We start from the raw sequence: 288,358 nt of genomic DNA, 5'->3' as shown, positions 1-288,358 counted from the left end.
CGTCCTCTCATAATATGTATTTCATAAGCATGATATTTTTCTACGTTTTATTACTTCGAAAAGCTCATGACCTTCTATTTGCGCTCTTCGATGAACGCAAATCAAACTTGTATGAAATAGAGCTCTTCGTTTGAAGTTTAAATTTTAATGAGGAATTATTGTGGGGAAGTTTTTGAGTTTAAGGAAGGACATCGACTCGACCATCAGGTATCACAAATATTATCAGACATTCTTGAATCAAAGACCGAAAGCTTTATTAGTAGGACATAAATGGTAAAATCATGACTAAAGCATCAATAAGAGGCTTTGGGTGTCAGTCTTCCGTCCTTTACTTTAAAATAGTTTAAAAGCTTTACTTTTTAATCATTTTTGCCAATCTTTATGTCCAGGGGTATTAATATCAATCGTAATACCACATTTACGCTCAGCCAAGTTGGTCCACTACCCAGACACATTTGATGAAACCCTTACATATTTTCTGGGATTCATTCTCGAACTTCTCAATAATTATCAACATCACCACATTTGGAGATGTCCAGTGTTGGTAGATTTCCCAGAATCGACGTGACCAATGACGATGATGATAATATAAACCTTTTATTTGCCCATGTTGACTGATTGGAATTAAATGAATGCAACAGTTAAATAAATTTGAAATTCAAATAGAAACTTGTAACTCAATAACTTAATAAGATGGCAACCGCACCAGGTGACGTGCCATTCAAAAAAAATTATCAACCATAAACTCCGACTTTGACCAAGGAAGGTTTTAGTGGCGCAAAATATTGATCATTTTGTGTTTAATTTAATTATATAATATGATATCATATAAATATCTAAATTGCAAGTCCTAAAAAAACATTCTTGAAGCTAACAAGTAACATGCTGTATCATTATAAAAATATTTATCATCAAGATTAAGTAAATAAAAAATTCACGAATCATCGGTTTTAGTTATATTTAGACAATTTAAAACATCTTTTGTATATATCAAGTCAAGACCTTGGAGAGGTTAGTAATTTAATTATATCAGAATAATAGTTCAGCAGCATCAATATATTTGTTTATGTGTTTTGATATAATATTACTTTGGTTATAGTTCGTATTGCTATTACACATTAAATATTTTAGTATTCCATCACTGTGCCTTATCAGCTGATATGAGAAAAAAAGTGAATCTAAGATATAGGGAAGTTGCGTTTTATCTAGTCTGTTATGCTTCTTCGTCACTACTAAAACTTTCAAAGATAAATGCATTATCTTTCCGCTGCAATTATCAATTTTATTACTTACAATTTTTCAATTAAGAATAAGTTAATTTTAAAATGAAAAGTTCATATTTTTCTACATTAAAATCACTTTTTTCTATATCATATTCCTGTTTAAGGAACTAAGGATTTAAGACATAGAAATTCTTCGTCTTCTATTCAAGACTATCATTTTTAACCTCCTATACATATATAAAAAGTCTCAATTAGTTTTAATGTTATGCAGACTTTCATATGTAAATGTTTCTCTTGGTACCCTCATGCTAAAAATGGAGGTGCCCGAAGTCAAACAGATACCCGACAAAATCGCCTGTAATTACGGCTTTATCTTTTATGGAGATTTTGCTACCACCGGTCAAACTTCGAAATACTTATCGGAGATATGGATGTAAGCTACTGGCTGTGTAAGCTTCATACCCATTCTTTATATCTAAGCATAGTATAGGCAGTATAGAACATTGGCAGATAAAGAAATTTTTTATACCAGGGAATTATCTTCTTTAGATAATATATAAGTATAAGTAAAAACTATTTCTTTTATTCTATGAACTCCATTCATAGCCATAACATTATTTTTCACACTTTAAAGGTATATCTAGAAACTAAAATCATATCTCTAAATTTGCCGGTCTATAAAAGTACTTAAGGAGTATAAAAAACGTATATCATTTGCATACGTACTACCGATAACGTAGATTATAAAAGAGTTAATGGTAGTAAATCTAAATGGCAAGCGGGAAATATGGCAGGTGCCTTAAGGAAAATCTGATATGGCGAATGGAATTCCGTATTATGATTGAGGCGATTTTTTTTATGTATTTGATGGCCATTATATTAAGCAAAAATGAGAAATTTTGAATTGGAAGTTAATAAATCTTCAAGAATGAAACATTTTTAGTATCAGATCTACTGGCCTCTACTGCCTGGAAGAAACAGAATTACTTCAAATAGAAAATAATGGTTTGAAGTACGAAGCCTCGGAGGTCTCAAATGTCTCCAAAATAGATATATTTTCCATGAACTATGAAGTTATTGAATACACTTTTTACTTTCTTATTTTTTAGTATAAATAAAATCAAGAAGTCTCCGAGGTCTCAAATGTTTGAAAACTAGATTTATTGACCAGGAGCTATTAACACTCGAGAACCAGATATTTAAAGTTATTACCTTTTTTCTTCCGAACATCTAATATACTAGCCTCAACTTCCTAAAAGATATTCAAAATTATGCTAATTGGAAACATAACTCTAAGGACTGTCAGATCTTTAAGCCATGGAAACTAGATATATTTTGCCAGAGCTATTAAGTCATATTATATCTCCATACTCAGACACAAAGATATTCGGTCACGTGATTCGGAAGGATCAGAAAGAGAAAAATGTGAAAGGGTAAGTGGACGGCAAAAAACGAGAGGCAGATATTCTGTAAGATTGATAAACAAAATCAAGAACCTTACAAATATGCCAATAGCAGAATTAATAAGAACCGTAGAGGATAGAGAGGCTTGTACCATAAATAACTTTTAAGGTCTGTACTATAAATAGTATAAACGTGGTTATATTCCATGTTTTTTCAAATGCAATGTGTTGTATGATAGTCAGGGACATGATCTGGTTTTTTAGATAATTAGAAACGCAGCTGGACCACCTCTGTTAAGACGTGAATTTTTTAATGTTTTTAATTTAAAAATTTCTAATTTAACTTTTATTGATGTGCCATTTGATATTAATAAGTTAATAAAGCAATATTCTAACGTTTTTTCTCCTGGAATTGGAACTTTTACTAGGGGTGTTATATCAATCAAATTAAGGAATCAAGATGTATCCCCCAAGTTTTTTAGAGCTCGCCCCTTACCGTTTGTAATGAAAGAGAAAGTAGAACAGGAACTTAATTGTTTGGAATCGTTGGGGGTTATATCTAAGGTAGATTATAGTGAATGGGGAACACCAATTGTACCGGTGCTTAAAAGAGATGGATCGGTGAGACTTTGTGGTGATTTTAAAGTGACAATTAATCCAGTAATCTAGCACGAATCAATGAACTTTTTGTGAAATTGATTTGACAAGGGGGGGTGGAATTCACTAAGTTGGATTTATCTAGCGCATATCAGCAAATTTGCTTAGATAGCAGTTCATAAAATCTAACCACGATTTGGACACATAAAGGGCTGTACCAATTTAATAGAGCACCATTTGGTATAGCAAATATTCCCTCAAAATTTTAGAAAATCATGGAATCTCTTTTTGAAGGCGTAGAGGGGGTAGTTGTGTTTATCGATGACATTTTAATTACGGGAAAAGATCGTTTGCAACATTTGAAACGTTTAGATACTGTTTTAAAAATATTGGATAGGGCAGGTCTAAAAATTTGCTTGGAAAAATGTAAGTTTTATATCTAGGATTTAATATTAATAAAGATGGTCTTACGACGTGTAAAGAAAAGATTGATGCTATTATAAATGCACCCATTCCAACAAATGTAACCCAATTAAAATCATTTTTGGGATTAATGAATTAGGCCTAGTTTACCTCTAAAGTTAGTAACAGATGCCAGCGATTATGGGTTGGGCGCGGTTATATTCCATGTTTTTTCAGACAATATTGAAAGACCTATTGCTTTTGCGTCGTGGACGTTATCCGCGACAGAAAAAATATATAGTCAGGTGGAAAAGAGGGTTTAGCCATAATTTTTGCCTTATGCAAATTTAATCAATACTTATATGGCCGTAAATTTACTCTTATGACTGATTCAAAAGCGCTTACTACAATCTTTCATCCGAAAAAAAATATACCCCAATTTTCAGCAAATCGCTTACGGAGGTGGGCTGTTATTTTAGCAAATTATCAGTATGACATTCAATTTGTAAAGTCAGATGATAATTTAGCAGATAGCCATCACGTTTACCTGTCGAAAACATTGAAAAGTGGGAGGATGTGGATATTCATTTTATTATTTATTTTTCAAATAATCCAGAATTTCCATTAAATTTCGAAATAATTAAAAGCGCATCGCGAACAGATCCCCAATTTTTAGAAATAAAAAATTGTGTAAAGAATAATAAATGGCCATCTAAGATAATAAACAGTTTAAGATCTTATTATCGCATAAGAAATGAAATAAGTGTAGAGGATGATTGTCTTTTGTGGAACAACCGCATAATCATTCCAACCGAAATCCGCGAGCATATTTTAAATCAACTACATATGTCACATCAAGGGGTGGTGTAAATGAAAAGCTTAGCACGGTCGTATTTTTGGTGGCCTGGACTTACTACAGATATTTTGACAGAGAGGTTGGCAGGCAATTGTGAAAATTGTTCTTTGTATAAAGAAAAATCCTAACAAGGCTGAAATTCACCACTGGCCATGGCCATCTCGGGTATGGGAGCGTGTATACATTGATTTCATGGGGCCATTTATGAATAAATATTTTTTTGTAATTGTAGATTTCTATTCGAAATGGTTAGAAGTTTTTCCTGTTAATAATTTAACAGCAAAATCAACTATCGAAATTCTACGTTCAGTCTTTTCACGATTTGGATTACCTGAATTTGTGGTGTCAGATAATGGCAAATCATTTTGTTCTAAAGAATTTATTGACTTTTTAAATAAGAATAATGTTCAACACTTAACATCTCCACCATATCATCCCTCCTCAAATGGAGCAGCTGAAAATGCTGTGAAAACGGTAAAGGCATCTCTAAAAAACTCATTGGGGAATAAGTTAGGTATAGATATAAATAAATCATTATGTAATTTTTTATTTGATTTTCGTAACCCTCCACATTGCACGACCGGAGTGACTCCTTCTTTTCTCATGTTTAACAGGAAGATCAGAACAAGATTTGATGCTTTACTTCCTAATAACTTAACAAATAATACTAAAAGTAGCAAAAACCAAAATATTACTGAAGTCAGAAACAAAGTATTAAGTAATCAAGCTAAACAAAAAAGTTATCATGGAGGAGAGCGTTCTGTTGAATTTTTAATCAATGAACAAGTTTTTGTTAGGGATTTTCGTTATGTAACAAAGCCCACCTGGATAAAAAGTTGTATTATATAACAAGTGAGAAAGAATATATATATTGTAAACATTAAGTGGAAACGTCATTTAAACGAAATTAAAAAGGTGCAATTTAGAGAATCCCAAATTTCCAAAGATATAGGTAAAGATAGTGAAGGTGTTGGTGAGGATTTTTGTGTGGAAAATTCAGAGGATACACCTCTGGACCCTAATAGTGATCAAAAAGTTAATATTAGTGGGGATAGTGAAATTATGGTGCGTCCCAAGAGAATAATTAAACCTATAGAAAGATTTGGATTTTAATGAAAAGGGTGAATTATATCTATAGATACAGAGTTATAATTATATTATAAATTTAAGGTTAGATGAATATGTATTTTTTTTATAGGGGAGAAGAATGTAGTATCTTTCAGTTTAAATAAAATAAGTAATGCGTCCAGCTAGCGTATTTACTACGACATACCGCACATTGTAGCGAAAAATGCGGTAGATTCTTACTAACGAGATCAGTTGTACTTGGGTCATGAGTTCAACAAAACATTTGTGGTAAAAAGGAATTTATTAAGTTATTAAATAAATAAGCAGTTAGTGTTATTACCGGTGTTTTATTATAGTTAAATAATAACCGGAACATTACAGTCACGACGCTCTAAATCGAGCAACGACTGGAGAGTGAATTAGGTTATTTCATTGAACAATACAAAATCAAAAAAAAAATCTCAGTTAGACATAATAGTTTAGACTCAATTATCAAGACTTTAATAAAATTATGTTTGTCCGATATCAATTATATGAGTAGTTTATAATAGAAAAATTATTTGCAGCAAAAAATCAGTAGTTCTAAAGTCAATTAGTTTATAATTTTGAGACATAATAACTCATCTAAGATCCTAAAGTGAAGAACTTTCTCAGGAATCAAAAATAAATCTCGTAACTTAATACTAGTCTTACCTTTTCCTTCCAAAGTTAACGCATTACTTTTTTTCATAGCCCAAGAGCACATATCACAAGTAGTCACCCCATCAGGACTAATATCTTCAAGAAACATTGGTCTAGGAGGCGGAGGAACGAAACTAAGGAAACCGGTTTCGGAAAAATCGAAAGACTCTTCATGGTCGTATGGCCAGTACTCTAGGTCTTCGCTGTAGGTTGAGCTTGAAGGTAGGTCGGCCTAAAACAGAAATATTTACGTAATATTGAATAGTTCAAAACATTTACTAAATTAATGCTGCAGCTACCAATAAAATACTGTTTCTTCTCAAAAGATGAACATCTGTCACTGTCCTTAAAAATAACCTAAAAAATGTAAAAACTGATGTTTTATGGTTAAAGCCGGGTAACAAATGAAGACTCTCTGGTACACAATGCGGACGTTTGTTGTCAGTTTATGTCAACAAAAGGACATAATAACAAACGATACGACCTCTAGGTCCCAAGCAGATATTCTTCCATTTCAGCTAATTGAAAAACAGTATGGAAATTCTTCGGATTTGCATATACATACCCAGTTGAGTTATGGCGTTTGTGATTCGGTTCTTTAATAGCGGTTTTCAGGATAAGCAAATACGTGTTCTTAACAAACGATGGCAAGTTTGTAAGTTATTTAAATATATACATAAATAATAAACATATTATTCATACTTTTAGAAAGATTTGTATGTTGTGAAACAAAATAAAATCTAAAATTGCCATTTACAATGAACATGAGAATACTACTGTTGTTAATACACTAAAAGTGGTTGACATTTTTTACAAATGTTGGGTACCTTGGAAAAATCGAATGATGCTGTTACAAAAATTTACATTATTTACAAGTGAGTTCCTGACAAAGTTTGAAAGCGATATTAAGCGAGCATGTTTAAATATTTCAAAAACTAGTGTTATCTATTTTAAATGCAATTTAAATAATGTGTTTTTGGAGAATCACATTCTAAACAACTTAGACGAAAATAAATTTTTCGGTTTATTTATTAATAATAAACTAAAATTTGAGGGCCATATCACGCAATTGTGTAGAAAAGTATCAGCAAATTGTTATGCTCTTAAAGTGGTCGCAGGAGAGGTTGATTTTGACATGGCTAGAAATGTTTATTTTTCTTTAATTGAGTCCCATTTAAGGTATAGTTTGTGTTTCTGGGGTGCATGCACACATTACTTATTTAATAGGGTTTTTGTTTTCAAAAGAGAGCGATCCGACGTCTGTGTAATGTGAGTATGAGAGAGTCTTGCAAACAGCTATTTATCACTCATAAAATCCTAACCCTTCCTGCCTTATTTATATTGGAATCTGTTTGCCTTGTTCATAAGAAATTTAGAAATGTGAACACAACTAATAGGCATGAATATAGCAGTCGACGAGCTAATGATGCTCTTGCCTATGTCTACAAGTTCACTGATCAAAAGAAATTTTATATTTGGTGGTAAAAAACTCTTTAATCATCTTCCTGCAGATTTGAAAGGTATAGGTAGCTGGAAACTTTTTAGAAAACGTGTTAAAAAACTCTTAGTTGCAAAGGGCTATTATAAAATAACTGAATTTTTGTCGGATAGATTTTAGTCATTTTTACCTTTTTCTTGCAGGACTTTAGGTATATTCTTTATATTTTTTACACCATATCATTTCGCCTAATTTATTTTTGTGATTCATTTTTTTTTGACTATTAATAAAATTGTATATTTCGGGAGTGAATAATATCTGTTTGTGTTATACATATTGATACTCTTGACATTAAATTAGCTTTGTATGTTTTGGTTCAAGAGTCTTGGAGAAGTATTTCTGAAGAATGGGGATGTTGTTGGTTTTACCGGTATAGGTAAACCATATTCATGGAAGCAGAATGCCTTTAGGATGATGGACCATAGCATGCTAAATAACCTTTTTACATGTTTGTGTAGAAAAACATATTCTTTTTTACAGCGCTGTCAACAAATTTACTTTTATGACAATAAAACATATATTGATTGATTGATAATATTAGCGGGGTTGGCAACCTGAGACAGTTAGATGTTACTGTATAGGTATGTGTTTTTAACAAACTATGGCAAAATGTATGGCAACATTTCAATATTTTTATGGAAAAAATTAAATTGCTGTCATAAGAGATTATGTCAAGATGTACATCAAACATTTAAATATATAAGTAAATAATATTGGGCATGTTTTAAAAAATGTTTTTTTTTGCTATAAAACCAAGTAAAAAGAAATATTAGGTACGTTGGCAGTAGTAGAATTTATGACAATATTTGGGCACTGCTAATAGTTTTTAAGTCTTTTGACATTGCTTTATGTCAATAAGATTATCAGGACATCAAGTAACTTTACCACAATTATTAGAAGTGTGTACAAATACTCAAAATAATTGTTTTCTGCAACTTATGCAAATCTCTTTAGTGTCTCAAATACATCGAAGGATATCCGAAGAATATACCAAGACGTCGATAACATGGTTGTTTCAGAGACCTCTCGAAATAATTCTGAAATTATCTATCAAAAATAATATTAAATGTCTCCTTCTTATTCACTTAAAACTGAAAACCTAATTTCAAATAAAAATACTTAATTTTTACATGTAATTTAAGTATGTAAGTAACGATTAAAACGCTATGCAACTGATATCAAATTAATATTATGTTGTCAAAATGTTGCCAAGAAACTAGTACTCTATCCTTGAAACTAGGAACCTTATAAAGATAATTAGTAAATTAAATTGAATAATAGAACTAACACTAAGATAATCAATAAAGACGCAATATAACAAATCTTTTTTCCGATAGAAATTAATGATCTCCCTTGCTTGGAAAATGATACTGATTCGCCGCTAATTTAAACATCAAACACGCCGTGGTACCGATCGTACTGCAGGAAACATTTTTTTTAACTGTTAATCTATCGCGCGGAATTTAAGAATTGACTTCGTCGAGAGAGATCAATCAATCATACGAATCTTTGGCCTTTTTTTTATAAATAAATGTTCTAGTTTTAAGTCAACCAATGAAATAAATGAATTTAACTAACCCGTCATTCACAATTATATGGTTTTTGTGACCATCCTATGCAATACCAAAAGATGGTCTCTAGGACACAAAGTTTATAAATGTAATTTCTGTAATTTGTGTCAGAAATCTGAGTCTTTCGTCGGTAAGATGCTATATTTAACCACAAATGTTACATTAATGATCTAGTTTCGATGTTTTAATTGTTAACTATGTAAGCTAGTAATTTCTAGTTAATTAAGGCTCCAGTAGCTATAAAAAGTTGACAAAAATATATCTGAGGAAACTTAAATTTTAATAGAAATATACGGAGAAACTGCAGAGAAATTTCCATTAGCCAAAAAATATAGTTTTCACAACTGTAGCTTGATCTATATGAATATTTTTTTTATTTTTTACAATTTGATTATATTATGAAAGGGATAATTAGTAGTAGAAATATAATAATAAAAAATTAAAGTTTTAAAAATTATAATATTGTTACCACTTTTTTCTCAAGTTTGACAGCACTCAATTCATTAGTATCTCAGGATAACATTAAAAAAATTAAATTTATATTTATTGAATTCGTCAGCTGCTTTACTATAAAAATCAATTTTCTACCAACAGAATTTAAAACACTTAATAATAAACAAGTAACTTCAAAGTTTAAATATGAAGATATTAGTCTATATTTATAAAAAAAAGTTTTGCCTTTTGCTTTCAAAAAATAAAAGCAATTCATTCAAAGTATATGCATAAAAAAGTGAAGGAAAAGGTCTCGCTTCTGCAAAGTAAAAGGTGTTAACTTTTTCTTATTTATAAAAAGAAGCATTTGCTTAAAAGCTAAAGGATTTGCTTCTAAAAAAGGAATTTAGGTTACAGCAACTTTTCTCATTTTATCATTAGTTGTCCCGGCATCTTAGAGCCTGCATCTTAAAATTTGTGTATTTCATTTAATAAAATCTATTTGTAAGGGCTTGTTTAAGTGATCTTTGGTTGATTAGTCGCAGTATTGTGTTAGTTATGGCTAATGTGGTGAATTTACGTACAAGAAAATACTACAAACGAAGACGTACACCTCGTGAGTCAGATTTTAAGACGTTGTTTAGATTTGAGGAGGAAAATGTGGTGTGGTTGGCAAATTACTTTCTTGGCATGGATTTCGAATCTCGTGGAGCAGCCCAGTCACCTATGCAGAAAATGAAAATATTTCTGCGGTATTGTGCGAACCCTGGATTTCAGAGCGGAATAGCTGAAGAATTGGGATGTTCGCAACCCACAGTGTCCAGAATATTTCATGACGTGCTAGAGCGAATTGTACAACAAGCCGGCAAATTTATCAGGTTCCCAAATACAGAAAAAATTATGCAGGCCAGAGAGAAATGGTTGACCAGGTTCCGTTTTTCCACAGCTATTGGAGTTATTGACTGCACTCATATTCGTCTTAATGGAAAACCAGCCCAATTTGGAGACGAATATGTAAATCGAAAAGGTTTTGCCAGTATTAATGTACAGGTTACATGCGACCAGAATTCTGTTATAACTAGTATAGATGCAAGTTGGCGTGGATCAGTCCATGATGCTCGTATATGGAAAAATTCGGCAGTGTATGAAATCATGAAAAAGACAAGAAACACCATTCTTCTAGGAGAAGTCATGTCTTATGACTCCTTACACCGACCCCCACGAGGAATATCAGAGAGTCTTTAACAGGCTGCTTACATCAGAGCGAGTTGTGATTGAGCATACATTTGGGCAAGTAAAGCGGCGATTTCCTATCCTGAAGTATGGATGCAGATTAAAACTGACCAGTATTCCAAAAGTTATAATTGCGTGTGCTGTGTTGCACAATATAGCTAAGCAATTAAGACATGAAGATTTTCAAGAAAATGACGAAAAAGAAGAACAGGATTTGCCATTTATAGAGAATGAAAATGTAGATGCTATTCGCGCACAAGGACAAAGGCGGCGAGAGTTAGCTCGTCTTATTACCAATAACAATATAGTTGTATAATTAGGATTAAAACTTTCATGTAATGCTATGTATATGTCGTTTACTTCAAACGTACAAAAATGTATTTACTTAAACTAAAAATAAACTTACACGCTTGAACTGGAAAAAAACGTTTAATTATTTTTTTTGTTATAAATGATACATATTACATTTACTTCTATTTTTACAAGTTTTGGTAAATATTATCTCCAACAACAACATACTCTTGCGGTGCTTTTTCGTTTGATGCCTCGTTTAAATTTTTTAGCTTGGCAGAGTAATATTGTTGTTGGAGACGAGCAACTTTCAGTTGTTCAACTAAAACTAATCGTCGAAGCTGGGTTGTCGTTAACTACCTCGTCTCGTCAGACTCTTGTTTGCCCGAAGCAAAGGTAGGCTTCGGAGGAATTTGTTTTGCAGCAACCTCTTCAACCGATGTGTAGGATCGCTTTTTGTTAGCTACTACTTGAGGCATAATCATCTGATGAGCATCGTTTTCCACCATAATGTCATCCTTTGAAATAGGTAAAGAAGGTTGACTTGCCACGCCAATTGCAAGAGCCCCTAATAAAAATATACATGCATGATAAGTACCTTCAAGGTAATAATAAAGACCTGAATCTATTTCTCACCTGGTACCCGACTTAGTACAGGATTTATGTCCGCATCCATAGCATTTAACATAACTTTCTCCCAGGACAAAAGACGAATGGGCTTGTTCCCTGTTTTATTTTTGTCAGTTTTATTTTTCAGTCGCGTTTTCATATTGTTCACTTTTTTCATAAAAGCTTTAATATCCATCTCCTTGCCAAATAAGGTAACGTAAGGAATACGTCATCAGTTAATGCAGCAGTTTTCTTTTTTTTTCATCGCTGGAACTTGAGATTTCTCGAGAATCTCCGGAAATGCTTGGACTTTTTCAGCGATAAACATCATCTCGAATAATGTTAATAACACATTAATTTTGGGTTTTGCATTTAGGGCAGATTTACGCGAACTAGTTGTTCTTCTAACGTGGCCAGTTTTCCAAAACTGATTCTCACTTTTCCTTACAGTACCTGGCCATATCGGTGGTAAATCAGGGTACATGTTTCTGAATAAGTTCATAACCTCCTTTTAGATTCTTGTTCTATTTTCCTATCCAATCATCATTAAGATTTTAATTTTGGGCGTTTCAGTTAAATAGGGCGTTGCGTCTAAATTTAAAATTAAAGTACTTAAATCTAATTATTTGACTTTTATTGATCAACTAAAAAATAATTTTAAATTTTAAGTTTAAATTTAAAGTTTTTTAATAATGTTAAAATTTACTTCTTTTACTGTTTGAATTTCAAATTTTTTCCAAATTTATGAAATTCCTTACGAATAAAAGAGTTTACAAAAAAGTTTATTAATTATATAATTAATATACTTAACTAATATAATTACTTAAAATTTATATTAACTTATTGTTCTTTCACAATAATATATAATTTTACAGTATTATGCAGCGAAACTAAGTGGTTTAAGATTTTTAAATAAAGACTAATAAATTATATATCTTGAAAACTACAGGTAACAAAAAACTGAAAATAGAAATAAGCAATAAAATCCATTAAAAAAAACATCGATAATATTACTATGTATTTAAATTTTTATCGTTAAAAACGACAGTACGTTTAGGATAATATTAAATAGTAAATGGACTACATTTTAAACATTAGTTAAAAAACTTTTTGATTATAACAGATTTTATAATTTATATTAATTTTTTTCTTAATTTTAATTATTTTGAAAAAGGTTAATCACATAAACTTTATTAGAAATCAACGATAAAATTTAAAAATTAGAATTAAAATTAAATCGGAACATTCAAATATACAACAGAAAATTTAAAAGTTTTCGTTAGGTCAAACAGGTCTAAACAACCTTCAATTACATGTCTCATAAGTCTTACATATTCGTTGACTCTGACTTCAATTTTCCTTCCGCTTTGGCGGACATAACAGATCTCACATAAGGGGTGGGAACAAGTTAACTTATAAACTCCAGATCGGTGCGTTATCGGTATTTTATATTTAGTGTTTACTAAATGTTGTGCAAAATTATTTTTGGTTTTAAAACAAATATTAGTTTTAGTGACAAATTCATTGGACTTAAAACACTGTGCAACACTTAAAGAGACGTTGCCAAAGTAAGTAATAGATGTGACGTTGCCAAAGTACTATGTAGTAGTACATTTTACTATGTTTTTTTTTTTATTTGTAGGGTCTTAAATATTGGTTTATATTTATTTTTGGGAGCCTTACAACTAACAACCGTCAATTGTCTATGCCAATGTCTGATATGACATCAATAGGCAATTTCAAAGTATACCCTGGTTGTATACCTGATACCGAAGAAGACTTAATATAGGCCGAAACATTGGCATTAAAGGAAAACAGTTTTAGACAGCTTGGATTTTAATTGACCCTCACATCCAACTTAACCCTTTAAAGTTAACAAAAAGTATATGAACTATTGAATTTGTTCCAAGTTACAGATGGGTACAAGGGTACTTTTGCGGAGTATCTCCGTTATTTTAACAATATTAATTTTATATTATTAACGTTAACAGAATGCGCTTTGCGCGACGGTGTGCTACTTTTTCCCCTTAAATAAATAAATGTAAAATATTATTTTAAAATTCCTTATATTTTTAAAAAGTGAGAAAATATCAAAACATAAAAACGGCATTTACATATTACATGTTTGTTCAATCATTACATTTACATAAAACATTAAATAATCACCGTATTTCCTTGGGCAAAAGACGGTTAACACGAAACCCGTTGCATAATCAAAGGTTCAGAATAACGAAAAAATGTTTCAGTTCGGAAAAAAGGCGGCCAAACCCTCCTGATTAAAAAGAACGCGGTCCGAAATGATCAAGAAACGAAAACCTATTATTATTTTAGTTAAAGTCGTTCGTGGCTAGAAGGCGGCCACGGCGACGACCTTCAGCTGCCAGCGAAAAGAAGATGTCTTCATCATCTTTGGGTTGTTAATATCTTTTGCCCCGATGGAGAAAAAGAAATAAGATGAGAACGCAGAACAACCTTTGAGCGCTGTCGAACGGTTGTCGAGGATGTTCGAAGGCTCTTGTTTTGATTTAATAATATTTGCGTTAGTGTTATGATCTTCATATCATGATTATGCTCTTTGTGTTTGATTTTACTTATACAATTTTAGAAGCATAATAGGAATTATATTCCAAGTCATTTTATTGAAATTTTCCAATAAAAAAATCGTGCCATCAAATTAGACGTTCCTTGAATTTCATTTATTCCTTTCTAAAAAACCAATCTTTGATAATAGCTAACTGAATTAGGTTACTTTGCCTTAAAATATTAAACAGGAAAACAAGAATTGATAACTTTACTCATTAATTTTTAAAAATATGCACAATTAATATAAGTTAATTTAAATTTAACCTTATTTTAAAGTTATTATGTTAATATTCATATGCTACACCTAATTATTTATTAAATACACATTTCAAACCCAGGAAATAGAAATATAATTTAGCTATGAAATTATACCTAATGATATTCTATTTTAGCTTATAAGGATTAATTAAGAATTTAAACAAATGTCACTCTCTTTAGCGGCCCTCACACGATCAGTAATACTGACAGTACTTGATATTGTCAGTATTTCATCAATATTTTGAAATTCACCTCACACTATCAATATTTCTATCAGTAACCTATACATATTTAGTTTTGTTGTGATCGTTCTTTCTCGTATTCCTCTTCTTCAAAAAAATGAGCAATAAACAAAAAGCTTGTGTTGCCATTATATTGTACTGTACAAGTTTTAAACGCAAGAAGCAAAAGAGACGTTGGATGAATCAATGGATAGGTCAGCGTCAAAAATACACTCATTTAAATTTGTTAAATTTTATAAATAACACGGACCCAGAGGATTATCGAAACTATTTTCGAATAAGTAGTGATGTGTACAATGAACTCCTCAATTTCCTAAGGCTTTTTATTACCAAACATGACACAAACATGCGGCAAGCAATGGCAAACGAAAGGCTAGCGTTGACGCTACGATTAGCTAAAAATCGTGGGAGATCGTTTGAGGATCTAAAATTTTCCACTATCATTTCTCCTACAACCATAAGTGAATTTGTGATGGAGGTTTGCAACGCCATGATTGAATTATTGGCAGTTGAAGTGTAACTATAGTTGCAACTTGCGGATGATAAACTTTGAACTGATGGTACTCTTGAATATACATCAACAAAATTTGCTTCGTCACAATTTATTTTGACGGAGCTTTTGGTTAAGGTGCCCTGTTCCGCCTCGAAAAGAATATCATTTATGTATTTCTCCGCCAACCTTCGTTGTTGTGGGTCAATAAGACTTTTCAACTTTGCTTCCCAAATTTTTCCAATGGGATATTCATCATCTTCTTCAGCTTTTCTTTTTGTTGCTTTCTCAGTTCTATCAGTGCCTTATTTTTGTTGCATGTCTTCAGAACGCTGAAACAATAGGAAACAGATCAATGAATTAAATGCTTTGTTTTTTTAGATACCATTAACCGGAGACGAATGGGAGAAAATAGCAAAGGACTTTGGGGCAAAGTGACAATTTTGGAACTGCCTTGGGGCAATAGACGGAAAACACGTTCACATTATTAAACCAGCGAATTCCGGATTAAGGTACTATAATTACAAGGGCACCCACAGCATCGTTTTGATGGCGATTGTAGATGCTAATTATAATTTTATAATGGTTGATGTTGGCACTAACGGACGGGTATCGGATGGAGGAGTTCTTTACAATACCGATTTTTGGGAAATGTTCCAAAACAATCGGTTAAATATTCCTGATGCCTCAAAACCGACGAAAAATTTCCTTACGTTTTTATAGGGGATGATGCCTTTGCGCTGAGCGAACATTTATTGAAGCCATTTAGCCAAGAGGATTTATCAGGGACAAACCGGATTTTTAATTACCGATTGTCACGGGCTCGCCGAGTAGTTGAAAACGCATTTGGCATACTTGTTACTCGATTTGGTGTATTTCAAAAAGCTATAAATTTATCACTTGAAAAGCCCACCGTTATTGTTTTAGCCTGCTGTTATCTACACAATTTTTTAATGAAAACAGCAAATACAAATAATTATTATAATAACATATTAACTTTCCTGTTCCAATAAAACACTATTTACTTACCTCATTTTGTTTTATTGAGCTTCTTCCTTTCTCCGGAATTTCAACATCTGCTAAAAACTGAAGTTCATAAAATATCCACGAACTGGGTTCATACACACTTTCAGCACTACTACCAGCGCGCTTAGAGTCTTTTATTTTTTTCAATTCCTTCCTGTTATTACTACGTAGTGTATTAATTTTGCTTTTTCACATCTTCAATAGTGGCTTGTGCCTTTAAAAGTATATAAATTTGAAGCAAAGCTTCGTAGCCGCGTCTTTTTTTGTCTCGATCGGAATACTCTCTCAATGTGATATTCCACAACTCTAGCATTGACTTATAAGCTGCAATAAACCTCTTTCTTCTTCTTCAGAAGATATGCTGGATGAAGGTGACCCTACTGGAAACTGCATCGATTCCATGATGCCTCGATGACTTCACTTGAAATACTGAATTACTTTACTTAACTGCGCTCGGACGATCAATATTTTCATCAGTATTTTGGCTCAGCCTAAATACTTAGGACCCCGAAAGTATTATCAGTATACTGAAAGTCCATCAGTATTTGCCCTCACACGATCAGTACTATTGTCAGTATTTCGAAATACTGTCAGTAATACTGATCGTGTGAGGGCCACTTTTGACCTGCACTTGTGAAGATAGCCAAATGCCGGTTAGTGGGTTTGCGCCACTGGTTTACAACGACGGTATAAACCAGAAACCTATTTGTCCGTAAGGTCAAACAAATAAACTCACCATATCAAATATCGAGTTTAATCGGTTTTACTATTAATTAACACCAATTTACAAGAATCTAATACTAAGACCTTTGAAACATTCCTAAGCTATTTCATGTTGTACATTGCCCATATTTTTTGTATGTATAAAGTATATTGAGAAAAATAATAGTTTAAAAAAACTAAAAGAAAAGGTTTTTACGGTTAACTGAACTAAAAAGTAAAAAATAATTTTTAAATAACTAGTTACTAACAGAATAATTCAAATCAAAGTGAAAAGCGTGCATTTTACTTTATTTTCATTCTCTCATAGATAGTTGGCAATAGAATAATTGTCATATTTAATATATCGAGCACCTCGCGCTTTTTACTTTGATTTGAATTATTCTGTTAATAACTTAAATTTTATTATGATTTACTATAATAAAAACTCTTTCTAATTAAAAATTATTTTCGACTTTTTAGTTCGATTAGCAATAAAAGCGTGATCTTTTAGTTTTTTTAAACTATTATTAAAATTTATTATCTTGTTGAAAGCAGCTCATATTACCTGGATACTTTCAGTGGCGGCGGCATGTTCAAACTTTTCATACTCTTATTAGTAAAATCGATAAATGGTTTTTTAATTTTGTTAGGAAAAATACAAAGAAATGGGAAATCGAAATGGCTTCCCATTATCCCACGTTCGATGGCTTGGTCTGTAATTAACCACATTCACGTAGATCTAAAACATCTAGGCTGGGAAAAACTTTGGACAAACTGTATGAGTTTTATTGGTTTCCAAATATGTCAAAGAATGTCAAAAAATTTGTTGACAATTGTCTAATATGCAAAGCATCTAAAAATAAAAGTGAAAAATCACAAGTTCAGCTTCATCCAACACCAAAAGTTTCAAAACCCTGGCATACAGTTCATATTGATATCTCCGGAAAGTTAAGTGGGAAAAGCGATAAGAAAGAATATGTTATGGTCATTATAGATGGTTTTACTAAATTTGCTCTTCTGTATCACATTTCTTCACTAACCGGTAAGCAGGCTGTTGAGTCATTTCAAAATTTTACTTATCTTTTTGGTGCTCTGAGTCTGGTTATATCTGATCAAGGAAAGTGTTTCACCAGTTCCGAGTTTAAAAGATTTTCTTCCGATAATAATATTGAGCTTCACTTCATAGCACATAGTGCTAGTAAACCTAATGGTCAGGTTGAGCGGGTGATGCAGGTGCTTAAGAACACTTTAACAGTTATTGAGGCTGAGGACTCAAAAACCTGGCAAGATAGTTTAGGGGAGGTTCAGTTGGCTTTAAATAGTACTAAGCATAAAACCACAGGTTTTAGCCCAGCAGAATTACTTTTTGGTACAAAAATTCATTCGTTAGAGCTAAATAGATTAGTTTATCAATTTTTAAATGAAGATAATATTTCCTTATCGGAAATAAGAGAAGAGGCAAGTCGAAACATAAACAACTGTGCAAGAGTCGATATGGAACGTTTCAATGCTAACAAAAGTATTATTAAATCTTTTGTTGTTGGTGATTTTGTATCTGCTAAATGCAACGAACGAATGCTGTCAAAATTAGATCGTAAGTTTAGGGGACCATATAGGGTCAAAACAGTATTACCTAATGATAGATAGGAAGTTGAAAAAACTAGTGGTAAAGGAGGTATAAGTAAATTTGTCCATGATCAGCTGCATCTAGTGCCGGCTGGTCAAGAACACGAGATGTTTGATTTTAAGGTAGGTTAGGTTGAAGACGATATGGATGAGCCAGTGTCGGCTGATGAATTTAAAAAAAATGGAAATTTGGAGCGGTGGTTATCTGTGACAGTGATAGCTGTGACAGTGATTGCTTTTAGTAGCTAGGTCATATTTAAAGCTGTGTGATAAAAATAGCTGCGGTTATCTTTTGTTTGAGAGGGCTGCTGCGGTAGCTAGAGTTTTGTTGTAACAATAGCTGCGGTTATTGGTTACCTAGTAATAAAGTTTTGTAACGGTAATTGTGGTTATCGGTTACTTGAAGGCTGACAGATATATGAAGGACGAAGTTTTTTTTTTTGGTATCACTATTTTTGAGATGGTGTTGCGTTTTCTGACGGTATATCATAGTAAAATATTTGCTATAAAATTTTAGTTTATTTAGATTTTTTTATTATCTGTCAGGATGGCCAAGTGGTCTTAAGTGAATCACATTTGTTTTTTTTTTGGTTCCAGATGGAACTGTGGAGTAGCGCCCGAGGTCGTGCGACTTGTCAGAATGGTCGTGTCGGCTTCAGATACTTTTATATAATTTTAAGTTAAAATAGGGTACATATCTGTTTACATTAGTTGTTAAGAACCAGGCGACAGCGGTATTGCCACAAAGGTGATAAAGTTTAGTTTATGAGTCTGGCTTAAAAAAATTATAAGTGCTGAATATTCGACTTTTGAACGGGTATGTAACATGATCCGATATTTAGAAAAATTAATATTGGAGAGAGTGAAACGTAGCCGGGAATGAATAGAGCATTGAAGGGATTTTGGATTATAAAGAAAGGCAGTTTTTAGATAGAACTGGGCGAGAGCGGAAACCGGCTACAGATCGCTAGTTCTTACCTTTTCGGGTCGATATTTAATTGTTTTCTTTATTTTATTTTTTTTCTTGTGTAAGATAAGTTTTATTTGTGTATAGTCTACCTGATAAGTTGTTTTGACGCAATATAGTCCGAGTGTTTTATAAGTGATAAACTTATTGCATTATTTATACACAAAATGGCGTCTGAAAGAATTATTGAGGAGTTTCCGACATATAGTAACAATAAACTAAAAATTCAATCAAAAATTTGTCCAAATTCTTGTGTTTTCCTTCGTAAAATGATTTTTTTTTTGGAAAAGCTTATTGATGTCATAATTAATAATTGTTTTTCGATGTCATTTTATCAATATTTATTAAGTTAAAGTAACTTTATTTGACAAATTAAAAAATTAATATTCTTCTTACATTATTATTCTAGCCCCGAAAATAATATATTTTTCTCGAATATATTATCTTCTCGAATATGTCATTGAAATATTGAAAATGTTAATATTTATACAGATAAAACTTCTATCATCTAACTTCTCGCTTGCCTAACCTTGTCCAATATATTTTATTTTTTTGGATAAAAACTTGATATAATTTACTTGCTTACCAACTGACACATAACATATCAAATTTCTCTTAAATCCCATTAAAATCAAAAAGAAAATGTGTCATCAGGTAATCGTAATTCGAACCTTCTATTGTTTAAAGTTACCGAAAAAACAATCGAAATTTGAGCTGGTTGTTAAAAACCAGTCACCGCGTTCCGATAAAGCGGTTTCACACTTGAATTCTTTGGGTTTTAATGTTGAACGTCTTCTTAAATTTCCATTAAGCACTTTTAAATATCTGGTATATGGTTGCATTGTAAATATTTTAAGATTTTTAAGTTTCTCTTAATAAGAAAAATAAAAAAATCAAATTCTCTTCTTGAGAAAATCCATTTCCAATTTATAATATATTAGCACTAATAGCATATAAAGTACCGTTTAATGTCTTTGAATTTTTTTTAAATCTAGTATTATATATAAGGATATATCAATAAATATTAAAGAAGCATCTGTCACGCGAAGAAGCCATTATAAATTATAATCCTATTTCCAAAAAAAAAATCCTGACAGTAAATAAGATGTTAGTTTTAGTGCTGTGGTGAAGATAAAAGATATGAAACCGTAATGTATCGTATATTATCCTACACAGGTAGACAATTACTTCTTATTTAAAGGTTTTAGAATATTTTTCTCGTAAATTATCTTGCATTTACATTTTGTGGCGGCGGCACTTGGTATCTCATACATTTAAAGTTGTGTTTTAAGCAAATCTCTTATTTTAAATTAGACAACTTTTATAACTACGGAAGGAATGTTTATTCTTAAATTAAATTGAGTATTACCCGAATGGACTTTTACTGCTAATACGTTATAATAAATGTTTATTAAATGCGTTGTAAACCTTTTGAAGTAGAAACTACGACCATAATATGATATTGAGCTTCAACACTGAAAATTACTCAGGGGAACTATACGTGATATGAATTCAATTGATCATAATTCACTAGATTATAGTTCTAATATGATGTCTGGTATGATGACATTATGCATCGCGTCTGCTGTTTTCAAAGATTATATATATTTTTTATTATATATTTTATGAGACCAATACTTCATTTTGAAGCTAACGATGGTCCATTTTTCTATACATGTATAGTCAAAAATGCTTGGTTTTCAAAATACAGGATGTTAAAGATACCAAATTTCTTTCCGAAATCGGATTATTTATAAAATTATTCAGAAAAAAAACAAAAATAAATCTTTTACACTCTGTATCCTAAAAACCAAGCATTAAATTTACTTCAAAACGCACCATGTGAAATATCGAACATTTATTAAATAATATCCTGTATCTCAGGAATCATTTAAGTAGGGTAAAAGGATGAGAAATGGACCAGGAGGGTAGACGGTCCACTCAAAATATCCCGCAAGGTTTGGCAACAGGGCAAGACTAACCTGTCCCGTTCTTAGTTTATTCCAGAGACAACCAAAGAGACGCGCAACTGTGCGCTAATAAAATATCCGATTATTTTCCATCTTTGTCTCTCTTCGTGAAAGGTAAACGTAGATGGCGCAGATAGCGTTTGCCGCCATAATTCAAACCTCGGCTATTAAGCATTTAATTATTTATTTTAATTAAAATCAGCCGTTATGTCTCAGAAGTCAGAACATCATAATTATGTTCTGAGACAGAACGCCTGATTTTAATTAAAACAATGCAATCAAAATTTAAATTGGGGAACTAAATAAACTAAATATAATTCTGAAACATTTTACATTGTATTTTCAGTATATGGTATAACTATAATATGTGCATGCATTTTCTTAATTATTTTCATAATTTATAATTTAAGATGGTAACAGTAACATGCATATACATAAATGCAATTAAAATATAGAAACATTTTAATTATCACAGTACTATAATAATATTCCAAAAAATATATCCTTTGGTGTAACAATTTTTAATTTTTTTTTATGTTTTTTTTTGCAAATCTCTTAATTTTTCCTTTTGAACCTCCATGGAATACCTATTTTAACTACAGCCTTGACAATTACCTTAATGAACATATTTCTGTTCCTAACACAAATCAAAACACTAAAATCTGTATCCTACAAAAAACTACAACTACTAACTACTATAACCAAGTTCAACTAAATCCGGTAGGTAATAAAATACGTAAAGTTTAAGCACTCGTCCAAAATCTCAACTAATGATGTAAAACAAAACAAAATTAATCAGCAACAACAACTATTCAGCCATATTGAAATTCACGGGTTCATGTTGAGCAAGGATTGCACTGTTGCCGTACTTAATTATAATTTTAGAAATACTAGAGAATTGGACACAAGCTATCCCGTATTTTTGCATTCATTTAGACGGAGATGGAAGAATGTTTTCTCTTGACTGCTCTGATAACTAAATACATTTAGCATTGCGAAAGATTAGTATTGTGGCGCCACCTTAGCTCACCTTTTATAAGGTAAGAGAGAGACAACGAAATACAATATATACAGTTTAAAGAGAGCAACAACAATAGGATAAAAATTTCTATTTAGTTGCACGTCTCTTTGGTTGTCTCTGTTTATTCTTAACGTCAGTTGCCTTTGAGACGGCGACTGGAACGTATTATGCCGGGTTTCCACCAAGCGGACAGGACAAAAACAAAACACGAACTGTTCGTTTGAACAGAAAATTCGAACAGTTTTGTTTTGAAATTGTTTCAAAACTGTTCTGTCCCTAACGGACTTTCTGTTTACACCAGCAACGAACTGAAATCAATAAAAACTGTTTAAGTTTTATTCAGTTTACATCGAGACACCGGACACGGCATTTGTGAAAATGTGGCGCGCTGCAATAAGACAAGATGACGAGGATTTATTTTTGCTAGGAGCTGCATATTTTATTATAAATAAAAAGAACAAAAATAAACGTCGATTTTGGGCTAGACCATCTTTAAGGCAAAAAGGAGAAAATGTGACTTCTAAGCTATTGCAAGATCTAAGAGAAGATTGTATAAATATAGAAGGTGAACTGCGATCAGGTTCTCTCTTCTGTAGTTCTTGGTTTATGTTTGTCTCGGAGGAAAGCCATCAAATTATAACCAAACCATTTAGAACGAAAAGAAGAAGCCGCTCCAGACTTTTTATATTTTTTATAATTACGCCTCTCTTTACGATACTGCGAATAAATGTTGGCCAACTTTCGCTCAACTTCGGCTGTGGACACGTTACACATTTTTCCTAGTTCCATCAAGGCATCTTTTTTTTTTAATTCTGTTTTTATAGTCTGCGTGTTTAGCATCCCATAAGCTTCTAAAATTTTTGTAGCCCTTAATTAAATTGGCGGTTTCCTCCACTGTCCACACTTTTTTAGAAGTATCCTAAAAGTGCATATACCGGTTTGTACGTGTCAATATTTTGATATAAATAAATTAAAATACTTACAATAGACATTGCGACGTTTTCTCTTTACGCATTAAAATTAGACTAAACCACAACAACGAAATTAGAAACAAAGTGTCTCAAGACGTCTACACCAAAAGACAAACATTTCTAGAACACCCGGACCCTTTGAAGTTACCGACACTCGTCGGGACGCTGTTTGTGTTCGTAAAAACTCTATTCGCAGACTAAAAAGTTCTGAAAACATCAAAAATGTTCCAGAACAGTTCGCAAACTGCCACAAACGGACTGAGTCTGTGTTTTGTTTTTGTACTGTCCGCTTGGTGGAAAACCGGCATTATAACGCACCTTCGCGAATGTTACTTACGATAGTTGAAATCACCACGTGCAAAAATTTTATATCAGTTTTGAGAATCTTATTTTTTTTTTAAATCAGGTTAGTTTAACCGATTTTTGTCGGATTAGTGTTTAGATACCATATATAAGATGTACTAGAGAGCACCAATCGTAGCTCTACACTATCTATCCATCTATCCTCCTATTTGAGGATAGATGGCCCACTTAAGTGGAGGAGAGTTGGACTAGCCTATTTTGTTTTAGGATTATGCCCAATAAATATATCCGAAAACGAAACGCACCTAAAAGAGGTTCTTGGACGGCTAGAGCATTAGGTGATGCAGTTGATGCTGTGAAGAATGGCGGTATGGGCTTTAACATAGCCGCGAAAGCATTTGGGATCCCAAAAACAACTTTTAAGCGCAGATTAAAAGCAAATAACATCGATAGCTGTAATCCTCTGGGGCCAGATTGTTCTTTGGGCTCGAACGTCGAAACAAAAATAGTCAGTCACATAAAAAAACTGAAAAAGGCTGGCTTTGCACCCACCAGAACAGAAGTAAGAATCATGGCGTTTAATTTAGCTGAACGACTGGGAATTCCAAATAAATTTAATAAAAAAGAAGGTATATTAAAAAAAAAATAAAAACCACATTGCTAATTTATTATCGTCTTTTTTAGGTAAAGCTGGCCAAAAATGGTTAGAACTGTTTTTAAAGCGAAGACCTGAAATTTCATTCAGAAAATCCGAGAACACCTCAATTGCGCGAGCTTTGGGAATGTCAAGAGAAACCGTTAATAATTACTTTTCGGATCTACAGAGAATTATGACTGAACACAATTTTTATGATAAACCCGGGCATATATTCAATACAGACGCAACAGGATTACAGCTAAACACTACGGCTGGTCAGGTACTAGCCGAAAAAGGATCAAAATGTGTTCCAAGCGTACGCCCTGGGGAAAAGAGTGAGACAATTAGTGTCATAGTATGTTGTAGCGCAGAAGGCGCTTTTATGCCCCCATATTGTATTTTCAAAGGAAAAAATTAAAAAGAAGACTGGCATGAAGGTATGCCACCGGGTTCTAAAATTAGAATATTGGAAAAATCTGCTTAGGTTAATAGCGAGATTTTTTTAGAATGATTACGAACACATTTTCTACCAAGAAAGCCCTCGGGTAAAACTTTACTAATAGTAGATGGCTACATGTCCCATACGACCAACCTGGACCTACTAGAATTTGCAAAATGATATAATTTTGTTTTGTTTACCATCGCATACCACTCACTACCTGCAGCCTTTTGATCGCGCCTTCTTTAAATCTCTTAAAAGCAACTTCTACGCTGAATGCCGTTTTATGGTTCAAAATAACCCAAACAGGGTCCTTAATCGTCTTCAATTTGGTAAACTGTTAGGTCGAGCATAGGGAAACTCAGCAACTGTTCAAAAAGCGACCTCTACATTTAAATCTACTGGGATTTATCCATTTAATTTGTTAATTATCCCGGAATATGCTTTTTTAATACAGACACCCCTTGAAAATCCTGAAACAGAAACATTACAGACGGTCCAGACGGATAACTTATCAGTTAGAGCTGAGTCTCCTCAACCAGGCCCCTCCGGAATTCAAAATCTCAGTCAACAAGTCATCAGTATCTGATGAAGATATAACTCCCGGAAAGGCCCTTATTGAAGTAACGCCTGTACCTGTTTTATCTGCAGCAGTGAAAAGAGTTCGTAAAAAAATATCCGGAGAGATAACTGCTAAGGAATTTATAAAAATAAGAAAGATGCACAACTCAAAAAGAACGTAAAACCTGTAAGAAAATTAAAAAGTAAGAGAAAGGTGAGTGAATCTTTAGTGTCTGAAGATGACGTTACCCTTGATGACAGTTCCAGTGGTGAAGAAAACTTTAGTGATTTAGAAAATGAATGTGTCGGTTGCCAGGAGGACTATAACCCAACGTCTAAAAAAGACGAATGGCTGCAATGTATCATTTGTAAACGTTGCAACGTTTAGTAAAAAAATTTTTTATAAATTATAAAATTTAATATATAATTATAAATTTTATTTTAAAATATTTTTTTTTTAAATTAAGTAAAATGCAAATAACGGATAGAATTTTATTATTATTTTTCCCAATACTTGAACATGGACTGGTTCAAACTCCGCCCTTTTTCGTCTGTACCACATTTCATTTGTCAGCTTCAACTATAAGAATCGCTTTTTCTTATGAAATTAACTTAGCAAAGGAAGAAAATCATTATTTTATTAAAAATCATTCCAGTTATTTAAATTAAACTAAGCGTATTAGCTATATATAACTAAAAATTTCAACAAATTAGTAATTGTATTAGGATTCGATTGGAAAAAATCCAAATGCATTATACCAAAATTTCATTGAATTTCTTCATTTTTCCAATCAATTTGACAAATTCCAGGTTACGGTTGTGTGATTTAAATATAGCAAGAACCCGGTAGAGTACCATAAGCCCGCATAAAATAAAACAAAAACGACACGCAAGCCAAGTAAATGCATTTATCCGATTCGAAGAATAAAACGCATCAGTACCCACCGAACGCGATGGACGGATATCTGATTCTTTGATCGACGGCATCGACATATCTATTTTGAATAGTCAGTTTAGGAATCGCGAGTACAGCTAACTCGAACGCTATCTGTGTCCGTAATGTCGGTAATTTAATTCTCTCGGTTCTCTAGGAACTATTCGTGCTGATGCTGGCTAAATGTTTAGATTATCTTGACTTGATTGTCGCCTTTTTTCATTTCGCTATCTTGTGGTACCGCTAGGTACCGTCGTCTAGTTTGTAGTATCAGACGTGGCTGTATAACGATTCAATTATTGTAGAAATGACTGAATCTCCTTTAATTTTATACGGTATCTCTTGAAATACCGTGTTTTAACGAGAAAAAAGTAATTGAGACCTACTTACAATCAATTTGAACAACGTCACATAGTAGTCTTTCAAGCCTACAAATAGCCAAACTGATTTTACACCGTCTTTATTTATTAAAAACGGTCATCCGCAATTTCTAGATCTGATCCGTCTTGGCCTATGAAGCTGGTCAGCCATTTATAGTATCTGCGCAGTCGCTTGACTTCTGTACTATTAATTATTAATTTTTCAGATTTTAGAAGCGCTCAAAGCATAAGCGATTTACTTTTTATTTAGTATACTCTAACACTCTGACCCTTTTCATTTAAATATAGATCTCTACCATTTAACTTGTTCAATGGCCTATTGGACGATAGATGTACCACAATAAGTTTTTATATTTCATTTGTAGTAATTTCAATAGTAGACATGAGATATTCTATAATACTGTATATCACATCATCTACATCCTTTAACAGAGGATGTCCTATTTCTCGCTTAAGGAACGAGATGTGGACTATGGGTCTCACCGATGGTTTTGGTCAAATAGAAAGAAGGTTTAACTATACTCAAGATCTTGATGGAATCGCATATATTCTCTATATTAGATTTTAAAAGTGGATACTTACTACAAGTTTTTACCAAACTTCTTTCAGCTACTTCTTTTATCGCGGAAAGCTCTGCCTAACTTTCTCCTTCCTAAGTTCTTTGCCGTGTTCTTTTCTTCTAAATTTGAAGACAAATGAACTGTAGATGAGCCTTTAATAGTAGAAAGGATCGCCTCAATTAAACTAATGTAGCTCATTCTAGCAAAGTCTTCGCATCATTTCTTATTTCAGAAAGCAATTTTTGGATTTCAAAGTTAATAAAATACAAAATAAATTGTCAAATCTTCTTCTTGTTAGGGCTATAATTGCTCATCTTGGGAATGGTTACCATTACTTCCTTCACTATTATGGAATCTGATATTAGCAGAGCAGAGGCAAGTTGTAACTTGTTATAATATGACGAGATTTTATTCGAGACCGTCGTCTGATATTATTTGGAATTAATTTTTGGTATTTGTCTAAAATAATAAAAAAATACTTTCCAATAAATTTTATAGGTATTGAGTTTTAAAATCACGTAACAAACTTGTTCGTTGTTTCGATTTAATTGAAAGTTGTTCTCCAAATTTTGTTTCCAATTTTAATTTAATAAAAGATTTTAGTCAAAAATGTCGTATTTCCTAAATTATTATCATAGATACAGGGACTGATGAAGGGATATTTTTTCGCTTACGCGCAAATAAAAATAGTCTGCAGCCAAACCACTTCGCTTTGATATCGGTATATTTGGTACATTTTTATCCGAGACAAAACAGTCCACTCTGGTTTGAGAAAATACAATTATTGTTCAAAATATCTGAGCATATACACTATGTATCATTTCGGGCGTTATTAACTGACATTCGTTAACAATTCCATTTTGAAGATCCTTAAGAGAGTCAGGCTTTTTGGCAAGACTTCCAAAAAACCTTGACCAAAGAAATCCAAATACCCCTTGGATTCCTTTGGTCAAGATCGGGAGATCGCAGACCATTCTACAGTACCTCACTGGCCAATGCACCATCCAGGAAATAGATCGTTCAAAAAATGATGAACGGCAGCGGCATAATGTTGTGGTACCCCATCTTGTTGAATCATCAGTTCATTTTCTAGAGGGTTATTACCTTGTTCAAGTAATTAACTTATTCTGGAATTGATTGCAGAAGTTTTTTTAGCATTAAGATTTGTATTTAAAAAGGATCAGGGATATAGGATATCAGTCCATACACAAGTTTTTGAGTTCGCTGTGGATGTTTTTCTGGAAATAACTGAGAATTAGTGTCGTTCCAGTATTGATAGTTTCATTTTGATAGTTGTGTCTATTGACTTACCATATAAATAAAAGGAGCATGCGTATGAGAAACATTTAGCTCATATTTGTAGCCATGACATTTGTCTAATATCAAAATTCTGTGAACCGTACTTTTAGACATGAAGGCGGATTCTCAATCATCTTCTCGAGACGTGACGTCTCGAGTTGCTACGAAATGCGATTCCCGATCCATTTCGTTCTCGCTAGCGAGTCGGGATCTATCGAGTTCATCTGTCATTTTCGCTCGGGACCTAAGAAGCTGCCGAGAATGGTAAACGAAGCGATCTATTGGTCGAAAAATCTCTTATTTATTTTTTTCGTTATGTGTGTCTATCTCTATCGGATCGGACATCGACAACGACAATCCGTTGCATAGAGAAATGAATATTGAATACATTTTTAATTACTCTATGATCCGTTGTTGGTTCATGTTCTTGAGCTTCAGTTTGAATTTTTTATATTTTGATTTTTTGTTTGGGAGTACAAGTACAGATTATTTCCAAATATTTTTTAAAGTTTTAAATCGATCCGCACCTTAGGCAGCGTGCAGTTGGAGAATCCGGTAAGTTGTTTGTTTATTTATGCATATTATTATAGGTTTGTTTTTTTTTAATTACCGTACTTTAATTTTACTTTAAATTTACTAATTTAAAGTAAATTTTATTTACTTTAAATTAGGAGCCTGCCATATAATAATCTTTATTAAACAGGTACCTAGGAAGAATGCAAATACAGCATGTGGAAGTTTATGGAAGACAACCGTGAATTTGCAAGGGGTAGACTTTCTGCCTCGAATGCTAGGGAGAAGTTCAAGGCACCGTGGGGAAATTTAACCACCAGGTTAAATCCCTTAGAAGGTAAAATCCTTTAGACTTGGTGTTAGAGATGTGAAAAAGTGGCAAAAAGTAAGCAAAATATAGAATATAATGCCAGATTTATACATTTGTTTAGTCACAATCACAAAAGTTAAACACATGCTGCTATAAGTGCCATTTACTGAATTATACAACAAACAAATTATCATTATAAAACAAATTTTTGATTGAAATGCGACTTTTATTAAAGTTTGCTTTGTGAGTGTCTGATATACAAATATAAAATCTGAGTTAGAATCAATAAAATATTTTATGTAAAAATTTTGTTTTAATTAGTAGGTATATATTTTTAGACATGGTCTGATTACAAAAGTAATTAAAAAAAAAAGCTGCCGAAATAAAAAGGTATCAAGAAGGCACAGGTGTTGGTCCAGCAACCCGTAAGGCTTTGTCAGATTTAGAACAGAGAATCCTTAACATTCTGGGCACTATGTTTTATGCAGGGATTGGTGTGGAGGAAAGAGGTGTAAGTATTTTAATTGATTAGGTATTTCTTTCCCTGCAAAATAGACCAATCATAAACAAGCAAATGGTTTTTGTTAAATTACTGTGTTTCACTTTTGTTTAAATAAAATTCTTGTTAATTAATTAACTGTTTTATATTGCGATTTTCAGATAAATGTTAGCATATCAGGACCTTCAACCTCAACAGCTTGTACCACAACCTTAAAGAAATCTATTACTGAAATAGAGAATAATAATAATTATGATGCTCAACAGCAGCATTCGACTTCTGCTGCTAAAAGGGGTAAGGAAAGTGAAGGTCCATGTGAGCAAGTATGCCCTAGGCAAGACCAAGACCATGATTACTTATTCTTTAGGAATCATAGTGAACCTCCTCCCAAAAAAAAGAAAAAAAGTAAGGACCCAATGGAAGCATATGAAGAAACCATAGAATGCTTAAAAAGCATTGAAAACACTTTCAAATGTGGTCTTTCAGAAATAAATTTGACTTTGAAGGAAGGCTTTCAATCTTTAAGTAAAAGGAATAATGACTTACCATAAAAAATAAACACAACCATTATTTGGTAATATATTAGATATACAAAATTTGTTAATTTAGTATAAGTTTTGTGACCAGAGTGAAATTTTTTTGTGATTTTTGTTCTATTCCTATTTTGTATTTATTTTTTAAGAGTTTAGTTATTAATTGTTTGAGTTGCTATCTTGGTTTGTATTTATTTATGTTATTTAAGTTTATGTCTCAATTATCTTTTTGTTAACTACTTTATTAAATTGTTTTTTTATATTTTTATTGTTTTAATTAATTAATATTATTGCTCTCTTAAAAAAAAATGCCATTTTAAATTGGCACTTTCTGTGGCTACCTATAATTTTTAGTTACTTCTTAGAACTTTTAATCTCCACCCACACTTCTCTGGTAGCCACCAGTTGCATAAAACCTTAGGGCTACTAAGAATTTCTGTTCCACCGATACCTTATCCCTGTGTATATGAGGTCTCAAAACTTCGCACAGATGCTGGAAGAGTGCTTTATTCACACGAAAGAGTTCTTTAAAGCGATTATCACTGATACCATTAAAATCAAAACTCTCTTTGCATTCTCTCCTTCTACGTCTAAAATCAAGATTGGCTTGTTGCCTTAACAAATGATAAAAAACTGGCAACATTTTTAGATCATTACTAACAATAAAAACACAAGAAAATGTATTATTAAATAATAGGTATTAGTCCTTTGCTACAAACCACAAACAAAAATAATAATAAAAATATCATATCAGAATAATTTAACAATATGTCAACGTCAAGTCTGTCAAATTACGAGTTTAAATTCAATGCTACCAATATAATTTTGACTTTTGCTACGACTACGACTCGAGACGTGTTGAGAATCACCCATTCGCTAGGTATCGAAATCTACTTCGAGTAGTCGTGACTTTCCGAGTCGTCACCTATCGAGAAGTTGAGAATCCTACTCCAGATATAGTTGCAATATTTCGAGCAGATGTATTAGGTTCCATCTCAAAAAGTCCCAACACTGCAAATTGTACAAATTCATTCCTCACACTGAGTGAACTGATGCTGAACTGGTGCTGAACTTATTTTTTCTGTTTTGTACTAACTCTGTTTCTTGAAACCTATTCATCAAATCCATTACATAAGGATGACTTATTATTTTATCCGGATAACTACCATAAAAACACGTGCTGCTACTCTAGCAGACTTTTTTTGTTGGCAATAAAGATACACCAACTCAGTTCTTTCTTGCAGCATATAAACCATTATTATCAATACTATCAACATCGCCAGGACTAGATTAAAGATTAAGCAAATACTTCTGCTACTGTTGTTATTGCTCACTTCAACAAAACACTGATACCAAAAAAAAATGTATGCAGACAACAAAATTACAGGATTGCAAGTTTTGAAGAATGTCAACCACATTTATTCATATTTCTTGAAAACGAATTAATAAAATAAAAAAATCAAATAGGGTTATATAGAGAATAAAATTACCTTTAATTCAAGGTATCACTCAACCTGTATTTCCATCTAAAAATTGACATGAAGGCTCTGGGAGGTAAGGGTATGACATCAGAGAAACCCAATTTCTGTCAATAAATGTCCCCCTAAATATTAAATTTGACGAGTTCGGCTGTTTCTGGCTAAAAAATTTATTTTTCAAGATTTTCAGGGTGGGCTGTTTTGTCTCGGACACCTTCTTTTGTAAATGTTACACATTTAAATGAAAGACCTTCTTTTTAAGAAGTTTAAGTAATGTTTTTATTCAAGGTAGTAATACATTATATTGGTTAACTTTAAAAAATAATAATTTCTGCTTGCCTAAGCATTCTGTGGAATAATGCCATCCTTCTTGGTTAACCTCACAATGCAATCATCAGATTCACCCATTCTTCGGATAGCACCACACAAAATATAGTTTTTCACCTTATCTGCCATTCTACCGGTGATCGGATCAACTTCAGCAATGGTAAGTTGGATGGATGCATGATCCTTGGCCTTTATGATCCTGCTCGAGGCGGAGCACTTCATTGGAACATACAGGTCAACGCAATCACCAGCTTCGTTTTCCATTTTCAGCGATTTTGATAAAAATATTAATAACGCCTTGCTTTACTTCACGAGGAGATATCTTCTATATCTGTAATCGTTATGGACAGATCTGTCAAAGTGATTAAAGAATTGTCATTAGTCAAATTTGACTAGTCATCTTCTTGCCTTCTAAGACCCTTTATAAGTTTAAATAACCAGGGTCTATTCAACCAATTGGCAACTTGTCAATACTTAACTGTCAGGTGTCATAGTAAATTAAATATATCCGTCAAATTCATTTTGCATATTAAGTCTATGACGTATTTTTAGTTTTTGAACCTTAATACGGGGTGAGTCTTAAGCGCCCCTCACACGATCAGTATTACTGACAATCTTGAAGACTGACAGTATTTCGTCAGTATTTCTCACGCGACCAGTCATCAGTCTGCTCGAATCGTCTCCTTAAGTGTGTTCGGTCACCAGTCTGCTGATTTGCTCCAATCCTCTGCTGCTTGAAGCAGTTAAACCGTGTTCGTTCACGTCATTTATCTGTTAGTTATTTTGCTATGGATTATAAAAAGGAAGCTTGCGCTGCTATTATAATTTTACATTTAACAAGTGCTAAACGTAATAAGCAAAAGAGACGCTGGATTAAGCAATGAATTAGTCAACGTGAAAAATATACCCATCTGAATTTATTAAATTTTATTAAAGACACAGATCCGAGGATTACAAAAATTATTTCCGAATGACATTTCCGAGATTTCTTAGCGTATTGATTTGTTTTTTTACATCGTCAATGGTCGCATTCGGTTTGTACTGCACAAAAATTTTAAGCAGAGCTTCATATCCTCTTCTTTTCTTATATCTGCCACAATATTCAGATATAATTGAATTCCACAATTCTGGCATAGAACCTAGGTCTATAAATTGCGTTAAAATTATAGACGTGTCAGGTGAAGCTATCGAGCTCAGAGCGGTCGTTTCCTGAGTTTCTTCCGTTGTGCACGGTACTCAACTTATCTCTGCCTCTGTCTCTGCACGGTGCACGACGCTATTCAGATTGACGACTGTTGGAATGATTGACACGGTCAGTATTTTCATTAATCTTTTAGCTCCGCCCCTCAATGACTGACGTGATTTTCAGGATCCCAAAAATCACATCAGTCATTCATTCACGACTGACAGTCTATCAGTATTTGCCCTCACACGATCAGTATTACTGACAGTATTTTGAAATACTGACAGTATTCAATATAAAAAACGAGCTCAGAAGCTTATTAATATTTTTTAAGACTGCAAAAATAAATAGATGAGCAGTTTGGTATTTGTATGGTTCTTTTGAATGTATAAGTTAAGATAACCAACCGCAGGCTACCTGTTCAAAACATACATGACTCTACATCATACTTTTTTAAAAAGAACAAGCAGGTAGGTCGGCATGGTATCACCCACCATGGCAAAAGGTTCCAAGAATGTCGCCGGACCAGCGAAATACAAACCATAAAATGTAACTTATGACGGTGTAGAACACCATGCACTCGCGGCGCTTTCGGTTTAGCCGGTCTGGGTACGAAATCATCATACAATGAGAAACGCCGACATAAGTGGATTTTTAACAGATAACCACTGGTCGTTTGTGCGCCATTCTTTCTTTTCAGAGCATGTTATTGTTGGATTTATTGAATGTTGAAAATCAGCAGCGTTGAAAATGTTATTAAGTGCCTCAGAATTTATTATGCAGAGCGAAAAAAAGATACGCATTAAGCACAACTCAGAAATACGAAGTTTAATTCTTATAACTGCTATAATTTAGCATTTGCTAATTATATACTTGCTTTCGGGTACCAGACTTTTCAGGTAAAGATTCCACGCAGTTGTTGAGGATATCTTGTAAGATTACCTAAGCTGCTTTGGGCAGTGCTAAATTGCTTAAAATCAATAGAATTAAAATGTTATTGCAATATGTAAATAAATAGAAGGTTTTCAATTAAGACTTGATTGGTTGTTGCAGCAGATGTCATATGCACAAACCTCCAATATTGTTAGTAGATTGCACACTTAGAACATTGTAAAATTATAATACGTAAACAATCACTTTACTTGAGTTCAATATGCGCTCAGGGGCAAGGGAGTGTTTTGTTTACAAAAATACCACTTAGAACATTGAAAGGCTAGAATTAGTAAACAACAACTTTGTTTGAGTTCAACATGTGCACAGGGGCAAGAGGAGTGTTTTGTTTACAAAAATATTCATCGATTCTCTGTTGTCAAGTTTACACGCACTTTCAAAATAGGAAATTTTTAGCTATATATCAACACATTCAATAATGTTAATTTAACTTATTGATGTTAGATTTTGGATTAAAAATTAAAAGTAGAAATAGATACATGTTATCATTCATAAAACATGTAATCTTATTCATTAAAAAACTTTGGATGATGACTTCTTTATAGAGTATCTTATTATATTTTATTAAAGAGGATTAGTATTGTTTTGCGCCTGTCAAAATAAGTATAACTGTAAAAGTTTTATAATATTATAGAGGGCGTTTTTTTACTATTTCTACATAAGCATTTGGCATCATTGCATCAGATGTTGCCAGCAAACAAACTGCCCATAGTTCTACGGCAAAGTATTCACCGTTTTTCTGTTGCCAAATTTACATACATTTTCAAAAGGGAATATTTTAATATTATTAATATTTGTGGTGGATTTCGGATTTAAAAAAAAAAGTAGAAATAGATATAACCTACTCTAAGAGCAAAAATAACATCTTCAAACAAAAAAAAAATTATTTACATTTTTATTCCTAAAACCGCTTTTAAAAAAATTGGAATGGCAACATCACAAGCGAAAGCTCAGTGATGCGCGAAATATCATCTTGTCAAACGGCTTTGTGTTTACACTTGTCATTTGTGAAGTTCTATATTTTTTCTTTAGTTTTTGAGTTCAAAAGGATAAAGGTCTCATTTGAGTGTTTTTATCAAGTGTTACAATGGTAATAACTTTTGCACTTTGTGCCACCGCATGGAAAAAAAGGCGATTTAAATTTAAGGCAATCTTTCCACCACTAAATACTGATACTATCATAGCATCACATGAAGGGAGAACCGTCATCATGAACGTAGAATAGTAGTAGAATTCTTCCAGCGTTGCTATGGAAATTTGGCAATTTAAAGAAGCCAAATTATAAATAATTATTATTATTAGTGAAGAGCATAATTTAGTACAAATATATTTGTACTAAATTATGCTCGTTGAATACTATGCATGTTTATTAAATATACCCTCTGCCCCCTGTATAAATTGTACGCTCAATCCAAAACAGCCTGTATTTATTCTAGTGTAATCAGTATTCTAAGTTAACCTCTAAAGTAAAACTTGCAATACTCTTTAATAGTTCCGTCGAATATTACAATCTGCTTTTCTTGAATTTTTTTCTATAGCAAATAATACGAACAAAGAAGATTGTCAAAACCATTTAAACCATAAAAAAACACAAAGCCCTATTTTTACGTGGCTTAGTTAAACCATTTATACCCAAATCAGTATTTTAATGACTCAATTTAATCTCTACCTGTTTCCTGTTTTTTTATTTAAAGACCCGCAATTTATTTATTTTTTTATTTCTCTTATCCTCGATCGAAAGTCATGTAAATTTGTGGTTTAACTACCAACTGCCACTTTTAAAATCCCATTAGGCATCTCATAAATTATAGTAAACAGAACTAGAATAAGAACTTAATAATTCGGCGGTTCCGACATATTCTTTGTGAGCTTTTAATTAAGTTAGATATGTATCTACCGCTGATCGTAATATGATATTAATTGTAAATTATTTTATAGCTTGGATATTATGGTATAATTAGAATATACCAAAAGTTTTTGCTTGCGCATTAAACTAATATAAGGTTTTTTGCCGGATCTTTAACTAATCGAGTCATCTTCTTTTTTTATATATCTTGCTTGATTTCACCATTGCTTTTTTAATTTGGAAAACTGCTCCATTGAATATAACTTACTATTCTCTCAAGTTTCTGAGCCAATATATTCTGTATTTATATTAGGTAACCAAAGTATTCTCAATTATTAGAAGTTACAATAATTAATTAATTAGAATAATTAGATATTAGAAATATACTCTCGCGTCAGGAAGGCGTACACTATTTAAATCCAGCTCTGAAAACCATTATAGACGTCATACATTCGTTAGCTTAAATAGGTCTTCATTTTGATTCTTTAATTCTTTATCAGGTTTTTTTGTTTTCTGTTTCTATTCTCTTGGTTCCTACTCTCCACACTTGTTCGATAGTTGCTCCATTAGTTCGACCTTTTTACTGCTTTTATATGATATCCAAATTACGTGCCAAGCTTCTTATTAAAATTAGTTTTGAAGTACTGCAGAGGTTTTAATTAAAAGCACCTGTAATTTATGGTTAGTAAAACGCTCTCTTCAATAGTCTTAAATATCTCAAAAGCCTTTACAAATGAACATTTTTAATTGTAGTGATTTAACTGGAATTAAGGTATTTAATGGCCGCAATAAATATCTTAACATCATCAAAAAACGTAGAGCAATTTGTCTTTATTTCCGCACCTTTACAGAAAGTTAACGCAGTAAAGTAAGTGCTCTTGCAAAAGTATTGCAGCTGCAAATTTGTTATTGCTTTATTTGATCTTAATGGATACGAATCTTGCAGAGTGATCAACCAGTATGAGAATCTACTACTAAAGTCTACTATATAAAGACACGTTTATATAAACTGCTTGGTATCTAACATAAGATAAAGAATATTTATCTCAGTGACAATAGATCATGATGACGATCAGCACTCCAATGACTCTAAAAAAAAGGAATTTATTTCTATTGTCTTCAGATGTATAAATATTTCTTCACGGTACCAAAGCGACCAGTACCCCTTTTGTTTTTATTCTTATAGTAGACAGTAGATTTTCAAGATAAAAACTTTCGAGTTATGTGGGTGTCCGTAACAAATGTAACTTTTAAGGTGGTTTTTTAAAGGATCATTCTGGGGTATTCAGTAGTTAATATTTGTCATTTATCTTGTTCAGGGACCAAGTAAAAAAAATAATCTTGTAGATATTTATATCTTTTAGGTATCTGAAGTAATAAGACTCGAAAGTTAAAGAGTAAAATTAGTAAAAAGTTTAGAGATTTACCCTTATTGTTATTTTTTAATTAACCCTTCGTCTTCCCGGGTGGGGTACAAATGTACCCCATACATCTCTTTTCTTGCATATTTGCCCAAAAAAAGCTTAATTTTTGTGAAAAAATTATTTTCTGTTAATAAAAGCTTTGTAAATATTTACTGCCTTTTAAACCACATTTTTTTCTCGGTTTTTCAAAAATAAAGTTGTTTGAATAGCCTGGGGTACATTTATACCCCACGTGGGAATGCACGCCTACTGGTACCCTGCTATGGTAAAAGGATGTACTCGCAAAAATATAGTTTTGAGAAAAACGCGTTTTAAGTTAAAAGTTGGTTTTTTTTTCTTGTAATCCAAAACGCTTCAAATTTTTACAGAAGATTTAATATTATATTACATTAGAGGTAAGTATCTAATTTTTATTAAATTGTTACTAGTTTTTGAAAAAAAGTCAATACATTGTTTTACCAAAGTATTTCTAAATTTTTATTAAGCCTCAAACTTTGACAAAATAATGTAATAACCAATACATCTTTTTGCTAAAGTAAAAGCGTTTGATTTCATTCATAAAAACTTACCTATTTGAGCTATTGTATAATACATTATTTGGCAAATCGCTAAATATATATTAATGCTGATTTGGTATATGAAATATAAATACAGGGTGTTTCCTAACTACGGTACGAAACTATACAGGATGAATCGTTAGGTCGTTTTATGAAAAAAAGTTCCTATGAACGTATGTCGGGAGTTGCTTTGTTTCTGAGATACAGGGCGATGAAGGTTCAAAAAAATAACGATATTTTAAAAATACTATAACTATCCTTAAACCGATTTGGTTGAAATTTGGTGCAGTTATTTGAAGTTATAAGACGCTTATTTAGCTGTAACTAGATTGAAATTATTAGGTCCTATTGAAATTATTAGGTAACTTATACACCTAGCAAAGGCAAAGCAGTTATTTTATTGTCTACGGAACATCATGATGATACTATTGCAGATGAAAAATATAAGACCTCATAATAAACCTCATATTATAATCCTCATACTATACTACTATAATCCTCGATATAATAAACCTCATATTATACTTCATTATAATGATAAAAAGGATGCTGTAGACACCACAGATAAAATGGTAAAGCAATACTCTGCTCGTAGAATTTGCAATCGATGGCCAATGATGAGAATCGAGCCAATGAATGTTGCAGATGAAAAATATAAGACCTCATAATAAACCTCATATTATAATCCTCATACTATACTACTATAATCCTCGATATAATAAACCTCATATTATACTTCATTATAATGATAAAAAGGATGCTGTAGACACCACAGATAAAATGGTAAAGCAATACTCTGCTCGTAGAATTTGCAATCGATGGCCAATGGCAATTTTTTGCCAATTATTAGATATTGCGGCACTAAACTCTTTTATTTTATGGGACATCAAGTATCCAAAAATCAAAAAATCTAAGGACGACCGACGGTATTTTTTGCTTCAGTTAGGAGAATCTTTGGTAAAAGAATATATTGTACGAAGATATAATAACTCAGGACGCTTGAGCAAGACGCTAAGGCAGTATATGCGGGATGTTGTTCCAGACTTGGCGTCTCCTCCAGTTGAAAACCAAAATGAAAGACTTAAAAGTGGACGTTGTTATCTCTGTGATCGAAATAGAGATCGCAAATCTAGACAACTTTGAAAGGAGTGTCAAAATTTCGTATGCGCGGAACACCATGTAAAAGAAGTGAAGTGTGTTAAGTGCAAAGAAAATTAACTATGATTTTTTATCATTTGATTAGTTACAAGTTTATTTTATGTATTTGTATAATTAAAAACATGTAAATGTATCAGTAGTATCATTTTCATGATGGGGTACAAATGTACCCCACTTGAGACTTTACGTAACTTTTCTAACATAGGAAGACGAAGGTTAATTAAATCCTTATTGATTTTATAGTATATTAAGCAGTTTGGTCTTTTTCATTTTTAAGTATTCTGTCATCTCCTCGTCCTTTCATATCTCAGATATTTTAGATAATTTTGACCTTTTGAAGCTTGATAAGACATTTTTTTTGAGAATAGATGTACGGCAGTACTGTGTGTTAGAAAAAATATTATTTGACGAAAGAGGTTTTATAGGAAATTTCTATAAGTTTATCCTGAAGTCTTTTATTTATCCAAGACTCCTAAATATTCCGGAATGCAGAATCTATATTGTCTCTTCGACTTCATTTAAATTATTTTTTACGACAAAATAAATAACTGCAGCAGTCTTATTCCAAAGCTAAAACTGGTTCCAACATAATTGACATTGATTTCGCATCATAATTAAGTTGGATGACACTAACAACTTAGCAGATTCCTTGGTCAAACGTTCAACTTTAAGTAATAAAATAATCCTTTAAGGTATCCTCAAATTTGCGAAGAAATTAAAATTACAATCTATCCCTAAGAAATTATTGCAGTTTGTCCATAATCAGCAGTATTCTGTTTCTGTATAAGTTTATCGAGTTAAACTTATTTGTGAGCCTTATCATTCTTTTGATCTTAGCAGCTAAGTTCTAAAAGTCAAAAAGTGTAAACCCCAGTATAACTCCGTCGTCACAGCTGATCGTTCTTTATAACTCTACGTAAGTGGAGACACCCCTTATAGAGGAAAGCTTCGATAAGAAGAGCTTTCTAATCCAGATTATTGATTTTGAGATCCCATGATGTAGATATCCATTTTTTTCTCTATCTAACGCATTACCATTATAAATTTGTGAGAGGTCTCCTCGGCCATGCTTCAGCTAGGACACAGCGAGCTGGCAGCCATACCTAAGAGATGCCTATGCCAGTTGAGAACAGTTAGGTTGCACTTACGTGCAACAGTAGTTCTTGCAAGTTGTTGCAAGTAAGTGCACTATTGCAAGTAAGTGCTCCCCCTGTGGGGGAGAAAGGGTGTCTTACTTAGCCTGTAGACATCTGCTGTTCCTGATCCAGTTTTCTCTAGATTTTCCAGCTTATGAATAGTTATCCAGGAAATGAAACATTTGCCTATCATAATACTAGCTTAACTAGATTTCTAGGTTTCATAACCACATATCTTTCAAAACATCTTAGAAGATTAAACGGCTAGAATTAGCATTGCCGCGGAACAATAGGAAGTTTGTTTGCTTGCAACAACTCTGATGCAATGATGGCAAATGCTTATGTAGAAATGGTAAAAAAACAATTTATAAGATCATAAAAATTTGTCACTTATCTAATAAAAAGTATTTTTATGGAAAATAAATATTTTGAAATTATTATAAATTTCTTAATAATTTATGTCTTAAGACACAAATGTTTAACATTTTAATATGCCATTTTCTGCCAAGATAACAAAAAACAGAAAATTAGTCCTGTTAATAAAACCATTGACAAAACTCGAGTTTTTTAGTCTTTATAGCCTATTAATAGATAAGTATTTCAAAAAAAAATATTTGAATTTTAAAATAAAAAGATTCATTTATATCACATACACATCACATTCAAGTTTTTATTTAGGTTTATTTCTATGATCCCATAATAAAAGAATTCGGTTCTAGTCGACTTTAGGTATCTCCGAATTTAACATTTTCTTTAATAAAACAATAAAAACAAAAAAAAAATCATGACAATGTGTACCTATGTTCGATATAAACACGTTTTCGAATATTCGCCGCAAACACTTCATAGTTTAACAATAATGAGAGTAAACTATGAGCCGACGAACCCAGGCCGACGCCTGGGTCCAGATTTCAACAGTGCTAATTTTACTTTTTTTCTTTTTTTTTCTCTTTATTTTCGTGTAAAAAACATACCGAAGAGACCCATAATGTATTATTTATTGTTTTGGTACTTTTTAGATTTCGATCCGAATTAAAAATAATATAAAACATAAAGCATATTTTATTCCATTTATTTAATCCACGGACCTGGCCCTACGCCACCTTGTGAGGAAGGTGCTCTGGCTAGTGGCAAGGCCTGTCTGGGTGCGTTTCTAGACATTGAAGGGGGGTTTGACAACACCCCTTTCGCATTAATCTGCCAAGCACTCGAGAGCCGCAGCTCGAACCCTGTTTGGTTAGCTGGATAGAGGCCATGCTCTCGAAACGTCATGTATCTGCCCAGCTCAACAACGAGATTGTCGAAACGTTGGCGGGTAGGGGCTGCCCGCAGGGAGGAGTATTGTCCCCTACCTTGTGGTGCCTTGTGGTCGACAGCCTGATAAATCTTTTAAACAATGCTGGCCTATACACACAGGCCTACGCTGATGATCTGGTAATCCTTTGCCCGGGGAAAGACGCCGTCTCAATGCGGGGCCCTGTGATGAGAGCCCTGCGTATGGTGGCCATATGGTACCTCTCGGGGGTCTCAGGATTAACCCCAAAAAAGCAGAGCTCCTGCTGTTCACGAGGAGACGTACCTAACTTTGGCACGCCCCCTGTTATATCTCTAGGTGGCGTGCAGCTGCATTACTCTAGGACAGTTCGGTTTCTGGGAATCAAGTTAGATTCCAAACTCTGTACGATCATGCAGACACGAGAATTAAGAAGGCCACCTGCGCGCTATGGGCCTACAGGCGGGCTTTCGGCAATACCTGGGGTCTGTCTCCTAAGATCCTCCACTGGATCTACTCGCGCATTGTGAGACCTCTTTTCACATACGGAGCTATCGTTTGGTGGCTATGTACGGAGAAAGCGAAAATTCGTGCTCAACTGGATAGAGTCCAACGTCTTGCATGTCTCAGCATAACGGGTTCCATGCGGACGGCGCCAACTAGAGCGCTCGAGGCTCTGCTGAGTCTTCCGCCTCTGGACCTCGTTGTGCAACTTGAGGCAACGAGGACTGCGTACATGCTATACGTTCTCGGCGAACTACGTGCTGGCGAGACCGGTCACGCAAAAATTTGGTCACGGGCCATACAGGAATGTCCTCTTCTTCTGATGGGCAGTGACTGCATGGCTCCAGTGACTGTGGACTGCGAGGGATTCGTGACGCACATTGCAGGTAGAGAGGAGTGGCAGCATTCCAACAGACCTACATTGCTAATGCGTTGCGGTCGCGTCAATGAAGGGTCTGCTGGACAAGTGGACCCACCGACGATGGACTGAGTCCCCTGGTATGAGACAGACCAAAGCGCATATAGGTGAGCCCTCTGCCTGTCTCACCAAAAATCTACTACACCTAAAAAGACGCAAAATTCGGCTAGTGACAGGTCTTTTAACCGGTCACTGGCACTTAAGAAGCCATATCCATACTATCGAGTGACTTTAAGTCCTCGGTACACTGAAAGGGCCTTATCGGTTTCTCTAAGGCCGTTGGGCTCTGGTAACCCCCGGTGGGGCATGACGGGTCCATTAGGAGACCTATATGCATAACTGCCTTGGCAGCTCACTGTTTCGACAATTCAATTCATATTTTATTTAAAATTAAGTCTAAAGAATATTAATTTTTCATATAAATAACAAAAACAAAATGCCCTTCCACTTTCCTTCATTATTCTTTTTTATTGACGTTTGACATAACGCCGCGAGGTGACAGGGTTGCCATACATGTTCTTTGATTAAAGAATTTTTTATTTTTTCCACATGAATGTTTTTAGTATTTTGGGCTCGGTTGAATTGCCTTGGGTTAATTTTGGGTTGCGTTAGCACACCTGTGTGTCGGGTTGGGATGGGTTATGTTGGGTTGGGTTGGGTTGTGTTGGGTTGGGTTGGGTTGGGTTCGGAGCTGATAAAGCATCTTGTTAAACACAATACTGAATACTACAGGGAACTATTTAATCAACTACTGCGCTCTGGTACATTCCCAAAGAGAATGGAAGCAAGCAAAACTTATACTTATAGAAAAGCCAAAGAAAACTCTAACAGAATCCCTAAAATACAGACCAATATGTCTCATTAATACTGTGGCAAAAGTAATGGAACATCTAATAAAATCACGACTACTAAGAGAAATAGAAGAAATAAAAGGTTTTAGTGAGACACAGTATGGGTTTGTTAAAGGCAAATGTACAGTCCATGCAATAGAAAAAATACAACGATGCGCAATGCAGCCAAACACGTATCAGGCCCTTATACTATTGGACATTAAAAACGCCTTTAACACTGCTTCCTGGGAAATTATTATACAAAAATTGAGAGAACTAGATATTAGTGATTATCTAATTAAAATAATAGAATCTTATCTAAGCGACAGGACAATAGTTATAGACAAAAACTGTGAAGAAGAAGTCAGAGGAGGAGTACCACAGGGATCGGTCCTTGGTCCCACACTGTGGAATGTCCTTTATGATGGCATAATGAGAACTGCTGTGCCCGAAAATGTGCAGCTTATCTGTTATGCCGACGATATTGCAGTGATGATCTCGTCCAAAAATAAAAATGAACTAATGTGGAAAGCAAATGAAGCTCTCCACACAATAGAGATGTGGATGATGGCAAACAAGCTTCAAATTGCGCCTGAAAAAACAGAAGCTATTCTTCTGGGACATAAATGGCAAAATGATATATACTTCAGACTAGGAAGAGAGAATGTCACACCACAAAAGCAGGTAAAGTACCTAGGAAAAATCGTCGATAGACGACTGCAATTCGGCAAGCACATTGAGGTCACATGCAACAAGGCCAAAAAAGTAATAACATAATGCTGTTCTCCCTAATATTGGAGGGCCGACAGACCAAAAAAGAAAAATATTGGCAATGGCTGTACAGTCCGTGATCTTGTACGGGGCACCAATATGGCGCGCATCATTAGCAAGTCAAAGAATACTCAGGGCAACAAAAACTATATAAAGGCCTATGGCTCTCAGAGTATGCAGCGCCTATTACACCTTTTCAACAGATTCTATTTTGGTACTGGCAGGATTACCCCCACTCCATCTCTTGGCTGAAGAGAGAGCCAGACTTTTCCGATATGGAAGAACAACCACAGCTGCCGAAAAGGCAACTGAAAGAAATGTCACGATACGATTATGGCAACAAGAATGGGACATTTCGACAAATGGCCAATGTTCACGAAGACTTATAAGAAATATTATGACATGGATCCATAGAAAATGGGGGAAATTAAACTACCACTTGGCACAATGCTTCACGGGTCATGGCACCTTCGCTAATTATCTAAAAAAAAGAAAAAAGAAACAAGATGCACTGTGTTTATTTGGGAACAAGAAGACAGCGCAGAGCACGCGATATTCACAAGCACAAAGTTTACACAAATGAGGACTACTTTGATAAATAACATTGGGACAATTAACCCAGAAAATCTAATTGAAAAAATGTTAAGCTCCAAGAAAAAATGGACACTTGTCGAAGACTTCCTGACCAAAATCACGCAAACTAAGATAGAGTACGAACTACAGATTGAAAGAAACAACAAAGGATAAAAGGCAAAGCTAGATATTATCAGATGTTTAGTCAACTCCATGACAGTTCCTGGTAATATTGTATCAGCTAGAGAGGATAGGGTTTTTAGTGGGTCTGAGTGAGCTCCAACCCCACACTCCTCTGGGCGATAGAACAGGGTTGGGTTGGGTTGGGTTGGGTTGGGTTGGGATGGAGTGGATTGGGTTGGGATAAATTGTTTTAAGTTAGGATGTTGAGCACATGAATTATTTAATTGTACACAAGCAAAAAATTGGTATAAATTTTTTGCTTGTGTACAAGTTTGTTTTGCTTGTAACATATTCACTAGTATAATGTAAAAACACTGCTATCTTTTTGGCAGATAGATTTAGATGTCTTTCATGTTTTCTCTTATATAAGATATGCTTTTTAAATGTGCTTGTTTCTTATTACTTGCATTGAGCTTTAGAGAAATAATTTTGTTTATTATAGAAAATATACACAATTTGGCAATATCATATGTCAAAAGTTTGACAATGTAATTATCAATAGCAACGAGTTTAGATCATCAAATAGAGTAGAGTAGACCTCATTTTTTGACCTAATTTAAAGGAATTTAATATTATTTTTTAGCGTCCTATGTGAATAATCCGCAATTTTTTTTCTCTTAATGTATTCTTTTCAAAGTACTCTTTATGCTCAAATTTTAAAATATTGCAAAATCGGAGATACTTAAAGTCGACAAGACCCTAAGGATTATCTCTAGGATCAAAATGTTAGTTGAGGTGAATTTAGACGAAGAATTATAGGACATAACCTCTAAATCTTTAAAAGTGTTATTGTTTAAAGATAATAAAAGTAAACTAATAATTTATTTTTCAAGGCTTAAGCTTGGCCTCTGAATTTTCTTCTTTATTTTTGTGTACAAAATTGATCCAAGTCATTTGATCCAAGTATTAAATATTTGGTACCCACGTTGTAAACGTAGCTATTGTCATGAAAGACAAGTGACAACGACGGTTTTCTTAAATTGTAAAGATATCAGGATAAAGATATTCTACGTTGCCAAGTTGTTTTTTTTTCATTAGCTTTTTCGTTAAGAATATTTTTTATTCTGAAAAGTTTGTTGATTCGTCTCAAAGTGTGTATTAGATAGCAAATAAAATAAAATTTAAAGGAATAAATTTTTTAGATTTTAGCTTTTAAAAAGCCAACATATTAAAAAATGTTCAGTGGATTAAGAAAAATATATATTGTATAAACAATCGAAAAATCGATTTAACTTGACAGCTTTCATAATGTACCATTCGGATAGCCTAATGTGGAATAAAAAAACACCAAAACCACAGGCTGTAGATACCCACCACTTCCCAGTTTTTTTAGTTATCGATCTTTGCTGTTTCCAGTATTGAAAGAATGAATTTCAATACTGGACTTCTGTGTTTTCCAGTATTGAAAGGATAAAGTTTTTGATGATATTTTATATAAAATCCAAAGATCTAACTGAGAACTTTTGAGAGTGAGATACCACCTGTAATAATTCAAGCGTCAACTTGTCTTATATTATTTTAGACTTTGAATCTGACTTAGTAGAAAGAAATTACATGATCATAAGAATACTCATTAAATTCTGAAGGAATTTTGATGAATGTAATTATTGGAGACACCTTGTACAAAACGACATTCTATCAGGTTTAATAACAATATTTATTGATTATGATGAATAACTGTAATTATATTCTTCTCAAAACCCACTTAAAATATTATGTGCTTTTAATAACAATTAAAATGCCTCTCCCAGAAAAGGATTTCTGAAATAATACGTGGCGAAAAAGTTGCCGCATGGTTTTTGCCGTAGTCATTACCTCTCGAAGAATTTAAACCAACATCTTTAGCGGAAAATAAGGAATAAACAAAAAGGGGCCATAAACAACAAATGACAAAAACGACAATGAGAGCGAGGGCCAAAAAGTGGCCTCTTCGGGCCATTTAAAATTCCCCTCTGCGTGATCTTGAACAAGTTTTTCTTTTGTGAATTATCGACGGTATACATGAAGACGTGGAACATGGTTATATGTCCAATACTTTAAATGAACATTATTATTTACCGTTTTAATTTATATGGAAAAAAATTGTCCTTAGTATGTCAAAATTGGCGAAAACAAATAAAACACACAATTACGATCTCACAACATATATCTTCTTTGTTTTCGTAAATTTTTTATCTTGATCTCTTTATGACAAATGGATCAGATTCTTGTACTTGGAATGTCAATTTGACTTTAATACTTTCACTCAGCCCATGATCATCTTTAGACAACAGACATTCATTTTGCAAGATATCGTTGATCATCTTGAGAAATCTTAAGAGAGGACTGAGGACATAGTGGTAGTTGATAGCAAACAAAAAGTAACCCAGTTCTGTTGATGATGAAGACAGATATAATGCTAATGCTCAGAGTTTTGATGCTGAAAAAAACCTATAGGTTGTTTGTGTTGAACCTTATTTTCATAATCAATAAAAGTTTAAGAGCTTTGCAGCACCCTAAGAAAACAGCAATTAAAAATAACTAAAAATTGTTCATATTAAATATACTCATACCCAATCTAACACAATAAATAAAAAACTGCTCAACTCTATCTAACTATATATTCTTATAAGCTTTCAAACCTTTAATAGTCAATTCTCTTCTTAGACTACAAATTAATAAAAAACAAATTCTTCATTAGATTTAATTTATTTTAAATTAATTCATCTAAAAGAGAACTGTCATCCATACCCTCATCTGGATCCTCAAACCAGGACAGATCAATATCTGTTCTCCCTGTTAAATTTTTCATTTCCCTCAAGCATGTGTTCAATGCAATATCCTGGATTTTTCTGCGCCTCGTCCAAATTTTAATATTTTTCCGTAAGTCGTGTAGTTTGGCCTTAAGCCTTACGTACTCCATAACATCCGGCACTGTATATTTGCTCTTTAAATTTTTACAATTTTCAAATTTCTCAATTTCAGCTTCTAATTCTTGCTTCCCGACATCGACTTCTTTCTCGGTCTCTTCGATTTGTCTATTTTTTTCTGAAATCTCACTTTGAAGCTTATTGCAATCATCTTGTTGTCTTTGAAGGAACTTTTTATGGATGCTAAGAACCAAGTTTGCTCCACCGTTCATCTTTTTAAGTTCGATAAGATGTATATTTTTTTGTTCAATTTTTTGTATAAAATGCTTATTTTCAATTTCCAACTGATCGAAATCCACAGCATGTACGTTCTCTCCTAGCTCTTGTCGCTGAATTAGCTGCTGAGAGACTTTTTTGTATTGCACTTTTAGAGTTGCGATTCTCAGCCTTAACTTTTCGATTTGCAACTGAGCACTTTTAAGCCATTCCTCCATGTATCTTATAAATTTTTCTGCTGGTATTCGCTGCGTTAACTTATCCAGTCCTTGAGTTACTACATTGAATTCAAAAATATCAGTTGCTTCCTTGATTTCAGCTTCTCTGATACTAAACTCCTCTAATTCAGCCTTTAAGTTTCTTTTTATAATATGGCATTTCTTCATAAAGGCTTCTAAGCGACTTTGGTTTTCTTCCATGGCTCTCATTACCATATCAGTTTTCTGGGATAAATTAATCTTTGGACCTTTTCCCTCGGCTATGGATGTTATACTAGTATAAGAGTCTAATCTGTATTTGGCTCGATCACTAGCTAGCATACTTGATCTACTTGGAATTCCACCTGATTCTAGAGACTGCTTCTTACCTAAGGATTAAATATTATTAGTTTTATTTGCAATTGCTATCTCTAAGTGCAAGTATTTTATTACCCAAAGAAAACTTTATATTCCCTCATTTTTTCTAAGCCTTACCTAGCAGTAGATTCATTATATCATCAATACCCTCCATAAGCGAAGGATCGTTATCATTTATAAAAGTTTCAAAGAGAATATTTTCCAATTGGAGGTGCCTGTTTTCAGTTTCTAATTCTTGAACTAAATCAATAACTTGTTGATCAGTAAGCTCATCCAGAGGGTGTGTTTCTTGTTCCACCTCTTCACCCGTTGTAGATTCTATATCGAATCGATTAGAAAAGTTGCTTACATCTGAATTATGTTCCTCTTGAACAGGAGGTTTGATATAATCATCATCAGGATCAGATACTTGGCCTTTAGATTCTATCTCACCTTCAGGTGGCACTGATTCTGCAGCCTCCGGAGGTTCAACTGCATTTTCATCACTTGGAGGACCTTCTACGTTATGTTCTTCACGTTTCTGATCCAATTCCTTTAAAATTTAATAATTTTACACCTCAATAATAATAGCAAAATCAAAATCAATACAAATGTATTACTCAAAGAAGGTGCCAACACCGATGAATTTAATCTTACTAACTTGAGACTTGTAGATGATCATAGTTTTGGATGATTAGGCTTATTTTATAAGAGTTAATATCAAATGATAATATTATTATTAAAAGCTGTTATCACCAACGAGCGAAGAGAACCATAAAGATTAATGATTAAGTTAAGTCTAATTTGGGACTTTAAAATGAGAAAAATTATGAAAGGTTGCAGATTTAAAAGGACTAAGATGTGAAGAAAATTCACTATAGCTGAAAGCTACAAACAATAGATATTAGTATAGCAGAATAAAAAGAAATGACCAAGAGACCAGCAAAATCTAGATTAGGAAAATTGACCAAACCTCTTTATTTAAAGTTCGACGCGCCTAAGTGAATAATAATTCATTAATAATTCATATCAATTTTCACATAATTCAGAAATGACTACTGAGATTTATTCCAATATGGGTGCCTTATTAATTTCGAAAAAACGTTGGGCAATAAGCTAATAAATCGTAAGAAAAATACTTTAAATACCTTATTAGAATTTTTCTCTATCTGTTCAGCATTTTCATTTAAATCTTGAATTTCAGGTGTTTCACTAGTATCTTCATCTACAGCCTTTTGAATTTCAGTTTCTCTTCCACCTTCTTCATTTATTGCTGCTGGTGGAGAATTTTCTTGATCCGTTTCTTCAGCATTGGTATCAGATTCTACTTGTTTATTTTCAGAAGGAATTTGCTCTTCTTCTTGAGGAGCTACATTTTCGCTTATAGGTTTTTCAAGAGGCACATTTTCGATAGAGGTTTTTTCGTTCTCCTCAGACATTTGTATAAAATATTACTATGAAGGTCTAAAATTATTGTATTGTAAAGAGCAAACTAAAATATGTACACTATCGACAATGACAGGTTCGCCACGCGGGCAAGTTCGCGACGGGATTAGTTTGATCGATAACTGAATTCACCCAAATCACTTGTCACCTCAGTAAAAACTGAATTTATTTCTACATGAACGTATATAATTATTATAGTACAGAGGAAAGTTATAATTATTAAAAGACAAGTTGATCACAGGAAAACAAAACCCCTGTGGTAATCACGTTCTATTAAAAAATAAAAATAGAACAGGTACGTATAATTATTATGCAGTCAAGGATGGCCTAAAGCTTCACTATTTAAAACCCACTTGAAAGGCGGTTGGAATCCAAGGATCGCATAATTAATAGTAAGCCAATTTGTAGGAACTTAATAATGAATACATCACTGTCTACAATACCATACCATACCAGACAAAAGCATTTAAATTTCAAATTTTCACCGTGGTGCCAGGAAACGGACATACCTTCGGTTTTAACTAACTAAATTAAGTCGTTTCGGCTTATTTTTATAAAGTCATCAGCTCGGATAGGATTAATGGTGGTGGTTGTTGCAAGTTTAAGTTGTTTGTAGCTGGTATTGTTGTGGTAATCAGATCTTATGTTAAAATATGTGAGAACAGAACTAATTAGGAAAGTTTTCCTAAAAATAATTTGTTCTACGTCAGTTTGCATGTTACAGTCAAGTTTGAGACTCTAGAAATGATTTTATTCCATATTTTAATATACAGGGTGTCCTGAAATTACATCGCAATATTTAACCATATAATTAAAAAATAAGACAAAAACTTCATATATAGGAATCTTGAAAAGGGAATCGTTTTCATGTTACAGGATGTTTTATAATTCCTATTGAAGATGGTTTTTTGTTAATATTTTCAAAACGCCTGGTCTTTATTTTTTGAAATTTTGATAGAATACTACTGTTACTGTTACTAACTGATTTTATAACATTTTATGCTAAAATGTATATACAGGTTCGATTAAAATTAGTGGTCAGCAAGGTTAAAAATATCAAAACTTTTTTTCTAGCTACTTTATAATAATTTTGGTAATAAAATCGAAAAAATCAATATTTTTAAATAAAAAAGGTGCGCCTTTCTTATTTAGATAAAAGCGACCGTTTTTAAAATAAACGGACATACGAGGGTGGTCCCAGAAGTACCCGACCCAAGAAAGAAAACACGAAAATTTTGGAAAAAAATGTATTTATTTTTCAACATAATCTCCTTTCAGCTCTATACGCTTTTCCCAGCGATGTTTTATAAGTTCGATACCCTTTTTATAATAAGAACTGTCTTGCGCCTCGAAATAGCCATTAACTGCAGACATCATTTCTTCATCGTTGGAAAATCTTTGACCACTGAGCCAGTTTTTTAAGTTTGGAAACAGAAAATAATCTGAGGGGGCTAAATCTGGCGAATAGGGTGCATGAGGTAGCAATTCAAACTTTAATTCGTTAATTTTGGCCATTGCAATAACGGATTTGTGAACTAATTCGATTTAATCCTCAGTGTAGACCTTGTGGGTCCCCTGCCTCGGTCTCGTTCTGGATATTCCTTCGTATTGTCAGTATATGATTTGTTCAGTAAGTATCCTCTCTTCTTTCCTTTACGATCGGCTACCGCCAGCAGTAGATTAAAATGGCTTGAGTATGTCACTTTTGGTTTACGGAATCCCTGATAGAATCATTGCCGACAATGGACCTCAGTTTCGTAGTGGGGCTTTCCAAAATAAAATGCAAGAGTATGGTATCCAAATAAGTTATACTGCTAATTACCACCCGCAGGCTTACCCTGTAGAGCGTGTCCACCGTGTTCTAAAAACCATCATCTCAAGCTATGTTGATGAGGATTATAGGACGTGGGTTCAAATTTTGGCTAAGGCAGGCTGTGCAATCCGATTAGCAAGACACGAAGTTACGGGTCTAACTCCAAACTTTATAGTTTCTGGTAGAGAACTTCGATTTCTGTGTCCCACCCCGACTTTAGTTTCTCCATCTAACCCTAATGATTCCGATCCAACTTTGCGATCGAAAACATTGGAAAAGGTATTTGTCGATGTTCAGAAAAGACTGAAAAGGGCTTGCGAGCAACGTAGTAGGCGTTATAACTTACGGCATCGCGATGAGCGTTTTCAACTTGGTCAGGAGGTATGGCAGAGAAATTATGTTATCTCTAATGCTGCCAAAAACTTTACTTCAAAGTTCGCGCCTAAATATCTTGGGCCCTACAATATCAGCAAAATTCTCTGTCCGTGGTCCTACGAAGTTTCGGACTTGACACGCCGCTGTCGTGGAGTTTGGCATGCTAAAGATTTAAAGGTACACCTACCTGATAATAACGTTCAAGATCAAATCTAATGTTAGTATCTACATTATAAGTCAGCGTAAATTAATTATTATAATAGATTCGTATATATACTAATTATTATATTCTAATTATTATATTAGTTTTTCTTTATTAGGGATTGAATTTCCATTGCAAGTTTCAGGTAAACTTCCTTTTCAGGAAGAAGGGGTGTGTTACAGGTTTAATCTCCAACAGATATATTAACTGATGTATTAATTTTTTTGCCAAGATAAAGTAAATCTCAACCATAGTTTCATAAAATAATTTATTTAAAAATCATATATAAATATACATACTACACAGATATGATACACCGTTAAGATGGTCCCTCCTAACATACCCTATCTGAAACGCAAGGAAAACCATTATTGGATGAGGAAAGTAAATAATAATATGGGATATTGTTTCATTGTTTTGTTGATTGAATAGAATTAAGAACTGCCATTGATTTTGCATTGATTTTACCTTGCAGGTCAATTTGGCCTATTTTAGATTTTATTGAATACTGAGCACATATTAATTGTTTGTTTATTTTGTTCAAGTCATAAGGATCAATAGTGATAAGAATGTTAATGTCAATCTGGTCTGCCAGATCCACTTTTTTTTTTGTAATTCATTGTTGCTAAACCATGGCCTCAAGTTATAGGTTGCTCCATAGTTGCAAATTACTTAAACCAATGTTGGTACCAGATAGTACCCAGTAGTTAAACCCAGCATGTCAACACCTAGGTACTTGACAGATAAGTGCATTCCTTAAAATCTGGGGGAAACTGACAATCCTATTTTAATAGATTCATTCTTTATCTGGTTCTAGAGCAGGACAGATAGTTTCGCTTAATGTGGATGTGAAAAGGTAGACCCTTTCTTAGTCTAATTTTTTTGTAGTTACTAGTATGTGCTAGGATAGCTTAATTGCTGATTTTCTAAGTAGGTCTTAGAGTTTATAGGGCTCCTTGTTTTTGTTGTGTTAAATAAACCCCAGAAAAGGCCACATTCCATCTTCGGTAAGTTAGCACATGTTACATGCCTAAGTCATTTTCCTATTTTCTTTCATTTAATTAATTTCTTATTTGCATGCTTTTCGGTTTAACTCAAAAAAACACCAATGCATCCAACTTTTCAGAGAGTAATTTTATAAAATTTAACTACCCACTCAAAAATGCCATAAAATTGACAGCCATGTCGAACCTCATGTGTGGTCCCCATTTTTAGGCCTTCCTGTACTTTCTGCTTATCCTCTGCTTGTGCTTTTGCTGCATTTTAATTGTTACTGCTTCCACCTCACTTGCTATTCCACGTGTTATCACATCAAGTCGCTTGGATCATCACCTCCGGAACCTGCATTCCTTCCAATCGGCTACACCTAATACCGATTGCCTTTCACTACCTGCTAGACATTCTGGAAGCATCCTAACTGGTCGATCTGCTGCTGCCTCTTTTGGCCCAAACGTATAGCTGCCAACAACGGAGCCCCATTCAGACCAGGTGGGCCGTGCTGCCAGTCGGAGAGACTCAGAATTCAGGTACCCCTTTTTTTGGCTTGGTTTCTTCAGGTATTGATTTATCGGCTCGTCGCAATTTATAGATTTTTTTTTTTGGAATTAATATGTAGAAATGATCACATATTTTAAATTCAATTTAGCAAAATTGTTTATATAGCCACCATCACTGATTTGATTTGAAATTGGGAACTGAGTATATGCGAGGTATTATCAGATGTACAATTAAATAACTATTAAGTGCCAAATTTTACTTTATTTTCTTTCTCATAATTTTAAATTTCATAATTATAAATTAAGGATTACTGTATTTTTTTTTTTTGAATTGAGGTTATAGATTAAATTAGTTGTCAATTATGACATTGATTTATCTTTCAATACTAAAGCTGGGTTTAACGATATAAAGCTGCGTTTTCTTTGCGTGCCCTAATAAAGGCTAATAATCATAACCCTGCAACCCACATTTAGGCATTGTGCGAGAAACAGTGCAATATGGTGCATTGTCTTGATGAAACAACACTTTCTTCTTAACCAAATGCGGCCGTTTTTGCTTGATTTCTTCGCTTAAACGTTGCAATAAGTTAGCATAATACTCGCTGTTGATAGTTTTACCTTTTTCAAGATAGTCAATGAAAATTACCCTCGCGCATGCCAAAAAACCGACGCCGATACAGATGAAACGGTTTTCTTTGGAGCCGGTTCTCCCTTTTGAGTCCATTGTTTTGATTGTTCTTTTGTCTCAGGTGTGAAGTGATGGACCCATGTTTCATCCATGGTTATGAAACAATGCAAAATTTCTGTTTTGTTGCTCTTAAGTTTCGCTAGACACTCAATTGAAACATCTTCACGACACTGTTTTTGCTCGAGTGTGAGCAAACGCGGCACCCATCTTGCACACAGCTTTCTCATGTCAAAATTTTCAGTTAATATGCGATGTACCGCACTTTTTGAAGCCTACTATGTCCGCTAGCTCGCGAACTTTCAGTCGGCGATCATCCATTACCACTTTGTGAATTTTCTTTAAAATTTCTTGAGTCGTCAGCTCATTTGGTCGACCACTGCGATGCTCGTCTTGGCAGCTTGTATGGCCTCGTTTAAACTCTGCTACACAATATTTTACTGTTGTTAACGAAGGAGCAGACTCACCCAGAGTAGAATCCAGTTCAGCTTTTATATTGGTTGGGCTGAGGCCTTTCAAATAAAAGTATTGTATCACATAACGATGACCAATTTTCTTCATTTTCACAAATTCACTGAAAACACTATTGATGGCTGCCAAACAAATACTAAACAACGTGGCGTCTTCAAACTTGAAACATATGGTTTATAGATTGTATACTTTCTAATACATTCTTATTTTTCAAACTACTACCGACATTTCTAGGTCAGACCGGGTAATTCTGGGACCACCCTCGTAAATTTTTTGCAACCTACACTCATAAAGTATTTTTGATCATGTTTAATAAAATTAAAGGTTTCTTACAAATCATCAGCTACAAATATGACATAAGACTACTACAAATACTTAATTTTAAGATCAAAAACTGTTTTCTTTGTTTAAAATTTTATTTCAGAATTGTAACTAAGGTGTAAATAATTGAGACAAATTAAAACAATTAACTTAGTAACTAAGAAAAAAAAACTGAGAATATCAAACAAAACAAATTATAGCAAATTTTGAAGTGGTTGCCATTTTGCTGGAGATATAATCTTGCCCTACGCCTTATTGCGCGAGTAGCCCTTAAAATAGAAAATGGATTTCCCTTATTAATCCTCTAAATTAATTCTTCACGGGGTATTAATTTCTACAGCATATACCAATTCGTTTAAATGATCCCATAAATAGTAATCTACCTAAATAGTAATCTAGGACCACTTAGACCAATTTAACTTTCAGCAAAATGGATATCCAACCACTGACGAACATTACGTCCAAAATGAGCAGGCGCTGCGCCGTCCTGAAGTATTAAAAAAAGGACTAAGTTTGGGTTGCTAATTATCCATTTACAAAATTGGATCCTCAGCGCAAAATCGTCTGGTACCAACTTTTGTACTCTCTGGTAATGATAGTTATGTAAGCCTTGGATTCTTACCATTGTTCCTATCTAAAAAAATATTTTTTAATTTTTATTATTATTGAGCGGGGGATATGTGTGGTTCGTGACACTGTTTTGATGTTTGTTCCAGGATTTTCTTCTAAATAGTTTAAGACGTTTTTCAAGTTATGATTTGCTTTTGACTTTAGGTATAGGATATGATGCATGAAACATACGTAGAATTCCACGCGAAATTCAAAAATGAAATAAAAAAAAGGTGCTTTCATTTGAAAAAATTAAATTAATGGTCGTAGTTTATTTTTCAGCAACCCTGTATATACCTTTACGTACAAAAATGCGCAACTTCAAATAAAAATCGACGGGTCCGAGCGTTTTTTTTTCGAACACACTCCTGAATTTTAAATGAATTTAGCCATAACTTTTGGGATGCACTGTATAAGGATAGTTTTGCTTTTACTTATATATCAGCAATATAAGAGATATTCAAATGTTGTTTAAGTATAATAAGAAATTTCCCAATAATTTTTTCTCCAAAGACCATGTGCTTTTAAAAATCACCTGTAATATAAATGTTAATTAAGTTTTCTCAAGCAATAATAGCTTTTGTATCTGTATTATATGACCATACACTTACAAAAAGCGATTAATCATAAGTAGGCAGCATTGGTCCAAACCCACAATATAACCAACTCTTCTTAAAAAGATCATTATCTGTTTCTTTGAAGTAAATATTTACCCACATACATATACGGCCAAGTTTCCCTTGATAATTATGTGTCGTGAAAACCAACAACTTTATGGTTGCAGAGAGAAAATTTATGTTGTCATAATTATTTTACCGGGCATTCTCAGGATTTTTTCATAATTAAATTATACCTTATGTATAGGCCAGACCAGAAGTCACCTTAAGATTATTGTTGTTTTATAACTTCTTCAACTTTGTTACTCAAAATAATTACTAAGTATAAACCATCTTGTAAGCATTTTTAAGGATTCTTCTGAGAATAAAAGATAAAAAAACGTTGTAATAAACAGACTTGTAATTTAGACTTTAATTTAAATATCCATGTTACGCAATAGTGTTTAAAAAATCATATATTACTCCAAATATATTCACTTAATATGACACAAATATAAATAATAACCATCTGATAAAAACTAACGGTAATAAAAACTCTCATGTCACATTACTGTCTACAATATGGACTTTTAAATCATATTTTATCAAACAAGTCATCTTAGATAAAGATTTAGATTTTGTTGGTTGCATATGTGCGTTTAGTTTAGGTTGAAATTAATTTTAAAAGACTAGAAAGTACGTACGTAATTGTAATTAGAAGTACGCGAGGAAAAAACAATTTTGTAGTATGAAAATGTAATGATAAGATAATGATTGAGATATGTTTCTAGAATATTGTTTATTATTTTTTAAGGATGCAACAAAATTGTCATTCGCTTATGTTTTAGCATTTTTAATTATACTGGTCAGCAAAATTAACACTGTACTGAAAATTTACATTTGTGAGGTACAGTGAAGTATACTGTTTATTATGGAACGTCAATCAAGAAATTTAACGTCCGAAGAATGTGCGCAGGCAGTCATTTTACAGGAAGAGGGATGGAGCTTTCGAAGAATTGGAGAGAGATTTAGTGTATCGCATACATCCGTTTTCTGTATGATTGAGTATTATAGAGAGACAGGTCTGCACTTAAGAAGACCTGCTCAAGGCAGACATCTTGTGACATTTTGTGATAGGAAGATTGCTGCAGACACAGCTACAGGAAGCAGATGGACTCAATTTTAACTGATACTATTCGTCGACGATGGACTAGCTGAATCTAATCTGAGATCAAAAATCCCAGCTCGAGGACCAGCTTTGACTCCAGAGCATCGTAGAGCACGGTTAACTTTTGCTAGGAAAACATCAATTGAGCTAATGAAGACTGGGAAAGAGTTCTCTGGTCAGATGAAACCAGAATTTGTCTCTCCAACTCAGATAGATGTATAAAAGTTTATCAAAGACCAAATGAAAGATATGCCCAATGTAACTTTCAGAACATCAGATTATTTGGTGGATGATTTAGTTATGTTTTGGGGAAGAATCTCTTTAACTGCTCGTACTGACTTGGTGTCTATTAATAATGGCAGTTTAACAGCTGATGGGTACATAAGGGAGATCCTGCAAAAACATTTGATACCATTTGGCTCATATATTGGTGAGAATTTGTGAGAGAAACGGCATGTTAGTCAGTTGTTCAAAATTATTTTAATGATGTTGGCATTAAAACTATCGATTGACCAGCAAATAGTCCTAATTCTAATCCAACTGAAAATGTTTGGGACATGATCGACCGTCGTTTTTAAGAACTTCCTCACCCTCCTAACATTTATGGACTTACTGCCAATATTGTTGTAATATGGAATAATTTGGATCAAAACGAGATAAGGCCCACAATTTTAAGCATGAGTTATCGCTGCCGTGCTATTATTCAAATAGTGGTAATTATTTTTAATAATGTTAATGTTCTTTTTAATTTTTAGAATTTTTGTTTTTTTTTATATATTTTTTTACATTCTTTTGACATTTTCCCTGTTGTTAATATTTTTATTACGTTAGATTAAGAATATACTTAATTTTGACACAAAAATATTTGATCAATATTATACATTTTTTTTTTCAAAATGTAGTAGTGGTGCCTTAATTTTGCTGCCCAGTGTACCTTATTGCACATTTTGAAAAAACATTCTGTTATCTAAAATATGGGTTTTGTAAATTTTTCTAAGAAAAAGTAAATCATCTCTCATTTTGCATAGATTATCAATAAACCAACTCATTCCGAGTGGTTAATCAGCTTTTGAATGATGACGTTTCACGGAATGACCGCAAATATGAAATTCTACTTTTTCTTATATTGCTATAATATAAGTATACATAATCCCTTTATCAATGTAAAATTTATTTATTATGAATATCCCAAGCTGCAATAGACCATCAACGTTAATAAGTTTTAAAAGCGAAGTTCACACCTAAATCCTTATTAAATGTAATATAGAGTAAACACTTTTAACTATGTTAGTTCGGTTTAATCAAAAGTAATCAGAAACTACTCAGAAAGCAGTTAAAAAATAATTACTCCTCGAATAAGTTTCTAGATGTTCTCATCAACGTTATTATTATCCCGTTATTGTTGCGCACAACAAGGCGTTTCGAGAAAATCACATTCCACGTACAAAAGCGTTTTTTTTCCGATACTGAAATAAGATAATCTCAGCATCAATAAAAACCGATAATTATTATCCATTTTAACAACAACTTAATATCCTACCTTTATTAATTCCTGTTGTTGCATCGGTAATCGATCATTCGGCTTTCAGAAAGTACCGCAAACGAGAAAGTGTTCTATAAAGTATACTTAAATTGATCTTTGATCGATAGGTAAAGATGTTGGAATAAAAATTATTGGGTACGTTAGTTTTCCGATTGGTTCGAATTTATTATCAGGTACTAGGATCGATCTTAAAAGTAAAATCAAATTAATCAAGGATTTACTCAACTCGCTTATTACTTCAGTAGTTTCAACTCGAGTAAAAATGTATGTTTTAGTCTGCCTTAAAGAGTTCCAAGAGAGTCAAAACCCGTTATTATTTGGTACCGTTTTGCTTCTCAACTCGTTAAATAACTGTTTTACGGAGCTTTTGGATAAGTTTTTTCTGGAGGTGTCTATGGTTAGCAATTATAGAAAGTAAAACAGAATAAATAGAAAGGCAAACTTCCAGGAAAGAAGAAGGCGCTACCAGAATCATCTTCTATTTTTAATAGGGACTGTGGAGATAACATCTAGAAAAGGCTTCCAAAACATCTTATCTGAAACAGCTATCTAATTAACAATTTTATTCCAAAAAGGATTTAATTTATCTTCGTAGTTTTTTAACACTACTTCTAGTTTTCAGAGGTCAGAATTCATTCTAACGATCCAACGTAATTACTTTTTAAAGTTATGCGACCAAATAGGGCTTAATATAAAAAGTTAAAGGAAAAAGGTAATAAAATGGTTTGTACTTTCTTTTTATGGTAGTGTGAATTAAACTTGACAAAGACAAGTGATCATTCAGTAGCTCTATTTCTTAGAACTCAGGAATAAGGGTCGTGGAATGAATGTATCTACGTCTAGGATGATGATGGTAGAAACTTTCAATATTATTTGAGAAAGTTGTTTATGTGTTATATTTTTTAGTAGAGCTTATGACATTAATGAAAATATTTTTGATGAAAACGATGAAGATAAGTTGACTCCTTAATGTTATGTGCAGTAACTGTTCTATGATAGGGAAGACCGGGGCAGGTTGTAACAATTTATGGTTTATTTTTATTGTAGCAGAAACTTTTTGTCTTACAAATTTCGTACCATAATCTACAAACCTTTATAAATGTTATAAGATACTTAATTTTTTATTTACTATAGTATTATTTTAAAAGCATCAAAAATAAAGCAGGCATGATTTTGGTGCAATTTACCCCGCCCTTGGGGTAAGTTGTACCATTTTGGGGGTAAGATGTAACATCGTTTTCTACTTTAGAAAACTAGCTTAAATTATAGTTAAAGCAATGAGTATGAACATTTTGCTTAACGGGAAAAAAATAAAATAAAAATAGTTACAAAATAAACATTTATTTTTATTAAAAAAACATGTAATAGTCAAAAGAAAACAAAAATAAAATTCTAACAAAATTGCAATAATATAATCTTCTTATATCAATAGCTTTTTAACGTAATAAAAAAAACATAACTCAAATAAAGATAAAGTGCAAAATATGCATTTGTAGAACCAACAAACATTTTATTCGTCGTCTGAGTCACAGTGATGACATATATAGAATCCGAGATCACCGTGAGTGCACTCATCGTGTGCCGACTACACGTTTTGCATTGAATCCATCCTTCTCCTGGGTTGCTATTAGAAAATTTCTCGCAGCAAACAATGCAAATTGTATCGTCTTCATCAGATTCATCGTCAGAAGACTGAAGATCCTTTCTTTTGGCTGCTTTAACCTTTGGCGCCAATGCTTTCCCTTTTTTTACAAGCTTTGCTTTAGTTTTTGACTTTAAAGCCTCCAGTTCGGGCGTATCAGTTAAAACAGCAGACTTTCGTTTTTTCCGGCCTCTAGTTGTTTGTTTTTTGGCGCAGACTTTGGAAATGGTCTCACTGCTGCTGGAGAAAAACTCAGCCTCGAAGTAATTTCACAGGAAACGTGATTAGATGGCATAGCATGAGAGGTAGAAGGCAAGTCTTCAATTGCAGGTGTTAAACCAGCCAGATGAAGGGCTTCATTCGGAGGATTAGTGGGTAAAGAACTTTGATTTTCTAAGGCATAACCATCATCAGGTACGGGCGGGACATCAGGTGGTACTTCTTCATATTGACGGTCTTCTTATACGTACGGTCGATCAGTTATACTGGATGGCAAAAAATCATCTTCCCCATAAATGTTCCTGTTAAATGGTTCAATTCCAGTACATTGAAAGCCTTTGGTAATGTTATTTTGTAAAAGTGCTAAAGGAAGTGCTTCACTAGCAAGTCCTGGAATATCATATATTGTCATAGATCTTCCAGGATGATTACGCGTCCAGGAGTCTTGTTGGGACGTCATATATTTTTTTAGGGAACCATAAACTGACCGGTCAAGAGGCTGGAGGCGATGGAAAAAATGAGGTGGAAATGATAATAACACAACTCCATTTTCTCTGACAAATTTAACAGTTTTATATGCCAGGTGAGATTCATGGTTATCCAGTAGTAGTAGGATGGGTTTTTCGGTAGAAGGCCGAACATGTGAAATAAAGTATTGAATAAATATAAAAAAGTCATCCAACCTGATCCATTGCCAGCTCCAATGCACCCTGGCGGACCATCTCGAATAAAGTGATCCTGAAAGCGCTTTTGAGGACATAGAAACATCGGCGGGACGTGATTACCAATAGCGCTTGCTGCAATGCATAGAGTTACTAGAACCCCTCTTTCCCGGGATTTGTGCTTTGTGCCTTTTTCGGCTATAACTTTTCCTAGCCTTTGAACTGTAGTCAGCCCAGTTTCATCCAGATTCCATATGTCAGATGGAGTAAATTGAAATCTGTCCCGGACATTAGCAAGTTTGTCATAAAACAAATCAACATTTGCCTTATTAAAGTTTGTCACACGTCCAATACTGGTTGGCTTGGGAACTCGAGTGGATAAATTAGGATGTTTTTTAAGAAAATTCGTAAGCCAATCTTCGCCCGCTGTCTTATTTTTAGACCATGACTCAGGCACTTTAACTTTAAATGCCATAGCATAATCATAAGCTAATTTTCTTACCTCTTTTGGAGAGAGACCAAAATACATTTTTGCACACCGCTTAATATAAAGCTCAAGTTCATTCATTTGGGTATCTGTAAATATTTGTTTGTGTTTACTATGCCCAAACTTTTCTAATGAGACATGTGTAATATTATTATTATCGTTTTTCTCTTTAATTTTCTTAACATATCTGCTGTGTGTATGTTTACATGACAAAGTGTTACATGACAAATTTTAAGATCTTTTGCTACTGATCGAATGGATTCATTATTTAAAACTCTGGTTATAGCTTCCTCTATATCTTCTTTGGATGTCTCGCCCCTACTTGTTTTCTTCTTATAGTTTCTCATGCTAAAATTAAATAATAAAAAACTATTATCTTAACCGTTGCAATTTTTGGGGTAAGTTGTAACACGTTACAATTTGCCCCGAGCTAAGTGTTTTAACTTACCCTAGCAGACATGTGTGCACTATTTTATTTCAAAAAACTAAAAGCTGTAATAATCGGCAACACTTTAAAAGTTCAACTATATACCCTAATAAACAGCACCCCGACTTAAGTTGAACAAATGGGAATACATGCAAAAAGATATTCAAATTATATTCCTACCTTCAAATTTTACTTTGACGTCACAATTTTTCGAAACTGCACTTAAATTTCAAGCCGAACGGACGCACTCTTCGAAAGTTGGTAGTTGACTGAGAGGCCCCAAGGCCTGCTTGTATACGTAATACGAGATTTGCCGAGTAGCGTCGACTTAAAATTCGGCTACTGTTTTAACTTACCCCGTGTTGCAACGTACCCCGGTCTCCCCTATGTATACTGTTTGATATATATATGTTATGATATGTATATGTATACTGTTCAAGTGTGTTTATTTGTTTTTAAGAATCTAAATTTATTTGTGACAAATGGTTTTTTTCATAATTACCCAACTAAACTAGGAAATGATTTATCTTTGTTGCGTACTAGATTAACTCTTTCAAAAAATTTTACCCTGAAAATATGTCCAAAAGTATTTAATAAACTGCCAAATGACATAAAAAATTGTAATAGTTTGTCAACATTTAAAAAAACAATTGAAAGCTTTTTAGTTTTGAAGTGTTACTATGATATTAAGACCTACCTTTCGGAATAATAACTAGCTGTAACGTATGTATTTATTTCTGTTACTGTTTTATATGGTTAATAATTTCTTTGCGTATGTAAACTAGGTTTAGTGATAGTGTAGATTCAAGTATATAATGATTGAAATTTTAGCTTCTTTAAACATGGACGAATTCCATACACTGTATTGCGTCAATTTTGGATAATAAAGATTTGAATTTGAATTTATGATTCAGTGATGAGTAAATTGGATCTAAAGTCAACTAATGAGTGAGAATGTTCTTCTTTAAATAAATTTATACTGATATCTGTGCTAAAAGTCTTGAAAATTGAAAATCTTGAAAAAGTTTTCGGATTTTCTTTTGTTGAAGAAGCCAATAAGCAGAAAGACGGGTAAACCTCATAGAGAAATGAATATTAAATATACTTTTAATTACTCTAGGGTCAACCCTTACTTTCTCTCCTTTTCTTCTACTTACGGAGTGTCCCGAAGAATCTTAAATTTTTTTTGTAATAAAATATATAATACATTAATAATTAATAAGGGTCTTAAATGTCTGATTCTCTACAGTCTTTTTCATCTTAATGTGAAGTAGCCGTAATGATATTCAGTCTTCTTAAATTTCTATGTAACCCATTATTTGTTCTTTAATCTTATAACCTTTCATTTCATTTTATTCATCTTATCCGTAAACCTTATTTACATCTTGATCAACAACAATTTATTTGTTTGTAGACATTCATATTCGTTGGTTACTGTTTTATCTTTTCTTCTGTACTGTTTCTAGTTTGTGCTAAAAGAGCAGACCAAGATATACAGGGTGATTTTCAACTTATGTGCATAAACTTGGGAAATGGTAGATGAAGATCAATAATGAGTAATAATGAGAAAAAAATTTAGTAAAATATTTTTGGTTTCCGAAATAAAGTTAAACAAATGTCAACAGAACGTGTATCAGACGAACTTATTTTGTTTATTAATAACTGATAGTAAACAAGTCATAATGTTTGAATGCACATTTTTACAAACGAAGAACTTGTCGACATGGTTTTGGTTTACGAAGAAACGCATCAGAATGCAGTGGCAGCAGCTGATCTGTATGCCCAAAGATTTCCCCGAAGATCACCCGGAGATTTCTTACGTATTCGGTGGGGTAGAGAAACTGACAATTTGCGGCCGCGGCCTGGACAAGATGGAGGAGCTATTAGACCTATAGGCACATTCTAAATCTAAAGGAGGATATTTTAGAAGTTATCGAAGAACAGCCTGGAATTAGCACTTGGACAATTGCAGCGCGATTTGGAATATCGCAATCTACAAGTTGACAAATTTTAAGGCACGAGTTGCTGTACCCGTTTCATGTGCAGAGGGTACAAGCTCTACTTCCAAGAGATTTGCCGCTTCGAGTACACTTTTGTAAGTGGTTGTTACATCACCAGCAGTTAAGCCCAAACTTTACCATGAACATTTTAGTTACGGATGAGGCAAATTTTACGCGCAATGGAATTTTCAACTCTCATAACACTTATTACTGGGCTTTGGAAAATCCGCATATTACACAGAGAACATACTTTTAACAACGTTTTTCTGTAAATGTATGGGCTGGAATGCTGAACGGGATGCTCATCGGACCTTTTATTCTGAAAAATCGTTTGACTGGTGCTCGGTATTTAGAATTTTTGCGCAACAATTTACCAGTGCTCCTTGAAAATGTGAATCTCAACGTTAGGCAGAACGTGTGGTTTCTTCATGATGGTGCTCCACCACATTTTTCACGACCAGTGCGACGATGGATAGGCCGTGATGGTCCAGTTGGGTGGCCCCCTCGCTCGCCTGACCTTAATCCATTAGACTCTAATTTTTTGGGTCATATGAAAACAATGGTGTATGTAAACGAAGTTGATACTGAGCAAGAGCTACGACATCGCATAAACGCTGCCAGTGACGCAATTTGCCTACAGCCTGGTTTGGCCCGTGCATGTACATACGTCTTCAATACACGTTTTTTATTTAAAAAAAATATGGATATCTCCAAAACTAAAAATATTTTACTACATTTTCTTTTTCATTATTACTCATTATTACTCATCAGCTATCATTTCCCAAGTTTATGCGCATAGGTTGAAAATCACCCTGTTTATGTATGATGAGAACTGATAAAAATAATCCACTCACCACTTTTCATCTGTTATTCATCATTTGCCGATTTCAACGCCAAAATACCAACTACGATTCACCGATTAGTTTCCCATTTATGATCTTCATCACAACTGTAACCAGTGATTAATATAAAGACCTCTCATCTATCTCAACCTTCTAGCTTTTAATTAATATATACATTTGCTTACTCATCGCTTTTAAATCATAGTATTTGCTCGTTGCTGATCAAAGGTGTAGGTTACAAGTAATTCTATTTGATTGCTGAATACATCTGATACATGAAGATAAGTTGGTTTTACACTGAAACTTATAAGCGCAATAATTAGAGAATATGTATTTATTTCATATAACTAATTAAGTTTCATATTATTTAAAACTAATATCAAATTAGTTTTGCTGAAACTAATGATTCAAGAGATTATAAAAAGCCCTAATTTTAATAATTTTAAAGTAATAATGATCACAATAGATACAATCAATGGTATCTAATAGGGATTTTGCCTATTATATGCATATAACATTTATATTATATCATATTAACTATTATATCATGTATTTAACGTCAACAATTCACTATTTACATCATTTTATCCATTCATATCCTTAACCGTAACATATTCACTAATTCTCGTATATATTCTTCATACTGAACAATTTACTTTATTTCTCTAATGATAATAGATTCGATACGCCATGTCAGATCAAACGAATGATAAATATTATTCCCCATAATAAAAAAAGTAAAACTCCGAAGCTGTCAACTACAGTGAATAACGGGATTTACCAATAAATCCTAATAACATAATGACAAGTACTATAATAGCGGCCAAAGACGATGCAGAGTACTGCCTTCCCACGCAAAATCTCTAGTAAATATATTTATTCATATCTTCATAGAATGTTAAAGATTAATAATTGGATGTTTGAGTGTACTTTAATAATTGATAAAAGACATCAATGACGTAGGTCCAGTGAAATACGATAAATTAATTTGAAAAATGTGTATTCATGATTATGACAAGTTAGATGTTAATATAGAAAAAAATCAATTGTACCTTTGGCTTAGTCAGAAGAGAATGGTGTTTCAAATATCTAAGAATAAGCTCTACCATAGGCATTAAAAAAATTGTTTAGGCCCTTTTTTGGAAGTTAGATACAATGAGAATACAATGTTATAACACCCAATAGTACAATTGTTTAAATACTATATTAGCAACCTGTTTTGGTATGAATGTGTTCCTATATTGAAACAAGTGGCTAAATATGCCAAGCACGTTCAATTTAATATTGAGGGGGACATTTATTGACAGAAATTACGTTTCTCTGACGTCATATCCTCACCCCCAGTGCCTCCATGTCTATTTTTCTAAATGGGAATAGGGATCGAGTAATACCTTGAATTAAAGGTAATTCTATTTGGTGTTATTTCGAAGGTCTTCAAGGGAAACCGGCTTTGTGGCAAATAGTTTAGTTTTTAGATAGTCATCTAAATATGGAGTCCCATAAAAAATCTAAAGGAGTAAGATTAGGAGATTTGGCAGGCCATTCTACAGTACCTCTCCGACCAATCCATCGTCTAGGAAATATCCATCTTGTTAAAACATCAGTTAATTTTCTAGAAGGTTACCATCTTATTCAAGAAACTCAGTTATTCTGGGTCGAATTATTATTAATGGTGTGCTGCTGCATTTCAGCATTAAGATTTGTGGTAATATAAAAAGGTCCAACAATATGATTTCATACCCATACATTAAGTTTTTGACGTCGCTGCGTATGTGTTTCTCAAAATAAATGAGGATCAGTGTCGCTCCAGTATCGATAGTGGTGTCTTTTGACTTTACCATGTAAATAAAAGGAGCATTCATCCGAGAAATAGACTTGCATAGCTCTCACGATTTAACCTATCACTAAAGTACTCATAAACTTGTACACGGTTATCAAAATTATCTTCATTTAGCTCATGTACTAATTTGATTTTATAGGCATGCTATTTGTGTAATTTTAAAATTTCGTGAACGGTACTTTCAAATACGCCAGATGCGGTAGCAATTTTTCGAGCAGATGTGTTAGGTTCGATCTCAACATGACCAAACACTGTAATTTCGACCACTTTATTTCTCACTGGATGCTGAACTTAATTTTTTCTGTTTTGTACTGACTCTGCTTCTTGAAATTTCTTCATCAAATCTATTACATAAGGATGAGTTAGATAGTTAGTTAGAAAAAAGAGGATTATCATCATTAAAAGCACGTGTTGCTGCTCTAGCAGACTTATTTTGTTGACAATAAAGACATATTAACTCAATTCTTTCTTGCAACGTATAAACTATTGTTATCACTGCTATCAATATCACCAGTACTAGATTCAACAAACACTTCGTGCTACTGTTGTTATTGCTCACTTCAACAAAACACGGATACCAAAATAAAAATAACTAATAACTAAATATTAATAAACCAACAAAAGCGGAATTTATTTTTGTCTTGATTAGAGATAATACCTGAATGATTAAAAAAAAGAAAATGTAAACAGGCAACAAAATTGCAATATTTCAATTTTTTAAGAATGTCAGCCACGTTTCTTCATATTTCTTGAAAACGCACATTGCATTTTCATGCATTTTCATGCACAACGATGCATTTTCTGTCAATAAATGTCCAATTTATTTTAACAATTTATTTTTCAAGATTTTCAGGGTGATTTGTAGTGTCTCGGACACCCTGTATATAAGGTATTATCTTTAGTATAAGTTCTTTGATAAAAATAAAGTAGAGGACTTATGTGCGATTTTAGTATCACCCTATAATATATTAGCTTATAAAATGGAGTATAATACTGATTTCGGGTAAAACCTTTTTTTTTTTTTTTAAATTTAAATACACAGAGTGTTTTCAAAGTCGAGTCATTTATTATAACTGCTTGTAGGACTCGACAAAAGGACTTTATATACAAAAAATTATGTAACTTTTTTGTTCTAGATAAACATTTTTTTTTATATTCTCGACGAATGCTTACTGCTCTTACCGTTTATCAAAATATGTGTTATTGTATGATTTTCAGTACAAGTCTTTGGTTCGATCAGTTGTATCAGTCTTTTAATACTGCGTATTTCATTTGTCTGATTATTTTGTCCGGAAAAAATGGCTCATGCCTACAAAAACAATGAACTAGTGAACGTAATAGTTACTTATAAACTGCTAACAAAATGCAGCCGCAGTACGTAGGTTCTATGCGGAAAGGTTTCCTTTAGGAAATCATCTCGCCCCACGTACATTTGTAAATTTAGTATTTCAAAGAACAACGAGGAGGCAACGTTGGAAAAGCTGCTCAACCTGAAATGTTACAAATTATCGAAGACATTGACGAAGTCTTAGAATTGGTCGAAGACGACCCTATAATGAGTCCCGGAGCAGCTCAAGTTAAAGTTTCTAATAATAAAGTGCGAAAGACGATACGCCAAGAATAGTATTATCCTTATCATTATCAACGGATGTGTAACAGCCTGAAGTTCTTACTAGAAGAGTTATATTTTGCCACTGGCTTTTGGAACAGTTCGGCAGAATTAAAGATTTTATGAAATTAATTTTGTGTACAGACAAGGACATATTTACATGAGGTAGTGCAAAATCTCCACCACAATCATATTTAAGCAGTAGAAAATCCGCATGTTGGAAAAGATCTAAGTTTCGACATAGATTTTCATTAAATGTTTAGGCTTGCGAGGTAAATGGCATGTTTATTGGACCCTATCTTCCTTTTTCCACCTCGACTAATCGGCGATATTAATTTCGATATTCTTCAACACAATCCGCTACAATTATTAAAAGATGATCCTCTAAATATGAGACTCCACCACATCTTAGACGAGAAGCTTATGAACATCTAAATAATGAGTTTCCGAATAGAGAGATAGATAGGGCTCAATAGACCTATTGCTCAGCCTCTTCGCTCTCCAGATTTAACGCGATTTTTTTTCTTTGAAGCTTTTGAAAGGAGGTGATGGATTATGATGGAATAGTAAATACTTCGAAAGAAATTAAACAGCGCATTGAAAATTCTTGTCACTTAATTCGTGGACACCAGGATTTTATTTTCGAAACTTGTAAAGAGTTGTGGATTTGGCATGGCGATAATTTTGAATAATTTTCGTCAAAACGGTAACTATTTAATAATCCATTAATAATGCAAAGTAACTCTCTTAATATACAACTTTTATATAGATGATTTTTTGTACATTAACTTCTTTGGAGGAGTTCTACAAACTGTTAAAATAAATAACTCAAACTCAGAAGTTTCTTTTAAGATTCTCTAAAATAATTAAATATTGAATTTTGCCAGCTCCAATGGTTGCTTCACTTTTTTTTAAATTTTGGATGACACAATTCATTTTCAGTATGGAAATTTGAATATACATGACAATTATATCATTTAGCTCTAGAGTGGAAAAGTTTGCCCTTTTAGTACTATGAGAAGTGAAAATAATTAAAAAATTGGATTGTTAAGACAAGTTTATGAACATTATAAGATTGTTTAAAAACTTTTTGCTCAAAGAGATTTCTAACATTATGTTTATTATTTTGCTTTTCAATTGATAAAACCCAAACTCTAGTATTCTCTATGTAAATTTCAGATTCAAATAGATCATATATTTTTAAGAATAATCCTGTACATTACGTACAGTATTTTGGGGGTAATTTCACAAGTGCATCAAAATTAAAAATTAGCATCTGCATTAAATGTCCCACAAGTTCCCAACAGTATAAATAAAATTTATAGGTTGGGTTTTTCAAAAGACAACAAATCATCACCAATAAGAGTTAGTTTTAGAACAGGAGAAGATAAGAAAAAGTGGATGACAGCTAAGAAAACAAAAACATTAACAACACATGATTTAGAACGATATACTGATAAACGCGAAACAATTTACATAAACCATGATTTGACCAAATTTAATCTGGATCTTTTTAAAAGTGCTAAACGATTTAAACAAGAAAACAACTACAAGTACTTATGGATTAATGATGGGAAAATTATCCTGCGTAAAGATGATAATACTAAGGTTGAACTATTGCAGGACTCCAATGACTTAAAAAACTAATTATACCTCAAAATAAACTTAACATAATTTATTATAATATCCAAAGTCTCCGAAATAAGTTTGATGAATTCCAAGCCAGCATAAAAAGCATATCAAGCGATATCATTGTTCTTGTAGAAACATGGTTATATCCAAATGAAACACATTTTTATAATATCGATGGATATCAGGCAGTTCATTCCTGCAGGGACTCTAGGGGCGGGGGCGCGAGCATTTACATTAAGAATACAGTGCATTTTAACAAAATAGACTGCAGTGATCAAACAGAACCCTATAACTGGGTGTGTATAGAACTAGATAAACTTAAACTGAGTGCAATCTATAGACCTCCATGGTATTCACCCAATGAGTTCCTAGATAAGCTGGAATCTGTGATAGGTAAATATAGGTCTAATCATATTATTTTAGGTGACTTTAATATTAATCTTTTAGATCAAGACTCTATAATTACTAAAGACTATAAAAATATGGTTGCAATAAATAATTTTTGTTTTGTCAATGAGATTAGTCCTGCCAGCGCCACTCGAGTCTCACAAAGTAGAACAATAATAGATCATGTAATTTGTACTACTAACAAAAAAAATGAATGTGATATTAGTGTAGAAGATACTTCTTTATCTGATCATAGAAAAATTTGTTTAGAAATAAGCGCAAATATAAGGAAATTCAAGCCTGGAATATTTGTTCAACGTCCCGTACTAAATATACAAAAATTTAAACAAAAACTCCAAGATAACCTAATAGAAGAAAATATAGATTCATTTCAAAATTTAATTAACGTAATTAGCAATTGTAAAATAAAATCAACAATTAATAAAAAAATTAAATGTCGACAAAACAATGATTGGATAACACCAGACTTATTAATTTTAATTAAAGAAAAAGAATTGGCGTATAAGAAATATAAAAAAGCTCCAGAAAATAATAACTTTAAATTAAATTTTACAAGGTTAAAAAATTCACTAAATAATAAAATAAAAGCATTAAAAAATGCGTACTTTAAAAACAAATGGGCCCAAGCAGCACAAAATACAAGAAAACAGTGGGATACAATAAATCTGTTTTTAAATAATAATTCTACTAAAAGCAATATAAACCAAATCGAAATTAATGGTCTATTAGAAAATGATGATAAAAAAATTGCAGACAGTTTGAACAAATATTTTACGGAGGTAGGTGCGACCATAATCGAGGACATGCGGACTGATACAAAAAATATATTAAAACAAGATTTTAAGGAGATTAAATGTGATAATAGTATATTTTTTGAGCCGACAGACAGTAATGAAATAAGCAACATAATATTAAGCCTAAAACGAAATGCGGCTCCGGGCCATGATAAAATTACAATACTTGATCTAACTAATATAAAAGAGTACATATTAAATATACTAGTCATACTTATAAATAATGCATTCAACATAGGCGAATTTCCTCCTGACCTCAAAATATCTAAAGTATGTCCAATTCATAAATCTGGTCCTAAAACCCAATTAAATAACTACAGGCCTATATCTATAATAAGTGTCTTTTCAAAAATTATCGAAACAGTGATTAAGAGGCGGATGATGTCATTTATAGAAAAATATATCTCATACGATTTATACCAATATGGGTTTCTTAAAAACAGCAGCACTTTAAGTGCTACTATAGATCTCCCTAATTATGTGTCAGCTAATTTAGATCAAGGCAAAATTGTCATAGCAGTTTTTGTCGATTTAAGAAAGGCATTTGACGTAGTTAATCATGACATATTATTAAACAAGCTGGAAGAAATGGGTTTTCGGGGATCTGCACTGTCTTTGATTGGGTCATACTTACTTAATAGAAGACAATATGTACATGTAAATAATAAAGAAAGTAATATCTTAACATTTAACTGTGGTGTCCCTCAGAGGTCAGTGTTGGGACCATTACTGTACTCACTGTATGTTCTGAGTTTACGGGTAGCAGGGTTAGACGCCCAATATTATACATTTGCTGACGATACTGTATTATTGTATTCGGATAATGATTGTGATAGATTGGTTAATAGGGTAAATGATGATCTAACTAAATATAGTCAATGGTTACTACAACATAATCTTAAAATAAATTTGGACAAAACCAAATATATCCTATTTAAACAGAAAAATAAGACAATAAATCAAGTTAGAATATGTCTAAATGGTGCGACTTTAGAAAATGTAAATAATATAAAATATTTGGGACTTACACTGGATGAGAATCTTAATTGGAACGCTCATATTGACTACTTAAAAAGTAAGATAATTCCCTTTACAGGAGCATTTTATAAATGTAAGCACTTCTTAAGTAACGCAGCTAAATATAAAATATATAATGCTTACTTTCTTTCAAACTTGCGGTACCTAATTCCAGTGTGGGGAACCTGTTGTAAGTACAATTTTCAAAGAGTTGAAATTTTGCAGAGTAAAGTACTCAAGATTTTATTTAATCTTGATTATTTTATGCATGCGGGGGACATATTTGAAATATTGAAAATCCACTCAATTAGTCACATACTTAAAATAGAACAAGCAAAATTAATATTTAAAATAATTAATAAGCTACAAAAATCAAATTACACTATTGTTTATTCTAGTGAAATACATGCACATAATCTAAGAAACAACAATATTCGACTAAGTAGTGCTAGAACAAACATTGCCCTTAGAAACCCAATCAACGCAGCGATACAAACCTATAATGATCTGTCTTATGAAATAAAACAAGAAGTTTCTTATTATAAATTTATTAGAATGGTTAAGCAATCCTTACACTATTAACAAAGTTGCTAATATGTAATTCTATGGCCACATTGTTACAATAACATATTTCTTTTAAATGTAACTTCGGTACCAATGCTAATATAAGCATTGCTTAGAAGTTTATTCATATATTGGACTTGTGTGTTTATTAAGTTTATGAAATAGGCAATATTATAAATATGTATTAAGAAAAAAAAAATGTAAAAAAAAAATCAATTTTGTAACCAGATAATTGCTTTAATATATGAAGTGTTTTCAAAAAAATTACTTATAACTTTTTATTGAAGATTTCATTGATTGTATTTTTAAAATTTGTGTTCACATTTATTATTTAGTTTATATATAAAATCAAATTTTTGCATTCGTAAGATATGAAAACAAATAACTAAAATTTGTAAAAAAAATACGTTGAATGAAAAAACTATCTAGATATTTTGATGCACGTATGTAATTTATTTCAATATTTTCCGAATTAATTAAGAACTCAAGTCAAGTAAATTTAAATAGAATTTTCTAACGTGTGGTAATAATAAAATCTCTCTTTGACGTTTCGTCAACAATATAAATTGCAATGTACTTGCGATGCACTTTTCGATTTTGGCATCGGTGGTATTACCGCCGTAACTTTTCGCTAATTGAAAATTTACCTACGTAGCCCAGCGCATTTTGAATGGCTGCTACTAGCGCCAATATTGTTTTGCGTCGTCGACGTTCTCAGTAGCTGCTTATTAGATATCGATAATTCGATTGACAGTATGTGTTTACAATTGTCTGTAAGCGGACGCGCGATTCCAAAATATTAGCGAATTTTTACGACTGGGCTACAGTGGTAGCCCGTGCGCCTAATCCCGTAAATATTTTTTATGTCATGACGATTAATAATACTATATAAAAAATTGTTTTTTTTATTAATAGAAAATTAAGAATTTGGGAAAAGGCGAAATATTTGTTATTTGTACTTTTTTTTTTAATTTTAAAAATTTGAAATTTGGATTTAATTTTTTCTAGAGAAATAAAATAGCAAGATGTCCCAAGAAAAGAGGAGGCGTATTGAAACATTCGAAGATCCAGCTGCTTGGTCACAATGGTTTGACCAAAGCGAGGTGATGACTGAGAGTGAAGATGAAGTTGATAATCCTGAAGAAGATACAGTAAACGAAAGTGAGCATGATTCTTTATCGGATCAAGAGGCTATTGAGAATAGTTCCGGAAATAAATCTGACGATGACGGTGAGTCTGAACAACCAAATAATTATTTTACGGGGAAGGACAAAAAAACAAAATGAAGAAAAGAAAGTCCTAATGTTCATATAAGAACCAGAGCTCATAACAACATTACCCATTTGCCTGGTCCGAAGGGAATTGCTAGAAATGCAGAAATAACGGGGATTGAGTGTTTAAATCTTTTACTAGATGAGTCTATTATACAAACCATTACTACCTGTACCAATATTTATATTGAAAGTATAAAAGAACGATTTAAACGAGAACGGGATGCAAGAAATACAGATGAAAGAGAGATAAGGGCATTTATAGGGATTCTTTATTTAATCGGTGTATTAGGATTATCTCGAAAAAACTTACATAAAATTTGAGACAACTCAAAACGAAGTGGCGTAGAAGTATGTTACTTGGCAATGAGTGAGAAACGTTTTAGGTTTCTTTTGCGATGCATGCGTTTTGATGACATTAGAGACAGAAATCTAAGAAGAGAAATTGATAAAATGGCTCCTATTAGGGAGATTTTTGAACAATTTCTGGCCAATTTTCAAAGATATTTTATTGCAAGTGAATATTTGACTGTCAATGAGCAAGTTCTGGCATTTCGTGGACGTTGCTCATTCAAGCAATATATACCAAGTAAACCGGCTCGATATGGTGTAAAAGTGTTTGCTTTGGTGGACGTCAAATCTGGTTATGCATTCAACCTTGAGACGTATGTAGGAACCCAACCTGAAGGACCATATAAATTTAAAAATTCCGGAGAAGAAATTGTCCTTAGATTAGTAGAACCAGTGGCAAACACTAACCGCAACATAACTGGCGATAACTGGTTTACTAGTGTGCCATTGGTTAAGAAATTTCTTATTGAAAAAAAGCTAACTTATATTGGCACAATGCGAAAAAATAAAGTAGAATTACCAAAGGAACTTTTGCCAAACAAAAGTAAAGAAGTGGGATCTTCTATTTTTGGATTCCAGAAAGACTGCACAATTGTGTCGTATTGTCCAAAGAAAAGTAAATCTGTAATGTTGATTTATACTATTATATTAATATGCACCATGATAATGCAATTGATGCTGAAACTGGAGACGCTAGAAAACTGAAATAATCACAATGTATAACCAAACGAAGTTTGCCGTGGATCGACTAGACCAATTGTGTGCAAAATATGATGTATCAAGAAATACTCGCCGATATCCGATGGTAATCTTTTATGACCTGCTAAATATTTCAGCAATAAATGCTTTATGCATTTATAAGTCTAATAATTGGAACAGAAAAATAGCACGGTCAGATTTTATAGAAAAACTTGCATGGGAATTGATTAGGCCTCAAATTGAATTTAGAGCTACACTTATCCAAGTCTCTCCGGAATTTCGACGGCGCGTCCGTGTTTTATTGGGAATTTTAGAAGTGGTAACACCTCTCCCACCTGTAAATTGAAATACTGTCAGACGTTGTACATTTTGTGCCAGGAATCGCGATAAGTCCACTCAAGAATATTATAAAAAATGCCAAAGATACGCCTGTAAAGAACACTTGAATGAGATCTGTGTAGAGTGCATGCAGTAAATTTAGACCAGTTTTGTCTTTGTTATGTAACATAGAATAAATGTTTATTTTTTTGTTTCGCCTTAGGATAAGTTTTGTTATTCCACGTTTTATATGATGTTTATGATTTTTTTTCTGCCAAAATTAGGAGAATTTTTTTAAAACTTATTTTTGTATTTAAGTGCAAGATTAACTTAAAATTAAAATTAAAATTAAAAGCATTTTTTTGTTTTCTTTTACAATATTTACTATCTTATTAACACATAAAAGAACTAATTTTCAAACTTTTTTCTGAAGTTTGAATAAATCGATCCATTAAAATAAATAAATAAATTGGGTTATAATTTGGGTTGCTACCACTGTAGCCCACGCGCCTAACCGTGTCAGTAATATCCACGCTAACTTAGGGAGAAATATTTAAATTTATTAATTTAATACCAAAATTAACAAAATTTTATGTACTTTTTTTGCATCTTGAATACTTCTCCTTACATTTTTTAATAACGAAAAATAATTTGACAGACTTTTGGAAAGTTTCACCCTGATTGCTTGACATTTCACCTATTGAAGGGCTCAGAAAATAAATTTATCAGCAGTTTTAGTTTAAGAAAGCCCATAGATAGATTTTCGTTGAATTTTACAGTTTAGATTTGAATAAGAGGTACCCAATTTAAAAATATTATTCACGTCATGTAATTTTTTATATTTAAGACAATAAACGGACTTTTAGTAATACTTAGTTATCTGACCGATATCGTAGAAAGCGTTAAAACTACAAATGTCAACCCTTCACATTTTAAACTTAGTTTTTATTTCGTCAGTTGAGATAACATGTTTCCAAAGTTCATTAAGATACCACCAGACGACAACACCAACCCTTCGGGTAAAATATATGCATTAAAATATGGAAGAAAGCTTTTATAGTGGTGCACCAATAAACTTTTACAGGTTTTTTCAGTTTCTCTTATTTGTGTAAAATACTAAATTCTACACAATTTTTGAATAACAAAGATTTTAATTTAATAAGACAATTCATGGAGCTCCATTATTTTTCATATTTTTCTTGCGGTTGTTTATAAAAATATTTTAATAATCGTTAAATATGTAAAGTTAGTATTATTATATTAGATAAAACAGAAAACCAACTTAACCATTAAGCTTCTTAGAAAAAAGTAGCTGAAAAAAAGCACCATAAAGATAATTAATTTAAAATTTTAAGAAACTGTTTTGTTGTTCCTGATTGTTCAGTAGTTTTGAACCTTGAAAAAGAGAAAAAATTTGAATTTTCTGCTATTATTGTCGATAATATGTTGTAAAAATACTTTAACTTACCAAAATAGCTTGTTAAGTTGAAGGAAATTTCTATATCGTTTTAACGTTTTTTCTATTTCCGTTTGGAAACCATAAAACCCAAATTATTGTACTTTATACGTCAACAGGTTGCACAAATAGACTCAGTTGTCTAACCCGTTGTACTAGAAATTCCACAGCCAGTGGACAGTTTTAAACCAGTTACAAAAACAATTTTCATTTAGTAAATGTGAGAATTCTCACGCTTTTAAGACCTCATATAACTTTATTTTATGGTACTTCTGCTTATATAGGAATGATGATAATATTAAGAAGCGTATTTAGATTTTTCTTCTTAACCTGTAAATTATTTCTGCAATCAATATTATCGATATTGCTTTTTCACTTACCACATCATCCATTATTTCCAAAAGAAAAATATTGCACTTTAATCCATTATTTCAACTTTAGTGGCACACCACACATCTCTAGCTTCAAGATAAGAATACTTTTAAAATTACAAACACTTTTAAAATATTGTCATTACATCTTCTGCAAAATTTGCCATAATTATGAGAAAAAAAACAGTTTTTCCAAAAATACTCTATCGCGTTCTTACTTAGTAAATAATGAAAATGTGTTCCTGTAAACATCGACAAGTCGCGATTTCCTTCGGTCGTCCACCGTTACGTAAAGAGTGGCGTCGCGACGCGTCTCACCGTGGTGCCTTGCTGGTGTTTTTCGCTGAACTTGTTCTTCATTTGTTCTTCTGCTTCCTCGAGTTCTTCGTTGTGGCGTGACGTCACAGGCTGCCATGGAGGTGGCCCAGCCACCACGGCGGTCTCACTTGACGATGGACGGGTTGCACTTCTTCTTCACGGTTGTTCGATTCGGACATAATATATATCTAAATCATTAAAATGCATTAATTAGAAAAAAAAACTTCTTTGAAGATTTGCATTTATTTATTTATTCAACAGATAAACTAAGCAATCCAATAATAGGAAAGCACAAAATATCTTATGAATTTAAATACAAGTAAGCGCTTTCATCAAACCTAACAAATATACCAAGTAATATAAACCTAACTAACTGAATATTGACAATAGGAAAAATGGGACAATATTTATCGTTCCTTGCGAAATTAGGTAGAATTTCTTAAGTATCGCTTAAATGAAGCCATACTGGAGAAAAATACTATATACCGGGTGGTGCGTCACCGAGCAGAACATTGGAAAACCCATGTAAATTTTAAGGGGTCAGTTATTGGCTTCCCTGTACATTTTATAAAAAAAATTTAAAATAACTTTTTAACTGTCCCAACTTTTCTTACATTCTGCTTATCGAGGAACAGTCAGCACGATATTAATCAATTTCGCAATGTATGTCGCTGGTTTGAAAAATTGCTCGGAATGTTTTGTCTACTTTGGTACGCATGTCCTTTTATCATAGACATCATATACATATTTAATGCATTTACCCAAGTCACACTCTTCTTTTGCAAATTAAGACTCAAACTTTTAGGTAATCCGAAAATTGTAGCACTGTCAATGAAATTATATTCGTCGTTCAAATTGAAGAAAGGTCATCCTGAAAAATTCGTTTAAAAATTATTTGGGAGGCTGATATTTTGGGGAAGTTCCAGATCCCCTGGATTTCTCCCTCTGGATCCTTCCCTGGTATGTTGTAATTCAACTAATATATTTGTAAAATTGAAAGTAGTACCAATAAGGTTATAAATTGAAGTTTTTAAAAATACTTTTAATCATCATGCTTGTTTGTCAAAAATGATAATGATATTGTTGATGTTTGAAAGATGGAGAATTGTTATTTGATTCTCCCGTTCAAATTATTTTTAAAATTGACTTAAATCATTTTAATTGTTTCATCCATTGGTAAGTTATACCCTTTTCAGTTTCTAATGATGAATCCAAAACCGTAACCCGCAGGCAAAAGTACATGGGTCTTCATATATTCTTTGGCCTTATTTATCCTTTTTTCAGAACTAGACTTAAATTTCACCAATTTCTCGGTCCTCCACAAAGAAAACAGTACAGTATACGCATTAAGAATATAAAAATCTGTCAAGAACTTTCCACCCTGAATTTTCTGTCTAAAAAACTCACGTATGTATAATTTTTCTACTTGATGGTTAAATGGATATATAATACCAAAATCTGATATGTATTATATATTGGGAGCAAATTGAAAAATAAAGAATCCCCTGTCTAGAATCACGAACAGGTGTGGAAACCATTACCGCCGTGGCGTACCGAATCGTCGTTTTAGCCACGGCTCGAAACCACTTCATTATAAAAGTATCTTCTATCGCGAGATAACTAACGTCCTTTGCTGTTTCGTGTAAACACAAACCAGAAGAAGGAGACGAATAAGAAGAGAGGTGAGTTCACAGTTTGAGATCTGTATTCTTCGTCTGCTTTTGCTCTTCCTGTGGCTTCAAGGTCGGTTTAAAGTTAATGGTAGTCCAGTTAAATGTTAGTGCAATACAGTTAATGAAAGTGCATTATTAATTTAATCACAAATATTAAAAAAGGCATTATTTTATTTAAAGTACCAAGTGCTCGCTATGGAAGCAACAGTTAGAATAAGCATTGATAACAAACACTAATACTCGAGTACTGGACCAGCACTTATGTTGCAATTATGACATTTTGCTTAAATACTGTATAAAGGTAACTCACCATTACGCTAGATCACCAGTGTATATGCTGACGATCTTCAAATGTAGCGAAAATAATCGAATAAATTCATAAACCTTGACTGAATAAATTCACAAGAAAATATTCTCTAATTTAGAATTTATATAGTTCAGTTCTTATTTATTTAGGAGGTCTACATATTAGGTAAATATTTATGAATTTTATTAGATCCTTTTTAGATCCTTATCCAATCTGAGGATATTGTGGGGAATTATTCAGAATTATTATTCCTACACTTTTCTCGCTATATTTTAACAATTTATTATTTTACGAGACAGTTTTACTACTAATCAAAACTCTTGTGTTAGCATCTCCGGGAGAAGATTAAAACTGTCAAACTGAGAAACATCTTCGAGAAAACTGAGAAACAGCTTTCATCTTCTCCCGAAGATGCTAACATCGGTGACGGAACATGTGTCGAGAGTAAAAACCAAGAGTTTTGATTAGTGGTGAAACTACCTCGTAATTTGAGTGTCACACCAAAGGTTCTAACCATAAGACAAACAATCTATTGATGTTAAGAGAGGAATATGTTGTTTTGCAGATGACATTGTGTTCCATAAAAGAGCAGAGACGAGAGTACCTAATTTTAATAAAAACTACAATATATCTTTTACGTATTTAAGAAACGAAAAAATTTGAAAAAAAAAACAGCGTCTTAACTGATGACAACTATCAGGAGAGTTTTATGTCTATCGCATATTTTTCAAGTAAATTAAAGCACCTATTTTAATTCACCCTTTCAAAAAGCAAACGAAATAGGTAGGTACCTATTTCTTGTAAGTAGGAACCGAAAAAATTGCATTAATTGGGGTATCTTGTTGAAATATTTCTTGTATGACAGGTAGTTGAAATTTTTTTATTTATTACATGAACTCGATCAATTGTTTATAAAATTTAAAACATTTATTCCCTAAATCAAAGTCAAAGTCAAAAATAGCTTTATTGTTACGTAACATCATCTGTTGTTAACAAAGCATTATATAAAACCTTAAAGATAGTTGACAACATAATCTTTTACAAAAATATAAAAATTTTAACAATTCTTACATACATAGAATATAGAACACACCCAAAGAAAAGGTAGTAAGAAGTCACATTACGCTGCGCAAAACTCTTTACTGTCAAAAAATTGTATTTAAAAACTCGTCTAGATAATAAAATGCTTTAGCAAGCAAAAGTTTCTTTATATGTTTCCTAAAACGTTTTTCACAATTTATTAGCCTTATATAAAGGGGTAGGTGGTTAAAAAGCCTTCTGCCCCCGTATACAAAAGAGGACTTAATCTGCTCACTTTTTGGGATAGGCAGAGGTGAAGAGAAGGTTGTTCGGAGATTGTAACCCGAGGAGGGAGGGCCAAGCTGATGGCGATATTTTTTGTGGATAAGACAAACAGTCTCACATCAAGTCCCAGAGAATGTGTTATTACTCTAATAGCATAACAGTTGGATGATAACTTCCCTATTAAAGAGGAGATATGATTTTCAAATTTTTATTGCTTATCAATCGTCAGACCCAAAAAGTTGCATGTTTCAGAAGGACTTATTGTTTCATTTTGCAAAGTGATAGTTCCAAGGTTACATTTAAGAGTTATAATATTAGTTTTAGAAATATTAAAAGTTAATCTATTAGATTCACACCATGACTTTACAAGAATTAAATCTTCATCAACGATATTCTTTAACCTCTTGGTGTCAGTGTCATGCCAAAGTAATGTTGTATCATCCGCAAAGATAGTAAATTTGCCCCTAATTGGAATTTGAGAGATATCATTGACATATAGCAGGAACAATATAGGTCCAAGAACAGAACCCTGGGGTACACCCGCATCCATATCCAGACGGGATGACATATCATTGTCAAAGAATACCCTTTGTGTTCTTCCAGATAGGTAAGAACGAAACCAGTCGAGAGCAACTTCTCTGAATCCATAGGTTTCAAGCTTCTGCAGCACTATTCTGTGACTCACACAGTCAAACGCCTTAGATAAGTCACAGAACACCGCCGCCGCACTCTCCCCAGCGTTCAACCCCATGTACAGACTCTCCAAAAAATTGAAAATAGCATCAGATGTACCCAGTTTCGTCCGGAATCTAAATTGCTGATGGTTAAGAACATTATGCCGTTTCAGAAATTCCATCATCCTAGTTTTTACCAGTCTCTCTACAAGCTTGCCAAGCGTGGGGAGCAGGGCTATGGGTCTGAAATTTGATGGGTCATCATAGTTTCCACCCTTAAATAATGGTATAATCAAGGCATCCTTGAGTAAATGTAGAAAGGACCCACTTGAAAGTGAAACATTTATCACCTTAGCCAAAGAATCAAGGGTTGGTAGCGGTAGCGCTATTAAGACCTTTAGTGACAGCCCATCCCATCCAGAAGAGTTTTTATTTTTCATTGAGGATAGAGCTTCCAGTATTTCACTAGAATCTGTTGCTCTAAAGAAAAATTTTCAGGCACCTTAATGTTTTGTAAGTATGAGCGCAGATCTCTAACAGACTAAGGCAATAATATTGATAGACCCAAAGCAACACCCTGGAAAAAATGATTGAGTGTTTCGGCCGACACTGTGCTATTAGAAACAGAAGGGTTCCCACGTTCGCCTCGTAAGTCATTAACAATTTTCCAAGACTCTCTAGACTTATTTCTTGATTGGTTTATTTTACTTGAGTAGTATAAGTTTTTTGCTAATTTCACTGTATCGCGGTACATTTTGCGATATCTATTAAAGTAGGATATGAATCTGGAGTTGTCTAGGGCAAACTTTCTTATGGAGTGCAAACACTGAAGATTTTTACCAGAAATTAATAGACCCCTGCTATAGCCTAATTGTCATCATGAGGAAAGTTGAAAAGGAGCGTAAAAAGTAGTCTGTGAAAAGGAGCGCCAGTCATTACTTTTCCTGATATAGCAAGCACCTGAGAATCGATGATAGACGCCTGGCACTAGAGTCTCCATAAATAAAAACTCTTGATTTCTTAGGTAAAGAGAGGCGTGCTTTTTCCTTCTGTTCTGAAATGAGCTTGTCAAAATCCTTCTCAGTCTGAGACATCCTGTCGATATCAGATCTCAACTTTAAAACTTCTTCTCTCTTGCAGTTTAATTCCACGACAATTTTCCTTTCCATGTCCAATATGTCTTCCTCAAATTCTTGAGTTTTTTTACGCTGCTTTTTGAAGGCGTTTTCCTTAGATTTTAATTCAGTATAAAGATTATCCATTTTTTTCTCCAGAGACAAAATTTCTTGGTTGTGTGAAGTTTTTAGCTGCTCAATAAGAATCCTCTTGTCATTTACTATGGTTTGCAGCCTAGCAACCTGTTTAAGGGTCCTATCATGTTCTGTTGTAGATATCCAGCTGGATGTGGAAGTTGATGCCTTACATGTGGCAGAGCAGTATATCTTTGCTTGTTCGAGTTTTTTATGGATCCGAAAATCTCTTTCCAGGCAGCTGGGGTGAAAAAAACCGAAGCACTGAATGCATAAGTAGTTATTAAAGGTTTTATTTGTACAGCATCGAAATTTACTTTTGGGATCCATTACAAGTTATGCATTATCAAAGAAACGAATTCACTAAACAGCAACACAGTAAAAAAACCATGGTGGACGTCTTCACGCCTTACGCTATCGCTAACGCTAAATTTCAGGAGCTCCTACAGTTTAAAATCTACTGGAATGCGACATAACACGATAACTATACGGAGCAACCACGAACCAGTAAAAAAGTTCACTTGCTGATAACTCTTACTATTGTTAATTTACGACGGTCACTATTGTTATTTCTTCTAATCTCTATAATGTGAAAACTAATTGAAATTCTATCATGTAGACTCTACCAACTTGTAGATTATAATTTAACAAAGAGTTTAATATGCAACACGACTGTGTTTTTGTATTGAAGCAGTGAAAAAAAGATGGTTGAACTAAGGCAGTAAGTGACGCGTGTACAGTAACAGACACGGCGGAATGGAATCGTATCATGAACTGCTTCAGCACATTTCAGGCAGATAAATGAATGATAAAAGATCGTTTCAACTTAGTTTAGGCTTATTCCCCAACAGGGGACTTTCAATAAATACGCTAAAACTGCTCAAAATTTTTTATTATCTTCGAGTTGGCAAAATTAGTTTAGCTGTCTAAAATTTTATCCAAAATTCATAAAAAAATTTCATATTGTCGTTCATCACGAAAGCGGGCAGACCGCATGACGTCTCTGGAGACGCGTAGAAAGGTTAGCAAATCTTTCGGAACCATGGTCACCCGAGTATATAAGCCGCGTCGCCGCTGGGAGGCGCAGACCGTTCAGTTAAAGTTCAGTTCAGAATATTGGCGCGATATTTAAATCGGGCATAAACAGAAGTAAATAAATACGGTGTAAGTAAATACTTTTAGTAGTCTTAGTGATCACATTTAGTAGTGTAAGTGGGTAAATAAATCAGTTGGGTATTTTTGTGCATCGAGTATTTTAATTTTCACCTGACGAATGGTAGAAACGCTATAATATATTTCCAGGCAATTAAAAGAAAGCAATATAAATATTTATGTATGCCATAACAAAATTTATCCACAGGTCAAAAAAAATGTATAGAAATACAATAACTGTAAGTATTCAATACAAGTACAATTGTTATTTATCAAATATTTTTGTTTTCTTAGAACCGTAGCACGGAGCATTCCATTTGATGTAAAATTACGTTTCATAGCCAACGCTCGTTTGATAATTGCCGGTTGCTAAAAATTTTACTGCAATCAATATCCATATTTCCCTTGGAACTCTAGCTCTTCTTTGCTGGTTTTCCATATGGGGTAGTAGATTATTAAACAAATATACCACAAGATCGTTATGTAATCGACATAGTTCCTAGAATTGCCGATCAGGTAACGAAAAGGGATCACTATTAGCTCTTAAAACCCTTTTTTGTAAATTATATTTATAAATTCGTCCGCGATTTTCTTCATTATTTATTGAATATCTTTGCACAGGTAACATTTTAAATATGGAAAAACTATAAAGAATGAGCCACAAAAACAAGTTTAAAACAAAAATGTCAATATTGTCAATTTCTACTTCTTTATTCACGAGTGGATCTTGCCGAGTTGCCTAATGTTGTTAAATTCGGTAATATCGCAGTCCCGTTCCTGGTATCCTATTATTCTCTCGGTCATTACTTCGCAGAATTTTTGTTTTGTAAGTACCCTTTTCACACTATCAGAAGATACATCACAGGTGTCACCAACTGTGGAAGTAGAGACTGTTGTGGATCTCTTACCATGTGCTATAATATCCACCTGTTTTCTTCTAGATAGCGGGAACGCCCTGGATTCTTCTTACTCGCATCACTACCCGTCTCGGTAAATTTCTGAATTAGCCCGCGAATATACTTTCGACATACTGGATGGTCAGGAAATCGAACATTACAAATTCTTTTCGTTTCCGAGGGACCAAAAAGTGCTATTTAGGTTGCCCATAATGTGTTTTAAAATTTGTATACAAACGCTTTCAAAAGATGAGAGGGACGGGGACAATTAAGAGCCGCTAGATGTGGAGTGTGGAGGACTTATTAAGGTGATAAAGATACTACATTGCTAAAATATTTGTGTATTATTTAAGTTTCTCTAAAATAACCGGTCTAGTGGGTGCGGACCTCTGTGTGGTCTGCGAAGTCGCAAGCGAACTCAGATTGGTTGGCCGATAAAAGTCCGTGACGTTCGAACAATAGATTTCGGAAGGGGCTTTTTTTCCTTTACATTATTTTACCAACAATTGATGACTTAATTAATAATATAGGAAAATCGATTTTGGTAACGAGATAATGAATATGACTACATCATGTGGGGGCATCAATTAATATTATAGATAAAAAATAGTATTTGAAAACATTGGTTATCTATATCTATATCGATTTTTTATACCAGTTTTTATGTTCATTTAATATTGATTAACTGAATTCCTTTATCCATGCACTGAATTTTTTACGTATTTGTTTTTCAGTAAATTAAACATAGCATCGTAAGGGTTAGTTCAGATGCTAGGCGTTAGACGCGCGTTTTCCTAACGCGCGTTTTAAAATTATACCAACTACTAGTAGCTGTTCATATGGATCGCGCGATTCGAAACTTTACGAGCGTTCGACGCGGTTCAACGCAAAAATTATTATATATAAAAGTTATTAGAACGCAAAAATTATTAGAAATACGGAACATTCCTATTATCTGTTCAGTTGAGACGCCAATTTTAATGCGTTCGGTTGTTTCATTGAGATCGTATTTCAGACCTCGTTAGTAGTCGTAGTGTTCAATTTGTTGAAGTACAGTTGCTAGGTATAAATAATAATTATTATTATGGAAAGTGAAGGATTTAATACTGATTTATTTATCAACGAAATTGAGAAGAGGCCTGCGATTTGGGACATGAATTCAAAGGAATATGCCAACAAAATTGCAAAAAGAAAGGCATGGGAAGAAATGGTTATGATTTTTTGCGATAACGACATTACGGATGAAAAAAAGAAAATATTAGGTAAGCATATTATTTATTTTCATTTTATGAATATACATTTAAATCATTCGATCTTGCTATACAACTTTTTCTTCATTTATAAAGTAAATTGTAAATTTAGTGCGAATCATATCTGCATCCCGTACAATGCGTCCAGTGTATGACCCTTTTAAATTTGTCAGTAATGCTGTATTGAGTATATCTTCATAATTGTAACCATCATTAATTCGTACGTAATTTTGCAAAACACATATGGCTTTAATGATTTTCTCCGCAAAGTCTATATTTACATCCAATGGTCTATGTAATATTCGCCACTTATTGCACATAATGCCGAATGTGCTATCAATATAACGACGCGCCAGTGTTAAGCGATAATTGAAAATTTTTTTCTCATAAGGTAACATTTTTCCACCATATGGCCTTATCAAATTCTCCATCATTCCGAAAACTTCGTCAGCTACAATAACATATGACAATTTATCTCCTTCATTTCCTGTTATTGACGCTGCAGGAGGAATATCCAGTGTCTTCTTAGTGAACTTTTTATATAACGTAGATTCTTTGAAAATTTCTGAGTCGCTGTCTTTTCCGTATAGCACCGATATCAACCCAAATGAAACAATAGTTAGCGTCATATAATGCCATTAAAACCAAAGAAAAATAGTCTTTATAGTTGTAATACATTGAACCCGAGTGCGCCGGTTGTATTACTCGCACGTGCTTACCGTCTCGTGCTCCGATACAGTTCGGGAACTTTGCATGTTTTTTATATCCGTTCGAAATTTCCATCCATTTCGCACTACTTGGTTGTTCCATGACAAGATTCTTCAATGTATCCCATATTACTTGACATATACGTTGAATTATTCCAGATAAAGTAGATTTTCCAATTTTGTATCCATAGTGTAGTTCTGCAGAAAGTTCTAAATAGCCACTTGCTAAGTACCTGTAAAATAAAAAAACAAATATTTTATCAGGGCCCAGTGGATAAAAATCAGATAAAGTCTACCCTAGCAAAAGTTTATATTTTTCACTTTTTAACACATTTATTTACAACAAAATTTGAACCGAACTGACATGAATACACGCGTCGCAAGTTAGATAAAAACTTGTGAAAATGCTTCATTTGTACCACAGTTTTCTAATAATATTATTCTTTTCAGGATCAACATTTCAAAAAACGTGGAAAAGCTTGCGCGACAATTACGTAAGTGAGTCCAAGAAAATCAAAAGCTTAAAATCAGGATCAGGTGCTTCTACAAAAACAAAATATTTATATTTCAACAGACTAACATTTCTACAACCAACAATTTCAAAAAATGTTACGGACACCAAATTTGAAATAAACGATCGCGATGATCAGACCCCGAATACAAGTTTAGAAAATGTCGATGACAGTATTACATTACAATTAAATATCCCAAGCAGAAACAAAGTGCGAAAAAGTTTAAGCTCCATCATAGAAAAAAATTTAAACAGAACAGAAACTGTACAAAAAAAAGCGGAGGAGGATGAAGATAAGTTATTCTGTCTATCCCTATATAGTGAGATTAAAAAAGTTCCAGAAAACTTGCGGTTAAAACTAAAAATTGACATTTATAACTTAATTTTACAAAAACAATCTACGCAATGGCAACCGCTTGAGCCGATTTCCAAGAATGTCTATCCTGTTGAAACGCCATCATTCAGAAATTATCCATTCACATCCTGCGGCGAACAATACAATACGAGTTAGCCCCATTCTGGATATCCGCAATATGGGTATAATACTAATCCGTATGATAATCGTTCATATTCACAGAAAAATAAGATTCATGCTCATTGTACTGATGTACAAAATTAAGCGGCCAGGGTCGTATCAGTTCCAGCTCCATCGCCATCACTTTCATCGACCTATACTAATGAAAACTCTAAGGATTCATCAGAAATCGATTTATTCGATATGTAAGAGATTATTACTCGAATATAGGCCATTTTGAATTGAAAATATTTTTAGTTACTGTTTGTTTTTATGTTTTTCTTGATATTGTTAATAATGTTTTTAGTTTTCTTTGTTTTCTAGATGTTGCTTATGTTATTAGTTTGGGTTTTTATTTTGATTGTTCTGCGAACAAACCTATTATTAATGCAAGTTTGGGAATTAAAAAATAGAAAAGTAATTACTTACCTTAGGGTAACAATGAGTTTTTCTTCTGGTGAAATGCAATACCTTATTGCATTTACATCGGCTGCAATATCATGATTAATTTTCTCTAACAAAGCGTCAAAAGATTTTATCGACATTCTAAAATAATTAAAAAACTTAGGTTCATAACTTCTGAGACTTAGATAGAGAGTCACATATAAACTTAAAGTAAGTCTATTTCTTAAAATTGGAAGAACCCAATATGCCCTTTCTCTTCTACGATGTCTCATTCTTCTATACGCAATCCACAAACAAATAGCTTCTTTCACATCCATCCTCGATGACCAACAAAATGATACTAACGCTTAATAAACGCAGTCATGTGTACAATCAGCATTTAAAATACGCGGGTTGAACGGGCGTCTAACGCCTATCATCTGAACTAAGCCTAACAGACGCCAATGTTGGCAAAAAAAACAAAACAAAACAGGAAATTTTTTATCTTTACCCCGGAAACGGGAACACCAATAGTTGTCGGAAACATAAACAACACATATTATTGACGAACTGTTTCTCATTTATTGCTAAATTGTTGGAGAACTATGCTGTTTTGCTGGTTTGATATGACCCCGGAATTGAAATTCAATGTTTTTACAAAATTTGAGTGTATGCCACATCAAAATTTTGTAAAAAACTAAAATATATAGTTAAAAATCTGTGACTAGTATGTCCTCAAACAAATTGGCGGTCTTTTAAACTTGCCTGATTAACACGTCGCCATTTTATGTTTAAATCTTAGTTATAACGCAATTTATTAGAATCGTATTAATATCAATTAATTTTTTTAAAGATTTATTTGAAAGTTGACTTACTATTCCATTTCTGGATAAGAAAGTGCGCATAAGTAATAATTTAACACTTTTTTCTGATTTTTTATATGCTAGCTCGAATTTTATTTATTTGCTTGAAATTTGTCTGAAAATTTTAAAAAAATTGTTGGGAATATAAAAAATACTATAATTTTGGCTATGTTAGCAACATTGTGGGTGTTTTTATTTTTATGTTTGACTTTTCCTGGATTCGACTCCTTCTAAATGTATTGCTTGTAAATGTATTAGCGAGGTTGCCGAGTAACTGAAACTTTCAGTAACAATTAAATATGTAAGATAATTTTCTATAGAAATTTATCTTACAGGTTTACAGTAGTTAATACAGTTTAGGTATAACTTAGCGTATAACTATTTTATTTACTGGCATAGCCATGTATGTCTCACTTCAAGGATTTTGTTCTAAGCTCCCATTTAAGACCCCTTTTTTAATTATATACATTAATATTATAAAATCTTGTTTACGTCACACTAAATTTCTATTATACGCCGATGATCTTAAAATCTACCGTACGATATTTAATATCGCCGACTGCATTAAAATCCAAAGTACTCTGGATCGACTACGAGCCTACTGCGATAAAAATAGTCTCTTTCTTAACATTAAAAAATGTCAAAGTATAACCCTTTCAAGAAATAAAAATAAAATAAATTAGCAATATAAATTTAATGATATTTGCTTACCTAAAGTGAACTACGTACGCGATTTGGGAATTACATTGGACTCTAATCTGATGTTCACATTCATATTGATTTAATAGTAACAGAATCTTTTGTTAGGTTATATTTTTCGTAAATGTGAAATGTTTTCTAGTTCTCGAGGTAATAAATGTTTATTTAATACATTTATTCTTGGCAAATTGAACTTTGGAAGCATTATTTGGAACCCTAGATATGGAATTTACATTGATTGATTGGAGAGCATCCAAAACAAATTTTTAAGATTTCTTTCTTTTAAAACCCGCTTCGGTTCATATCATGATGTCAATTCAATTCGAGAGCTTTTTGGCGTGATTTCACTTCTCGACAGACGTTTGATAACTGATGTTTCGTTTTTATATAAAGTAATGAATTGTCAGCTAAACACTCCTCCTATTTTGTCACTTCCTAAATTTTAACATTCCTCAAGTCAACATCAGATTGAGCGAATTATTTTTTATTCCATTCAGGAAAACAAATCATGGTCAAAACTCTCCATTATGTAGAATAACAAAAAGTTATAATTTGTACTACCGTTCATTGGACGTTTTTAACATGTCACTTAGTACAGTCAAAAATACTTTAAAATGAAATATTGTCTTTGAAAGTTTATGAGGCTAATGTAGAAATTTATCATTAGAAAGTTGCTTTTTTTAAAGTATATTCTTTAAGTATATTCTTTTATATTCAAATTATTTTGATTTATGTACTTAACCATTTAATCTTTATATTATTCTTAATAAAATAGTATATTTAAGCTAGTTAAGATAAGTTTGTGGATACTTTAAATAGCCTTTAAATATTATATAATGAATAATATACAGGGTGTCCCGAAATTACATCGCAATATTTTACCAGCCGCATCTTTGTCTAAAATTAAGACAAAAACTTCATATTATACAGGAACCTTGAAAAGTGAATCGTTTTAATGTTACAGGGTGTTTTATAACAGTATACAGGGTCGATTAAAATTAGTCGTCAGCAAGGTTAAAAATGTCAAAACCTTTTTTCTAGCTACTTTCTAATAATTTTGGTAAAAAATCGAAAAGAATCAATATTTTTAATAAAAAGGTGCTCTTTTCTTATTTCGATAGGAGCGCCCGTTTTTGAAATAATCAGACATGAATGTTTTGCAACCTATACCCATAAATTATTTTTGACTACATTTAATAAAATTAAAAGGTATTTTACAAATCATCAGGTATAATGGCATACATGACATAAGATTATTAGAAATACTTAATTTTAAGATCAAAAACTGGTTTCATTGTTTAAAATTTTATTTTAAAATTATAAATAATGTGTAAATATTTAATAAAAATTCAAACAATTAACTTATTAGCTAAGAAAAAAAAACTGAAAATACCAAACAAAACACACCAAACAAAGTACGCTTTATTGCGCGAGTAGCCCTTAACCCATTAGTGCATGAAGTAGGATGGAATAAGAAACACATAAGTTTTTTATTAAACATTTGTTTAGTGTACCTCAAATAAGCAGGCAAATGTGGAAAAAGAAACTAGAAATAAAAAAACAATCCCTAAAAGAACAGTCCCTTATGAGGGACATTATGTTAAAAATAACAAAATAAAAATTCTGAAAATATTCTGATAATCAACAAAAAATGTATTCTTTGATATGCCTATTTAGTGTGATAAGCCTTGAAACATATTTTGGGGTGTAAGCCCGCATTACATTTTACGCAAACAAAATTTGCCTTTTTTTTGCAAAATGCACACTTTCTATCAGTCTCAGAATATTCCACCAAATGATTGATATTATCAAATCTAACATCCAGCGGTAAGGTTGGTCTTAGTTTTCCTTTTACAGACTTTACGCCATATGAATGGAGCAAAGCTAGGGCTATGTTTCTTCGAAATATAACTAAAGAAGAACTTATTGGATCCTCAGGGTGAATTATTCTCATAAGTAGCCACGCATTTACTATGGACACATCAAAAAGATAGGCAAAAATTGGCCACCACCATTTTCTTCGTCTTATTCGGGTCCTATAGTTGGCAACCATGTTGTCTAATTTATCTACCCCACCCATCCCTCTATTATAATTATATATTATGCCTGGCTGTGGAATATTTACCTTAGATTTAGTTTGACTGGAGCTGTTTTGTTTGCAGATACGTCAAAATTTAAAGCAGCTGCTACAACTTTGTTGTCCTTCCATTGAACAACTACAACATCTTGACATGCAGGCTTATGGCAGGAGCCTCTTTTTTCAGGTTTCCATTCTTGCTTTGACCTTAGTGGGCAATTTTCTCGATTTTCACATAAAGTACCTGTTGCACAGTAACCATCCTGAGACAATCGACTAAGTAATTTTAATGAAGTAAAATTAATAGCCTTCATTTGGTGGTATTTTAGCTTGTTGAAAGACAACGTGGCCTCCTATTCCATATTCTTTATTCTCGGAATAAGTTAAATTATTTTGTTTGCTCATATAAATATCAAAAGCTAAAAGATACCCATTGCTGGTACAAAGAGCCCAGTTTTTGAACCCAAATCTTATGGGCTTCCCCCTAATAAATTGTTTCGCATAATATTTTTCATAATAAGGAATCATGCTCTCATCAATACTTAGTTTTTTAGCAAGACCTCCGTACTTCCTATAATTTTCATTTAGTCGCCCAATAACCGGTCGAAGCTTATAAAGTCCATCCATATCTATTTTGGAATTATCGTTCACGTGCAAATTCCGTAATATTCTCTCAAAACGGTTGAGGCGAATACTTTCTGCTAATATTTTTGGAATATTATTATTAGCTCCCCAATACATTCGTTTGTTTGGATATTTAGCATACCTAGAAAGAGCTAAAGCACCGAATACAACATACAGTTCGTCATGACATAAATTTAATTTTTTTTGAGATGCATACAGATTTGTTTGGGTAACAATATGTTCACACATCGTTGCATCAAAAAAAAGTTGAAAAAATTTTAGTGGGGAAGTAATATTCACTAAATCAGCTGATTTAGTGGTTGTTTAGGTGGCTGCTCGGGGACACATGTGGAATTTATAATAAAAGACGGCTCTTCGATATTCCAATTCCGTAATGATTGAGTTGCTTTTTCAAGCTTTTTTTTCTTTGTTGAGGTTTCTGCTTGTGTTTTTTTTATAAAATGAGAAAGGGGAGGTATATATTCGGAATCATATTCTGCTGGCCTTCTGGTGTAAATAACTGCTTCGCATTCTGTTCTCAATATTGCCGCTCCCAAATGGTTTGGGTTAGCCTCATATTCAACATCCGATTATCGCTGTCTTCATCCGTTAAAGCACCGTCATCGGAGGAATTAAGTAAATAGAGGCTTTTTCGGGCTCATCATCTTCTAATTCTAGCAGTAATTCATGAAGACTTAATCTGAAAACAAACCAAACTTCAGTGGCTAAAATGCATGACGTCCCTCAAAAGGGACAAAAATTAACAATTATAAGTCGTATTAGGCAAAAATTTGTTAAAATTTTATTATAAGATAAAGACATATACAAAATTAAATGCCTTGTTTTTGATTTTAACCAAATTTTATGGCGTTAAGTTTCAAAATATTACTCAAAAATAAAACAATATTTAGCCGCCACGTGCTGTTGTGTATAAACTAGGGTCCATGCTATTTTCCTAATACAAATTAAAATACAATATGGCACTTGAGTACGACTAGCTCGTTCAAAGTTCGTCAACAGACTACCGAAGTAAATAAATTTAGAGAGTCCCTTATGGGGGACTATATGCACTAATGATTTAAAAAATAAAATGTATTTCAAGATAATTTACACAAAGACCTTTTTTTTTTAATGCTAATCAAAATGTTAAACAAAATTCAAGCAATAAACAAATTGTCAACAAGCACTGCCAACTATTATTTTTTATTTTATACATAGTTTTCAATAAAGTCATGATTTACTTCAAACTTAATACTTAATTATTTTTCTTGAAACCGAAGGCTTCTAGCGAAATAAAACAAGAGTACCTTTTTTATGTAAAAATGTTCGCTCTTTTTAATTTTACTATCCAAATAATTAAAAAAAAACAGAAAAAAGTTATGACATTTTTATCTTTGCTGACCACTAATTTTAAATGACCCTGTATACATTTTAGCATAAAATGTTTTAACATCAGTTCGTAACAATAACAGTAGTATATGATAAAAATTTCGAAAAATAACGGCCAGGCCTTTCGAAAATATTAACAAAAAAACATCTTCAATAGGAATTATAAAACATCCTGTAACATGAAAACGATTCACTTTTTAAGATTTTTGTACATGACGTTTTTGTCTTATTTTTAGACAAAGATGCCGCTGGTCAAATATTGCGATGTAATTTTGGGACACCCTGTATATATTTTTTTTTATTAAAAAAAACTTTGTTAGTACAAGAAAACGTGACGATCAAATCGGTACGCCACTGGTAACAAAACCCAATGAATAATATGCATCGTTGCCAAACAATAACTCTTGTGCTTGTGCTACTGAAAAATTAATATTTAATAATAATGTGTTGGTAAAAATTGACTTTTTTTTCAAGCAATAATGCTTATGCGATTGAAACGATGAAATCCCATATTTCATTGTATCGTTATTGGATTTTATTGACTTTATTTAAAAGTTCTGTTAATGCAAACGCATAATATGCAACATTACCATATAAAGTCCAGTGCAGCGATATATTAGAATGGTCACCCGTCAAAACACCAGCATTCCACTTGCCAAACAATGTCCTCCACCTTCTATTTACATTGTTTGAGAAGTAAAATGCTGGTGTTTTGACGGGTGACCATTCTAATATATCGTTGCACTGAACTTTACTTGTATTAATTAAACAATATACTTACTTTATAAACATTTATTAATGAAGTTATTTTTTAATTTAAATTACTCTAAAGTAAACAAATAATTTGCAATGTTACCAAGCAGTAGCTTTGATGCTAAAGAATTAAAACTTTATATTTTTCAGTAATTTATAAATGAAATTGTATAGTTTTAATTTCTTTTATAACGAAACAAATAATATGCAACGTTGCTAAATAGTAATTATTCTGCTCTTAGAACGAAAAAAAGTCATATTTAATGGAAAACTCATTGTAATGAATGAAACTGGATTAGTCTAAATATCTTATATAAAATTAGGTTTCATTCCAAGACAAACGGCTTTAGAAAGAAACAAACTTAGTTTGTTATCTTGACTAAAGGCCAAGATATATCATCGGTGCATATAAAATTAATTAAACGAATACTACGACCATGCGATCCCTTATCTTTTACCTGACACAATAAAACAAGTTTCACCTGTCGAAAAGACAGCTATAATATGATGAAGGCGAGATTTAAGGTGTGATAGGAAGCTAATAAATTATTGTTATTTTTTTTTTCAGTAGGCGCTACTAGGCACAGCTCACGAGAATCGAAATGGTTTTTAAAATTTTAAGTGGTTATACACAGTTAAAAATATAAATTATCATAGCGTATCTAGAAAAAAAATGGCCAAACTGAAATACAGTTTGTAATGTTGACTAATTTCTATCCATAATAAATAATGACCGAGGCGTGTTTAGCATATAAATTGGCAATTACGTTATTTCAGATTGTTTTTCATTTTTCCCTTCGGCCTCACTAATTAGAAAATGTTCTGCTTAATTAAGCCGTTCAAATACTTTTTCTTTTACCTCTTAAGGACTGTATATTAGTTCGAACGCAATTTATCATTACTGTCGTTCTTTTGGTCATTGACAGCTTGAATTATCTCTTTTTAACAACTAAATAATTGATAATTAAAGTTTTAGGATCTTTAGCAGCACTCAACCGTCGTTTAGTATCTTCTTTCTATTCTTGCTTGTGCAATAACTCTCAGATCCTGATTATTATTAAGAGTGATTTAAAAGAGTTTATTCAAATGACTACAATAATAAATTTCCTCCGAACTTGGATCGATAAACCTGGAATAAGTTGAATATATATATTGATCCCTAGGAAAAATTTTAAAAAAGTTTTTTAAATTTATCTCGATAGTGATTTTAAAAAGTTATAGATATAGACCAAGGAAAATCAATTAAAGAAAATAAATAATAAAAATGTAGCTCTTGGCAGTAATTTTAAAAATCTATTGGCTTATAATTCACAAAAAAAAAATTGTTTTTTTGTTGCTTATTAGACGTTAACCTAATTTTCTGAAACATGTCAATAATATGTTTTTCTCGATAGTAATTTTAAAATTTATTTGACCCAACAGCTAATCTGCTACTAGTAAAACGTAATTTTTCCTTGGCTAGAATTATATTTTAAAAAAAATCTTTCTTACAGTGATTTAAAAAAAACAAAATTAGTAATTAAAACTTTTTTTTTCAACTGCAATTTTGCTTTTAAAGGGCAAAATTGCAGTTTTGCGGGAGAGCTCCATCGCTTATACGTCAACCGATTTTATTTTTTTCTGTTTGGTTAGATAGGAGATTGTAGGCCCTTTAAAATGATGTATGTACTCTTAGGGTAGCCATTTCAATTACAAAAGTTTGAGGTCGATAAAAAATCCATTATTCCCAGACAGTTTCGGTCACTATTCGCTTGGAAGTCAACCGATTTTTTTTGCTACTGTTAAATAGTCATTTTAATGCTGGATACAATGATGTGTTTTTGAAATTGTAATTTTGTTGCGTAATTTATTTTACTATATACTAGAACTATAAGTTCATTGTAATCGTCAATAATAGGTGGCTCTGAGATAAACTCATATGTCTGAAAATAGGGATTTTTTTTTCCAATTTTGTCATCTCTACCACAGTTCACTTTTGTATTGCAGCCTTAACTATTTTAAACAGAGTTTTCTTACGCAATACGCACTATTACATATAAGACCCATCATTTCATGTTATGAAAATGTAAAAACGTGAAATATTTTCATAGTTTTGTTACTGTTTTACTCGTATTTGGTAGTTGATTGGTTATGATTATTTAGAATACTACTCACGTTTAATTTATTATTATCGGCTATAGTATCTAGTTTTTAGTATTTTCTATATTTGGATACCCACTATAGGTTATTTAGATTATATTATTGTAAATCGTTATAGTTTAAATTTTATAGAATTTAGTACTTGCTTTCTTTGACTGTCAGTACTTTCTTGAAATTATTGTTTTTCATCAGCAAAAACAACGTAGAAAATTCTAAACATTTATGAGTTATTCCAAGGGTTTTTAAAAAGGACCATTAAATCAGTTTTAATTTTGAATTGACAGTCAACGCGATCCTGGTTACAGTTTTCACATTTTCGATAAAAAAATGTGTTCCTGACATAAAAAAGTGTTCCTGGAGCAAATGTATTTTAGAAGAAACATACTGGGTGCACACAGTTTTTGAATTATGTAACAAAACTTTGCTCTGAGCCAGGTTTATATTCCTGAGAATGAGAAAAAAAATCTTCACTTTTCGTCATCATGTCACTTCTTTACTAGAGCCCCGCTGTTTTTAAAATTGTAGTTTTAGTGCGAAATTTAACTTGCTACATATGAGAATTATAATTTTATGGCTATTGTCAATGAAACTTTACCTCATTTACGTTTACATAACTGTACTAGGAAAAATTATTTTCTTCACTTTTTATTATTTCTACCGCTGTTTACTATTTCATACAGCCTCAATTATCTTGAAATTTTAGTTTTTTATTACAATTTGACTTACGTATATACGAGAATCGTCATATAGTTGCTATTTTCATCATCTCTTCAAGATTTTACTTTTCCATTACGGTGTTAATAATATTATCATGTTACGCAATTTGATACAATACATGGGTTCAGTTTTATTGAATTTCGGAACAAAAGTATTCATTTGTTCTAAATGAGATTACCCGGTTAATCAAACTAGTAATTCAAGGTAATCTGAGCTCATTTCTTCTTAAATTATTACAAATATTCCTTCCAAAAAAAAAACGTATAGATCGATGGATACCAGAAGACTTAATTCATAACAATTTGAGATGGTCCATTTATAAAACCGGTTAACTGGCTCTAAATATCATTAATTTCTGACATGATATGCTTAACAAAATACCAATTTACTTAACAAAGAATGCCAAAAAAGGTTGAGATTGCCGTCATCGTCTCCAATCCAACGATCATCTAATATCAAACCCATGATTAAAGAAACATTGTATGAGTAACGGACAATGGAGGATACCTTCATGCTTGAACAGAGAAATTATTATACCAGAAATATCTAAGTGGATTCGTTTAAGCTTTCATCGTCTAACGAAGCACGACAAGTATTTAAGAAAACATTTAACATTTTTAAGAAATCGATCAAGTAAGATAACTGATTTGATGTCTGCATTTTGGCCAAATAGTTAATAACTCAATTTTAGAGAATCACGGTTTAGCTCTGTTGGTAGAAATCAGTTTTTATTTTTTTTTTAATATGGTTTTTAGGTAAACGAATTGCTTTTAACCCTTTGGGACCCAATTTTATTTTTAATGATTTTAAGGATGTTTTTGCGAGTTATGGTATTTTAAGAGATCATTTGACAATATATACTAGTTAAAATAAAAAAAATATATACAGGGAGAGAAAAAAAATTGTGGGACAAATATATCCCAGCGGGATTTTTAGGTGGGTTATAGAGATATTTATAGGAGGAGATAGAGGGCACATTTTTGTATTTCAAAATTTTTATTTTTTTACTCACAAAAAGACAACCCGCAAAGGTAAGTATTTTAGGACGAATAATAAAGCGCAAAACAATGCTTGCACAACCCTACATCGCACATTGCACAAATAATAGTGGTTCTACGTTCTTTTTTCTGAAGAGCGCAACGAGCACATCTTCGCCGTTTCGATGTTTCTATTAGAATGTGATCACCCACATTTTTCATTACTGTTGATCTTTTTGATGGCCTTCCACAACTGTTTCTTCGAAGTTTGACTGAAGTTTGCTGTTGTCCTTCTTCGATTAGGTCCTCCGATAAGGTAAATAAAAATTCCAGTAAGGGTATCTTTTTTTGGGTACGACGTAAGTCATTATATATTACCCAGCTGTTAACAACAGCAATCATCAAAAGTCGATAAAATCTGTAGTAATTAAAATAATCTGTAAAATTGTAGTATGCAATAGCAGTGGGACATGGTACGTCAACTCTCTGCCCAATCTTGTCTTTTCTCTTCACACAGGTCATATTAGGGGTATGACAATTACTCAAAAGAATACCCTGCTTTGTATCTTGCCATTTGATCGCAATAGAGTTTGTTAGATTTGATAAAAACTCGCATTCACCCCTAGACATTTTTCGTTTTTCGATGAATATTTTTGCATGTCTTTTCTTGTAATAATGGCTGTTCCCACAGCCGGGTTTGGAGGGAATCCATCAAACGGACTGATGTAAAAAATCGATCAAAGGCCAGAACTACGTTTGGATTTTGTATAGTTTCATATAATTTTTTTACAACAGTTTGGCCCAAAGTTCCGCTCCTTTCAACGTCGTCCTTGCCCCAATATACATTTGCATCGTATGTATATCCTGTTTTGGCATCACATCTAGACCATAATTTTATGCCTCTTTTCACAGGTTTTTGTGGCATATATTGTTTCATTGAAGATCTTCCTTTGAAGCATGGTTTCGTTTTTTTTGCTCTTTTTCTTCAATTAGTTGGTCCTTATATGGGGAGCTGGTGATAATTTCCGACTTTTTGCTTCTGCGACTTGTTGACCTGAACGTAATTGATTTGGGTAATAGAGAAATTGTTGTTAATTTAATATAAGTTGATGATGTTCCAGGAGTGGTCGATAAATCAAATGTTTTGGTTTCTGGCGCTACAGCAACTGTTTGTTCCAAAGTTGAAATGATTGCAGATGTGTTGGAAACCAGCTCGTAGGCTGAGGTGAATTCTTCTTAGTAGTGGAACTCTTAAGAACAACAGTTGGACTGTCAAGAACTTTGGAAGCATTTTCAGAGGCAAATTCAGAGATTTCATGAGGTTGAATATTGATTTTAGATGTTGAGTTATCAGCGACTTCTAACTGAATGTTTGGCGCTTCTACTTACGTAGCTACTGTAGCTGTAGCAGAATTTTCTCGTTATGTGACTAAAGTGGCCATGAAGTCAGCTTCGGTAAATATATCATCATTAAAGGGACATATCCCTATCACTTTAAAACCTTCAATTGCATTCGTTAAAGTAGCAGCTTTAAAATATGCAGGTGCAAATATTGAAGCAATTTGGTAGACCGTAATTACCCGCCCTGGATGGTTCGTCAACCATTTTTCACACTCGTTGGAATAAAACTTTTTTAACGGGCTAAAAAAACATCGGTCAAGTGGCTGCATACACGGTGGCTACTATGAGGAGGAAGTGTTAATGCGATAATGTTATATTGTCGAAAAAAATCAACTGCTGCAATAGAACAATGGGAAGTGTGGTTATCCATTATCATTAGTACTGGTTGTTCCTTTGTTGGCTTAGCATGATCTCGAAAATGTGTGACATAATCAACAAACAAATCCTGATTGATCAAACTACTATCAGATACCATTCCAATTGAAGATAGCGGAGCTCCGTCCAAAAGTTCTGCCTTCATTCTTTTACGTGGATATATAAATGCGGGAGGAATAAATTGTCCACTAGCACTCATTGCATATACAACAGTAACATTGGTTCCCGGTTCTGCACTTGATATTTTATTGACACACCTTTTTCCTTTTGTAGAAAAAACTTTAGGGGGATTGTTTGGGACAGTCGAAAATCCCGATTTGTCCATATTGTAAATTGCATGTGGCGGAAATTTATATTTGTTTATTAACTCCGAGAGGTTTTTATAAAACCGCTCACACTGTGGTTTATTAAACCCAGGCGACGCTTGTAGCGGTGGGTTGCCTTAATGTAACATCTTTGTGTCGTTTTAAAAATCCACGCAGCCAGCCCTTGCCTGCCATTTTTGAAGTTATATTAAAACGATGTTTTAATTTGTTTTTTTCAGCGAACTCAAATGCTAGACTTCTTAGAGCTCTAGAAGTTAATCCGTAAAACATGTTGTCTATTGTTTTAATATAATTACACAACTCGTCTTCCATTTCTGCTGTTAAGGTAATGTCGAATCTTCGCAGTTTTGTAGCTACAGTTGTCCTTTTTAGCCTTTTTCTTAACGTGCTTTCCGCCATTCCTAAGGATTTTGCCACGCTTCTTTTACTTTCTTCATTTTCAATCCTCTGTCTTGTTGCCTCCATAACCGCCGGTAAGCATAAAGCACGTTGAGAACTTCGTTTTCTGCCAGACATGCTGAAACACAAGAAAAAATACGTTTAATCCGTTAGAACAAAAAACTTGGTTTGTAAGAGTGCGCACGTACTCTTACAATATTAATGATTGCGCACTCTTACAAAACGAGCATGTTTTAAAAAGCGCCAGTGCTGCCTCCATCTTGGTTCGAAATTGTAAACAACGGTATGATTTATACGATTCGTCAAGGTTTATTGTAAGCATGACAAAATATGACCGCGAAATTCTTGAAAACTACAGTTGTGTACAATATCCAAAATGTCAAAATATAATAACAAAACAGATAAAATTCCTTAAACTTACCTAATAACGTTATTATCGCTGTTTATTTGCTTAAAATGCACAAGAAACATGCAGACACTCCTCTTAATCAGTACGAACTAACACCTTGTTGTTGTCGACGACGTGCTCCAAAAATCGACGTGTGCGTACTCTTATTAACTGCGCACTCTTAGAGCACTCTACCCTACATACCAGAGTATGATAGATTTAAAGGATCTGATTTCTAGATCTGGATTTTGCGCTGATCAATAGGTACAATTATTTTTGAGAAGAAGATTTAGTTCAACGAATAAAATGCAGAAATTAAAAAAATCCTAGTATCTTTATCGTAATTATATAATTCATTCATACAGATATATCTTTTAATTTAGAATATTACCAGATATCCATTTATTTATATGTTCTTATCAAGTATGATTATACATTTTTTAATTCTAATACCGCTATTTATGTATGATATTTATCTCTTTGATGTTGTAGTAACTTGAAGCAACGCGGTGTTCGTCGATTGTACACAAAAAATTAAATGCATTCGAACTTCCCTCTAGAAATATTATTAAGACTGTTTAACATAAAGACCTTAATATATACATCTGAAACTCCCTGAGAAGCCATAAAAAAAGTTCAAAAAGGTCAGTTACATTTTGGTAGGTATATGTATATGTTCCTGCCTGCTTAATTAATCGTCTTGTAACGAACAGGCGAGCACAAAAGCGCAACAAAACGGTCGTGTTAAAGAAAATTACTCAACATCATAAATTATGAAAAAAAAGCCGCTTTAACGGCGCGACGGTCACCGTGTCGACGATTGACCATGTGCCTGGGCTGATTTTTTCTCTTTTATTCTTCCTTCTGAGTCCGGTCTGCAGTAAATTCAGCTATTTTTACCAGGGAAATAATCAGAAGCGGGCGGGAATCTTAAGAATGAGACGAACAAGGAGAGAATTCAGGCGTTTTGCCCACGCCGCATTTACATACTTAGTAGTTGGGATTGTCGACGTCGTCAATCGGTTGTAAATTTTGCTCTAAATCGTCTTTCGGAGAAGGCATTTAACTTACAACTAATTCCGAGGACGACAGAAGGTCTACGAGCACGAGCTATAATACATCACTCGAAGTTAATAGAATATCTGCAGGACCCTAGAGGCTCCTTGTTGAACTTAAAGTTAATTTAAACTTACAGTTGAAGGAGTTTGAATTATGCACCCATTATTTTACACTAGACGTAACTTCAATCTTAATGACTTAGATTCTCTTCTAGATTCTTCTAATACAAAATGTAATATTACTAAATAATATTTCCATCCCACGAGATTCATTAGCTTTTTATCAAATTGAAAAAGCTAACTTACCTTTTTATTTGATAAAAATATAATTTTAAGTCGTTTAGTACTTTCTGAGCTTTCACTTCACTTCTCTTAGAACTTTGGAACTTCAAAGCACTCAAAAACCTGGTAATTATCAAGCTTTAATTGGAGCTATTAATAACTAAATAACTCACTATTTGAGAATATAGGTCTTTTCTTTTTATGTATGTCGATTAAAGAGAATGGGTAGTTGACTTCCAGACCACTACCACAATCACTGTATTTCTAGTGAGAAACTCATCCATTTCAGAAGATTTTACCTTCTCAGTTATGCAAATTTTATGACTTAGTAGCCTTACACTCTTCACGATATATCTTGCTGTTCCCTTCTGATTCAGTGTCTGCAAGAGGTTTAGCTTGACGTCTTGAAATAATTATTAGTATATTTTTTTCTTTTTCTACCCATTTTCGGAAAAAAGCTCTCAACATTTTCTCAAATTGTATAGTTCCATTGTAAACCAACCAATAATATATTTGTCTCTTCTTCATAATATTTGCTCTGACCAGGTTGTCTAAATAGTCACATTGAACTTCTTACATGGGAGTTTCCCAGACCATAGAAAAACCGGATCTCACCTGACCTGACCCTAAAGATGGCTTGAGTATATAAGAAGTATGTTGCTTCAAGGATTTTTTTATTTTTGCATTTTATTCATTGCATTAAATATTCTTCTCAACAAAACAAAAAAATAACAAAACCTATTGATCAGCGCAAAGTCCAGATTTAGAAACCACATCCTTTAAATCTAGCGATGTTTTTTGTTTTTTACTTTCAGGAATTCCAGGGATGAATGAATGATCGAATAAATGATGAACACACAGGATTTGAGAAATTTGCAGTCTTTAGCAGGTCCTTTCTTGGCAGAAAATCTGTTTTTCTCTTGTGTTTGGATGTAGGCGAATCCCTAAAGTTAGTGATAAAATACAAGGGGATGTGTTCTTCATAGATTTTGGTAACTCATACAGTTTACTGAATTATGTCAAATCTACGCTGTAATTAACAATCAGAAAAGTCAAATAGAACAACCGGGGTACAGTCAGGGCAACTAAGACGGTAAATTTCACTAAGATTGGTAAGGGGAATTTTTTGTTTGGAATTGACTAAATGCACGCCAAGTGTATTTTAATATTTTAAACTAATTTTGGTATATAGTTAATTAACATTTTGGAAATTTGGAAGGAAATAAGACCCATAAAAGAGATTATAGAACTTCACTTTTAGTCCTATATTTTGAGACTATGTTGTCAACAACCTTTGGATTATTAACCATTATTAACTGCTAATTATTTGATATTGTTGATTTCTTCATTATAGTGAAAAGAGTTTAAAGAGGTGTTAAGAGCTCTGTACACGTAACGATTAAGAACTGATATTTTGTGGGAGTAAGAATGATTTGAATTAGATGGAAAAATTTGGCCACTTTAAGTCGATTTTCGATAAGTACCAGTTTCAGTTTTTTAAATTTTTCAGTTAAAAAAAATTAATGCAATTATTTGCTTCTATTTCGATAGTGAATTTAATGTTGAATCCTGGATTATTACCCCTGTACTAGCTGACATTCAAGAAAATAGGTGCGATACGTGGATTATAGCGTATTTATAATTAAGACTGAAAATTAATTTCGTTCTTTAGAGTCCGTCGGAGTAGACCTTTAACGAGTCTGTAATGTTTCATTTTGTAATTTTTACACTTGTGTAACCTTATGTATTCTGTAAAGAAATAAACTAAAATTCTAATTTTAATAATTTTTAATGATTTTAAACTTTTGTACCTTGATGTCTTAAGGACGAAAGCGCTAGGCAGATATTATTATACAGTGCGGCTCTTAATTGCCCCCCTCCCTTATGTTTTGAATGCATTTAAATAAAACTTTGAAATTTGACACACATTATTAGCAACCCAAGTAGGGTAGGGCGGGGCTAGTTGAGTCACGGGGCTAGTTGATCCACGCACCATATGACAAGAACTTAACACTTTTTAAGTAATCCGAGTGAACACAAAGCTACGTAGACCGGCCGTATTTGTTTATCTCATGAATTTAGTTGATCGCCAGCAGTTGAAGCGGAGGTATCGTCAATTTTCTATTTTTGCACGCGAAAGTAAAAAATCGATATTGAATGTGTTTTTGATCCTACTTCGTTATTTTAAAGTTGTGGACTTCAAAGTAAGTACAATATTTGTTCATAACCGTGTTATTTTAATAATATTTAGTTAAAAAATAACAGTTCTAAATAAATTTTTTATTATGTATTGAATTGTTCAAAAAACGTGTGTGGGGTTAGTTGAGCCAAAATTAACGGGGCAAGTTGAGACATGGCTCAACTAACCTCCTTTCATGTATTTGTTTTATTTTATGTATAAAATAATATTTTTGCTATATTCCTGTTTTATTTTCAGATGCGTACTTACAAGAGGATGACCGCACGTGGAGAGGCGACAAAAGAGCAGCTATTTAATGCAGCAAAAGCGGTTGAAAATGAGGGAAAAAGTATTAGAACCGCAGCAACTGAATTTGGAATTGATCGAACGACACTAGGCCGATATATAAAAAAATTAAAGAGTGGAGATGGACCAGACGAAGTAACAATGGGATATGTTGCATCTCGTCAAGTTTTTTCTCTAGAGCAAGAAGAAATTCTTAAAAAAGAATAAAAAAGAAACATAGGTGCTATTAATAAAGTGCTCTAATTACCGCCGTATCAGCAATAGGGAATACAATAGCACCCATGTTTGTCTTTCCCAGAAAAAAATTTAAACCCTATTTTATTTCAAACGGTCCTCCAGAATGCATCGGTGCAGGAAATGCAAGTGGTTGGGTGACTGATTTAGAATTTTATGATTTTATGAAGCATTTCGTTAAACATACAAGCCCTACTAAACTTATCAATTGAGATCGTAGAATATGCAAAGAACAACGAAGTGGTAATGCTTTCATTCCCACCACACTGCACCCACAAACTTCAGTCACTGGACGTGTCAGTTTTCGGGCCTTTCAAGAAGTATTTGGCTTTTGCCCATGATGCATGGCTTCGTAACAACCCCGGACAGACTATTAGCATATACGAAATACCAAAAATTGTTGCCACAGGTTTGCCATTAGGAGCTACCAGTTCCAATATAATTCATGGATTTTCAAAAACGGGTATATATCCTTATAATCGTGTTATATTTTCTGATACAGATTTCGCGCCATCATATGTGACTGATCGTCCAGTTCCCGAATCTATATCTCAGCCGCCGTCGACAGAAAATAACAGCATTTCTGCCAGCACTTCCCAAACCATAGCTCCAGAAACACCTGATGACAACGCCATACCATCTACATCTACTGGAGTTTTCTCACCTGAAAGCTTCCTACGGCAGGACCAAGAAAAACACAAAACCAAAGAAAGAAGAGAGCTTGCGCGATTTTGACAGACACGCCAGAAAAAGAAGCACTTGCTGAAGAACAAAGCAAAAGGAAAATGATAAGTTCTGGTAAAGTAGACAAAAAGAAGAAAGAAGCTGCTAAAAAAGCTATTTTAACAGATGTGTTCTACTCAGGTAATACACTATTGAAAACTAAAGAACGACGGTCCAATGTTACTTCTTCACGTTCAGACGATGGAAAGATTCTAGGAGCCGTTGTTCGAGAAAAAAAAAACAAGTTTTCCAAGAACATAAAACAGCATAAAATAAATAAGAAATCTTTTTCCCCATTGCCATCATCTGAGTCTGAAGATGATGAATGTTTATGTCTGATGTGCCTAGCAGCATTCACAGTGTTCCGGGTGAAGAATGGATACAGTGTTCCAATTGCAAAAAATGGGCTCATTTAAGGTGCACTCCGGTTACTAGTATATATTATATGTGTATAAACTGCGACAGCGATTAGTTTTTAATTTCCAAAATGTTTAATTTAGTTTTGGTAATAAATTTTTTGAGTATTTCTAAAATTAGATTTTTTATTTTCATCAGAAAACTGACTTAACCAGCAATTATGCTAGTTTAGTTTGTGTGGTTCAACTGGCCCCATGTGTCGGTTCAAGTTGTCCCATATGTGGGCTAAGTTGAGTCAACTGTACCCAGCCATATTGCATTAATTTTTACCTAAATAAAACAATATTTCGTCAAACTTATTAATTGCTTATTAAAAACAAATATATACATCAATAATCCCTAGAATGTTTAATTATTTATATTAAATAATAACAACATGACCCTTCATTTTTCCACATCCGGCTCAACTAGCCCCACCCTACTACTTTTTGGTCCCTAGCTTGAAAATTAAAATAAAATTATATAGAAAGGAGGGTCATGAGATACATCGTTTGAAAGGTCCCACTGAATGCGTTATGGTCCTAGAGTTATAGTTCTATTAAGTGAATATTAATGATGAATTAATTAATGAATTTCAAATCTTGTTTTGAACTGCAAAATGAGTTAGAGACCAAAGAGTAGTATTTAGGTTGCTACTGATGTGTGCCACATTTAATTTATTTATATAAACGCATTCAAAAGATAAGAGGGGGAAGATAAATAAAAGCCGCCCTGTATATTTCTTATGCTGTAGATGTGTTGTTCTTCTAGTTGACTTTCCTGATAACTCATACAGTTGTTGTCAAGTAGGTAAAAAGACCTTTTAAGTGCTCTGTTAACTTTTGCTTCTGGGTCGAAGGATCTTAAGCTGATATTCTACATTCGCCTAGGATTCAAATTTTTTCAGCATTATTTACTGTCGTAAATTCCCAAGGAATATTTGCTTCCTATTATAAAACATACTATTTGCATATACAAAGAATTTGCGATAGCCAACATCATCACGAGTGTTTAATCTATGTATATAGATTCATTTAGATCGTTGATTGTCTCAATGTTTGAAACTGCCACTAGTTCTAATTCCAGTTAAGAACTTTTGATGCTGACGATGTCTTCAGACCAGCTGATCTGATGTTGATGCTTTTATTAGTAAGTCTATGAGAACTTTTGACAAAAAACCTCATCATCATAAGTTGGTTATCTGAATACATTTTTACAGATTCATTCCACTCTATTAATGTCTAAAGCTAACTCTGATTCAGATTAAGATTGAAGACAATGTTGGTGATTATGTAAATAGAAAAGATCTTGTGATAATGATCATCATCAGAAGGAAATGATCATAGAAAAGAACCATACCGTGTGCAGTATTTTAGCTTCCAAGCTTTCCTATTCAAAGCATTTCATAAATTAGGCGTATCAAGAAAAGTTGTGCAATATCTGGCAAAAAAGAATAAAATAAGGTTTAGAAAGAGTGGGTAGAAGATACTTTTCTATTACCGTGACACATACTATCTCTTAGAAAATATGGCAATAAAAATCATGTAAAATGAGGTAACAATTATATAATGCAGTAATATTGGTCACAAAAAAAATAATTATAAATATAATGGAAGTAATTTCTCTAGAGTTGTTCAGTAAAAATGATTTGGCTTAGGAAGGTTTTAATCTTAATACGGGTAATGTGGTATTGATTGCCTTAAAGTAACATTAGGAAAGAAATTTTGTACTGTAAGATCCAAAAGACTTTACGGATTAAAAATGTAACTTAAATTTTACTTGTTTTTATTGTAATAGTAATAAGTAACAAGTAAAAGTAAATCAAAAGCGAACAACAGGAAGTCTCGGTCTTAAAAAATTATTTTACTATGAGCATCATCAGACCTTAAGAAGGTTAAAAAGGCTAGTCGGGCGTGTTTTTGTGGTCTGATGATGCTCTTAGAAGCGAAACACGTGTCATCATTTTAACCAATAAAAGATTTTTTTGAGATCGAGACTTTGTGTTGTTCTCTTTTGATTTACTTTTACTTGTTACTTATTACTTTTACAATAAAAACAAGTGAAATTTAGGTTACATTTTTAATCCGTAAAGTCTTTTGGATCTTACAGTACAAAATTTCTTTCTTACTGTTACTTTAAGACTTCTTACAACTTTAAGACGTCTTTCAAGTAAAAGTATATAAAATTGCTTTTATATTCTATTTTTTTAATTTCAGCTGCATAGTCCGGTCGTTAAATAATTTTTATGTGTTGTATACTTAATCTATTCTAACATGTATGTACATACATCTTCTTAAACTAGTTACACTGAAAATTATTATACTTCAGGTAATATGAATAACCGTAAATAAACGCTACATGCAAATACAAATACAAAATTTACAATACTGATGCGAAAAAGAAAGATATCCACAAGTTTTTAATGTTATAACAGAATATGAAGAGACGCCATTGCCTCGTTGATTGAGACATCAAAACAATCGTAGCAGCGCGGCCAAGCAATGAGAGACGAGCTCATAAATGCGAATATAACGATCTCGAGAAGATGATGATGATGAGATGATGGGTGGTAGGTCTCACGTCTTCGACCGCTCTTTTGTTCCTACCTACCACGGCATCAATATATCTTGAATCGTGGTGTTGGGTTTGCTTTGGCAGTAGCGCACATTCTTGTAGCTCGAAACGTTATTAATTGGGATTATCTTGTAATATAACAGTTATATATTCCTTGTACATGCGTGCAAATAATTTAAGAAATTAATAAAAAGAAACATATCGGAAAATCCCATCGGTACCTTTGGCCTTTAAGAACAACGCATGCCGCACATTGAACCGTGTAGTTCTTCTCTCCTACGAAGAAAACTGAAAGAAGAAAAAATATAAGGACATTGTTCTAGTCCTTAGGCATGTAGCTTTTTTTCAGTTAGGCTCAGTTAACCTCCAAGTACGTATAATAAAGCTTGTTAGGGACGTTATTAATGGACAGCATCCAAGATTTTTCGCATTTCTCAAATGCTATTGTTTACGGACTCAGCGATAGCCGGCTTTTGTCTTTGTATATGCGGCTTCGTAAAGAACTTTCCTTGTTTGTAAAAAATTGTAATTTTATATTTAAATTCTCTAATTTTTTCTTTAATTTTAAGATAGTTCTAAAGCATTTACTCACCTTTTTGTCTGATTTTGAAGTTGTAGGTAGGAATGTATCCCTCAAGCCAATAGTTCATAATGATGATTTTTTCATTTCATTCATTCTTGACTTTTTCTCGAGTGTTTCATTTTAAGAATGATGCATAAAAGTGCGTTTAACAAAATTCATTAAATGTTATAATAGATATATTTCTATTTAGTTTTGAATTGCCTGATTTTATAAGTTTTTTTTATGAGAATCTTGAGTTAGTAGTTTTCTCTTGAACAACTTTTTGAGGATAATGGCACAAGTGCGTCAAAATTCTCAATAATTTTCTAATTATATATGTTTTTTATAATTTTATGAGTTTGTTTGTAGATTTTTGCGAAAATAGCTTTTTCGTTAAAAATAAAAACAAATGATTGCAATTTATAAAAAAAATTCTTTTAGTATTTTAGGGCGCAAATGTAATTTATTTAAATATTTCCCGAACTAATTGAGAACCCGAGTTAAGTACCGAAAACCCTAACAGAATAACATTAAAATGGCAGAAAACTACAAGAATTACAATAAAAAGTACAATTATTGTAATAAAAAATATTTTATTTTGAATCGTAGAATTAGTTTTTAGAATATGATATCTTTTGACATTTGGTTCCTGCTTTAACGTTTCATCAATAATATAAACTTGCAATGCAATTTTTTTAACTCTGTAATGTTTTACATATCAGAAAAATACTTAGAACATTGAATACACTAGAATAAACATTGGCTGCTTGGGATTGAGCGCAACAACAACATCTACACAGGGGAAAGAGGGGATATTTTATTGATAAACATGTTTAGTATTCCATGTTGCCAGTGATTACTCAACAAAGTAAAATAAAGTGAAAATTTTAACAACGGAAAATAAAGTGAGATAATACATTTTTAGAATTAGCAGAAACTGGATTGCATTCTTTATTATAAAGCAGAAGAAAATTAATAACCAAAACTATTTTGTACTATTTTACACTAAACACTAATAATAATTAATATTTTTAATTTGTTTTCTTTAAGTCACCAAATTTCCATACACAGTGGCAACGCTGTAGAAAAAAAACCTTTCGTACAGTGTACCGGGTGTCCAAATAAGAAAGGACGCCGGCTGTATCTCGAAAACTATTCATCGCACAGCGCTGAAAAAAAAATCTTAAGAAAAGTGGCCAAAAAAAATGGCTGGAAAATATTTACAAGTTCCTAAGACTACCACAAGAGAGCGTAACTGCACAGTAATTTCAAAAAATTCAAATTTCGTCTAAAATAGCCAGTATTAGGTACCATTTTGAAAACATCAGAATAATCTTCATTAATTTTGCCTTAATTTGGCTAAAGAATTTTCTTCATATCTCCAATGAGAAGGGTGGGGGGAGATCATAAATAATGCAACTTTTTAATCGCCCTGTACTCAGATTCTTTATTAAAAGTAATTCAAGTGGGTACTCGTTTAAAAGGAAATTCAAAGGGCTTTCAAAATATGCACCTGTCAATGTCACTTTGTTTTCAGTGAAGTCGTCAGAGGGCGTTGTTTAACAGAGACTGGGTTTTTAGAGATTTTCCCTAAATAGTTAAATGCAATGATATGATTTTTTCACTGCGATTTCGAAGACTTAAAACATACTAACAAACCAGTGAAAACCGCTTTTTTTCAAATTTTAAATATAAGTACCTATAATTAATTTAACAAATGATTCAGAATTAGCAGGAATTGACAGATTAGATAAGTCGGAATAAGTTTGTCTCAGCGTTCTTTACATATATTGAGTCGCATTAATATACAGGGTGATTCACGGTAGATGGCCTATTAGACGTTTTAGGCGAATGGCAACGCCGATCAATCTGAAAAAAAAGACGTTACAAAAATTAGTTTACAACGGATGCCTCTAGAATAATATATATGCTATGCGGTATCCAGAACAAAGACATTATACGAAAAGGACATTTGCAAGATTAACTACTCGGTTAGCAGAAAATGACAGTATCCATTTACCTCTTATTCAATCTTCAAAATGCTTCTGACTAAACAATAATTATAACAAATAGCGCAAATTAATACTAAATATAAAATAAATAAAAATAAAACATATAACTAAATCAATTTCTTTCAAGATGTTCGAAGTGTCCACCATCGTTACTAATACAGTCGCGTACTTTTCGATAAGTAACGTGAACTGCAGCCTCCACTTCGGCAACTGATATGCTTGTTATCGCATTTCTGATCCTGGCTATCATATCATCTCGTGTTGTAGGTCTGGTTTGGTAAACGATATCCTTTAGTCTGCCCCACAAATAAAAATCTAGGCAAGTCAGATCAGGAGATCGCGGGGGCCCAGGAAATATACTTCCTCGACCAATCCACCTATGAGGAAACCTTAAATTTAAAAAATTTCTCACACTTATCGCAAAATGCGCGGGACATCCATCGTGCTGTAAAAACATCCTTGCACGGGTTTGAATTGGGATGTCTTCAAGCAATACAGGCAAGTGATCTTGTAAAAAATCTAAATATGTGTCCGTTGAGGACCTCTTCAAAAATGTATGGACCAATAATTCTTCCCCCATTTATCCCACATCAGACATTAACAGACCACCGACCCTGACACTGCACTTCTCTCATCCAGTGGGGATTTGTGGGAGCCCAATAGTGCATATTGTGTAAATTTACACTACCAACACTGGTGAAAGTTGCCTCGTCTATCCATAGAATGTTTGAGACAAACTGGGGATCTTCTTCCATCATATTGCTAAACCAGTTACAATAATCGTCTATCAAAATCAGTTCCTGTTAATTCCTGATGCAGCACCATATGATATGGATGCAGCAAATAATATATATTTTTTAATATTCGATTCTAGTAATAGTCAAATTTAATTATCAACTTTTTAACAAACCTGTGGTCTCTTAAAATGTTATGCACAGTTGATTTCGTAATGCCCAAATCCAATAAAATTTGCCTTATTCCTATGTGAGGGTTTAATCCAATATAAGCAAGCACATTAACTATATTTTCTTCAGATCGTCCAGAGCGACGTCTTCTGTTAAGAGGTAAATGGATACTGCCATTTTCTCGCAACCGAGTAGCTAATCTTGCAAATGTCCTTTTCGTATAATGTCTCTGTTCTGGATACCGCATAGCATATATTCGAGAGGCAGTCGTTGAGTTATGATTGCATTCGAAATAAACTGCAAGCATATTACAGGCTACTTCATTTGGAATTTTCATTTTTAAACTTATTAATTTGTAGTAAAAAAACACACATAAGAAATAACTTAAAACTGACAACTGTCAATTTAAGTAACTTTAAATTACATTTTCCAATCCTTTGTTTCTGTTTATATTTCCATAGTCCTCTTGATATAATAGTAATATTCAAATAGAATTAATAAATAATGCTCGAATAAATCATCTTCGGACATTCTCGATTGCCAATTATATTTTCAAGTGGAAATATCATTATGAGCTTTCAAATAATTTTCAGTAATTTTTGATAATATTCTGTCACAAAGACCGCCCTAATATTGCTAATAATATTTAAAATTTGAAAAATAGGTTATTTTAAAATTACTCGAAAACAAATGGAGATATCGAAACGCGGTTTTCACTGGTTTGTTAGTATGTTTTAAGTCTTCGAAACCGCAGGAAAAAATCATATATTTGCATTTAACTTTTTAGAGAAAATCTCTAAAAACCCAGTCTCTCTTAAACAACGCCCTCTGACGACTTCACTGAAATCAAAGTGACATTGACAGGTGCATATTTTGAAAGCCCTTTGAATTTCCTTTTAAACGAGTTATTGAATTACTTTTAATAAAGAATCTGAGTACAGGGCGATTAAAATTGCATTATTTATGATCTCCCCCCACCCTTCTCATTGGAGATATGAAGAAAATTCTTTAGCCAAATTAAGGCAAAATTAATGAAGATTATTCTGATGTTTTCAAAATGGTACCTAATACTGGCTATTCTTCCTTTTTTATTTGGATTAAAAGGATGTTTTGAGTGGTTTCAGTGCATTTTTTACTTAATATTAAGACTAAAAACTCCGTTTTTACTGAAAAATGACAAAGAAGTCTGGGTCACATATTTTGGAAAAAAGGAAATTCAAATCGTTCCTTTCACAGGCGAGTTAGGTGTCAATGGTGTCATCCTTCTAGGTTATAATATAAGACAACATATTTGTGAAGTATCTACTATCATCTACATATATATGTGAACTATCTATCTAGTACTGCATACTAAAATATCAATAAAAATGTGTAATTAAGTATATTATTATAATCTAGCAAATGTATTGCTTGTATTGCTATCTGAACTTAAAATGCCGCAAAATGAATGTGTGCAAAAATGAAGGTAGTGTATGGCCGGTATCCAGCAACCAAAATCGAGAACGCAGCATATGTCGTTTGCCAGCAATATATTTATAGTCGGAGCCCATTATTATTTATTCAATATAATGCCCGTATCTCCTGGAATTCCAAAGGCGTTTTAATGCTTTTTTGTCTAGTTATTAACAATGGATAACTAAATCGGTTTATAATGAGTATAAACCGCGACAATCTGAGGTTTTCTTGTAAAAATTAATTAAAAGGTTAACTTTCAAAAGATTTGAATTTAAACTTTTTCTGTAATATATAATAAATATCTAAACGGATTTGAGATGGTTGCAAATCTTTACAAACGAACGTTTTTTGATTAAAAATTATTGAGTTAGATGTTATGAACGGCTATAACTGCCAAAGGATATGGATCAAACTTTTCCTTATAACCGTTAGGAATTATATAGCCCTTTATATTTCTTAACATCTAACAGTTCTTTCAATTTTTTATTGTAGGGGTTTCCAACCATCTCAAATGCGTTTAGATATTTATTACAGAAAAAAGATTAATTCAAATCTTTTGGGAGCCTTTTTCATTTCTTTAACATTAGACTTTTTAAGTAATTTTCACAAAAAAAAACATTAGTTTGTAGAGGTTTATAACCGGAGGTTTAAGAGGTTTTTATAAAAGAGGTTTTTTCCGCGTATGACGCTGCCGTCGCCTTTTTTTTTTCTAACTATTGACAAAGTTTGGGTTCTTTGGGTAATGCCAAGAGTTTGCAGGGTGGTCCCCACCGCAATTGCAACATACAGCCGGTTTATTCATTTCCTTATCGCAATTCTTGTAGAAATGTGCTCCCTTGCACTTGGCGTAATATTGCAATTGCTGAGTGAGTGACCGAACCCCTGACAACGATGGCACTGCCCAATTTGTCTGGTATCTTCTCGTGCTTTTGACTTGAGGTTCTCGACCCTGATCCTTATATTTAGGAGTAAGCTGACTTTGTAAATTTTTTGTTGACCTTTAGGCAAAAGGAACCTGATTAAGTCGGTTTCCCTCCTTCGCACTGGACCAGTCTTAAACCAGCCCAGTTCGCAGGGGGTGAAATCCAGTGCTTTTATTTCGTCCTCTATTTCAGACAAATTAAAGTTATGATCGAATCCTCTCAATATTAAATTAAGCTTACGATCATCCTCCAAAAAGAACGAATGGTACTCTTGGTTATTTTCTCTGAGAAGCTTAGTAAGGTCCCTATGGTTCTGATATGTCTTAGGGAACAGAGCCAAGCCCATCCTGTCCTTTCTCACTTCTTTCAACTGGACTTGTTATCCATAATAAGCTTGTGCTTTTGCACCTAATTTGTCGTGTCCTTTAATACTATCTTTGGAACTTTGACCGCGTTGTTATCCTGGTTAGACTTAGCTCTGTTTTGGTTTGAAAGTGACAGATCGGAAAGTGGTGTTTGAAGAGGGTTAAACTTAGGGTTAGACTCTCGGCTCGTGCCTGGCAATGCTGGGAATTCATAAATTTTTTTATTTGTATTTTGTGACGGTATGCGCATCTCAGTATCTGGCGTCCCTTGGGAGCCGTCAGGTAAGGAGGCTTGCGCGCTGCGCATTCGTTTTCTAGAGTTTAACTCTTCTTCTTCTCTCTGGTTGTGACCTCTCAACATTGCTAGTTCATTAGCTAGATTTACGTTATTAGTCGCCAAATTCCTATTGAAATTCAATGTTTCTTACAATTTGAGATTCAGGGAGGAAAGTTGCTCTCTAAACGATTTATTTTCTTTTTCTAAATTGTCAATTTTTATTTGCATTGATTCTGCCTGAGATTTTAAGAAAGAGTTGGCTTTTTCAAAAAGTTCAACCTCTCTTTTCTTTTGTTCAAGGGATTCTTGTTGTCTAATGATCAAAGCCTCCCTTTCCTGAATCTCAATCTGGAGCCGTTCGTTATTAATAGGCGTTTGCTTCATTTTCTCCAGTTGGAGCGAAAGCTCAATTCCCCGGACACCCTTGGAATTACCAAGAGCGGTAATTCCAATTTTTGAATGGGTTTGATGGGGTTCTTACTTGTTGTAGGGTCTTTTTGGACAGGTTGCCTGGATATAGGATCCCCAGACTTACCCCGCTCTGATCTTTTTTGGTCCCGTTTTGCTCTTTATGCCAATTGCCTTTGCTTTTCTTTCTTTTTCTCCGTAGTGTCATCCTCTCGTATGCTGCTGCTTGTGGTCCAAGCCTTACGTCAATACTAGAAAAACGCACTGGGCAAACCTCGTTCGTTTAAGACACATCGGTATATAATAATATGTATATATAGATATCGGTCATATCCTTTGGTTAGTTCGCAGATCTGATTATCCCATTTGAATCTCGCGTCACAGATATTTGTAAGATGTAACGTATGGAATTTTTTTTCTTTTTAGCATTGATCTTGACAATGTTATCTTAAGGCCTACTTTTTGGGAAGCTACATACTGTTCCGAGATCATTACAGCACGATATCATCGGGAAAACGTAACTGGTTTAACTCTTTTCCATTCACGTCTATGCGCTTAATATATCCAATCAGAGTTGCAAAAATGTTGGTAAAGTTATGTCGTCTTGTCGGACGCATTTTTTAATTCCTGAACCAATCTATTTATGTTTATGTAATATAAGCTTTTAATAAAGACTTATAATGTTCAACACACTATGCACGATCAATTAAAAGTTGAATTTTTATTCGCTCCCAGACTGAATTATCCCAAAAAAAAACAGAAAATATCTTCATAGATTATTAATAAGCCTATCGTGACTTGTTTTTTTTTGACATTTGTTAATTTGCTAAAAATAACGTATATTTAAATAATCTCTTAATTAATAAAATTACCATTTATAGGACGATATCATAAATATTAGAGTTTTTACATGCTTTAAAGTGATTTTGTCCATTTTTTTGTCACCACACTAATAAATATTACGTACACCTGACATTAAAAACTAAAAGATGCTAATCTGTATACAAAAAACACACCTATACACTCACGAAATAAAAATAACACCACACTAAATTAAATTAAAATTTAATTATGCATTCGTTGTTATGTAAATTTTTAGAATATATAAAATGATGATAAATTCTATCTACAGTTCTTTTAATCTCTGCGGATTGTGAGAGACATTCTTAATTTCGAATACCTCGTATTTTAGTCCTTGACGGGCATTCGGAAGAATAATGTATTCTCATAGCGGTGAGGTGTGTTCTTGGCGTTTATTTTGTGAGTGCGTGTAATTTCGGATGTTTAATTAATGGACCATTTTTTCTTAATTATTGCGTGAAACCGGATTAATTTTTTAATGATTTTTAATAAAATATGTCGACTATAAAAATTTTAATTAATTTAATTTGTTATTTGGGTTTTTATGAGTATTCGAGTAATTAAAGAGCTTCCTTATCAATACATCTCACAATAGACGAGTATATTTTATTACTAAATTTCTTTTTCCATAGATAACCTGTTATAATGTGACCATTATCAATATTTTAAACATTCAAAGAAAAATATATTTTAAGATTATTCTACAAAAAAAAGAGATTTTTGAAAATCTTAATACTAATAACTATAGGGGGCGTCTTTTAACTATAAAGTGCTGCAGGGTGAATTTAAAAAAAAATCATCTTCAGTCATTTTCTGTAACTCTGCTATTGTCAGACATGTTAAAAAAGTAGAAACTGGTATTTGTAGATTTTTGCATAGAATTCAGTAGCGTACTCACATTTTCTTTTGACAAATCTGGATCTCACGTTTACAACAAAAATAACGAGGAATTAAGCTTCAACGCTTTACCAAAAAACAGACAAACCTTTCAAGTGTAATCTTGTGCATCACATTGCCCCCTGATGATGCTGAACGTAGATTGAAGTTCTGCAATGGGTTTATAAATAATATGAGAACTCAAAATAATAAATATTTCACCAGTTCGGGAACTCTTAATACACATTTCTTTCTAGAGAGCCTAATTTTTAAACAAAAAATAGTTTTCAAGATTTGTGAAGAAAATCTGAACTCTGATGGGCATATACAAATTCTACAAGAAAAAATTATGAATATTTTAAAAGATATTCTATTGGCTCATTTGAACAATGTATTCTTCCAGCAGAATGAGGCTCCAGACCACAATGGTAGAATAATACAAAATTCCCAGGAGATGCATTGGAATTAATGGATTTGTTCGATGGCCACCACGATCACCAGATCTGTCACTTTTAAATTTTTTTGTAGGGGAATCGAAAATAATGTTGCAGAATAACAAAGATAGTTATTTTTTTTGAAAATGCTTTTAAAAAATTTATAAGCTTTGTGAATTTTGTCGGAGACATAATGGTCTGCATTTTCAACAATACTTTTTTTTCTATTTGTAACGTATTTAAGATTTTGCAGAATCAAATACCTATGTAAGTAATAATAGAACGTTAATCATTTTGTTTTTTGCGTTATAAATATAAACTATTCTATATATTTTTTATGTCAATATCTCTCAATTGGGCATATGGAAAATATTTTTTCATATGTCCAAAATATTGGTGCAAATTTTATTTTAATGCATGGTAGTGCCGCTCTACACGCAGCTAGAATCACACAACATTTTTTGAAAGAGCAGAAGTTTCGTGTTTTAGACTGGCCAACTTAATTGCCTAATTTAAATCCTATAGAGCATGCCTGGGATATGTTTCAACGAAGAGTTCTTCAGGGCCAGAATCAGTTTTAAAATCTAAAACTGCTATTTCAAGCTCTTCAACAGAGTTGGATAGCAATTTCTTAGCAATAAAAATTTTAATTAATTTAATTTGTTATTTGGGTTTTTATGAGTATTCGAGTAATTTAAGAGCTTCCTTATCAATACATCTTACAATAGACGAGTATATTTTATATAATTAGTATTAATTTTTTGCTTTGGCTTTTATTACAAAATTTCTTTTTCCATAGATAACCTGTTATAATGTGACCATTATCAATATTTTAAACATTCAAAGAAAAATATATTTTTAGGTTCTGTTACAAAAAAAAGAGATTTTTGAAAATCTTAATACTAATAACTATAGAGGGCGTCTGTCTTATTTTTGTATATTTTATGTGGTTTCTCGCTTTTGAAATGAGATAAGGAAATAGAAAGTGCCGCAGGGTGAATTTTAAAAAAATTCACCTTCAGTCTTTTTCTGGAACTCTGTTATTGTCAGAGATATTAAAAAAGTAGAAACTGATATTTTAGATTTTTGCATAGAATTCAGTAGCGTACTCAAATTTTCTTTTGATATCTGGACCTCGCGAACGAGGAATCAAACATCAATGCTTTACCAAAAAACAGACAAACCTTTCAAGTGCATCACATGGCCCCCTGATGATGCTGAACGCAGATTGATATAAATATAGACTATTCTATATATTTTTTATGTCAATATCTCTCAATTGAGCATATGGAAAATGTTTTTTCATATGCCCAAAATATTGGTGCAAATTTTATTTTAATGCGTGGTAATGCCGCTCTATACACAGCTAGAACCACACAACATTTTTTGAAAGAGCAGATTTTTCGTGTTTTAGACTGGTCAGCTCAATTACCTAGTGTCAATCCTATAAAGCATGCCTGGGATATGTTTCAGCGAAGAGTTGTTCAAGGCCAGAAACCGCTATTTCAAGCTCTTCAACAGTGTTGGATAGCAATTTCCCAAGAAGACCTGTTCTTTTTTTTGTGAAATTTTAATTACAATTTTTAACACTTACTTATTTCAAAAAAGGGTCCCTCACTGGAGGTACAGTTGCCCAATTACTGACTGGCACAAGTATACCAAGAAAAATCAATAGTCTAGCGAGTATTCCACATTTCTAATAAGACATACTATATAAGTATTAACAAGCGTCTTACTTAAACTATCAAAGATTTAATTTTTTTCTTATAGGTGTTGAAATATCGAATTGTAATTAATTAATTTTGTTAAGTTCTTTAGCGCAACAAATAAGCGGGAAATGCAGAAATTAGTTTGATTGGGCTCTTGCAATACTAATAGTTAGCCTTTTACGTGTTTTATATGTAAGAGTTGGTGTTTATGTAAATATGATGTAGACATAAATCACAATCAAGAAAGACAAAGGCCCTTTGTAGCTCGCATATCGCATAATAAACTCTTCTAGTTTTTATAGGTCATATACAAGTTATTTCTAGGTGCTGTTCAAACGTTAATTCGCTTTCATGGATTACACCTAGATCTTTAATAGTATCAACATATTTAAGTTTAGAGTTTTAGGTTATATGGAGCTGTTTTAATAATTTTTCTTGAATAAATGATACTATGACATTTAAGTAGGTTAATAAAAGAGCCTATTTTTGTTGCAAAACTCGCATGCAAAAAATGCATTTAAGTCGTTTTGCAATTTGATAAAATCCAAAGTGCTACGAAGAGTTAAGTATACTTTTAAATCATCTGCATATAAAGTATGTTCAGTATATAAAAAACACTGACTTGTCGTTTCAAAAAATATTAAAAAGTAAGGGACTCAGGTGTGAGCCTTGATGTAACATCCGCATCTTTGGATCTTATGGAATTAATTACCACGAAGTGAGTTTTGTCCTTAAAATAGCTTTTCAAAAGTCTGAGGAGTGCTCCATGCGCACCAAAATTCTCAAGTTTAATTAGCAGTCGAATGATGAATCAAACCCTTTGGAAAAATCAGTTATATAGCAATAAATTGATGAATATAGCAAGAGCGATGTACAGCACCATATTGGTAAGAACCGAACGGCCTCTGAAGAAGCCATGTTAATTATGATCGATTGTAAGTTTAATATAAAAGAAATGTTGTTCAAAAATAAGTAGCTCAACAATTTTATTAAAATGACTTAGCAATGATATGAGTTTTAATTACAAATATTGATTTTTTTGCTAGATTTATCTACTGGAACGGTTGGAGCAATTTTCTACAGTTTAGGATATGTTTCTGTCAAGATGCATTTATTATATATGATAAAAAGAGGTTGACTTAAGCCTGGACTTAAGGCAGACAGTCCATCTTGGGTCTAGCCTTTATTATACTGATTTCTGAATATTTGATTTGATGAAACTATTAGACTATAAAATCGTTTTACCTGGGAGTGTTACATTTTTTTTTAAATACAATGTGAATATATTGAGAAAAAAGCTCACAAATTTTATCCCTCTTAGTGTCTTTTTGGCTATTATGTATGGTCATTTTGTTGGATTCGATTTACAATTTTTTTTATTCAAAATTTATGATCTAAGTTTTTTGGTGTCTGTTATGATATTAATATTAGTGAAGAAATAGTCCATACTTGCAGTGGAGTCGTAGGTAAAGGTAAAATAAAAATCCTGCAGTCTCCCTCCATTTATTTATTAAATATTTAGTTATTTAAAATTCCCAACATGTTTCGGACACAGTGGTGTCCATCATCAAACAAAAAACCCTTTATTTATTATTATTGTTTTTTTTATTTTATTTATTTACATTCTGTTTTTGACAAGGACCTGCATCAATGCACTGTTTAAAATCAACTTTAATACTATTTTTTAAACGTCTGATTATAATCATTTAGGTTTTTTAAAATTTTCCATTATTTATTAGTTTTTCAATTTTTTGAAAAACATATTAAATAATATCATTTCTTTACATAATCTTTTGGAATGTATATATCAATAATATTATTAAAGTATTAAAGGTGGTAGACTTTGGTACAGTAGTAATAACTAAATCTTCGAACTTGCAATGACTTTATTTTTATATTATATTATAACCAACCATTATTAAGAACACAATACTAAAAGACTCCTTTGCTTTCTGTGGTTATCAAGTATAAATTACACCAACTACTATTCTACGGGCTTATATACTCCACTTTTAAAATTGGTGTTCAAAATGAGGATCTTTTTATCCAGCTGAAAAAGCCAAATACTTGGCCAGCTGGTACTGTAATTGATAGTCTTGAAGTGTGTCCATTGTCGCCGTTGGTTGTTCGGCCGATTGGCTCCGATAAAGAGGCGATAGCTGCAAGCAAGTCACTAGGACGGGAGCAAGTCACCATCCAGTTTGTGGAGAAGGCCAAGGACGATGATGGGTTACAAATGGACCCGATGATTCCACCAATAGTGCGGCTGTCCCAAAGTTCGGATGCTGATAATGGACGTTATTTGCTGGCAAGACTTAGAGACACATGTATCTTAAAAACCCTAATCCACCTTCGACCAACCCTCGAAAGTATGTTTTGAAGGGCACACCAACACCAAATTAATGCTGGCATCTGAGGGACTACCTACTGACTTATACTCCCTGCGACGTCTTTATAACCGCTTCCACGACGTCTATGGTATTGGCTCGGATGAAATTGAAGAAGACCTCTCTGCTTTTAGATCCTTTTTTTCATCTGAAAGACTTGTACGGCTTCAAAAAGTTAGTGAAAGTCATGCTAACTATTTTTGTAGCGGTTCCGCATCTAGAAATAAAAATTTTTAGATAAAGTGACGCGAAAAGAGGATCAAGCACCCTCTGATAAATTATATAAAGTCTAAAGACAATTTTGAAGCAGATGCACAATCCAAACTTAAATTATCCAAAGAAACCGAATGGGAAATAAGCAACTTGGTGTTTAAAGATATAATATCCACTTTTGGGAAACCCGAAGTTGATCTCTTTGTTTCAAAAATGAACGCTAAATGCAAAAAGTTTGTATCATGGTTGGGAGGTTCAGAATTTATAGCAGTGGACGTCTTTACGATAAAATGGAACAAGTTTTTTTTATGTTTTTCCACCATTTTCTGTTATTCTTCGTGATTTGCAAAAAAAATAAAAGAGGAAAAAGCTAGAGAAATTGTCGTTGTGCCCTTCTGGACATTTCAGCCATGGTACCCACTTCTTACATAATTATTAGAATCAACACCTTTAGTTTTCGAGGCTGACGAACGTTTACTTTCTTTTAGGAATGTGACTCATCCACTTTGGCGAAAAATTTCCCTGGAGTGTTATCCTTCAAGCCCTGAGAGCTGGTTCAGTACCTGAAGAAGCTTTAGAAATTTGCTTGGCCTCCATTAATACCTCTACAATTCAACAATATAATTCAGGTCTTAAACTGTGGTGGCAATTTAAAAAATCTGGAAACATGAATGTTTATTCAGCCTCTGTCCCAGATATTTTAAAATTTTTTACTACTCAATTTAAAAATGGAGCTACTTATACGTCTTTAAATTTATTTAGAGCAGCTCTTACTCAAATTTTGGGGCCAGAATTAACTTCGGATTTTAGAATTAAGAGGTTTTTTAAAGGAGACTATAGTTTAAGACCTACTGCTCCCAGATACAATTACACATGGGACTCCTCTATTGTTTTGACATATGTTAAATCTATGTCTAATGAAACATTAAGTCTGCAAGACCTCACATATAAATTAGCCATCCTTATTGCCTTGGCTACTGGTCAAAGAGTACAGACTTTAGCCAACATAGAAGTTGAAAATATTATAGATGAAAACAAAGTTAAGGTTAAAATACCTAAAAAACTTAAAACTTCAGCCAAAGGTCGCATTCGACCTACTCTTCTTTTGCCTTTCTTTAATCAAGAAGAAAATTTGTCCAGCTAGAACCTTAATTGAGTGTTTAACTTAAACCAAAAATTTAAGACAGACGTCAAAAAATCTTTTTATTACCTTTAAGAAACCTCATGGAGATGTCACTTCTCAAACAATTTCTAGATGGTTAAAGGTGATTCTAAAGAAGAGTGGGTTGGATACGAACCAATTCACAGCTCATAGTACTCGCCATGCTGCGACGTCTGCATCTGCGCGAAAGGGAGTATCTTATGACTCTATTCGGCTTGCAGCTGGCTGGTCGGAGAAATCCTCTGTTTTTGCCAATCATTATAACAGACCTTTGCTTCAAAAAGACAATTTTGCAACGACTGTTCTTTGTTGTTAGTATTGTGATGAGTTTTTATCTTTAAGTTTCTTGCTTCTAATGTTAGTATAGAAAAAATATTTTCCAGATTTGTTATTTGTCATATTAAGTAGGTACATTTTTATTAAGATATAAGTTATCTTGAAAAATAAATGTATAACCATATTATCTTGTTGCCATCCTTAGAATGAATGTTTTATGTACATACCAATTCTAAGTGTGTGCCTAATATTATTTTTTCTCGTTATTCTGTTCATTATATTGTTTAATTATTATTCATATAACATGTTTCCAATCAAAATTGTTGCAACTTGCTTTAAATAGCTACCTATTCTACTTATTTACGAGACAAGGCTGAAATATAATTAACAGATCAAACGAACTTACCTAAGTGAAGTTCGATCTGGATTATATGAAGCCTTGTTGAAGTAAATAAGTCCTTTCCCTACCCTATTATTTATTTCCCTTGGTTGCAACAATGTAGCTTTGAAGAAGACTGAAGGTATACATACAATGGATTTAGGTATGCAGGACCGGGGGGGTTTTTTATTTGCTTTGAATGTGTGCGAGACTCGATGCCATCGGAGATACTACCTATTCTACTTATTCACTTAGGTAAGTTCGTTTGATCTGTTAATTATAGCGTGCAGAGTTCTGACAGTAGAGGTCTCCTATATGTTGGGAATTTCGACACTGGGCTAGATGAAAATTCCTTGATTTTGCGCGATGTACGTTGCTTCAAGAAATTTTCTTTTTTTCCAGCGTTGTTCCTTACACAAAATGTTTGCTTCTGATTATAAAATTTTTTGTCTAAGCAGCGGATAAATCGCAGGAGCCATGTTCCATATTCTAATTTTATTCCATTAGAATTTTAGAGTTATACCACTTGAAAAAGGTTTTTTTTTCTATTCTTCTATAAAATGACTTATTGTTCAAATGGCTTTAAGAGTGAACGGAGTACTTTTTGTAAGTTTTTCTACAATTCACACGAATAAATAGGAGTGGCTTCAAATATTAGGAAAAAACTTAAAATTACTTCAAATGCCTGAAATGAAAAATTCAAAATAGATCGTCGAGTTCAAAATATTTTATATTAAAAGAAAAGATTCTAACTGCTAATATTCATAAACGTAAAAAAACGCCATTTACTTTAATAAATTGCCAATTATTACATTTGCATGTTAGGGCATATTCAATAATAAATACTCGTATATATTAAAATGTGTAAGTACCATTTAAAAGAAATGACAGGGAACGCAACCTGAGGCCACTCAGGAATAACCGATGGTGATTGGTTCCGATAAATTTAGGAGTGGACAAATTAAATTGCTAGAATAGGTTTTTAAAGTAGGCGGATATAACTCGTTTAAAGTTATAATATAATAAATAACTGAATTGCATGTCGTTCGGTGCTTAGCTTTTGCCGTAAAGATTAATAAAGAATTATTTTTTAAATTGAGAAGTTACCTTATTGACTAAGCAATATGCAGGGTGCAGTCACTGGTAATAACGATAATAATATGACGTTTTACTAGTTCATCTCTAGTTTTAGTAAGTTTTTTGTGGCACTTCTGCCAATATTTTTTCAATTATTTATTCGAAGTTTATAATTCGTTACTTTTATTTCTATGCAAGATCTTCCCGAAAACCTCTTTCTTATTGCTTATTAAATATTCTCTCATCACCTTTATTACATACTTTTATAATATTGAGAATATACAGATTATAAGGTGAATGACTGATAAATTCCATGTTTTTCATGCCCAAAGTCTCCTATTTACTATAAGAAAGATGGGGAAAATAAAATAAAAATATTTTCCCATAAAAACAAACTTAATGGTTCATTAAATGTTTTTCTTGAAAAAAGAAAACACAAAATTATCGCACATACACAGACCGTTGCTAAAGGAGCAACATTTTTTCGAATTTATTACACAATACGACTTATATAAAAGTGCTTCCTCGAAGAATATAATAAAAACAAGTAGTGCCATTAAATAAGCACCATTAAGGGTCATCAAGCACGTTAGTAGCCTCACGTACAACATCTTAACTACAGTACGACTTTTTAAACAGCCTAATATGTACAGAATTTTTCTCAGATGGTTCTTCGAAACTGTAAAGAAAGTCGATGCGGTACGAGCAAATATTCTGAAATAAAAAATAATGACGCCTAAAGATCAATTAATGTTATGTTAGATTTTTATAAGGATGTAGAAATCTGATGAATTTCATAAAATCAAGTAACTAATAAATCAAATAAAATCAATAAAGAAATAATCTCTTAAAATGATAGATTCTTCTTCATATCCTCATCGAAGGTTGGAAATCACCAAGTGGGAGCACTTTATTGACAGGTGTTATAAACAACTGATTTGACGTTAATCCAAACCAGTCTCCTAAGTTATTGAGCCAAGATATTTTTCTCTATGTCTTTTAAGAAAGTATTGACACAGATTTAACTAGCTAACGCAAGTTGCGTTAGCTAGTTAAATCTGTGGTATTGATTATATCTAATTTCTTAGCATTCTAATTTTTCAGAGTTTTAAATTAATCTTCCTATAAAGAACAAATTTTTGGATCTCAACAAAAACCATTATTTGTATTTCTATTCGTGCTTTAATTTCTGGCAGTTAGTCTCTAACGATTCAGTTATCCAGCTTCCCAGATAGTTGTATTTTTTCACTTGTTCTCTATTATAAGATTTCCTTGGACATGTCCCTTCTTGGGTATTTTCATAAATGTTTTTTTTACAGATTTATTTTTCAATAATAACTGTTGCGTGCTCCTGTACAAGCGTTTATATATCTCTAAAGGTATTTGGTTTTTCGACGCTGTACACTAGAAATCGTTTGTTATTTTAAACTTTCTCATAAATTTATATTTCTTAATTCCTGTTGCTTAGAGCCTTTCAAAATATTTACTCTATAAATTAAACAGAAGTAAAAAAAGTATGCAGCCCTGATGAACACGCCTCAAAATCTTTATTTTCTCCGAAAATCATTTATCAGTTTTCACTTTTGCTATCTAATTCCACGAAGGATTCGCTATAATTCTGACATCTCTATTCTCAGTATTCATCATTTTTGTGAGTATTTTACTTTTTTGTTTTGATGTTAGTTCATGATATTACATTTCGTCAAAGGCTTTCTCGAAATCAATAAGACATACACCATGATCATGATTCATATTCATACATCCTTCAGCCAGTATGTTAACATCAAAAAAAGCCTTTCTAATACCCATGCCTCTTCAAAAGAATGTTGAATTGAGAAAGTTGATTGTCAGTCTAGTACCCACTTAAGCAAAAAGTCTTAAGAAAACTTTAAAAAGTAGTTTAAGGGCAATTGTTCGTTAGTCAGAACATATTTTTACGTTTGGTTTTTTAGACAGGATAACGAATGTTGAATAAACAAAATACGAGGTCTGGCTATTAAATAACGAGACTGCGTGCCTAGAGGGCACGAAAAAACGAGTAGTGGATATCTAGATATCTTGTCTATGCACGTACCAAAACACGTTTTCGTCACTATTATAGTATTCGTGCAGTAGCGGTTTGAAACGAACGTGTTTTTTTCTCATGCCGAAAACCATGTGTGACGAAAAATAAGAGCAAGGCACCAATCTAAAATTAAATTTCTCGTTAAATTGAAAAAAACTCCGACTGAGTGCTATAAATTGTTGCAAGAGGCCTATGGGGAAAATTCTCTCTCTCGTGCGCGTGTTTTTGAGTGGTGTAAGCGCTTTAGTGAGGGCCGAGAGAGCACTGAAGATGGCTAGCGCTCAGGTCACCCTGTCACTGTTTTAACTCCGGAAACAGTGACCAAAATCAACCAAATTGTGCGTGCAGATCGTCGAATGAGCACCCGGATGATTGCCGAGGTTGTAAGCGCCGATAAAGAAACGGTTAGAAAAATTTTACACGGGTTATTACACATGACAAAAGTCTGTGCGAAGTTGGTGCCAAAAAACCTGACTCCTGACCAAAAGCTCTTGCGTCAACAGGTCTGCTCAGATTTCCTTGAAAGGTTAAAAAAAGATTCCGGACTGATGGAAAACATTATTACTTGCGACAAAACGTGGATTTTTCAATACGATATTGAAACCAAGCGGCAATCGTTGCATTGGAAGACGCCTGAATCGCCCAGAATAAAAAAAGCAAGGATGTCCAAATCAAAATTCAAGGCAATGTTGATCGTTTTTTTCAACATTAACGGTATCGTGATTACTGAATGGGTTCCAAAGGGTTAGCCTGTCACCCAGACTTACTATTTGTCAGTTTTGGCAACACTACGATAACGAGTTCGTAAGAAACGGCCCGAGTTGTGGAAAAACAACTCGTGGATTTTGCACCAAGATAACGCACCTGCCCATGGATAAACGCGTTATCTGTGAAGCAGTATTTGGCCGGTAAGCGCACTCCAATGCTCGAACACGCGCCGTATTCGCCAGATTTGGCCCCGTGCGACTATTTTTTGTTTCCGAAGATAAAATCTTCATTGAAAGGGACCCGATTTGAGTCGATGGAAGCGGTAAAATAAAAAACGGTAAAGCTCCTAAAGGCCCTCACCAAAGAAGACTTCCAGCACTGCTTCGATCAATGGAAAAAACGTATAGAGAGATGTGTGGCGAGTGGAGGGGACTATATTGAAGGGTAGCATTCGAATGTATAACAATTTTTATAATAAAACCCCTTTTTCGTAACCAGTCGTAGACAACTATAGTCTATAAGCTTAAGAAGTTTCATCGATAGTTCTTCTGGACAATTGACTCTATCTTCCTATGTTTGTTTAATTTCGTAGAGAATTTCCTCCCGCAAAACTGGTCGATCAGTCTTTTCTGAAAAATTGGGTGCTCTGCCATGGCAATTATCATAAGTACTTTAATCTATTCAGACTAACAAATCATCTTAATTTTCTAACGTAGGTTAAAGCTGTATTTCCATTTAGGTTCTTCGATTTTTTCGTATTTGATGCATATGCAGTCTTCTTTGATCTCTTTGTATTTTTGTAAATCACCTTTATTTTTCTTTTACCCATCTGATTTATTTCTCTATATTTAGCCCGAGTGTTTTTGTTTTTACATTCTTCTAATAAGTTAAAAATATCCTCTGTCATCCAATTCTGCTTTGTCTTTCTTTTTGCTTCTAGATTTTCATTTCCATCTGTCGTAGTAGCGTCTTTAATGCCGGTCATATGGCATATCAACTTTTTGTCCAAGTAGTTGAAAGTTGTTTTTTACTCTTCCTCTTACTTTTATAGTTTTTTAAGGCGACATTTAATTGATAGTTTTTTTAAATTAAGATCTTTTTTAATTTCTTCAATAATTTATTAGAATATTTAAATTTTTTTAGACAGTCAAAATGAACATGGTCATATCAAATCATCTGTAATTAAATTTTTCCTATAAAAAATTTTTAGCACATACAAACTTGAAAATTTAAATTCATACAGACCATTAAATTAAAAAATTTAAATACATTTCTGGAAACACATAAAAATGTTTCAACTGCTTTGGCCCACCATTTCCTGTCTCTTTTCAAATTTTTACGAATAAAATACCTTTATCAAGCGCACCCATTGCCCGACATCCACTTAACCATCGGTTAATGGCAGTTTAAAACAAAACCAGGCTTAAACTAGGTTGTAAATTGCGATGACTTAAAAACTAAAACCTTCATACGGTCATTTAAAAGTTTATATTACGGTCTTAATTTTCGATTTTTATTTTGTTTTTATTTTTCTTTTAATGACAAAACCGGCTGGGCCATCAACGCGGGATTAAGATATAATCATCGAGAAATCTTTCGCATCAGGCTGTAAAACCTAAAGGTATTTTTTATGCCCGATTAATTCACGATGCGACGTAAATTGTCGATATGGAGTGTTACTCGGAGGCTTAAAAATAAGCTGGCATTTATCAGTGACAAAATCTTAACTGTTAACGACCCAACGAATATATTCTTTTTTCGGTTAATCGGTACCAATCAACAGTATTTTGCATATTTTTATTATATTAGTTCGCTCTGTTTTCTGCTTTATTATACATTAAACAATTTGTAATCCAATTTATAGAATCGAGATTTATATTTTCATGTTAACCCTGGAATGCTACTTGGGGTACATTAATTGTACCCCATCTTAATCATATCTCAAGTTAAATGGAAGTGGGCGGGGGAACGAACGCCGACGTCTTATTAGTTTCAAGATGCGGCAAGTCAGTTTGCGTGCGACAATTGACATTGGCACACGGTTTTTTCTTTTCGAGATTTGTGATATTTGGGGTTAGCGCGTACCCCAGTGTAGCAGTTTAGGTTAAATATACTCTGTGATTATTTCGCTTCTCAGTAGATTTTGGTGATTATTATTAAATGAGTAAGTATCTTTTTTTTGAAAAATATTTCTAAAATATGTCTATAATACTTTGTGAAAATATTTTAGTTTTTTTTTTTAAGTTATTATATTTTTCCTTGATTTTTAAGTTATTATTGATTTTCTTTGTTAGGCTGCACGAATAATGGCTGGGCAGAAAAAGTTCTTCGACCTAACAAAGCCTGAAGATGTCGGAGAAATTCATCGCATTCTCTATGAATCTGATTCAGACAGTTTTTCGGATGACAGCGAGGAGGAAGATGCCGTTATACCTGATTTTAGAGAGGAGCCAGAAGAGGATGAAATACGTGGCAATCAAATCAATCTTAATTCTTTTATTGCACCAGAACAGACTCAGGATACCTTTCCATCTAATACAGATTCGGAAGCTGACAATATACCATTGGCAGAAATACAGGCGATCAACAGAGATATGGTGGAAATTTTACCAGTGCCTTCCAAATAAAGGGGTAAAAATGGGCTTATATGGTCAGGTAAGAAAGGCGCAATTCATCGTACACCAAAACGAAATCTGGTTTTGCATTTACCTGGAAACAAAAACGAAGCAAAACATATAACATCGGGAACTGAAGCTTGGAAATTATGTTTCACTCAAGAAAATCTCGATAGAATTACCCAATATACTAATAACGAGATCCAAGTTCAACGATTGAAATATTCAAATAAGAACGATGACCAAGATACTGATGCACCTGTTATTACGCCAGTAGGTAAGAGACCCTCTTGGACTAAGGATACAAACAGCATTGAACTCCAAGCACTTTTCGGGCTATTTTATTATGCCGGTGTTATGAAAATGGCCGGAGTTTTGACCAAGGAACTCTTTGATAAAGACACAGGAATTCCAATATTCCATACTACCATGCCCGAGGCACGTTTCAGGTTTTTGATAAACTGTCTTCGCTTTGATGATAAGCAGTCTAGAACTGAAAGAAAAGAAACTGATAAGCTTGCAGCTTTTCGAGAGGTATTTGAGAGGTCAATCGTTAAAATAAAAAACCTATATACTCCTTCAGAATATATTACTATTGATGAACAATTGGTTGGCTTTAGAGGGCGATGTCCTTTTAGAATGTACATCCCTTCAAAGCCCAATAAATACGGAATCAAAATTGTGTTGTCCTGTGATGCCAAAACAGCTTTTGCACTGGATGCTGAAATTTATATAGGAAAAGGTACACACCAACACACAAGTTCCTGTAGCTCAGTACTACTGTAATAAGCTAACCAGTTCTGTCCAAGGAACAAATAGGAACTTGACCATGGATAACTGGTTTACTTCTATTGAGACAGCGAAACATCTTTTGGAGAGGAAAATTACCATTGTTGGTACTGTGAGAAGAAATAAAAAAGAAATTCCTGATTTGTTTTTGGAACTCAAAGAAAGGAATCAAAATTCTGCCATGTTTTGCTGCAGTGGACATCTGATACTGTTATCATACTGTCCACCCAAGAGTGCTAAAAAAGCAGTAATTATGCTTTCGACAATGCACGAAAAAGGTAATGAGCCATTTACGACCAAGTTACCAGAAATTATTCAATTTTATAATTCTACAAAAGGAGGAGTCGATACTTTAGACCAGTTGTGCCACACTTATTCTACTGGTACAAAAACACGTCGCTGGCCATTATGTCTGTTCTATAATTTGTTGGATATTCTAGGATATAATTCAATGATTCTTTTGCGTGGCTCGGGTGAAGTTCAATAGAGAAATTGTAAAGCACAGGAGAGAATACCTCAAGAAGCTTGCCCTTGACCTGGTCAGACCGCACATGATGAGTCGTTTGGAAGCTCCAACTTTGAGGCGCGAACTTCGTGAAACTATATGTAAGGTCCTCAAGATAACCACTTCAGAAGAAGTACCTACTAGGCTTACGACAACAGTGGTGTGTGCTTTGTCCCAGAAGAGAGGATCCAAAATCGAGAGTAAGCTGTGCTGTATGAAAAAAGTTCGTGTGTTTGCAACATCAAAAAAAATATGCTCAGTGTGTGCCGCATGAACATTTTATTATAGATATGCATTAAAAGTGTTCTTAGAGACTCGGTTTAAGTTATTATTTTTCTATAAGTGAATAAATTTTTCGTTTTTCTAAAATTCGACGTGTTTTATTTGGGGTACGGTTGTACCCCTGTGTAGCAGATGCAGAGTCGGAAATAAGTGTAGCATTCCAGAGTTAATAATGGTCCAAGTACTGTAAACTGAGTGACGTTAGTGTGTGAAGTTTGGTTTCAAAAACGTCAAATTAATACCAATCATTTCATAGGGGTACGGTTGTACCCCTGTGTAGCAGATTCAGAGTCGGAAATAAGTGTAGCATTCCAGAGTTAATAATGGTCCAAGTACTGTAAACTGAGTGACGTTAGTGTGTGAAGTTTGGTTTCAAAAACGTCAAATTAATACCAATCATTTCATAGGGGTACGGTTGTACCCCTGTGTAGCAGATGCGGAGTCGGAAATAAGTGTAGCATTCCAGAGTTAATAATGGTCCAAGTACTGTAAACTGAGTGACGTTAGTGTGTGAAGTTTGGTTTCAAAAACGTCAAATTAATACCAATCATTTCATAGAGATCGTCAGCGATTCTTGAGGCTCTGGTAATGTTAAGTACCCGAAAATGAATCAAAAGTTATTTTTTTCACTTTCTACCGCATTTCACATTTCGGTAATCATCAGGATCATTTTGAAATTATAACATAATAAGCTACTTTTCTAACGTAATTTGATAACGATTTTTACAGAAAAGGGAGTTTTGAGGTTCGCGATCGTCAAAGAATCTTAAGACTCAGATGGAATAAAGTGCCCATAAAATGGGTAAAATTTCAATTTTTTTTCGCATTATACCGGATTTCACTCTTCGGTAACGTCTAGCCCAAGTAACGAGCTTACCCGAGATTACTCCTATTTTCACTAGTTGCAACGTTGTTTTCAGTGCAAAATTTAGTTGTTTTTGCAACGTTTATTTTCGACCAAACTTAGACGTACTGCACCTGTATAGCAACTGTTGTAAAACTCTGCCGTTTTTACAACGTATTTTTTTACTATAGATGGTAGCAGTAGTAATTTACACTTAAAACAACGACGTGCAGACGTGTACAATTTTTCGAATCAAAAACCCAGTAAGAACAACGTTTCCTCATAGTTAGCGAATGGGTATTACATTGCCTGATCGTCTGTGTTGAGCATTTTTCGCTGTAGAGGGAGCTTTTTGACATGTTTTAAAGAGTTTAAGGAAGAAGATGAAGAACAAAGGTACAGGGAATAAGAGGAAGAAAAATTTAAGGAGGGAATTAGAGGAAGGAAAAAATTATTGGGATTTATTATTTCCGTTTTGCTTTAACAATAACAATAATACTAAAATATTCTGCAACTTACTACAGACGCAAAAAAAAACTTGCAATGGAAGCAAAAATGCCTACAACTAGCTTACCTGAAGTTTATATGGATTATGTAGAATCAATGGAAGTGGCGGAAGATAGCAGTGAAAATGTTTGTATTAAATTTTACATATTTAAAGATTAAAATACTGGATTTACTTTTTGTAAATGGTTTCCTTCATGGTTTCATATGCTTGTTTATAGCCTTTCTTTACACAAGAGACTAACCAGTTTGAAAACAATGGTAAATTTTATAAAGTTTCATTTTTTAGTATTTATATAGTAGCAGCAGCAATGAGAACTCAGAATGTAATGTTAACATTATATTCTGAGTTTATATTTTTCGAAGAGCTTATGAATTTTGTTGTAAAAGTTAAAGTTTTTGTTTATTAAAGTTGGTAAGAAAACGTGCTGCATACGCGCAACAAACTACAAACAATAATTGAAACATTAAAATTTTAGGTTAGGTCCATCCGTTTTTCCTCTTGCTTCAGGTTAACCAGGGACAACAACACCGGGTTTCTTATGTAACCAATAAAAATTTTATTTTTTTTTTTTTGAAATACGCTATAAATTCAGGGCGCGCGTGTTATTTAGGGCTAAAATAACATCTTTTTACAGTCAACTATTTTCTGTTTATAAATTAAGTGCTTGTAAATATTAATATTAATAATAATTATAATAATATTAAAAAATATTAATATTAGGGGTGACCGGGGCAGGTTGTAACAATTTATGGTTTATTTTTATTGTAGCAAAAACTTTTTGTTTTACAAATTTCGTATTTTATATTAGTTATAAGAGACTTAATTTTTTATTTACTATAGTATTATTTTAAAAGTATCAAAAATAAAGCAGGCATGATTTTGGTACAATTTACCCCGCCCTTGGGGTAAGTTGTACCATTTTGGGGGTAAGATGTAACATCGTTTTCTACTTTAGAAAACTAGCTTAAATTATAGTTAAAGCAATGAGTATGAACATTTTGCTTAACAGGAAAAAAATAAAATGAAAATAGCTACAAAATAAACATTTATTTTTATTAAAAAAACATGTAAAAGTCTAACAAAAGAAAACAAAAATAAAATTCTAACAAAATTTCAATAATATAATCTTCTTATATCAATAGCTTTTTAACGTAATAAGAAAAAACATAACTCAAATAAAGATATAGTTCAAAATATGCATTTGTAGAACCAATAAACATTTTATTCCTCGTGTGACTGAGACACAGTGATGACATATATAGAATCCGAGATTACCGGGAGTGCACTCATCCTGTGCCCACTGCTTAACATGTTTTGCATTGAATCCATCCTTCTCCTGGTTTGGTATTAGAAAATTTCTCGCAGCAAACAATGCAAATTGTATCGTCTTCATCAGATTCATCGTCAGAAGACTGAAGAACCTTTCTTTTGGCTGCTTTAACCTTTGGCGCCAATGCTTTCCCTTTTTTTACAATCTTTGCTTTAGTTTCCGACTTTAACCCATTAGATCCCACGGTACCTTTTAGTCAAAAAAATAAAAAAAATACACGTCATTGTGATAATATCTATATTCTTAACAAAACGATATATAAAACCTATATTCTAATTCTGAAGATAACTTAGATATAGATATGTACTCAAATGAGTACAATGGTAACTTGGCAGACAAAACAACTTTTTTATTTTACAAAAGAAAACTTATTTTAATGAGAGTGGTACATTATAAAACAGGTTCGTTCCAAACAAAGTGTTACTTGACATTTTATGCAAGCCCATCTAGCTCTTTGATGACACACAATGCTGCTAATTGCTTTTCCAGTTTGCGTGGGAAGTGACCTTTGTGTTGTCTAATCGTTTGAAGAACTTGAGCAGCAGGTCTCTGTTTCACAAACCGTGATTTGCCAAAGCAATTCAAGTAATGAAACACAATTTGTCTTTGGAATCCAAGCAAATCCATTTTCTCTGCTAAGGCTAATTGATGTAATCTCCATGAATTTACAACTTACATATTCACCATATGGGTAAACAGGCACCACCACCACTTTTTACCGCGAATATTGATTCGGTAATTCCTGACTGCTTGGTCATGTAGATCGACGCCTCCCATATGTTTGTTGTAAGTTTGAAATAAAAATGGCTGAGGAACATCAATTTTTTCTTTTGCAGCAGTTGACCAACGTTTGACTCTTGACAAAGGTTCAAATTTGTCATAATTTGTTGCTAAAGTTACAACGCTATTATCCTTCCACCTTACAAATAAAACATGAGAATCACTATCATACCTATATTCATAAGAACCACGTTCCTTTTTCTGAAATAGTTTGTTGTTCGTCAGTGGATATTTTTTGGTCCTATTTTCCCTAACAGTGCCTGTGGCTCTCTGGCCTTTTTCTCTAAGTGTTTTTAGAAGGTGAAAACTAGTAAAGTAGTTGTCAAAGAACACAGTATGGTCCGAAGGGACTGCAATGTTTTCTAAGAGGTCTAATACTACCGGATTTGACGATTTGGCACCGCAATACGTATCAAAGAAATAACAATATCCTGTGGAGCTGGTCAACATCCAGTCCTTGTAACCAAAACGGGTAGGCTTGCCTTTTATAAATTGTTTTAAGGGATGGTGCTCAAAATATTTCACCATAGCTTCATCTATTAAGAGCTCCTCGTGAAAGATGCCCCATTGCAAAAAATTTTGATTTAGAAGATCTACCAAAGGGCGCAATTTTGCTAGTTTGTCATTCCCGTCCAAATTATTATTATTGGCCAAATGAATATATCTCTTTATATCTTGAAAACGATTTCCAGACATGGAATTTGCTATAAAGGGCACGCCAACGTCTTCATCGAGGCTCCAATAGAGACGCTCACGGGAAAGCTTGTGATATCCAGTAAATAACAAAATTGCAAGGAACAATTTTATGTCGGCTCTAGAAACGAAAAAGGCATGATTATTTTTTTAAGGGATTTTATAAGTTTGTTTCATGTACAATATGGTCTATAATCTTGTCATCAAATATTTTTTTAAAGATTTCAAGTGGAGTACAATCCTGTAAGTCGCTTTTGACTATTTCTAACCGATCAGCGGTCCCAGGCGTTGATGGTAAAGATATATCAATAATATTTTCAGACCATCTGGGTTCACTGGATTTTTCTTTTTTTCGCAACGATTAACCAGCATCTTCTAGTTTGATAGCTGCAGAGCCTTTTAGTAGATTTTGGCGCAAAACAGACAACGGCATATCCATTTCTTCATCACTAGTATCTTCATTCTCATCCACATAGTGTACCTCAATTTGACCTGGGATATCCCTAGGAAACTGGCTTACTTCATTCTCTTCAATCAAATCATCATCTATATCCTCTTCGTCAGTCTGACTTTCAGGATCAGGTGGTATTATAATGATATCCGCTGGAACGTTCTTATTTGTGGAACAGATATCTTCTAGGGCAGCTCCAAGCCTTTAATACCTTTTACCATAAAAATTTGAGGTGGGAATTGGCACATAGGCATCGTCATCAAAATCCATTTTTTGTTATCAGTTCTAGCAATAAAAAAAATATTGCTAGGCGACAGAGCCAAAGACATATTTTCTATGTTTTTTTGTAAACAATTTATTAGACCATATTTTATCACATATAAATTTTTTTACTTTATAAAAATTAGGACCCAAAACATTTTTTCTAAAATAGAGTGCCCACTGTACTCAAATAAGTACAGTAAGGTTCGGGGGGCCATTTTGTGACAACAGAATTGTAATTTTACTGGCTTACAAAAACAAATACGTTTTATGATCCCTAAGAACATTATAATCAACAATGAAACCTAGTGATTTATCAAATGGTAACAAAAAACAATAACTTACGTTGGGCAGTCACAGGATTTTAATACTAGTTGGACACTGACTATCGAAATCAACAACAAAATTCTGCATCGCGATAACCACATTTTTAAACGTCTACATGAAATTATACTTGTTTACAGATCCCTATACTTCACGAAAATTTCAAAATTCCAAAATAGATGTCAGCACTAGGTCTTTTTGTTCACTGTACTCATATGAGTACAATGGGAACGAATGGGTTAAAGCTCTTTATTAATATTAATATTAATAAAGACTGTTCAAAAGATGGATTAAAAAGGTTGTATTTTTGGAGTAGCTGCCTACTGGAGTTATCTATTAGTTTATTGTTAAAAAAGTAATTAATTTTTCTGTCGTCCATCCGTCCAAAAATCAGTAACTCTGTAAACGTTGCAAAAGCGTTTAGAAAGTTAACGGGTAGTCACTGCGTAACATTGAGACAACCAATTTGAAAGAGATTTTTTTATCTCTTTCAAATTGGTGTAAAACGGAGTTGTCTACGACAACGTAACAATGCAATGCGTTGCGTTGCAATTTGCAACGTTGTCGCGTCGAAAAACTGCTAATTGGGTAGAATGTTCTGGAAGTAATACTTTTCTTTATTTTCATCTTTATAAACATTCCAAAGTGGTCGCCAAGGAACTGTGGGGTTCAGATGGGGATAAGCGCCAAAAACTGAGTAAAACCAGAATTTTTTAACATTATACCATATTTTACTCCTTAGTAAAGTTCAGGATCATTTTAAAACTATACTTTCTTATGTAATTATAATCTTTACAGACGGTACAAATCTTTTTTTGAGTTTAAATGCCCGAAAATCGGTGAATATTTTTTGCTTTTTACCGCATTTCACACTTCGGTAAGGTCCAGAATCATTTTTATATGATATTTATAGTGAAACTCGGATGGGGTTAAGTTTCTAACAATGGGTAAAGCCATATTTTTTTCAAAATCTAAGTTCCCGTTAAGATTAGCATATTCTACGAGTTTCATTCCATTTCTCGACAAATTCAAAATAAACTTACCCTCATTGGTATTCCAACAGAATTTACCCGCTACTGCACGGATCGACAAAGGCTTAGCTGAAATGTACTCTTACTTTATATAATTTTTTTTATTAGAATATTGACCTTCCAGAAGTAATCATTTAATATAAATTTAATGTATACATAGATATTATTAGCAGAAGATTCTATTCGATTTATTATTCCGCCTCTTTTATAGACTGTCATAACTTAAATGCTTTTTGAAGCTTGAACTTTCTGTAGCTAATTCACTTACTTCTTTATTGCCTTAAAGGATTTTTGGTACTCTATGTTAAGTTTAGTTTATTAGCAATTTCATTTATCAAATCAGCCTATCTAAAATCGAACATTTTCAGAATTTAAGATTTGAGTTTTTTTTTCCGTGTATGACTGCGATAGTGATCCTTAATAAATCATATTTATTATTATCAACTGTACGATTTCTGTTAATACTCTTTTGGTGTTCATGTTAAAGCTAATTAGTCTTCAATTGAGTATTAATTTTACTTTTTTGCTATTCACTTCAGATATACTTTGACCTTTGAGAATTTATCTTAAATTTCAAGTAAATCCAAGAAAGCTAAGTAACGGTATGAATAAATTTGATGGTCCACATTGTAAATATAGAATTAAGAAACCTTCATTAGAAACTGACTATTTTAATATCAATCCAATTTATTTTATATAATCTTAATTAAAACTCCCAATATAAAATAATTAAAGATTTTATTTTATAGTACCTGTTGCCTTGCCTACACTGATTTGAATAAGTATTGAAAACATCGTAAGATAAGGGGACGATCCCACGCAAACCAATTGTAAGCTTGCTATAGCAAAAGCAATTTCAAATTAAATTTTTAAAATGATACTTGGAATTATAGCGTTAAAAGTAATTAAATGTAAAGACATATGTCTTAAGTAATGCTTGACGGGCGCTCCTCTCAATAATAATTAGTTTATTTTAACAATGGATTTAGATTTGAAATAATAAAATCTCATGAGTTTGCTTGGTATTTTATTTTAAGAAGAGACTTATTTGCAAAAAGCCACTAATAGTCAAATGAAGAGGATTTATAACCGTCTAAACAACTTCTGCATCTACTTAATGCTTTAAATTACAATAACGAATAAAATATGGTCCTCAACACATGTTAATCTTCCATTCATTCTTCTTGTCCTCTGTAGATGTAACAGAATGATTTGTAAGCTCCGATATATCTAATCGAAGATCAAAGCTGCTAGTAGCAACATTTTTGATATCAGACTCCTAAATAAATCGTAAGAGAGTCGTTAGTGTCGAATGGTACGATAGTTTTATGGCGACGGATGTGGTAAAACGTTCGGAGATAGGTGTAGAAAATATATCTGGACAAAAGATTTATTTGCATGGGAATGTGTTTAAATCAAATCGAGAGCAGCGAAGTATTTTAGAGCTCATTTTTGGTTTTTAGTTTGCTAAAAGCCAGATGCGAAATAATCTGCTTTTTGTTCTATTTTGTGTTGTATTTACTAGATGTTATTTTCGTTGAAATCTGCAGTGAATAGATGGTTTTCAAAAATAAATGTTACCTATAAATGTTACATCCTCAAACTATAATTAGTATTTGTAATAAACTATAGCGTTTTTTTCCCATTTGTTAGGTGTGATTTATAAAAATCGAAAATAGTCAAATAATTTATTAACACATTTCACGGCGAAAGCACGATTACTCACGACTGCTTGAGATTTTTATATTGCCTATATTGATTTTGTGCTGGAGTATGTTGATTCTGCCTTTCTTTCCAGTATCAAGAACGTCTTGATACCTATGGACCAAATACCTTAGCTCCCTTTGGTCTGGCGTTAACAGGCACCCGACGACAATATCAGCCCTTCTAATTCTTGTAATGGCTTTCTGAATGACAACAGCCGCAACTTATCGAAACAGTGTTCTAACTTCATGCCCTTATTTGATATGCAATAATGATTGCAATTTATTAACCTCATGGGAATATTCCTTTCAGCTCGTACAAGGGGCTTTACATCTGTTATCAATCGACCAACAGCCTCGGAATGTTTGCATGCATGTTCAATGCTCCGTTCTGGTATAAAAGCTTCCTCAGAAAGTAGGAGTAGAACACTGTAATCTCTCTCACGATGCAAAACAACTTCCTCATGATCTATCTTTAGGACTCCCTTCTTAAAGCTTAACTCGAAGCTCTGGGTGTTCATTATGTCCGTTATGATCCTCTCATCCGATAGCAGTGATTAGCACAGAATGTTCAAATGTGGCTTTTCCTATAGTGAATATCATGTGTGTTTCACCATCGGCATTTGCTCAATCCCTCATCGTTGTTCGTAGAGCACGTTGATTGTCGAACCTCAGCTGCAGAGCAGCTGAGGACGTTTGCCGATGTTTTGATTGGCGCTTGTGAAACTTCTAGGCATTGTCTTCTTATGTGACCTGCTTTGCCATATTTCCCCAATACTCCAACTTCTGGTCCTGTCGGTTGCTTCCCCCATTAACCTCCCTAATGATCCGCTTAACCGATTTCTCAAAGTTGTCCTTTCCTGAAATCATTTACCGAACACGAGTCTGGCCTTTATTCCGGTTTTTGCCAGTCTCGAATTCAACGGCCTATATTATTGAACTTACTAGCTTAGGTGATTATTCTAGTAGTAAGGTCTACCTTATTTCACCATCGAGTCCATCCAGGAATGCTTCGGCTGCCCAACGTTCCATGATCCTTTCCTGGACATCTAGTGGAACCAGACGTGCAATATCGGCTTCAAACTCTTATAAGGACTCCCCTGATTTTCGGCACCGATTTTTCAACTGCGTATGGTAGATATGTTCGAGGTATGACTGCCCTTAAGGTATCTCCAAATGCCTCACTAGGTGGTCGTACACATTGTTGTTCTGGGGACATTCTTTGCAGCATCTCGTCTCAAGGCCAATGTAAAGGCAGTGGAGCAAAACTCGATACTTTAAAAAGATAGACCGTATTTAAAGTACCAAAGGATATTTTTTATTTACAATTTTAGTTGCCTTCCTTACAAACAAAATTGACGTATTTTTGACCAATTTTTATCTTATACATGCTTAAATATAAGAAAAAAAAGACCACACCGATTGGTGCAAAAAGGAGGCAAATCCAACTATTATTAGAAAAGGTATACGAGTTCTGGGAGCTGCCCCCATTTTCGTTTGGTGCAAGAAAGGTTCAGCTCCGGAGTTGCCTCCTTTTTGTATCAATCATTTGGAGTTTCCCATTGTAAATAAAGACAATATTTTTGTTGTGTTTTTTTTGCGTCAGTATTAATATAGCGCGCGGCAAATTTGCAGTGTTTTGCTGTTCCGGTTAATTTCGATGTTTTTTTTGGTAGCATATCACAGTATGGTTGCTTACTTTTTAGTGCAAAAATGAGTAGTGTAATTTTTTTGCGGAGAGTTCAGACTTGTATGAACCAACCGATTCAAAAAATTCAAATGAGTCAGATCACAAGGCTCCAGGTCCATTCAACAAAACCAGACATCTAAAACTTTTTTGCCGATCTTAAAGAGAATTAAGTATGGAAGAGTGTTGAAGTTTTAACTTTTAATTATCAACAAAATCTATCATTACGAAAGGTTCCACCAGGCAAAGCATTTTATAAGCGATAGCTTTGGACTTACAACTTCTGTATGCATTCAGGTAAAACCAACAAAGCCTATTTTTTCATATATGCTGAGACTACAGCCAGAAAATCAGCAAATAAGGTTATATCTTTTTTATTCTACTATATCAACAATATTCTTCCAAAAAAGTGTTATTATGTTATGGTTAAAGTATTATATCTGTTTTCCGCCCAAAACAAAAACATGATCATAGTACAGTTTTTCCACCTGTTTGTTAAATCTACTTTAGCTATTGAAAAGAATATACACCGTTTTCCTGAATCGGGCCATAGTTTTCTCCCCTGCGACCGCTGTTTCGGAGTATTCGAGAAATTTCTAAAGAAAAAAGATTATGTCCTTTCTCCTACTGAATATTCCAAATATATTCAACAGGCATCTAAATCATTCTTTACTATCATGGTTACTCAAGATATAATTTTGGACTTTAGTGGGCATTATGAGAAACATTTTAAAAAAGTGATTGTTAACGACATTAAAGAATGATTTAAAATTTTCACATATCGTCTTTTTCAGTACAGTTCAGTTGTCAAGGACAATGCGAACGTGATCAGTGTTAGTATATTTACAGGCTTGTCTTTGTCTTAGCATTTGTCAATTTTAAGGATGGGAGAAAATTACCCTACTTTCCAATCAAGTTCTCCAGTATACAAAACACCGTTAAAAATGCGAAATATAAAGATGTGATGCAGCTAGCCAATGTTAGCACTATGTTCCTCCTAATAAAATAGAATTTTATCGACGTCTTAAAAGCGAAAATATTGCCGAAGAAGCTACAGCAGCTCTAGTGTCTGGTAGCCGATGATTTTTTTGAAAAAATCCTATTTAAAAAAAAATAAATATCCATTATCTTATTAGTAATATAATTATCTATAGCATCAAAAACGTTTTTTTCATCTCCTATATTTTTTAAAATTTAAAACAGTTTTTTTTTACTTTCTGACAAAGCAATAAGAATGGAGCTGCCTCCCTTTTGCTGCAAGGTCCTCAATTATGTTTTGCGGTACGTTTTCGATCGCCCATCTTATATATATATATATATATATATATATATATATATACACTACATTATCCTTACACTAACATTGGAATAGTTTCTTTAAAGGGATTAACACGTTTATCTTACCTATTTTCGTTTAAATTAAAGTTCGTGAACAACGAAATTGAGTACATTGCTCTAGTCATCGCTGTCTCTCTTAGGTGGATAATGATCATTATGCAAACTTTCAATACAAATATCTCTGAAACTTAAAAAAAGTTAGAAAAGCGCAATTTGGCAAAATGGCAATGTTATACAGCTAGTGGGAACTACAACCGCGATATTTTGGTTATGGTGGTATGGATGAGCCTCTTGACCCCTTTTGTGATAGCTTATACTGAAGGTCTTTTGGAGTAGTATTCGCCTGCATAAGAATTTTTCCTAAATTTTATACAGAGCAAAAGAAAGGTATAAGTTAAATAAAGTAAAATCTGTTTTTATGAAGTGTTATTTTATTTAATTGTATGCTCAAAATTCATTCCATTTTGGGCAAAACAAAAAAGGAAACTATTTTCAAACCCATTTCTCACATTTTGAATGGTTGCGTTTTAAACACAACACTTTTTAAGTGACCCCAGAGAAAAAATGAAGGGGTGTTAGATCTGGTAATCTCGTCAGCCATTTCATTGGACCTTTTCTCTCAGTCCACAGATCTGGAAATGCTTCATGTAAAAATTGCCTCACAGGAATCTTTGTTCAGGTTCCTTAAAAATTATATTATTATTAATATATTAATCTTTCAGTAACTAAGAAGTAAATAAAATCCTTTTCTACGCTCCGCTTTTTATCTTGTATATCTCAGTTTAATTTTTTTATTTGCCTCTATTTTTACACTCGAAAAAAAATTATTAACAATATTATTATTCATATTCATCATATTAAAAGAGATGAAACTTATATTTAACTACACTTATAAAGAACTGTTTTTCTAATTAATTTTATATGGCCAATGGGTATAGTCCATGATAGTGGGCGAATTTTTACCAGCAACTTTCCAAACAATAGAAATTTACAAGGAAGTGTGATAATACGTAGGAAGAAGATATTGTGAGCCTGTAGATGATTCTCTTCCTACAAAATGTACTTTATTAAGCCAACCCGTTTATTGTATTTTACTGTTAAAGTATCAATAAATGTGCTTTGTTATTAAAATGGTTACGGTAAAATTATAAACGATATAATCAGCTAGCGATACTACGTTGCTTCATTATAATTTATTTGTCTAATTTAGGTATCAGTAGAATAGTAAAACGTACATTAGGATAGTAGTAAATGATGGCCAAAAAAGGTATGAAACTATTTGGATTCAACTAAAGTTTTATTCGTCAGCTTATCCGACCATGCACAAATGCAAGAAACAATAACCCAAGACCAAGGACTCCATTATGCATAATTCTTACTGCAACAATATCTTTCTCTTGTTCCTATATTCGAGCTGCTTTTTCTCATGATCAAGTAAATATATATTGAGTGAGAACTCAAGATCTATTCGTTCCACTCGTTTAAATAAATAATGCACATCAAATGCAATCAAAAACTCTACATTACCTGAGATTTTATCAAAAAACTTGAATGACGCAAATTTTATAATGATACTCAATATTTCTGTCAAGCCACTTAACATCGATACAGGGCCTCTTAATTATTACCGTACTAATAGTCTAACGCATAATTCATTTAAGTTTAATGTTCAGTCACAAAATACCGTCATGAAAATTTTAGGAAAACTTAAGTCAAAGTCTTAAGTCTTGGAGCTTATATTGCTTTGTTGTCATTTGATAAATTCATGCATAACATCGAATATATTTCCGACCAGTTGGAAACTAGCTAATATACTTCCATTTCCCAAAGTAAAAAATCCAAATGAATTTAGCGACTTACGTTTAATTTCGATTCTGCCTATATTATCGAAGGTTCTAGAGAGATGTCTTGAGCAGCAAATTACGTTGTTTTTAAACAACAATTCTATCCTTCCTTTGAAGCAGTCTGGATTCCGTTCTAATCATAGCTGTGCGACCGCTCTATGCGATGTGACATATAATATTATTCGATCTTTAGATAAAAACGAATCCGTTGTACTAGTGATGCTAGATTATAGCAAAGCTTTCGATATGCTTAACCACGAGCTTTTATTGTCGATACTTGGCTTTGTAGGATTTTCTAATGCTGCAATGAAACTCGTAGAAAACTTTATCACACATCGAAAGCAAAGAGTCTGTTTAAATGACAATTTTTCGGAAGACATGGCTGTAGTTATAGGAGTTCCTCAGGGCAGTGTTCTTGGTCCTCTTCTTTTTTTGATTCTCGAGCCTATCGTATTTCAAGATATTTGCAAAAATTTCGGTATGTACATTAATTTAGGATTAAGATTCTCATATTATGTGACATCAAAATTGCAGAAAGCCTATTCAATGTTGAAAACTTTATATCCGCAGCGCCATGAATTAAATGTGGATACTAAGCGAATGCTGTGCGACTCTCTCATTCTTTCTCATTTTAACTTTTGTAATACTGTGTATGGCTCTTGTTTAGACAAAAGAGATAAAAAGCGTATACAAAAGTTGCAAAATGCATGTATAAGGTTTATTTTTGGTATTCACAGGCCATATGGAGAATCGCACAAGTTGAAAGTAGCTTAATATGTCATCGAGGAGAGAGTTACATTATGTGGTATTTTGCTACAACATTCTTAAGATGAGGTGCCCACAATATCTATTGGATATGGTGGTATTTAGAGCTGATATTCATCATCAGGCTAATGTTGGAAATAGACGGCGTTTAGATATTCCACGACATCGAAAAGAAATTTTTAAACGATCATTTTCTTATAATATTGCATCTGTAGTAAATAAATATATTACTGATCTTTCGCTAACGACAACTGGCTTCCGAAAAGCTTCATAATATTATTTAAAAACAGAGCAATGCATTTAAAAATATGAATTTTGGATTTGTTACATGTTTTTAATTTTGTATATTCTCTTTTTCATTTTATTTATGTAAAAATGTTTTAAATGTGTTTCCTCGATTTTAGTGCACTATTTATTTATTTATTTTTCTTTGGGTAATTACTATTAGACACTTTTTTTGGTTAAATTATTCTACTTTATAGGCTACAACAGCCCTCAACTGCGTTGAGAAGCTGAAATTATGCATTTTAATCCGCATTTTGTCACTTGGTGTTACAATGATGTTTCTTTTACAGCTTTTTAAACATATGCATATGTGGATTAATAAACGTTATTATTATTATTATTATGAAATATTAATTGAAACATAATAATTTCGTCATAAATTGTTCGACTTGTTACCGAATTCATCGATTTAAAAAAGTACAGCAATGTGCAATAATGTGCAAAAAAATTGCTTTATATCTCAATATTGTTTTATTTATTGAGTATAGCAAAAAAATAATCTATATAAAAAATTTAGGTAATTTTATAGCAAAGAGAATAAAATATTATTTGCTTATGTGTTGCTTATTTCGTAAAAATATAAAAAAAAATGTATGCATAATTTTGCAAAAAAAGTTCCACGGTGGTGAAATTTAAATTTAACAACTCTTAATGGTTCTCTATCGACTTTCATATAATACTAAATTTGGCCATAATAAAGCAAGTGCTTCTGATATACCTGCAGCATACTTCGATTCTTCCCTAAGCCTAAGATCTTTTACTTTAAAAATTAATAAACAGGCAAATAAACTGTAACCACCTTTTTTCTAAAAAAAAAACCTCATAACATAGTCCTAAAGAAAAAAGAATGTTGTAATGATCTCCAACAAGTAGCAAATAAAATCTATGAAACTCTCCGATTCGATTAGGAATGCAGCTCACAAAGTTCTTTTTCTATTTCAGGACGTTCCACCTTAATCTTAAGAAACACTTGACGGTTCGAGAAATCTGGTTCTGCACCATTGAAAAGCATAAATCAAAGGCTGAATTGTCTCCCGCATAATGGTATGGTATCTGATGGTTCCTTTACATAATCTCGGTTACGGTCCATTGTGGCAAAAGACATAACATGTTCATTATGACCATGTTGAGGAGAGAGTGACCATAACAGAGGTGTCAAACGAATATTTATTCGATGACGGTGGCGAAATGTGGCCACGAAAGACAATAGGTGATTATTTCGTACCCTTTTCAGACGATGGTGTGCGTATTTTTATAGTTTTAAATGGGAGTAGGTTGGACAAAGAGTTAAGAGCCACAATAGCACTTTAAAAAGGGATTTAGGAAATTTTAATTTTATTACTTTTTCGACCTCATGCTTCAAGAAATCAACAGCAAAAGTGGTTTCAGAGAAATCATAAAAACCCACATGAACACGAATCTTAAAAGACAAATAAAAGAGGCTAATTACAAAATCAGTGCGGCTATCAAGAGCCAATTAAGAGACGATCCGGTAATCGCTTGACCAATAACTCTCAACGTTTGAAGGGCGATAAATAATCGTTCGAGTAATTAACCTTTGCAGGTCCACTAACTAAATTAACTCGTCCCTATGTATGTATGTATCGGCTGCCACGGTGTTAAGTAAATTATAAATGTTCACTAACTCTTGTGCCGCTCCGCTGCACTGGCTTTAAAGAAGCAGCGAGAATTAAGCAGCCGTAATTATTGATGATATTTTTGGGTACCTGATCATTAAGATTGATGATTCATTTAAAAATTTACAGGAAATGCAGCTCAATGTCTTTTATTCAGATTTATCATGTTTTTTTTTCTAAAATGATCTAAAATCTGGTATACCAGACGCATCGAATGTTGGTGAGAAGATGATAACGACAAAAGCTGCTTCTATGTACTAATCCAAATAGATCCCCCTTTTATTTTCAATCTTCTTGTAGTGTGAATGAATCAAATATTTTACATATCAAATACAGATACTAAAAACTATGTTTCAAATATTTATGCAAATGATTACCTTTCTCAGACCAAATTAATGATTTTTTAAATTTCTGAATTCGTTAGCAACGTAATACGTTTATCTTAATGTTTATTGACGCAATTTTTCATGATGATGGACCACTGGTAGGTCCCCATACGTTATCTTAGAGAGAAATAATTTATTAATTAAATGAGCATTAAATAAAGAACCTTTCGTATCTGAGATTTAAATTAACATGCCTGCAATAGATTGGGTTCTTTTTAAATTAAATGTAATGAGCTACTTTAATTAAAACGGATATGAAACAGGTTGGTGAAACAGTTGAGAAAAAAAACTACAATAGTAGCATTAAGGAAGTTCAGGAATAAGAAAATTGCAAAAAGGAACCTGATAAGTAGGGTAGTTAAGTATCTATTTTCTGATCTGAGTGATATAGTTTCATATCTTTTCAGTCCGTATTAAAATTAGGTCCCACAAGTAAATTCTTATTTTGCTTGAAACTTATTTCTGCCACTGCACATATTTTTCTTCTATATACTTTTATATATTCTCATACGTTCGCTTGGACGAATTAATAAAATCATCAAAATCGAGTATAGTTGTAGAGTGATCTAAAGGCACCACCAACATCAAACCATTTTTAATGAAAATCAAAGTTGGGTTGAAGTTTCAAATATTTATTCAAGCGATGATCTTGTACTGATGTTCATTATCAGAAGTTTTCTTAAAAATATCTTCTGAGAATCTACTTTTTTAATTTGAACTTGAAAGAATTACTTGAATTGGATAATGAGTTGCTCTATAGTAATTCAATGTAGAATATATACCTTACAGTTAGATAAACATACATAGCTAGAATATATATAAAAACTTATTTCAGGGACCGGTGGCATTGTAGGATACTTCGGAATTATGCCCTTTTGGGATTGACCAAAATAAATTATTTAAGACACTTTTCTTTTCATCGAATTTTTCTTCTTGATGGATTTCTTTTCAGTGGCACAATTCCAAGATACAGGCAGACGTATGGGGACCATTAATATCACAAGATTCTTAGTCAAAACCAGAGAAAGTTTCAGATATTTATCTAAATAGTAATCTGTTAAAATGTATTTACTTGACTTAGTTACAAGTGTATTGTAACAATCTGGTGAGCATTGAGCGAGTGTATAAGAAATCTGTTTTGTTTTTGTTTTAAGTTGACGGTACTTTAAAATCAATATAGTTATATATATGCTATTAGGTATCAAGGTTTATCAAAGAAAAAACATATTTTGGTAACTGGTTATTGATCGGTAAATCTTTAAACAAACTATCTTTAAAGCAATTAATATTATTCTTTTTTAATCTTCCAGCATAAAATTATTTTCTGTTAAAATATTACACTCTAAGAAAGAATTTTAATTTAAAAATGTTAATGTTGTCATTTTAAAAGTGTTATGTCAACTGAACTACAGTCAAGTCTTTTTTTATTTTGTTTTTTTATAAACCAACACTAGAAAGTGACACTTGACACAACTAATTTTAATTAATTTCAGTTGTTTAATATGTTTCATCCCAAATAGTTATACACTAATCTTTGAGGTAAACTAGTAGGATAATTATTTAAAAAATAAAAAACGAGTGAAGAATGACTTAGATAGTATATTTTATATTTTACATGACTACATAGTTTTCAGAATAGGCTTAAATATGTAGGCACGTTCTATTTTTTTATCTGCAAATATACAGTGCTTTCGTTTCAAAACGTCAAAACCTTAATAACTTCTTTAAACAAAACCACATCAATTTAGATATACAGGGGGGCGTTTAATTTTATATTTGACAAAGTTCTGTCGATCAGTTCCTTACCTCCAGCTAACCTCACTTTGATATGTCAAATGGGAACCCCCATCGTGTGATACATCATTGTAAGCAGCATTAAAATGGGAAAAAAAATTAAATCAGTTGACATCCCAGCGAATAGTAACCAAAAAGTCTTGTAATAGTGAATAATTTCTCAACATTATACTTTATATGTCAGATAGTTGTCCTATAGTGTGGTGTATAAAAAATATAAGTTAATCCCTTTTTAAATCGGGGCTGGCTATTGATTGGAGTGTGAATTTTGATGGGTTGAATGTTGATGGTGCTGCGGGTAAATTAAATGATATTTTACAGGATTGCCTTGATTTGTATGTTCCTAAAAAGAGACTAAGGTCTTCATCTTTTCCTAAATGGTTTAGTCCTTTACTTAAAGACTTAATTTGTAAAAAGAAGGCTGCACACAGGAAATATACGTCTACTTCCCACCTGACTCTTATGCTCGTTTTTCGACCCTTAGATCTCGATGTAAAGTAGAACACGATCGTTGCTTTAGTGAATATATTGGTAAAGTGGAGAGGTCAGTGGTGGATGATAGTCGTTACTTTTGGAGGTTTGTCAATGACAAAAGAAAGAGCAATGCATTTCCAAATTCGATGTTTTTGGGCCAGGAAATGGCAGAGTCTAGGAAAGCAATTACTGATTTGTTTGCAAAGTTTTTTGCTACAGTTTACGACAACTCTACTTATCCCATTCTCTGGAATCTCTGATTCTCTGGAATTTGGTTCCCAGAATATTATTGCTGGACGCTTCATTTTCTCGGAGGTATTTTCTAAGATCCAGAAATTACCTAACAAGTTTATCTGTGGGCTAGGTAATATACCTAATGTCCTTTTAAAGAACTGTATTTATACAATTAGTAGGCCTCTCCAGATGATCTTTAATATGTCTTTACAGGATTCTACCTTCCCAGAAGCTTGGAAGCACAGGTTCATCATGCCGATATTTAAGGCTGGCAATAGGGGGGATATTGCCAATTATCGTAGAGTATGTATTCAGAACTCATTGGCCAAATTGTTTGATAGTTTGGTTTGCGATCAGCTAACATGGCAATGGAAACGAATCATTAGTGAAAAACAGTCAGGATTCTCTTCTGGGAAATCCACAACGAGCAGGTTGGTTCAATACGAGTGTGATCTGTTGGGGGCTTTGGAGGGAGGGGTTCAGACTGATACGGTCTATTCCGACTTCTCCAAGGCCTTCGACAGGGTGAACTTTGGTCTCTTGCTGGCCAAGTTGGAAAGTGCTGGTTTTCATGACTTCCTCTCAAAATGGTTAAAGAGTTTTCTGATAGGAAGAACTCAGAGTGTGAAGGTGCATGGCTGTACTTTTGCACCTACTAATGTAGCCTCAGGGGTTCCTCAGGGATCTCACTGTGCCCCTCTATCCTTCAATCTATTTGTGAATGATATTGTTAATGTGATTTATTATAGTTCTGTAAGTATTTTTGCTGATGACCTGAAGCTTTACATGCAGATTAAACAGGTAAATGATATAGCCAAACTTCAGGAAGGCCTTGATGCCTTGTGTGAGTGGTCAGTGATGAACGGATTGAGGCTCAATATTTCCAAGTGTTGCTACATATCATTTCACAGAGGTTCGAAGAGATTCAATTCTACATATAGTATCCTTGGTAAGTCCTTGCAGTATGTGCATGTAGTCAAGGATTTGGGCGTGTGGTTCGATGAGCATCTGAGATTTGTTCATCACATCTCTAAAATAACTTTAAAGGGACTAAGAGTGTTGGGTGCTGTAAACAGGTATAGTTCACATCTTTCTCTGCAAGCCTATAGACTCCTTTATGTCTCACTCTTTAGATCTAATCTTAAATTCTCTTCAGTAGGGTGATCTCTATATTAGTAGAATTCAATAGATATGATTGAGAGAGTGCAAGATGGATTTTTACGGTGTGCTGCATTTAGAATGGGCATTAGCTTTGACGAGTACCATCGTGAGGACATGAGAGTAAGACTTAACCTGGATACATTGGCCAAAAGGCGTGTGAACGCTGATCTTTGTTAAGCTGGTTAATGGCATGATTAATGCTCCTGACCTTCTTTCTAAGGTGGGTCTCAATGTTTCAAATAGAACTCTACGCAATTTTGACTTTTATCATGTTCCTATGCACAGAACTGAATATGGCCGTCATTCTCCTATCGATAGATCTCTGAGTGTCTTAAACGTCCATAACATTGATTTATGTAGTAGTTCACTGTCCGTTTTTAAAAAGAACCTGAGCAAACTATGACTGTAATGCTGTAAACTCAGTTTCTAGATATATATATATATATATATATATATAGGGTATAAAAGGTGTTTGAAAAATAAACAATAAACTTAAAAATAAACTCAAAATGTTCTTCGTTGTTCGCGAGACAATAATAAAATATGTTTTGAAATTTCTCACGAACATTAACAAGTATTTGTCCGCTAATATCTCTAAATTCTCGAGTAATTTGATCCTTTAAACCATTAATATTTTCAGGTACGGTTTTATAAACTTTGCTTTTTAAATACGCCCAAAGGAAAAAATGTAGTGGTATTAAGTCTGACGACCGTGCGGCCTATTCAATTGGACCACGCCTGCCAATCCACATCCCTAAAAAGTGTGTTCATTAAGACACAACTGACAACAAACAACAAACTGTTCTCAAACTGACAACATTATTCCCAGACATTTTTAGAAATTGTTTATTATTTTAATGCTGCTTACAATGATGTAACACACGATGAGGGTTCCCACTTGACATATCAATGTGAGGTTAGCTGGAGGTGATTTACAGAAATTTGTCAAATGTAATCCTCTGTATAATCCTCCTGTATATCTAAAATGACGTGTTTTTTTCTTTTTTCTTTTTTTTAAGAAGTTATTAAGTGTGGTTCATTTTGAAATAAAAGCTCTGTATACAGAACACAGCATCTGAAAAAAATTTTACAACGATAGCCGAATTACATTTTGATGGGCATAACTACCTTATTGTAAACATTAAATACCAGAAAAGGCTGTATTACTGTGCCAATTAGTTATAAAATGCAATAGAATATCTTTTATCGTACTATTTATAGAGGGTGAATCGGGAGGAAGGCATCAAAGTCCAAGTGAGTATTGTACACGTGAAAATAATTTTCAAAAAGTCATATTTATACAAGAGCAAAAGCGTTCTTGGTACTCATCTTAAAAAGACTTTGTGTGAGTCCTTGGTACTCTCGCATACTACCTACTGTAACTTTGTATATGGACCTTCACTTGACTTAATATCAAAAAAGAGATTACAACGCATTCAAAATTCTTGTATTCGCTTTATCTATAATTTAAGAGCAAGAGATCATGTAAGATACAAGTTGCCAGAATTAAAATGGCTAAATATTCAGGACCGCGAAACTCTTCATTTTGCATGTTTTCTCTATAGAATATTAATGACGGGTATTCCTGATTATCTAAGGGTTCAGATGACGTACAGATCCTCTACACATGATCGGATTACACGCCATAATAATCTCTTAAATGTGCCAAAGCATCGAACAGCCATGTTTCAGCACAGTTTCTCGTTTTTGGCTTCCAAGTGCTATAACACTTTAATATGTAACAAATTTGAAAATCTCATTTCATCGGGTTTTAAAGCTCGACTAAAGGGCTTCTTGCTGGGTAAATATAAATAAGAATAAAACTTCTAAACTGTTTAAGAAGCATTATTATTTTTCTCGCGTATAAGTAGTAGGTATCTTTATAAGTATTTTTTCACCTGTTTTTCCCTTAAAATTAATATTGTAACATAGTAGTTTTTATTTAATGCTGAATTATACACTTGACTGTTATTATTTAGAATTTAATGTATTTAGTTAGATGTTTGCCGATATTTTATGCAATATTGTAATTATGTAATATTTGATTTTTGTATGCTCGGTTAAGCAAACAGCCATGACTGCCCTTTGCCGAGCCTAATAAAAAGACGTTTATTATTATTATTATTAATATTATTATATGGTCTTACCAATTCTCATATGTTTTTACATTATAGCGTAACGTAATTTTTTTTAAATAGTTTACCGCTTTTTATCACAAATACTGAAGATAAAGTCCAGTTCAGAGATCTATTAGAATCTTTGAAGTACCGCGAATAGTCCGTATGCCCGTGTTGCTTGTATTGTCACATGGCATGCATGATTAAATCGCAATTTTATGTGGAAAGAGTTATAAGGTAATATTCTAAGCGATATTTAATCATTTCACTAAATAAATAAATGTTTAAAATATTTTTTTTAATTTATACATTTGATTCATAAAATTTGACTACAGTCGCCCACGTACTATTTCATTAGACGTCTGACCCAGCCACTTAAGCGTGAAAAGTTGCACAGGTCCGGCATTAAAATTTAAAATTTCATTATTTAGGATTTCTAAGTTTAGTTCTATAAAGTTAGAAATTCAGGATAGTTGATAGCAAGATAATATTTAATTTAAAGATAAGACTTAAGAACATAAAATCAGTTTAATCAAAAGTTTTAATTTAATAAGTTTAGTTTTTAGCGTCATCAGTGGGGTGTGTGTTGTTCGTGTATGTTATAATAAGTGTTGAGGGAATAGATGATTTGACAAATTATTTAGGCCCATTTATTCTGTGGATTAAGGTATTAAAGATTTACTTTTTGACACAAAATGGTAAAATGTTTGGGTTTGTCTTCAAATTTTATATATTTCCTTTTTTTGGGTATTAAGATTTATTTTTATTTGGTGGTTATTACTAACAGGTATTTTGGCTCCCACATCTAATGTCCTTTATTATTGTTTTTTTTTAATTTATATATATTATGATATATTATTATAATAACTTACTCATCTCTATATTTAGTACCAACATCTTTTGATAAAAAATAATTATGTAGTCAGAAAAGTGGAAGTATATTTTTTTAAATAAACTTTTACATTAAAAACCATCTAGCTGTCAATATCTTATGCGTGTAAAAGACACAAGTTTAACTATTAAAAGAAACACACTTTGCATCCTGAATGTAATATTTATTAATTTGTTTGCCTCATATTTAGTTATTGTGCATAATCGGAGAAAGAAAATTAACAAAAAATAAATGCTTATACTAAAAACTAAAAATCTTATACAAAACACATCAACTATACTGGGTCCTAGAATTAGTGAGGATACTAAATACTATTATAAATTTAACCACTCATTTGAATCTGGCTCAAAGAGTTATTACAATTTTCTAAACTCATTCTTCTCAAGCTCTTCTTTACCAGTTTCTTCCACTAAGGAAGGAAACAGTTTTTCTGTTGCCGCTAGGGATTCCAACCTCCTCTCGCACTGAAGCATATGGTTACTAAAGCAGATTTAAGAACTGTACACGAGTAGCAGAAATAATTTTTACATTTAATTAATAATAATAAATTTACAATAATTTTTTTTTAATACCTACAACTCACATGTAAAATAGCCTTTTTTCTTCCAGTAAATTATGAAAGAAGTAGTCTTGCCTCTCTGGGACAGAACAAGTGTGGCAGTAATTGTAAAAACAAATAATTAGACCGGTTTTGTAGTGTCTCTGTAAGACAAATCATGGACAAAAACTGTAAAATACAAAATTTTAAACACGTTTTCTTAATAAAAACAGTGTTTTTCTTACCATAGCAAAAGAGGATTTTTTTCCTAGAGGGTGGAGGAAGGAGCAGTCTTTATTGTATCGCTGAAGAACAACAGGGGCAGTAGGCTGTAAAAAACAAAATTTTAAACTTGTTTAATTAATAGAAATAGGGTTTTCTTACCATATGGAACAATAACTAGTTTAGCCACAGATCTTCAATTTCTAAATATTCTATACGCCACCTGACAATTCGAGTACTTTCTATTACAGCAGCCCTTTTGTTAACCATCTTAAACTTAACTCCAAGTTTTATCAGGTATCTCCGCAAGGTTGAGACTGAGAAATGTTTGTCCCTTGCCGATAAGATGTGCTTAACCATCTCTATGGTCAAAACCTCATTGTTTTTGTATTTAGAATACACAACTTCCCGTAGCAATTTGGCAATATCCATGACAAGTCCCTTTGATTGTCCTGCATTTTTCCTTTTTTTACAAAATAGCATATTGTACTATAGGGAACCCCTGTTAAAAACGCTGTTTTTTGGAAAGCACTACAATTATTTGTGAACTGAGGCTCATTCCTTAGATTATTATAGACATTTAAACAAATTTGTTTGTCGTCTGTACTTCAGAACTATGTGAGTCTAAATCACTGTATAGTTGTGTACCCACGGTCTTCATAAGCCCGCACAAACACTTTTCTTTTCATTTGCCAAATTTTCCTGCCTATTTGCCCAGGGTCGAAACATTTTAAGGTCTTTAGGTATAATACCAAAACAAATCCACAAACACAAATAAACAAACACATTTCCTTACAGTAAAAATTGCAAAAAATTTAGACGAATAAAGGCCAAATTCTAAATTCTCCATTTTCATAAATGTGTGAAAAGTAAAACCCATTAAATAATAACCTCATATGACTCCGCTCCCAATTATTAAAGGTGATTGACCCATCCAACAGAACTATTTTAAAGGTGATAGATCCATCCTTAAAGATCTCTTTAAAACACGATGAAAGTATTACAAAAACAGCCCAAAAATTTATCTGGATACGGCCCCGTAATCCTCAAAATCAGTGAGATAGAAAGAGATACACAATCACTTGCACATCCTGAAGTACAAATCGCCAGAAGGCCGATGTTTTATCTTTGTTTAATAGACTGGCTAAAAAGAGGTGGGAAGTCTGTGAGCACTGCGATTGTTTAAGATGTTTTGTAAGATGCTTGGATTTTAGTCCGCGGTCAATTTTTTGATATTATTTTCTTTCTACAAATTGTCATTTTCGAAAGAAAAATAAAAAATTGTGTAAAAAATGAGGTTTTCCGTATATTTAAAATGATTTTATAGATAAATGATATAAAATTTTGGCATTTAAACATCTATATCATGCGATAATCAATACGACATAGGCGCACGGACTATTTAGTGCGGCATCTGCGATATATCAAAGATTCTAATAGATCTCTGAATTGGACTTTACCGAATATTTGATCCGTTTTGTTGTTCTGACTTGTATTAGTATCGTGTGTATGTTTCAGGCATTTATTCCCGAGTTTGTAAGACTAAAATCATATAAAATGCCACACATCTATTCAAATTTAGAATAAACAAATATGGTTTTTGTTTACGGCTTTTGTAATGGGAATGCTATAGCTGCTGTTCGAAAATACCATCGGCAATTTCCACACTGGAGAAATCGGGGTCGCGGTGGTCCTATTAGTTGGCCTCCAAGATTTCCAGTTCTCACATCACTATTGTATGTAAAGCTAGTTTAAAAATGAGGTGTACGAAAGAAAAGTCTACACTGGGAAGGTCTTAATGCAGTGTTTGTTAAAGGAAGACATGATCACCTAGAAAAGTCACCAAGATAGTTCGCAGGCGAAGTAGAGAGTGTGTGATTTTAATGGCGGTTTGTAATTACATTATATTTTGCAAGCAAATGATAATCGCATAAGAATATTTGTTATTTTATAAATTATTTTCACGTGTACAGTGCTTAACTGAAGTTTGGTGCGTTCCCCTTGACTCACCCTGTATATTAAATCTACCTCCGTTAAATATTACCCAAGCCAACAAGATAATCAAAAAACTAAACCAATTTTTTAATACCTATTGTCTTTTTGACAAAATCGTTATAGATTTGGGTACTGGTTAACAAGTCGTTCCAAAAGTAAGAATTTTAACATGTACACCTAGCAGTGATAATTTAATTAAATATTTATAAATTCCCGTTCAAACCTGGCGTGAGACTCCATTACGTCCCTCATTTACATATGAGCCTATAACGTGTTTTTGAGCTCTAATCTTACAATAATAAACTGTACGCTGTACTGCTTGTTAAAAAACTTCGCCGATAATATGCAAAAAGGACAAACTGATTCATAGTAAGGATGCAAATGCTTAATTTTTATATTTATTGGAAGCACTCTATTATAAAACACACTTTGAGCAACAAGAATTAATTAAGTTTATAGAGCAGAAAATTAACACCCTTTCATGGTCTGCTCCTTTAAATTAAGCAGGAAGAGTGCTCGTAATTTTGAAAAAATGTTTTTGCATAAACTTAATTAGAGCTTCACATTTTTTAATATTCTATCTTTGCAGTTGGTTAAATTTTATAATGAGCTTTTATATGATATTGCAAAAAAAATCACTTTTTTCACAACTTATTCACAAATGTTAGGTTCTTTTTCTAAGTACAACTCACATATTCTTATCCTCTAAGACTATTGTTTAGAAATGATGAATTTTAAAACGAAATTAGGTCAATCACTTGCTTCGCTAGTTGAAAAATCCCATATAATCCAATTGCTAAAATCGATGACTTTAATAGTAACAGAAGCGAGTCGACAATAATAATTACTTCTTCAAGGGTGGTATAATCTGTCCTTGAAATGGCTACATTAGTAACTATAAGAATGTATATAAATAATTATATTACTAAACTTTAAGAGGTAAGCAAAATCACTTTATGCAGACATAAAAGAGCCAACTGCCTTCATATGAATGAATGGAAATAAGTTTTTAGTAAAAAGAAAATAAAGGTCTTGATTTATCTTAATGAACTTCTCAGTAAGGTTCTGAAAAAATTGAAAATAAAAGATAACACAATTATCTCTTGAAGAATTGACTTAAACCATTTGAGCATTCAATACATGATAAACATTTCGCAATAGTACATAAGTTATGAATGAAACTTCCTAACACTCTTTACTGAATTGAGCAATTCATGAACAGAAAGCGTTCCGGTGCTCAAATCTAAATAATCTTCACATACTTTAGAAGAAGTAGAAAATATAAATTAGTAGATTTAATAGTAATCTAATAATCAGCTCATAAATTACAAATTAAGATTTAATGTCTGCTTTTGTTGAAAAATATGTCATAAGTGAAATTAATTTCTTGTAAATTATTAAAACTAGGGGCGCATCTGAACAAAGGAGAATTAGACAACTAGTTTAAAGAATATTTTGAGATGCTAAGGGTTGATCTTTCACAAAAAAATATAAGGATTAACGTTAATATTTAAATTTTCGAGGCAGTACGAGAAGTGTATTAGATTGTTAGGAAACTTAAATGCAAATTAAAACTCAATCCATGTTGCAAAGAAACAAATGTTTCTGCGATTCTTCATACCATAAAACTTTAAGTTATTATAGTAGTAAAAGATGCCTATGCCCATTAAAGTGGAAGTTAAAAAAATATATATATACAGGGTGGTCCATTTAACTTGAGACATCGCAATATCTCGAAAACTAAACATGTATTCAGAAAATGTTTCATGTGAAGTTTGAATCGTTTCCAGGGGGCCATAAAATTACCTAATTGGTTTGACCTTGAGTGGACGTCTTCAAAGTCAAAAGAAGGTCAACTTCACTTTTTTGCATAGAAACCTCTATTTTTTTTAATAGTATCTGATTTAGCGTTAAAAAATAAGTAACTTTTATCTGGCACTTTTTTACATGCGAACTCTCCTTTTCAAGATATTAATTCTTGATTCTTTTAAGATTTTTTTCCTTGACAATGACATTAGAAACAGGAATAGCTCTGGTTCAGCAATTCTTCAATATTATTGTGACAAAGCATTGTTGATCAATGATCAATGCAAGTTGTTATGATGCGAAAATTTCCTATAGTGAACAGATCTCACGTGTTTATCCCAAGTATTTCAGGCGATTGTAAACAAATACTGATTAATAATGTAAATGAGAGATTATTTTGGTTCACAGTATTTGTTCAGTTATCAAGTATTTGACTATTTTGTTGAGTGACTATGGAATGCCTAACAATAAATGAAAAAGTTGAAATGGTCCTTATCTATGGTGAATCTGAACGGAATATTAATAGAACTATATACCATGCGACATCCTCAACTCAATCGTGTAGTGAACCACTTTATAGAAGATGGAAGTGGAAGAACAATAAATCGATCACGAAAGAGAAGCATTCAAGCCAGTCAAAATAATGAAATTGCCGTCTTAGCTGCAGTTGCCCATAATGCTGGAGTCAGCTGACGATCAATTTCTTCTGTTTCTGGAATCTCCAAAACAAGTGTCCTGAGAATTTTGAAACGCCACAAGTTTCATCCGTAGCAGCTTCACGGGAATGATTTCCAAAATCGAGTGTTGTTTTGTGAATGGGCCCAAAATCAGTTGCATGAAAATAACAATTTCTTTCTGTGCGTCTTATTCACCGATGAAGCTTCATTTACAAACTATGGTGTAGTTAATCATCATAACATGCATTATTGGGCAGTTGAAAAAACCAGGTGTTTTCGAGCGATCGAACATCAGCGACCATGGTCTGTAAATGTCTGGTGTGGCACCATCAATGATAAAGTCATAGGACCTTATTTTATTGATGGTGTCCTTACAGGCCCAAAAATACCGTAATTTTTTGCTGGAGATTCTACCCGTATTTTTGGAAGATTTGTGTTTTAAAGTGAGTCTAAATATGTGGTACCAGCATGATGGTTGTCCTGCACATTATTCACGCGTTGCGCGCTAAGTGTTGGATCGTGACTTCAATGGACGTTGGATATGTCGCGGTGGAGCAGTCCACTGGCCGCCACGGTTACCTGATTTGACGACCTTAGATTTTTTTCTATGGGGTTATTTGAAGGAGATCCTATATCGCGATCCACCAATGACTCCCGAAAATATGAAGCTGCGAATCACGGAGGTTTGCGGACAGAGACTCTACAGATGCTGCACTCTGTTCATCGATCGTTTAGAAAGCGAGTTGAAAAATGTATAGAAGTGGAAGGTCAACACTTTAAACATTTATTGAAATAATTTTCTGACTTTTTTGTTTCAATTTCTTTTACTTGAACTTTGTACGTTTTATTTTTAAGTTTTCGATTCTGTTGATAATAAGATTGTATCACAAGATACTTTCATTTCTTTTGATAGATCACCAGATACTACCTACAAGGGCAAATGTCATTGTCAAGGAAAAATTTCTTAAAAGATCCAAGAATTATTATCTTGAAAAGGAGAGGTCGCATGTAAAAAAGTTTCAGATGAAAGTTACTTATTTTTTAACGCTAAATCAGATACTATTTAAAAAAATACAGGTTTCTATGCAAAAAAGTGAAGTTGACCCTCATTTGACCTTGAAGACGTCCACTCAAGGTCAAATCAATGACGTCATTTTATGGCACCCTGGAAACCATTCAAACTTCACATGAAACATTTTCTGTATACATGTTTAGTTTTCGAGATATTGCGATGTCTCAAGTTAAATGGACCACCCTGTATATATACATAATCTTGCGTACTTTTTTCATTTTGATCGATATAATTTTGATACATCGGATAAACTACTGTAATGTATTCTATAGTTGGTTTAACAATTGCATTGTATAACAATAATAATGATTTATTACTGAAACCCTTTGTAATTTCAGATATAAATCCTAAATTTTTTAGAGAACAATCTTTTCTATATGAACGTCCAATAGCAGTATAGTTTTGGTTGACAGGGTGTCCAAGACAAAACAATTCACCCTGAAAATCTTGAAAATTACCACATTATGCTGCTGCTATTTGTTATTTTTTGAACGACACATTTCCTGGACGATCGATTGGCCGGAGAGGTACCGTAAAATGCCCTACTAGATCTCTCGATTTTACCCCTTTGGATTTTTTTATCGAGTCATGTAAAAACCAAAGTCTTTGCCCCAAAGCCTAACTCCCTTGAAGATCTTCGAAATAGAATTTTTAATGAATGTTAGTTAATAACGTCCGAAATGTTCGCTAATATACGCAGACGTTTTGAACAACAAAGTATTTTTGTATGGAGGCCAACGAAGATTATTTTCGACATTTAATAAAATAGGTGTTAGATACTTTCTTTTTCATTTAAAATAAGATTTATTTTTTTATCCACATTTATTTATAGATTTTAAGAACGAATTGATAAAATAAAAAAATAAAAATAGGGCTATGTAGAGAATAAAATTACCTTAAATTCAAGGTATTACCACATATATAAATAGCTCCGCACGGAGCGGAGTGCGGAGCTATTTACATCTGTGCTATTATATAGTGCGGAGCTATTTACATCTGTGGTATTACTCGACCCCTATTTCCATTTACAGATATTAACATGGGGGCTCTGTGGGTGAGACGAGTGACTGTTTCGTCTTAACCTCCCTGTATGTTAAGGATGTAATTTTCCAAGATACCATCACATTTCTTTTTGAACTGATTTTCTACTAAATAATATAATTTGTCAATTTTCTGAATTAATAAATAATTTATTTAAGGTAGAATACCTTTTGATACCTGCTTAATTGTTAAGAAGATTTTTAGATTATCTGCATATGCAAATTAAAAAACATTGACCAATATGATTTGAAAAAGATAATATCTGTCCCATATGAGGACCTTGCAGTACTTTTGACGTTACGATAGTACAAGAAGACTTTCCTCCAAGAAATTAATTTTTAGTTTTTTGACTGTTTAAGATATCGGTGTCAAATTTTCTCAATAAAGCTACCGAATAAAGATGCTTTAAATGTAAAAAATAAATGTTTTAGTTTCAACCAGTGGCGTAGATCAGATAGGCAATAGAGTAATTTTTTAATAAAAAAAATAGTACGCCACTGATAATCAAAAATTTTAAGAATCCTTGGTTTATTTAACAGAGAAAAAGGTATCCTGCATCTTTTTCCCAAAAGGCACCATTTTATCAGAATTTAAAAATAAATAACTTTAATAAAAACTAAGGAAAAAAAAATTATTGAATAACGTTAAAAAATACTAAATAATAAATAATAATAATTAATAATTAATTTAAAAGGTGCTCAAAGTGGCCGCCATTTTGTTGGATACAGAGCCTGCAGCGTAATGTTAAATTGTCGTGAATTTTCTGAATAACTTCACCTCTATCTTTCATTTCGCCTGCAGCTACTGCAATGCGAGCCAAAAGATCATGTTCATCTGGCACTGGTGTAGAATAAGTAAGTTGGTCCAAATGACCCCACAAATAAAAATCACAGGGATTTAAATCGGGGGAGCGCGCTGGCCAAGCCACTGGGCCTCCCCTCCCAATCCAACGTCTAGGATATCTTTGGTTCAAATATTCTCTGACAACGCAACCATAGTGTGCCGGACAACCATCATGTTGAAGCCACATTATTTGCCGAACATCCAATGGCACATCTTCTAAAAGTTCAGGCAGTACATCTCGAAGAAAAATCAAATAATTCCCTGCAATGAGACGTCTTGGCAAAATGTACGGACCAATCAAGTTCTCCCCTACAATGCCTGCCCAAACATTCACAGAAAATTTTTGTTGGTAGCCACGGATAAATTTAGCATGAGGGTTTTCATCAGCCCAGACATGATTGTTTCTTGGGTTGAAATGTCCCTCTCGGCAAAACGTTGATTCGTCACCAAACAAAATAGCTTGGCGAATGTCTGGGTGTTCAGCCCCTTGTTGAAGATACCAAGTGGCAAACGCGAACCTATTAGCATAGCCTTGGGGCAACAGATGCTGAATCTTTTGTTTTTTAAATAGATAAAGGTGGTTATCATGCAAAAGTTTCCAAACCAACGTTTGGCTTATCCTCAGGTGATTTTTCGGGTACGTGTATTTGGATCCTCTTCAATATTGTGAAGTATTTCCTCCTCAACATTATCACGAATAGGTCTTGCACGAACTCTTATGCCTGGGTTCACCTAAAACAAAAAGTACATGTAAATTTTTTGTTTTTATTTTTTTTAAGTAGGTACTTACTTGTAATTGTCCTCTCTCACGTAGACTCCTGTCGACCTTAAGAAAGAATCTTCTCTCTGGGACCATTCTATTGGGAAAACGTTCAGCATAAATCGCGCGAGCCAATACAGCATTTCCTTTGGATTCACCAAGGGTTAAATGCATATCTGCCAATTCATTCCACGTAAATCGCTCCATAACATTCAAAATAAAGCAACGGCAGAACAACTACCTTATTTAAATCAATCAGGAAGATGACGTTATAACAAAGTTTTGATTCGTATGTCAAAAATAACCTAGCAACCGTCAAAGCTATTAGTTATTTTGTTATCATGTCCCTGTTTGCAATTTGCGTGGCATTGAGTTAGCGGATATGTACACTCGGCGAATCCGATGAGTTCGTTCAGTTTCAGAGTTCGCGAGACCAAATACAAGTACCCGAAAAATTGCTGGACACCAACTTTATCCAATTAAAAAACCAAAAGGTTCTGCATCCGTTGACCCATCTTCAACAAGGGGCTAAACACCCAGACATTTGCCAAGCTTTTGGTTGTGGTGGCCTGCATGGTTTCTTAGCCAGCGAGAAACATTATATATATATATATATATATATATATATATATATAGATATACTCGAATAAATAATATTAAATTAGATATTGCCGATCTTTTTTGAAAAAATCCATGTTAGTTAACGTCGATGACTTCTTTGACCCTAAAAAAGAATTGCTTTAACAGATTTGAATAGCTTACCAAAATGACTGAGTAAGGATATTGGCCTGTAATTTCTAACAGAATTTATTTCTCCACATTTGCACAAGCCGGGACAGGAAAAATTAAAGAAATTCGTCTGTACCAGGTGGCAGGTCCCTTTTTAGGATCCATAGATATAAGTATGGATTTTATGTCCTTTTTATTAAAATTGTTAACTACAAAATATTCCTGATATTGGCTAGGCTTAATTAAAGCTGGTGTATTAGAAGGTTGAAATACTCCACTAACATATTTTAAAAAAGTTCACTAATGGCAACATAATTCGAAGCATCCTGATTATTAAATTTCATTTTTAATGGTAAGCTCTTAGACGTATTTTTTTTGTTGTGAAAGAAATCCAAAATATATAACAATTTTTTTTTAATTTCATGCTTATAATTATTGCGTATACTAACTTTTACTGTTTTACATAAATTTGAGAAGTACGTAATAATTTGAGAAGTCGTAATCGGACTGTCTTCGGTACGAATTCCGCATTTTATGTGCTCTTCGTTTACTTTTAAGTAGACTTATGGTGTGCTTAGAAAACCACAAAGGGTATTGTTTATAAGATATTGTATATAAAACTTGCAAGTTTAATGTTTACATTTTTAGATGAACATAATTTGTCCCACTTGACTTTTCCTGTTGTCCTTGTCCCAAGTTGTAAGTGATATTTTCATTAATGCTGTAATAATTGGTATTAAATCAAAAGTTATTTTCAAAGACTAGGTATTCTGTGATAAATGAGGCATAATTAGGTCCAAAATTTAAAAAAAAAATAAATTGACAAAGTGGATATTAAGGATTCGAAAATGTCTGTTTTACCAACGTACTACAATTTTAATAAGTCAGTATTTGAGTCCTAACCAATTGGGCATAATAAGGCATGATTGTGTCGGTCTGAAGCTCCCATACTACAAAAGAAAATATACTGATTTTGTTAGTTATGCGAGCAGACTGTGGGCAGGCAGAACCTTCATTGAAAATACACCGGACCAAAATAGATTAGAATTTATCGGTGGTACCTTTATTCAGTTTGCATGCAATTGCATTGTGCTGGTTTGTAATAAATGGCGGTCTGGTTACTTCCGTAATGATGTTGAGCTAATAAAGCCATTTGGAGTCAATTTTAATGCTCGCGATAGATCGCTTCGCGTTCTCGCTAGTGAGTGATAATCGTAACGCGAGCTGTTGAGTGAACGGAATCATTATTTTATATTATGCAGACCCGGCTTTGGTGCTGCTTTTTATTTGATTTTAACTAACTATAAAAGGATTAATGTGAATTTTGGTGTTCAAGGTATGTTTTATACTATGATCTTGAAACAGTTTCGGCTTTCTGCAGTGAGTGGCTTAGTTGGTTCAAATCCAGAACAAGCGAAACGTGGTAGGAAAAGTGCAGAGAAACCCCCCAATAAATTCAAACCTCTTGTACCTCAAGAAGTAAAATACGATAAAAATGCTCATATGCCCATTCACACTACTTCTCTTAGATGTGCCCAATGCAGTAGCCGCAAGGAACCACATCAAACCGTATGGAAGTGCTCAACATGTAACGTCGAATTATGCCTGAAAGATGTAAGAAACTGTTTTTACGATTTCCACAAACCATAGTGAGTTTAGCTGTTTTTTTTCAAAAATAGACACTTATTTTTTTTATACTATTTTATGTTCAAATACCCATTTAAATAAAGATTTTTTGGTAGTAACTGTTTTCTTCGTAATTTAATTAATTCCGTTCTCAAAGGGTTAAACGCCTATAAAACAATAAAGTAAATATTTTGGTTTTTGTGATAAATACTTTTGAGAAGTGGCCTTAATCGTAAATACGCCGCTTTAGTTTTGATTTTAATATGTGAAGTAAAAGATATAGATTTGTGGAAAATTATTGGCAGGTTTACTGTAATCTAATAAGCCCATACAAAATACTGCTAAAATAATTTTGGTCTTCATTGATTCTTATATTATCTACCATTTTTTCTAAAACCGGATTGATAGGTGGAAATTATATTATTCAATTCAGTAACTTTATAGATAATTTTAAATTTATGGATTACAAATATGTTTTTCAAGAATCTTGGAAATGGAACCTTGAAAAATACTATGGATCTTTAACAGTGGTTTAAATAACTCCAAGTTTTCAACAATATACATTCTACAATTTCTTCTGAATGATTTATTCTCCTTGATGTTTCCTATTCTTAGTGGAATAATATTATAGATCTTGGGAGCTAAATAGTCGGCAAATCTAAGATTTATATTTTTCTTACTTTTTTATATTTGAATATATTTATGTATTTTATTTCGCGTGCTATGTCTATGATCTACATAATTTTTAAAGTTATCATTTTTATGAGTAAAAGAACAAACATCTAAAAGTGTCCTAACATTTAGTAACTCATGAGTATACAGTTGTTCAGTTGAAACTCGTTTATCTTTTTTATTTATTATAAGATATAAAATATGCTGATCCTATTTTAAGCGCTTATCAACAATAAAGCCAAGATTTTTAGTGTAAGGATTCTCCTCATTTATGGCATCATTTATCAAATTATAGACTTTTTTCAGATCGGTTGCCGCATTTCGGATCTCTTGCTGAAAATACTCGTGCTTTAGTTTTTGTATTAATTTTTGAAGAATGTTTCTATAAATTTTAAATATTTTATAATTCGTTTCATTAAAATTCAATAAAAGATAATTTTTTGTGTTGTCTCTATGCTTAATATTTAATATTATCCCGTTTGTTATCCAGGGTTAGTTTTTTTGCCTCAAATTTATAACAACATTGGATTCTTTGAATTACTTGAATCCTTAACCCAGGTGCTATCCTACTAGCTTCTTCTCAACATAGAGTTGCCTATTATCGGATACTTTTTTCTCTTAATTAACAAAAAATACCTACATACCACATAAATTAATTGCATGTTAAAAACGGTTAGGATGATATATGTTCTTTCATTATGTGACACGAAATAGCTCTAACTGGCTCTAACTTTCACAAAAGTTAAAAAAAACATAACAGTACATAAATTATTATTTTGAAATTGGGTTCCTTATATCGGATAGTAGGTGTTCCTAATATCGCATATATCCGACATTCGGAACTTAAACGTTTAAAATAAAAAGCATAGGTATTTGTTTAGATTTTTATTAATATTAAATTGAAAATACGTTCAAAAACTTTATGAAAAACCTTAAAGTTAATCTAAGCACATCTCACAAATAAACCATAGATTTTTGTCAGTTCCTGCACATTCTTCATGGCACCAACGAAAACATTGATTGCATCTGATCCACTTTTCCCTCTCTGTCCTCTGAATAAAAATTATTGCAATACAGACACTCGGCGTCTTCGGCATCTCTGTCATATCATCATCACTGTCTACTAACTGCAATTCAGTATCAGTGTCATCATCACTGGATGAGGTGAGAGCCGTGAGAGGTTTTTTAGCTTTTAATAATAATAATAATAATATTAAATATTTTTTTTTTGCAAACTCAACATAACTACATAAAAAAAGAGAAAGAAATACACATTTATTATTTTATGCAAAAAAAAGGCCGACAAATTCAGAATTCTGCCAAGGCAGATTCTGGTCTTTAACATTGTAACAGACTAAGTTTAATTATACACACCTACCCAAAAAATTTAGAACATTAACATTAACATCATAGTACCTCTCACAAAAAAAAAACACGCACATTAGTTACCCACACTAAGCACAGATTTTCAGTTTCCACCCATACCCAAACTAACAATATTGACCATTCAATATTTTACTTAGATAGCTGCTGACTCATCAGACGCACCATCATTCCTCTGTGAAAAGTCTGAACAGACACCAAACCCAACTCAAAATTTATGCCCAAAGAGTTCATTTGATATGCAAAATTATAGGAAAAGGACCTTTTAAATTTTCCCTTCCCTTTACCATTTTTTTTGGTTTAGCTTTTGTGCTTCTGTTTTGACCCTTAAGTGCAGTGTTAATCGGAACTGTTTTTAATTTTCTTTTGTTTAAAGCTTCTTCCAGTTCTGATTTGTAAGGCGATCCAGTTATTAACGCAGTAGTGTCTTAGTAGTACCACGTCTTCCTCGCTTATTCGTAGATCCGGACGTGTACGAGCAACTAGGCATAGGGCTGATATCTGTCGGTTTCACCAACTTTCTGTTTGTAGAAGGAGTGGTCAAGCTATTTATTAAGGGTTTTGTGGGGATAGCATCGGGTGTTTTAATCCTGTCCCTCATAGAAGATAGAGGTATGTCATCTTCGCTTTCTATTTCCTCCAATTCTGGCCTGTTCTCATCAAGTTGTTGGGGTGGTGGCGGGGTTCTTTCACATTGGGAATGAATAGCAAAATCATCGTCTCGGAATACATGCCTGTTAAGCGGAAAAATTCCACATTTTCTAAAACCATTTCCCTGGCAACTCAGCGACCTGATAGCGATTTACCACCCTTCCTGGGTTATTTTTGAGCGATGACTCAATCTCCAATGCATATGTTTTAAATGGAGACATAAAAGCTACGTCTAGGGGTTGTATCTTATGTGTCGAATGAGGAGGTAGACATAAAATATGCACATAGTTTTCCCTTACTAAATCAATTAAAGGGATGTTGCGCGTATGAGAATAGTGCCCGTCTAATATTAAAACCACTGGATCGCCCTTTGCTAGTTTAACATGCTTTATAAAATGTGTTAACCAAGCTGTAAACAGATCATGCTGAATCCAACTGGAAACACTTTTTTCCTGCACCTGATTTCGTCATAGAAAAAGGGTGTTGTAGCCCGTTCTGGATAGCTAGCTGAAACGCTAGCCTTCTAATATCGGAAGCTCTTAGTCCATAAAACCGTTTCTCCATATCTAAACAATATGTAACTAACAGATTTTCAATTTCGTTGCTTAGCGCAGGTCTTCTTCCTAATTTCGTAGCTGTTAATACTTCTATTGGCTTGTCTGATTTTACGTAATCAACAAGGGTACTCCTTGGAACTTTATATATTTTTGACGCTTTTAAATACCCCGTTTCTTTGCTTCTAACAGCATTTACCGCAAGCTCCATGGCTCTTGCATCCCATGTTTTACGACCTTTCTCTTGTTTTCCGTTTATCTAGAAAAAAAAGCAAAAAACCTCCTTAATCAAGGTTAAAAGCATAATAATATGGTATATGAAACTTATTCTTATTTATTTAAAAAAAAAAGAGTAAAACGCAAGTATCTATGACAGAAAATCAGTTGATTCATTTAAAAGCAGCTCCAGAAAACTGGTTCCAAATATTCGATACTATACGATATTAGGAAACCAAAAGTATCCGATATTACGGTACATAACCTCACTAAATTTACCGTTTTTTTTACATTTAAAAAATAGTTCACAGAAGCAATTTATACATTAAAAGGTATCATCTGCAATCTACTTAATGATATGGTATGTAACAAACAAATAATTTAACCTACCTTTTCCAGAAATAACGCCAAAAATTATACACTGTTAAAATCTATGCACATAGAAAACCGTTACAGTAGCAAAATGACGTTTTTTAAACAATGATAGGATTCTCTAATTCTTGTAGGAAATGATCTGCGTAATAGTTCTCTTGATTACTACGGAAATTACGAGATGGCGCTGTGCTATTACAGATTTAGAGTAATGTCCGATATTATGAACCTATGCAGTATTAGGCTACTTTCCTCTATTCTAAAACTGTATTAAATTTATATTACCTAGGGATCATATAAGTTTCTTTGATTGTTCAAAAGCATTATTTTTACATCGCATCGATTTTGCAGATTCCTAACTGCTGTACGAAGTCATATTCGCCAATTTAGTAGGATAAAAATTAATCTGATTACTTATTTGCTTTGATTATATATTTGGGTTATCATTCTATCAAAATCTTATCAATACCTCCCAAATATTCAATCAACAATATTAGTGATTGACCCTTTTATGGGTTAAATATATTTTAACCATAAAACAAAGATTTATGGGATTCTGAAAATAAATAAATTTCCTAAATTCTTGTACCTCAAATGGGGCGCTGAGAACCAGAGCGGATCATCCCACAAAATCATAGATATTGGACTAAGGCGTGTTTTCGATACTTAATATTACATTTTACAAAGCCAAAGTATACCATCTGAGTTGCAAGCATCCCATAACAGATGGCGCCACTAAATAGGATGGTCCACCCTGTCGATCTTAATGATAAATCGCTGCCAGAGCGAACTATGTGGCTTGATCCGCTTTGGTATTTATGATGATAAAGATTGTTTACCGTGGGTTAGTCCAGTTCATAAACGATACGCGTTGTAATGTTTAATACTTTAAAAAGCCAGTAATACTTATTTATTAGAGTTTAGTTTAAAAAATATGGCCTCAACTAGTTGCTCAGGTCGAGGGACATCCCAGGAAATAGAAGGTTGGTGTTTTTGTTTTTTAAACTTTAGTAAATCGATATTTAGCTAATCCTAACCTAACTTTTAGAAACAAGTTCAGATGGTCAAAGTGAGCCCTCGGAATTTGAAGACAATGGAAGCTCTGATGATTACCAGATTCAATTTCACAGTCAGAACCCGAGAGTGATTCTAGTAATACTATTGATAACAATGTTTTTCAAAAATCTTTGTTAGAAGGAAGCGTAAAAAAAATCAAGAAAGCGTATGAGAAACGAGAGTGAATGGAAAAAAAAACATACGTAAATATTTTCGAGCTAGTGGTAAGAGTTATACCAATGTAAAAAACCAAATTGTCCCCGCTAAAACGTTTTTACCTGCAGGCTGTTGCTGTAAATTAGAATGGTGTAAGACTGTAAGTAAATCATTCCAGAAATTCAAACGGAAATCTATAATAAATTTTATGAACTAGCTAATTTCGACTTACAGACCGGATACATATTTTCACAAGTTAAAGTTAAGCCAGTGGCTCGTCATTATGCCACAAATAATGCTACTCCTACTAATAAATCAAAACATATGACGAGAGAATATTATTTACCTAACAGTCAAGGAAGTGACGTTAAAATATGTAAAAACTTGTTTAAACTAATTCTAATGGTGTCAGACGGTAAACTTGGTAGAACCCTTAAGAAAAAAAATAAATTAATGCTACCACAGGATTAACGAGGCCGACACCCTCCTACAAACAAAACACCCATAGAAAAAATTGATGATGTTTGTGACTTCATTAGAACCTTTCTAACCTATATTTCCCATTACTCAAGGCATAAGACGGACAGGAAGTACCTTTGTCCCGACATGAATATTAGAATTCTTTATACTGAGTATAAGAAAAAAGCAGCTAATCCTGTGTCAGAATCTGTTCCGTGATGTATTTAACAGTAAGTTTGATCTTCATTTTCACCCACCTATTGTAGACTCCTGCAAGAAATGTGACGCTTTAAAAAATAAATTAAAATATGAAGTGAATAAAGAAAAGAAAAAGGAACTAAATTTTCAACTAGAACTTCACCAACGAAAAGCCCAACAACTACGCGATGCCATGAGTCTAGATGCCCAAATGTCACAGGAGGAAGTTACAGTTATAGCCTTCGATCTGATGAAAACATTGCCTACGCCCGTCATCTCTACAGGTATAACCTATTATAAAAGGCAATTATGGACATACTGTCTTGGAGTACACAATTTGCAGAGCAATGAAGCCACGATGTTTGTATGGGATGAATCATTAGCATCTCGAGGATCACAAGAAATTGGATCATGTCTTATGTATTATTTTAAACATAATGTAACGACCAAAAAAATTTTATTATATTCTGACGGCTGTGGAGGTCAGAACAGAAACATTAAAATGGCTTTAATTTGCCATTATGTTGTTCAATCTCAGGAATTTACGGTAGAAGAAATTCAGCATAACTTTTTGGTTAGCGGTCATTCCTTTTTAGTTTGCGACAGAGACTTTGGTGTAATTGAAAAAAATAAAAAATTCTTTCGCAATATTTATGTTTCTAATGATTGGGTTAATGTCATTACAAGTGCAAAGAAAAAAATTCCTTTTAAAGTTGTTCAAATGAACCTAAACAATTTTTTTCTACAGTCGGCCTAGAAAAACTAATTACAAACAGAAAAATAAGTTTAGATTCTACAAAAGTAGAATGGTTGAAAATGCACTGTATTATAATAACAAAGAGGATCCATTTATAATTTATTTAAAATATGGAATAAGCGAAACTCAACCCTTGCAAAAGTTTAATGTTCAAAAAAGAAATGTTTCAAAAGATAGCATACAGGGACCTTTGCCTTTATTATACCCTACCGCACACTGTGCAACTGTCGAAAAAAAAAAGATCTTCTAGAGTTAATTGAGTTCATTCCGCCAATTTAACTGTTCGTCAGCAGCACGGGATGAAATTCCTATAGTTGATAAAAATGATGAATAGTTTTTCTCTCTATTTCTTTAGAAAATAAATATGTTTCTCGTTGTTTTTGCAGAAAAAAAATTTTATTATTTTTTTGTATTGTTCATTTTGAAATAAAAATATGTAAAAAAATTTATAATTTGCATTATTTGGTTATAGTCCATTACTCCATTATGGAAATTAATTAAACTTCTATAAAACCAAAACGGACCAACCCACATTTTTCTGTTTTTTTTTTTTTTTTAAATATAGTATTATTTTCTTAGATACATTAAAAAATATATAATTTTTAGTATTGCAACATAAATTAAATTCAAATATAACCTTTTAGAAGTATACAAAAAAATAACGAAAAAATGCATATTTTTTAAACCTAATTATCTTCATTTAAAGTCAGTCAGGGATAGTCCATTCTGGTTCTCAACGCCTCAAATAACAACAACCAAATAAGTAATATATTACATGTGAAGAGAATTAATTTATCATATACGGGTACAAGAGCAAGAAATGAAATTTTAAGAAAGATAATAAACAAGCTTGAACTATGGGCTCAGCTATTTATGAATTCAGCGACATTTGCATAATGTGTATGTATACAAGGGCCATTCTTTATGTGGAATCTGCATTAAGATGGCAAAAGTACCCATATGGCATTGACGCCTTAATAAGAAATCCACACATAAATCTGCCGTAATTGTTGTAAATTAATGTTTGGTATAGTGGCCATAAGATGTTAACTGTTTTGTATATTTGCTAGTAATGTCTTTTATAATATGTATAAATAGTTATAATCACACATCATTAAATCAACTGTCAAACGTAATAAGGAGTATTGTAAACAGAAAGGCAATACTTTTATGGATCTATTTATGAAAAAAAAAACAGAACAAAACTAGAACAGACTATATAGCGTTTATGACTGTTCTTAAATGCAAAGGGCAGAGTATTGTGGATATATTCCATTTAACAATAATCAATGCTCATTCTGGTAATAGCCATGAATATGATACCTATTTTATCATTGAAGGTAATGACATTTTGTTTTTGTAATATTCAGAACGAATTGATTTATTTTATGCTCGTGGTCATATCGTTACGTCATTGAAGGATTCTTTATTGCAAATAGTAGAAGAGAATGTTCCACAATCAGACAAAGCATGTAATTTTGAAATTCCCGCCGCGTTTTTGTTCGGATAGTGCGGTTATACACGCCGATGTGGTAAACAAAGTTTGAACGCTGGTAAGTTTTTTTCTATCGTTGATATGATATTATATGCTCTAATTTTTCTTCTGAAACTAGTATTACAAAACTAACCTTCACATCAGATTTTGGGCTATTTTGTGGACACTTTATAAGCAAGTTTACTTTTGTAGGTTATGTATGAAGGTCACAGTTAAATTTAATTTTGTATTGTAGGTTGTGTTCCACCTTCAGACAGCATGTTTGTTTGGAGTGTTGTTGAAAAAGTAATTGTTTCTGTAAAAATTTAATTTATATTTCAGGAAAATTGGCTCGAGGACGTCAGCGAAAAAGCGATAAAGGGCAATTTGATGAACAATCCATGAGAGCTACTGTTAGAGCAGTCACCGACGAAAAGATATCTTTAAGACAAGCAGCTGAAAGCTACAATTTAAAATTTCAAACGGTTTATAAATATGTAAAAAGGCAAAAACAGAATCCCACCAAAGAGATTAAAATGGCTCCAAATTATGCTTGTAGAAAAGTTTTTTCTGAAAATCAAGAAAAGCCCTAGCCGATTACGTATTAACTTGCTCAAAAATGTGTTACGGACAAATGGTCATTAAATCAGAAAACTGGCTTATGAAATGGCAACTATTAATAATTATAAAATTCTGGAAAATTGGCAAACAAACAAGGAAGCTGGATGCGAATGGTTCCTTGGATTTATGTCCAGACATGCAGAATTAAGTATTCGCCAGCCGGAAGGATGTAGCCTCTCCAGAGCGACATCATTCAACAAACTCAATGTTGGACTTTTTTTCAAAAATTTGGAAAAAGTGTTTTAGAACCATGGAAATGTTTACAGCGGTACAAGAATTTATAATTTAGATGAAACTGCCACCACAACCGTCCACAAACCGAAAAAGATTGTTGCTCAGAGAGGGATCAACCAGGAGTCTTTCTGCATGAGCGCCGAACGAGGTTTACTGGTCACCACTTATTGTATTATATCAGCATCCGGGAATACAATACCACCAGTCATGATTTTTCCACGAAAAAAGTTTAATCTTCGAAGGACTTATGGAGCACCGCATGGTACTTTGGAATTGGTTTCCGATTCTGGATGGATGACTGGTGAATTGTTTCCAAGCGTTGTAAGGCACTTCGTTAAATATACGTCCAGCATAAAAGAAAACCCTTCTCTCCTAATTTTTGAGAATCACGAGAGTCATCTAACGATAGAAGGAATAAATCTAGCCAAGGAAAATGGAGTGATCATGTTGACCTTACCGCCACATACTTCCAACAAGCTGCAACCATTAGATGTCTCAGTGTTTTTTTCGTTTAAATCATTCTACAATACTGCCTTACAAACATGGCTTTTAGAGCACCCTTGGGATACCTGTTTCTATTTTTGATATCGCTGGCTGTGTTGCTTATGCATTTGAAAAATCGATGACTCCCGCTAATATCAAATCCGGATTTCGAAAACTGGGATTTATCCCTTCGATAAATTCATATTTACAGATGACGACTTTGCAATTAGCAGCGTAACTGATAGGAATGTGGATCAAAACAATGAAGAAGCTGAACGACTTATGGATTCAAATCAACCATCAACATCAAAATGCATTGAAGAAAATATAATGTCAGACTCTTTAGTTTTAGTATCAGTTAGTTTAAACACAACCTACACAAAATCACAAAGAAACTTTCGTAAGTCCACAAAAATTTAAAGGATACCCAAAGGCTGAAATCGGAGAAAGAAGAGAGAAAAATGTAAAAGTATTATCGCCACGGACACTCCAGAAAAGATCGCCCTAGAAGCTAAATAAATGGAGCGAGAAAGAAAAAAAAGTGTTAAGAAGAATAAGGTCGTGAAAAGAAAAGTAATCGATGAAGACTCAACAGACGAAGAAAGTGAAGACGCGGCGATGCTTGTAACTGAAAGTCCGATGATGATATTGATTTTGTAGGAGAAATCGATCTACCACCACTTCTAGATAAGCTTAATAAAAAGCCAGAAGTTAGCGACCTTATTTTGATAGAATTTATGGACAAAAAGAAAAAAAATTTATTACATAGCTGAAGTGTTTTGTAAAAAGGATAAGGAATGCAAGGAAAGTCCGTTAATTATAATAACAGCTTTATTTACCCCGAAATAGAAGACGTCTCATTGGTATGTTTGGAAAACATTAAGATGGTGTTACCAAAACCAGCATATGTGAGAACAACAAAGCGGCAACAATCTTATTTGAAATAAATTTTTCAGCTTTAGAAGTTGCTTAAAACATTATTACCTTTTGTCTTATTGCGGAACATGCAGTGTCTGGATGTGGAACATGTGTGTTCCACTAACAGACAACTGTCCTTCCTTTGTTAAACAAACTTTTTTTAAATTAGTTTTTGGTTTATGATGTTTGTTCTACCATAAAAACTTATGTTTAGTCTTAATTTATTTTAGTGATAATCATATTTTGGTTGGTTCAATAAACAAGGTCAATACTTAGCAAAATCTATTTTGTGTCTGATTGTGGAACACTCTCCCCTATATCTAACAGCATCCTACATGCGTTCAGATTAAGTGTGAACTTTGCTATAGACGAACCTGTCAAGGATTAGGAAAGAGTTACCTAAACTTAGAGTAATTATTAATCTAGTTGCATATTGCTTGCATTGCTTAAAAATGTTTTTGATTTTCGTAAAATGCAAACACCGTTTTATTATATAGCGGGTTGGGAAGGGCGGTTGGATTTTTCTCCACAAATAAAAATGCCAATCCTGTTGTCAAGAGTTATGCATTTCGATGAGTTCACTTATCTTATCAGACTCAAACTTAACATATTGTAAGAGTCACGACATCTAGTAAACGCAGTTAAAACGACAGAGTACTATAGTAGCACGAAGAAACCCAATTAGCAATTTTTCGACGCGACAACGTTGCAAATTGCAACATAAAGTTGCATTGTTACGTTGTCTTAACCGTAGAGACAACCCCGTTTTACACCAATTTGAAAGAGATTTTTTTGGTTGTCTCAACGTTACGCAGTGACTTCCCGTTAACTTTCTAAGCGCTTTTGCATCGTTTTTAGAGTTACTGATTTTTGGATGGATGGACGCCATAACGACAGAAAAATTAATTAGTTTTTTAACAATAATCTAATAGATAACTCCAGTAGGCAGCTACTCCAAAAATACAACCTTTTTATTCCATCTTTTGAACAGTCCTTATTAATATTTGTTTGATATGTAGTTTCATATAGTGAATTTTACGGGTAAAATACCCGTTTTGAAAGATATATAAGCACTTAATTTGTAAACGGAACATAGTTTACTGTGAAAAGATGTTATTTTAGCCCTAAATAACACGCGCGCTCTGAATTTATAACGGATTTCGAAAAAAAAATTAATAATTTTTTTTATCAGAAACCCGCTGGACGTGTCGTTGTCCCTAGTTGGCCTAGAGCAAGAGGAAGAACGGATGGACCTGACCTAAAATTTTAATATTTCAATTATTGTTTGAAGTTTGTTGCGCGTATGCAGCACGTTTTACAAACTTTAGTAACAAAAACTTTAAATTCTACAAAAAAAAATCATAAGCTCTTCGAAAAATATAAACTCCGAAAGAATGGAAGGACATTTTAAAGTAGTTCATATGTAAAATTTAATACAAACATTTCCACTGCTATCTTCCGCTACTTCCATTGGTTCTAGATAATCCATATCAACTTCAGGTAAGCTAGTTGTAGGCATTTTTACATCCATTGCAAGTCTTTTTTTTGCGTCTGTAGTAAGTTGCAGAATATTTAAAGTCTTTATATCTCTTCATTTTTTGAAGCAAAACGAAAATAATAAATCCCAATTATTCCAAGCAAAAAATGAATTATAAAAGTATAGATTAAGTAGGTTATGTTAAATTGAATATTTTTTCTTCCTCTTATTCTCTCCTTTGTTTTCATCTTCTTCCTTAAACTCTTCAAAACATGTCAAAAAGCTCCCTCTACAGTGAAAAATGATCAACACAGACGATCAGGCAATGTAATACCCATTCCATATATGTATAAATTACCTTGGGTAATATATGATATTTATACATATATTACCCATTCGCTAACGATGAGGAAACGTTGTTCTTACTGGGTTTTTGATTCGAAAACTTGTACACGTCTGCACGTTTAAGTGTAAATTACTACTGCTATCATCTATAGTAAAAAATACGTTTTAAAAACAGCAGAGTCTTACAATAGTTGCGATACAGGTGCAGTACGTCGAAGTTTGGTCGAAAATAAACGTCGTTGCAAAACCAACTAAATTTTGCACTGAGAACAACGTTGCAACTAGTGAAAATAATAGTAATCTCAACTTAGGTGACTGTAAATTGTTACCTGGGAAGGATTTGGTGGAAATAATGCTTGTAAAGGAGATTATCTTAGAACATTGAATACACATTCAATGTTCAATGAATTCAATGTTCTAAGGAGATTATTTAAGAAGAGGGTAATTTAAGAAGAAAGGGGAGGGGAGGTATAAATGATAAGTATTTCTAAAGAAGGATAATATTTATTTATTGTAAGTCGGAAGGTTGTGTGTACTTAAGGCCGTCTGCACACAAAGCTTCTCGTCATAGACGCGTATTAGATGCGACTGTAGGTTGATGTACGCTTCCGTGCATCTCACTTGGTTTTAAATGAGAGCCTGCACACGGCGACGCAGCGTCGCAAACACCAAAGAAAAGGCTTGGTCCGTAATAGCCCGTGAGATGAATATGACAGGTATGTTAAATAAAACTGCAGTTTTAATTTTGATAAGAGATTTGAGCCATAATGCCTGCTGTCAATCAACAATTTTTTAATCATTGCGCATGCGGTATGTAACAATTTAAATTTAAATTAAAAAAATATTTAAAATTAGTTTCTATATTATTTATTAAACTTTAAATACAGTAATTCCACTGCCATAATAATGCATTTTGTGGCATTAAAAAATAATTAGCCAAGTTGTTTCGTAAATCCTGAGGCGAAAATGTTCCATCTAGGTTTAATTCGTCCTCCCATGCCGGTACATTTCTTGGATTTTCAAGATTGTATTCATTGGAAGGTATTGTATAGGATATTCCTTCTTTTTTCCTGATGAAATTATGTAACACGCAAGCACATTATATTATTGAAACTATTGTTTCATATTTTTGACATCGAATAGGGGTCAGAAAAACTTGAAATTTTTGCGTCATCATTCCAAATGTGCACTCTATAGTTTTTCTACCTCGACTAAGCCTATAATTAAAAACTCTCATTTTATTATTAATATTTCTTTCCGGATAAGGTCTCATTATATTGTGTCTTAAAGGAAACGCATTGTCAGCTACCAAATAATAGGGTAATTGATTTTTGTTCGGATCATTGGGAAGTTTAGATATAGAAGGTATATTATTGTTACCTTCTAACCAGCGGCCAAATGTTGAAACACGAAAGACACCTCTGTCACTAGTTCTGCCAGCAAATCCGCACTCAGTTGTTACAAACAAACCATCAGCGTCGCAATATCCTAGTAAAATCACTGAATGATAGTTCTTATAGTTGAAAATTGCTGATCCGGAATTTGGATATTTCTGAATACGAATGTGTTTGCCATCGATGGCCCCTAAACAGTTTGGTAGCTGCCATAGTTCAAAAAACCTTGCTGATATATTCTTCCAGCCATCTGTGTCTGGTAAAGCCATATAAGTCACCTTTAAAGAATCCCATATTGCTTGGTGGTTTCTTCTATGATCATTCCAATAGTTCGTTCGCCTTTTTGAAAATATAAGGACATAGAAGTGAATGTACAACCAGTACCCAGATATCTGAAACAATAAATATTTTATATGTATATAAATTTTTTGATGCGTGAGTGCTCAATGGGGTAGCTGTGGGTGATGATTATGATGATGATTTATATTTCAGTGGCAGAATGTAAGGAAAAATGGAAGAACGTATGAAATGGATTTGTTCGCAGCTTAAAATTATCTCCTAGTGGATCTTCAACTAAGACAAAAAACCCGTATTATCTCCACGATATAATGCAGTTTGTGTTGCCATACGTGAAGCCAGTACAACATTCCGAAAATACGGGTAACATACAACTATCAGAAACTTATACCAAAACACAGTGTAATGAAAATGATTCTCAGTCCAACGATATGGACCCTGAAAGAAGTACTGAACAAATTTCTTATGAAACAACAGAGAGGCAAAACAAATGAAATGCTTTAAATCCGGCTGCTAGTAATTGCAAACCATTTTACATTTTTGTTTTAATATTTAAATTAATGTTAAAAAAAATCCTATTTATCATATTTATTAATGTATCTTCTGGAGTTATAAATAAATATTACACTCACCTCAAAGTTATCATAATTTTTTCTTCAGCACTAACACATTCACGCATATTCGTATTTTGTTTTTGAATGACAGGTCCAACAATTCGGACAAGTTCTAGGAAAGAGTTTTTTGTTATTCTGTAGAAAGTCTGAAATTTAGAGTCGTCTTCAGATAACTCTCTCGCGGCAATAAATAACCTCCTATTATCATTATTCCTAATATAAGGATGCGACCAAAATCTCCTGGTTTTCTTTCTTTTTCGACGACGTAGATAATATAGAAGAAGCACATCCTCTTCGTCGCTAGACATCTTTCCAACTGTTTTATATTAAAATTTGTTTTCTATTAACCACGATACGATAGACATGCGCTTGAAATACGCTCCATGTGCAGATCTCTGGGCGTACAGGAATCGTCTCTACAAAACGAACCTAGTACGCGTCTATGACGAGAAGCTTCGTGTGCAGACGGCCTAACGAGTTCAAAAATTGATCGCTATCAAGCTTAGTCTGTTCATTAACACATACAAAATCTGGTGATTTTATGGCTTAATTATTATTAATTTCGAGAATCTCTAAAAGGTTAGCTTTTTTGATAAATCTAAAAAACTTTTGTGTCTACCTCTGGTACTAATCTATGTCTAACCTCGATGATATGGTTGGCGAACGGAGAATTATTCGTAATAAACTTATTTATGTTATTTTCTATTAGTTTGATATGTTATTTTACCCTAGTTTTAATTCTCCTTCCGCTTTGCCCGATGTAGCACACATGAGGATGACAACATTTGAGTCTATAGACTCCTTATCTGTGAGTGGCAGGAATATTATCTTTGGTGTTGACCAGGTGTTTAGATAAGTTATTAAAAGTATGTTAGCACATACATAATTGATTGTCTGAGTCTCTCGCAAAACTTTTCGCAACTTGGTTGGATAATTTATCGAAATATGTAATACTTCTATAAACAAAGGCTTTATTACTTTTACATAAGGGTTTTTTATTTAGCGATTTACTGAGGTGTTTAAAATAAATTTTATTTATGACATTGTCAAAAACAATTTTATGAACTTTGATGAGTTCATACATAACTCTTGACTAAAAGATTGGCATTTTCGTTTGTGGAGAAATGTCTTTACACCCTTCTCAACCTGCTATTTTAAAGCCACTCCTACTTACAAAGCCGTTTTTATTAGTTTTTTTTTTGTGAAGCAGAAACAGGGCTGTTGGTTCTTAGTAGAGTCATTCTTCATGATATCAGTAATAAACTCGTATTTCTGTAACTTTTATCTGCACAGATCAATGATATCAATAAATGTCTTTATGCCTATACCAATTGTTCCTCGTTCCTTTTCTTCTTTTCCCCATTACTTATTACTAATGAAATCATGATCTGTTTGGAAAATAAATCAGAACAATGATAGTAGAAAAAAATTCATACTTCAAACATTTGAACTCCTTTCATAAGCGGAAGGGGCTAAATACCAAAGCTGAAACCTGTTTAAAAATTCCATAATTGATAAAGGTTTTGTAGTTAAATATGGAACCCTGAGGAAGATCTACTCATCTTCATTAAAGTCAACTTCACGTAATAATTTGCTTATTGGAAGGCGATTTTTAGATTATAGATTTGTAATGCAGTGAGCAGCCGGAACCTGTTATGCATATCATTGATTAACAAAGAAATCTCCATTTAAAATAAAAATATATATATTTATATTTCTGTTACAGGTTAAAAATAAACTTCGACATAAAATATATTATGATATCGCTGAAAATCTCTTAAAAACAATATTATATATTTACATCACAAAAAAATTACACTTTATTACAGTTTCCTTCCAAGTAGTTCTTTGTTATGCCAACTTTACGGGAACTGTTTGACCCCACATTTGTTCCCACATAATATATACATTTAAAAAATAAGCCTAATATATACAACACATAATCTCCAATATCATACATAAACCTCTCCTCTTTTCGCCCCTCCACTTGTGGTTTGAGACACTGTAGAAACTTTTCTTATCTTTGAGACATCAGAACCTCCCATAGAGCTTAGGGAGGTTGGTGCTGAGGCACTTGGAGTAATCGTAGACCCCTTATCTCTGTCTGTCTCGTCCACAGTACTTAACCTAGTTGATGGTTTACTATCAGTGGCACCATCTAAATTATCTATAGACTTTTTAGAACTTAGAGAAGCAGTGGTATGCGATACATTAGACTCCGAATCTACTGACGAACCTCCACTATTCTCTCCAATCTCATGATCCTTTAACTCTGTTAAAGAAATTGGTGTCATCTGGGTTTCGAACATTGAGTTTTTATTTACAGGCTGCCTGTCAAATGCTCTGACGAATAGAGGACTATTTCGAGCGGAATTTAGTCCTAATTGTGTCAGTTGGGAAACTGTCATGGGTACACTGACTGGGGTATTTAACAAAGGGCCCAAAGTTGGTGATAAAACGGCCTGAGCAAGGGCTGCTGTACCCGGAGAATGGGGATGTAAAGTATTGTTTACTGAGCTGCTCCCATCCTCTTGAATCGGAGACAATACCACCTACAAGCACACGATTATAAGAATTTAAAAGTTTTACTTTGTTAATTCTTACCTGTACAACAGGCAAATCATTGGAATTATATCCAGTGTAAGAAGGTAATTGCTGTGGTAATAAGGTGACTCCTGTGGAAGAATCAGGAACTCCCATATTGCTGATCCCAGTAAAATTTCTGTTCTGGTTTTCTCTTTCTAAAACTTCTTTTGTTACATCGGGGGTGGGAATTCTCGGTCTGTTTTTTATGTGCATTGCGGCTGCGCCTGCGAATTTTTGATCTAAAAATGGAATTTTAGCATGTGAAAACTTAGGTCTAGAAATTCTTACTGGTTTTAAATTTCTGATTTCTTCCAGATCTTCTTCCCACTAGTCGATCGTAGATGGATATCTTTTGATGTGTAATATGTAGCTGCCCATTTTCCGGATTTGCATAAACAGAGTTCCCTCTGGGCCTTGAGAAGATTCCCCCCGAAGAATATGCAGTTGAAGCAGATCGAACTGAACCCATTCCAGTCCTGGATAGTTGTCTCGAGAACCAATTCTGACTTTTTCTACGTTCTACGATGGGAGTATCGACGCTTTCCTAACAGATGTTTAGTATAATTGATAAAAATATTATCGTTTATAAAAAGTAATGAGTATTTCCTATATACTGAATTAGCAAGAGAATATGATTTCTTATTTTTCTCTTAATGAAGCAAGCAATTGGCATTTTCAATGACTACTGACAATTATTAATATTGACTCAATTCTCTTAATTGAATAATGTAAAGACAGGATGATTTGTAATCCTGTCTTTAGAGATGAAGATATTTCACGTAAAATTTTTAGTGGATTTAAAACTCGAATGGTATAAAGATTCAAAATTAAAACTAGGACAATGCAATTTCATCGAGAATGGCCTTAAGGCAACACCTTACGGGTGCACACCTCCGGATATGTTAGATATACAGCTGCTAAGGTTAACTACAATATACCTCATTCTCGTCTAAAGGACAAACGAAAAAAAAAGAAAAACCAACAACGAAACAAAAACATAAGAACTCAAAGCATAATGAACCAATAAGAGATTATTATTTGTTACATTTCCTTCAGAAGAAGCATTTTCAATGGCTGTTGAAACACTGTTCCAAATCTTGTATAATATCTGCACTAGAAGCCTATGGGTGCGAGCCCTTATACTCAATTCGCGGATATCGCTATTTATTATTTATCATCACCCACACAGAGATAAAAAGATATTTCACATTGAAATTTCTAGTGGATTTAAAACTTGAATGATATACAGACAGAGAAGCAAGAAATCTGAAACCCGTTGTGATTTACAGCTTTTTCCAGTAAAATTAAGTTGAAAGCTTTTATAGAATTCTTTTGTATAATATCCAAGAATAATATTCAGTTATTATTAATTGAAAAACTATAAGCTGAAGAAAGAATAATGAAGGAAGGGAATCAGATCTGATTATAAAATTTGAATAGAATACCATATTCAGTAAAGTAGTACAACTGAAAAACTGATTAGCCTCACTCGAAAGAATACGTATCATCCGAATCATCAACTCAAAAAAAAATTATACAAAATCAGTATGAAGGACGTGATCAGACCAAAAAATTTAAATAAATATATATACAGGGTGTCCCAAAAGTAGACGTCCAAACGAGAGGAGGTGATAGAGGAGATCATTTGCAATCAAAAAAACCCTATATACTATTATCCGATTGTTGATGGTTTAAAAGTTATTTCCATTTTTCTTATTTTTGTAAAAATCGCTTCATGCATCATGCACAAAATTTATTACAAAAATATCATAATTTATTTACTTAGTATTTAGTGCGAGTGTGACCCTAAGGAGTGCACCCTTTCATAAATATGATTTGGATGCATAATTGTTTCTTTCACTAATAAAAAAAAATAATTTCTCAATATGTTTAATTTTTATTTAAAAATTATTTGTATTTTAAGTGAACCTGGCAGAAACAAATTTACTACAAAAAGTTAAAAATTATCAGGAAAAGTTACTTATTTAATGAACATTTTATATAGAAATACTTTCAGATAAGTGATACGAGTCTTTTTTGATTGACATTTTTATTAAACTAATCGTTTTTAGACAAACATCAAAATATTGTAATACTAAATAATCTAATTCTAAATAATGAAAAAAAAAGAATTTATTGCTATTAAACATCACAATAAATGTTCAAAATGCGAACCACCTGCCCTAATATACATTCGGCAACGGCGGATGAAATTACTTTTTATGTGCCGAAAGGCTCTGTCATTGTTGGTAATAACGTTGGCCGCTTGTCTTATGTTTCTTCGCAAGTCTACTTCAGCCTGGCTTTCATTGATATAAACAAGTTCTTTGAAATATCCCCATAAAAAAAGTCTAAGGGGTTCAGGTCAGGCGAACGCGGCGGCCATTGGATGGTTCCTCCCCTTCCAATCCATCGATTATTAAAAGTAGTATCAAGATGTTGCTTTACGATTCGAACAGAGTGAGCAGGAGCTCCGTCGTGTTGCAGCCACATGTCTCGCCGTATTGCTACAGATACGTCTTCAAGTAAATCGTTCAAGTTATGTTGCAAGAAATGTAAATAATTTTCGCCGTTAAGCCTTCCTGGTAGCTCGAATGGTCCAATTAATTTGCCTTCAATGATCCCTGCCCATAGATTGACTGAAAACTGATGCTGGAAACGATCATTTCTCACTATATTAGGATTAACATAGTCCCAATAATGCAAATTGTGTATATTAAATATCCCTGTGCTTTTAAAACTGCTTTCGTCACTCCACAAAATGTTTTAAGAAAAATTAGAGTCTTCTCTATTACGCTGCAGCATTTCCCGACAAAACTGAATCCTTTTTTCATAATCAGTGGGCAGAAGTGCTTGAACACGTTGCACATGATAAGGATATAACAGATTTCTTTGTAAGACTCGATGAACTGTGGATTTGGGAAGTCCCGAACGTCTTGCTATGCGACGAACACTTGTTATTGGATTCTCTGTTGCAAATTCCACAATATCATCTTCATCGTTATCATTTCTAGGTCTTCCTACTCTCCGTGGCTGACCAGGAATGATGCCTTCCAAGTAACTCTGATGCGCATTTATGAAAACTCTATGGTCAGGATAGCGATTTCGACCGGGAAAGCGTCTTTCAAATTCTCGGGCAGCAGCTCGAGCATTTCCATCATAAAGCCCATAAACATAGTGCATTTCTGCATATTCGTGGGAACTATAAGCCATTTGTGAAGGTTTACTTGTAATAGTAGTAAAGGAGTTAAAACACGAAAAACTCTGAAAATAGAAACAGCAAACAGTCTAAGTATAAGAAATAAAGCCTAATTTGTTGAAAAACCAGAAAGAAACTAACTATATTCGCGACAGGGAAACGGTATGTTGATCTTAAAAATTATTTGAAAAAGAATGTTTAGTTTTCTTATCATACATATTTGACTGTAAAGAATCTGCATAAATAAAGCAACTTTTTCTGATAGCTGTTTATTTTTGGTCGAACACGTGCTTTGTAGCAGCATCAATTCAAACGCAAAAATATGTATGTAAAACTTAAATACATTGGGAAATTATCATTTTCTAAGTAGTGACAGAAGCAATTGTTTTGCATGCAATTATTACTTATCAAAAAGTACACTATTTAAGGCAACATTCATAACAAATACTACGCAAATACTTGAGGATATTCTCTCTATCAGTTCTTTACAGAATTCATGACACTATTTTTATAAAACACAGAAAAACGGTAATAACTTTTAAACCATCAACAATCGAATAATAGTATATGGGTTTTTTTAATTGCTACTGACCTCCTCTATCGCCTCCTTTCGTTTGGACGTCTACTTTTGAGACACCCTGTATAATAGAAGAATTTAAGTAAAAGAATACTATAAGATATTAGGAAGTCATCAAATAATATACATCTTCAGAAAGAATACAGTAAAAATATAAAGCGATTACGCCACATTATAACCTCAAGAACGGCTGTCGTTACTTTAACTAACAAAGTTGCTGACCATTCTACCAGCTTCTTCAGAGCGGTATCTGAAGCCGCCATACCTAATTTCAGATAACACATATAAATATATTTTAAAAATATCAGAAGAGACCTACATAATCAGCATACATGTCATCCACAAGGCTCTTTTTAAAATGCGTATGAGGTAGCAAATTGGCATAAAGTCCATCCACCGGTTTTACTTTATAATTTTCTGCTGACCCTTTAGGTTCTTCTTTTCTATAATGTTCAGATGCAACTGTATAAGGTAGTTCTTTTGGTACGACATCATCCCAATACTGATCCTTTAATAGTTCTGGATGCTCTTCATGCATTTCATCTACTATAATGTAGGCGGCCTAAAAATGACCATATGTGACAAGAACTTCAAATATTTTATCAATTACCTTCATATGTCTATCAATGAGCCAATTCAATTCTATATCATCGTCATCCTCACCAAATGGGTTTATTAAAACTTCTGCAACTTTAAGCCAGCCAATGTAGAAACAGAACTGAAAATATGTGAAACTTAAAAGGACTTATCTAAGAATGTAATAGACAAATTGATAGTCGGTATTTTACCTGCAATGCTGTGAAAAATGGAAAATACATATCAGGTTCCTCCAGTTTTCCTTTCATATCACTTTGAGCATGCGGGACGAATTGGCGTCCTAGGAGAGCTGCTATGAAGTAAACGTATAAAGCCAATGATACCACCTGAAAAGAAATGTGTGGTGACTTTCCTTCAGAATTTTATTTCCTTGGATATGGTGTTTACCTGGGTATAGACCAATGGTACTGATACAGTATCATATCCAATTAAAGCACCCAATCTCCGTCTAATATCTGAGAGCTCAGTCAAAATGGTTTGTACGATATGATCGCTGGTGGTCAAATTTTCTTTCCTTGCCCTATTGATAAGATTTGCCGCCCAAACAAGTGGCATCCAATATTTTGACATTGGTGTCTTTTGGTCCATTAGTTCGAATATCTTTTTCTCGCTGTCCATCATTATACCTGAAAGAAACCAATTATATCTAATTAATTTGGTTAACACCATTTATATGAAATTTTATAATGTAAATAATTGTAACCATATTTAACGTTTTACATAATAACAAATATCAACAAAATGAACTTACTCACCACTGTCGACCAAATGCTGCCATGTAGGAAACCGTTTCTTTACTCTTAAGGATACCCTCATGAGGGTAACCACATATGCCAAAACTGCGTATCTTACAATGTTTCGTCTCATCAGTCTTTGCCTCTCGCCCTATAATAAAAATTTATTTAACATATTAAAAATATAATTTTTGCTTTCAATAATCTGAAAAACAGTAGTAGTGAAACGTAATCGCCAATATCCCTGAGGCACCAAATAAACTTGCCGACTATTCGATGGTTATTATCGCTAAAGACTTAACTGATATTATTGCTGAAACTCTGTCACAACCCTCAGTGGGTAAGTAAGTAGTAATAAAGGACTATAGTTCAAATCTTTTAAAAAGTGTATGAAAACTGATCAACAATCAGTGAAATAATTGGCACCCGTTCTGTAAGCTATCAAGTGAACTTGCTGGTTTCTCGATGATTATAATCGTTGAGGGCAAGACTAATATTATTTCTTACACTTTTTCTTTTCATTTCACTAAGATTTTCTAAAGCCCAAAATTGGAATGATATATGGTGCTGGAATGTCATGTGAAGGTTTCAGAAAGATTGCAAGAGTAACACGACTCGGCTTCGTCTAGACGGCAGAGTTAAAAGAGCTAAAAAAATTTTTCCATGTATTAAATGAAATAATGATGTTTTGTAACGTCATAATGATCTGGACCAGCTGGTAAAATCTGGTCTTAAATAGTCTTTTGTTAAATACTTCAAAATGCCTTGTTATGACCTTCCTCAGAAGTAATAATACCATTAAATTCCCATATAATATTAGCAATGTTATTCTGAATAGATCATTTGATGTGAAAGACTTGGTTGTCTTGATTCATCAGCAGTTGAAGTTGAAAATATATTATGCATCAAAGCTATTAGAAGAGGGAAGTGCCTGTGTTGCTCGAAGGACAATACAAATTAATCAAACCAGATGTATTCAGAGCAATTTTATTTTAAAAGCTTAGCAAAGCACTTTCGGTGTATGAGCGGTGTATGACAATTAGCACTGATGATGGCTCATACGCCAAAAGCGCTCTGCTAAGCTTTTAAAATAAAATTGCTCTGAATACATCTGGTTTGATTAATTTGTCAAAGCTATTAGGCAGTTCGGTTATATACAGCGTAATAGTAAAGATTCTTCTCTCACCCAAGTATCTTTTCTTGGAGATTACTTCATTGCTATTATGCAGAAGGCAGAAGATTTTCAATTAACTTTTAATAGAATTTTAGAATGATTTTTATTCAAATTGATAAATGGCGTAATTGATGCAGTTGGTGGCTTTTAAATTTTATTGTCCCTAAATTTGCTTATAACTTAGAAGATGTTTTCTATTTTTGAAAAATAATAATAATAAATGGATCAATTTACGTGAAATCAATTCTGTCTCTAATCCTGTGATCTTTAGCATTAAAAAGTCAACTGAAAAAAATGAGCTAAGCGTAGGCTTGAAGATCTAAACGGACTATTAGTATCAGTAAATGCATACTAATATGTATCAATAAGTAACTTAAAAACGAATACGGACAATCAAGTGTAAAGCAATAAATTCTAAAAATAAAAGACCGATTAAAAATAAAAAGAATGATAATGATATACAAAATAATTGAGTAATGCGGGTAGGGGAGACTGGGGTCAATTGTAACACGGGTCAATTGAAACATTAATCAAAACTCTCTTCCGCTACAAGATAGAAACAAATTGCGCGCGTAATATAGAGCATAATATCGACAACCATTTTCTGGCAGTACGCCGCGGGCCATTAAACAAAGTATACGTACCTAGTGCGAGATTTTGTGTTTTCACGTACCTATCCAAAGTAAGTATTTGCTATATTTCTTATGCTACACATGCATGAGTAGTATGTGTATTTGGTTAGTTTGTCGGTTTTCATTAGTTAGGTCATTAACTTAGCTTTATTTTACTTTGGTTTAAATTTGAAATTCATTTTGTTTGTAGTAAATATGGTGTCATTTATTAAAAAAAGTCGTTTGGGGTCAGTTGTAACGGGGACGTTTGTAACGTTTCAACTGACCCCGCCGTTCATTTCTAAAATGAAATAAATTGTAATTGAGTCTGTAGTGTGTTTAGTTTGTTTGTCAGCTTTCATTAGTTAGGACATTAATCTAGTAAATTAATTAGTTTATTTCATTTCAGATGCCCCGTAAAAGAGTCCCGAAAACTGATCGTTCAAGTCGAGATATATCTTTATATGAATCTGCATATGTAGAGCTCAAAAATGGAAGTTCTCTACGCTTAGCTGCCGACCAATTTGGGATCTCTCATGTGTCTTTGTTGAGATACAAGCGAAAGTAAGAAGCTGCGGGGAATACTGAAGGTCAACCACCTGTTACAATGGGCTATAAACCTGCAAATAAAGTTTTTAATGAACTTCAAGAAATCGAAATAGTCAAGTACATAAAAAAAGCTGCAGACATTTATCAAGGTCTGTCATTCAAAGATATTCGGAGACTTGCCTTAGAATTAACCATTAAATATAATATAGATAAACCGGACACTTGGATTAAAAACGGCATGGCAGGAGAAGACTGGTTTTCCGGTTTTATGTCAAGACACCGTGACTTATCAATAAGAGCATCACAAGCAACCAGCTTAGCCAGAGCAACCAGCTTCAATTGTGCAAATGTTTCTGTATTTTTTAATAATCTTGCCAGAGTTTTGGATCGAGACAAATTTGAAGCAAAGGATATTTACAACGTAGACGAAACTGGTGTGACAACAATCCAGAAACCAAATCGAATTGTAGCAAAAAAAAAAAGCATGAAACAAGTGGGTGCAATTACCTCACAAGAACGTGGTAAAATTACCTCACAAAAAGTGTTGCAGCTCGGCGCTCGTCGCGATCCAGGGCGAGTCGGTTTTCTGACGAAACATCAAAGGATTGGTACGCGACGACGCCAAGCAAGTCTGGACGAGAAACGAACGACGAGACCGTACGACACGATTTGTTTCTTTATTTTAGTATTATTTTGGCTATCGGCAGGTGTTATGGAGTGGACTGACGAGCGTATATCTCTTTTAATTGCGTTCTATAGGCATCATGAATGTTTATGGAATCCAAAGCATGCATTCTATTACAACAAAAATAAAAAATTTGATTCTTGGACTCAAATATCCTCTAAGTTAAATACAACGGTGGATGAAATTAAAAAGAAGATAACTAATTTGCTGTCCTCATTTCGAAGGGAGAGCAGCAGCAACATCGATTCTCGATTCTTCCAACGCTAAATTAACCACTGACAAAGATTAAAATATCAGTAAAATGGATCGCACAAACGGTTGCAATGCGAGGTGCGAAGCGTTGTTCGGTACGGCGTACGTGAACGTGAGTTTTCTGCTCGCATCGTGGTACGCGACGTGGTACGGTTGCGCGACGTGGTACAGATCTGGACGCGGCTTAACAGTTACGGTGGCAATAAAGGATTATTTTATTCGTGATGGTCCACCAGGGTGTATTGGGGCTGGAAACGGGTCAGCATGGATGCAAGAAAAAGAGTTCGTCTTGTTTTTAAAATACTTTCAAAAGCACACAAATTCTTCACAAGCTCATAAGGTTCGACTCACACTGGATAACCACTCATCCCATATTAGTATAGAAGCTCTAGACTATTGTAAAACTCATTGAATAGTAATGCTTTCTTTCCCACCCCACTGCTCGCATAAATGTCAGCCTCTCGATATAACAGTTTTTGGTCCTCTTAAGAAAGCAATAAACTCTGCTTGTGATGGTTGAATTCGTAGTCACCCTGGTAAACCGATGTCTATATATGATTTACCCGGAATTGTCGCAACACCATTGCCCTTAGCTATTACACAAAGCAATATCCAAGCCGGATATTGCTTTGTGTAAGAGCAAAGTGTACAGGGATATATCCTTTTAACAGAGATATCTTTACGGAGAGAGATTTCTCGCCATCTTTTGTCACAGATAGGTTGCCTCCAATCGAACCTTCAGTTTCACCTGCTTTAGATCCAGGCAACAATCTGAATCTGACAGATCCTACTTTGGAAGATACACTTGATAATCCTACCTTTCTATCCTATCTACGTCTGTTACCAATAGGTTGCCATCAACCGAACCTCCAAATGATCATCCTAGTTCAAATCCAGGAAACAATCTGACTGTACCAACCTTAGAGGATGAGTTTCAAAACCCAACGCCATCAACTTCTCGGGGCCTAAAAAATTGTGAAATTTCCGAAAACACCCAAAATAACACGTTTTCACCAGAAGTTGTTAGGCCTTTCGGAAAAGGTTCACCAAGAAAAATAAACTCAAGAGGAAAGAAAAAGAGGAAGTCAACCGTGTACACCGATACACCGGAAAAGGAGGAAATAGAGAGAGAAGCTAATAAGAAAACACAAAAGGTCAAACGGAATCTGGAAACCGAAAAGAAGGGTACAAAGGAAATCCCAAAAAAAGCACCCGTGAGAACAAGAAAGAAGTCATCTGAAAATTCTACCGACGACGAAAGTGAATGTTTTTGTTTGGTGTGTGTTGAACCATTTAATAAAAGTAAGCCAGGTAGGTGAACAGTGGATCTGATATACTAACTGCAAAATGTGGTCGCATGAAGCATACACACCACAAGAACTCACATATTATGTTTGCCATAATTGCCAAAGTGACTGACCAAAAATTGAAAGTTAAGTGTTACACATCTATATTATAAGAACCACCAGTTGTTGTTCACCACAAGTTTTATTTTATATTCCTACGTTTCTGTTTAATGTTCCTCCTCATAAGCAGAATATTAGCTTCTGTTATTTTTTGTTGTTGTTATGAGGCATTTTTTACAGTTTCTATATGATTTTGAGTCTTTTTTGAATAATAAAAGAAAATAAAAAGAAATGTGTTTTTTATTTAATCTATATTGCTTCTGTTACAACTATCCCCATAATGTGTTTCAATTGACCCTTGATCGGGGTCGTTTGTCAAATTATATTATATCATCTATAGTCAAATTTAACTACTAGATCAAGTATGTCAACTCCTAGCTATATGTTACCTATTTTTTGATCATATTATAGTATTTATCTAGCCAGGAAAAAAATATTTGTACAAAATGGTTCAATTGACCCCAGTCTCCCCTACAGTACGGGATGAAATATTGGAAAATCATAACAATGCTACAACAGATATAAAAACAGACGTAATGTACATATGTTTAATTCTAAGGAAATAATATGAATGTTAGGAGATAGATTAAAGGCACTAAAGAAGAGGAGATAAAAAATTAATTATAAAGACTTTATAGAATATTACGTAAATATTAAAGTAGCCTATTACATTGAAAACTATTTTATAGATCCTAATGATATATATTTTGATTACAACACATTTAATGGATGTTGAATACAAATTGCGGAGACCGAAAATAATTACGGACGTAAATGCCTTGCAACGTTTTATTCCAACGAACAGCATAATTTGGGTTTTTATCTGTAAATGGATGTTTAAGATTTTTTATTGAGTAAGGCGTACCTGACTAAACGGGAAAGGGAAGGACACTTAATTAAGATCCGGAAATTAAAAGTGAGAAGTTTTCTATACTAATTGGTATTTTATAACTTTTATACGCATATAATAATAAGTAAGGGAAGAAGGAGAAAGGCATTTATTGAAATAATTATCATACATATCAATAAGACCAACTTATTTTGAGCTGATGCAATAAATTCTCTGTAGCAAATTTCAAAATACTCTTTGCTTTAATTAATCACTATTAAAAAAACGTATTCGTAGAATACAATTTTATATAAGAGAAAATTAACAGCAAATAGGTAACAACTACAGTAGGTTTTCTCCACCAATTGCCACTCTGTAGAATATTAACTCGAGCGTTCTTCAACATGCACGAGTGGGTTAATGAAAAAAAAACAGGTCTAGTAACACAGACTGGAAATTCCAACAAAACATTACCTAATCACTAAATAATTGTTATTGCTTTCGATGATAAAGCCGATTTATGAATTGAGTCAAAAAAAAGTATATCATATGACTGTTACTCATGCAAAAATTATTTCTGTTTTTAGTAGGATGTTACATCATTTAGATTTGCTAAATTTTTTTGTAGATAAACATAAATATTTACTTGCTGCCATGTAGCTGAAATCTAGTTGCCGTTATCTCCATCTTGAGAGAAATCATCATCATCATCAAGAGAAATCCTTGAAATAGAGAAGGTTATTAAAATAATTCTTAAGGTTTTTGTGAAATACACCTCTCCCAAATATTTATTTATTTATAAACTCTACAGTAAAATCCAATTTTATTATAGAGTTACGAAGCAAGCAAATAATTTACAGTATTCCTATTGCACCATTTGCCTTAAGTAAATAGTTGATAAATTAAAAATGTCACATTCACTTTCAAAATTATTGTAGAGGTGACACATGGATATTACAGGTGAATTTAGGTAATAGTTGGTTCAAGCATGCTCCACAGTAAATAGCAATGGACATCTTGTCCTTCTTTAATTATCTGCCATTTTCATCTTGATTTTAGAAGTACCGGCACTCTTAAATCTGCTATCACACATTGATCTTGGATAATTTTTTTTGCAATATGGAAAAAGTTAAGTAATAACTGCCACCATCATAGATCAGTTGCTGCTTCAACTAAATTAACATTTTACAAATCCTTTATGAAGCGTCCTTTATTACTATAGCGTTCTACTCCCAGAACTATATAAGTCCTACTCCTCAGACCAAGATTAAATTAAGAATATTTGGATTTGTTTTGAGTTTAAGGTGTGTTATTCAAACCGATAAAGATTAAGTTAGTAAGATTATTAATAACGTCAATTTAATATTCATTTTGTCCACAGAAAATGAGAAATCGATTATCAATATTTCATTGTTTACTGTACAATAGGTTTATACCGGATAGATCTTCAATATAGAAGAAATCAACAATAATTTATTTATATTTTAACTAGAAAAGGGTGCTTTCTGCATTATTTGTTTTTTTTTATTATATAAAAAACAAAAGACTTAATATCAAAAATGCTTTTCTTTTAAATAAATCTTTCATCTTTATCGCCTTCTCTATTATTGTAGCTATCTACTGTAACTCTAGACCTTATATAGTACTACGTTATACAGTGCATCCCAAAAGTTATGCCTAAATTCAGGGGTGTGTTCGAAAAAAAAAAAACGCTCGAACCCGTCGATTTTTATTTCAAGTTGCGCATGTTTTTACGTGAAGTTTGTATATACAGGGTTGCTCAAAAATAAATTACGACCATCAACTTAATTTTTTCAAATGAAAGCACATTTTTTTTATTTCATCTTTGAATTTCGCGTGGAATTCTACGTATGTTTCATGCATCATGTCCTATACCTAAAGTCAACAGTTATCGAAAAAAAGACGATTCATGTAACAAATAAAAAAAGAACAAAAATTAAGTTAAATGTTCAAAATGGTTGCCATTCACGGCTTGACAATATCCAAGGTGATCAATAAAGCCTCGTTGCATATTTTCAATCATTTCCGGAGTTATGGCGCGCACTTCTCTGCGTATCCTCTCTTTCAAGTCGTCTAGATTATTTAGCCTATTAACAAATACCTTCGACTTGAGGTATCCCCACAAAAAAAGCCCATTGGTGTTAGGTCAGGCGACCTAGCAGGCCATTCGATGGGTCCTCTCCTTCCTATCCACCGAATGGGAAAAGTGTCATCCAAAAATGTACGCGCAGTGGCAGCATAGTGCGGAGGAGCGCCATCTTGCTGGAAATTTAGTTCTTCGTCAGGATAGTCTGGGTCCAATGGATTTGGAAATAAAGCTAGTAATGGTGGAACTAATTCAAATTGGAGAAAATCGAGATAAACTTGTCCCGTTAAAGTCTGTTCAAAGAAAAAGGGACCTATTACTCTTCCGCGCACTACTCCACGCCACACATTTAGTTGTTGAGGGTACTGGGTGTTTACCTCCATCATCCAATACGGATTTTCTGTTTCCCAATATCGACAATTTTGTCTGTTCACACTACCATTCAAACAGAACGTGGCTTCATCGGAAAAAATAATATTTGTTACTAAATTATTATTTAGATTGCACATGTTTTGTAAGCGTTCACAAAACTCATTTCGCCTATCGAAATCGTCATCAAATAACTCTTGCACAGGAATAACTTTGTGGGGGTAATATTTGTGCTTTTTAACTATTCGGTGAACTATAGATTTCGCCATGTGTAAATTTGCCCCAATCTGCGACAGAGGAGTGCATGGATTTTCTTCCAAAGAAAGCAAAACGTCAAGTTGTTCATTTTCATCTCGAGCAGGACTACCAGATTTCGGCAGATCTCTAACATGACCGAATTCTCTAAATTTAGCCTCTATTCTACTCACCACCTTTTGACATAGCGGAGGACGATCAGGATGGATTTCATTGAATAATGATTATTTCATTTTCATATAATAATGATGCACTGTATAGTTTCACATCAGATTAGCTCTAATAAGTTTAAAGAAGTCGGAATTGCTTTGAGTATTACTTGATCCATTTTGCACTCACAAGACCATTTTTACCCATCAAGAATATCAATCCTCTAATACTATCTAAGACCTGATGAACAACTGTTGAACTTTGTAGGAAATGTTCATTTCCTTCTTTACTACAGTTATAATTGCTATTGTAATACATAGATCCTGCAAAGTGATATGTTAAAATCAACGATCATACCTCAACTTGACTTTCACAGTAGATTCAAGAAATTTTGCTTTTATTAAATTAACCTATTCCGCATCCTTCATTCCAGACTTCTCCCCCATTAATTAGATTACTATTAATGTTGCTATTTATTATTGATATTTCCTATTGATAATTTAATAGTAGCTTAGAAGTCCATACTTAGTAGAGGAGTGGAACTAGAAAGGTTCAGCAAGGATATCGTTCTCACCACAATAAAATGCAAAACAGCTTGAAACCAATGTACCAATGTAAAGTCCAAGGTAAAAAGTACTTAAAATGTCTTGGTTTTCTTCAAGGAAGCATTAATATCCAAGACTTCCTTCGAAGTGTAACAAGCGATTAATGAATTATGATGTTTAATATGATTACAAAAATTAAAACAGAATTCTGAAATTGATATACTTTATTAGCAGTATGGCTATAGGAAGATTAATTTTATTATTTAGTCTTAGTCTTTGGAAGAATAATATTGCACATTGTTTTTCTTTCTTTATTTCTTTCCTTATACACGGTGTTTCAGAACTATGGGATCAAATTTCTAGGGGTTGTTCAGTCCAACAATAGAATCCATTTGAGTATAGGAACCCATGTCCAGAAATGTGTCACTACGCCATTACGGCCCTAAGACGCGTTTAAATTTAGAAAAAATATTAATTACCTAAATAGGATCTGATGCATTTATTTTTACCTTTTGTATATGATACAATCACAACAATTGTTCAAAATGTCTTCCTCCAACCTCAATACACCGATTAAAACGCCGCACATGATTTCGGCGGACTACACTAAAAATTTGATCCTCGCTTTGAATGATTTCAAATGCTGCTGTTATTCGTCCAATTAAGTCTAGCTCTGATTCTACTAGAGTTTCATAGACTAAAGACTTTACACGTCCCCACAAGAAAAAATCGAGCGACGTTAAATCGGGTGACCTAGGAGGCCAAGAAACTGCTCCACCTCTGGCAATCCAACGGTGCCCAAACCGCTGAGCCAAATACTCGTGTACTTGTACGGCATTCTGAAACCACATTTGCTGTCTAACGTTTAGTGGAACATTTTCAAGGAGTTCTGGGAGAACTTCCTCCAAGAAACGCAGATAAATAGGTCCTGTTAACCGTTCCGATAGAAGGTATGGCCCAATTAAATAATCATCAACAATACCTGCCCATACGTTGACAGACCCACGATTCTGATGTTTTCTTTAAAAAATTGCATAAGGATGTTCTTCGTCCCAAACATGGCTATTCCTACTATTAAAAATACCGTCTCTTGTGAAAGAGGCTTCATCGGTCCACAAAACATATCGTAAAAAATTTGGTTGTGCAATGATGTGATCCAGAAGCCATCGACAAAATTGAACTCTAGGATGATAATCGGCTGCAGTCATACCTTGAACTTTCTGGAATTGGTAAGGATGGAGTTGTTGCTCGTCTAGTACCCGCCAGACAGAAGCGTTACTCGTATTCATATTCTTAGCGACGTCCCGTGTGCTATTTGATGGTTTATCGGCAACTCGCTGAAGCACCTCTTCTTCAAATTCGACCGTTCTTACGGTTCGAGCAACACCAGTATCATGCATCTTGGTCTTAAACATGCCTGTCTCAGCGAGCCGCCGATAAACCGCAATAAACTTTTTGTATCCAGGATGCTGTCGTTCGGGATAACGTTCATGATACAACCGAGATGCTGCTCGTGCATTGCAGTTTGTGGCTCCGTATGCCAAATGCACATCTGCCAATTCTTGATTGGTATAGTTTTCCATTAGCAATAAATGTTTAAAAATTGTAAGCTATAAAATTTTTAAACATGACATTGAGAATTGACATTGATAAGCGTTGATTTTAAACAATTGTTGTTATGGTATCATGTACAAAAGGTAAAAATAAATGCAGCAGATCCTATTTAGGTAATTAATGTTTTTTATAAATTTTAACGCGTCTTAGGGCCGTAGTGGCGTAGTGACGCATACTACGGTTCCTATACTCAAATGGATTCTTCTGTTGCACTGAACAACCCCCAGAAGTTTGATCCCATAATTCTGAAACACCCTGTATTCACAGTGCCACTGTAACACCGACATTTGTAATCACAGGTGACAGATAAATAATGGAGCTGACGTCAATGTGCCACATTAAAAGTGATTTCGAATGTGGCATAGTGAACCTTTTTAGCCTCTTAGCTATAAGCGAATTGGATAACTATCCTTATTAAACTCTCTTTGACGAATATCCCATGGATAATATTCATTTGACTTGATTTCTTGGAAGAATTGTTATGGACCATGACTTCTTCAGTCATGAAATTATAGGCGACCGATGAAATATGAGAATTTGAATATGACCTCAGAGGTCAACTAGGACTTGCTGAACTGATTTATTCTCTTGTCAATACACATATCGGGCAACACAAAATTCTTGACCTTAAAAGATGTGGAATATGAAAGATAATTTACAGGCCATACAGACCATAGTTTACGTTGGTGTAAATATTGAAAGACAATCTATACTTACCGCACCAGGTATACCGGCATTCAAAAAAAGAGCCAATGTATCAGGCCAGGGTAACAACTTATATTGCTCCCACCATCTTTTCACAACCAAAGATACATAGAAACCTAATACGAAAGACATTGGTATTGTTTCACTCTGTTGTCCGAAATACATTCTTATTCTCTCGAATATTCTAAAAAAATATATTTTATTATAAAGACAATATTAAAATTGTTTGTTAAAGTACCTTTGTTGCGGTTCAGTCAGTCCATATCTATATAATAAATTAATAGAATAGTATACACATAAATAGGCTACCAGCTCTCTCCAGACTAGTTTGTACACGCTACCGCGCCATCTAAAATAACAGAAACTGTGTAAATTATTTTGTTTAAGATTTAATACATTGGAAAGAGTATAATGAGGATTTTAAATTTTCTGTTTTTCATATTCAATACATTTAGGTCTTAAAATATCCCAGATTTTATTACTTCGTTTTGTTTTTGTAGTAGCTGATTGATATCCTGAGAACTGAAATCTGACATTTATTTTGTAACGGACCTTTTTATCACATAAAAAATCACAATATCCTAAATATAGCAATTGATTTATCATTCGTGTCACGTCAATCAAAAATAAGGCGAGAAAGGTACTAAAATGTCCCGCAATAGGTGCTAATAAGACATGTAAACTATATGTTTTGGATTTTTTGAGTACTTCTCAGATTCACACAACATAAAAAAATAAATATAAAGGTAGATGTAATTGATTTTAGTTACTTAGCCATACATAGTACATCTTTCTAGCTAATGAATGTTAACAAATTGCGATTTTTTTTGCATTTTATTGCCATTTTAAAAACTGGTTTGTTTTGCGTAATTGGCTAATTTTATTCCTACTTGCAACACGACGTATAAAGGTGAAAATATAATATAGTTATATCGTAATAATAACTTGCAATTTTAAAGGAAAGTAATAGCTTTTATGCATATATTGAATTGTCAGAAAGATCAGTGATGCAATTTGTTTTACAATTGATAAATGTATGTCTTTAAAGGAATAACTAGTCAACAATAATTTTGTAATGATTTTTTACAATATACTATGATTTTTTTTAAATATAGAAGAGAGAAAGTTTGATGAAGTAAAAGAAGATAGTAATAAATCACAAATATAAGGAAATGAAAGAATTCGTACCATGAAAAACCAATTTAAAATATTGTTGCTATCTATTTTTTTGCAGAATTTCCTAGTTAAACCTCTTTCCTGTATCAAACATTATTATTAACAATTGCAACAATGGTAATTAATTTTTGTAATGAATATGTAGGACCCGTTAATAATGAAATCGTCTTTTCTATGTTATCTTAATATTCGACTTTGACCTGCATTCATTTTAACACATGCATTTTATTGTAAAGCCGCGGCCTTCAGAAGATTCCGCAACCTTCGGTCTCGAACTTGGTCTTGAAAATCTTTTTATAATTATAAATAATGAAAAATAAACATACAGTGATTTATATGAATTTTAATGATTCATTATTTACTACCACAAATGTTTCCTGATTTTATGAGCAAAAAAAATTAATTTGAATTTAGTTTTGTACCTAGTACATGTCCAGAAATAGTCATAAAATTATAGCAAATTAGTTGAGGCTATTTACATTTTAGCACTGTACATAACAAGTGCATAATAACAAATTAAAACCAACAAATTATTGCAGAAATAATTCTTCACTAATATATAACATTAAAATGATATTGATTCTCTGTTAAAACTTTTTTTAACCTGAAGAGACCATTCTTCATGTCCATTCCTTAATATAGTAATCAAAAATTTTAACTCCCTGCCCATACAATTGCAGCATTGTAATCATTTTATTCACCAGTCCCCACTTCATGCGCTGGAATATTCTCCACATTTTTTATCTAAGATATGCTTTTATTATTTACTCTTTAAAACAACTATTAATTTATATGTATTGAAGCTATTTGCTCAACTGAAATATATACATATAAAAAATAAATTATATATTGTTTTGATTAATAAATTTTGCAAAATCGTCACAATTCGAATATGGTAACGTTTAACCTAAATAGGAAGTGTGGCAATAATTTCACTTCATCGAAAGAGGAAGTGAAGGTTATAAAAGCCATTATAGTTTGCAATTATTATGTTGCTAAAATGTCGGATAAAGGATTAGATATAATAATGAATAATATGAGTTCATTAAAACGGATTTGTGTAATTTTCAGGTTTACTTAAGCGTTAAAGTGATTAGTTGGCCCTAAACTGATTATTTTTAGAGGTTATTTGCCTCTAGCTACATTTTTTTTATTTAAAGGATTTTTCCTACATCCACATCCAAAAAATTGGAAAATTTATTTCCTCTCATGACTACCTCCATCTCTACTGAGCATTTTTAGATTTAATTATTCAATTTTTTCATATATAAGTCAATTTTCCAAACTTGATTAAAAAAAAATTAGTCTCTACGAGTTTTAAAATTTATATAAAAATAAAACACTACATTGTACCTATGAAAAAAAATTATCGAGATTGGTAGTAGGGATCAATTTCTATAGATAGATTTCAAAGACACATTTATGAAAATATAAAGTATTAGTTTACAACTCATAAATTAATATATATACACAAAATAGCAATATGCAAATATTTTGAAAATTCATATACACTAATAAAGAATATAAAACTAGTTTTCCAGAATTATTTAAATAATGTACATTAACACTTTGACCCCTGCACCCGGTTTCACAAAAATTATGTACCCGAACTAAAAATTTTTTTTCATAAATTTGTTTTGAAAATTACTTGTCAAGACAATAAGGATACAATAACAGTATATTTTTTTTAAAGTAGTGATTTTAGAATGCCTGTATATTTTTGATACGCAGTTCACAGAAGCTGACATTTACTCATTACGGTTATATTAACCTGCATGTATGAAAACCAATACACATTTTTTTTATAATAAGTTTATTCAAAAAGTAGAAAAACTTACATTGGATTTAAATTTACATTTTTTTGGATACATTATGTGTTTTGAAAAAGCAATTTAAACATAAAATTTTTTTGTCTGTACATCCTGAACATCTAGTGTTACATTGTTTCGGATTTTTGGATGCATGCGCTCTTCCGTATCTTTATGAGTAATAGTTATAAAAAACCACGCATCTTCCTCTCTTTGCTTGTTCTTCCAATCGATTTGTTAATGCTGGCAGGAGAGGAACATCTTTATTGTCCTTGCACGTCGTAATATCCATTTTTTTGCCTAAAGCTTTATTACACAGTTTTAGTGCATTGACAACGCACTAGTACTTGCTTCTATCCCCACTTTCCGATACCATTTCAAAGAACGCCTCACGGGATTACTATAGGAAGATATTTGGTCCGAGACATCAATGTAGGACTTAACAGCGTTATATTCGATTATGGTAGATGGCTTATTTTTTATACCAGTTCTTGTCTGGATTTCAGTCATTACTGGAGGCGATTTAGTTGTCAAAAAAGCAACATCTCGTTTGTCTACCCATTTGCCAACAACAACTTTCGTGTTGCTCGCTTGACACAGCTTTTCTCCGCGATTTAATTTTTGCTCAAAGACACATTTAGGATTGTATTTTCTATTTTTTCGCAGTGTTCCAATTAAATGAGTCTCATTGTCGTTCAGTAGGTTAGCTAAACTAATACTGGTGTAATAGTTGTCGGTGACTAAGGTCCTACCGATGTTCAAAATAGGTTGCATTAACTCCATTACTACTTGAGTTGCTACTGGTTGATCCGTGGGTCGGACTTCCTTGCCAGCATAAACTTTTAAGTTGTACGTGTACCTTGAGCACACAGCTTAAAAATTTTTATGCCATACTTATGGCTTTTTCCAGGTATATATTGCAAAAATGATAGCCTTCCTCGAAAAGGAACCATGGATTCATCTATTCAAACGGCACCAAAGCTGCCTGAAAATTTTTGATGGATATTCATAAAAGTGTTTCCAGTGTGAATAATCTGTTTTCCTCTGGACATAACTCCGAAAAATTTAAACAAGACAGCAAAGCTTCAAATCGACATCGTGATATCTGTGTAACTTTATATACAGATCGTGTTATCGTGAGGTACGTATTACCCAAAATATTAATTATATTTATTTAAGGAATATAAAAATGCAGTAAATCTAGTAAATGTTCATTCTACACTTTATGAATATCTTGAATACATTAAAAAAAATAATTTTAATTTAAAATCTTAATAACGCTAATACATTTTCACCTTTTATGATGCACGCACGTAACTCATATAAAGGTAAAACTTGCAATAAAAAATACTGAAAAATCTGCTTTTGTTTTTAATTTATGACCGTCGCTAAAGTTTATTGTCGCAATTCATGAGAAAAAACAATGAAGACATTACTTTTTATCTGTTTCAGGTAAAAAAATTCTGTATTTATTGAATAATAATTGTCATTTCGTGGTTTGTTATAGTTGTTAGATTCAACGGTAATTTAAAAAAAATATATATATATTGTTAATCATGTGGTTTTCTTTGATCTTTTATAAATATAGATTAAATTTACTAATGAAATGTTTCAAAAACTATTTTTGTTCAGGAACCATGACCATGTTTTAATGAAATTAATTCCTAAATTAAAAAAAAAATAATTTAAAAACATAAATCAAAAAAAAAGCGAAGAAGGCAGAAAGTGTAATTCCTGATACCTGATGCTGATCTATTTTTGTTTTAAATTACAACAACCCAAATCGTATTTAAGACTAATTAAAATATTACTCAATATTGATTATTTTTATTGAGTACGCATATAGTGCGTCACCACAATTACATCAATTTTGAATAAAATTTAACAAATATAGGGGAATTATAATACACCTTGGATAAGACCGAACTATGATAACCCAATAGTTCTAATTATTTTACAAGTTCATCGTGTTTTATTGAATTTTAAAGTGGTTAATGAATGCACTAAGTGTAGTTTCTTTAAATAACCCAAAACCACAGTAAACTGAAAAAGATAGGATTCTAACAGAATGAGGAGAAAGTGAAATAAAATCATGTTCCTTGGTTTCTATAGAAAAGGACTTTGTGTGACAAGGAATATAATGAGGCGTCTGTCCGGCCAATAATTACACTTTGGTTATTAATAGCTTGATAATTAGGTAGTTGACGTAAAAAATAATTGCCTTATTTGAGAGTTCTTATATGTTTTTGGTTAGATATAAGGAGACTCATATTTACTTAATGAGATTTTTCTTCTTGTCTGCTTAGTACACATATGTCAATATTTTTTATATGAATTTTAGATATTTTTTTGTATAAATAAATACCATTAATTTCTATCGGGTATGTTTTAACTTAAAGCATCACTAGACACATTATTTTTTTTATAATGAAATGATCATCGTATGCATGATTCGGTAAACACAATAACAAGGTTTTAATTATTAATTACGTTCGCACGCGAAGTATAATTTGGTTTATATCCTGTTTTAAAATTTTCCATATGCTGTTATTAAATAGAGGTTAAAATTCTTTGAGAAAAGTGAAGGGTTGTATCTGCAAACCTTCATATATTTTCAATTATATATAATTTTTTTTAATTTATGAGATAATTAAAACACGAACTTTTTTCTGTAAATTTTGATTTTCTGACGTAGTTTAATTAACTACATTAAAAATACATCATTTCATTGATATTATTATTATTTTATGATATCTTATACCGAAATGGCGATGCGAGAGTGGAAACTAAACTTTTCTACTTTTTTCTAGATCACGTATTCATTTTTAAACTACTGTCTAGAGCCTAAGACTTCTGAAAAATTTATCTTTGTGGCATAGTTTCTCTAATTCAATGAAACTTAGAACAGTGAAACCCTAGAATTAGCATTGCCATAGAACTATGGGCGCAGTTTGTTTGCTTACAACATCAACATGTTTGATGCCAAATGCCTATGTAGAATTGGCAAAAAAACACACTTTGTAATATCATCATCAAACATTTGTCACTTATTTTGACAGGCGCAAAATAATACTATTCATCTTTAATAAAATATGAAGCATTTTTTTAAAATAAAATGTGGAGCAACTTTTCAAATCGTATTTTGTCCAAAAAATACTTTTTTGGGTATTGACGAAAAACGATTTTCTTTTAAACCCTGCTATATATTTTTACAACATGGAGTTGTTTTGATAAAAATTAACATAAAAACCCATTAAGTTATCTCAGTTAAATCAATATTTATTAGAAAATCTGGAAAAATCGAAAAAATGTTTGGACTTAATGCGTGTTGATTTGTAACAATGTATGAAATTCGTTTTGTTTCGTTCAAAATTGGACATAATGCTGTTTGTTCCAATTTATTCGTTTTACAAAAAACTGGTGTTGGTAGTGAAGTTATTCGACTTTAAGGATAAAATGTCAACTAAGTACCAGGAATATGTTTTTTTTTGTTTTTGTTTAATTTCTTTGAAAAATGCAAACTTACAAAATAATACTAATGTTAATAACATACAAAGTCCACTTGAAAAAAAAAATCAAATTTGTTCCTGGTTAGGGTCTTCTTCGAGGCAGTCGCACATGGGATTGTCTTCACCTATATCATCTGCAGGATCTGGAATTTCAGCTTCTGGTTCCGTCCTGGTATTTATGGCATGATCAAAAAACAAGAGCGAAGAAAGCGGGACTTTAAATTCCCAGTCTTGTCCAAATCTTGCACAAAGCAGCTTTCGCACATCAGTTTTATTTTCTTCTTTGATGTTATTTACCAGTGGTATGTTACAGCGATCCTGCAAATCCCTTATCAAAGTTTGGCCTCGTTTTGTTATTGCCATTGGGTGCTTCGAAGCGTCGTCAAACATATAGGTGGGCTGAAGTTTTAACCTTTTTAACGATTTTATAGTTTTTGAGCTGGACAGTCTAAAAGTTTTTTATGATTCTAGCTGTGTCTGGAGTGGCATTATCATGCTTTGGGCGTATATAACCCCAATAGGTTCTAGAATATTTCCAAATTAATTGTCTGCTGATAAGAAACGATTGGGAAGAACGAGCTCAGTTTAATTCCCAAGAGAAATTACTGCCCATCCTATAATGTTCCTCCTCGATAACTGTGAATCTCCTGTATATAATGGATTTAATTTCAAGTGCCAGGTAAGCTATGGTGGATTCAATGCAGGTGCCCTCCATATACCTAGGTACTCTTCAAGAATCTAGGTACAAACCAAAGTGATATTCATCAGTAAATAAAACATTTTACCAATGATTTTGGTCGATGCCCAAACTAGTCGACTGGCTCTATTCCCTCGATTTAAGGGTTGGCATCCTCAAAGCCTTCGGCTTACTAGATTCCCTTCACTTAATCTAACCCAGTGATACTTCTAGTAGCTATTTTTGCCGACCATATGATCCAAGTAACAATTTACAGTCACCTAAGTTGAGATTACTATTATTTTCACTAGTTACAACGTTGTTTTCAGTGCAAAATTTAGTTGGTTTTGCAACGACGTTTATTTTCGACCAAACTTCGACGTACTGCACCTGTATCGCAACTGTTGTAAAACTCTGCTGATTTTACAACGTATTTTTTTACTATAGATGGTAACAGTAGTAATTTACACTTAAAACAACGACGTGCAGACGTGTACAATTTTTCGAATCAAAAACCCAGTAAGCAGTGCCGGTTTAACCAGGGGTCTTTTGGGTGCTATAACACCGGGCGGTAAATCTTAGACGCGCTGCCCTTAAGTTTACCACAAAATTAGCTACTCCCGCCTTTTATTATTAAATAATTAAATTTTAAAACCACAATCGAAAAAAGCGACAACTTATTTCAGAGATTACTATACTTCGCAGAACCCAGACCTATAACAAATGTAAAAAATAAAAGGTAGGTATTTTATTAACTCAATTGCCTTATTTCCTAACAGACATCTATTATTAAAATCGTAAAGTGGAATATGAATGCGAAATTACGAGTTAAAGCACCGCCACCAACGGTAATTAAAATCGCCAATGCCCAGCCCTAGTTTCCTACTTGTACATACAGCTCCGCATTACTGCCTATGACAAGCGATAAAATTTAGCCGCCAATTATTTCAAAACAACAATTTGGCGGTGCAGTATAAAAAGAATTGGCGGTATAAATTGGTGATGTTAGAAAGTTTAGAATTATAGGTTTACTTTAAAATTACAGTAAGTTTGGTGTTTAGTTTAATCGGTGATATTATTCGGGTAAGGATTTTTAAAAGATTAAACGGCAATTAAATACGGTAAGTTATGATTTTAGTTGTTTTTTTTTCTTAATATCAAAAAAAAAAAACTAGGAAATGGACGGACGAAAGTTATCTGGCTCGTATTGGCGCAAAAGAAAACTGGAAAAACAGCAAAAGGAAAAGAAAGCTTTAGAAAACAGTCTTAAACTCACAAGTTTTTTTACACGGGGTAACACAGACGTAGACGAGAGCAGAAGTATATGCGAACCTCAACCTGGACCAAGTACGAGCACTAGCCTTGCAAATGAGATGAATACCCAAGAGACCGGTCTTGAGATGGAGCCACAGGAAAGTCTTTTGCAAAATAATACAGTTGGTGATAGTATTATAGGTAAGTATTTTTGGTGATTGCATATTGCTTTTACGCATAATTTCAGTTTAAAAAAAACCTTAAAAACAAAATCCTTTGTAAATTTTAATTGTATTTGAATGGTATAGAAATGCATTCAAATGTATTTATTTGTAGATGCAAAAACAGACGATTGGACCGAATTTAAGGATCCGGCACTTTGGAAGGATGGTCAAAATTTTGTGCAAATTCTTTTGGATAACTGGACCGAACAAATTCTTGATAAAATTGACTTTTCAATGTCTAAAAGAAAACATGGGGACCAAAATAGGTATGCTACCAAGCAAATTTTTTATAAGAAGCTAGTTAACTTAACTTAACTATCATGGCGAATCGGGTTATTGAGGAAATTGCTAAACAAATTAAGGCGAATAAATATTTTTCAGTCAGTGTGGACTCAACACCCGATATATCACATCAGGATCAGCTAACAATAATTTTAAGGTATTGCAATAGTAAAGGTCTTCCATTTGAAAGGTTTATAGGATTCTATGATAACATTGGGCATGGGGCACAAGAGCTTGAGCAGTGCGTCATGGATATGCTAAAGACATTTAATTTGGACATTCAAAATTGCAGGGGTCAGTCATATGACAACGCAAGCAATATGAGTGGTCGATTTTCTGGATTGCAAGCGCGTATTAAGGCACATAATGAGTTAGCAATCTATGTTCTGTGTGCCGGACATTCTCTCAATTTAGTTGTTCAAAATTCGGCGGATTGCTGCTTCGAAGCAACATTATTTTTAATGCTAGTTCAAGCTTTTTATACATTTTTTTCGGCTTCTACACATAGATGGAACTTGTTGTCTAGTACAATAAGAGATTCATCAGGCGCTGAGAAATCGCTCATGCCAAAAAGGGTCAATACAACTCGTTGGTCTTCTCGCTTTGATGCCATAAAGGCGCTACAAAGTAGTTACAATTCAATAAAGACTTGTTTAAATAATATAGTAACAGATGTTAATGAGAAAAATATTGTAAGAGTCGAAGCAAGTTCGTTATGCGAAAAACTTAATTTCTTGGAAAATGGGATAATCTTATCGTTTTGGTTGGATATTTTGCAAAGGGTTAACGATGTTAATAAAACTGTACAAAAAGAGAATTTGGACTTGTGTACAACTTCCCAACTTTTCTCGTCTTTAGTAGAATATTTCGATTTCTTACGGGATCGCTTTGACCATTATGAGAGCTTAGGAATGTTGTTCAGAAAACGAAATTTATATTGAAAGGCGAAATATCAAACGAAAATTGCAATTAGGAGAAAAAAGTTCCGACGTGAATTTGAGCCAGAGAGATAAAATCCGCACACAGTGTTTTTTTTTAATAATCGATAATCTAAAATCTGAAATTATTCGTCGGTCAGAAATATATCAAACATGTTCAAATACATTTGAATTTCTTTTTAAGCTAAAATTAATAGAAGATGAAAATATTATCACTGTAGCAACCAAACTAAAGGAAAAATACAGCTCCGATTTAGATGAATATTTTCCTCAAGAATATGTTCATCTAAAAAAACTATTAAATTCTATATCAGAAATTAAATTAGAAACTCCATTAGATTTAGTTCATGCATTATATGAGAATAAACTAATATCTACAATATTTGTTTATGCATTTTTTTTTCTATAATGGTCACAAATGCAAGCGGTGAACGATCGTTTTCTACTCTAAAGAGAGTTAAAACCTATTTACAAAACTCAATAGCGCAAGAAAATTTAAACTCTTTGGCAATTATTTCAATTAATAAAGATATTCTTGATGAAATAGATACATCTTCTATAATCGAAAAATTTGCGTCACTAAAAGCAAGAAAACAATCGTTTAAGTAATTTATATGCATTATTATATAAGTATATTTATGTGTAATTTATTTTTTACGTTCCTTTAAAACCAAAGAATCTGTTTTACTTTTTGTAGAAAGCTTAAGAGTTGAGTTTGTTTTTTTTGGGAGTTTTAGTTGTAAGAGAGTTTATGCTATAGAATCGTTTATTTTTATTTGTATACTGGCGTTGACCTGATGTATTTTTTATTTTGTTTTTCTGTAAAATTTATCTGAACATTTTTTGAAATAAAAGTTTTTTCAAAAAAAAAAAATTTTTTTTTGAACGAGTGGGGAGGGGGGGGGGGGCGCTGTATTTTTGTAGCACCAGCAAACTACCTTAAACCGGCACTGGCAGTAAGAACAACGTTTCCTCATCGTTAGCGAATGGGTATTACCACCGAACAATAACAAGTCTTGTTATTGTTCGGTGGTATTACATTGCCCGATCGTCTGTGTTGACCATTTTTCGCTGTAGAGGGAGCTTTTTGACATGTTTTAAAGAGTTTAAGGAAGAAGATGAAAAACAAAGGTAGAGAGAATAAGAGGAAGAATTCAATTCAATGTTGAATATTCAATTCAACATAACCTACTTAATCTATATTTTTTAATTCATTTTTTGCTTTGCTTGAATAATTGGGATTTATTATTTTCGTTTTGCTTAAAAAAATGAACTTTAAATATTCTGCAACTTACTACAGACGCAAAAAAAAGACTTGCAATGGATGCAAAAATGCCTACAACTAGCTTACCTGAAGTTGATATGGGTTATGTAGAACCAATGGAAGTAGCGGAAGATAGCAGTGGAAAGGTTTGTTTTAAATTTTACATGTGGACTACTTTAAAATGTCCTTCCATTCTTTCGGAGTTTATATTTTTCGAAGAGCTTATGATTTTTTTGTAGAAGTTAAAGTTTTTGTTTATTAAAGTTTGTAAAACGTGCTGCATAGGCGCAACAAACTGCAAATAATAATTGAAATATTAAAATTTTAGGTTAGATCGATCCGTTCTTCCTCTTGCTCGAGGCCAAGCAGGGACAACGACAGCCGGTTTCTTATGTAACCAATAAAAGAAATTACTTATTTTTTTTTCGAAATCCGTTATAAATTCAGGGCGTCTAAAATAACATCTTTTCACAGTAAACTATGGTCCGTTTATAAATTAAGTGCTTGTATATCTTTCAAAACGGGTATTTTACCCGTATAATTCACTATATTAAACTACATACAAAACAAATATTAATAAGGACTGTTCAAAAGATGGATTAAAAAGGTTGTATTTTTGGAGTAGCTGCTTGATCTATTAGCTTATTGTTAAAAAAGTAATTAATTTTTCTGTCGTTATGGCGTCCATTCGTCCAAAAATCAGTAACTCTAAAAACGTTGCAAAAGAGTTTAGAAAGTTAACGGGTAGTCACTGCGTAACGTTGAGACAACCAAAAAAATCTCTTTCAAGTTAGTGTAAAACGGGGTTGTCTCTACGGTTAAGACAACGTAACAATGCAACGTTGTGTTGCAATTTGCAACGTTGTCGCGTCGAAAAATTGCTAATTGGGGAGATGGTAATATAAGAATGAAAATGGAAAACTTCCTCACATTATTCTATGCTGGTTTTTATTAGAGAATATTCGATCTAAGACCTGGTTTTTAAGCTATCTAGTTTGTTTAAATAAAAAGGAAGAAATGTTTATTTTAAATTATTACAGGATATTATTTCACGCAAATCCTGCATGAATTTACCCGCAGAAAAATTCATTGAAGCTTCCACTAATGAAAAAAATAATTAAATATTTAATAATAGAGTATTTTATACGATGCAAATGTTGGCAAGAAAACTGGTTTCTAATAACGTCATGCCTAACGACAGCAATTGAAATTTTAGCCAATTTATTTTACATTAGTTAATTTAAAGGAATTCGTCACAATAATCACGTCCGCAGTGTTTTATAAAATGACGTTTTTATCCGTTTAATTTTGTTAAGTTTTAAGTTATAACATTTTGGAACGTTTCTATTAGAGATATAATAGAAATGGATAGAAAATTTATTTAATACAGTTTTAAGCAAGAATTTTAGGGTATATGTACATAAGGAGAATTTTTGTTTAGATAATTTACTTAATTAATACTTTTACGTAATATTTATCTATTAGTAAGTATACATTTAAGGCATTTACTCTATGAATAACTGTAAATAATATATATTTCTCTATTCCTTACAATAATCGAGTGCTTTTAAATGTAAATCTCTACAAATTGATTAAATAAAACTAATTTTTATTAATATTAGTCACTGTATAATACAAAACGCTTTATGTAACACTAAATATTAATATTTATTGCAAAAATAAAAAGCGTCTTGCGAATTATGTGCTAATTTATCTAAACCGGAAATAATATTAAACAACTTTCATTTTTCGGCCCAGATCGAATTGTAATGTATTTATATTAATAAAAAGAATGTTTATTGGCAATGAATTTTTTCTGAGAACTCTTTAGTATTTTTTTATAATTTCATTGTTAATTAGTGGCAGTTAAAAAAGTAAAATTATTCATAAGATCGCTCATTATAAACAGTAGTTGTACAAAGAATGAACTTATTTATTGCCAAAATTGCTTTTGCTCCGCTTTTGGCAGAAAAGGGGCCTTATAATATTGATGTTAAATAAACGTATGTAAAAGAAATTTTAAGACAATGCACATTATATACAAATGTTCCTATTTACTCAAGAATTTAAAAATTTTAAAAAATTGCCCAAAAGTAGTTCATATACAGAAGCAAAATACTTTAAATCAGCCGATATTGTGCATACGAATTGTTTTATTGAAAAATATCTTCTGACATGCCAAGTTTAATTAATTTAATTATTCCAAAGTTGTAGATATAGGAATAATTAAGAACAAAAAAGATACATCCGAAAGAAACCAGAATTTTATTTTCGTTTAAAATTAAAAACATTCATAACGTAATTTTCATCAAAATTGTCTCAAATTACTTTACCAACAACTTTGAAATGTTAAAAGTTGATCCTATAGTGGAAACAATTGCTCTTATTTTATTTTTAGGTTATGGATTTTTGACAAACAATATAATTTCGAAATTATTAGATTTGAAACTTGTAACTTCAATTTAATTAAAGAAGAAATAAGGTTTTTGCAATCATTTGATGCTGTTTCTCAATTATTTAATGTATTAATTGCCTGCGAGATCATTTTTGATAAAGGGTTTTTAGAAATCTTTTCATATTGACCATTTTGAATAAGATCATTAACTCGTTTAAAATCTTCTGCTTTGTCTAAAATAACAACCTTATTTCCTTTGTCAACTTTTAAATAGAGACAATCTTTTTTTAAATAATATTGAACCTGATCTGTTTTTTGATTCGGAAGATTTCTTGAGATTTGGCTTCAAATCTTAATGAGAGGACTGATTTTTCTTTTAATGATATCTCTTTCAAACTCATCAATATTTTTATTTGGTGCAGAAAACATATTTGTAGATTATAACCTCAAACATGTTTCTTTGAAGATCACTCCGTGTGACTCTACTCTGTGGTATTTTCTAGCATCTTTAGAGAATAATTTAGAGCTTAAGATGCTAATATCGTTAGTGAAAAACGGGTCAGAATAAAATAAATATTTTTGGTTAGGCGTAAAACTGTTTTGTCATATAAGTATATCACAAAACAGTTTTACGCCTAACCAAGTTACTTTTTTTCTAGCTGTATATAGACAACTTTTCTTTTTAGTATGATTAATCTAGTAAAGACATATAAACTATTATTTCAAAAATCAGCAATTTTGATGGTTCATTAAGAATTTTCCTTAAAATTCTCAATTTACTTCAATGGGTGACCACGGTAACTTTGGCAAAAATTGTAGGGTAGGTAGGGGCTCCATAGGCAAGTATTTTGAGCATAGGAACCCATGTCCGGAAAAGCCCCCATTCGGAGATGGGGCTGTTTTAAAATTGGACCCTTCGCGGCAGGTGAGTAGGCAACCCAACGTACACGAAAAGTTTTTTTTACTTTTTCTGAATACCATGTATTTTTTTGTCAATGACAACGATAAATTTTTGATGGAAACTTGACTGACAGGAAGAAAAATCTTGCACGTTTGTATGAGAAAAAGTAGACGATGACCCGGCTAACTTTCCGTGAGCTTCCTGATGTGCATCTAGTTTACGGAACTACAGGCAGCAATGCATTGGCCGCTCAGCGCTTGTACGCTCAGCGTTTTCCACAGCGTGACCAGGTAGACCGCAGCGTGTTTGTAAATGTCGACCGCACACTACGGGAAACGGGATCATTTCAAGTAAGTCTTGTTCTTTAAAAGTATGTTTTTATTGCCAAAGTATACATTTATTGTAAGTCGCTTATACGGGACTGCTAACTAGGTACAGCAGGAGCGAGGACGACTGCGTCTAGCACGTGATGGACTTGAAGATGCTGTAATGGCACGTATTGACGACAATCCTTAAAAGAGCATTCATCAGGTCGCTTCCGAAGTGGGTTGCAGCCACGGGACGGTATGGAATATCTTTCACGATAACAATTTACACCCATTTAAATTGAAGAAAGTTCAACATCTCTTTCCGGATGATCCCTCTCGGCGCATACTGCCAGTGGTTAAACCAACGCATTGGGGAAATCCTGATTGCCTGCGGTATGTTTGTTCCACCGACGAAAAGGGCTTATCTAGAGAAGGTATGTTCAACGCCCACAACAACCACTTCTGGTCGGAAGAGAACCCGCATGCCATGCATGTCCGAGGATATCAAAAGAAGTTTTTTGTTAATGTTTGGGCTGGCATTGTCAGCGACCACATGCTTGGTCCATACGTTCTACCCGCCCGCTTGAATGCAGAAAATTATTTGATATTTCTCCAAGGCCAGTGACAGGAATATTTTGAAGATTTGCCCCTACAGATTATTAATAACATGTGGTGGCAGCACGATGGTTGTCCTGCGCACTGGCCAAGGCCGATCCGGGACTATTTAGATGAAATTTTCCCCAATCGTTAGATAGGACGTGGGGGTCCCATATCGTGGCCACCGAGGTCTCCTGATCTTACGCCACCAGATTTCTTTCTGTGGGGCACCATGGAACAAATGGTGTATCAAACACCACTGGATTCGGAGAAGGAATTAATTGCGCGAATTGTAATGACCGCAGAGTTCATTCGAGAGCAGCAGGGTGTTTTCGCTCAAATGCAAACTTCATGGCACCAACGGATCGATAAATTCATCCAGGAGAACGGGCAGCACTTCGAGCATCTGTTGTAGTGCCCCTGTCCATCACTTTGTTTTTGTTTTATTTTCCTCGTTTTATTTTAATCCTGTTAGTTTAAGACTACTTTTACTTTAATAATTTTAGTTTTATGAGTTATCTCCGGTATTTTTTGTGGAGAACTTTGTTGCAATTATTACATCTTTTTGTTCTTAAAGTAAAGCGTTTAATTTGTGGCTCGTGTACGATAGGTTGCCAGGATTGCCTTATTGCTTTCCCATCTGGCGCAAAAATTTCAATTTTAAAACAACCGCTCAATTCACAACATTTGACCCGACTAGTGCGGTCTGTGCGGATATAAATCGTGATTACTTCCTTAACCGCCAAATAGGCGATTTCAAAGTCAACCTGACATTTGACAAACTATACATGGTATTCAGAAAAAGTAAAAAAAAAAACTTTTCGTGTACGTTGGGTTGCCTACCCACCTGTCGCAAAGGGTCCAATTTTAAAACAGCCCCATCTCCGAATGGAGGCTTTTCCGGACATGGGTTCCTATGCTCAAAATACTTGCCTATGGCGTCCCTACCTACCCTACAATTTTTGCCAAAGTTACCGTGGTCACCCTGTATACAACTAACAGAATTTAAATCATTCGTTTTATTATGAGTTACAAAGTATATCAGATCTAATAATAACTTAGCAAATATCTTTGAAACCACAGAAACTTTCCAATTTCTTTAAAGATCTATGTAAGTAATTTTGATTATTGTGAAAAAGCATGGTTAAAGTATGTTTTTGCCCCTTGCGACCTTTAAACCGCTTTTTTTTTAAATTAACTCAACTTCGTTAGATTGTGTTTAAATTATGACGTAATTCCACATTTGAAAATTGCTAGATAAATTGTTTAAGTAATTCCATATCCTCTTTTAGCGTTCTGTAATTATTGTAAAGAGTCTTAGGAGAATTTCCATCAATAGTTTTGTTCATTAAATTCATAACCTAAATATAAAAGTGATAAAAACTTCATAAGACTCAAAAAATTAAGTAAACTGAAAAAAGGATGTTGGAAAGAAAATGAATAGGGAAACATTGCCAAGATATGAGAAACTTTAATAAAATAATAAAATATAGATCATTGGCTTGGTACAATTTAATATGTTTCCTGGTATATTTAATTTATCCACAGGTGTAAGAGATTGAAAAGTAACTAGAGGTAACAAATGTTTTATTAAATTGGTCCTGGGTCAGCGGATAGCTCTCAATTCTCAACGTGTCCATGTACGTCGTACTATCAAACAATAATTTTATAAATATTATGTTTAGTGTTAATATCCCAATTGCAACTCTTCCATTGACACTACCAAATAACTAAAATTAATTATGTCCTTATATATTGGAATGTGGTTATGTGTGCAATTCAGGTATTTTTCTTCACATGTTTTAGCCACACGATTAGAATTATCAACACTCGGTAAATTATGGCGTTTTATATATTCTGAATACTTTTTTGTATAAGAAACCATATGCCCAAAATAAATGGTTTGTGAAATATGCCGAAACAGACTAACGAAACATGAAATATAAATATAAAAATGTATTTCATTTCATTCTAGATTTATTGCAAGGAATATTTAATTTGTTGTCCATTTGGTTTAATGTTTCCCTTGCAGTTATAGTTTCTACTTGAGGTACCCTGTATAGAAAATTTTTTATTGCAAAAAACGCGCAAGTGACAATGCTAATTGACGTGTCCGAAAAATAAAAAAAGAAAAGTACACCTGAGGTTTAAATGTATTTGTTCCCTCCATTATGAGTTCTCTGTATACTAATGAAATGAATTCGCCAGCCTAGTGTCTATTGTTGTTTCTAACTATTTAATTGGATTTTAAAGACATTAAGGATGACAACGAAATATGATGTAAATTTAATATACATACAGGATGTTTTGGGAGGAAAGAGAAATATTTTGAGAACATGTTGAAAAGGTCAAAATAAGATAAATTAACCCATATCTTTTAATCCGATTCTCAACCGTTTCTGAAATAATGGGATCTAAAGTTTTTTTGTAAGATTTTTTATTTTAAAAGCAATAGAAACAATTACTAGTAAAAAACAAAATTCCGCTAATTTAAAATATTTTCGAAAATACCCCCACCAGCTTCAAGGCAAGCTGCAGCACGTTTGTTAAGCGCTCGTGTTGCACGTTTAATTGCTTGGGGATTGTTTTTAATAATATTTGAAGGATTCAAAATTTGATTTTAGAGTCCTTCTACGGTTTCTACTCGGGTTCCGTACACTAGAGCTTTCATCCTCCCCCCGAGGCAATAATCCAGTGTATTTAAGTCTGGTGACCTCGGTGGCCAAACTCGAGGTCCTCCTCTGCCAATCCAGCGATCAGGAAAACGATTGTCTAAGAGATTACGTTCTCGACGATTAAAATGAGGAGGGGCTCCATCGTGTTGAAAATACATTCGGTATTGAACAATTAGCGGAACATCATTCAACATGTGTATTAAATGGTTTTCCAAAAAGTGTAAATATCCTTCTCCAGTAAGACGCTCATCTAATACAAAAGGACCAAATAACTAGTCGTTCAGCATTCCACACCACACGTTAACACTAAATCGATGTTGAAAGTTTCGTTCAAACGTGACATGAGGATTTTCATCTGACCACCGATATTCATTGTGTCGGTTATTAATTACATTGCGGGTAAAATGAGCTTCATTGCTAATAAAAATGTATTTACGTAGGCCTCGATTTTGTTGGATCCATTCGCAAAATTGAACCCTTAAGCCATAATCACCCTCTTGAAGATGTAGAACCGGTTGAATATGGAAAGGCTTAAAACCGTTTTTCCTAAGTGTCTTCCAAACGTCCACATGTGATGCTAATCGAAGTTCTTTTGAGTAATTCTGCAGTTTAGCGGCTTTTGTCAAATTTGGCGTAGTTTCACCGGTTTTCTTTTTTTAAATAGCTTAATTTTATCTGGAAAAAATTAATAAAGTGGCGGAAGGTATATTTTGCAAATAGTTTCTTTATAAAAAATGTGAAGTACTCACAAATAAAGGTAAACTGATTTATTTAAATTTTTTGCTGTTTTTTTTTGCTTAAATTCAATGACAGTCGCTATCTGTTAAATGGGTTGTCGACTCTGGGAGTATGTGTGCAGTGTTTTGGTTTGTTCCGTTTCTCTATCACCGCGAGGGGAACATAAGGCGCTGCGCACAGACCATAGATATACCCAACGCAACCCAACTCAACCAAACCAAACCCAACCCAACCCAACCCAACCCAACCCAACCCAACCAAACCCAAACCCAAACCCAAACCCAAACCCAAACCCAAACCCAAACCCAAACCCAAACCCAAACCCAAACCAACCCAACCCCTCCACCAAACCGGGGAGCTAACGCTCCCCGTTGGGTGGGTATTGATGGAATGGGAAAGGATGAGATGGGTTGGGTTGGGTTGGATCTTAAATTGTTCAAGCACCGATCATTAAATTTTGCGAATTTGTACAATTTTTTTTAAGTAGTCTAACTTAAAAAAAAGACACTTTAAAAATGATGTACACCTAAAAATAAATTTTCAATTCAAACAAATTTGTGTTTATTACATGTAATTGACACTTGTGATATGTAATGAAACTAGTGTATAATGTTATGATTATACACTAATTTCATTCACCCATTTTGCAAAAAACCCGACCATTTTTCGTTAGTTTTGACAAAAGCCGCTAAACTGCAGAATCGTATTATTGGTAATTCTTGCAAAATGGCTAGATTTCGATATATATTTTTCACTAAGAGTGGCGGAAAGCCAAATTTTATCACGAAGAGGGTGTTATGACGCCTTCTTCTTCAACCTTCTTTTGTAATCCGCCTCGTACTCGCCTCTAACAGCCGGGTTCTCTTCAGCCATATCCAAAACATTTCCTTAATTTTCCACATTTAGTTCCGCCTCTCGTTAAGAATTAATATTTACGCTTGGAAACATTCCTGTTTCCTGAGCATTTGCAAAAATTTTCTGAAAAACTTTTCGATTAGAAATTCTTCGATTTGGAAAACGACGTCGGTATTCATCAACAGCATGTAATGCGCTACCATTACAGAATCCATACACGAATATCATGTCAGCTCATACTCTTTATGGGTGAATTGGTGAGGCATTACGTAATGGAAACTTTGCTCTTTTCAAATTCAAACGCCTAAACATGCTTGTCAAAACTACCAGTCAATTAAAATGGGTATTAACAAACAATGAAGAAATACCTGCAACGTGAGTTGCAGAGAAATACAGAGACCATAATTATTCCAAAAATTTACAAAAAAAACTTTAGAGCCGATTATTTCAGAAACGGTTAAGAATCGGATTAAAACATGCCGGATTAATTTATCTTATTTTGACCTTTTGAATATGTTCTTTAAAATATTTCCCTTTCCTCCCGAAACACCCTGTATAGCAAGTGTTGCAATTATTTATTTAGATTGTACGTGGAAATATTCATAATTATTGATAAAAGCATTATTATCAATAAAAATATCCATTCCCATTCATAGTATATGCATTGGTGACCCTACAACTGAAACTAAATAAATCAGTGATAGATCTAGGATGCCGCCCTAAGGACAAACGATGTAATTGGAAGAAATTTATCGCAATTCTATCTAAAATCTGGTTTTTTAGCGTAGTTTAATTATTGCGTGAATTAAAAAAAAATTATTGGTTAAAAATGGATTAAGTTTTCAAAAATCATTATAGGCAACCATAAGAAATGGTGTATATAAGATTTAGTTTCTGATTAGTAACAGAAGTCTATTGTCAAAAAAAAGAAGAAGAAAAATAATCCCCATAAGCACTCAAACCCCAAGAAACCTATATATTTGAAGATTTGTACACAAATTACTTATTTCCATAACTTTTTAAGTGCTTTCATTTTTCACCCAACCAATTAACTATTTACCAAACCATGCAATTTCCTCAATATAATTTACGTGATTTTTTTTTGAACATTATAAACAAGTTCCAATTTCTTGTTTACACTTATTAGCCATGTCTGGCCGATATTTGACATCACTTTACCTTCCTGTTGTGTTCGTTGCAACAGTCAAGGATAACAGTCATAAAAACCCGATCGGTTCTCTTAAATAAGTTTCTTAAGGTCAACCGAGATATTTCAACACAACATAAGATCAGCTGTTGAAAGTGCATTGGGTGATCATTAATGTCTTAAGCGATAAATTTTCCCGTAGTTTTATCGGTAGCATTTTCCACGCCTTAGATTATGCTGAAAATTACTTTTACATTTTTTTTTAATAATGAATAAAACTGAAGAATGTATGACGCATAAATTGCAATGGTTGCTATTTAAATTATTATTGTTATAGTTTCCTTGAAATGAGCATATTCTTTATAGAAATAGAAGTGAGAAAGCTTATGAAGGGCAATGCAATGGCTATAGCGAGAAACTTTCATTTGAAGGGTCAGGGGAAAAAAGCAAGTAAGTCAATTTTTCACGAAACTGAGAAAAACACAATTTAATGTTAAAAACGGTATAAAATCAGTATGAGAGCATATCAAAAGACTATTTATAAAAATAGCTACAGTATTATGTTCTAAGAAAGTAAAAAGCGAGTTTCCATGATGTCGGTTGTATCCAGATTGATCCAGAACTGAAAAAAAACCACAGCAATGTAAGGTGATTGTAATAAATTATATTTTAACTTGCATTAAATTAGTCATCGGGTAGATTGAGAAAGAACTTGACAGCAGAGGGGCTACAAAACTTCATTAAACTTTGCAAATCGTTGAATTTGGCTCTGAAAATTGGCAGAAGGCCTAAAAAAATTAATTTTGTTAAAACTAAGTAATATTTATTTATCTATCTAGTTTGAAAAGATATTTTTCCACGCGATGCTTGTAAAAAATATAATATTTAATAGAACATACCATTGTAAGCTGGAGAGGGAAGCTCAAACAACCCCTTTGGCAATGATTGAGTATGCCGCGGTGCTCTAATAATTCCTGTCAGCATTTCTCCAAAGTACGTCGTGCGATATTGTAACAAACGGCTATATGTAACATATGGCTAGAAGAAGCTTGTATGACTTTGATAGGCTGCGTTTTAAAAGGGCATTTCACCTTTTCTTCGAAATCTTTTGGTATTTCCATTGGTGCTTTTATGTTCCATAGACCAACATTTTTATCGCACTCCAAGTATCAGTGTCCACGTATAGAAAATGTAATTTTAATGTCTGTGAGGCCATGGATGCGATTGTTCGTTAAGTAATAAATTAATCTAAATATCTTGTAGTTTTTGTTCTGCCCTCCTGCAGAATCACAGAAAATTTCCAATTCCTGAACTTCGTCATCCAAATAGTTCATAATAAAATGAAAAAGGAATAAGGCCACTTCGTTCGGTCCTTTTTTGGCAACACTTTCATCGTACACGTAAAAATTGGACTCACCAGTTGCAAGAACGTGGACATTGAAGGAGTACATAGAAAGTTGACGTTTATAATATACATCGTTGGTAGCTATCTGCGGCAGGGAGACATTTTTAGCGAAATCTATGCAAATAGCTTCTTTCTTTTTATTTTTTCCTGCCTGGATTTTGGCTTTATTCTTATGGTTGTAAAAACATCCCGCCCTCTTCTTATGAAGAATATTGTTTGTTGTTAGCTGTTGAATTTGTTGTTTATCAGGTTCCGCAGATAAAGCTTTAACTTTTGCTGTATATTTATCACAAGTTGCACAAGTGTCCGTGCGGGGACACCCAAAAGAAATATTAAATTTCGTGTTGAAAATCATCCGGTAAGTATCGTAAGATACCAATGCTGCAGGGTGTAATTCTTTGAATAGTTTATACATTTTCTTTATGTCTAGACTTTCTGGCAAATAAGTTTTATCTGAATCTTTAAGGCTATAATGACTCTGGCGACTTTTAAAACTTTTGATATGGTTCTCAACCAGAGCTGCAGTGACCCTATTTAGCTGTATGTGTTCCTTAGAATGCTTACCCCTTCTATCCTTAGGTGCACAACCCATTGATTTTAAACTTTTCTGCACATAGTAAATTTTATTTTTGCTAATGCCATGTAATGAGCAAAATGCCTTTGCACATACAGTAACATCAACCTTATTTGCCGCCTCGTCGATGACTCGAACTCTATACGAAAAACTAGCATCACGCAACTTCGCCTCCTCTTCTTCCTTTCGAGGTCTTCTCTGTGCCACGTGTCCTACAGTAACTAGCCCAGCCAGGTACATATTTTGTTCATCGTGGGATTGTAACTGGTTAAAGTAGCGTAATATCTCTTTTCTGTTATGTTCAGAGATTGAACCATAACACTTAAATCGTTTGCAATGGCAAGGGGGACCAGCTTCATGTGTCGCAAGTCTTAATTTTTTATTTGCATCAGACATCCGATCAGTTTTCTTCCTTTTTTTGGCTCACTATGAAGTTTATCACTTTCGTCCGAGCTTGACATTACGCTATAGTCACAAACACAAAGCTAAACAGATGATACAAAACTAGCGAAACAATAGTAAACGAAAACAATCTAACGGCTTTAAACGCTGTTGACACACTAGTAATGCGGTAACAGGAACCGTTCCAGGTGGCAATGGCGGCGGCGGCGTTTCGTAATAATTAGTGACTTGCCTGGTTTTTTCCTCTTTTCGCTTGACTTACTTGCTTTTTTTCCCTTATAGCAAAACTTTGAAGCCGTATATCGGCTGACTAGCCTGCTTTTTATCCAGTTTAAGTGTTTCTAAAGATACTTAAGATAATTCTGAACTGAATGCTCCCAATATCTTAATATATCAAAAAAATTGACTTACCTGCTTTTTCCCCTAACCCTTCATTTTAATAAAGTTTTAAAGGGTTAAAAAGTATTTTAGTAAATTATTATAAAGTATAAGGTGAGTTAAATGGTTTACTTTATATAGAAGTATGTTGCCTCAGATCAAAGTAAGTAAGTCTGTTTACTTCTAATTTCCGTTTAATCAGCCTGACTACCTAAACTTATTGTTTTACTGTATTATTATGCTTTAATTAAAATATATTTAGATCACGCTATCTGGACTACCTATAACAACGGGGAATGAGAAGGGATGATCCATTATGAAATTTTGTGACGTAATTTATGACTTATACAGGGTGGTCCAGTTTAAACGTCATTAATTTTATTACGTGATAGAGAATTTAAAAAGAAATACTCTTTCATTATAATTTTTTTCTTAGATACAGGGTGTTAAAGTTAAGAATAATTAATTGTTTATTTATCGTAACTTTTAAATTACAAGCTCAATTTAAATTAAATTTTGCGTGCAGGTTATTGTAGTAAATTATTAATTATTGATGAAGCTAGTTTTTAAAAAGGTTTAAATGTTATGATAAATAAATAAATAATTATTCTTAACGTTAACACCATGTATCTTTGCTACTACACATTTCTGAGAAAAATTTTATAATGAAAGTCTATTTCTTTTTCAATTCTCTATCACGTGTTAAAATAAATGACGTTTGGACTGGACCATCCCGTTAAAAAATTATCTATTTATTAAGATACCCTTAATAAATAGACCTCAATAATTTTGTAATAAATTTGAAAACTTTACTTGATATTTCATCAAATCTTCAATTAATACCAAATAAGGTTATCCCTTCTAATTTAATTCATATATTTAAATACATATACGGTACTTTATAAGTAAAAAAAAGAGGGTCGCTGACCCCCTTTTGCTTCCCTCCAGCGGCACAAAATGGTTCCAAAGTAACCTTGAAAGGTTATAATGTAACGTTAGATTGGTATCTCGCGGACGTAAAACTGGTTCAAGATGCTTTTTATAGGACTCCGAATGGTATATGGTGGATTAAAATCGTTTTTGTTGGCTGCTTACGGTAACAGATTTTCGAAAAATGGTGACCGTGTGATGAGATTGAACGAACAACGTTTGAAAAAAACATCGATTCTAAGTCTTTTAAATCTTATTTAATATATTAAAAATAAATATTGAGTTTTTCTTAGAACATTGAAAGGCCTTTCAATGTTCTAAGGAGTTTTTATAATTCACCATTAGTATAGAATCTACTTCAGCGGTAGATTTCTTCCAACTACATAAATAAATAAATAAATAAATAACGCCTTTATTCAAGTATTTCTTTGCACATACAATGCAAAAACATATGAAAATGTACACTCACATCATATGCACAAGAATAGCGCAACTGGCGAAGTTTAGCCTCCTGGCCATTCTTCCACTCAACCAATTCTCCGGATATTAAGTTCACCATCTTTAAATGTTAACAGAGAAAGTCTAATAGAATGCTTTTAAGGGATAACACTGAGGATAAAACAGTTTTAACCAACCATAACAATATAACAATGCAGTACATATATACATACAATATATCTGTCACTAAAAAAGTTCTAAATCTACTGTACATCTAATAAATACCTCTTGTACTTAGACCTTAAATAACCAGTATTGCATACCTTAAATTCAAGAGGTAAGTAATTATATAAGTTAACACAATTATAACTGAACCTCTTTTTAAAAAAAGAAGTTCTATGTTGTGGCATTGTTAAATAATTTTTATCTCGCAAAAAGCGATTATGCACAGCCTCCCTATAAATTAGTTTTTTAAACAAATATACTGGTTGTTGACACATATTTAGTTTTCTAGAGAATAGAGTCAAGTTAAAATTATACCAGTTATCACACTTAAGCCAACCCAACTCTTTTATATTTTCTGAGACATGATCAAATTTTCTTAATTTATAAACAAATCTACAGCATGTATTCTGAACGTATTGTACCCGTTTTTTATTTACAACATGTAAGAATGGATAATATACTATGAAACAATACGAATAAATAGATATAATAAGTGACTCACACAATTTTTTTTCTGGTTTTAAAGTTTAAAAGGTGTCTGCTAGCATATAAAAGCTTCATTCTCACATAACTTCTTTTTAGTAAAGATTTTAAATGTTGTTCAAAATTAGGCTGTATATCTATACACAAACCCAAATTTTTACCGCAGTTAGCAAAAGTCAACCGAGTATTTTCAATCTGAATATTAAGTCGATTCATGAGTATGCCCCTTTTCTTTTCAGAACAAAACAGTAACATTGTAGTTTTTGCAGGATTAATTGTCAGATTATGTTCCGTTGAGTATCGCAAAATATTAGATAAATCTAAATTTAAAATCTCAGCAGCATTTGTTAGCGAACTTTGCAAATGTTCCTCGTAAATAAACAGTTGTTGTGCGCACCCCGTAACGCGTAGTTTCGTAACCGGTTGTTGAGGGCGCCGCGCGTTAAAACGCTATCTGCTGATTGGTCCGCCTGCGTCGGAGAGTGATTCCCCTCGCGATAGTGAAGAGAAGGAGACAGACGATTAGCGGCGTAGGAAGACCACGCGTCGTTGTTACTTATATCTAATCTAACCCTTTTTGACTAAAATCACGCCACTTGCACGTGGCTGATCGAAGACTGGGGTTTTCTCTTTTAAAATTGAATAAACAAATCCTAAAGTTTTTTCACGCATTATATTTTCACACTGCAACCCAAATTAACCAACAGCATTGTCCTAAAAATGTTGTCTGGATTAAACTGAAATAATAATTGTGTATCATCCGCATATGCTTGCATGTGCGTTGATACAATAGAAAACATATCTGCAGTATAAATAACGTACAACAAAGAGCCAAGTATGGAGCCTTGTGGCACTCCCGAAATAATGTTTCTACTCTGCGATGTCTCACCACCTATCCTAACTACCTGCCTTCGACCGAAGTATTTCAACCTTCCCAAAACCATAATATGATAGCTTGGCACACATCAACTCATGATCAATAACATCAAAGGCTTTAGAGTAGTCCATCAAAATCAATATAGCAGCCATTTGCCTATCTTGAATTTTTACAATGTCGTCAGTAATATTTAGAAGTGCAGCTGTTGTACTATGACTAGCTCTAAAGCCCGATTGATGCACAGGAAAAAAGCCATTTGTATTAAAGTAATCAGTGATCTGAACATGAACCACTCTTTCCAGAACTTTTGATATTACAGGAAGCAGACTAACAGGCCTCAAATCTGTAAAACTGACAGGATCATGGTTTTTAGGTAGTGGGGTAACAAGAGATTCTTCCCAGCAATTTGGGAAATGACCACGTTCAAGACAACTATTGACAATATGAGTTATATGTAATATTATCACATGCAAACACAGTTTCACCATCTGAAGTGTTATGCCATCAATACCTGCAGCATTTGACCTAATACTCTGCACATACTTAAACACATCAGAGGGATCGACCAATTTGAAAGTAAATTGTATGCCTTCCCTTATTTTATTATTATTATTATAATATGCTACTTTATTATCACAGTTGTTTAATTTTTTAAAAACGCTGCAGAAATATGTATTTATCTTTTCCACATTTACCAATTCAGAAGGAATCTGAATAACTGTATTTGTAGGAACATAAACATTGAGGTCTCTTAAAGTTTGCCAAACTTTCCGTTGAGCCTTTTGGGTCTCCAAATATTGCAGATAAGCCAATTTTTACTTACGTATAGAATTCTTAGTAAGATTTCGAAGCATTTTATAATGTCCAAAATTTTCTGTAGAGTTGTTTAATTTACATTTGAGCCTTGCCTTGTCCCTTTCCCTCATTAAACCTCTTATTGCATAAGTCAACCATGGTGCATAAGGCTTAGTCACTCTAATGGACCTTACGGGAGCATACTTATCAAATAAATACTTTATATTATGAGTCAGATACTCAACTTTACTATCTATATCATGAAGGTAGAATAATTAGAATTACCTGAGAAAAGTCATAGTTATCAAATAATTTGCTGACTAGGTTTTGAATATTCATCATATTAATGTTTAAATCATCAAAAACTAAAACATACTCATCTACAGGCAAGATTTTAGGTAATATTCTATCCAAGATATTTACACATTCTAATACATTATTACCTACTCTATAGATAACACCTACTGCTATGGATAACTTCTGCTTTACTCTAATACGTACCCAATAATGTTCAAAACCTTCTATTGATATTAAATTCATAAAGCTTAAACTCTCACATTTTATTGAGCTTTTTATGTAGAAGCCTACGCCTCCACCTCTACCTCTATTACGATCTTTTCTATAAAAATTGTATCCTGGAATACCAACAGCATCTGATGATGTATCACTTGTTAACCATGTTTCCGTTACACCAATTATGTCAAAGCTATTATTCTGAATTATATTAGTGAATTCGACAAACACTGATCTAAGATTCAAGTGTCCAAAGCTAAGCACATGTTTTTCTATTTGCTTAAATACCATCTTGTATAAAGTATTAGTTTCCCTCTACTTAAATTGAATAGTCTACTCTCTGATTAATGACCTCTAATAAATTTAGCCTACATGGACATTGCCTATCGAGGGCCAGATGAGATGTGCTCAGCTTTAGACCTGAACTTTTTTTATTAGACTTGCAACAATTTATACATTTTAGCTCATTTGACCCACAATCTTTATAAGAATGATTCTCTGCGCATCTAGAACAAACTTTTGACACTGAGCAGTTTTTGGCTAGATGGCCAAAACTCATACAGTTAAAACATTGGATGATATGAATATGATTAAATACCCATGCCCTTGACCAAGCTATATTAACTTTTTCTTTCCTTAGTAACAAGTTAGGAGTTTTTGGATCTACCTCTAGAATTAAATCTAAGTTTTTATATTTATTTTCACTTTTCTTCACAATTTTCATGAAAAAACCAGCATGCTCTTGTATGGCATTCCAACGAACAATCTGAACCACTATGTCGGTGTCACTATCATCCATGGATATGTCTGTGGGTTTTATGTTGATAATCTTAAGCTTCGGTTTTCTTTTAACTGGTTGATCAATCTCTACAGTCAACTATTACTACTACTACAATCAACTACATCATGTACCCCTATGGTGAAACCTGAATCTACCACTATATTTAGTTTTAGTTGTGAATCAAAAATCCATATGAATATTTTGAGATATGATCCAAGCAATCAATTAGAAAATATATACTTAGAATCATTAGAATTTATTGTCGTTATATAAATTCTTAATGGCTTTAAGCACAATTAAATATTTAGAAAATACAACAGACACATACATGCTGATAAACTTATTTAATTTGCATAAAATACATAAAACGCCTATACACATAACCATATATCTTTGTAAATGACTAATAGTATCGATGAAAATAAATTAATTTCAGATAGGTTGCAGTAAAAGCAAATAGCAATAGAAGACAGTGTTTACAAAAATGTCTTCTTGTCAGATGTTATAAAAATATAGAATAAAAAACACTCGCCAATATAATGAAAACTTGGGTATACAGGGTATTTCAAATTCGACCCTCAACATGGAGATCTATAAGAGATATAAACGGTTAAATAAAAATAAAATTGATAATATTTGAGCTTAACAATATAATGTTTAAAAAGTTCGAAAAAAAGTAAATTTTATTTTTGTCTGAGATTATTTCTTATCCGCTTATAAAATAATTTAAAATAAAGTCTTGCATTGCCACTTTTTTATGTACAACCACCACGAAATAGGTGTTTTAGATTTTACTACGGCGTTTTATTTTTTGCCAACAACTTCATCATGAACTTTATTTTTTCTTATGAGCCTCATATTGGATTTTTACATTTTTAAAATTTCCCTTATTAATGATGAATCACAAGTAATATTTTGTTATTTTTACAAATCTCAATTTTTGGGAAAAAATTTAATTTTCCGTAATAGGCTGTGCATAAACTGGCAAGACAATACGAGGGTGGTCTCAGAAGTACCCGGCCTGACCTAGAGATGCTGGTAGTAGTTTGAAAAATATCAGTGTATTAGAAAGTAGAAGATTCTATACAATCTATAAAGCATATGTTTCAAGTTTGAAGACGCCACGTTGTTTAGTATTTGTTTGGCAGCCATCAATAATGAACGTTTTCAGTGAATTTGTGAAAATGGAGAAAATTGGTCATCGTTATGTGATACAATACTTTTATTTGAAAGGCCTCACCCCAACCAATATAAAAGCTGAACTGGATTCTACTCTGGGTGAGTCTGCTCCTTCGTTAACAACAGTAAAATATTGGGTAGCAGAGTTTAAACGAGGCCGTACGAGCTGCCAAGACGAGCATCGCAGTGGTCAACCAAATGAGCTGACGACTCTAGAAATTTTAAAGAATTCACAAAGCGGTACTGGATGATCGTCGACTGAAAGTACGCGAGCTAGCGGACATAGTAGGCATTTCAAAAAGTGCAGTACATTGCATATTAACTGAAAATTTTAACATGAGAAAGCTGTGTGCAAGATGGGTGCCGCGTTTGCTCACACTCGAGCAAAAACAGTGTCGTGAAGATGTTTCAATTTATTAGCAAGAAAGCAGAATTTTTGCGTCGTTTCATAACCATGGATGAAACATGGGTCCATCACTTCACACCTGAGACAAAAGAACAATCAAAACAATGGACTCAAAAGCGAGAACTGGCTCCAAAGAAGGTGAAAACCATTACATCTGCAGGCAAGGTCATGGCGTCGGTTTTTTGGGATGCGCGAGGGATAATTTTCATCGACTATCTTGAAAAAGGTAAAACTATCAACGGCGAGTATTATGCGAACTTATTGCAACGTTTGAGCGAACAAATCAAGCAAAAACGGCCGCATTTGGTTAAGAAGAAAGTGTTGTTTCATCAAGACAATGCACCAGCTCACAAATCCGTTATTGCAATGGCCAAAATTAACGAATTAAAGTTCGAAAGAATGCTACCTCATGCACCCTATTCGCCAGATTTAGCCCCCTCAGATTATTTTCTGTTTCCAAACTTAAAAAACTGGCTTAGTGGTCAAAGATTTTCCAACGATGAAGAAGTGATGTCTGGAGTTAATGGCTATTTCGAGGCGCAAGACAGTTCTTATTATAAAAAGGGTATCAAACTTATAAAACCTCCCTGGGAAAAGTGTATAGAGCTGAAAGGAGATTATGTTGAAAAATAAATTAATTTTTTTCCAAAATGTTCCTATTTTCTTTCTTGGGTCGGGTACTTCTGGGAGCACCCTCGTATTTGAACTGTTAATAAATATTACACGTTATAAATTCAAGCTAGAGAGAAATTCTAGCAATGCAATTCCGTAGTACCTACACACATTACTTCAGGGTGACATCCTTATTATTTACGAAACACTATGTAAATATTTTAAAAGAGACTAAATTAATTCAAGGATTAAATCTGATTTTAACCATCTAAAATAAAGTTAAGAGAAAAATTATAATTACATATAGACAAAAAATGTGTAGATTTGATTTTTTTCGGCATAAAAGATAAATGCTTGTAAAATAATAAATAACGTTAAAAAATCACAGTAATTGTTAAAATTAGTACACCTTCAAACTTAAATAAAAGACAATAAAATACACACTATATTTCAGAAACACACGTTTTTTCAGGGGTTGAAGGGGTATAAGCTACCCGCAAATAACTTAAAAAATCATAGAAATAAGTAATAATTTTATTACACCTTTAAACTTGGTGTATAAATAAAAGATAATAAAATACACAATATATGCCAAGTTTGAAGGTGTAAAAAAATTATTACCAATTTCTACGATTTTTTAAACTATTTGGGGGTGGCCCACACCCCTTCATCCCCTAAAAAAACGTGTGTTTCTGAGATATATTGTGTAATGCAAAAAATATATGTATACATATATATGCAAAAAAAAATATTGCGTGCAGAACTTATCTGGGCGAATGTAAAAATTTGATTTTCGTTTCTGATTCTGTTGCTAACTTCCATGAGGTAAATGAACAAGATCCTCTACCTAAATCTGGGGTTTATAGCTTACAATGTGCCGATTGTCTCGCTATTTATGTAGGTCAGTCAGGCAGGAAAAGTTCCACTGGAATACAAGAACATTTGGGTCTGGTGAATAAGTTTAGAGACACTGATACTATTCCTGCCTTTCCTACACAATTATTGTCATCGGGCCACAATTTGCCTGTTCCTGATAATGAATGCCAAAAAAACGGAAAACTGGACTTTCTGGAGACATTAGAAATCACCAAAGCCAAGAAAAGCCCAATCCTAGACTGTGTTGCCTGACATACTCCACTGCTAGAAATATCTCCAAGGACCTGGTAGCGCATTAGTTTACTGACGTGTTTTTTGAGATTAGCAGTAGGTTCGAATCGCGCTTAGGACAATAATTTTATATTTTAGCATTTTATCAATTTTAATTTAGTTGTTTTGGTTTTTTACAAACTTGTGGAGTATCACATTCCTAAGAATTTATTTTTATTTAGTGTACATGTATGTACTTTGTACTCGATTTTTAAGGTACCAATTTTATCTAATTTTAAGGTTCTTATTAGTATCGTATTTAGTATCTTTGTTTTCAATTTTTAGGTCTGATGATGCGCTCTTAGTACGAGCGAAACACTTATATCCTACTGTTACAAATACTTTTAAGACCGAAACTTTGTGTAGTTCCCTTTAGATTATTAAATCTATTTCTCTTTGAGAAAATGGACGACTTCTTTCATCAGCATAAAGTCATTGAAAGAAAATGATATTTGATTGCAAGGATTATGACTCTTTCTCAATTGTATATGGACATTCTCACTATTCCTGACTCCAATGGATTTTTTGATATTTGATTTCATTGCTTATCGGTCTGTGACCTTATTATGTCTGTATTTTTTTGAGTAAGTATTTTTTACAAGTGTTTCACTTTTTCTATTGGTCTACATAGCCGAAATTGAAATACAAATTGCATCTTGATGAAGAATAGTTATGAATTTAATATGTATTATGCTTCCTTCTCATATAACCAGAAATATTAGTCACGAAGTGAAATTTTAAGACTCTTTCATGGCTGGTAAAATAATATCCCTGGATTCAATTAGTTTTCTAATTTTTTATCACAAATCAAAAAAACCTAATTTTTCGAACAAGAAAGAGGTAGAATTGGAAGAAAAGATAAAGTTTCCTAATATTTTACTTGATATTGAGTTGAAATTATACATTCCAGTCATCATATTATTGGTATCAATCTAATTGATTAACTATTCTGAAGACAACAATGTATATATTATGAAGACATTTTAATGATGTTTTTATAAGATTAATTAATTTTGTCATGACAGTACCTGTAGTTGTAAGAACAGCATATTTGCCTTCCCAGTTAATTATTTCAAACAGATATCGGTAATGCACGCACTGCCTTCTAAGAAAGTCTAAACCAACTAATTAGTATGCCCAACAATACGTAACTTCTTCGAATTTATTACTGTGTAAAATACATTATACATGTGTCAGTTATACGCAGAGCAATGTGATTTTAAAATCATGTATTGAACCAATATTGATTTTGGGTTTAATTATTCAGTTACTCATAAATTAGATATTTTTTAATTAAAAAATATTAATTGCTTTATATATGATTAATATAAATGTATACTTCTTATTGCATTGAATCTTACACTTTTATAAGCTAAAAAGTCATCGAGAGAAGTTTTCTTATTCAGATTGAAAATAAAAAAAGCTGAAAAAAAATGTTGATTCATTAATCTTTTAACAATGTAATAACTTGGGCGAAGTCAATATCACTAGTATAATATTTAAGTGTATCCGCGCATGGCAGATGCTTACCAAATTTCAAAAAAATATTAAAAGCACTCTAAATAAATAGAAAAAAAAAGTTTTTTACTATGCGAAAATAATGCGTGGCATCAAAGTAATCAAAAATAAAGATTTCAAACATAATTATGGTTTTTAGAAAAATAGAGTAATAAGGAAATTATGATAAATATTTTTCTTAAACACTATAGCTCAGAAATTAAGATGTTTAGGGGCTAAGATGATTAGACTGGTTTTACAGCTAATTAAATTAATTTTCTTCTTAAAATCATTCAAGTATTATCGGGGTTCAATTAATACCCTTAACTAGATACACTAACCCATGTCTCTCCAACTTGTTCATAAATTATAACTGTTAGTAATAAAATTTGATTGTTATTTAGGTATCTTAGTTTGAAACTAAATGAATACATACATGCCAAGAACTTTCCAAAAACATCCAAAAGTACTGCCGTTTGGTACGAGCCCTCCATAGGAAACCGTCATGTTATAATCCACAAAATGCTCTAGAAATTGTATGCACTAACCTACTTCACACTTCTTCACATTCACTACGGTGACCGCGTACGGACGAGGTCATCAGTATGAACCGACCTTACGTATCGTCCACAACGGCAGAATGTAAAATACTAAAAATCGCACCAGCACCACCAATTGACAATCACCGATCGGGTATAGACTCAGGTGTGTTGTTAGGTGGTACTGGTAGACCAATACCCATAACTATAGTGGGGCTTGTGTAAGTTTTGATGCAGCTCTTTGTTGCTGGAGGATGGGTGTGGAATTAGCAGGAAATTGTTTTATTTTATCTTATAGCACATTGTAGGTCTGTTTGCCATTTTAGAAAGTTTTTCATTGTGAATGACGGTTAAGGAATTTCCATTGTATGCTTCTTATGCCAGTTATTCAAGACCATTTGCGTTCCAATTTAAGTGAAGTGACTTATTTATCACTCTTGTGTATTATCGCAATTTATTACTCAAATTATTATTTTTTTTATTTATAGTTGCATTTTTTATACTGAATTTAATTCTGATAATACTTGTTGCATGTTGATCGATAATACATCGCCTTTCTATTTCTATGTCTACTATATATTTTTAATGTTACACTCCCGTAACCTTGCTCTTTTGTGTATTAGCTACCAAACACAAAATTGCCTTAGTAATATTTTTTATGGCGAATAATTTTATGAAATTATTGTTGCTTAAAAACTTTCACCTCACAAACTTTCTGTACAGGGGTTCCAGTTAAAAGAAAAAAACGGATATATTCTGATTTTTCTTGTATTTATCAAGATAATTTAATACCCAATCGATGTATTTTAGCTCGGAGAATATGAAAATAATCAAAAAAAAATAATGAATAACAAGATTTACGCCAAAGATTTTCATAGCTGGTACTTTGTGTCTATTTTCAACAATTTTTGAGTTTTCGGCTCTATTATTAGCTCTGGAGTTTAGAAATTACATTTACTACAAATTTTTTTTTAAGAAATAAAAACATTTATTCATAGTTATAAATATAATCAAATATTTTCGAATCATTTTAGTAAAAGAATGGCTTTTTTTCAATTTTTTATTCAAGTATTTATTTAACATACCCTGTGTAAATATTTTGCATAAAATATTTCTCTTATTCCAATTTTATAATAAATTCTAAATGAGTGCGGGTGTATCGATGTATGTATGTATGCACGTAAAATATAAAATTATACGGTGGAACCTTGACATAAAAGTTAATTTCAAAACCCCATTGCGAATTTTATTGCCCCATGTAACAATAGCAGTAATTATTATTCAATGGATAATTTGCACGAAAAAATACTTTTTTAATCTCAATGTACAGCCTATTTTTACGTATGATCTTTGTATTGTCTTGACAATATCTGTAGAACGAATATAAATGACAGGCTATTGAACTTTTTTTTTTAAATTACCCTTAATTAAAAAGAAAACATGAATTTTATTTGATTAAAATATAAAACTCTTAAAATTAGTTTTTTACTTACTTATACATGGTGGTCTAGTTTATACGTCATTAATTTTAATACGTGATAGAGAATTTAAAAAGAAATAGACTTTCATTATAAAATTCTTCTCAGAAATGTTTAATAACAAAGATACAGGGTGTTAAAGTTAAGAATAATTATTTGTTTATTTGTCATAGCTTTTAAACTACCAACTCAATTTTCAGAATTGTCAATTACTGATGAAGTTAATTTTTTTATGTATCAAGGGCATTGTAAGGACGATAATGTCCGAAAGGTGGAAATAGTTGGTTTCCGCCTGATTAGGCTATATTATACAGGAGTAAAACAAACTGTTGTTTTTTCTCGTAATTTCAAAAGACCCTGTAGGAAAATTAAGGTGGATAATTCTGTTTACATACTGTTCCTTGTAATCTTTGATGTATTCCAAACATTTCGATTTTTGATTCATTCCATTATCCCATTTCTGCTGCGAGCTGCAAATTTTTTATTAAAACGCTGATTTGAAGCGTATTTTTATTAGGAGAAACAAACACTAGGTATATCATAAAGTTAATTTAAAAAAAACAATTTTAATAGCGTGTATTTCCTCCTCTCGCAGCAATAACAGCTTGCAGTCTTCGCGGCATCGAATGAATAAGGTTCCTTATTCTTTCTTGAGGAATAATCTCATATCCTTCGATCAGCGCTAGTCGTAAGTCTTGCAAGGTTTGTGGTTGTACAAGACGACGACGAACGGCCCTCTTAAGTTGATCCCAAAGATGTTCTATTGGGTTGAGATCCGGGCTACATGCGGGCCATTCCAATCTTGGAAGTCCAACTTCATCCAGATATTCGCTCACTACATGTGCAACGTGAGGTCTAGCATTATCATGCATTAATATAAATTGGTTCCCAATGAATGGAACAAATGGGACAACAACTTCTTGAAGGATTTCCTCAATGTAACGGTGGGCGGTTAGAGCTCCATTTTCAATAAATACAAAATTGGTGCGTGCTTCGGTAGAAATACCCGCCCAAATCATGACTGAACCGCCACGATATAAGATTTGTTCTGAAATGGTGCAGTCAGCATATCTTTCATTTCTACGTCTGTATAGCCGCTCACGACCATCCGGCGTTCTTAAAGAAACCCTGGATTCATCTGTGAATAGTACGTTTGCCCACTGTTCTAAAGTCCACTCAAAATGCGACCTTGCAAACCTCAGGGGTGTTGTCGATGCCGAGGAAATAATTGTGGACATCTTGCTGGCCTTCGTGAATAAAGTCCAGCTTCTGCTGATCTTCTACGTATCGTTCTTTCACTTACACTTACTCCATGAAGTATTCGCAAGTCATTTTTTAGACACACAGCAGTAGATCTTCGATATCTTAAAGAACTAATGGTGACAAAGTGATCATCAGCTGCAGTGGTCATTCTCCTTCTGCCAGAGCCTTGTCGTCTAGTAAAAATTCCCGTCTGTAAATACCTATTCCAGGCATCTTGAACTGTAGACCGCGGAAATCGCAGAGTACGGGCGACATAACTTTTGCTACGGCCATCCTCCCATATTGACACACAACAAATTAAAATAGTGACACTGTTAAACTTTATGTCACATTAATTGCGTCCTTAACCAACGTCGATAATTTTTAACTGAAAACTTGACATTAATTATCTAAAAATAAGCTTCAAATCAGCGTTTTAATAAAAAATTTGCAGCTCGCAGCAAAAATGAGATAATGGAATGAATCAAAAATCGAAATGCTTAGAATACATCAAAGATTACAAGGAACAGTATCTAAACAGAATTATCCACCTTAATTTTCCTACAGGGTCTTTTGAAATTACGAGAAAAAACAACAGTTTGTTTTACTCCTGTATAATATAGCCTAATCGAAAAATGCTACTTTACAAAATGATTTTAAAATATCACAACAAATGCATCTAAAAACTGATGGCAAAATCGTGAGAATCTGATAAAAAAAAATTTATAAAACATCAAACTTGGCCAATATTTCAGGGTGGCGGAATTTTGTGCCGGCGAGTATATTTTGTGGAATTTCTTCCATTTTAAGCAAATATTTAAACAAAAAATGCCAAGACTAACTGACAGAAACATCAAAGTCAAACTTAAATAATCACTGCAGGTCACTTGATAAATTTCTGTAGGTAGGTATGTACGTATACCTACCTGTACAGGTAGACCCTATTTTTTAATTAATATTAAAATTATTTTTGTTCATAAAAATCAATTTTTAGGTAAAACATAAAGCATTGTATGCACCACGGGCATTGTTAGACTCTAATTCCCTAGCAATTTTACTCCACTAGCAATTTTTTTTTAAATTAACTTTATGAGTAATTGATAATTCACTACAATAACCTGCACGCGAAACTTAATTAAAATTGAGCTGGTAGTTTAAAAGTTAATGATAAACAATTAATTATTCTTAACTTTAACACCCTGTATCTTTGTTATTAAACATTTCTGAGGAAAATTTTATAATAAAAGTATATTTCTTTATAAATTCTCTATCACATATTAAAATTAATGACGTTTAAACTGGAGCACCCTGTATAAAAAAGATTTGGGGTAACGCGAAAGTTTCCATTTCGAGAAAAAGCGAACCAAATGACACCATCAAATACAAAAATATATTACAATAAAAAATACAATGGTAAAAAAATACATACAGTTACAAAAACTTAAAATACAATTTACGGTAAAACTACATCTTTAATCCACTTGCAACTTCCAACATTTTCGCTGCCGAATACTTCATATAGCAAAGTTCTTCGGAATTTAAATTAGGATCTATCACTGCAGATACACCATTACGACCCAAAACACATGGCATTGACAGGAAGACGTCATCCGTAATTCCCAGCATTCCCTATAAGTGAATAGATATTACAAACGTCATATTGTACACATTTTTTATTTTAGTGAGATCATACTTTGACGTAAGTCGATGCAGGGTGAATTTTATTAGAATTTCTAATAATACTCTTCACTTGGGCTGACGCACAAAGACCAATGGCCCAATTAGTAAACCCTTTTAGCTTGATAACGTCATACGCTGATTGTACCACATCCTTATGGACTCCTTTCCAGTTTTCCGGATCATTGTCGGAGCCAGCCTCAGGGTGAATATCTTGGAGACGCACTCCAGCTACATTTACTCCAGACCATATTGCCACTAAAAAATCATTTATTCACTTTTTACAAATGAAGTTATTCTTTATTAACTTTGAAAGAGATATCAGACATAAATTCTGAATTTATCATAGATGCCAACACCCACAATTTTTATTTAGAATTTCTTTCCTGTTAAGCCCAAAATACCCCCAAAAAGCAAATCTTGACTGGTATGATTTCATAATATACAAATTTCGATACGGGTACTTCCAAGATATTTAGTAATACTGTGAATATTAACAATTTTCAGTTAAGGCAAATATGTCTGTAACGTCCAAGGAATACAAATCTACATATATTTTAACGACGTAACTGGGACAAAAAATAAGAAACCTACGAAGACCTATGATAAATTCACAAATTTACATATATTTTCTTTGTGAGTACACAGAGTTTAGCCACGAACATCTAATATTTGATTTAATATTGACACAATATTAATGTTTTCTAACTTGAGGGTTTTGCTTTCATAACCTAGCAAGGCTTTTAAGTTTTTAAGATCTTTTGATCCTATTAAGGCATCGAAATCGTTAAGCCAATTCAATACTCTCATTTTAAATTCATTTTTTATACCTAAATCTTCTAGCAAGGAAATTTTTAAATTTTTGGTTTCTTTATAAGTGTTCTTGCATGCGGTAAGGTTCGATAAATATTTTGTCGGAATATTTGTTTGCAATTTTAGGAGATATGATAGAGTCAGAGCACCGGAGTCAATTAAAATTGTCAATTGCTTTTGTGGTAAATAAAAGTATGGGAGCTCAATTTGTTGTGCTACGTTATTTAAGTTGATGGTAGATCTGGGCCTGGTTTCAGAAAATTTGCGAAATTAATCAATTTCGAAATTTTGTTCGGAATTGGGGTAGTGATTTTGGTCATTAAGATTCGTTAAGATGGGATCAAAAGAGGTTTCTTCATATTGAAGGTTTGGCTCGTAATAAATAATAAATTCAGAATAATGTTGCTCGTAAAAATTCAGAATAATGTTGGGGTCAATAATCGTTATAATGTTCAGTAACGTTGGTGTAAAATTTGAAGTGATAGGATCACCGAACTTTAGCCTTAGGGCCTCTCTAATTGAAGGCCATGAATCTAAATCTGGTCTAGAAAGTAAAAAGTCTCGAGCATTGTCAATTCACTTTGACTCAATGGCTGCTAAAACAACTTTATTTTGTTCAATACCATCATTTGTAAAATATAATTGGTAAAACTCATCTATGGATATTATAAAACTTTCCAAATGGTTTTGATTTCCAGAGAAGGTTGGTAAGAGAGAAATGTGGAATCTTATGTTTTCCATTTTAATATTTAAGTTAGGCTTGGATAAATTAGAATCTACAGTTAAGTTATCTAATAGGTTACTTATGCTATCTAAATTATTTTGATCAGAAATATTTTGACTACTAATCCTAAAGATGTCCTATTTCGTATTAATTATTTAATAATAATAATTATAAATTTTTATATACGTATAATTATACGTATATTTATTATACGTATAATGATAAATTTCGTATTATTAAAGGTATTTTTAGCACATGCAATATACCGCAGTTGGCGCCCTCTGCAAGGTATAGCGAATCCGTGAACGGATTTCAATTTCTCGTTCCAAAAAACCCCTTCACACCAAATTTTAATTTAATATCTTATGAAACACTCGACTTACTTTAAAAAAACGATTTTATATTTCTCATTTTGACGCCCTGTATATTGAATACCGAGCGCCCAATTAAAAAATGGCATAACGAAAGTCGCGTTATTTTGGTCCACCCTATATGTGGCCGGCGGATTGGCCTCCTTTTTCCGGACACCCTGTATGACTTAACTACCATGTTTTCTCGTAAGCAAATGACACAGATACTAAATCCACTTTTGCTACAAAGGGTTCAATTAAATATCAAGAAAAATGCAAGTGATAATCCAGAGAGCCACAGCTTCAAATTTTCTAAGATAGACAATACTCTGGATCTAGTAGTATAGTATTATCCTCAATGCGACCATTTCTTTATGAAAAATGAAAGGACTTAATTAAATTTTCATTTCCTCAATTTTTCAAGAGTTCTTTCCCAAAGGAAAATGGTATTCTTTTGCTATTTTTTCTTTAATGATTTACGTGGTAAAAAGAAAAGAAACATCTCATTTTCCAGACATTTCTGCCCAAAATATAACTGAGTTAAAGAAATAATAATGTAAAGAAACTACGATTCTACTTAGATAAGGCATTTGGTGTGTCATGTTCCAAATTTATCATCCATAGTCCAAGTATGCTTTCTTACCACTAGAGTCACCATGTTCTCCAAGCACCCAACCATGTACGCTATCGGGAGATATTCCAAGTCTTTGAGAAATATAATATCGGAACCTGGACGTATCCAAGTTAGTTCCAGAGCCTAAAACTCTATTTTTCGGGAATCCGCTTAGTTTCCAAGTGACCCAAGTTAAAATGTCACACGGATTGCTTACTACCAGCATAATTGCGTCTGGGGAATGCTTGGCTAGATTTGGGACGATATCTTTCAATACGTCGGTATTTCTTTGTACTAAGTTCAGACGAGATTCGCCTTCTTTTTGACGGACACCTAAAAGAAATACGCGGAAATAAGTTAATTTTATTTTATAGAAAGTGAACAATTTCAAAAATTAGAAATTATACCAAAAACTTTTTTTAACTAATAATTAAGCAAGTCATTAACTACATTGGGTCCTTAATTTCGTATTGCAGTGGTTAGAGGATTGCTATAGATTAATTAATATTGGTTTTTGTGATGAAGGAAAAAGGCGAATAATTCATTGTTTTTATAAAGATTCTTATTTCATTTGATAGTGATTTGTCTTATTAAAATAAGAATTAGTCGGACTGTGACTTGGTTTAAATCAATCCACTGTTAAAGTTTGAAAGTTGGGTTGGGATCTTACAAATAAGCAATTAATTTATTACATTGTATTATTGATCAATAATAATCAATAATTGAAATAAAGTTTTTTAATTAGTGTAAGTTGGATTACGTTGACTTAAAAAAAAAACTGTTTGCATTGAATTGTTTGATAGTGAAGTTGAATTGGTCAAGCAGGTTATTTGAAGTAAGAGTGGATGAAACAGATATTCCAACCCAAGTTGCTATAAATTAAATTGGGTTGGATATTTACATTAGATGTAGAAGGTGTTACAAAATTCGGTGCAATAATTTTAAGAATGTATTGTTGGAGTGAATAGGACTTTTTTTATTATAAACATGTCCTAAAATGCCCTCCCTCAGAGCTACAGCCCACGCAAATTGCTTGAAGAAATATTTAAAAGTATTTATTTATTTAAAACCGTGACTACATTACACGTTAAATCTCCTGAAAATGTTAAATCTCCGTTTTTTCGGGTGCTTTTGACATTTTCCATCCCAAAAATAGTGTAAATTTAATTTTAGGGTATTATTAAAAAAAAAATCCTTCTGATGGCCCTTATCTTATGTTTCAAAAAAGAAATTTTAAAATCTCATAACACCATGTAGTTAGTTAAAATCTAAAATTTTTGTCTCTTGCATTTTTTCGATACAATTAATGGTTTTCTACTACCAACTATCCTTAGTACTAAGTTTCTATTTTGTATACCATAATTTTACCTATAAGTATCAAGTAGGTAGCCCCCTGAAACGCCACTGGAATTAATAAATTTATTTTATTCCCACCAAAGGAGGGCCTTTATGACGACAAATAAGCCTACCAAATTTTATTCAAATCGGCTGAAAGGATTTTGAATAAAAAACCGATTTTATTAAAAAACTTTTTCACTCTGTATCTAGAAAACGAAGCAAGTTAGGACATACGTTTATATGAAAAAAAGTTCTTATTTTTGGCTGGTAAATACGCCCTTGAAATTTTTGCACTCAATTTTTAATCACCCTATATAAAATAAACGTGAAAGACACAGAAATTTGCAATTGTGCTAATCAGTTAATTGATGATCTGAGTCATGGACTTTTTGCTTGTAAAAACAATTCTCAAGCCATTTAATTTTTAAACATGGACCTAGGAAAACTATTCTTACTTCCAGAATTCCAGACAGATTTTTAGCGCTCTTAAAAACATTTGATTTAAATCAAGTAATAACCGAGCCTACAAGATGGAATATATCTAACAATACAAGTACCCTACTTGATGTCATTATTATAAATAAACATTTCCCAATAAATGGTGTCGGTTCGTTGTCTTTGCCACAAACCATTAGTGATCACAACTTAGTATTCTGTTGTCTTGAGTTTCCTAAAAGTAAAGAGGGAGTAGTGGCGGCTCGTGGGTCAATCTTCAGGGGGGTCATTTTGGTTTGAAAACTTATAGTTTACTCTAATAAAAAAAAAACAAATCAAACTATTGATTTTTTAAAGTATTTGAAAGATCTTTTAGCATTTATATTTTAGATAAAAAATACAGACTTAGATAAAACTCAATAATATTTACCGAGATATTTACCCTATTAAGCGGGTAAAAATAACTTTAAATGCTTAAATCGTTTTCCGAAAATTAACTTTGCCTTTTTATTAGAGTAAATATTTTAAATAAAAATATAAGAAAAAGGGTATAAACAGGTTATCGAAACCACTCTACCCAGAACCATCGTACGTTTTGGAGATCGGCCGAAAAAGGACGAAAATGCGTATAAATTTACAAAAAATATTTTTATTGGTTTATGTTGACTCGCCGCTTTTTGCAGGATAAGATTAAGTTGATGGGCATAGCAGTGAATAAAGTGTGCATTTGGGAATATTTCTTTAATTTTTGTTTGTACTCCTCCCAGTTTACCGCTCATGACTGATGCACCATCGTAACTTTGGGCAATTTATTTTTCAGGTGCTTGATTAATTTTTGATAATTGAAGTTCTTCCAATATTACATTAGTTAAATGTTGTGCTGTGGCACCTGGAGGGTTAACAAATTTCCAAAATCCTTCATGTACAATATCAGTTAATACATATCGCAATATGACAATCATCTGCGTTTTATTGAAGCTGTTTGTGGTCTCATCTACTTGAATTGCCACAAAATTTGTCTGGCCAATCTCTTTAATTATATGAGTATGTACAATGGCTAACATTGATTCTAAAATATCGTTCTGAATTGTTTTTGATGTGCCTTTAAATCCTGTACTTTTTTCAATATGTTCTTTAAACATTAAATTCAGTTCAGAAACAAAATCGATAAGGCCCAGAAAAATTCCAGGATTATTGGAGCTGATACTTTCGTCATGACCGCGCAATGCAATTTCGAAAACTCCGCAAAATTTTACAGCGCCGATTAGTTTGTTTAAAATATACCTATTTGTAGAAACCGATTCATTAAAGTCATGCACAGATTTACGATATACATTATCAAGTTGCTGTCTTATGTTAACACCAAAGTATATAGTTTTCAACTGTTAGACTGTGTTAACACGTCCTAAACTTGCGTAACTCATTGATGAATTTATATGAGTAGTGGAAGAAGCAAGCTTTGTAATTTTCACTTTTAAATGCTTAATGTCAATTACTCCATTTTTCGTCCATACAGCATCATTCGAAAACAGTAAACACGGGTAGCAAAAAAATGCATTTCTCACACTGCAGCCACAAATCCAATCACACAAATTGTACATTGATTCTTTAAAATATTTTTGAATATCTTTACCCCTATCCTTTGTTGTTTGTTTTAAATTCATATTTGGTTTTGGTCGACCACTTTCCTTTTTCTCAAGCCGTCATAATTATTTAAATTAAAATCTGCTGGAACATCATAACTTAATGTTCCAGCATATTTCGTGCGGGTGGCAAACAGTAACTATCTAAAACAAAACTGAAAACATTCATCCAGTCGGGCCGTCGACTACGTTAGCGATATAGGACTGAAAGGTGACTCTCACTCCCGCTCACGAAATGCTAATCTGCCTTCTTTGTTCTATTTTACATGCATTTCTTCATAAGCCGTAAGAACTGTATAGGGACAATTTAAAATACGGCCCAGCCATGGGCTTGTGATGCGCGCGAGGCGCGACGTTAATAATATATTTATTTGTTTTGCCAATGCAGACTGCTTAGAGAATTTTATAATTCACAATGAAGTTTTAGATAAAAGATATTTATAATAAAATTGGTATTTTTATGAGATTATTTAAGGGGGGTCATTGACCAATTGACCCTAAGAAGGAGCCGCCACTGACTGAGGGACATTTTAAAATGAAATGTAGGAACTATAGTGTTATTAATACAGATTTATTTGAGCATGACGCTTTAAGACTTAATTGGGATAGTATATGTTACCTAAATTCCCTTAACGATAAACTTGTGGCTTTTAACAACAATATACTTTGTTTAGTTAATAAACATGCGCCAATTAAGACTAAAAATATTAAAAATAAACCATTTACTCCTTGGATAACACACAATATTAAATTGCTTATGAAGCTCCGAGATAAAGCACTTCGAAAATATAAAAAAAATAAAACTGAGTTAAATTTAAACTATTATAGGCAATTGCGAAACTATACAAAACATGCTATTCAGCGGGAAAAAATATCATATTTTAACACACTTTCTACAAAAAAAAATCGTGATTTTTTGATAAATGCTAATAAACTACATCTAACTAAATCAAAGAATACCGATCTGCCTTGTAATTTTAGTAATCCAGAAGCCCTAAATAATTATTTTTCTCAATGCGTTAACCAAATTAACAATAATATATCACAAACCAAATTAAATTTTTACAATGAAAATGAATGGAATAATAGTATTCAAGAATTAAATTTAAGTCTTCTTGATGAAGAAAGGGTTAACAGTATAATTAAGACCATAAAATCAAATGCTATAGGAGCTGACGGACTTTGTATAAATGATATCAAGCTTTGCCTACCTTTTTGTAAAAAACCACTTCTAAACATTTTAAATACTTGCATTCTTACAAATGTATATCCTGATATCTGGAAAAAAGCACTTATAAGACCTATTTCAAAAATCTCTAATCCAAAAGAACTAAAAGACATAAGGCCTATAAGTATTTTATCAGTAGTTTCTAAAATTCTAGAAAAGCATATTCACCAACAACTTTATAATTTTGTTAACTCATTTGGTATACTTCCAGATATGCAATCGGGATTTAGGAGGAATTATAGTACAACTACTAGTCTGGTGGGAATGTTAGATAATATAAGACTTAACGAAGAACATAAACAAAGTACTTGCATGGCGGTGCTTGATTTTAGCAAAGCATTTGATACTATAAATCACTCAATGCTCCTTGCAAAGTTGGGATATTTTGGTTGTTCCGAATCTACAGTTTCTTTTTTTGATTCCTATCTTAAAAATAGATCACATTCGGTGTTGTTAAAAACCAACAATGGAAGTTTGAAGCACTCAAGGTATCTTGACTTGGAAGTTGGTGTTCCTCAGGGCTCCATATTGGGACCTCTTTTATTCTCGATTTATGTTGCGGATATGCCTAACTGTATTGAACATTGTAAATTACAACAATATGCTGATGATTCTCAAATATACATGCCATTGAATTTTTTAAATTTTAATATTTCTGAGCAAAAAATTAAATCGGATATACTAAACATAGTTAATTTTTCCAATGAGCATAACTTAAAAATTAACCCTGCTAAATCTAACATCATTTTATATGGCTGTAAGTCAGCAATTCTGAGACACTTATATCAAAGTATAAATATTGAGATTAATGGAGAAAAAAATTCCAGTTGTCAATGAAGTGAAAATATTAGGATTGACTTTAGATTCTAACTTTTGTTTTGAGAGACACGATAAGAACAAATTAAATATAGACACATTAAGAACAAATTAAATATAGGCTATATGCGTCTTAGAAATCTGTACAGATTTAAAAATGTCTTAAAGAGTAAAACCAAATATTATCTCTGCAATAGCCTCATTCTCTCCTTACTCGACTACGGTGATATCGTATATTCTAATTCTATAACATCTGAGCTTTCTAGATCTATACAAAAATTGCAAAATAGCTGTATAAGATTTTCTTATAGCGCTGCCTATCCGGAGCATATCACACCTTATTTAAACATAAATTCTATTTTAAATATGGAAAGGAGAAGAAAATTACACATATATGCCTTTATATATAAAATAATAAAGTCGGGTCAACCCCCTTATTTAAATAAGTTATTTACTACTCTCTCGCATTTACACAATACTCGTAATGTTGGAAATTTTAGGATACCTCAACATAGAACAAGTAACTTCCACAAGTCATTTTCGGTTGTCGGAGTTACAATGTGGAATAACTTGCCAAATAATATTAAAGATTTGTCATTTAATAAATTTTACACCAAGGTTAAGCAAATTCTTCTCGACTCCCAACGAGATGCCTAGTAGTAGATACATAGTAGTATAAACTGCAAAATCAACTAAGACCAAAGATAAGCTGGCCTGTCCAATCTTTCTTTTGTGGTTCTTTTTTGTCTATTCTTGTTACCTTCCGTCGCATGCCAGCCAAATTGCTTTGCCATTTTTTGTTTCTACCCTTTTTAGTTTTAGTTTTGTTCTTTTTTAAGTTAATTAGGAATTTTTTTTTGTGTTTATTTATAATGTTTTCAAGGCCTGTTTCACGCAAATTGCGCTATCGGTTTTATATAATCGCGAAGCAGTTCTTTTTACCAGAAATTGTCAATTTTATTTTCTCATGTAGCTAATTATATTTATAACTATTTTTTTGGTAATAAACTTTTTTGACTTTGACTTTGACTTCCAATGTGCCACGCAATGGTAGAAGTTACCACAAATAGAAAACTAGAATCAATTTTTGTTAAATTTTTAAAGCTATGTAAAAATAAAATATAATTTACATAAAAACTTGACTTGCAATCAAATAATTTATTTATGTTGAATACCAAAAAGGTTTACACAAGTCAAAAAAATCAGTCAGCTACTATCCTTAAATATTAAAATATACAATTAAATATTTAGTACTAAAAAAAGTTAAAATATACTATGCACTTGTAAACTTGAATTTTTTTTTAACACTAAACATTACCAATCAACAAACAGAATAAATTAGTCACCACTAAAAGAGATATTTTCCGTGAGAAACTGTAATATGTGTTCATATAAGGGGTTTCTTAAGAGCACTTGGCGAATCCTGCTCTTAAACACACTGCCAGTCAAAGTCTTTAGGGTATTTGGAAGTTTGTCGTAATATTTCTTATAATAATGAATAGTAAAATTATAATAGTATACTATGCTAGTTTAGGATAAGATAAAATTAGACATAGGATGTAAAATATAAGCTAGTTAAAAGCACTCCCTATGTTTTTTCTAGTTTTCCTACCTATACCAGTCACTCTGTATTGTCTTAAATTAAAACAATGCCTTGCTTGGACTCCAAGGCGAGACGCGAGTGACCTTGTCTAAAATTTTTAAAAGATGTCCTATTCTTTCCTATTAGGTAGTTAACCCATTAGTGCCTAGAGTCCCTAAAAGGGACGCCACTGGTTTCAAGCACATGCGCACTTCTAATGTGTTTATAACCTCGTGCATTTGTCTAGACGTTCGCTATTTGTTGTAAAATTAGTTCATGTGCAGAAATCGGAGATAGCGTTTTGATTTTGTATTTTTATGTGACCATGGATCCGGAACTTTACTCTACTCGAAATGGAGGGTAAGTTTTATATCGATAGGTTTTGAAACCAGGGTAACTAAGGTTAGAATCATCATACAATTTTGTCTGCAAAACAAAAATGTGTTATTGTTTTCTTAGACATAAATATTTGTTCTGTCCCTTATAAAGGACTCTATGCAAAATAGACAATCCTCAGTTCAATTCGTAATTCGTATTTTGCAGATTATCTCCGCATGAATTACAGACATTATTTAAAGAAAATGACGGTGAAGTTCAACAAAATCTTGATGTTTACGTTGGAATTCCTGATGACCTAGGCGAAGACACGGAAGAAGACAGCGACAGCTCTGATGATGAGCATATCGGAGATGTAAATCGCTTATGCCGTGGAATACTTCAGCAGAATTGTGAAGTAAGAGCCAGAAAACAAAATGATTTTGACGAAGAAGATCTAGTTCCTCTAGCCCAACTATTTCTAAAGTCTAAGAGTTTATCTCGTCAAACCTATGAAGCCCCACCTGATGAACAAGATGATTTTGATGAAGAAGATCTAATACCTTTAGCAGATCTGCTATCTAAATCTATAGGTCAAGGCAATTTTTCAACCCCTAAACGTAGAAAGCTATACGAATGGAACGCAGATCCCCCCAATTTTTCTATGAATACAAACTGTGTGCCAGGAGAGCCATCTCAAGAAGCAAAAGAAACATAAAATCCGTTAGATTTTTTTAAAACTGTTTTTCTCACTGAATGAGAATTTAAAAAAATATGGAGGTTTGGATGAACACGTTTCAATTGATGAAAGCATGATACCCTACTATGGCAAACACTATGCCAAACAGTACATCATGGGCAAGCCGATGAGATTCGGCTTCAAAAACTGTAGTGATGGGTACATGATTTCTTTTGAGATTTACACTGGTAAATCAGATGCAGACAAAGTTTTTGGTCTTGGTGGAGACGTGGTTATGTCCTTACTACATAAATCGGCCTTCTAACCAGGGATGTACAATTATTTTTGATAATTATTTTACAAGCCTGAGTTTAGTGAACCATCTCTCGGAAAATAAAATTTGTGCAACGGCAACAGTAAGAGAGATTCGAACGGAAAAGTGTCCATTTCCTGAAAGTAGTTCATGGAAATCAAAACCAAGGAGAAGTTTTGTTTCTTGTGATAACGTTACTTTTGTACAATGGAAGGACAACAAGGTTGTGACATTGGGTACCAACTTCGAAAGTAATGACATTGTTACCACATCTAGATGGTGTAAGGAAACTAAAACTAAAAAACAAATTCCACAACCAAAAATTATAGCTGGATACAATAAACACATAGGAGGAGTTGATAAAATGGATGAGCTGATTGCTTTGTATAGGACAAGAATACGACAGCGAAAATGGTATTGGCCAATAGTTTCACATTTATTAGATGCAAGCATCTCAAATGGCTGGGTACTTATGAAAAAGCTAAGACCAAATGATGCAAATTGTGCCTCCTTACTAGAATTTCGGAGGTATATCGCCCCTTTTTACAGTCCTATGGTAAAAAACCAAGTAGAGGAAAAACTACGCTTCAGTTCATAAAGCCTCTAGATTTGATAATATAGGACATTTAATTCGGTACAATGAATCTGATCGAAGGTGCCAAGTATGCAAGAAGAAAAGTAACTTTATATGTGTAAAATGTGACTGTGAACTTCATCCAAAAAATTGTTTCGAAAATTACCATATAAACTAAATAATATTAATTTTATGCATGGAGTCCCTTTTGAGGGACCGATCATAAATACACTAATAAAAACTAATATTTGATTTTTGTATTTTTTTTATATCTGATTTAAGTCATTTAACTAATTCATAAAGAAAAAATACATAAAAAACAATTTTTATAAGTTCATGCACTAATGGGTTAAGGTAGTAGATAAATAAAGAAAAATAAAAATAAATAAAGTAAATGAGCATTATAAGCACAGATAGTAAGCTCAAATTTAATTTTTTTTTAAATAATTGATATAAGCAAATATCTATATTATAGAGAGTTAGATATAAGTTTTTAGATAATTAAGTGAACCAATGAGTTTTTATAATTTAAAACAGGTGAAGAGGTGGCTGTGAGATAAGAGCCATCAAACAACATGAATACCGTTTTTCCGCTTGGAACTTGTGGCTAAATGTGCTCGACACAAGGCCATTAAAAAAAATCTAATTACACCATGAAGTTAGCTATGAAAAAATCTAAAATATTTGTCTCCTGCATTTTTTCGAAACAATTAATGGTTTTCGAGAGAATCGCTGGTAAACAAAAGAGGATCATGAATAAACTCGATTAAACTATTAAATTAGAAAAAACGAAGTGGACCGTGACTGCTTTAATTTTTGTAAAAGCACTTGTTGTTAAAATGGAGATTGCACATTTTCAAAAGGTTTAACGCATAACTATAGTGAGTGTTCCAAATAACCGATTCTCTTCAAAAATTTGCACAATTTTGGCTGTATCTCTGAGAATAGGCATTTTAGAACACATGTTTATAGGAAACAAAAGTCTTATTTTGACTCCAACAATACGCTCTAAAAATATTTGCACAGTATTTTGTAACGCCCTGTATGTTTGGACTCTGGTTAAATTAGTTTAGCTTTCTTAGATTAATTGTTAGGAATTTAAAAATTTAATTGAAGTTGGATTGAGTTACTCTCAAATAAGTAAATATTGCATCTCTTTGGATTAGTTTCTGACTACTTTCACGTCATGTTAAGTTGGTCTTTGGTTAAGTTTGTTTAGATTAGTTAAGATTTTTTGAAGAAGAATTGGGTTCTCATTAGATTGGATGCAGATAATATTCTTTTATAATGAGCTTAATACAAATCATCACATTGGATTGAGTTTCAAGTGCCTTGTATCGATTTTTATGAGTGGCTTGTATGTTAGTGTGTGGGCTTTGATAATGTTGGGAAGTACTAATTAATATACTATTAGCCTTTTATATACCATTCTATCCGTGTTAAGATTAACCACTCTTAAAAACAATGAAATTGTCTAAATCTTAGCAGGTTTCTGCTCAGATTTTATTTTTTAACCTTTTTTTAAAAAGCTTAGCATCACTTTCAAATTTAAAGACAGACAAAATTTAATTCAAAAGTTTTTTGCTATGTGTTTGAGCTGATCTTTAATACATTCGTCAAAATAAAATATTTTCATTCTCTTAATAGATGAAGAAGACCCTACAGTGCATTTTTTTTATCTCGGGTCATAGGGTTTTACGTGTAATATTTTCAACCCCATGTCAGAACCTGTTCTATTTAATCGATAAGATTGAAACTTGTAAAAAGTGAACTTTAAGTTAACAGACTTTAAAAAATCCCATTATTTTGTAAAAAAATTTGCGAGAAACCTATTTAAAATACGTTTTTCTGATGAAAAAGTTTGCTATTTCTGAACCGCGTAACCTTCATTACCTTTACAGTTCAAAGCAGGTAGACAAATATCTGACAGTGACACAAAATAATCTCCTCAAAATCTCAAAAATATATTTTCAAAAATCAACAATAAACAAATAAAAACCTTTCAAATAAATTGTTCAAAGTGACCTCCAAATTGAGCCAAACAAAAGCCCAGACAGTTGTAGAAATGTCTTTTAACATTTAGGAGCTGCCGGGGAGTAATGGTACGCGAAGCCTCGATAATTCTATTACGAAGTTCTTCGATATTGTTGGGTCTGCCTCTAACAATATCAAACACTTTCGATGATAGATAGCCCCGATAAAAGGCGAAGCGCCGGCCATTTAGATGACCCAAAACGTCCAATCCAGCGTCCTGGGAACGTGGCATTCAAAAACAGTCGCCGCACTATGAACGGGGGCTCCATCATGTTGAAAAATTATCCTGCCATTTTGAACAGCGTTTCCTAATGCGGGAATGACCTGCACCTGAGGTAATTCTAAATATTTTGCAGTATTCAGGCTACCCTCTATGAAAAATGGTCCAATTATTCGATCTCCAAGAATTCCTGCCCACACGTTAAGTTTCTGTCTTGTTTGGGTATGCATTTCCTGGACGGGACGGTTAGGATAAGACACGGCAAAATTATCTACCACTTCTTGCGAGAACATTCCTGTAATGTAGTTTGAAACCATCTCAATACGTTCCTATGTAGTGTAAATCGACATTTTAAAGAGTTTTTGAACAATTTCAATGGAGCAATTTAAAAATTATTTTGTGTCACTGTCAGATATTTGTCTACCTGCTTTGAAGTGTAAAGGTAATGAAGGTTACGAGGTACAGAAAAAGCAAACTTTTGCATTAGAAAAACGTATTTTAAATAGGTTTCTCGCAAATTTTTTTGCAAACTAATGGGATTTTTTTTAAAGTCTGTTAACTTACACACACTTAACACTTGTTAACACTTGTTAACACTTGTTCCAAGTGAAGTTTCAATCCTATCGATTAAATAGAACAGGTTCTAACATGGGGTTGAAAATATTACACGTAAAACCCTATGACCCGAGATTTAAAAAATGCACTGTATACGTGACGACCCTATCCACCAAAAAAAATATCAAAATTCATAAAAAAATTAGATTTAGAGACTTAATTAAATGTAAGCAATCTTAATGTAGACATATTATTTATAGAAAATACTCGTCCTTTTCTATTTTAAATTGATAATCAGGATACTTTTTCAAATTACACAATTTTTCTCTAGATTTTCAACTTTAATTTATTATTGCAATTAAAATATTATTTATTACCTGCTGTAATAACGCATATCTTAGAATTAGCAGTAACCGCATAATCGGTTCCCGATGCAACTTTAGCGTTCAGATAGAGGCACCCGTGCTGAATGTCAAACATTTCTCCCTTCATTTTATCGGCATTGAGATCTATCATTGTAACATCACTTGAAACGCCCTAGACATAATCGAAATTAATTAGGAAAAACTCTTAAATCTCAACATGTTCTTATACCTGTGCTAAAATACTAAAAGTGCAAGCCATCCCGACATCTCCACAACCCACAACGGTCACTTTATCTTCATTGGTATTGCATTGTTCGCCAATGATTTTCATAAGCTTGTCCTTGGTACCCATTTTTATGCACTCGTTCTTTTTCGAGTATCCTCTATATAATCCTAAGAACTGGAAAGAATGGACGGGATTCTTAGCAAAAACGTGGCAAAGCCTAGGACAACGTCTTGCTAAAATGGCAGTTGCAAATGACATTTTCAATTTTAATATTTTATTACTGGTCGCAGGTGTGTTTTTTAACAGGTCCCAGGTAAACATTTAGTTCCCTAGTAACTTCTCTAATAATATATTATAAAGACAATAATAACGAATATTTACAAAAAAAATATCCCTACCTTTTACGAAGACGTGAAGTTATACGTTTCTTGCGCCCAGTGTGTACAGTATATTATGACAGCGATTTAATATGGTATTATTGACAATTCGAAGATAAATGTTTGGACATGGTAAGCAATCGTCATTAAAGTTAACTTTAAAATTGATTAATAATAAATAAGGCTAGACATAATTTTATAAAGTTAAGATAATAATCAACTTATCAATAACTAATATTTAATTTATATTACTATTAGATTTATTAGTCGGTATATGATTTTGTATTTCACAGATAGCAAAAGTGGTAGTATAAGGTTGTGGTTTATAGAAAAAATACATATATTCGCGTTCATTATTAAACAAATGCTTTCTTTCTTATTTTTTAGAAGATTATTTATTTGTTAATAAAGTTAATAAAGGCAGTAATTCAGTGACTCTTTCAGATTCAAATTTTGATATTTATAATATATTGATACTCATAATTAATTCTTATGAAAGCTGATGTGTTTCTTAACTAAAAAGTTCTTTACAACTTTCCCTATAGATGCAACCTCTTTTTTGTCATTAAGTAATGTTTTATGCATTAAAAAAAATCTTAGTAGCCTCAAAGGCTTTACATTACAAACATACCTATATTTTAAAATCTCATGTTCTCTTATTAATTTTAGTTTTATTTAAAAGAAAAACCATTCAGTTAAGAATCATCTTTGCCTTTTCTTAATTATTATAAAACAAAGTTCCTATTAAGATAAATGCTTTTTTTCCTGAATAATGTTATTAGATTTTGCGTCTATAGGTTTGGTCAATTATCATTATTTAAAAATGTATTCTCTCGTTTTCATTTTCAGGTAAATCCACGGGGGTTTTTCTCGCATAATATATTTTTTTCATTCTTAAATACACAAATTCCTTTACAAAATAAATGAACATTCGTTGTTATTTTATCATATTACTAAGCAGATTTTTGAATTTCAGTTTTATCTTATAAGGATTATACAGTGGCACCTAATACCAATAACCATTCTTGAAATGCCACAATAATGTCCCATGATTATTTGAATATTTAGTCCATTAGTATATTCTGGGAATTTTCATTCCTGCTTAATGTAAAAATAATTAATTTTAGTGTAATAATTAATTTTCAATTAGTGGTATCTGTATTATTTGTAGATTAAAAAAGAATATTTCTCATATTCATGATTAACATATTAACCTCATTAAATATTTTAATTTTTATTAAAATGTACAAAAAATTTAAAAATTACATTTTAAAATTCAATATTTTTTTTTGTAATTTGAACTAAGGGAGCATTCTTATAAATAAAATAACATTTTAAAAGTATACATTAAATTACTAAAATAATTCGAAAAATATAAATTTAATTTTTTTACACATTTTTTTATTGCATGAAGCATGAAGCGTAGTTTTAAAAATAACAGAAAATTTAAGTAGATAAAATGCAAAATTTAAATACCTAACTATTTTAAACTTGTAATTTTATTGATTTTATCAGAAATATATGACTGGAACATTTTGTTTTATTCTGCAATGGAAGAAAGCTAAAGAAAATTATTTCATTTATGAATTATTGCAAATTATAGTTATATAAATACCAGCAAAAATTGGATGAAAAAAAATAGTGCAATTTAGTTTTTAATAATTAGCCTTACTTTTCATAACTGGGAGATTCAATAATACACTACTAATAAGCTCTTTTAAACACTATATATCGATGGTGTAGCACGCAAATGTGGTAAGTACAAAAATGTTAATTTGCAGGAACTTCATTTTTAAAGTTTGACTATTCGTGGTATTAGATTCTTAATTAGCACATATTTTGTTTTTACATTTTTAAGTAAAATTATGGTGTTTTCAATTAAAACATTCAACTTTTTTTTTGTTTAAATTTATAATTATTAGGCTTGAAAAAATTTAATTAGAATCGACTGCCTGCACTTAACACATTTGTTGTGCTACATTAAGGGTAAGAGGGATGAAGTAACTTCCACTTTAATTCTAAAATAAAAGTTTTTATTACTTTATTACTTACTAGCTAAGTACATAATTATTGTTTAACTAAAAATGACTTAAGATTAGTAATATAACTTAAGATTAGTCATCAGATTTTGTTTCAATTAGTTTAGCAGAATTACCTGTTTACGGAATTCCATTTATAAAACAAGCATAATCATCCGGTATTATTTTACTTTTTAATTGAGAAATTAAATCAGGTGTCTTTTTTGAGACACTGGAAGTCTAGAACTATATTTTGATTTTAATTCTACACATTTCCAGGTTTTCTTTTTTCCAGGCTTGCCTTTTTGAGTTATATCAATTTCTGGAAATTGTTCGTCGGAAAGGGCATATTTATAGAATATGGTAGATGGTTTTTCCTTTTGGAACCGAAACCATTTTACATGCAGCCAGTTGACTTTTTCATTATTGGTGTTATGTGTGGTATTTGCAACAATATCGGACACCAATTGTTGTAAAACAAAAAAGTCATTAAACTCTAAAATATTGATATTGTATGGACGCGGCTCAATCCTTACCATTGAAATTAAAAGAGCCAATTCACGGGTTGAATAGACTTTTTTGTGTTTCTGTGCCCTTTCTATAGTGGCGTGCATCGAATCAGCCTCAAGGTAGGAATGCCCAGACTCCATAAATTTTAGATCAATTATTTTAAGGTTCTCGATTTTGTTTACTGCGTGAAGCATTGCTGCAGCCACATTTTTGTTACGATTTTGGCCGCCAGCAGTATCGGAAAATGATGCTACATGAGTTACTGATTTCGGTAAATTAAAAAGGTATTTAAGAAGGCGAGTTCCTATCTCTGCGCTTCCCTTATTTCCATGAGTCTCATCCCAAATGAAACAATGGCCATCAGAATTAGATCCATCAAAAATGGTAAAGTTGTAAACATTGAGTTTGTGTTTGTAGAAAATTTGGTTGTCTCCGGCACGTGGAACAGAAAGCTTGCAAGAATAGCTTGCAAGTCAAATGTAATGGCCCTAAATGATTTACCTTTTTCTTGTATTGCCTTTTTTTTGTCTGCAGCTTTCATGTCCAGGGCTTCCTTTTCGCATTTTTTATGTTTATCATGATCTTCTTGTAAGTCTGCTTTATCCTTTGCACTATTATAAGCATTGCATTGAAAACACTGGTCTTTCTTTGGAAGGTAAATTGCCAGTGTAGGTTCATATTCATGGAAAATGTTTTGATAAACAAACCGGGAAACTGGTTTTTGATCTTTTTCCATGCAATAATTTAAGTACATTCTATACATTATGGGAATGTTCAATTCCGAAGAAAGATAGTGCTTTGTAGAATCACGCTTACAATAATGGGACTCAATCCTGGGAAAACTATCGATATGATTTTTAACAAGCTGCTTTATTTCTTCGGATGTATTGTTGGGTGGAATGGTATCTCCTCTTCTATCATACCCAGTAAACACACCAAAACTGCTCATGTGCTCGGCACAAGTTTCTATGATTCTATGCGACATAGCAAACGTTTCGCAAAAAAACTTTAAACACACTCTATGTTTTTTACCAAATTCGTCTTTCAAAAAATAATGTCGGGAGCATTTCCTGTTTTTTGTTTTTGGACTATTTTTTTTTTCTTGCAGTAGCAACATTTTCGATGTGAGAGGCAAGATACATTTTTTGACGGACATAGTCTGCTAGTTGATAATATTCCAAATATAAAGTGGGTCTGTGTGCTTCGGAAATATTATCTTGGCATTTAAAACGACAGTTCGTGCAATCCACTTTCTTCGGTTTTTTCACGGCAATCTCTCTACCACTACGATTGACGTAAGTTTTACCGCTTAGTCTTAAATTCTTATTTATTGACAATTTCCAAAGCTCTCTATTGGCCTTACGGCATTTTTTTCGTTTTTTTGGTAAATCAGAATTAGTCGGTAAAACGTCGTTGGATGTTAATGACACTTCCTGTTTTCTTCGTTTTGGCGAAAAGTGTTCTTCATCAATATCCGAATCTTTATCCTCCTCAGAAGGTTCATAACTTGAAGTATCTTGAAACGGGTCACTTTCATGATCTATGTCATCATTTTCATATAAAAATGAATCTTCTGAAGAGTCAACGTATTCTTCTGATGAAGCCGATAATATTCGTGTTTTTCCTAAAATAAAAAACATACATTATTATGCGAGTATAAAACTTAAACTTAATAAAGAAGATGATTGAAGTATTAAATATTTGCACAACCTTTAAAAGCATATGACGTTCCTGGTAGATTTTGGCTAAGATTTAATAACGGATTTGTATCAGGAAGAGGAAAATCCTCTTTTGCTAAGTCTAAATCATTCGTTGCAGGTTGAAAGTTTATTTTGTCAATATGCTTGGTTGCTGGAATGACTATATTATCCACAGGTGGTGATATTAAAATACCAGATAAGATATTTATCGATGTACTTGCTTCTCTTCCTAACAAAATACCAAATATTAGTATACAAAAAAAATAACTAAATATATTAGCATACAAAGGCACTTCTTAAAATGTAAAAGCGACGATTAAGTAAAAAATACTTACCACCTTGGCTATTATTATCAGCAATTAATGCTAAATTAACAATTTTTTTGCCCTTGATGACATACTAGTTTTTAATACACTTGCAGGATAACACTGATAAAATCAAATGTCGTACTCGGGGCAATCGCTCTCTGCCAAAACAAAACAACAAAAAATTTTGAGGTTAGAAACGGGGTAAGTACGGCATTTGGAGATTCAGAGCACCAATTCAGTAAACTTTAGTTTTCACGTACTTGTCACAAATGCTAGATGGCGTTAGAGGTTTTAAAAATTAATTTAGCACTTAGCACATTTGTGCATAAAAAAATATCATTTTAAACTTTGGGATGGTGTAGCTAACTCAATTTGACAGAAAAATACACTTACCACATTTGCGTGCTACTCCATCGATATCAGCTCTGAATTATATCAGGCTGAGGTGTATAGTTAAATAAAACCGCTGAAACATTGTTTGAAAAAAAAACAATTTTATTAAACAAGAAAACAAATTCGGCAAAACAGTAATATACGTTTCTATAATATAAATAGACAAACATGACGACACTATAATTACTGAGAATGGTAATAATATATAATGTATACAAAAAATATGCTTCTGGAGTATTTTGATTAAAATTTACGTATAAAAAATTTTAAAAGTTGAAAATGTAAAATCGAAATCGATTTTTTTTTAATGATTTTTTTATAAGAGATATCGAATTTTTATCAAAAATGCTATATTTGTAAAGAGGTAGTCAAGTTTTTAAAGTCTGTATTTGTAACATAGTTATGGATTTTGAAAAATCTAACCAATAAAATGCAAATATTAATTAAATAATAAGGAAACAATACATACAATATAAAAACACTTTTAGCAACAAAATATAAGAAAAACAAAACAAAAAACTATATCAACATGAAAATACTTGGGACTAAATTTTAACACTTTACTACAACACCTATTTTAGCTTAAAACTGCTAATAAAGCCAACTTAAAACGACATGATTTCTAAAATTTTAATCCATCTTGGACTTGACCCATAAGTGCTGCAGATTTTAGTAGGGACTCATTTTCTGGCGATTCGAGTCTTTGTTTGACAATATATGATATTCCATTTTCTCCAATAACTGCTGGGACTGACAGAAAGACATCTTGTTCAATCCCATGAAGTCCCTGAAATAAAAAATAACATATACATTTTCTATTATATAGTTATATCGATATTTTACTATTTCTTATTATTTATAGTGGGAAGGAGGATTATAGTAATGTAAATATATATTCTTATTATTTATAGTATGCAATTTTGGAAAGCTAAGTTTATTTTGTCGCTAGATTTTTCACTGTACATCTTGACGAATATTTGAAAAGATTTTTACCAAAATTTCTTACAAATAACTTAACTCCAATTTAAAATTTAAAAAAACTCAGCGTTCCTTGAAATCTTTTATACATAGCAGGCTTCTGCGGAAAAACCAAAAATGGCCAAATTTGCCCTTTTAGAACCAAAACCTTTAAGGTTATTTCAGGAATTTTCTAAAATGTTCAATCATAAATAATGATACTATAAAACAATTATCTCTATTTAGGAAAATTAGGAAAAATTATATAATAAGAGTTGAAATCTTGACCTTTTTTGATGATTAAGAATGTAATATATATTCTCCCAAATAAAAAAAAACCCTTTTTCAATCCAATATTGATCTCTAAAACTATACCTAAACTGAAAGTTTATGTGTCGACCTTCTTCTAAAAAGTTAAAATAAATGGATCCTAACGTAAGAGAAATACCACACGCTCCAGAACTTTTATAAATTTGGAATTTTTGTCATTCCAGTCCCCCATGAAGAAAAGAAGGAAGATTCATTAAAAAATATTGGAATTAACTTTCACAGTTAAGAAATTATTTAGGCAGCTTTTACTGAGTCTAAAGTTCTAAAAACGCATTAAGAATCTACCCTTTTAGATATTTCTAATCTGAATAAAGCTTTGGATTTATGTCATCATACTAAAATAAATTAGGATATTTGCACAGTCTTCTGAAGTTACTTAATGTAAGTTAGCACAAACTTTTAATCTAGTTCTATTTTAAATTGTTTTTGTTGTAATTTATTGCCCTTTCCCATTGTACAGTTCTGTATTTATTATTGAAGAGTCTGTCTTCATTATTGTGCTCCTCTTTTGTTCGTAGTTTGGAAAATCTCAACACTTTTGTCGTAATGATTCCTCTAGTTATTTTGTTCTTTTTTTCTGTTATCAGGGCTTGAGAAACCTAGGATCTTATGATCTACTCTCTATTATACTATACTATATTCTGCTCTAATGATCTACCAAATTTCCTATCCGACGATTCTCAGTGCTGAACTAAGTTTTTGTTATTAAACCTTTAAGGAACCGGATTAAAAGTTTTTATAGTTTATCTGCGAAATATTGCTGTCAAATCAAGCTCTTTAAAGACGAGTTATTTTTTCCGCTTTTAATATCGAATTTCTTTACACTAAGTGGAAATGAAAAAAATATGCGAAAGTTCCGTTTTATTACATTTTAACTAGATCGACAAATATTTGGCACAGTTTGGGCCAATCAAACACTGGTAAAAAAAATAAAATCCAACAAGCAGTTTAAATCTATTTATTGAAAAAAATAATGTTTTTTTTCAAAAGTGGTTTACCTTATAACTTTTTCAATTTATGGTGAAAATCTAAAATTTATTTTCATAGTCTATGACGTAAGTCAGAAAAGAATATTATTTTATAAATTTGAATAATAGTAACATTTGTTGATCTTTAACGTTGACTCTTATAGACTATTATAAAGCTAAAATAGAATAAATGTTGATCATAAACATGTTTCACACACTGAAATCATAACAATAAAAATAATTTTAATTTAATAAAAATTATCTTAATTTATTAAACCAAGTTTGAAAAATACTCCATAGGCATAATCCATAATTATAAAATACAAAACACATAAAAAAAATTTGTTCGAGAAAAGCAGTACTAAAACTAAATACATTTAATTTCCTACAGATAATATAGAAATCCTAATACAATTAAAAAGTAAAAACATCTTACAAAAAAAATATTAATATAAAATAATGCTTTAACCTATGGCCATATTTCACAGCTTCAGCAATAGGATTGCAAACTATAGCGTAAAAATGATATAAAAAATAAGATTTATTTATATAAGAAAATAAATGCTAAAGGAAAAATCTATATACCCGTTAACAAAACATAGAACTTTACCACAACAGTGCTTATAAAACTCAGATGTTAAAAGCTATAAAATAAATATTAAAAAAATGCAAATAAATACTTAAAAGTGCAGTCTTAAGAGGAATACAAGGCATATAAGATATGTTCCAAACTATTTGACAAATTGAGCCATCATTCACCTCTTATACAATATTTTCTATAGTATTAAAATTTCAATCCGTTCTGGACCTCTTCCATCAGTTTAGCAGATTTTTGCAGATTGCTTTTCTCATCCTCGTTTAACGTTTGGGTGACAACATGCGATATTCCGTCCGCACCAAGAACAGCAGGAACAGAGAGAAAAACATCGCTCGAGATGTCATGTACGCCCTAGGGTTTAAAAATGTTGATTTCTAAAGGTGAGTTCACTTTTACACATTGTGTTCACTTATACACCACAGAGTGCACAAGCCAATTACAAAAACCAACTTACTAAGTAAAGATATTTTACAAAACTGGAGGACGCTCAAACAAAAGCTCATTTCAAGTATACAGAAACTTATAAAAAGTCCATTAGTAATAAAGAGAGAGTGTTTCCGAAAACCGCTACTTCGATGTTATAAAAAATATTAAAAGAAAACACTACATTTTGTTAAATTCTATAGAATTCTATATAGTATGCCCATTTAACCATATATGCATCTAGTTTTCTATCTTAATAGTTTTCCAAGGAGTCACCAATTTCAGCCACATTGTATAAGTTAGTAATGTTGGCGTTAGGCTTACTTAACATTTGATTGCGTAAAGTGTATAGCTAATTAAATAATTTTGCACCATTTCATAAAACATATAGTACATTAATTAGGTTATGCTCATTTAACATGATACTTAACATCTACGTAGTTTGTCTGTATGGTTTAGGTGAAGTTACTTGGTCAAGCTCCAAAATTGAGTTTGTATAAAATACAATCAACATACTACATATATGCATTAAAATAAACTGCAAAACATACAGAGTATCCATCTATAACCTGACACATTTTAACTGCTTATAAGTCGAGAACGGAAAATGACAACAATGTGCGGTTTTCACAGAACTTCATCAATATTTTTAAAGTTTTTTTGACAGTGTTGCCACGTTTCAACATTTACCTGAAATGAAGTAAAAATGGAGGAAAAATATTGACGATTTTCAAAGGCCGATTTCTCACAAATTTTAAATGTAACACCCTGTACTTTTTATATTCACATGAAAGCCTGTTAAATCCCCTTTCTGAAAATGTATAAATTGTCTTAAATTCATTATTTTTTTTACAGAGCCAATTTTAGTAAATGACACCTTTTTGAAAATTTTCGTAGAATACATATTCGGTGATTGATCAACATTTTCTGGTAATTGCCTATGTATCGATTTAGCATAATCATAATTAAATAATTTGCGCTATTGCCATGTCTATAAAAAGTATTTATTCTATGTATTAAATTACAACTATTTACAACAATTTTAACAACAAACAATTGAAGAAATTAGTTTTAATTTATAACTAATAAATTAGCTGCTGAATATGACCCCCATTTTGCTCGGAACACAAATGTAGACGGAGAAATAAGTTGCCAAAGGCATTTTGTAGCATTCGCGGTGTAATTTAGTTGGAAACGTTTACTATGTTGTTGCGCAGTTCATCCAAACTTCATCCAAACCTCAATTTCTTGGGGTTGGATTGTAGCAACGGTCTTTTACATAACCCCATATACAAAAATCTGGAATGGTTAGATCGGGAGAATAAGGTACCCAATCGATTGGACTTGCTCGCCCTATCCATCTGTTTCCAAAAGTAATGTCTAAGGAATCCCTTGCGACGACACCCCTGGAGAAGTGTGGTGGTGCACCGTCTTGCTAGAAGTAGACCGTGTCTAAAATTCCATCCGGCTGAAGTTGAGGAGAAAAAAATGTTTCCAACATATCGGTGTAATTGTTTCCATTCACTGTTGCTTCTTGAAAAAATGGCTCATAAATTTTAGATTTCGAAACTGCACACCAAACGTTCAGCTTAGGAGAATCTCTTTTAAATTCGTTATACACTTGAGGATTTTCATCCCCCCAAATTCGGCAGTTATGCTTATTTACTCGACAACTGATGTGAAATGTTGCCTCATCAGACATTATTAAATTGGTATCCGGCTCATTTCTAAAAAGATCTAGTAGTGTTTCGCACATTAAATATCTTTTTTCAAAGACGCGATTTTCGATTTCTTGGAAAGTTTGAATTTTGTAGGGTTTAAACTTAATTATTTTTAGAATTTTATGTACTTTACTTTTTGACATATTTGTCGTTTGAGCTATCTTCCTAATAGATATTTGGTTATTGTTTAAGGACAACACTTCTTTTACCAGCAAAATATCATCCAACAGATTATCTTGTGCATTTAGGTTTGTTCTTAGAACTTTTCTTTTAACTGTTCCTTCCTGGGAAAATTGGCGTACCCAATGAAGTATAGAATTGCGTGAAGGTGGAGCCCTTTCAAAAATCAGCCTATCTAATCTTCTTCTCGTCTACGTAACTGATTTGCATTCACTAAATAATAACACGCAACGTGCCTTTTCCCGGGTGGTAAACATATTTAAACCTTTCAAAATCTTTAAAAAATGCAACAATACGGGAAAATTTTCAAAAAGTTGTCGTTTACTAAAATTGGCTCTGTAAAAAAAAAATAATGAATTTAAGACAATTTATATATTTTCGGAAAGGGGATTTAACAGGCTTTCATGTGAAATTAAAAAGTACAGGGTGTTACATTTAAAATTTTTGAGAAATCGGCCTTTGAAAATTATCAACTTTTTTCCTCCTATTTCAGGTAAATTTTGAAACTTGGCAATACTGTCAAAAAAAACTTTAAAAATATTGATGAAGTTCTGTGAAAACCTATGAAAACATTGGTGTCATTTTCCGTTCTCGACTTATAAGCAATTTTAATGTGTTATGTTATAGATGGAAACCCTGTATTACGATATTTAGTGATCGATCCCCGTATATATTTACGGCCGATTCGAGTCTTTCCACGGCAGCCCAGCCCGTTCAACAATCAATATTTGTCAAATAAAGACAGAGAACCATTATTCTATTATTATCGTTATCTATAACGTGACAACGTGAAACAGTCAAAGATACGAGAGTCTCTTGATGCTGCTGGGATTGAATTGACTGCTGGGAATATTAGCGAGTGAAACAGAGTCGCGCGCTCAAAAATAGGAAATGCTATTTTATTTTATACGTTTTATTATTGTTATTTTACATTTTTCTCCAAATAAACGAATATAAGTAAAATATTAACTTTGTGCCTTGACTCAAAGCATTTTAATTCAATTCAAATTCCTATTTTTTTGAAGAAAATGGGGTTACCGTTTTAGTAACGTATGAACGTTACGTTAATATGGTAAACACCTTCTTTATCCCCGAGTTAGAAAGAAGACGTATTGACCGTAGCCGTTTGTGGTTTCAGCAAGATGAAACCACTGCACAGGCCGCCAGGGCATCCATGGCTGTTTTTAGCATTTAATTTTAAGATTAATGTCAAGAACCATTTAATTTCAAGATTCGCATTTTTGTTAAACTGCTGTATTTGGAATAAAGTAATTTATAATATTGTTTGACAAGGCCGGTTAAACAAAAAGAAAAAAATAGAGCCGCTTTTAAAATTCATTAAATTTACTTTCTATCTTTGCGCAAAATTACTTGTTTAAATACTGAATGATCTATAAAAAATAAAATAATTTATGTTGAATTAAATATTTTTCTGTCACTAAAACAAGAAAAGGAATGTTAGTATATTATCAATGAAATCAACTTTGAAAAATTAAATTAAATATAAAAAAACCAATTTAGTTTTTCAAAATATACATAGATTTTGAGGAATTTTATTGCAATCTAATTAAAACCATTAGTAGTTGTCAATTATTTATATCCAAAAAAAGGTTGGTTAACATGCCAAATAGAACGATTTCATTTAAAGGCATTTCATAAAGTTCATAACCAAATTCTCTTGAACCTCCTTGTTTTTGACTTTTATTGTATAAGCTCCAGTTAGTTCCGAATCCATATTAATAATACTCTTATTAATTTCATCCTATAAAAATGCACTAACCACACAATACTACATTCCACCTCTTATGAATAAATGAAGAAACCACAAACATCATGCTTTTTTTAGTTGAACAATATATAATGAAAAAGCTTGGCTACAAATGATTACTCTACGTGGCACAGTGAACACAATTAATTATTGTACAGCTTGGGTTACACTTTTTAAATGTTTTAATGCTTTAAAAGTACAACTGTTCTTTTATAAATGTTCAAAGTAACCCATTCAGTACATATAAGCAATATAAGTAAACTTAAAACTAGATTAAAGCGTCATATCTGATGAGATTTTATATACATATATTATGGCACAAATAGCATAAAGACAGCACCATATTTTTGCTTTTAACGCTATAAAATACATTAACTGCCCATATTCTCAATTATTTAATTGTTTTTTGACTCCTATCGACCAAAAAACATTTCAACGTCATAGGCCCAAAATTCCCCTTTGTATAGGTACTTTATACCTTTTGTCAGTAGCTTGCATAGAGGTTTTTTGGTTGATTATTTTTTTACATGACTAATTTTAAGCATCGAGTATAAAAGTAAAATTAATAATACGAATCTTAATTAGGTTGATTAATTCATACGCAAATAAACTCGTAGCTTTATAAATTACAAGTTTTCAAAATATTTAAATTGTAGTACGGCCTGTGACAGTACCAAGATTTTTTCAATCGTTTAAAAAATACTCGTAACTCTAAAACAGTTGTTTGTAAACGCAGCAACTTGTAAGGAACTTTTTGATAAAGAAAATTAAGTTTCATATGACATAAAAATTTAGAGCTATTTTAATATATAGTTCTTTATGAAACTAAAAGTTACTATATACCCTCATAGCGTTTTTAAAATGTAAGCACACATGAAATGTAACCAGATGCGGAAGAGCAGCGATTTACCGAAAGGATTTAATGCCATTATTTTTTAAATGCAGTTGTTTATGTTTTTTTTTCAAAATTGTCAAGCGAAACGAAAAGTATTCATAGTATACACTCTTTTGGATCCGCAAAATTTATCTTTTAATACAGTGGACTTGACGCATGTTTGATACTGACAATAAGTAGTAGATTACTTGACGCACTAGTGCATATAGTATTTTAGTATTTGAATACATTTTGACAGTAGAAAAAATGTGGAATGTTTTTAATGTGCAAAGCACCTTTTTTTACTCATGTTATGGCTATAACCGCCTAGGGCTTATGCGACAATATTTACATTCATAAAAAGGGTTCACTTTACACACTTGCGGCATAAATAACTATTTTATAAGGTTTGAAAAGTTAATTTTCTTTTACAAAAATTGTCAAAAAAGTTTTTTCTACTACCGTGCGTAAAGTACTCACTTTACACACTTCCCAGGGTTTAAAAAATTTTCGCTTTTTTCGCACTAGTCCCTAAAAAAGTTTTTTCCGCACTAGTGAGTAAAAAGTTATTTGACGTATATTTGACATTTAATTTATAATTTGTCAAAAAAAAATTGATGTTTTTTTTACGCACTAGTGCATAAAGTAATTTGGAATTTTTTTTTTTTTTGTTTTCTTCGGTAGTAGAAAAAAATTTGTATGTTACACGCCTACGGCCCATGCGACAAATTTCCCATTCATATAAAAAAGGAGCATTTTACACACTAGTTACATAAAATAACTAATTTACTAAATTTTAACAAAAATCAGGAAATGTCAAAATGAGTAATAGGAGTGTTAAAAATTATAGGAGTGAATTACTTCAAAAAAGAAACTAAGTCAGCTACTAAAAAATTCTAAGTCAGCTTTGTCTACCCTGAAAACACGGATGACCTCAGACTGATAAGGTCCGTGGCTGGAAAAATGCAACATGTAAGCTCATACAGAAATTTATTTAGCAATAAATATCTCTTTTTGCAGAAAAAACGCAGATAATATCGACTTAATATAAATAATAAGAAAGATATCAAAATACCTGACATTTCTAGATGTTAGCAAAGCATTTCATCTCATAGATTGTCGAATGCTCCTGACAAAATTACACTTTTATGTTTTTTCTCATAATGCAATAGGGTTTTTTGACAATTTCCTAAGGAACAGGTCTGGCTGTATCTCTATAAGCAACTACACAACGGAACGGAAGTCCAGCTACATGGCAATATTAAGACCTGTGCCACAAAGGCCAATACTGTCTCCTTTATTATTTTCTATTTATGTCGCAGATATGAATAGTCATCTGCAATATTCCACTTTACAGTAATATGCGGATAACTCACAGTTATATTTACCAAATGCGCAGGTTATTAAAGAGTGTCAATCGAAACTCAGTTTAGATATTAAAAACATTTTTCAATAATCCAAGCATCACAACCGATTACGATAATACTAACATTCAAATCGACAATGTTAACATGCCCTTAATAACCAAAACTGGCAATTAGAGTCTTATAATCAACATAAACATCAACAACAAAATAATGACATTGCCCCAAAAAACGAAATATATATTACCTTTGCGACAATTTAAAAAAAACACCAAAAAACTCAAAATGCATGAGATATTCTTTTAACATTCCATACCGCAATCTTATTACCACTTAGTTGATTTCTAATAATATTCTTGACATAAAAAACAGAAACATCATTTGTATTTATTGATGTTTAGAATAGTTAAGAGTAAAAAGCCATTACCTAATAAATTGGCTAAGTCGTTTTGAAAATACCCAACAAACCCACAATTTTCACCCGGCTAAATACAAAAAATCGTTTACTGTTATTACTTTTGATGCGTGGAATAACATTTCTAATGCGATCAAATCTTTTTCAGTAAGAGGCTTTCATAAATATATTAAGAGTATGCCTTTGGAAGCTCAAACTTTGGCTTAGAGGCGTTTGTATGTGTATACATGTATAAATAAATATAACTATAGGTATATTTTTTTTCTTACAATTAAATTGATAATTTACAAAAAAATTAAATTGATTTGCCGAACTTGTTTAGCACCAAAAATATTAGGGTTTTCATTCTTTCTTAATATTAGGGTCTCTTTCTCTTTTTCTTATTTAGCTTTACCGCTCTCTTGTACCATCCCTTCAATTACCTATTAATTTAGTTAAAGTTACCTATAATTTTTTTCTCTCTTATTGTTTTGACTTTTTGTTTGATTTCTTAATTTTTTTTACAAGACATGTTTTTTAAACAACTATTTTTGTACAAGAAACATTTACTAGGAAAAACATACTAAGGGGTTCCAAGTATTGCAATACTGTAGTATAATATAATGAACTTCTCATTATTATTAAAGGGTGGTCCCTCACTGAGCTTTGTATGTTAAGCTCAACGCTATTGGTTACATGAAAAAATCCCGGAACTATCCAATTTGTCGTTTTGGTTGGCTATATTTATATAGTGCATCCGTAAAGTAGCGGATAAATTCAATAAATATGAAATAGACCGTTTCTGAAAAACATGCTCGAACCCGTCGATTTTAATATGTGGTTTAGGGTTTTTCTACGTGGAAATTAGATATGCAAGGTGACTCAAAAACAGATATGACGTCATTAATATGTTTTTTAAATGGAAACCACAATTTTTTGATGCAGAATCAGAAAGAACGCATTTTTTTACAGAGGATATGGTACCAGTGAATAGTGGTTCCAAAAGCAATTTTGAACAAAAAATTATGATAAAATGTAAAATTAAAGAAAAACCTTTTTAAATGACACCTATCTAAATGTTTGAATTAAACACCGTTAACAACCTGACAATAACCAAGGCGATTTAAAAATTCTTTTTGAACGTAATATTTCTAATTTCCTGGCGTATTTGTTCTTTTAAATCTTCGAAACTCATTGGTTTAGTGATATACACATTACTTTTTTAGTATCCCCATAAAAAGTAATCGAGGGGAGTTAAATCTGGCGATCTGGGTGGCCATTCAATGAACCCTCGTCTACCTATCCAACGATTTGGAAAAACTTCATCTAGATAATTGCGAACGGGTAAAGCATAGTGTGGCGGGGCTCTATCTTCCTGAAAAAAAGATCACGTTGGTGCATGTCGGGTTCTTCCAAATTCGGATACAAAGTTATCAGAGCGGGGATAGGATCATTTTGAAGAAAGTCCAAATATCTCTCACTAATGAGAGTTTCATCAAAAAAGTAAGGTCCTAAAACTCTTCCTTCCACTATACCACACCACACATTGACTTTTTGGGGGTGTTGTGTATGACATTCTGTGAACCAATGAGGGTTTTCGGTCGCCCACTATCGACAATTCTGTCCACATGGCCGTTTAGAGTAAACGTTGCTTCGTCAGAAAATATTATCCGTTTTACAAAATTATTGTTTTCATTAAATAATTGCTGCATTTGCTCACAAAATTCATTTAGACGATCAAAATCATCTTCCGTTAGCTCTTGAGGTAAGAATATTTTATAAGGGTGGAACTTTGCTTTTTTCAATACTTTATAAAACAGTAGATCGCGATAAATTAACAGTAGAAGCCGCGCCTGTGATTGTGGCTTTGGAACTATCTTGGACTGTTAACAGAACGTTAAGCTTATCTTCTTTAGTTATTGAACCCCGACCAGCTTTCTGAGTATCCCGAACATGCTTGAATTCACGAAACTTTGCTTCAACTCTGCTTACCATGCTTTAGCTAACAGACGACCGATCAGGTTCAGGATGAGTTGCATTAAACAACTAAATCCCCTTCTTTTGAGTACGCGACATGTACCAATCATCCGAAACCAATCATGCACAAGATTTCGATTCTTTCACGTTCGGTTAATTTTCTCATATTTCATACAATAACAGTAGGTAATAAAGTGTAGTTACTAATAAAACGCAGGATGACACTGCTTTCGCCTCTCAACAAGAGTGTTTATTCTTCACTTGCAAATGTAAAAATATTTCAAATAGTTGCACCAAATATATTCACTTTTTGACACTGACAACAATAACTTAAAAACCAAAATACCAACATTTAATTTAAATAGGTTTTCTTTAATTTTATTTCATCACTTACCATATACTTTGTAAAAAAATGCGTTCTTTCTGATTCTGCATTAAAAAAGGGTCGTTTCCATTTAAAAAAACATATTGTTGACGTCATATCTTTTTTAGTGACCCTGTATATTTAGTTGCCACGTAGAAAAACCGTAAACCCAATATTAAAATCGACGGATTCGGAATTTTTTTCAGGCGCGGTGCATTTAATTTTTAATCCATTTATCCACTACTTAACAGATGCGCTGTACATTTAGAATCTAATTTTTATTGTCATACACAGTAGATTGACACATTTGGTAAATAATTTTTTTTTTTTAATTTGCTTATGCAGACATATATTAAATTATAAATGATTCAATATTCTTAATTTTTTATTTGTTTTTTTTTTCAGTTTGTTAGTGTCTCTTATACTGCCATTTACATATTTTAAAGTTTAAAATATCGTTAATCTAACAACTCCGTCTTCTCGAGCTGTGTGACTTAAAGACGCTTTGAAATCAGTTAGTTTCGCATCTGGTTATATTTAATCTGTGATGTATGTACGAAAAGTGTGGAAATATTCACAATTTCAAATCACCAAATTACGCAGCTTTGCCATAATTCAAACCACCTTTTATGTTTTACGGTTTTCGGAATCTTGGCACTTTGTACATTCTTTTAAATAGCCGAAAATATGGAGTTGTCTTCATTTAAATGCGACATACATATGAAGATTGAACCAAGCTGATTTGATCTCCTATTTAAAAAATAATCCAAATTGGTTCAATTCTTCTTGTAGTGCATATGTTTCAAAACATAATTAATTTTATACAAATAAACATAGGGACGTAAGCAAACCCTTTTTTAACGTACCTTCACATAAGTGGATACAGCATGGACATTATTGGAGTTCCTCAGTATGCTCGATGCCAAAGATGCAACACTCAAGCCAATTGCCCAAGAGGTGTAGCCTTTCAATTTAATTACGTCATAGGCCGATTGAATCACTTGCTTGTGAATATCTTTCCAGTTTTCTGGGTCATTTTCTGTGCCAATGGCCGGGTTGATTTCCCTTAGACGGACTCCAGCTACGTTAACACCAGACCAGATGGCCACTGAAAGAATTATGCAAGTTTAAACACTTCATCTGTTTATGTCTGTTTCGATGTATTACCACTAGAATCTCCATGTTCGCCAATGATCCAGCCATGTACACTCCCAGGTGCTACTCCAAGCTTTTGGGAAATCAAAAATCGGAATCTAGATGTATCCAGGTTAGTACCGGATCCGATAACTCTATTCTTAGGCAAGCCACTCAATTTCCAGGCAACATAAGTTAAAATATCCACCGGATTGCTTACTACCAGGATAATAGTATCTGGAGAGTACTGGACTAGTTTAGGAACAATGTGTTTTAGGACGTCTGTATTCCGTTGGACTAGATCGAGGCGAGATTCCCCTTCTTTTTGCCTGACACCTGCAAAATTTCTAATTTTATTTAAATGGGACTAAGCAAGTGAAGTATAATTTACCAGCAGTGATGATACAGAGCTTGGAGCCAGCCGTAACAGCGTAATCAGTATCGGCCAAAATTTTCGCATTTTTTAAGAACAAGGCTCCATGTTGCAGATCCATCATTTCTCCTTTCAGTTTATCAGCCATGACGTCGACTAGGACTACCTCGCTAGAAACTCCCTGGAAATTTAAAAATTTAAGACGAAGAATCAAGTTTAAAGGATGATCAAAAAAATTGTTGAGCATTGAAGTAAAGAAAGGTTATCAGAGATATAAATAGAAAATGTATTTTCCTAGATTTTCTATTTATATCTTCAACGGAAGCCCCAGTGGGGCACTGGTATTTGATGGGGCATCAATGAGCTGCCCTTGGAGCTGAGAAGGATAAAATAAAAATTAGAGCTAAAATTATAGAAGGAGCAATACGAGGATAATAAACTAAGTAGCCATATATGAAAAACGAAGGACCATGCCCGCTGGCTTTGTTCTATATCTGGGTGATAATGTTTTTCAAATTTGTCAGGCTTAACAATAAAACATGTCTGCCAACTAAAGATTTTTTATTACCTTTTTGAATCCGTCATTGAGATTCAATCCTGATTTCCTGCTTGGTGTGAATCAGCAGCAGTGATTTCATTGTGGAAAATCACTCAGGAATATAGTTGTAACTAGAGACGGTTGATTTGTGGATATTATTTGTCAAATTGCTCATTTTATTGAACGAAATTCGCCAATTAACAACCAAATACCATGAGACTTAGAAATTAGATATTTTGATTGAATTTTTTTCACAGTACTGTATCACCATATGTTGGACCAGTGACCCTTCCAAATTTGTTTTCCTTTATCAATCATGACCAGAAACAAGACATAAAAATGAGGTAAAATATTTTGAAAAGATAAAAAATTGCTTCCAAAAGCTTGGAAATCGAATAACATTTTTCCGTCACGTGCCTGGAAGAAATAAATAGTTACTTGAAATTCCTGAAACTTTGAAAATTAGTCCAAAAGTCTAGAACATACATAAAATGACTTTAAATTTGTGAAATATGTAAAAAATTACTTTAAAATAACTCGAAAACATGAGATTGTCAAATACACAGCAACCTATTTGAATCGGGATTAATTTTAATTTTTGTTTGAAATTGTTTTTCTGAATTAGTTGACAATTAAAACTCAGCAATATTTAAATAAAAAGTAGCAGTATTTAAAGGATTGAATTATTTATTGAACATTTATTTCTCATTAATGAATAAAGTTGGATCTACACAACAGTAACTTATTAACAAAATAATAGTATTTTACCGTAGAAAATCAATCTATAAGAAGTTCAATTTTTATGGCTGTTTAAAAATTTTTGACCATAAAATATTTCCGCAGAAAAACAAATAATGACGCAGGAAAATTCATCCTAATAGAAATCATTTGATGATACACACGAGTCATTTGGTGATAATTTAAATAGAGTCAGTAAAATATTTACCTGAGATAAGATGGAAAAGGCACAGGCCATCCCAACCTGACCCACACCCACGACGGTAACTTTGTTACCTGAATCAACAGCTGGTTGGGAGATGAGGGACAAAAGGGCCTGCTTTGTGTCCACCATTTTCAATAATAAATCTGAAAATAAACAACACTATTAAAAAAACTAACTTAAAGTATTTAAATAGCTTATTTTGTCTTTTTGTAATTTTTGGTTGTTATTATTATACATACTAGTGATAATATTTAATTATTAACTCTTACCACACAAATTAATCATAGGCTAAATATTTTTAAAAGTTCAGTGGCTTATTTAGAATCTATTTTAGGAGTCAAAGACCCAATTAATTATGATTGTGTATGTTTGAGATAAATGGATACTAGAAATCTATGAGTCTATATATATATACGATAAATATATAATTATTTACATATGATAAAAGGTTACGATATTATTTGATTTTAAAGAAACCTTATAGTGCTATTGAAAATAAAAATTAAAATGGCTATTTCTGGAGCTTCTAATTTTAAATTTAATAAAATACTTTCTTCTAAATGTATATTTATGGACATTTATATATAAACCGCAATCGTAAAATTCACTTTTTATATGTATATAAAAAATGTCACATGGTATTATTTTATTATCATATAAATGAATCATGAAATATATTAAAATAGATTGATCAATTGATTCTATTTTTAGATCAGCATATGTTATACATTAATATTTCTAAATTCTATTCATTATGGGAATATGACTGCATAAACAGGTTTTTTATTTATATTTTATTACCTATTTTAGTTTATTGAATTCTACAAAGGCGATAAATACCACTGACGCGGGTCACAGGAAATCATATCCATAATAAAGAGAAAAAAAAAATTCAGGACTTTTAGCCTTAAATCACTGCTGTATATAACCGTTAAAAAAGTATTTGAGACAGATACCTTCGCATTTTTTTCTTTACAACTTTGGTCGTTTTTATCTGAAAATAATATAATTTTATTTAATTTATTTACGTCACCTGTTTAATTATTATATTAAATATTTTATATATTTAGCATAAGTATAATATAAAATATTACCAAATATAGGCTACATTACAAAATTTAATTTATAGGTCTGTAGGTTTATGTATATAAGAAGGAAACTTAAGTAGAAATTACTGAATATGGTATCTGCATACTGCAATTTTTTTCATTTTACTTTAATCCACTTTAATCCAAACAAACTATAAAATATATTAATTATTATTAAATTAATTAACAGTTGGGAATATATTTTTATTTCCCAATCTTTTTTTCGTGTATCTTCACTTTGGAACTTTAAATAAGGATACATGAATTCTATTTTTGTCTCAAACTCAAACTCAAAAATGCTTTATTGTCAATATAAACATAGAAGTTGTAGACAAAGCCAATAGACTGTACATTAAAGGAATAAAAACGAGAAACTAATTTAAAATAAAATAAAATTATATAAAACTTTGAAAAATACTTAAATGCTAATCATTAAAAAATTCACCTAAACTATAGTACGTTTTACTAGCAAGAAATATTTTCGTGCGTGTACGTAGGCTTCTTTCAGTCTTAAGTTGTCTTATTTCTAGTGGAAGTTTATTAAACAGCTTACTACCTCCATATATGATAGAGCTACGGACATACAAAAAGCGGGCGACATAAGTCACGAGGCTTGGCCCCACATAGATATCTAATGGCCCTTTTCTGGAGTACAAACACTGAACTAAAAAGTGAATTTGAACATGAATCCCAAAAGCAAATTCCATATCGAAGGTGCGACTCGATAATCGCGAAGTATGCAGATCTGGCGATAGAGAAATTAAGACTGGTGGCAATAACCTTAGGGCGTAACAGCCTGATGAGACTTTACTACATACATTCACAATATGGTCTTCAAATTTAAGGAACTTGTCTATGGAAAGACCCAAAAACTTACTGAACGGTGGCATGGTGATGGCTTCATTAGTTAAACATATATCATTTGTATTACATTTAAAATTAAGGATATTTGTTTTGGAAACATTAAATGGCAAAAAATTTGCATCATTTTTTTCCTTTGGCCTCCATTTGAGAAACATCAGAGTCGTGCCAGAGGATGGTGGTATCATCGGCAAACAATGTAAATTTGCCAGTTACCTGCAGTTGTGGCAGATCGTTCACATAAATGAGAAAAAGTAAAGGACCAAGTACTGATCCTTGTGGAACACCCACATTTATATTAAGTTCCTTAGAGATACCACCATTAAATTTGACAGCCTAGACACGATTTGATAAGTAGGAACGAAACCACTCAAGGGCAGTTCCTCTGAAACCATAGAGCTCCAGTTTCATCAGCAGCACTCTGTGACTCACGCAGTCAAATGCCTTGGACAAGTCACAGAATACCGCTGCTGCAACTTCACCAACATTCAGTCGGTTGTACAGGTGCTCTAGAAAGCTAAAGATAGCATCATTTGTGCCCACAGACTCACGAAAGCCAAACTGCTGAAGACTCAATAGGCCAAACCTATTTAAAAATGAAACCATCCTCAACGAGCCGTTCCACTATCTCTGCTAAAGTAGGCAATAACGCTATAGGTCTAAAGTTAGAAGGACAGTCGCGATCGCCACCCTTGTAAAGAGGAACAATCATTGCTCTTTTTAAGCACTCTGGGAAAACTCCAGACATAAATGAAAAGTTCATTGACTCGGCCAAGACTTGCAAAGCAACAAGAGGTAAAGCAGAAAATATTTTAAGAGAAAGCCCATCCCAAACTGATGAACTCTTATTCTTAATATTAACCATTAACTGTTTAAGTTCTTCTACACTTGTGGGGGCAAAAAAGAAAGATTTGGCTACTACCACATTGCTGAGATAGCTCCTGGGATCTATTTTTTGTGAGAGATTGGCTGCAAGGTTACTAGCAATATCATAGTAGAGGGAATTGAGGACATTGGAATCTAAGGTACTTGGAATAACCAAGACATTATTTTTGCCCCTTAGCTCATTTAATTCCCTTTTGCTCTGTTGGAGGAATTATTTATCCTCCTTTGAAAGTAGGTCCACTTAGCCATTTTGATTGAGTTTCTGTAAATCTTGCGGTATCTGTTATAATAATTTAAAAATGTTGCGTTGTTCATAGCGTATTTCCTAATGTAAAAAAGGGAGCGCATATTTTTCCCAGATACTCGTAAACCCTTAGTATACCAAGGTTTTCTATTTCTTTTCATAATATTGACAACAGGAAAAGCAGTGTTAAAATTGTTTAATACTATTTGATGAAAGCTAAAATTTATACTTTTTATTTATACTTTTTAATATATTTTTTTTATTTAAAGATTGTGTTTTTACAATATGACTTAGTAGTTAATTCCACTCATAAATTTAATAGTTAAACAAATAGAAGATATCACCGTATACCATCCTGTTTAAGTTATTATCATTTTTAAAATAATCTTAAGCACTTAAAAGAAACGTTGTTATATTGGATTTTTTTTTACAAAAATTAGTTAATTTAAAACATATGGCTTAATCACGCGTAAATTCAGTAGATGAGGGGGTATTTTTTTAAAATCATTTGACACGTTGATTTTATTTTTGGATCAGGCATATTTTTACATCAAATGTAAATATACCGAGTGTCACCAAAAATTGCGACAGAAAGAAAAAATTTCTTAAAAGGAACCTCCTAAATATCGTTGCTTTTTTGGATTCTCCGGCAAATTCTGAACATGTTTTATTTAAAATGTTTTATACCAATATTCTACTGTTCTCGCAATAATTACGTTTAAATAATAATTAGAACACTTTATTGCAACATAAATTGATAAATTACGTTTCCTACTCATTCTCAAAATTTATTTCATTAAATGCTAGTATATAAGTATCCGCCATTAGCAGTTAGTATTTCAAACCAGTTATAACCATTTATAACCAGTCATTTCAATTACCTAAACCTTTGTCAGTGAATATTTCACATAGACTTGAAATAGGTGCCAATTACTTAAAAGTTCAACTGTATTGTTAACTGAAAATATTTACAATAGCTAAAAAATTTACGAAAGAATCGAAATATTAATTAGGTATATTTGGCTGAGGATATATTTGGAGAAAATTAGAAGTATGTCTACATTCAGTAGGATTGAAACTAAGTGGAGAGATAATCTCTTAAGAATCTTCGCAGACCAGAAAGGGCTGGCGATTCTAATGATTAAAAACTGGATATCCTGGTTTCATTACACGAAACTCTAAACCTCTCAAGTACCTGCTCTAACACAAACTGTAACAAAATTATTAAAAAAAGAAAACCACACTAATGAAATTTAGTTTTGCCAGATCATGACCGAACGAACTGATTATAGATTAGGCAAGTGAAACAGATATGCTTTTCAAATTTCAAAAAATCTATGGTCACTGGACTTTAGTCAATTGGACTACTTTCTTTAGGGTTATGTCAAAAAAGAAGTAAACAAAGATAAGCAACATACGCTTGACATTCTGAAAGATCCGATTTGTAATGTAATTAAGAATATTTTTCCAGGCACAGTCGAAAATATACAGCAAGATTTCATCGATCGTCTGGGATACTGCAAAGTTGTTAATATCTCTCACGTTCAGTCTGAAAAATATATATGGAATGTATTTTATCAATTTACTTTGAAATAAAGGGTTATATTGTCAAAATATACGTGTCCGAGAATTAAAAAGAAAATCCTTTCTCTTTTATTAAATTTATCCGTTATTAAATCGCAACCCTGTATACTGTACAAACTGTTGTTTTTTAATAATTATTATAAATATTTATTTGGTACCAATTTTATATTATATAAAAAAAATGTGAATTTTAAAGTTAAATGATGACTTCTGACGATAATTGAGAATGATAATAATGAGAAAATACCTTTTGATGCATTGAAAATGCATACCAAAAATTACTAAAATATCTATAAAGGTTTCACAGGTATTGTAAAAAAACATATATATTTCTTCAATCTTTACCACCCGGTATCTCAAAAGTTACGCCTTTTAGGACATACTTAAAACTTACCCAAGAATCAACCCCTGAATTTTTTCGCATCTATTTATTTACACCCTTTATATTACACATTGAGATTAACTTTTTTTTTTATGTTTATAGCATATGTATATATTTTGTGAATATTACCGTGGCCTGCTAATCTATAACCTATACCTTCGATATATACATCGTACGTCTCTTGGTGTCATTTTAGGAAGGTCACTTTGACGTCTTTATGTCGTCTTGATTGGTAACAAAAAAACAAAATTTTAAAGTAATAAAAGTAGTAAAAAAATTAAAAAGAACAGACAATGTCGAAAATTCACTCTAGGATCACCTGCACCGTATTTACTGTAAAACAAATACGTACTAAGGTGGCTTGCTTTACAAACCAATGTTGTGTTTCTTTTTGTGTTCGGTGTTTGTTTCACGTTTTGGGTGTTGAACCTACTTATCATCTTAAGAAATGGCCAAATTGAATTAGGTCAGGTATATTATTTTACTGGCTTCTGCCATGTATTCATGGACAAAGTGGGCGGCCTTATTGTGCAATAAATTTTTTTTTATGGCCTTTTGCAGTTGCAGTCTATCTTCACACTCTCCAAACTCCGTTTGGCAAAGGGAATCATTCTTTTCACATTTTGTTATTTAATTTAACTCTAAGTTAAGCAATAAAATTATTAATTTCTATTAGAATGCCTTAAGAACAATATATAATTTTTAATATTTTTTTATATAAGTGTATGTAAAAAACTACATTGGTTATATTGTAATATTTATTTCTATTTGTAATGTTCTGCCGCTCGAAATATACCGTTTGTATACAAAAAAGTTTTATTTTATACAGCGTTTACATCTTGATTTAATCTTGTTTACACATAAAAAAATACAGGAAAACATGGCATATTTTATCGGCGTGAACTTTCTTTCATTAAAACTAAAAGTTGTTAGTATTTTTGTGCCGAATGTTGCCTCCTGTTCTCTTTTCTCCTTTTTTAGGGTTTCCTTGACCAACGCATATATGTGTTATTTTGTTATACCTACTTACAAATGAATAAATAAATATATAAAAAATATTTTTTCTCAATATTCAAGTTCTCAAAAACTTTTCTAAGACCTTAAAATTACGTACTATTAGTCTTTAAATGTCGTCCTATGTATGTATTTGACGTCTTCCAGAAGCCTTTTTCAATTCCGTTTAAGACGTCTTTTAGCCTTTATTTAGGACTTCATTTCGGATGTGACATTTGTACGTTACTGTAAGGTAGTAAGGACGTCAAAATGACTCGTCATGTAGACCAGAAAGTAAGAAAAACGACGAATTCAAAACGTCATTTTGTTACCTAGGAAATTATGCATATATGGTATATGAGGCTGTTATTTGCAAAACTCCCTCTTTGCTATTTGATTTACTTTCCAGGAGCAACAAAAAATATTTCAGCTTTCATGTAAATTATATTTTCGGATTGTTATATTTTTTAACCAATACAAAATATTCATTATTATTAAGTAGTAATGATCGTAAATTTGAATCTCTTACAGTTTTTGAAAAAAAAAATTTTTTCGCAAAGAGAGAGTTTAGCAAATAAAATAATGACAGAAACTCATTAAACTTTTTTTAAATGAAAAGTTTATTAATTAAACAAGAAATAACTCGTTACAAATATTAAAAAAAGTTTTTCAAATAACAACATTAAGTTTATAATATTATATTAAAATATATTATAATATATATTATATAAAATATATTATTAAGTATCTTCTTATTCAAAAAACCAAGAAATAATAGGAAAAAACTAAATAATTTTACTGTCGGTTTCGTTTTCACACAAATCTTGGTCACCATCACTTGTTATCGTACTTGCAGCACTTTGCTTTAGGATATTTTTGTAGAAGCCTAACTCTGGTAGTTTTCTCCAGTCTTCACCATAATGCTTAACCAGTAAACTAATAATAGAAGCTGTATCGCCTTTAAGTTTGCTGCTTAGTGGTACTTCACCTGGCTCTAGGGATGAAAACGACAATTTTTTTACAAACACTTTTAGGCGTTCCTGTGTTATTCAAGTAATTAATCTCACCTTGAATTAAAACTGTGTGTCTTTTTATGAAAAATAAATCGTTTTGCGTTGCTAAATTTGAAATGCCAGGCTCCAGGAAGTTTTACGATTTTTTTTGCTTCAGTTTTCCAGTCTTGTACGGTCCAGTCAATACCTATTTTTCTAACTGTAGCATGTTTACTTATTATAGCGTCGTAATGACTGGATTCTACAATAACGGGTATTTTTTTATTACCTTTTCTATTAATCCGAAAACTCTATCTGGGGGGATAAAAGAGTGCCCTACAATTGGAAATGTGAGCTCAATATTTTTAATATTTTCTGGAGATTCTTTAAGAAGCCAGTAGGCTAACATTGTCATCATAGTTGTGTTTTGTCCGCCGCACCCATCAGCGAACAAGTTAATTTTTGTGACAGACGGCTTAAATATTTTGGTGTTTAATGTATGCCTAACTGCCGAGGCTATTGTGTTCGCATTTTTTTGAGTATCAATTTCCGGCCATAAATACGCGTTCACGTTTGCAGGTGTTAACTTGGTGTTAGACGTTCCAGAAACTATAGTAAAATTGTTGTAATTTATTTGCTGGCTGAAATATGCGGCTTGGTCTAGTAATCGAGGCAGGGCCAAGTTTTTCTGGCAGTCAAAGGAAAAAGACATTGTGTTTGGTTTTGGATGTTTCAAGAGACGGAAGAACGCCTTTGCCTTCAATAAATGAACGCGATTCTCTGTTGTTAACTTATATCTTTTTTCAGCTGACGTTGTCAATTTTAGTTGCTCTTTGAACCGTAGGCACGTTGAACAGCAATCTGTAAGTGGAGTTCCAAACGCAATATTGTAATTTGCATTTACGAATTTTCTAAAATAACTGATTCTAACGTGCAAATCCTCAGGAACGCGTTGTTGAGAGTAAGTATAAGGCTTTTTAAAATTTAAATCGCATGGTAAATAGACACGCACACTAGTCTTGCTCCTACAATAGTGAGATTCTGCACATGTTAAAGATTCTATAAAGTCTTTTATATGTTTATGTTTTCCATCGTTCTTGCGACCTACTCTGTCCCCTCCTCTTCGTTCTTTCGGGAGCTCTCCATTTTTGACAAAATTACGAAGTATTCTTTGCACTCGGTTTCCACTAAAATTCGTAATGCCTAGAAACGCATTTTTGCACACTCTTATCAATTTTCCATCTTTCAAACGAACATTGTATTGAATCGAGACTTGAGCGTGATTGGATTTTCCTCTCTTCGGTTTATGTCCTTTGCAACAGTTCAGTATGAGGTTATCCTGGTCTATTTTAGATGTAGATTCATACATGTATCCATGTAATTTTTTAATTTCATTCATTGTTAAAGTTCTGCAAAAATACGGTTATCCGGGTTTACCATCGTGACCACAAGTTGGAAAGTTTGGAAGCACGTGTGGTGTATGTCTGAAAATAATATAATTTCAGCTAATTAGTTACTATTAAACCGATTGAGGGCCTTTTTTAAGCCATACCTATCCCTTTTTTTAACAGCCCTAGCGTAGTTTTCCGGTTGTCGATTTTTCTTGCGTGCTTTTCCTCTTGGAGAAGGTAAAATCTTATAATCATTATTTAACTCATCCATAGCAGCAAATCGCACCAAAAATCAATTGATATTACACGTCAATACACAACGAAATTGCTATTAGAACTAAAAACATTCGATTCACTCTATTAGTTAGTCACGTAGGCACAAGAATAGCGTGCTTATTGGTTGACGAGCAAATAAGCAGTTTTGCAAATGAACTGTGCAAGCAAAGAAAGAGTTTTGCAAATAACCTGCAAATTTGTACTAACTTTTATATGAGAAAGAGGCAGTTATGAAAGATTTTAACGACAGTAATACGTTGAACTGGTACTGTTGAACTTGGCGAAAAAAGTGAATTTTGATTATTTTGTCGATTAGAGACGTTTGCAAATAACGGCCTCATATCCAGAACATATTTCATGGATATATGTACCTATATACCTTAGAAATATTTATTATGTATCCTGGAATATCAAAAATGTATTTGTATATTTTATAAAGATACATGTAATAGATGTTTATGAGACATCCATAAAATATAACCCTTAGATATAGTTTAAATATCTAGTATATTCAGTATATACACTGTATTTCATATCCATAAAATAAACACAGCAATAAAAATAAACATTGTATGTATCTACGTCAGGATATTATGAATATACATAGCATTTACATATAATATATGTTTGCTATGTGGGGATATAGTAGAAAATTGCATTTATAAATTTAGAGGTCAAACAAATGTCAAAAAAAGAGAAACGTGATTTTCGCTTGTTATTCTATTAAAATAAAAAAAAAATAGGTAAAAAGCCTTTTATACATTTCATTGAGGCAAAAGCCATTAAAGCAAGAGTTTTTTTTAATCAAAAAATTCTGTTAATTTTTTAACATTTATGTCATAATTATCATAATTGTTTATACATTAGGCTGATTTATTAAAATATGTTTAGAGAGAATTTTAAATTGATAAATCCTTTTAGTTATTGAGTATAAACATACAAACTATACTAATATTAATTTTTATATATTTTTTTTTCTTGTAAAAATTATTGTTATAATAAGAAAATTATACTCAGTCAGGATATTATGAATATACATAGCATTTACATATAATATATGTTTGCTATGTGGGGATATAGTAGAAAATTGCATTTATAAATTTAGAGGTCAAGCAAATGTCAAAAAAAGAGAAACGTGATTTTCGCTTCTTATTCTATTAAAATAAAAAAAAAATAGGTAAAAAGCCTTTTATACATTTCCTTGAGGCAAAAGCCATTAAAGCAAGAGTTTGTTTTTAATCAAAAAATTCTGTTAATTTTTTAACATTTATGTCATAATTATCATATGTTTTCATAATTGTTTATACATTAGGCGGTTTTATTAAAATATGTTTAGAGAGAATTTTAAATTGATAATTCCTTTTAGTTATTGAGTATAAACATACAAACTATACTAATATTAATTTATATATATATATTTTTTTTTCTTGTAAAAATTATTGTTATAATAAGAAAATTATACTTTATCTTATTTATATTTATATCACTTAATTTTTAAGTGATGATGATTGATCATCATTATGATGTGCAACTTAGCAAATTATTATCCAGCTTATGCTAAAACCCTTATATTTATAAAAATATAGTTGTTTATATAGCAATTTAAAAAAAATTATGATAAATAATAGCTAAAGTTTAAACTAAACCTTAAATCATACCTGACTTAATCCATACAATACAGGGTGGAGCAAAAAGAAATTAACATAATTGCTCAATTTTCGTATTTTTTTTAATTTTAGAAAAAAAAATTATCTCAATATTTTTTTTATACAGATTGGGTATAATAATATAGAAAATTAATTTAAATTATTTTTTTAAATTTATCCTCGAGATTCTGGAAAAAATTAAGTCTTTCTCTGATGCTATTGGAAAAAACGTTTAGGATATCCTTCAATGAGAAAATTTATTTAAAACCTTTAATTGGAACAGATTCATTTTAAATTTGAAGACTACTGTAGAAATTATTATAATATTTACTTGTGATATTCTCATCTGAATATCTATAGTATATGGGTGCTAAAAAAAAGTAAATTCCAGTTATGTAGAGGTCAAACAAAGGACAAACAAATAGAAGAAATTGGCTTAGAATGTCTCTCTAATTTATACAGTAAAATAATTTACCAAAACTAATCAAATTAGAATAAAGGCCACTAAGGAGTTTAATACTTTTTTCATTAAAAAAATATTCTTGAAAATTATTATATGTATATGTATATACTTATAAATGTATATATACTCTGTACTTATACATTTATATAGAACTGTATATTTTCTAATATTTTTAGCACAAATTAAATATATTGTTTTAATAAAATTTATAAAGAATATACCTAATTATTATTAAAAAAAAATTAATTATTAAACTATATTACTAATTTTATAGCAAACAGCAATAAATATTAGAATTAAAGAAATATTAATAGCAAAAAAAGATTTAATACAGATAATACGAATTTTGAATTTATTTAATGACTACGAATATAATATATGTATTTTATAGGTAGAGATGCTAAGAAAAAAAAACATAAATAACATTAAAATTAAATAAAAATATATTATATATAAAAAAATATTTACCTATCTGTGAATATTCTTCTCAACAAATAAAACCGCCGGTTTTCAGTATTATTCAGCCTAAACCGAAAAAAACCGTACGTGAACGTAAGTATATATGAATCGACTGAACCAAGGTGACCTTAAGCGCCACTATATATATAAAAGGAAGAGGGAACATCCACGCCCAGTATATACAGCGCACGTTATAATGTGCCAAAGAGAGACGGCGGATTCGAGGAATGGAACGAACCAGGGAAATCCTTTCGCTTGACAACTTGCAGCCTGGAGTGGTTAAAAAAGTGGAAAACAGTTTATTCGGCGGTGTTGTCGGAGTGAGGAAGTTTATCAGTTTTTATCGGACAATTTGCTGTTTCTGTTTTTTTTAGTAGGAATTACAAGTACTACGAAGTACAAACAGGATATCATTGTATTTTATCAAATAATTCATCTTAGCATTTTTTACATTTCTAAAGAGCTTTTCTCTTGTGGCCTTTCAATTTAATGTTATTCTTATAGAAAATATTTTAATTATAAAATATTCTTAAAAAAAACATTTAAATTATTATTTTTTCTATGTTACTTCAATATATTTTTCTTTCTTTAAAAATTGCTTTGAAATGTTATTATACGCGTATACAAATGATAATTATTATGAGTTTAGAATAGTTTTTAAATCAAAGAAATAATAATATAAAAATACTCAATATTAGGTACCTTTCAGATTCTAAAATTTACTTTAATTAAATGTTTGTTTTTTCTTTATTTAATTTCACTTAAATATTCATTTAATCTGAGAGTATTTTTCTTGAAAATTTAAGTTAACAATTAATTAAAATGCAATTTGTATTTAAAAGGCTTTGATTTTCCATTTTTGTAGATTTTTTATTTTATACCATTAATTTTTTTAAATTTTATTTTTTACTTTCATCGTTTACATGGTTCTTTAATTAGAACATTAAAAGGCCTTTCAATGTTCTAAGGTTCTTTATTTTTCGATTCGAATAAATTCAAATTTATTTCAGTTCCAATAAAAAATATATATATTTCTAAAGAACATTCTTTAAACCGAATATTATATTAAAATATACTGAATTTAAATCCTATACCTATATATATAATAAAATTCTAAAACCATTTTTTACATAAAAAGTATAATTATTATATGTTATATATTTATTTATTTATTTATTTATTTAACGGTATCCACCAATTTTACAAAAATAAAATAACACAAAATATACTAATAATAATACAACTTAAGCTAGATAATAGTAAGACATAAATCAATCAAAGTTACAAATTAATTTAAAGAAACCTGTTAAAGTAACGAGTCACTAATTATAATTAATTAATTTAAGAAAGCTCCTAAAACTGCTAAAAGAAACGTGCAAGTCAAGACTATACCTATCGAAAGAACGTTGCATTCTAGTTATAGGATTATGCTGTCCATAAGAACTACTATCAAAATCTACATAGAAGAGTTTTTTCAGTCTAGTCAATTTTTGCGCCCGAAAATTCAGCCTATTTAAAAGATAATCCCAATCAGTCATGCCAGATATTAATTTAAAAATAAAACACAAGGCTGAATTATTACGCCTTAACTCAAGTGAGTCCAAAGAGAGAACTGACATGACCGACTTGTAATCAGTATGACCATTAGCTAATGGAACCTTTAAGTTTAAAAGAACAATTTCTTAAGAATTTCTTTTGGACTTTCTCAATATTTTCAATATGCAATTTATAAAATGGAGACCATACGGAACTAGCATACTCCAAACCAAAACGGACTAACGAACAGTACAGAACTTTATAGACAGAGCATGAGAAGTCTTGACTGCATCTAGTTATAAATCCTAGATTTCTATACGCTTTCTGATCTAACTTTTCAGCATGAGACAAAAATGTCAACTTAGAATCGAAAATTACTCCGAGATCGATAAAAAGAATTATTATGTATATTAAGCTATACATATTATACTTTGTCTTTTACAGACGAAGAAACTACGGAAAAATTAACAGTTAAGTCACATCATACACGTGTACCGTTATACACTTACAAAATGTTGCCCACAATTTCATTGCATTGAGCAATTAGAATATTTTTATAAAAAAATTAGGGAAAAAGTCTGGCAATACTGCTTACGGACTATGAGATGATAAGCACGCAGACCTCTAAGGTGAAATAAATAATGTAATGAATGAATGGTAAACGGTGACAAATCGGTGCATTCACCCGATGCGATAAATTTGATTTCGTAACATTTTACAATTTTTACCAAAAATCGAGTACTATAATAGTATATTATTAATTCAAATTTAAATAAAACAAAATTATAGTTTAAGTGATAACACCATTATAATTTTAAAATGCATTACTCGTTTACGTTTTGTTTTATCAAATTGTATTGAAACGATGACCCCGGGCTTCGCTTCGACTTTTTTAGATAGAAAACAATTTTGTGGCCAAATTTTATTTATATTTCAGTTTTTTGAAAACATCAACTTAATATATTTTAAATCGACGCCGTATATTTATTATTTATTTTTATTTATTTATTTATTTATTTTTATACCCATAAAATATGTTATACATCGTAAAGAAAACAACAGCCGATGGTTTCAAAATACCGAAACATTGTAAATCAAATTTGTGGGCAAAATCGGGTTTCTTTATATAATATAAAAAGTTGCCTTAAAAACTGTTTACAGATTTCAAATTATTTTTATAAATAAAGAAACTACGGGTTAATTATTTTTTTAAATGTATCATTTTGTGTTTTTTGTATTTTTTTTAAATATACTACAAAAGACATAATTGCAAACTACATAGTTTTTAATTGCAAAAAAAATGGTCAAAATCTTTTGACAATTAAGCGTTCTCTTTAATATCGTAATATATACATAACCAATTTTTATCACACACTTGTATACAGAGTGTTATTGAGATGGCAAAAAATTTGGGAAATGACAGTACTCCTAAAAATTTTCAAAAAAGTTCCTATAAGTATAGGGTGGAAAAAGCATATTAAGGGAGTTAGGGGCACTGAAAGGGTAAATTTGAAAAACTTTATTTTTTTAAATTGTAGGGTTAAAAAATGAGATAGGGATAGAAAAAATCCTGCTACATTTGACTTTTAAGCATAAGTCAAATGGTGATATTAAAAATTATTTGGAAGGGTAGTTTTTGGTAGGATAGGGGGCTGCTTCGTAAATAGCTTTTCTGAGATTATTTCTTTGCAATGTTGT

General features: G+C 32.6%; 8 protein-coding genes and 4 long non-coding RNA genes across 16 annotated transcripts in view; 4 read left to right on the top strand and 8 right to left on the bottom strand.

The window, feature by feature from the left end:
• LOC126740177 (uncharacterized) overlaps positions 1 to 78,647 on the bottom strand; it is an 88,852-nt gene extending 10,205 nt beyond the window's left edge. For both annotated transcript variants that reach the window (XM_050446112.1, XM_050446117.1), the window contains exons 1-2: positions 78,323 to 78,647; positions 6,243 to 6,462 (exon numbers count right to left, since the gene is read on the bottom strand). In XM_050446112.1, the coding sequence (XP_050302069.1) occupies positions 6,243 to 6,462; positions 78,323 to 78,334 (232 nt within the window). In that variant the 5' untranslated portion in view covers positions 78,335 to 78,647. The remainder of the gene's footprint in view (positions 1 to 6,242; positions 6,463 to 78,322) is intronic.
• LOC126740219 (uncharacterized) lies at positions 6,034 to 25,971 on the top strand. Its single transcript, XR_007661817.1, has 3 exons — positions 6,034 to 6,452; positions 24,291 to 24,652; positions 24,708 to 25,971. It is a non-coding gene; the product is annotated as an uncharacterized LOC126740219 (long non-coding RNA).
• Positions 32,418 to 32,866, bottom strand: LOC126740203 (40S ribosomal protein S21-like). The gene has a single exon (XM_050446142.1). It carries the CDS (start codon positions 32,755 to 32,757, stop codon positions 32,506 to 32,508), a length of 252 nt encoding a protein of 83 aa, XP_050302099.1. The 5' UTR covers positions 32,758 to 32,866; the 3' UTR covers positions 32,418 to 32,505.
• Positions 47,887 to 50,500, bottom strand: LOC126740146 (coiled-coil domain-containing protein 113). The gene is made up of 3 exons (XM_050446075.1): positions 50,128 to 50,500; positions 49,118 to 49,532; positions 47,887 to 49,011 (listed from the first exon to the last, which is right to left on the bottom strand). Exons 1-3 carry the CDS (start codon positions 50,416 to 50,418, stop codon positions 47,993 to 47,995), a joined length of 1,725 nt encoding a protein of 574 aa, XP_050302032.1. The 5' UTR covers positions 50,419 to 50,500; the 3' UTR covers positions 47,887 to 47,992.
• Positions 74,614 to 76,447, top strand: LOC126740228 (uncharacterized). The gene is made up of 2 exons (XR_007661843.1): positions 74,614 to 74,697; positions 74,856 to 76,447. It is a non-coding gene; the product is annotated as an uncharacterized LOC126740228 (long non-coding RNA).
• A 77,458-nt stretch (positions 78,648 to 156,105) lies between the features above and the next one.
• LOC126740215 (uncharacterized) lies at positions 156,106 to 157,984 on the bottom strand. Its single transcript, XR_007661816.1, has 3 exons — positions 156,840 to 157,984; positions 156,701 to 156,784; positions 156,106 to 156,644 (listed from the first exon to the last, which is right to left on the bottom strand). It is a non-coding gene; the product is annotated as an uncharacterized LOC126740215 (long non-coding RNA).
• Positions 157,985 to 172,040: 14,056 nt separating this feature from the next.
• On the top strand, positions 172,041 to 173,564 carry LOC126740225 (uncharacterized). Its single transcript, XR_007661823.1, has 2 exons — positions 172,041 to 172,354; positions 172,415 to 173,564. It is a non-coding gene; the product is annotated as an uncharacterized LOC126740225 (long non-coding RNA).
• A 9,680-nt stretch (positions 173,565 to 183,244) lies between these two features.
• Positions 183,245 to 234,609, bottom strand: LOC126740132 (bestrophin homolog 24). Of its 2 annotated transcripts, none has more exons than XM_050446062.1 (11): positions 234,326 to 234,609; positions 200,740 to 200,850; positions 200,514 to 200,685; positions 189,272 to 189,401; positions 188,904 to 189,142; positions 188,708 to 188,842; positions 188,530 to 188,637; positions 188,239 to 188,481; positions 184,432 to 184,687; positions 184,162 to 184,367; positions 183,245 to 184,109 (listed from the first exon to the last, which is right to left on the bottom strand). In XM_050446062.1, exons 1-11 carry the CDS (start codon positions 234,394 to 234,396, stop codon positions 183,510 to 183,512), a joined length of 2,271 nt encoding a protein of 756 aa, XP_050302019.1. In that variant the 5' UTR covers positions 234,397 to 234,609; the 3' UTR covers positions 183,245 to 183,509. The 2 variants fall into 2 exon arrangements, with proteins under 2 accessions (XP_050302019.1, XP_050302011.1); XM_050446054.1 differs by having other exon boundaries at positions 184,162 to 184,382; positions 234,326 to 234,607.
• On the top strand, positions 208,558 to 210,676 carry LOC126740163 (52 kDa repressor of the inhibitor of the protein kinase-like). 2 transcript variants are annotated; one of them, XM_050446094.1, is made up of 4 exons: positions 208,558 to 208,791; positions 208,846 to 209,125; positions 209,261 to 209,414; positions 209,530 to 210,676. In XM_050446094.1, the coding sequence occupies exons 3-4, from the start codon at positions 209,261 to 209,263 to the stop codon at positions 210,369 to 210,371; spliced, it is 996 nt and encodes a 331-aa protein (XP_050302051.1). In that variant the 5' UTR covers positions 208,558 to 208,791; positions 208,846 to 209,125; the 3' UTR covers positions 210,372 to 210,676. The 2 variants fall into 2 exon arrangements, with proteins under 2 accessions (XP_050302051.1, XP_050302058.1); XM_050446101.1 differs by having other exon boundaries at positions 209,261 to 210,676.
• Positions 234,610 to 238,526: 3,917 nt separating the features above from the next.
• LOC126736510 (L-lactate dehydrogenase B chain-like) lies at positions 238,527 to 253,921 on the bottom strand. The gene is made up of 5 exons (XM_050440895.1): positions 253,652 to 253,921; positions 253,435 to 253,594; positions 241,356 to 241,658; positions 238,842 to 239,083; positions 238,527 to 238,777 (listed from the first exon to the last, which is right to left on the bottom strand). Exons 1-5 carry the CDS (start codon positions 253,904 to 253,906, stop codon positions 238,613 to 238,615), a joined length of 1,125 nt encoding a protein of 374 aa, XP_050296852.1. The 5' UTR covers positions 253,907 to 253,921; the 3' UTR covers positions 238,527 to 238,612.
• A 5,122-nt stretch (positions 253,922 to 259,043) lies between these two features.
• On the bottom strand, positions 259,044 to 285,370 carry LOC126734579 (L-lactate dehydrogenase-like). Of its 2 annotated transcripts, none has more exons than XM_050438271.1 (6): positions 285,134 to 285,368; positions 273,864 to 274,003; positions 272,398 to 272,560; positions 272,040 to 272,342; positions 271,739 to 271,980; positions 259,044 to 259,741 (listed from the first exon to the last, which is right to left on the bottom strand). In XM_050438271.1, the coding sequence occupies exons 2-6, from the start codon at positions 273,987 to 273,989 to the stop codon at positions 259,577 to 259,579; spliced, it is 999 nt and encodes a 332-aa protein (XP_050294228.1). In that variant the 5' UTR covers positions 273,990 to 274,003; positions 285,134 to 285,368; the 3' UTR covers positions 259,044 to 259,576. The 2 variants fall into 2 exon arrangements, with proteins under 2 accessions (XP_050294228.1, XP_050294238.1); XM_050438281.1 differs by lacking the exon at positions 259,044 to 259,741 and adding an exon at positions 261,733 to 262,158 and having other exon boundaries at positions 285,134 to 285,370.
• On the bottom strand, positions 280,704 to 282,769 carry LOC126734570 (uncharacterized). Its single transcript, XM_050438261.1, has 2 exons — positions 282,442 to 282,769; positions 280,704 to 282,373 (listed from the first exon to the last, which is right to left on the bottom strand). Exon 2 carries the CDS (start codon positions 282,286 to 282,288, stop codon positions 281,152 to 281,154), a length of 1,137 nt encoding a protein of 378 aa, XP_050294218.1. The 5' UTR covers positions 282,289 to 282,373; positions 282,442 to 282,769; the 3' UTR covers positions 280,704 to 281,151.
• Positions 285,371 to 288,358: the final 2,988 nt, after the last annotated feature.

This window comes from Anthonomus grandis, chromosome 1, assembly GCF_022605725.1.
Source record: "Anthonomus grandis grandis chromosome 1, icAntGran1.3, whole genome shotgun sequence".
Classification (NCBI taxonomy): domain Eukaryota; kingdom Metazoa; phylum Arthropoda; class Insecta; order Coleoptera; family Curculionidae; genus Anthonomus; species Anthonomus grandis.
Note: the sequence above shows the minus strand (reverse complement) of the source record. Positions and strands in the feature narration are given on the sequence as shown.

Bases quoted from the DNA above. Each gene is read 5' to 3' on its own strand.
- LOC126740203 (XM_050446142.1), bottom strand. From the start codon at position 32,757: ATGGAAAACGAAGCTGGTGATTGCGTTGACCTGTATGTTCCAATGAAG.
- LOC126740146 (XM_050446075.1), bottom strand. From the start codon at position 50,418: ATGTCTGAGGAGAACGAAAAAACCTCTATCGAAAATGTGCCTCTTGAA. The intron at 49,533-50,127 runs GTATTTAAAGTA...TAAATTTTAAAG, and splicing joins TAGAGAAAAATTCTAATAAG to GAATTGGATCAGAAACGTGA. The intron at 49,012-49,117 runs GTAAGGCTTAGA...TTTAATCCTTAG, and splicing joins TATAATGAATCTACTGCTAG to GTAAGAAGCAGTCTCTAGAA.
- LOC126740163 (XM_050446094.1), top strand. From the start codon at position 209,261: ATGCAAAAACAGACGATTGGACCGAATTTAAGGATCCGGCACTTTGGA. The intron at 209,415-209,529 runs GTATGCTACCAA...AATATTTTTCAG, and splicing joins AAACATGGGGACCAAAATAG to TCAGTGTGGACTCAACACCC.
- LOC126740132 (XM_050446054.1), bottom strand. From the start codon at position 234,396: ATGACGGTTTCCTATGGAGGGCTCGTACCAAACGGCAGTACTTTTGGA. The intron at 188,482-188,529 runs GTAATTGATAAA...GGTCATTTTTAG, and splicing joins TCATTGATAGACATATGAAG to GCCGCCTACATTATAGTAGA. The intron at 184,110-184,161 runs GTAAGAATTAAC...GTGTGCTTGTAG, and splicing joins ATGATTTGCCTGTTGTACAG to GTGGTATTGTCTCCGATTCA.
- LOC126736510 (XM_050440895.1), bottom strand. From the start codon at position 253,906: ATGTCATTTGCAACTGCCATTTTAGCAAGACGTTGTCCTAGGCTTTGC. The intron at 239,084-241,355 runs GTAAGAAAGCAT...ATGATTTTTTAG, and splicing joins AGAACATGGTGACTCTAGTG to TGGCAATATGGTCTGGAGTA. The intron at 238,778-238,841 runs GTATGATCTCAC...ATTCACTTATAG, and splicing joins CTGCATCGACTTACGTCAAA to GGAATGCTGGGAATTACGGA.
- LOC126734579 (XM_050438281.1), bottom strand. From the start codon at position 273,989: ATGGTGGACACAAAGCAGGCCCTTTTGTCCCTCATCTCCCAACCAGCT. The intron at 272,561-273,863 runs GTAAATATTTTA...TTAAATTTCCAG, and splicing joins CCTTTTCCATCTTATCTCAG to GGAGTTTCTAGCGAGGTAGT. The intron at 272,343-272,397 runs GTAAATTATACT...GAAATTTTGCAG, and splicing joins GCTCTGTATCATCACTGCTG to GTGTCAGGCAAAAAGAAGGG.
- LOC126734570 (XM_050438261.1), bottom strand. From the start codon at position 282,288: ATGAATGAAATTAAAAAATTACATGGATACATGTATGAATCTACATCT.